This window comes from Meles meles, chromosome 5 (genome assembly GCF_922984935.1).
Source record: "Meles meles chromosome 5, mMelMel3.1 paternal haplotype, whole genome shotgun sequence".
NCBI classification, from domain to species: Eukaryota; Metazoa; Chordata; class Mammalia; order Carnivora; family Mustelidae; genus Meles; species Meles meles.
The window spans coordinates 133,850,862-134,103,144 of NC_060070.1; the positions used below are offsets into that span (position 1 = coordinate 133,850,862).

A 252,283-nucleotide genomic window follows, 5' to 3' on the forward strand; every position below is an offset into this window, starting at 1 on the left:
TATCGACCATGACCAGGTGGGATTCATCCCTGGGTTGCAAGGATGGTTCAACATTCGCAAATCAATCAATGTGATAGAACAAATCAATAACTGAAGAGAGAAGAACCACATGGTCCTCTCAATTGATGCAGAAAAAGCATTGGACAAAATCCAGCATCCGTTCCTGATTAAATCTCTTCAAAGTATCGGGATAGAGGGAACATTCCTGAACGTCATAAAATCTAGCTATGAAAGACCCACAGCAAATATCATCCTCAATGGGAAAAAGCTTGCAGCCTTCCCGTTGAGATCAGGAACACGACAAGGATGCCCACTCTCACCACTCTCGTTCAACATAGTATTAGAAGGCCTAGCAATGGCAATCAGACAACAAAGAGAAATAAAAGGTATCCAAATTGGCAATAGAGAAGTCAAACTCTCTCTCTTCACAGATGACATGATTCTTATATGGAAAACCCCAAAGACTCCACCCCCAAACTACTAGAACTCATACAGCAATTCAGTAATGTGGCAGGATAAAAAGTCAATGTACAGAAATCAGTGGCTTTCTTATACACTAACAATGAAAATACAGAAAGGGAAATTAGAGAATTGATTCCATTTACTATAGCACCAAGAACCATAAGATACCTGGGAATAAACCTAACCAAAGAGGTAAAGGACCTGTACTCGAGGAACTACAGAACACTCATGAAAGAAATTGAAGAAGACACAAAAAGATGGAAGACTGTTCCATGCTCTTGGATTGGAAGAATAAACATTGTTAAAATGTCTATACTGCCTAGAGCAATCTATACTTTTAATGCCATTCCGATCAAAATTCCACCGGTATTTTTCAAAGAGCTGCAGCAAATAATCCTAAAATTTGTATGTAATCAGAAGAGACCCCAAATTGCTAAGGAAATGTTGAAAAACAAAAACAAAACTGGCGGCATCACGTTACCCGATTTCAAGCTTTACTACAAAGCTGTGATCAGCAAGACAGCGTGGTACTGGCATAAAAACAGACACATAGACCAGTGGAACAGAGTGGAGAGCCCAGATATGGACCCTCAAATCTATGGTCAAATAATCTTCGACAAAACAGGAAAAAATATATAATGGAAAAAAGACAGTCTCTTCAATAAATGGTGCTGGGAAAACTGGACAGCAATATGTAGAAGAATGAAACTCGACCATTCTCTTACACCATACACAAAGATAAACTCTAAATGGACAAAAGACCTCAACGTGAGACAGGAATCTATCAGAATCCTAGAGGAGAACATAGGCAGTAACCTCTTCGATATCAGCCACAGCAACTTCTTTCAAGATATGTCTCCAAAGGCCAAGGAAACAAAAGCGAAAATGAACTTTTGGGACTTCATCAAGATCAAAAGCTTCTGCACAGCAAACGAAACAGTCAACAAAACAAAAAGGCAACCCACGGAATGGGAGAAGATATTTGCAAATGACAGTACAGACAAAAGGTTGATGTCCAGGATCTATAAAGAACTTCTCAAACTCAACACACATAAAACAGATAATCATATCAAAAAATGGGCAGAAGATATGAACAGACACTTCTCCAATGAGGACATACAAATGGCTATCAGACACATGAAAAAATGCTCATCATCACTAGCCATCAGGGAGATTCAAATTAAAACCACATTGAGATATCACCTTACACCAGTTAGAATGGCCAAAATTAGCAAGACAGGAAACAACGTGTGTTGGAGAGGATGTGGAGAAAGGGGAACCCTCTTACACTGTTGGTGGGAATGCAACTTGGTGCAGCCACTTTGGAGAACAGTGTGGAGATTCCTGAAGAAATTAAGAATAGAGCTTCCCTATGACCCTGCAATTGCACTGCTGGGTATTTACCCCAAAGATACAGAGGTAGTGAAAAGAAGGGCCATCTGTACCCCAATGTTTATTGCAGCAATGGCCACGGTCGCCAAACTGTGGAAAGAACCAAGATGCCCTTCAATGGACGAATGGATAAGGAAGATATGGTACATATACACCATGGAGTATTATGCCTCCATCAGAAAGGATGAATACCCAACTTTTGTAGCAACATGAACGGGACTAGAAGAGATTATGCTGAGTGAAATAAGTCAAGCAGAGAGAGTCAAGTATCATATGGTTTCACTTATTTGTGGAGCATAACAAAGAACATGGAGGACATGGGGAGATGGAGAGGAGAAGGGAGTTGTGGGAAATTGGAAGGGGAGATGAACCATGAGAGACTATGGACTCTGAAAAACAACCTGAGGGTTTTGAAGGGGCGGGGGGTGGGAGGTTGGGGAACCAGGTGGAGGGTAATAGAGAGGGCATGTATTGCATGGAGCACTGGGTGTGGTGCAAAAATAATGAGTACTGTTACGCTGAAAATAAATTAATTAATTTTTAAAAAAAAGGAAAAAAAAAACTGGGTGACAGAATTTCCTTCTCAATCTCCCAAATGCAAGATCATCAACTGTCTGCGTGGTCTCAACACCTGTGCAGGAGGAAGCAGACTGAAGCAACAGGGTGTCTGCTGGACTTGAGAGTTGGAAAATTCCCCAATACCCAACAGGTATGCAAAGGAGAGCTCAGTGGGAAACTTGAGAACAGCAGCTGAAACCAGAAGGGCTTTGCCCCATCCAATAGTGAGTGAGTACAAGAGGCTTTTGGTAAGGACTAATAGGTCTGGAGAAGTGAAGCTCCTGTGAATTCCTGAAGCCATTAAGGTGGGGCTCCCTTTCAGACAGGCCTCCCCACTGAGGAGAAGCTTCTGGAAAATGAATCAAAATTGAGGTGGGTGGAGAAAAAGGAAAGAGACAGTCCAGTTAAAAGTGAGAGTCAGGAACATTACATGAAAACAATGTTTTCATTGTTAGATAAAATTAGAAGCAACACTGTCAATCATGCCTCCTTCTAAAAGTTCAGGAGCATTGATTTTTCAAATAGACAACATAAAAATATCAAGATTAAATCTGACATGAAGTTATTATAAGAAAAAAGAGATAAAGGGACGCCTGGGTGGCTCAGTGGGTTAAGCTGCTGCCTTCAGCTCAGGTCGTGATCTCAGGGTCCTGGGATTGAGCCCCGCATCGGGCTCCTTGCTCAGTGGGGAGCCTGTTTCTCTCTCTGCCTCTGCCTGCCTGTCTGCCTACTTGTGCTCTCTGTCTCTCTCTCTCTCTGTCAAATAAATAAATAAATAAAATCTTAAAAAAAGAGAGAGAGATAAAGAAGCTGAAAAAAAGCCTCTATAAATAATGAAAACCCACCAGATGGCATGTATAAAACTTCAAACCTTCTATTTAACAAAATAAAATAAAATAAATTTTTAAAGGATACAAGCCATAAAAGAACAACATACATCAAAACTAAGAAAAACTCAGAAATGAAATACCAGAACTCTGGAAATACTATATAGAGAGGAAAACATCATTTCAAAATGTGGAAATAAAGAGAAAATTGAAATGAGTAAATACAATAGCTAATGCCTTAAGAGAAATAGAAAATATTTTAAAATGAAATTTTAAAATAAAAAAGAAAAGAGGAATCCAGATGGCTCAGTCAGTTGCGTGTCTGACTCTTGATTTGGCTCAGGTCATGATTTCAGGGCCCTGAGATCAAGCCCTGCATCAGGCTCTGCATTCAGCAGGGAGTTTGCTTGAGGATTCCCCTCCTGCTCCCTCCACTCTTCCCCCTCTCTCTCTAAAAATTAATTAATTAAAAAGGAATGAAGAAAAACAAAGATTATATAAAAGTACTTAACAAATATGGACAATAGGCAAAGTAGATCCAACACAAGATAAGAAGAAAACCAGAGCGAGGGAACAGGACAAACACTAAGAGCTTTATTTCAAAAACGATTCAAGAAAGAGGAAAAAGTCATTGAAACGGCATACTGAAAGAGCACACAGAGTAGCTAAAAACACCAACCCAGAATGACCAACACCAAAATAAACTCTAGAAAAAGTTACTGAAGATGAACCGGTGTTGATCTTTATGATAAAGAAATTAACTTCTCATCAGACTTTTTGACAGCAAGAAATTATGCCAGAAGAAAATAAAATCATGCATTAATAATGTAATAATTAATGTACTTAAAACTGACTTTAAGGTATAGAGGCCACAAACTGTTAACATGCCAGAAGTCAGGGAATATCATTGCCATCCATAGCCCTTTCCGAAGAATCTGTTAGAGAACAAGTTTCAGACAATCAAAATGGCCAGAGACATTGGCCTAAGGATTGGTGAAGGGCATTTGACATACTGATATTTGTAGAGCTAAAACTAAGGGAAGAGAGTAGACTATTCGATGGGAATTATGATTAAAGGGAAGAGAGTAGACTATTTGATGACTAGATGCTCAGGTCAAGTGGATAGCACAGCACAACTACTTAAATGGGGAATGAGAACATCTGAGAAAGTAATTGCACTTGTTCACAGTAATTCCCTTTGTGGTGGTAGTAGTAGTATTGTCAGTCTGAGGCTTTATGTGAGATAAAAGAAACAGGTAATCATAAGATATTCTGATTATTTAATCCATTATATTTAAGGATTAAGATCATCCGTAGGAAAGAAAGGACCTACAGATTTAAAATACAAAAGGTTAATTTTAAGAAAAGCCTAGTCAGGGGCACCTGGTTGGCTCAATAAGTTGGGCTTCTGCCTTCGGCTCACGTCATGATCCCAGGGTCCTGGGATGGAGCCCCACATCCGGCTCTCTGCTCAGTGGCGAATCTACTTCTTCCTCTCCCTCTGCTCGGCACTCTGCCTACTTGGGATCTCTCTCTGTGTTTCAAATAAATAAATCTTAAAAAAAAAAAAAAAAGAGGGGCACCTGGGTGGCTCACTGGGGTAAGCCTCTGCCTTCGGCTCAGGTCATGATCTCAGAGTCCTGGGATTGAGCCCACATCCAGCCAGCTCTCTGCTCAGTGGGGAGCCTGCCCCCCCCACCTTCCTCTTCCTCTCTGCCTACTTGTGATCTCTCTCTCTGACAAATAAATAAATAAAGTCTTAAAGAAAGAAAGGAAGAAAGCCAACCAGCCTAGTCAGAAATTTGAATTGGAAGTACCAGTTATAAACTCATGAAGTACTTTTTCTCTTTTGTCTTAAAAACACATATAATATTACATAATATTATTATATAATTATATATATGATATTATGTAATATATAATATTACATAAATATTTCTATATATCCTAGTTCTATCCACTGACAAGACCTAGAAACAGTGGCTGACACGGTAGCAACAAACACCATTAGTGGCCAGATTGTTGCCTTGAAATGCCATTTCACACTAAAAGAAACCAAGCCTTCTTGGAGACATGACAGATTCTGGTCTGAGGCACAAAATGTACAAATGAGCCTGACATAACCAGCCATTGAGAAAATTATTAAAGACCACAAGGCTCATGTCAAAGGACTCAGGGACCAAACTGAAAAGACTTCCACTAGCAAAAGACAGAATAATTTGGGCTTTGAAAATGGTATCTGCAATTGACTGAAACATCACTCATGTTTTAATCAAATACGTTTTGATCCAGGAAGTCATGATAATATATACATTTGGTAACTAATGGGTCACCTTTAGAGAATGATAGAGTAACAGGAGTTAGTTTATGGTCTTGAAAACTACTAAGTAAAGGGAAAGGAAAATATCAAACAGTTATCTTGTCTTTCTGTGCCTTTCTGATGTGAACAATAAGGGTAACCCAGAAGTAGATAAGGGGAAGAGTATATCTTGATTAAATTATTTCAACTAAAAATTTTTAGGGAAACAGTAAATGAGAAAAATTACCATTTTGCCATCCCCAGTGAATTGATCTAGGCAATAACTACTGATAGCTGCTATCATCACAGAAATAAAGACACTTAGACAGTATGTGCATCCCAAAAAAAGAATTATCTCATAGATGACATGGTGTATGTCATAAGGTATCCCATGTTCTAGCAAACCTTTTCACTATTGGGATCCAAAATTCGATCACTTGGTGAAGGTGGTATAGGCATGAGATTTTGATTTGGAAAATAAGGTTTAAAAAAATTTAAAATTAAGAGAGAGGAGGAAGTCACCTGGTATTCACTGAGGCAAGGGGGCAGAGCACAGAGAAGGGAGACATCTAGCCTTCATGGGCAACCTGGCGGGGGTTCTAGGAACCGCACCTCAAACGCCATGTTGGCAGCAGTCTATTTCCTACTGGAACCATCCAGCAACATAATCAAGGCAATTCAGCCATCTTTTCTCACTGCAAAACTCTTCTTGGAATCCTCTGAGCTAATTGCCATGACTAGACTCCCCCACCCGCTGAATGGATTCTGTTGTTTACAATTAAAGGGCCCTGACTGCTACAGGAGCCAAAGGGTTGACAATAGTGTGGTGTGTGTGTGTGTGTGTGTGTGTGTGTGTTTCAATTAATGAGGCTCCATGCATAGCCATTAATTTCTCCAAATTCATTTTAAAAGCCTAGAGTGGCTGACAAAAAGGAGCCATTTGCTTTGATCAGTGATCACTCTAAAAGCCTTCAAGAAGATAAGCAGAGCCTCGGCTTTCATAGAACTCTGTGTATTTGACAGCTGTTGGGAGTGTATGTACAGTAATCTTGGGTTTTATATAAACCTAACAAGAGAGTGACAATGACAAGCCTTTCTCAGAAAATTCTGAAAGAATCGTTTATGCTAGAAGCAATTAAGCCTGAAAGCACACCCCGTGTTCATGTTTATTCAACATCTACATGTCTTTTCCGTACCACACTTTCTGGTACTTCCAAAGGTTATTTTGCATATGTATTGTGGTAAACTGTAATAGAGTTCAAAAATTCTCCCTGCCTCTGTCTAGCAGAGAATAAGAGTTTCTCTTCCTAATCATGTCGGACTTGGCCAGGCGACCTGAGACCAGGAGCCCTTTCACCCCAGTGGAAGCTGGCTTGTGTATTCATTGCTTTATTATTGATTCCAGGTATAATTTCTCTGCCCTGTTGGCAGGCCAGGCACCTGCATTCTCACATTATTATGAGGTAGGTACTCATTTCTCCACTTGGCAGAGGAGGAGACGAGATCCATGGAGGTTAGAAAACCTGACACCTGACTAGACCTGGCCTTGAGATCTATGTCTGAGTCGGGTTAATGTCAGAGGCTTCTGCTCTTTTTTTCTTTTTTTCTTCTTTTTTTTTTAAGATGTATTTATTTATTTTGGAGAGGGGAGAGTTGCAGAGGGAGAGAGAGAGAATCTCAAGCAGACTCCCCGCTGAGTGTAGAGCCTGACTCAGGGCTCAATCTCATGACCAATGAGATCATGACCTGAGCGAAAATCAAAGTCAAAGACCGAGTGAGCCAACCTGGCACCCCTGGGGGCTCCCTGCTCTTAAAACTACCCCCAAATTGGGTTAAGGAGTGCACTATTGTGATGAGCACCAGGTGCTCTGTGGAAGTGTTGACTTCCTGTATTGCACACCTGAAACCCATTACACTGTATGTTAACTAATGGGAACGTAAACAAAAACTTAAAGCAAAAAAAAAAAAAAAAAGTGCTCCCATGTTGAAAATCTCCTGTCAGGGGCACCTGGGTGGCTCAATGGGTTAAGCCTCTGCCTTCAGCTCAGGTCATGATCTCAAGGTCCTGGGATTGAGCCCTGCATTGGGCTCTCTGCTCAGTGGGGAGCCTGCTTCCCTCTCTCTCTGCCTGCCTCTCTGCCTTCTTGTGATCTCTGTCTGTCAAATAAATAAATAAATAAATCTTTAAAGAAAATCCCCTGTCAGGCACAGCGATCCATAGCCTCCATAGCATTTTTGGCATCATCCCTGGGCTCATGGAAGCATTTGGCAAATGCTGACAGAGGACCGACTGAGGGCAGCCACCAGTGACAGTTTCTGAATTGTCTGAGCAAAGGAATCAAAATTTATTGAAGGCCAGTTGATGAATTGCTTTGCAAAAAGTTTGTCGGAATCGCTCACAGAACATGAAAAGGCTGCAGACTGTGATTTCAACAAGGACATGATGAAGGAGCCAAGTAGACCCAATATAAGATTTATTTTTTTAAAGATTTTATATATTTATTTGAGAGAGAGAGATAGAGGGAGAGAGAGGGGAGGGTGAGAGGGGGAAGCAGACTCCCCACTGAGTGGGGACCCCCCCCCCCAATATGGAACTCAATGCCAGGACCCTGGGATCAAGACCTGAGCCTAAGGCAGACATTTCACTGACTGAGCCACCCAGGCGTCTCCAAATTTAAAATTTAGAATCAGTGTTGGAAGTCGTCTGTGCAGCAGACAGAGCACCAGACCCAGAGTCCAAGGGTGTATGTCCCAGTTCCCCTGCCACCATCCATGTAGGTGGCCATCACCTCAACCTCTCTGAGCCCAGATCCTCATATAAAGAGACACTAATAAAACTGGTCTTAGGTATCAGATTAAAGAATCCATGTAAATCACTTTGAATTCTAGAACAGGTTGAAATGTCCAAGCATGGGACCTGGCTGGACAGGGATGTGAGTGAGCCCAGAAGTCTGGAAAGATGTCTCATCTGGCTGCAACCCCTGGACTTTTGTGGCGGGCATTTGGAGATCACAGGATTTTTGAGTCATTGAAATGTCTTTTACAGAATATATAAAATGTTCTACAAATTTCTGAATGACTAAGGAGTTACTAAATGGAGACATTCTGTGTACCACCTAAAATTCAGGACCCCTTATAGATAGACATGGTGAGAGGTAACAGTCTCCGCATTGTCATGGAGAGGTATAGAACCATCTGTGAGCATAAAAGCCCTATGTACACCTATGTACATTTGCAATTAGGGCAAAGATGATGCTGAAGTTGGCCTGAAAGTCTTCATGACAGAATTGAACTTTGCTCTCTGGGTTAGTGAATTTCAGTCTTGAAAAGATCCTTAAGGGAAAGACAAACAGACTAACACATATTGAGTGCCCTTTGCATGTCGGAAACTTTACATATGTTATCTCTAATTTTCACAACAACTCTGCAAGGTCTGAAGTTGAAGAGGTTGTATAACCGACCAGTTCACACAGCCAGCCAGTGACAAAAGCAGCTCCAGCTCTTATCTGTCTGACCCCAGAGTTCAGTCTCTTTCCACTAGACCCATGGGACAAAGCCAGCCCGCCATCTTTATTTGTGTACTACCTGTGCATCAAGAGGCTTTTTATATTTTTAAATGGCTAAAAATATAATAATAATAATAAAATCTGTGACATGAAAAAAACAGTAAGGATTTCAAATTTCAGGGTCCATAAAATAAAAGTGTTACTGAACCGTAACCACACCTATGTACATGTTGTCTGTCTATGACCGCTTTTGTGCTCGGTGGAAGAGTTAAGTGGTTGTGACAGAAACTGTAGGGCCCCCAAAGTCTAGAATATTTACTACCCAGCCTTTTACAGAGAAAGTTTGTCCACCCCTGCCTAGACCATAACCTTGTAGATGCTCCAGCCTTCTCCTTTTATAGATGAGAAAGCAGAAGTCCATAAAGACTATATAAATGTGCCCAACGTAACAATATTAGAAGAAACACAGGTCTGGCAAGTAAGAAACACCAAGTGGTTAGTGTGGCAGGTGGAGAGGGATGGCAGATTGATCAGTCCCTATGGCTTGCAGAGAGGGACAGGGAGAGCACAGAGGAGCCAACCAGCTCAAGGGGGTGTGGAGTCATACCAGAAAATTAGATACTGGTGAAGAAAAATGGAATAATTTTGGAAAAATAGAATGACAAGGAAGCAGGATATTCAGGAGAGACAGTCTCATCTACAGCAGGGAGCCTGGACTGAAGGAGGTAGCTAAGGTGGGGAGAATCACCAAACAGGGCAGAGAAACTATCTTTCATTCAATGAGATGATAATAGGGGCACCTGCGTGGCTCAGTGGGTTTGGCGTCTGCCTACAGCTCGGGTCATGATCTCGGGGTCCTGGGATCGAGCCCTGTTTGGTGGGGGACCTGCTCCCCACCCCTCTGCTGGCCTCTCTGCCTACTTGTGATCTCTCTCTCTGTCAAATAAATAAATAAAGGCTTAAAAAAATAAAATATTTTTAAAAATGAGATGATAATAAATGAAAATGTGTTATGGCCACTGAATGATGTTTATAACATATTAATGAGAAAAAAATGGTTTATAAAATGTGATTTTTTAAAGAAGTTACATATTATGGTTGTATATAAATTTAGTATACATATATGGGTACATATTCTTTTTTTCTTTTCTTTTTTAAATACTTTATTTATTTATTGGACAGAGAGAGCACAAGCAGATGGGAGGGGCAGACGCAGAAGGAAAAGCAGACTCCCCACTGGGCAAGGAACCCAATGTGGGGCTTGATCCCAGGGCCCTGGGATCATGACCCAAGCTGAAGGCAGATGTTTAACCAACTGAACCTCTCATATGGCCCTGAATACATATTCAAATACACAAAAAAACGTAAAGAAAGAATCATGTCAAACTTCTAACAGTAAGTACTTCTGTGTGATGAAGCCTTCATACCCTGCACAACTATCCATAATTTTTTTGTCTGAATTTCTATCTTGAGAATGTGATAATTACAAAACCTTAAAAATAAAATGAAAGCCCTATTATCTATAAAGTAAACAGATCCTAAGAGCTTCCTAAATGTGTAACCATAGAAATAATTAGGAATAGCCTCCAAAAGCTATTACATTGGTAAAATTCAAGTATGGCCTTTAAATCAGCCAATGGTATGCTGCCAATATCAATATTCTGGTTTTGACAGTAAACAGTTATATACGATGCCAACCCTGGGAGAAGCTGGATGATAAATACAGGAGACCTCTATTTTTGCAACTTCTTTTTTGTCTATAACTAAATTTAGAAGTTGAAAACCTATTAGACTGAACTACATGAATTTGCCAATACTGGACTATTTTTGACCCCAAAAAATAACAAGTGATAGAACTTAACTGCATTATTAATCTAAAGAAAATCTTTAACCTAATCAAATGTACATGAGCCCATCCAAAAAACACTAGTTACAGACACTGGAGGGTCTGAGCATATGAGGACTCAGGGTCTCTGTGGGGCAGGAGTGGTCAGTGGGCTTTGTCCAGGATGCCAGCTCCCTCTGGTCTGACTCCACCCTCACAAAGCAGCACTAGGAGCATAGGGACCCTGATTACCAGGAAGGTACACCTCTCTTGACATGCAGGCTCTACAAAGCTACGGACAGCCCTTACATGTGTGATGGTCACATGCTGATCCACCCCTGTGAGGACATGGCTGCTGAGGGGACAGCTCAACTCTGTGACACAGCTTCTGAGTGACCAAGGACATAAGTAGGAGAGCAGACTTCAAAGGGACCCACAACAAGAGGGGGACTTTTTAGTAAACACGCCACAGAACAAAGGATTCTGGTGCTCAGGTCACCCTTCTGACATGGTTAGGAAGTGTGGCTAAGATTTAGGCCAAGGAAAAACAGCACATTCTCTGCTAGGTAGCTTTTGACACAAATCTCACAAACAGTATAAACTCTGGGACTGGAGTGAGGGATAAATGCTCCCAGGTTAGTAGCCTAAACAATAGAATGCCAATCAAGTCCTTGAGAAAAACTCAAATTACTTTAGAAAGTGTTTTTTCATTTTGTGTCCAAAAACAAACGAACAAAAAACAGCAAACCAGCAACAACAACAACAAAAGTCCCACCTAACTAAAAATCTTAAAATTAAATGGGGTACTTACTTTCTCCTTAACTTTTTTTCCTGTTACCACACTCTTTTCGGTACAAAAAAAAAAAAAAAAATGCTTTAGAGAATATTAAGTATGTGTTTTGAGAGAACAAACCTGGCAAAGAACAATGGTAGACACCAGCAAGGGGTCACCTGAGAGGACACTAGAGGGGGCTATGTATCAGTCAGCTACAGCTGCCGTAACAAAGTGCTCCAGTGAGCTTCAACCACAGAAATCTATTTCCTCACAGTTCTGAAGGCCAGAGGTCCAAAACTGAGGTGTCAGCCGGGTTATTTCCTTCTGAGGACTAGGAGGGAGAATCTGTTCCAAGCCTCTGGTGGTTTGCCGGCAGTCTCTGCCTTCATCGTCACATGATGTTCTCCTGTGTCTGTGTGTCTATGTCTCTGTTTGTCTTCTCTTCTTAAAGGACACCAATAATGCTGAACTAAGGGGTCCCCCCAGTCCAATATGACCTCATCAGAGCCAATCCCATCTACCATGACCCTCTTTCCAAACAAGGTCACATTCTGAGGGGCTGGGGAGTGAAGACTTCAGGATACGAATGCTGGGGGACACAAGTCAGCCTCTAAGAAAATTCACACTGAAGGGGCGCCTGGGTGGCTCAGTGGGTTAAGCCTCTGCCTTTGGCTCGGGTCGTGATCTCAGTGTCCTGGGATCGAGCCCCGCATCGGGCTCTCTGCTCAGCGGGGAACCTGCTTCCTCTTCTCTCTCTGCCTGCCTCTCTGCCTACTTGTGATCTCTGTCTGTCAAATAAATAAATAAAATCTTTAAAAAAAAAATTCACACTGAAATCCCTCTCTGGTTGTTGCTCTTTTTGCAGTTGCGCCAGTGGTGCTTCTTTCATTCAATATGAAATAATGCCTAACACACCAGGAAAGCAACCAAAAGAGTAGAGAACATTTGAGAGAGAATCCCCAAAATCAAGTGATTTTGAGTAATAGAAGGTGGCCCGGCCTGGACATCGGAACACATGGCTCTGATTCCAATTAGCATGAGAAATGTCAGCAAGCACGTGGTTGCTGGTCTGTGGTTTCCCGCTCTGTGCGACGGAGGGGCTCTGCACCAGCTGCACGGAGTCCCCCACCCCCAGACACTGTCTGTGTCCGAACCAGAACCAGAGCCCAGGGCTCTTTTTGCCTGGATTCTTCTCCATGTTCTCTCTTTCTCTCTCTCTCTTTTCTCTCAGATTCCAGGCTCAGTCTGTCTTCTTAACTCTAACTACATGCTTTAAATCTAACCTTCCCTCAAAACCCCTGACCCACCTAAAGATCAGTAAGTCACCCCATAATCTTTTTAGAGGGCCTGGTAACTGGGCAGCCTATAATTTCCTGGACTCGCATCACCCATCCCCACAGAGCATAGCACTGTTCCCAGCGGGACAATTGCTGGTATTGAGTAGACTCTGGATTGGCTCGTTTCAGCCCATGGTTTGCCACAGCCACAGTCCACACAAGGCTGTCTGGACATCTCACGCTGAAACCAAGGTTAGGCAGTATTACAGGTTTGCATGAAATCAGATCCAGCACACCAACGTTGGGTTGCTCCCACTCCCGGGCCCAGCAAGGACCTCCACGGGGGAGCCACACGTCTAAAAATGGAAAAAGCACTAAAACCTTCACCATTTACCTTTCCTCCAACTGTCTGCCATTTTCCATTCGCAAAGAGCATACATAAGAAGTCCTTTCTCTTCCTGCCTGTGTGAGAAGAGTCTGAAAGTGGCTAACACAGATTGCTAGGTAGCATTAACCACAGCGAGGGAAAGATATGAGAGTAATGTCACTTTTTTACACAGCGGGGTGAGCGTTTCGGGGTAATAATAAAGCCTTGTTTACGGGGTCAAACACCACAATATGTACATATCAGTCACGTGTGTTTGCCAACAGGCCATGACAGCTCTGAATATTCTGTCTCAGAGTGACTAATAAATAATAAGCATCTTGCCTTCAAAATTAACAACAGAAAGGAAACATGTTATTTGGGGCCGCGAAGGCAGGAGGAGCCTCCCCTGGGCAGGATGGAGGCTGCGGCTGGTGTGCCAGACTCAGTTCTTGTCCTCACACTCCTTCCCGTGCAGCGAGGGGGCAGGGTCACCCAAAGCAGTGGCAAGAGCCAGAGCGGCAGGGTCAACATGGCCTGAAGAGGTGACATCAGAAAACTTCAGAATCTAGACCTGCAAAGAAGCTTTGTGTCCCTTGCACTCCAGCCTGCCTGGTCCTCCGTGTTCAATAGCTTGCCCAAGTTCACGCAAGGAAATACCCACAGAATCTTCTCGTCTGCGGCCCTTCCGATCTCGGGGGTTGGTACAGATACACTTCAGCCCTGGTGCTGCTTTGTGTGATCAGGGACAAAGCACTGAAACCTCACGGGATACCATGTTCCTCTGTATTAGAAAGGGCAGTGGCTACTTCATGGGGAGGCTGAAGGGATTAAATGAGATAGCATATGTACCAGAACTGTGTAAATGAAAAGATGTAGAAGAAATGCATCCAGCAACAGTATGAGTAAGAAATGCTATATTTCTTAAAACAATACTGTTATGACAATAATAAACTCTGAGGGAGCCAGTTGCTTTCAAAGTTGACAAACGCTGCCATCTTTGCAACACTACAGTTTATCCCTGGACTAATAATAACACCGGGTATTTATTTATTCAGATCTTTACTGGTTTCCAAATCCCTTTAATAAAGTCATTTGCATTCTCACTGAGGAAACGAATATGGAAACCAAAGTTCAGAGAAGCCAGAAACTTCCCCAAGGTCACTGAGTCAATGAACGGTAGAGCTAGACTTCCAGTGCTACATGACGTCCTCCATCAATAAAACTACGTTGCCTCTGGACAGAAACTGGCTAGTCTGGGCAGACCAGTATTGCCCATTGTTGACAAAGACTCACCAGGACCAGGAGTGTTGTTGGACTTGTTTGTAACATCAGATGGAGAGTTCTGGAGGGTAGGGTCAGGTGCCCAGGCTTCTCCCCATGAAGAGCACACCTCACACCAATAACCCAAGTGGGAGACACTCCATTTCAACTTCACTCTCAAGGCAACAGGAAGTGAGGTTAGACCCAGCCCGTGTGATGTCCCAGATCTCACATCCCCCCTCGGCCTGTCATCACTTCACATAATTCAGTACAAATCCCAGAGTCCTTCCTTGTCCCTGATCCCAGATCTCAACCAGACCTGCACATAAAAACAGTAATTTTATCACTGGATAAAGAGAAATGTTCATGGAACCAAATGTCTCATAGATCATAGGGTAAAGTAATCAATCAAGTCTCTAGATATTTTATTTGTTTGGTACCAATCATAGGCATGTCAGAAATTACTTACTGAATGTGTAAATTTGTTTTTTATCAGAATATTTTTCACTGAAGAGAGAGCCACAGACACAAAGGAAGGCTTTCTGCTCCTCAGTCTCCTCATGTTAGAATCACAGTTACTTCTAGAAAGCGTTTTGTCATTATCCGTCAAGCACTTTAAAAATGTGTCCACCCACTGACCCCGCAATTCCCTTTCTAAGAAACATTATCAGGAATTCAGACAGAGTGCGCCTGGGTGGTTCAGTGGGTTGAGCCTCTGCCCTTGACTCAGGTCATGATCTCAGGGTCCTGGGATTGAGCCCCGCATTGGGCTCTCTGCTCAGCGGGGAGCCTGCTTCCTTCTCTCTCTCTGCCTGCCTCTCTGCCTACTTGTGATCTCTCTGTCAAATAAATAAATAAAATCTTAAAAAAAAAAAAAAAGAAATTCATACAGAGAGACCTGCATGAAGATATCATCCCTAATAACTGGGAAGAGTTAACCATAAATGTCAGTGTTCACCACTAAGAGGAAATGTGCCAAATGTTAATAACGACTGCCTCTTGGCAATGGGATTGTGACGGAATTTTATTTATTTTGTGTATGTCTCTGTACTTTCCCAAATTATCTATAATGAGAAACAACTCAAACATCCATTAACAGAGGAGTGGATGAACGAAATATGGTCAATGCATACAATGGAATAGGACTCAGCCTTAAAAAGGAAGGACATTCTAATATGTGCTACAAATGGATGAACCTGGAGGACATTGATGCATATTTTACCAAAACTGCAATTTTTAAAGAAAAAAAAACGTAGTAAGAATGTGTTTTGCTCTGATACTTCGCAGATTGGGTGGGGGGAGGGGAGTAAAGGGAAAATTAAATTAAATGCTGATTTTGACTAAATGATCTCCCTTCCAGCCTTACCTGTCCATGACTTAATCCACATTCAACATTCAGCCTCAATATCAATGTGGTGAACGCTCAGAAGAGATCTCCAGACTCAAAACCCAGATGCATGGAGAGCGCTTATTTAGGCAGAAGGAATTAAGCCCAATCATTTCCTTTTAATAAGTGGCTTTTTGTTTTATATACAGTATAAACCAGAGAGAGAAAGAGAGAAGAAGGAGGAGGAAGGGTGGGGAGGACAAGGAGAAAAGAGAAGAAATTCCAAATTGAAACTCAGCATTTTGCAGTTATAAGATATACTTGCCTGGGGGGGGGGGGGGTCCATAATCACAAGAAACAGAATTGAGGCTAGTGTCCTATTACCTGTAAATTTCCTGTGATTTGTCACCTTTGTTCCATTTAGATGAGTGATAATCCTTGGCAAACTGTGCTACACCTTCCTGTTCAATGAGCTGCGAAACAGAGATGTGCTAGAGCCCTGACTGTGTTTCTAGCCATGCCTTTCTTAGATCAACCATGGCTAGAGACGCTGTGGTTTACAGACTAACTGGGGAGCTGTGGTTTCGTCATTCACCTCCCATTAGCAGGTACGATCCAATAGAGTAAAAATAAAATGACTACAAATTGAGGTATGATGCAGGTGTTCAAGTATGGACCCATTATCAAGCACTGTGTCCTCTAAGTTCCATGCAAATTTTTTATTGTGGTCCGATACATAACATAAAATGTATCACTTTAATCATTTTTAAGTGTACAGTTCATTCCATTGTGCAATCATCACCACCATCAACTTCCAGAATTTTCCGTCTTCTCAAACTGAAACCCTCTACCCATTACATAACTCCCCGTTGCTCTCCTCCTCCTCAGCCCCTGGCAACTACCCTTCTACTTTCTGTTTCTCTGATTTTGGCTACCCTAGGGACCTCTCATAAGTAGAATCATGCAGTGTCCTTTATGACTGGCTTATTTCACCAAGCATAATGTCCTCAACGGTCGTCCATGTTGCAGCCTGCATTAGAAGCTCCTTCCTTGGGGCGCCCGGGTAGCTCAGTGGGTTGAGCCTCTGCCTTCAGCTCAGGTCATGATCTCAGAGTCCTGGGATCGAGCCCCACATCAGGCTATCTGCTCAGCGGGGAGCCTGCTCCCCCCTCTCTCTCTGCCTGCCTCTCTGCCTCCTTGTGATCTCCCCCTCTGTCAAATAAATAAATAAATAATCTTTAAGGAAAAAAAAAAAAAAGAAGATGCTCCTTCCTTTCTAAGGCTGAATAGCAGTCCATTATATGTATGGACCACGTTTTGTGTATCCATTTCTCTGCCCATGGTGGGTGCTTCCACCTCTTGGCTATTCCGAATAATGCTGCTGTGAACAGGGGTGTACAAATATTCAACTCAAGTTTTAAGAATTGGTGAGGAAAACGTGTCCAGGAAAGTTAAGTAGGTGACCTCTATCTCACTGGCGCCCGGAAATCACTCATTTCGTAGAATCAGAAAATGGCAGAGCAGGAAACACTACAAAATCATCACTGATGTCTATTTATAGATGAGGAAATGGACACGAAATGACTTAACTGGGATGGTTTATAAAAAACTGTTCAGTTCCTACATTTGGGGAGGAACAGTACCCCTCTCCCAGGCAAAAATATCTACCCAACTTGGCATGCCACATACCTCAAATTCCCAACACCAGAGATTTATTTAGTTAGACGAAGGCGTTGGTACTTTTACCAGGAATCTCCTAGTAAAGTTAAAATAGCTCTGAGGGAGAGTCACTATTGACCCCGCCTTGTCTTAAAAACTGGTTTTCCACAGGACAAGAAGCTCACAGTGGGGTTCTTAGGGACGGAAGATGGCTGCAGGGTCCTGAGGAATTTAAGCACAGATACTCCACAGGGTGAGAATCATCTCTGGAGGAGCTCTGGGCACCCAGGGGTAGGCAATACTGGTGTTGAGAGTCCGACGACCCAGAAAACTGAAGTTAGACAGTGTAAGGACCAACTCAAGTAACATGTGATTTTTTCTCTCTGGCTAGCTGGTCACTGCATCTTGTACTTCATGCCAAAGTCGAGGTCTTCTATAAATGACTTGAAGACATGACTCAGTTCTGGATATTAATGAAATATTTTGCTAGATTTTTCTCAGCCATATAAGGAAAGAGTCCTCTTTTTCTTTCAGCAAGAATGAAAAATGCCCAAATGTATCACCCACCGAGGAAGTCAATTTCTATCAACAGGTTTCAATCTCTCCAGCTGTCTGACGTGTTTCGTGATGGAGTTGAGGTAGTTCCGTGAGTAAAGGTGGTGTTTGAAGATGGGGAGTACTCCATTACAACACAGTTCATTAGCACAAGCATCTCAACATTCCACAGGTCAGAAAGTGTCTTCTAGAAACACAGTAACTATACTGGCCCCATAAGAACCAGGTTGATTCTTGAGGGGAGTGTTACTTCTCCCTCTACTTCCAACATGGCTATGGGATTCCACTATATCAGTGGAAGAATGATGAGGTTTGAAAGAGAATTATGGACCCAAGGAAAACATACACTTACCAATGTATTTGACAATAAACACAAATAATGTATAGGGCTTTCTGCAGTCCTAAACATCAAGGCCAATGACACCAGAAAGCCTTCTATTTATTAAAATAACAACAACTAACTAAGCAATAAGGCATGAAATCTACTGATATATCTGCAAAGATGTCAAGAGGATATGGAAATTGAGTACTTAAAACAGAGCCAGGTATCAGTAATTAAGGAAGTTTACACATATTTTATACAGCTTGTGAAACCGGGAATCCATCGTGCTCTGGGAAAATCCAGAAGACCGTATTTCTTGGGTCCTGCCACTGTGATGTGCCCAGCATCTGATAAGTCAAGTCCACAAGAACAAAGTAAGTTCACATCAAATTAACCCAAACAATAAAAATAAAACAGTAACGCTAATCCAATTCCCACTGTGGTGATGTTTGGTTTGCTTCGGTGGCAAGTTAACTGAGTCAACATCTGTTTTAGTCCTTCAGGAGCTTCAGGAGGCCAAGCTCACATTAGGTATTAAATCCTTCCCAGAGGTCTTCTCATCCTCAGCCTCACACAGCCCACTGTGTGAGGGCCTCACTGACAGGGCCCAGAGTGCAACTTGCTACGGATCCCATCATGGTGGTGATGGTCACCAAGAACCGTCAGTCTACTGGTGGGCTGGGTTGTATTTTTCCATTTCAGAAAAAATAATGTACTGGATGTGGTGCATAAACAATAAATTTTGGAACACTGGAAAAAAATAAAATAAAATTTCAAAAAGAAAAAATAATGCATGCAAAACGTGTTCTTTTAGTACATTGTTGTTTTAAAAGACTAGAAAAGGGACACCTGGGTGGCTCAGTGGGTTAAGCGTCTGCCTTTGGCTCAGGTCATGAACCCAGGGTCCTGGGATTGAGTCCCACATCGGGCTCCCTGCTTGGTGGGGAATCTGCTTTTCCCTCTCCCTCTGCCTGCTACTCTGCCTACTTGTGCTCTCTCTCTGTCAAATAAATAAATAAAATCTGGGGCGCCTGGGTGGCTCAGTGGGTTAAGGCCTCTGCCTTCGGCTCGGGTCATGATCCCAGGGTCCTGGGATCGAGCCCCACATCGGGCTCTCTGCTCTGCGGGGAGCCTGCTTCCTCCTCTCTCTCTGCCTGCCCCTCTGACTACTTGTGATCTCTGTCTGTCAAATAAATAAAATCTAAAAAAAAAATAAAATAAAATAAATAAATAAATAAATAAATAAATAAATAAAATCTTTAAAAAAAAAAAAAAAAGAAAGACTAGAAAAAAAGCAGGGGAGCCTGGGTAGCTCAGTCATTAACCGTCTGCCTTCGGCTCTGGTCACGATCCCAGGGTCCTGAGATCGAGCCCCACCTTGGGCTCCCAGCTCAGTGGGAAGCTTGTTTCTCCCTCTCCCACTCCTCCTGCTTGTTTTCCCTCTCTTGCTGGTGCTCTCTATCAAATAAATAAATAAAAATCTTTTAAAAATAAAAAATTAAAAAATAAATAAAAGTCTAGAAAAAAGCATAGATTAAGTCCTTTTATCAGTTTGGGATATATTCTAGCTCCTTCTCTAAACATTTATACATGTCTTACTCACTGCTCACCGTGTAGTGTGTTTTGTTTAACAAATAGGACTCGGATCATAGGTCTCCGGTAGTTTCCCTATAGGCTTTTAGCTGAAATGTGAGTTTGGGGGGGGTGGGGTTGGCCTCTGCGGTGCCCTTGAGCACCTGTTCTTTCAATCTGGCTCCTCTCCCTTGAGGAAGTCACATAAAAGTGAAGGAACCGCCTTTCTCTACAAAAGGCTGTGCCAGGACGAATGCACTCTGGCCAGACCAGAAATCATGCAGGAGCCCAGAAGTCAATATAAAGGTAGCAAGTGGGAACCAGTGCCATATCTAGGGATGCTGGAGGGGGTTGGTGGTGTAGACCAAGCTGCAGGACAATGCCAAGGGCTCAGAACCAAAAGGAGAGACGGAATCCAAACATCGGAGCAGGGGTACAAGGCGTGAGCTGTTCTGCCAGATGGGGTCCAGGATGGGACAGACCGGTGGGCCAGCCCCGGGAAGCTGTAGATGGGGGTCGCTGGGCGATAAAGCGGAGAAGTGAGGAAAGAAGACAGGTGTGAGAAACGATCTCTTGGAGCCGTCCCAGCGGGCTCCGGGGCAGGGAGGGTGGCCGAGTCCCAGCTGACCCATAGCACAGGGGAAGGGATGCAGTTACAGAGATGGGAGAGTGGGGCCCAGAGATGGGTTTGGGGCGATGGGGGAGATGAACACACCAGATGGGGAAGATCATGGGAGATTTTTCCTTCTCGTTCCTTCTCCCTCCCTGATTTTATTTATTATAGTGACTCCATGAAGGCAAGGGGTGTCTAAGTGAGGAAGTAAGTCACTTGTACCTCCTTAAATTGCCTTCCTCCTTTAACCCCTTTCTTTGGGGTATCACCCTTGCTTAACTTTCCATATCCCGACAGGGCTCTGTGTTCCCTAAGGGAAACCCACTGTCTTTGTCATCCCCATAGCACTTTATAGAGTACCCACAGGGATTTCAGTTTTGGGGAAAGAGCCAGCAACATCTTCCCTACCTCACTTTCAGAGTCTCAGCATGGTTGCGGTCAGAAGACCATAGGCTCTGAAGCCAACCTAAGCATTCCTTGGGCCACCTACTTGGGAAAGGCAAGTTACAGGCTGCTGGGAGATGTAGCAATGATCAGAGTGGTGGAATCTGTCCACGATGTCCTGGTAACAGCTGAGCCCCAGGAAGGAAGAGGGAACAAAAGGGAAAAGATGGGAGAAAGCTACATACAGGAGACAGAAATAGGAAATCCCAGACCATCTTCATGGACTTACAAACATCGTGCATTTTGTCTCTTACGAAGAAAAGAAATGAGGAACAAAATCCCAGAGGTTAGCAGTATTAGAAGCCACATGAAAACATTTGGAAACACCATGCCTTCTTTTTGGCACAGGAGCAAATATGAGAAGGTAGGGTAAATTAGGATCTTGAGTGCCATGATGCAGACATAACTCTGGAAGAATCTTCTACAGTGTCAACCAGGTGACGATCTGGGTAGTCTGACTAGTCTGGGTCATTTCCCAGCAGAAGTCAGGGAGGACATCCATTTCAGCCAAGATCTGGGACAGTAATAATCAGAAGCAAAGATGAACTAAAGACACTTGTCCAGGAGGGACACCTGGGTGGCTCAGTTGGTTAAGCATCTGCCTTCAGCTCAGGCCATGATTCCAGAGACCCCAGGTGGAACCCTGGGTCAGGCGCAGGGAATCTGCTTCTCCCTCTGCCCCTCATCTGACTCAGGATCTCTCTCAAATAAATAAATAAGATCTTTCAAAAAAAAAAGATGCTTGTCCAGGAAAAAATAGGCTCTGCCAGGGGTGCGGATTAAGTCCTCTGAGAACCTTGGTCTAACCCAATCTGTCAAAGAAAAAAAAAAGATACTAATACAAGTTTCTCAAAAACAAACAAGTAAACATAAAGGGGGGGAGGGGCAATGTTGGAAGTACTTCATGATGTAAAAATAATAAAATAATCATCATCACAAGGATACTTCTGATGCCTACACTTTGGGAAATGCATTGAGGAGTCATCCCAGGACGACCTTCAAGGGACCAGCAGCCAGTCCTCTGGAGTTCTGGGACACCCTGTCCCTCCCTGCACTTCAGCCAAATGCTATGGCGGAGGGCCTTCTCGGCTGGAGGGTTAGCTGGTCTCCGGCCAGTTGTTTGCTTGTACACAGTACTAGATAAATAAGAAGCCTATCTTATTTCATGGTTGTTCTCTCTCCCCGCCCCTGTGCGCTGCAGACTTTTCTTTCCCCTGGCTTCTGTCACATTGTGACTCACAACCTGAATTCCAGCTTCCCGAGGCAATGCCCCTGGCGCTAATTTTGAACAAGGAAGTGTAACTTGGAATCCAGCTCTTCGGGAGGCTAGGTGAAGCGGTGGTGGAGGAGGGTGAGGATAGGGGATAGAGAAGTTCAGAAATGAGCGTGTAAGGACAGTGCAAGGACAAAGGCAGAGGAACATTCATTTAATTGGATCAACTTTTCCTAATTTCCTAATTCCATATGCTCCCTTTAATTGCATTTCCCCTTAGTAACAAAAATTCAGTATCTCCCACCCCACCATTATTTAATTAATTTCACCCTCCGGATTTTAGCACATTTATAAAAACACAATGGAGTTTATGACAAGAGTGCTTTTATTAAAAAAGCAATCTAGACAGCTAAATTTTAGTGATATTTATTCACTATGTTTGGGGCTTAAATCAAAGTTTGGGTTTTTTTTTTAATTTTCATGATTACTTCACCAAAATCAAATTGAGTGAAAACTGCTTTTCTTTAAGGGACCCCTGGGTGTCTCAGTGGGTTAAGCATCTGCCTTCAGCTCAGGTCATGATCTCACGGTCTTGGAATCAAGTCCTGCATTGGGCTCCCTGCTCATTGAGGAGACTGCCTTTCCCTCTCCCTTTGTCTCTCCCTCCTACACGTGCTTTCACTAGTTCTCACTGTCTCTCTCAAGTAAATAAACAAAAAATCTTTAAAAATAAGTAAAATAAGAAGATGAAGCCAGATAGGGAGACAAGCCCTAAGAGACTCTTAATCTCAGGAAACAATCTAAGAGTTGCTGGGGAGTTGCAGGGGAGGACTGGGTGATGGACAATGGGGAGGGTATGTGTTGTGGGGAGCGCTGTAAATTGTGTAAGACTGATGAATCACAGACCCGTACCCTGGAAACAAAAATACATTATACGTTAATAATAATAAAAAAGGGGGCACCTGGGTGGCTCAGTGTGTTAAGCCTCTGCCTTCAGCTCAGGTCATGGACTCAGGGTCCTGGGATCAAGCCCGGAGTTGGGCTCTCTGCTCAGTGGGGAGCCTGCTTCCCCCTCTCTCTGCCTGCCTCTCTGCCTACTTGTGATCTCTGTCTGTCAAATAAAAATCTTTAAATATAAAATAATAATAATAGTAGTAATAATAATAAAGATAATGCACATTAAAAAATAAATAAAGTAAAATAGTTTCACAGATAGTGATCAATTAAGCAACTGAATGGTTACATTTTGCACTACACATTATCACCACAAAGCAGATGGATAGAAAATCAGCTAGGCCAGTGTCTGCACGTCTATTTCTCCCTTCTAGGGCAAGCTTCCAGAGTAATCTCACTCTTTCAGCTTCTCCCCACAGGGACACTCCAGCTACCCGGTTCCCCCAGGAAGATTTACGGGCATTTGCCCCGAGTAGATACACCGGGACGTACCCACAGGTGCAGGTGGGGCCTTCGCTTTGGAAGTATGGCTGCCTCCTGCTTCGGCGGGACCTGCATGCTTTCCCGGAGTCTCAGGGAGAAGGGACTCCTCTCTGAGCTGCTCTCACTTCCCCCTTCTCCTTCATTCAACATCCAGCAAAATCAGCTGCAGGTCTGTTCTGGGGCAGGAGCTCTCCCAACATGAATACCAACATGAACGGTGAGGTGGTCCAGCAGGAAGCAGTTACAACCCAGTGTAGAAGGTGCTGGACCCAAGAGAAGCCCGATTCCACGGGAGCACATCTGATCAGAGCCTAAACCAGGCTGGGTGAGGCAGGAGTCAGGGAAGTCTGCCTGGAGGAGGTGACCTACGGCTTCCATCCGTTCAACTGATACCGAGTGCTTATCACGTGCTTGCACTGCTCTGAGTGCTGACGTAGAGCAGTGGGCCAACACATGAGGTCCTCCTCACTAGAAACTCACATTCTGGGAGGAAGGAACCGCTAGCGGGCAGAGGCCTGTGAAAGAGTGAGCACGTGACCCGGGAGGCCTGAGGAAGTAATGTTTAAGCTGAGACCTTAATGATAAGATGGAGGGGAGGGTTTTTCAAGCAGAGGAAATGGCCTGCAGTAACAGGCTTAATAGGCCACTGGAGGAGGGGAAAAAGACTGGTGTGGCTAGAATTGAGTGGGCAAGAGACAGCGTGAAGAGACTGAGGTGAGAGAGATAAGCAAAGACCAGATCCCACATGGCCTTCTAGATTACGGTCACGAGTTTGCATTCTGTAGGCATCACGGGAAATCACTAAAGGGTTTCAAGCCGGAAAATGACATGCATGTCCAGGCTGCTTGGTCAGGTGAGGAAAAGGGGAGGAGAGAAAGTGGGAAAGAAGCAGGACATGCAAAAGCCCCTGGAGAGGCGGGCTGCTGTGCAGCCGGGCAAAGAGCACCAAGCAGGATGGAAGGAGGTGAGGCTGGAAATGCAGGCCCTCACCAGACTGCCATGGCTTCCATGTGGCCCTGGAGGCCTCCCAGCAGGGCTGATGTCATCTGGACTCACGAACCTCAACCCACTGCGTCTTGGATTGGTCGGTGGTGTTCAAGCCCTGCGTTCCCCTCCCCAGACAGCAAGGACCCAATTCTCTCTTCAAAGACCCAAAACACACAGTCTGTCCAAGTTCCTAAAATGCGTTGCTATCTTCCCAGTCTTACACACGACACAATGGTTTTCTCATCCTCCAGATTCCGTGGGTGAAGCAGAGGAGCGTCATTCTACGCGTCTCACTCAGATCACTCACGGTCCTCCTCCCGCTCCAGACTCCCCTGATTTTCCCACTTCTCCCCCGGCTGTCCCTTTCCAGATTGTTGTCCTGCTGCTGCTGCTGCTTCCTCCCCCATACTCCTTACAGTGTCTGTCTCTGGCGATCACTTCCCTGTGGAGAAGTCCCAAAGCCTCCTCCATGCTTCTGTCAGTGCGCTGAGCTCCACACCCACGTGTCCGGCCACTGCCCATTAGCTGTCACATCCACATCCCACACTCCACGGGGTCAAACTGCTCATCATCATCCCCAAAGGCTTTCCTGCTTCTGAAGTTCTCCTACAAATGCAGTCCCTGTTCACCCTAACTAGTGTCCTGAGTCCTTCTCAACTCCTTCTTCTCCCTCATTCTCCACACCCTATTGACCAATCAAGGCTCTTCCGTGTTATTTCCTCCATGTCCTTGGAATATACCGCTTCCTTTCCTCTTCTAAGAACACCTTCCTCCTGACAGCCATCATTCGGCTAGACCACTGCAAGGAATGGACGGCTGATTTCTTCCCTCCTGTCTGCAGTGGTTCTTGACTTTCTCTGGGTGCTCCCTCAAGGCCCAGACGCCATCTTTAAAACTGGCCTTATGCTGCCCAGAGTACGGAGAGGCCACTAGATTTCAATTTCCTCAGCTTCCCATCCCAAAATATGATAAGCAGTGATGAAAATGTGGAGTATGAGAAACAGTGGCAAGCAAAACAACAGTGTTTACTCTTGTAAACATTCAGTTTGAGTTTTGTAACTCGTAATTGTATGTAAACATAAAGTCTGAGTATGTACTGTCCAGCATGGTGGACAACAGCCACCTGAAGACATTGAGCACCCGGCCTGTTACAATTCTAGGGGCGCCTGGGTGGCTCAGTGGGTTAAAGCCTCTGCCTTCGGCTCAGGTCATGATCCCAGGGTCCTGGGATCGAGCCCCACATCGGGCTCTCTGCTCAGCAGGGATCTGCTTCCTCCTCTCTCTCTCTGCCTGCCTCTCTGCCTACTTGTGATCTCTGTCTGTCAAATAAATAAATAAAATCTAAAAACAAAAATTTGTTACCATTCTAAACTGAGATGTGCTATAGATGTAAAAATATACCCTTAGAAGACTTTCTACCAAAAAAAAGGAATGTAATTAATTTTGGTATAGAGTACACATAAGAAATGATACTACTCTGGATGTTATGGGTTAAATAACATATCTTGTCAAGCAAAACCTACCATTAAAATAAATTTCACTTGTTTCTTCTTGCTGATTTTAATGTGGCTATGAGAAAACTTTCAATTACATATGGATTCTATAGCATTGTATTTCGATCAGACCGTGCTGGCCTAAATAAGTGGCGGTGAAACTTCATGCAACTGGCAAGACAGTCTTCCTTAAGAAGGCAACGGAATGCAACAATGAAAAGACAAATAACCCCATGGAAAAATGGGCACAGGATCTGGATGTACATTTCTCCGAAGAGACACAAATGGTCAGTGCTCAACAACATAAAATGTAAATCAAAATCACAGTTTTATCCCACTTCATTCCCACCAGGAGTGCCATCATTTTTTAAACTGGGACATTACAAGTGTTGGTGCAGAGGTGAAGAAATTGGCACCCTTGCCATTGGCGGTAGGAATTCACAACGGCACAGCCACTGTGGAAAACAATTGGCAGGTCCTCAAAATGTTAAACGTGGAGCTACCGCAGGACCCAGCCATTCCATTCCCAGGGAAATGAAAACATACGTGCAAAAAGTTGTTCACGGCAGCATTGTTCATAATAGCTGAAAAGTGGAAACAACCAAATATCCATCGATTGACAAAGGGGTAGGGGCTCCTGGGTGGCTCAGTCGGTTAAGTGTCTGCCTTTGGCTCAGGTCACAAACTGGGATTGAGCCCCACATCGGGCTCCCTGCTCAGTGAGAAGTGTGTTTCTCCTTCTGCCTCTGTCCCTGTCCCTGGCTCATTCTCTTTCTCTCTCTCTGTCTCTCAAATAAATAAATATTTTTTTTAATTGACAAATGGGGAAACAAAATGTGGTACATCCACACAATGGGATAGTATTTGACAATTTAAAAAAAAAATGTACTGGGGTACCTGGGTAGCTCAGTTGGTTAAGCCTTTGACTCAGGTCATGATCCCGGAGTCCTAGGCTCAAGTCCCACATCAGGCTTCATTTCTCTGTGGGGAGTCTCTCCTCCCTCTGACCTTCTCCCCTCTCATGCTCTCTCTCACTCTCTCTGTCTCCTGCAAATAAATAAATAAAATCTTTAAAAAAAAAAATACGGATATGGGCTCCAATACAGATGAAACATTGAAAACATTACACTAAGTAAAAAAGGCCAGTCCCCAAAGACCACATAATCATGATACCTTTTATATAAAATGTGTCCAAGGGACAAATCAGGAAACAGAAAGTAGACTGATGGTTGCCTCGGGCTGGAGGGGGCTAGAGGGAAATGGGGAGTGACAGCTAAGGGGCACCAGGGGTTCTTTGTGGGATGATGAAAATGTTCTAAAATCAATTGTGGTAGAGGTTGCACAAGAAACAGATTACAGTTGTTTCTGGGAAGGGAACGTGACAGCTGGGGACAAGGGTGTCCCTGTCTATATGTTTTTTACTACATATCCTATGTGTCTACTGAATTTTGTATCCCGTGTATCATAACCTTTCCACCAACAAATAAATAAAATAGGACTTTATGAAAAATGATATTAAGAATGACAATAGAGTTATAGCTACTGGTTCAATAAAAATTCAAAATGTAGGGCGCCTGGGTGGCGCAGTGGGTTAATTCGGCTCAGGTCATGATCCCAGGCTCCTGGGATCGAGTCCCGAATCGGGCTCTCTGCTTGGCAGGGAGCCTGCTTCCTCCTCTCTCCCTCTGCCTGCCTCTCTGCCTGCTTGTGGTCTCTCTCTCTGTCAAATAAATAAATAAAATCTTAAAAAAAAATTCAAAATGTATTAAGAAACTCATTTAAATGTTTATACCAATACCTATGCAAAACATCTAGATGAAAATCTAGATGTTTAGGAAAATATAAAGGTCAAAACTGATTTCAAAAAAGGTAGAAAAGAAGACCAGGCTAATCACCAGATAAGAAATTTAAAAGACAGCCATAAACACACCTTTCCCCCTTAAAAAAGGGTGTCAAATTCAGATAGACTTATAAGTCAGTTCTTCCAATTCCTCAAAGATAATTCTTTTTTTTTTTTTTTAAGATTTTATTTATTTATTTGACAGACAGAGCTCACAAGTAGGCAGAGAGGCAGGCAGAGAGAGGAGGAAGCAGGTTCCCCGCTGAGCAGAGAGCCCAATGCGGGGCTCGATCCCAGGACCCTGAGATCATGACCTGAACCGAAGGCAGCGGCTTAATCCACTGAGCCACCCAGGCGCCCCAAAGATAATTCTTACCTATAAACTTTTTCCAGACATAGGAAAATGGCCAAGATGTCCCCACTCATTTAAGAGGGATAAATGGCAGTGTACTAAGAAAGGCATAAGGGTAACGAAATGGACAAGACAGGCTTCACACTAGGGATTTTCTGGGGCCCACACTACTGGGTCAACCTACAGATTTTAATTGGTAGAATTTGTTGTCAACATCTAAAAACTGGGGCATTTTGTGAGCCGGATGGTGCTTGGGTTGCTCAGTTGTTTGAGCTTTCAACTCCCGATCTCAGCTCAGGTCTTTATCTCAGGGTGGTGAGTTCAAGCCCTGCACTGGGCTTCACACTGGGCGTGGAGCCTATTTAAAAAAAAAAAAAAATTGGGACTTTTTTCCAGAAAAATCAGATTGACATAAAACATATGCCACAGTTGTAATACAGATGAGTAGAATGGTTATGTGTTTAATTCCTTTAAATCACTTGTGATCACTAACATTTATCAAGGCACTTAACACATACCAGGAAATTTTCAAACTTTTTGTTTTCATAGAAGAAACAGACAAACTTAATAGGGTGTGAAGCAAGAGATATGAGTAGCCAAATATAAAGGTAGATGGGCAGATTGATAGATACCCAAAAGACGCACCTTCTAACAAAAATGGGATACCATTTTTACCTATCAGATAGAAAAAATGTAAAACACTGATAATCAGTGACAGACAGCATAAGAAAACAGATACTTTTATTCTCCATCAGAAGGAATGTGATGTTGGTACAAGCCTTTTGGAAACAATTTGAAAATACTTACTAAAATTTTAAATGATGGGTGCCTGGGTGGCTCAGGCAGTTAAGCATTTAACACTTGATTTCAGCTCAGGTCATGATCTCATGGTGGTGAGATCGACCCCCGTATGGGACTCCACAATTAGCGTGGAATTTAGAGATTCTCTCTCTCTCCCGCTGCACTTCCTCTCACCCATGTGCACATGTGGACACCTCTCTCTAAAATAAATAAAAATAAGGGCGCCTGGGTGGCTCAGTCATTAAGCATCTGCCTTCAGGTCAGGTCATGATCCCAGCGTCCTGGGATCGAGCCCCGCATCAGGCTCCCTGCTCAGCGATGAGCCAGCCTGCTTCTCCATCTCCTACTCCTCCTGCTTGTGTTCTCTCTCTCACTGTGTCTCTCTCTGTAAAATAAATAAATAGATAGATAGATAGATAAATTTTTTTAAATTGAAATAAGCACACCTTCAAACTCCAGGCAATTCATTTTTCTGTGTCTATCCTATAGAAACACTGGAAAATGCATTCAAATAGTCATGATACTGGTTTCCCACTGAGCCTAACAAGTTACCACGAACTAAACATGTTAAACAAGCACGAAATTGTTATCTCAGTTTCTGACAGCCAGGGGTCAGGTGCATTTTTGTTGGGTCCTCAACCCTCAATCTCCCAAGATTAAAGTCAAGATGTCTCCCCATATGTTTTCATCTGGAGGTTCAACTCAGGCAAGATCTGCTTCCAGGCTCCCTCCGGGTATTAACAGAACTCACTTCCTTGGAATTGGAGGAGGGAGGTCCTGTTTTCTCCCTAGCTGTCAGAGATGACCCACTCCCAACAACTAGAGGTCATTCTCAGGTCCTTGGGGGTAGGGGGTCATGTGACTTCGCCACACCCTCCATCAGCACCCTCACATTTCAAATCTCTCCCTTCAGACATGCCCTTTTAAGGGGTCTTCTGCTTAAACAGGCCCACCCGGAATATTCCAAATCCATTAGGTCAGTCACAGGAGTTTTATCCCATCTCTTCATGGGTCTCGCCCACACTCCAGGGGAGGGGATACCAACAGAGCTCACGCAACAGGGGTGGGAATCTTGGGACTATCTCAGCATTCCACCTGCCACACCCAAGTTCAAGGACATTCCTGCCAGTAGTTTGTGAAAATGAAAGTGAAGAAGCAATTTAGAAATAAACTCTGAATCATGACATAGCCTATCCATCTGTACCACGAAATATTGGGCTGGCTGCACTGTTCAGTTGAATGAGAGAGATCAGGATGACATAAGTTTAAAAAAAAAAAAAAAAAAGACAAGTTACAAAACAATACATACAATAGGATCCCATTATGTATAAATAAATAAATACTGATTTCCTGTCTCTACATTTGTTCTCTCTAATCCTCTATTCTACTGCCAGAGTGGCCTTTTCAAAATTCAGATCTGATCCTGTCACCAGCCTTGTGCCCACCCTGCCCCCTGGCTTAAAACCTGACTTCGGACTCAGAGACTCCGATCGTCCTTAGGCTAAAGCCTACATAAATCCTTACCCGTCCTTCCTGCATCTCCCCCTGCAGCTGTGCTCTGAGACCCCACCACTTCCGCACCAGATGTCTCAGTGGCCAATTTCACCTGGCTAACTCGGGTCCATTGTTCAAAACTCAAGTCGAAGGACACTCTCCTTGCCCCAATCCTCCTCCACTCCACCACACCCCCACACCCCCTCCCCCAGAGCAGCCAGGTAGCCCTGTTACAAGCTGTCTTCATGCTCCCTCATTCTTCCCACCGTTTGTAAGTATTCATTCATTGTTGTGCTTATTTGATCGATAACTGTCTCCCCCAACAGACACTAAACCACACAAAGGCAGGACATACTCGGGTGTTGCTTATCACCGTATCGCCCCAGCACCTGGTACACTGCCTGGCAAGAAGTAGCGGCCCAACCAATCTGGGCATCAAGATGCAGCCAATGAACTCCCTTCTCAGTCCTCCAGATTCCTCTTCTAGAAGCTTCGCCTTCTGCGTGTGTCCGTCTGACATCTCCTCCTCTGTGTGCATCTGTCTCCTAGCACTCAGCGTCCTGTAGCAGACGTTTGCTCGCAGACTGTGAGCTCCTCCCCATGGCAACCAGCCCAGAGAGGAGCCCAGTAACCTAGCGATGGGTGAATGGGTCGATGACAGCTCTGACTCTCTCTTCTCTCCATTTCTCCTCCACGGGTGTCCTGTTTGGGGGCGGCTGGGTTGGTGAGGCTCCGTGAAGCCGCCTGGCACCCTTCCAGCAGGGGGCTGGCGCTCTTCAGGCAGGGCTCTGGGAGAGGCAGACTCTGTGGTGGCTGGGGGAAGGGGAAGCGAGTCCCACTCGAGAGGAAGAAGATGGTCAGTGGCAAGTGTGGCAACAGGCAATGGGAAGTGTAGTCGGCATGGAGGAGGCCCAGGGCAAAGGGCAGAGCATCTCACCAGGCAGGAAGGGTCCTGAGAGCAGACCCTGCTCTGAGTAAGAGATCAGAGAGGGACTGCCATGGCGACCATTTCAAGACAGGGCCCTGCCCAGCTGCCCAGCTGGATCACAGGCCAAAACCCAACCCCCCCGGCGCCACCTGGACAAACACGGAAGTGTCCTCCGCTTCTGAAATGGTACTCCACATACCCAAATGGGTGACCTTGAGGAAAGGGTTCTGGGGTCCAGTCCACTGATGAGTTTTTTTTTCCCCAAGATAGTCAGAGGGAGGAGGAGCCTACTCCAGCTGAACAGAAGACCAGCGTCAGTCCCCACACGCTGAGTATCCTGTCCCGAGGGCTAGGCTGCAGTGCTGAGCTGGAAACAAGGAAAGGGTAGAGTGGGGCACCTGGGTAGCTCAGTTGGTTAAGCGTCTGCCTTTGGCTCAGGTCATGATTCCAGATGTCATGTTCCCAGGGTCCTGGGATCAAGCCCAGCACTGGGCTCCCTGCTCAGTGGGGAGACTGCTTCTCCCTCTGCCTCTGCCTGCTGCTCCCCCTGCTTGTGCTCTTTCTCTATCTCAAATAAATAAAATCTAAAAAAAAAAAAAAAAAGGACCTTCTGCCATGGTGAGCAGCCACCCCTCTAATAAGCCTCCCTGATCCCCAACTAGAAACCTCTCCCTCCTGTCTCCTCCAACCAGGTCAAACCATATGAAACTGCCAACAGTCCACTGTGTTTGTCCTATAAGAATGGCAATTTCATAGGACTCGATCTAACAGACCAAGGGCTTTGATATCAGAAACTTTGTTGTTTTCATTCGTTTCCCTGCAAGCTTTACCGTGTGGTAGATAAAATACATATGAACAGAAGAATTGTTATGTATTTGATTTTTCTCTGCCATGTAAGTCACTGGTAATTCCTTAGAGAGGTAACCTAAAGCCCTTAAAAGAAAGTCAGTGTGTATACAGCCCTTCATTGTGTACAGTGGGGCACACCTGCAGTCAGGTATAATCAACACAACGAGAAAGAAAACTGAGATCCGCTAAGAATCTGTTGGCGTCTCTCGCTGTCCTTTTATTCACTCATTGATTCACAATGGCGATCTTGAAAAGGAGATTGTTGGTCCCATTTCAAAATTAGGGAATGAGTCTTATAGAACCATCTTTTTTTTTTTTAATACTTTATTTGAGAGAGAGAGAGAGAGAGAGTGAGTGAGTGAGAAACACAGGGCCAGAGGGAGCATGAGCAGGAGGAGTGGGAAAGAGAGAGAGGCAGACTTCTGCTGAGCAGGAGCCCCATGTGGGGCTCGATCCCAGGACCCTGGGATCATGACCTGAGCCAAGACAGATACTTAACTAACTGAGGCAGCCACCCAGGCATCCCGTGAAAGCAATTTTAAATATAAAAATAAATAAGTAAATAAAATAACACATGCCATTTAAAAAAAACAGGGACCATGGGGTGCCTGGTTGGCTCTGTGGGTTAAGCCTCTGCCTTCGGCTCAGGTCATGATCTCAGGGTTATGGGATCGAGCCCCACATTGGGCTCTCTGCTCAGCAGGGAGCCTGCTTCTCCGTCTCTCTCTGTCTGCCTCTCTGCCTACTTGTGATTTCTCTCTCTGTGTCAAATAAATAAATAAATAATCTTAAAAAAAAAAATAGGGATCAAGTGTCCCAGATGCCAAGGAAATATATCAGACATCACATAGCTAGTATAAATGACGACTCTAACTCTGGTCTACATGGTGTGGTTCTAAGAGAGATGATCTTTCCACCTTGCCACTTAAGGAAATTTTCTTACAAAGCATTTTATTCATAGCCAGGGAATGAACACACCCTGAAAAAGATGAGTTCTTGTGGGGGAAAACAAACACGCAAACACAAAGCTGGTAGTGAAGAAATTACTGAAAATTTACAAGATGCCTCCTCAAAGCTTCTCAAGTATTATAGTTTCTTTACTCTTGTAAAAATAGCCCATTCTGTGCCTGACCCTGTGTACCTCTGCCAAGGTGTCCTTCCTCCACACTTGTCATGTGGGCTCCAATTTCATTTCCCTTGCCTTTCTCTGGTACTTGGGAACCACGGTCTTGTCATCTTTCTCTGGAAAGGAGGCACCTTTCGGGGCACGTCTAATAACGCCATACGGATAAAGGTGCCAGAAACACGACTGATGAGTTTCCACAAGGGCCTTGTGTCTGAGACAGTCCACATTTCTGCACATATTAATGGTAAAAAAATATTCTTTCCTCCCCTCTGCACCCAGCAAACAGCGCTCTTGTGCTTGATATCACCTGTCTGGGAAGGAATTCAGACCCTGACTCTCAACCCCGGGAGGCCAGTGTTTTCTGAGCAGTTTCCCCTGCTCCTGCCTGGTTCTGCATCCTCGTCCTCCTCGGCTGCCTGAGTCTGAAACGGAAGAGCTGCGGTCATGATGTGCGGCAGGAACGAAAAGAAAAATGAGCAGTTGCAGAGCAGAAAAGTCAAGAAACGAAAAGCTCGAGGATAGGCAATGACTCGTGCCACGCAAACTGCTAAGACCCACCCCAGACCCTCTAGTAAGGACAGGCAGGTCAGGGGAGTCGTCATACCCAAGTGACTTCAAACATTCAATGGGCACCATGTGCCAGGCCCCCAGCCCGAATTCTAGGCACCTGATCATGCTGTTCCTCTCTCTCTTTTTTTTTTTAATATTTTATTTTTTTGACAGAGAGAAATCACAACTAGGCAGAGAGGCAGGCAGAGAGAGAGGAGGAAGCAGGCTCCCCGCGGAGCAGAGAGCCCGATGCGGGGCTCGATCCAGGACCCCGGGATCATGACCTGAGCTGAAGGCAGAGGCTTTAACCCACTGAGCCACCCAGGCGCCCCATGCTGTTCCTCTCTTAAAATCCATTCTTCCCCCATTGTACCTTCATTCCGATAGATCAGACTCCTGGACTCTAGACCCAAAATTCGCAAGATGAAGGCAAAAACGCTAAGAAAACACAACTAAGATTATGCAAAGGGACTTTCAAAATAAGAACTCCTCCTTCGGAAGCACATGGGGGTTTTCAAGAACACGAGCCTTGCCCTTACTGCCCTTATTGGACGAAAGAGATGTGCGGCACACGTCGGGGAGTCATTGCAAGTGGCGAGGCTCCCCAGGATTGCAAAAGAAAAGTCACTGCCAAGTGATAAAGGGGAAGGAGAGGGAAAAAGAGCATTTCAGCACTTTGAAAGAAGAAAAACAAAGCTCTGTCCCCACCCTCCTTGCTCCATCTCTCAATTTCCTGGTAAATATGGGTATTACCATTGGTACCAAAAAGCCAGTAAAACAAAGGTGGAATCAGAATTAAATACAGCCACCCAAGTTTGTCCTGGGACTCAGTCTATGCCACAAATAATCCATTTGCTGTCTGGGACCTTATCTGTAGTTTCTGTCTTCAGTTATCTGAGCACGGATAAGAGAATCAAAGAAGTTTTCCTTACCTATTTCAGTCACTGGGCTTAAGTGGAAAGTTGGACTCCACTGCAGCAAAATTTTCTAAGGGAAATTTTCCCTTTGGAATAATTAGAAGTCGGGGGTGGGGGGAGATGGCAGCTGGGGAACCACCAAGACTTTAGAAAATCATGAAGCACAAGAAAGAACCTGGGACCACAGGGTAACAGGTGAGTCCATGAGGTTACCTACCTCCACCCCAAGGGAGACAACACGCAGAGAAAGTTGCCCAGGGATTCCTGCATCTCGTTCAAATAAATCTCAGTATTTCAATCATCATCTTAGGGAATTGTAAGCTAGTTCTATCTTCAAATAAAATTATTCTTCCATTACCTTCTCTTTTTTTCTTAACTAAGCTCCCACCCAATGCAAAGCCCAACATGGGGCCTGAACTCAACGACCCTGAGCTCAAGACCACAGTTTAGATCGAAAGTCAGACACTTAACCAACCAAGGAGCCCCTCAAATAAAATTATTCTTAATCAGTCTCAATTTTAAGAAGATACCAGCAGAGACAAAGTCATTAATTAAACAGAGAGCAATGTGAGAAAGAAACTTCAGGAAATTTGGAAATTGTTGACTGATTTTGTGGCTCTCTCCTCAGATGCTGATACCCACCTAGAAAAATTCCCTTCTCCCTTCTCTCTTTATCCAAATAGTTAAGGAGAACATGCCCCATTCTTTCACCTTTCACTCTCCATGACTCATGCAACAAATATCCAATCTCTGTCCCAGCCTGAGTTCTTTGCCAGTGTCAGACAAAATCTAAAAGAATCCACCTCTCTTTGTCTCTGTCTCCCTGTATCTCAGTTGTCTTAGGTATGGGCCAGGAGTCTCCCTCCCTTCAACCCATCGTCATGGAATAGCTTCCCCAACACAGTCTCACTACTGAAAGCTTCCAGGAAGGAACTTCCTGCAAAATATCAAGTAAACAGTACACACCATACACACACACCATAATCTCAAACTGTCAGAACTGCTCCTAGCAAGCTTTCTACTTCCAGGAAACAAACAATTGAATTTTGTAGGATACTAGAAGCTGCTGGCCTTATCTGGTTGTTGAAGACATTGGATACTGGAGAAACACCTTCTGAGATCCAAGTGTCAAAATAACACCTTATCAGAACCACCACATTCATTGTTCAGCTGTACTGTGACTTAATTTTAAAACTGTTAGAACCTCAAGTGCATTGCTTGGCCTAATGCATATAAATATCACTTTATCTACTTAAAGCAAAAGTTTCCTTTCCTGGGGGTGCCCGGGTGGTTTAGTGGGTTAAGCCTCTGCCTTCGGCTCGGGTCATGGTCTCAGGGTCCTGGGATCAAGCCCCACATTGGGCTCTCTGCTCAGCGGGGAGCCTGCTTCCCCCACCCCCACTCTCTGCCTACTTGTGATATCCTTCTCTCTCTCTGTCAATAAATAAATAAAATTTTTTTTTAAAAAAAGTTTCCTTTCCTGGATGACTTTTTCCTTGAGATGGATTTTTGGTAAGAACTTGGAAAAATTTGTCTTTTAGACTTCTTGCTGATGATCAGGAGTAACGGTTATCCACAAAAAGTTATTGCAAACAAGCAGATGAGGTCTTTAACACTGTAGGGTAGGAGGCCTGTTTTTGTTGAAAATACAAGTTACAGGCTACTGATAAATTGAGAATCTAGTTTTCTTAAGAATTTGCCATACTGTACAAGAAAACAAACAAATATTTAAAGTTGCTGATTTAGGATACAAGAATGAGGAAATGCAGATCCTCACGGACATGGCTAATAAGGAATCTTTTCTATTTGCCTCCCCTACACTCAGTAAAATATAGGCAAGGATGGTGTCCTAATTGCTAATATTTACTGAAGCACTTGTCATAATGCAAACTCTGTGTGGACTGTTTCTTTTAGACCTCACAATGATCCTACGGGCTCAGTACCATTATAATTTCCCTTTTACAGATGATCCACTGAGGCTCACAGTGTCTAGGTGGGGACAGCATGTAGTCTTCCCACAGGACCCATATTTCTTTTTTTTTTTTTTAAGACTTTATGTATTTATTAGGGAGAGAGAGAGCGAGCTTGTGCGCATGTGCACGAGTGGGGAGAAAGGCAGAGGGAGAAGCAAACCCCCTGATGAACTGGCAGACTGATGTAGGGCTCAATCCCAGGACCCTGGGATCATGACCCGAGCTGAAGACAGATGCTTAACTAACTGAGCCAACCAGGTGGCCCCAAGACCCATATTCATTTTTTCAAAATTTTTAATTATTAACATAAAATATATTATTCGTTTCAGGGATATAAGTCTGTGATTCAACAGTCTTACACAATACATAGTGCTCCCCACAACACATGTCCTCCCCCATGTCCATCATCCAGCCACCCCATCCCTCCAACCGCCCTCCACTTCAGCAACCCTCAGTTTGTTTCCTGAGATTAAGAGTCTCTTATGGTTGGTCTCCTTCTCTGGTTTCATCTTGTTCCATTTTTCCTCACTTCACCTATGATCCTCTGCCTTGTTTCTCAAATTCCACATATCAGTGAGATCATATGATAATTCTCTTTCTCTGATTTATTTTGCTTAGCATAATACCCTCCAGGTCCACCCAGTCATTGCAAATGGCAAGATTTCGTGTTTTTTTGATGGCTGCATAATATTCCATTGTGTGTGTGTGTGTGTGTGTGTGTGTGTGTGTGTGTATGCCTCATCTTCCTTTTCCATTCATCTGTCGATGGACATCTGGGCTCCTTCCATAGTTTAGCTATTGTGGACATTGCTGCTATAAACATTGGGGTGCAGATGCCCCTTCAGATCACTACATTTGTATCTTTGGGGTAAATATCTTATTAGTGCAATTGCTGGGTCATAGGGTAGTTCTATTTTGAACTGTTTGAGGAACCTCCATACTTTTTTTTTTTTAAGATTTTATTTATTTATTTGACAGAGAGAAGATCACAAGTAGGCAGAGAGGCAGGCAGAGAGAGAGGAGGAAGCAGGCCCCCCGCGGAGCAGAGAGCCCGATGCGGGGCTCGATCCCAGGATCCCGAGATCATGACCTGAGCCGAAGGCAGCGGCTTAATCCACTGAGCCACCCAGGCGCCCCCCTCCATACTTTTTCCAGAGTGGTTGCACCAGCTTGCCTTCCCACCAACAGTGTAGGAGGGTTCCCCTTTCTCTGCCTCCTCGCCAACATCTGTCATTTCCTGACTTGTTAATTTTAGCCATTCTGACTGGTGTGAGGTGGTATTTCATTGTGGTTTTGATTTGTATTTCTCTGATGCCAAGTGATGTTGAGGACTTATTCATGTCCCAGCCCCATATTCTTAACCTCTAAGTTCTAATGTTCCCTGTTGACTGGGAGGGACAGAGCACAGGCTAGGATTCAGGAGACTGACCTGGCCTCAAGTCTTACTTGTTACTTGCCTTGTTACAACTAGCTTGTTGTATGACATTGAGCAAAATGGAGGCGAATTTGAAAACATTTGGCCACATGACGTTTGTTCTACTGATAGTTTCTAGCCCTTCCATTCGGATTTTCCAGAAACTCTAGTCAGACTTCACTGAGTCTTCAGGATTGCTGGGGAAGGACATGAGGTAATCTTTGCAAAGGAGGGTTAAAAAGTAGAAGTTGAGGGAGAGATGGGCAAAATAGGTGAGGAGGAGTGGATATACAGGCTTCCCGTTATGGCTGACCATGTCATGGGAATAAAAGGTCTAACACAGAGAATGTCGTCATGATGGTATAACAGCTTTGTATCGTGAGGATGGGAGCTACCCTTTGGGTGAACACAGCATGGTGTCAAGATGCCGAATTGCTGTGTTGTGCACCCAAAACTAAGGTAACATTTTGTGTCAGCTATGCTCAAATTGATTTAAAAATTTAAATTAAAAAAAAAAAGACTCAGGGAAAAAGGTACCACAGAGGTGATGAGGACAGATTTCAAGTCAAAATGCCTGTGTTAGAATCTGACATGCATATTTATTAGCTGTACAGGAGTGGGCAAGTTTCTTTACTTGTCCGCACATTATTTTTCTCATGTATCATGTTAGAGTTGCTCTGAGACAAAACACTGACATGTTTAAAATTAGCAACTGGGAAATAATAAGCGTTCAGTAAATGTCAGATATTAGCTACACCAATGTTCCTGTTTTTTTTGTTAATATATCCTTTGAAAGACTTTAATATATCCTTTGAAAGACTTTTCAGAAACTTCCTCTTTGCAAATATTTTAACTGGCAAAAGATGTTTAACGGTATTTAATTTGTCATTACATGCAGAAACAGAAAAATTTAAATTACCTGGATTATTAGAAATAGTAACATTTAAAAAAATTGTACCGGGGGGAAAAGGTAGAAAAAGCTAAGTCAGGGGCGCCTGGTGGCTCAGTCAGTGAAGCATCTGCCTTCAGCTCAGGTCATGATCCCAAGGTCCTGGGATCGAGCCTCACATGGGGCTCCCCGCTCAACAATGGTGTCTCCGGCATCCTCTCCCTCTGCTCTTCCCCCTGCTTGTGCTCTCTTTCTCTCTCAAACAAATAAATAAAATCTTAAAAAATAACAACAACAACAAAAGGGTTATGCAGAAGTTGACAAGCTTTCCAAGCATGAAGTCAAGGTTCTCACACTTCACACAAGGCTTGAGGAACCAGAGTGGGGGTGGGAGAAGGACCGTGGGGGGTTTCCTCAACTCTCCCAGCAACGAGAGCAGCGGCAGCCCCCATGCTGTATGAACTGAAGATACTCCTCGGGGCTCCTGCTCGTGCCGGATGTGCGGGGTACACACACTCATGCATGACAGATTGCACCTACACAGTCTGAGAAGGCTTTATTCCAGGACCGACCTGCACAAGTCCGTGCTAAAGACCATATGCCTCAGCTTTGTCTCCCAAGAGCTGATGATCTTTGGAGACGTGGGATAAATAATCATGAAAATGGCTCCAAAAGACACATCAGAAAAGAAAAACGAGGAAGAGCTGGTATTAAAAGCTCAGGGATAATGGGCGGGAGACGGGGGAGGTGGGTGAAGCCACTAGGGGTTGGGGTACCCTTGAAGCAGCAACGACAGGGCTCCTGGGGCAGAGTGGCCTTTCAGTCTTTGTCCCACGCATGTTTGAGGGATGAAGCGGCCGTGCCACCTCTGTTTTTATGCTTTCCACTCTCGTGGGGGGAATTTTCAGCCGCGTTCTACCCAAGGCAAGTCCCACAGGAACAGGTGTCCAGTAAACAGCTGACTGAATCAATAAATGGGAAAGGCTTAGGTTGGTGCATTTATTCCAAATGCTTCTGTTTATTCAATAAGCCCTGTGGTGGTTTTAAAGTATGTCCATAAATTCTCTGATGCTCTTCGCTTCAGAGAATGGAGCCTAATTCCCCTCCCCATTAAGTGTGACTATATTTAATCACTTCTAATGAATACGATGCAGCCAATATAGCTGAAAGAATGGCCCTCCTGAGATTAGGACATACACGCCATAGCAGTTTCCTTGCTCTTTCTCTTGAATTACTTTCTCTGAGGGAAATCAGCTGCCATGTCGTGAGGGTAGCCAAACAGGCATCTGGGGACGTTCACGTGGGGTGAGCAGCAAAGGCCTCCCACCAACGGCCATGGAAGGGAGCCATCTTGGAAGAAGAGCCTCTACCCAGTCAAGCCTTCAGATAACTGGGTGACATATGGCCTGCAACTCCACAAGAGAAGCAGCCAGCTAAGCTATTCCAGAATTCCTGACTCACAAAAAACTATAACATAAAAATGTTTATTGCCTTGGGGCACCTGGGTGGCTCAGTTGGTTAAGTGTCCAACTCAGGTCATGATCTCAGGGTCCTAGGATTGAGCCCTGCATCGGGAATCTGCTTGTCCCTCTCCTCAGCTCTTCCCCACCCAACCCTGCTCTCTCCCTCTCCCTTGAATAAATAAAAATAAAATCTTTCAAAACAGTGTTTGTTGTCTTAAGCTATTAAGTTGTGGGGCCATTTGTTATGCAGCAATGGATACCTAATACGGGACTCTACCCGACTAGGTGTAAGACATAATGATATGTAAGGTATGTCTGTCCCACCCTCATAGAGCTCAACCTATTAGGCAGCGCAGACAAAAAACAATTAATACAGAGTGACACATGCTCTCATAGAAAGAATGAGGGGCTGATGAGCGGGAGATTCAGGGACGCACACAAGAAGGTCATCCAGTCCAGTCTAGGAGGGCAGGGTTAGGTGATACCTAGGCTTTAGACTAAAAGATAAGCAGGAATTATCCAGCTATATCAGTCTGCTAGGGCTACCATAACCAAGTACCACAGACTGGGTGGCTCAAACAATGGAAATGTATTATCTCTCAGTTCTGGAGCCAGTAAGTGTGAGATCAAGGTGTCAACAGAATTGTGAGACTATGAGGTTGTAAGGCTGTGAGGTCAGGATCTGTTCCAGGCCTTTCTCCTTGGTTTATAGATGGCCACCTCCTCCCTGTGTGTCTTTGTATCATCTTCTCTTTATGGATCACTGTGTCCAAATTTTCCCTTTGTATAAGGACACTGGTCATAATGGATTAGGGCCCATCCCAATGACTTCACTTTAACTTGACTACCTCTGTAAAGACCTGATCTCCAAATAAGCTCACACTCTGAAGTACTAGGAGTTAGGAATTCAGCATATGGGTTGGGGAACACAATTCAGCCCATAGCACCACGTAAAAGCATATGAGGGCATGGGAGAACAGTCTGAGCAGAAGAATTAGCATGTTCTAAAGACTCTAGAGGCAAGACATAGCATGTTAAGTTGGAGAATTATGAGTGTAAAGTGAGGAAATATAGCAAAAGCTGGGGCCAGATCATATAGGGTCTTACAAGCCATATTAAAGCATTTACATTCTATCCTAAGAGCAGTAGCCACCATTGAAGAGTTTTATGTAATCGAGTCACATCACCAGATTTGTGTCCAAGGGAATTCATTCTAGCTGCCTGGCTAAGAACGGATTAGCAGGAGCAAGAATCCCCACCGGGAAGAGCAGTTAGTTACTGCAGGCAGCTGGCAAATGAGGATGGTGGCAGTGACGGCATGGGAAATGGAAAAAAGTAGAAGAGTCAAGCAATTGCCGAGTGAGAGACGACAGCACTTACGGAATGAAGACCTGTGATGGGAGTGGGGCAAGGAAGAATCAGGGATGATGCCAAGTTCCCTAGCTGGGGCAAGTGGATGGATGGCCCATGGTAGTCTTCACAGAGAGAGGATGAAAGAAGAGGGTTTAGGATAAAGAGGACAAGTTCAATGTTAGACCTTTGGGGTTTGAGGTTATTGTGAGCCCCACAAACTAGCTGGGTTCCAAACCGTAGAAGAAAGAGCTGGTCTGGAGCTAGATACTTGGGCGCCATTCACATCAAGCCAATAACTGAAGCTCTAATAATGAGTGATAGCTCTGAAAATGAGAGTACCTGGGACGAGAGACTCTATCTTTGGAGAGCACCAACATGGAAAGGCATAGCCCAAAGGGATAGGAAGGAAACCGGGTAATCAAGAGAATAGATTCATTCAAAAGATGGCAGTCGGCAGCAAATTATGCCAAAAGTCAAATAATAAGAACTGAGATGTGCCCCTTGAATACAGTGACAAGCACATTGTTGATGACCTTGGCAAGCACATCAACCTCAGTGATGCTCATTTGGGGTCTATAATCTTAATAGTCTTAAATATATTAGAAAGATCCTTCCTTCTTTATGAATAGATACAAGGGAAGCTTCTTGGCCACCAATATCACCCCCCAAATCCCTTTCCAAGCAGGTACCCCACACTGTAGTGGCAGAATGGCTCCAATTTTTCCTAAATCCAATGGAGAGCTCACTAAGACAGCCCTGAGGAAGGACTATATTAAGAGGAACCTACTACTAAAGGCAAAGGCGAGCTTAGCTCCTCCCAATGTCCTCCTAGAACACAAGGAACAAATCCTTTTTCAGGGAAATGTGGGGAGAGGACTTAATGTCTAGTGCTGTCCCAGTATAGGCAGGAGGACCCTGCCCAAAAGGGGCCCTGGCAAGCTTCTAAAGAGAAGCTTGGACAGCATAGCCAGCAAGCTTCAAGACAGCTTGAAGTTTCTGACAACCCTGCCCTCGCTGCGTAGCCTCTCCTGTGTCTCATCCTTCATCTGGAAAATAAGGATGATAAGACAAACTCAGCACAAAGGGCAAAGCAAGGATCAAATGAGGTAACTTAGCACAGTGCGTGGTTCATAGTAAGAGCTCAGGGAAATATTTTTGTTGTAACAAATAATGTACTGTGGAGAGTGTAAATATTATTAGTCCGAGATCCCAGGGACCCTCAGAAATCCTCCTTTTTTGCATTGCAACTTATGAGCCTGTGGGTCATTCTCACCCTCCCCATCACCACCTGCACCTCGCCATCCTGCCCTGCCTACACACTGCTCTCCAAGAACAGGAACTCTGTCTCCCGATCCCTATCACACACCCAGCCACCCGTGTGCCTGGCACATGGCGGTAAGTAAATAATGCTTGTGGAATGAGTTAATAAATTCCAAGTGTATCTACTAAAATGTACTTATGGGAGTAGAGAAACACTGCTTCCAGGAATGGAAAAAAGTCATATATGAGGAGTCACGGAAAGGTTGGCAAGTCTGAAGAGGAAAAGCTCTGGGGCTCGCACCATATCCTGGATGAGAGGCATGGAGATCCACTCTTCAGCAAAGTTCAGATAATGAGCAAAGCAAGAGAGCAACCTGACCGCACAGCAGGAAGAAAAGATAACAGCAGTGTGGGGTTTTGTTGGTTTTTTGCCCTGGCGGGGGAACTCCCTTTGTAGGCAACAGAACTAAGAGAGCAGTTACCAACAAACGCGTATCTGTTGGTAAATGCTGGGGGGGGGGGGGAGGGTGCAAATTTCTACCACATCATTAATCAGGAGCTGGAAGTGGCAAGGGTCTGGTGACACAGTGACGATTTGGGAACACCAAAAAACAAACAAACCCCCAACATAAGCTAGCGAAACCCAACAAATGACATGACATTTCAGACCCAGCAGGAGACAAAACACAGACCCCCAAAGAGGAAGTGATGTATTCACCCTGGCCAAACAATGAAGTCAACACTTTGAAAGGAGAAAAGAAAATCAAGCACAAAGGGACAGCCCAAACTCCTTAAAAGAACATGGAGGGCTGTGTCTGAAAGGGCTGCTGGTCACAGCATCCTCTTTCTCTCTCTCTCTCTCTCTCCCTCCCCCTCCCAGCCAGCCCTTGTTGGTAGACATTTAAGGGAAGGAGCAAAAAGAAGTTAAAGTCTCCCTCCCTTTACTAACAGAAGGTCAGGCAAGTGACACAACCCGAGGTCAACGTGGAAAACAATGGAAGGAGAGAGGGAGGGCATGTCGCAGAGCGGGGTGGTGGGAGCGATGGCCCACCGACTCCGAATGCTAGTCATTCAGTGGATGCCTCAAGTTGACGCTAAGATGTAATCTTCCACGTAAGGATGCTTTGCCCCGTGATAGTACCTCTTAATCCCAGTTATCTCAGAGAAACATAAACATTAATTAGGTGTTCCCAACGCCTCAAGGGGAATTCCATTTTCATCTTTCATTTAACTGAGAAACTGAGGTACAGAGAGATGAAGGAGATGGCCCGAAGGATGGCTCTGTGAGTCAGCAGCCGGACCAGGAAGCCGGGGCTGTGACTCTTCATTTCCTGGTTTCCTCTCTAAATATTAGAGCACATTTCCCTTCTAGAGACAGCATTCCAGGAGAGAAGGCAAAGGAGATTCAGGTCATCCTGGGGAGGGGCAAGAAGCCTGACAACAGGCAGGTCAGCAGATCCTGAAAGTTTCCTTCCAAGATGGGGCTTTCTCCTTCCTTTCCCAGTGTTGCTGGATCATCCATTTACTGCCACATCCTGACTTTGGGCTCCTTGCACAGGCCCGGTTGCCGAGCACCATTCTCAAGCCGCGGCCGCACAAATTAGCGGTGCTCTTTGTCCCGAGAGCCCCAGAACCCAACTGTGCCCCAGGGTGTCCCAAAAGCTCCCCGTGTGTGCCGTGCATTGCAAAACACTGGCACATACTTCGGTCAAGGATTTTGTCCTTCTGAACAGCCACCGAAAGTTTGTTTGGCAATCTGTCCCTCTAAAGCAAAAAAGGGAAAGAAACCAAAGAAAAGGCTCTAATTGCTTCTCACAAGCCTCCGAAGCTGAGTGGAAGTTGAACCGTCTTCAAGGGAGGTACACACACACTGCAGCCCTAACGGTTTGAGGACTTTCCACTTTGTAAGGCACCGGGGCTAGATTCTGGAGCAAAGGGACAACAGCGATTATTCTCGAAGCTATATCTTGATGGTGTGACATTACCTTCTGCCCAATGGGCTCTCTCATCAGCCATGTGTGCCTGGTCTATTTTGAGACCCATCTGAGCCAGCTACCTGGGGCAGGGGTGGCAGTAACAAATCAACGTTCAGCTGACCAAGGTTTAACCCACCTCCTCTGGTCAAGAACAACAGCAAGAGCAAACCATCTCGGCAGCTGACTTTGTGGTTTGAAAGGTGGCTTTTCCTGCAACAGAAAACTTAAAAGGCAAGTGTAAACTACAACTGTAACTGAAATCAACCAACTTTGGGGAGGAAAACACAGACACACCTTAATACTTGGATTTCTTTGTGATTCAGAGGAGAGAGTAAACAGTATCAGAAAGCTGAACTCTTTCCCAAAGGCAGGGCTGAGAGCCAGAATCCCAGGCAGGCAGGTATAACAGGTCCCGGGTGTGCAAAGGCCCTGTTCATTGTCTTGGGTTTACATATGGGAGATGTGGGCTTCTCTCTTTGCCACTGGAAGGCGACCAGTTCTTAAGGCCTAACATCACACTCTATCTTCAGCTATTTCCACAAAGTAAACAGCTCCCTGGTCTCCCGGGGTGGGGGGGGGGGGGTGTTAGCTGCTTTAAGAGGCAGTGTTCTAGTCTTCTCGCTGTCCTGTCTCCCACTGCCCACGGCCAGCCGCGGGGCTTGCTACCTGCCCCTTAGTGCGCCACCTCACTGCATTGGACCCAGAAACCACTGTTTCCAGCTTTGCTGACACATGCCCCTTCCTCCCAACTCCCAAATAGAAGTGACTCCCTCTTACTGCTGTACCAAGGGAGTGCTGAGGACTTACGCAGGGCCTGAGGGATATTTTCAGATATCAGCCCATCTGACTGCCTACATTTGGTTTTTGTCTTCCTAATAAGAGAGGGGGAAGTGTTTATCTCTGGTGGATGATCCTCTTACATTTTAAGGAGGGGTGATTGGAAAGGCTTCATCTCCTTCCATCTCAAAATGAGAGGGACACTGAGGAAGATGACCAGGTAAGTCCCCAGCTAATGGTGAAATGCGTGGAGGTCCCAAAAAGGGTTTACTGATGAGAGTGAATCCAGATCCAAGCACTCAAGAGAGGCTAGCGGTGAAGTCAAACCAAGAAGATGCCCCATTTTTTCTTAGCTGCCATATGTATTCAATAGTGAAATCTTTCGGCTTCTATATGTCATTACTGACTTAATATTGATATTGTGTGCAATATCCTCTTAATTAACTTCTACTTAGACAAATAATAAATAACCTCCCTTTCTATAGGAAAGCTAGGACTCATTTGCCTCAAAAATAATTTCCCCTCTTCTTTAAGGTAGTGAGATCTAAATAAGTCTTTCAAAATCTCCCCCATTATTTTTGATGCCTATCTCTAGAAGGGAAAAGTTAGAAAGGCCAGAATAATTAGGTTAAGTTATGACTAGCCCAGTGCCATCTGTGTGTTGAATGTGTGCACGATCTTGGTAACGGCTAAGCCACTTACTAACCTAGTACTCTCTGGGAAGCCATAAAGGAAAAAGTGACTAATGATGGATGGTCTGAGGAAACAGCTGTCATTATTTTGGTTCAGTTTACACAATTCCTGCCTTTCCAAAGATAAGAATAGGCAGGTGCTTAAGTCATTAGACCCTAGAGCTCCTCTGCAAGAAGTCTCTTGGTGGATTTAGAGTCAGCCCGGGGTTCAAATCCCCATTCTGTCGCTTCCTGGCTACATGACCTTAGGTAAACGTAACCTCTTTCAGCATCAAGTTCCTCGAAATTCTTCATCGGTCAAATGGAAGAATAATAAGTATTCACCTCATAGGACTGTTGGAAGATTGGCATAACATGCCAGGTGCAGGGGGCGCCTGGGTGGCTCAGTGGGTTAAAGCCTCTGCCTTAGGTCATGATCTCAGGGTCCTGGGATTGAACCCCACATAGGACTCTCTGCTCAGCAGGGAGCCTGCTTCCTACTCTCTCTCTCTCTGCCTGCCTCTCTGCCTACTTGTGATCTCTGTCTGTCAAGTAAATAAATTTTTTAAATCTTTAAAAAAAAAAACATGCCAGGTGCAGAATAAGGGCTTAATTGCGGCAAATAATTACTGGAGAACAAATGAAGTGAAGAGGATTTGTTAATGAACACGACTCTTCTGACTAATCCCACCTCCAATTATGATTTGGGAGCTCACTGTCATCCCTCACCCGGAACCCCACTCAGCAATGATGCCATATGCTTGCTTATTTGCTGTAAGAATCCAAGACTAGCGTCCCTTAAAACAAAACAAAACAAAACAAAACACCCTGCTGAAGGGAGAGTGTATAGAGAGCAAGTAGAGAAACTTCAAGAAGCAAAATGTATTCTGTATGAAGAGCCTTCTGAGACATTCTGAACCATATTTGCATTTCTGACAAGATTCACCCAATTTTAAGTTTCTGTTATGGTAAAAAAAAAAAATCCTAAAGAGGTCTCTATACTGGATATTACAGGTCTGATAGTGCACATAGTTTGGGGAAAGTCTTCTTGGCTTGGAGCACCAAAGTGAATATACCAAGTATAAAAAAGTGGCAAAGAGGGCACCTGGGTGGCTCAGTGGGTTAAAGCCTCTGCCTTCAGCTCAGGTCATGATCCCAGAATCCTGGGATAGGGTCCACATCAGGCTCTCTGCTCAGCAGGAAGCCTGCTTCCCTTCCTCTCTCTGCCTGCCTCTCTGCCTACTAGTGGTCTCTGTCAAATAAATGAATAAAATCTTTAAAAAAAAAAAAAAAAGGCAGCAAAGAAGGGATGCCTAGAACTTCCAGTCCTGAGAGCCAAATGATAAAAGAAATCCATGAGGGCACTGAATTATTCCTGGCCCCGTGCTATCTCCTGTGGCATATACTATGTAATGAAACCAAGAAATTATTACGTACTTCATAGAATAAGGCTAAAAAGAGAGAGAACGGGCTTTCGGGCTTTACCAAATGTAGAAACAAGAACTTCTCACCTTGGCCCCCAGCCTGTGCAAGAAAGTAGCTATATCCTTAGTCCTCATTGATGTAAAAGATATATGAGAACAGAGTGATTGTTTACATTTAGAAAAGCTTTTCAATGCTTCCCCGTGTATTCGTGAATGACAAACACATATATTTGGACCATACATTTCTATGATTCAATCTACAGAAATTCTGGACGCACCATACAGTGTCTCTAACCCCTTGCAATAACCCGAGGACGTATTCAGCCACCAACCGGGGCCACAGACTCCAACGCAAACATGATGGGAAGCCAGGAAGGGATGCTCAACATACACATTTTCTTCTTCCTTGTTTTTAAACAAGGCGAGAGAATACTGCTTTCCCCTAAACATCTGACCGTAAGCAGTTATTCTCATTTGGGAACTAGTTTCATTTCTGTGTGCTTGGAAATCCCACCCATGTTACAGTTTCCCAGCTCCCTACAAAACAGTAAGTATTGCCAATAAAATATTTATTGAATGATAAAGACCTTGCTTATAACGTCCGTGGTGTCTATTCTTTTAATTAACCACATTCATGGTGTTGTCTTTGTGATATTTTGATAGTTTCCAGATGCAGGTATAGCATATAGGAATAAAAAGGGGGGGGACCCCAAAGTCACTTAAACATAGAACCAGAACTGTAGCTACCACATGTGTTTTAAATATATTGCCCATACAATTAAGAATACAGTATTATAAACCAGCTCTATAAATCTTATAATAAAAACAGTAACACACCAACTCTTCTTAGCCACAAAGAGGCCCTTAATGCTATTATAGATTCCATGATAATGAGGCTTTGGGATTGGCTTAATATTTTGTAGTAAGAATGTTAACTAGCTGAGATAAATCATAACACTTCCTCTTGTGTGGACCTAAAATGGGGGGGGGGGGTAATCTACTTGCAAGGCAGAAGCAAGCTCAGTGTGTGCCTGCCTCCTTCAGTATTCCTGGAAATCCTCCGGATTTTTACTACCATTTAAAAGCGCTAAGAAAATTTAATTTTCAGATAGGGCTTCAGACATCGTTCTGCAGACAACACAATTGAGATCCCTTGCCTTCAACTTCAGACCAAAACTAATCCAGAAGAGTGAGGAAAGGTCTGTGTTGGTGTGAATACAGTTTGTAAATTATAAGGTGCTAGCCTATGCAAATGTCAGCAATTAAAATTATTGATTACACTTCTCCCTGACCTTGACTCAACGGGTAGGAAAAAACTTTCTGAAACTTCCAACAAGAAGGTATTTCCACATCATGAAGTGACCTTTTTCCCTGGGAATATGCAAAAGTAGAGATAAAACCTACCTCCTAGTTTTGGTATATATAGCAACTCATGTCATTTACAATCTTTATCCCCCCCCCCCACCGTCCCTTAAAAAAAAAAAGCTGGATTATTTTAGTACCAGATATCATATAATTTCAATGCAAATATTCCACTAGATACGTCAAAGTCATGAGAATTCCTTTTTAAAAGCAGCATTCATCGCAAATCTACTTAAACTAGTGACAATGATTCTTTAACAGTCTCTAACATGTAGTGTTCAAATTTCCCCCAAATGTCCCATATTTATTTTTCATCAAACCTATCTTCAACTTTTAAGGATAGTGGCCAGTTTTAAGGAACTCAGCTGAAATCCCCTGGCAGTTCCTCTTAGAAATATTTCTTTAAATAAGTGCTTAGTCATGGGTCATTTTATCGCCCATTCAACAATCGCCCTAGGCCTTTACTGAGATGGGCCCACACTGCTCCTCAGTAGAAGGAGAGTCTGCTGAGACCTTCCTGACTGTCTCTTCCCGTAGGGCAGCCCTTTACTGTGCAAAGAGCTGAGAGTCAACAAACCTTGATTCTAATCTTAATTCAGTCATTAGATAGCTGTATAACCTTGAGCAAATCCATTTTTTCTGTCTCAGTTTCCAGGCTTGTAAAATAAGGGGGTCAGCCTGGGTCATCTCTCCATTTCCTTCTGGCCCTTGAGGTTCAGTACGTTTGATTTTGTTTAATTAATTTCAAGTTCTATATCTTCATGATGTTATCTGCGAAGATGGGGAGCAGGTCTATTAGAGAAGAGAGCAGGGTATTTGAAGTCATCAGACCAGTCAAATCCTGACTTGAGTTCCTTTGGGGAAGTAGTTAACCTTGCTAAGCCTCAATGTCACATTGTGTTAAATTTATTACACTTATCCGTCTCACCTACCAGAAGCAAACTTTTAGGGAGCAGAATGTTCTCAGGTTCGTCTTAAGTCTCATCGAAGCCTAGCGTCATGTTTAGAACCTGGTAGGTACTTGATACACACTCTGATACAGCAAATATTGGAAATTTTATTCACTTATTATAAAAATCCAACTTTGCCTGTAACCTTTGGTAAGAGGTGAATGACTTTTTTTTTTTGCTCTGCTAAATTTCATCCCTCTTTGGGCTTGCTTGCAGCTTCTCCTATTTTCTGTTTGCGGGGTGGGGGGGTGGGCGGGAGGGCAGAGGCAGAAAGAGAGAGAGAATCTTAAGCAGGCTCCCCGCCCAGGGCGGAGCCCAACACCAGGCTTGATCTTACAACCCTGAGATCAAGATCTGGGCCTAAATTAAGAGTCAGACATGTAACCCCCTGAGCCACCCAGGTGCCCCTCCCTCTTTCTTAAAGTATACTTCTATATACTTACCACCAATTTTATTTTTCTGTAGTGAGTTTTGGGGTCATTCTTTGGAGTCGTTGGTTAGTAGCTTAGTGCCAGTCTAACTTAATAAAGCATTTTTACAAACGTAAACAAATCAAAATAATACAGGAGGTATGTAACAGCAACAGTGTATATCAGATACATGAATTTTCTGATGAACAGAATGTTCACTGGGACTAGTTCCCTAAATCAGTTTCTGATAGAGTTGAATGTGAACAGCTGTGAATATTTCCTCAAATGGTCTCTTTCTTTTGTGTAAAGACACTCAATTTAGTTTATCATTTCATGACCCCCGATGGCAACCTGTTACTATTTTGAAATGTGAACATTTTCCTTAACTGTGTTCAAATCTGGCGTAACCGCTAGAGCAGCATTTCCTGAAAGGCATACTAATCCTTAACAATCATGCTCGCAAAAACCAGTGACTGGACAGACACATTTGGGAAAGCTGGCACGTGATAACTTCTTGGCGATTTACAAACACCTCAGCACACAGAAGATTCTGGAAAGTCATAATAAAGATATTTGTTGCATTTCTGTGTTGTACAGCAAACTTGTTTATCTCAGCATTTCTCAAACTTCCTTATTCCATGTACCACTGAGAGAAAAGTAGGACTCAAAGCTAAGATACCATCAAGTATGACATCAGTGATGTTAAAATTCAAAAACATGCCTCTTGGGATAGATGAAGTGTGGTAGTATGAACCACAGAACCTTTGGTCAGACATCACCTACTACCTCCTGAGGACCTACTGTTCTCCAGAACACTACTCTGGATCACGATGCTCTAGCCTAGAACTTTCACAATTATTTCAAAGGAAGCAGGTCAAATTCTATTCTTTCCTATTATGAAGTAAAAGAATAAGAATTTGGGAGTTAAAAAAAAAAAAAAAAAAAGGAAATACTGGTCACCCATTTTAAGAGTGACCCAGATCTCGTTCAGTTAAAAACTGCTAGGTCCACATCAACGTGTAACTGTCCAGCTGTCCTCAATGAGCATGGAAATCTCTTTAAATTAAGATGGCATGTAATTAAATCATTCAGCGTGTTGACGGGCTTCTCCACACAGGTAGTTAACTTTCACTTGACATAACCCATTTACCTCTGCAAAGCCCCACACCCCGAAGTGACTCAACTTCATCACACCACCATTAAAATCTCTAGCCCTTTACAGGCCAGGCTAGGGCGTAAAGCACCAGTAACTCTAGAGTGAGAACTATGAAGAATGTGAGTGCGGGAGGAAGGTTGGAGGGACTCCTAAAATCTGCCTCCAGGGAAGGTCTCCTGGGCTCCGCTCTGCATCAGTGCATAGGCCTGGCCCAGGACACCCGCTTACATCCTTCTCCGTCTTGCCAATCCGACCGCTGAGGGGTACGGGAAGACTTCCGGGACAGTGTGTCCCTCCCCAGACGGGCCTAGGTTCCCCATCTTCCCCCGCACCCTCGGGGGTGCTTCTGAATGCCTGAACCGCGCGAATCCATCTTTCTGGCCCCGCATCTGGGGGTTTCCCCGGGCTCCCCCCGCTGGCAGGACCGGCCAGGGCCTCGCGCCATCCTTCGGGCCGGAACAAACAGCCCATGACCCCGGGAGGCCCGGGTCACCTTCACACTCGCCTCCACTCTGCACCTCCCCCGGGGCCGGGGCCTGCCTCCCGCGGCGGCGCCCCCCTGGCCCAGCCCGGAGCCGCGGGGCACGGGGTGGGGGGAATTGTGCGGGCTCGGCCGCGCTTCGTGGGGCGACGCATCCGCCGCCGAGATGCTGGCAGCCTGGGGGATCGGCCTCGCGCGGCCCTCTCCTTATTTATCCACCCGGCAGTTTCCATGGCTCCGCCGCCATCCTCCGCCCCTTCCTTGAGCAGAGCCGGGCAGCGGGCACGGGCCCGGCCCGGAGGGGGCCGCAGGGGGGCGGGGGCGGCGCGGGGCCCCAGGGCCCCGGGGCGGGGGCCACGAGTCGTTTCCAAGCCCCGGGGCGCGCAGAGGGGCACCCCCTGTCTCACCCGCTCCCCCCTCCCCCCGGCAGCTGTGCCACTTCTGCAGCCCCGGCCCGGCCGCCCACCCCCGCCACGCTCGCCCGCACCCCAGGTCTGTCCCCCACCGGGCCCGGCGCCGAGGCCCCAGAGCGCAGCGCAGCCCCCGGCCCCGCCGGGCGGCGCGGGGGAGGGGCGCGGCGCAGGCAAAGTTGCTGAGTTGCTTTGCACGCTCAGAAGTTGCAGCTGAGACGGCAGCTTCCCGCCCCCTTCCTGGACTCGGCGGCTCGCAACACACACCCACCCGTCACCACCCGCTACCTGCCCTCGCCCCTGCGGCCCCGGCCCGGACTCGGCAGCATCCCCTCCCGGCGCCCGCGAAGAGCCCAGGTTTCCAGCTGAGTCGGTCGGGGGGCGGGTGCACCCCACCTCCCCGCTCGGCCAGGGGTGGGGGGACGCGGGGGGAGGCGCCCCTCCACCCCGTCGCCTCGCGGCCGTGGGGCTTTTGCACTCTGCAAAGCTGAGCGGCTGGGAAGGCGTCGCCCACGCAGCCCCCGCGCCCTAGTCGACCCGGGCGGGGCTTGCGGAACGTGCCCCGGGCAGCGTTCGCATCCCCTCCCGAAGTGGGCTTCGCCGGGGGCAGCGGAAGGGGCTCCGCTGGGGGCTGAGGTCTCCAACAGGTGCTCGCGAGCCCATGTGACCAGGGAGGGGCCGCGCGGGGGAAGCCGGAGGTGGGGGCGGGGGCGGGCTCCCTCTGGGTCCCCCGCAGAGCCCGACGCCGGGTGCACCCCGCCCGCGGCGGCTTAGGGAGGGCTCGCAGGCTGCTCTACCGAGCGCCGGTGCCCTCGCGGCCTGCCGGGGAGGAGGAGGAGGAGGAGGAGCCGGAGGGGGAGGGAGGGATGCGAAAGTGGGTCAGGAATGTAACTGGACGCTGCGCACCCCCACGCAGAACCCCCCCCCCCCCCCGCCCCGTTGCCGGCAGAGGCGGCCAGCGCCAGCCTTGGAAAGCGAGTCTTTTGCTGTTGTGGTTCCCCAGCATTATCAGTGGACGGTTACCAGGGGATCCCGGGGGATGTGTTTCCCGGTGACCCTTTGGGAAGAAAAAGTTAGTTGCCTCAGTAACCGAGTTTGGCTTGGATGCAATGATGCAATGAATGTTCTAGGTGAGCCTGACCAGGACGAGGAGGCTGGGGCGGTGCTTGGGGGGTGGATTAACTTTTCTCATTACTGAACCAAGATGTGAAAGGAAAGCTGGGGAGGAGGTGGGCTTTGTCCTGTTTCGTGTTTGTTTTTTAACTGTTCCAGAGAACATAAATTAGACGTTTTTGCCTTAGAGTTGGAGTCTCCCAGATGTAGACGCCCCGGCTGCCATAAATTTCCCAAAATTCTTAACAAACGCTGACTTAGTTGATACAAAGTTTTGAAGCTGATACCCTAGAGTTTGGAAGGACTAGAGGACAGTGACAGTTTTGTATTTGGGGAAGGCTGGAGAAGCAAACATGAAAAGGCCTTTATTAAAAGGAGAAGAAGAAGAAAAACCCCAAAAACCCAGCCGTTCTCAAAGCAGAAGCAGTGAGAGCAGCCCAGTTAGTTCCCTCCTGAGCACCATCAGGGCACCTCACACCCTAAGCATGTGATTTAAAAGTGATGGGCTTTGGGTTTGAATGCTGGTGACAGAAGCAGAGTCAAGGAAAAAGAAAATCCTAGTAACAGAAGAGACTGCAAAAGGAGGGCTTAGAGCTTGAAGCTCTGCTTGAGCACCCTTACTGAGTTTTGTCCTATTTTCCTTCTGGTTTTGTTCGGGGGACCTTAGTCCCAGAGGATGGGACAGGGCTGTACAAGCAAGGCCCAAAGCACCATAAACCATAATGTCACAAACCCAGAAGAAATGTGTATCAGAAGCGAAACAGGGATGTGTTACCCTCTAAAGAGATCTTAAGAGTTATCTGAAAAGCTGACTTAGGAATTAGTGTAAATTTCTGTTTCCAAGGCAACCCTAGATAAACCCTAGTACCCTGCATTAAAGAGTGTGTGTTCATAGAAAGCAAAAACTGGTAATTTTTGTAAATTGAATCATATTCTGAAGGGGTTATAAAGAAGAGGTTATTTTGTAGTGAAAACTCTGCTGGACATCTAACCATCCCCAGGTTACCTTTTTTTTTTTAGACTTCACTGAGATGTCTTGCCAGTTAAATGGAATAATAATCATTAATAATAATAGCTGGTCTGCTTTGGGCTGGGAGACTTGGACATTTCACATGACTTTCTACACAGAGGCTCTTCAGTTCAACTGGTCAAAGTCTTCATTCTCACTTAAAGAGGTGGCCTAAACTGTAGACCAACTACACTGGAATCTGGCAAATCCCTTACATGGAATTCTCTTCCATTCTGAACGTAAAGGGCAGAGTTATCACAAAGTTTTCTGGAAACTTGAAAAAAAAAAAAGAATACTTTCACGATCTTATATTTTGTCACTTTGTTAAGGAGCATGGTTTCCTTCTGTGTGAGATAAGTAGATTTTAAAACCTTGTAGAGATGAATTGAAAATTTAAGTTAAACATGAAGTGGTGGGGTGCCTGGGTGGTTCAGTGGGTTAAGCATCTGACTTCGGCTCAGGTCATGATCCCAGGTCCTGGGATCGGGCCCCACATCGCGCTCCCTGCTCACTGTGAATCTGCTTCTCCCTCTTCTCCCCGCTCATTATGTCTCTCTAATAAATAATTAAAAATTATTTTCTTAAAAAAAAAAGGGACACACTTCCTACTCCCCACACCCCAAATTTCATCTGAGTTCATGAAACATTTCTACGTAGGACGGTCTTCATTTAGTTGTAAGTCTGATTTATAAAACAATTAAATGAAGGAGTGAGTATTTTCTTACGAAAGGCTTAACAATAGGATCCTTAGGGTTGTGAATTGTCCTTGTGTATTGAAAACATTTAGTTACATAAATTTGGGGGCACTTTTCCAGAAACCATCCATGTGTAGTATTTTCTCCCAGAGATTATTTGGGCCATGCATTTGTAAGCATGTACCAACTGCCAACCCCCCCCCCACCGCCGAAATATTTTTTTTGAATGAACACAAATATTTTTTTTTTTGAATGAACCAACTGCTTTGGCACAGAACTGAGTGATGTATTGTGGAGATTACAGAGAAGCATATGCATGTTCCTGAGGAGTCAAATCTGTGGTTGAGTTGGAGACTACAGCTGGATGACAAATACAAGAAATTTAACTGTTCAGGAGTTAAGTAAAAATATATGCCTGTATGCCTAAGAAGAGATGATGGAGTCATAGATGAAAAGTACCAGGAGTTGAGAAATGGAATGAGAAATTAAACTTTTCAGGGGCACCTGGGTGGCTCAGTGGATTAAAGCCTCTGCCTTTGGCTCAGGTCATGATCCCAGGGTCCTGGGATCGAGATCCACATTGAACTCTCTGCTCAGCAGGGAGCATGCTTCCTCCTCTCTCTCTGCCTGCCTCTCTGCCTACTTGTGATCTCTGTCAAGTAAATAAATTTTTAAAATCTTAAAAAAAAAAAAAAGAAATTAAACATTTCGGCAGGGGGTGGGGTGGGTGCCTGGGTGTCTCAGTCGGTTAAGTGCTACCTTCATCTCAGTCAGGATCCCAGGAGTCTGGCATCAGATTCTCTGCTCAGTGGGGAGTCTGCTTCTCCCTCTCCCTCTGCTGCTCCCCTGCTTGTGCTCGCCCTCCCTTTGTCAACTAAATAAATTCTTTAAAAAAAAATAAGCATCTTTTTCTTCTTCTATTTATTCTCTAAGATGTTAGTGGTGAACCTAAGTTGCTTCTCTCTGTGAGAATGAAGGTTTGCTCTTTTTAGGGAGATGTCTCCCAATCCAGACAGCCAGTATGTGATTGACTGTCCATGAGAAGTTAATCTTAAAGGGCCCTGGGAGCTTCCAGGGGGTCAGAGAGCAGAGGGTGTGAGGGACAGTGAAAGGGAGAGGTCACACCCTTACTTGGGAAGGGCTCAGATGTTGCCCGGTGCTGGGTGTGTTCTGGGAAGGGTTGCTGTCAGGGCAGCCATCAGGAAGTTCTCCAGAGGGAGTTGGTAGAACTTGAACTTGGGCCTTCAAGGATGTAGACGATTTTTATAGCTAGGAAGAAAAAGTGGTAGAAATGAGATAAGCCGAGAGGCAGGAAGTCACAGGGCACATTAGGGGAATTTGAATCAATCAGCTTTGTTACAGGAGATGGGTCAAACGTGAAATCTGTCATTTGACTGGTAGGTCAGGGACAAACCGGTTAGGGACCATGAATACCTGTCCAGGGTTGGCAGAAGGACTTTATCTGCAGGTGACAGGGAATTATGACACGATTTTGAGTAAGGGAAATGCATGGTCACCATTGCATTTGGGGAAGGTTAATCTTGTGCGTTAGATTGGAATGGGGGTGTAGGGACTAAGAGGACCTATTGAAGGGATCCAAGGCAGACTGGTCACATACAGTATTGATGGTAATTGGCTAGAAGGCAATGCTTTGTGAGTTGTTCTAAAAGGAAAATTGGTAACATTTTATAGTATGAGGATGTGGAGGGCAGTGGATAAGAATTTAAATCTAGAAGCTGTGAGAAGGTGGCACTATGAGCAGAAATGGGAACAGGAGGCCAGTATTCAAGGTAAATTGAAGAGTTGATCTGAGACATGGAATTTGAAGCTGCGATTGGTAGCTGGGGTGAGAGAAAGTGGATGAGTCTTGGCTGGAGATGGAGATGTGAGTCATCTGTGTAGAAGTAGGTGGTCATTGGTCAGAGGTGTGGAATGAACTTGAACTTGGTGGCAAAAGGACCAGTGTGAGGGAGCATTCCCAAGTAGAATTTCTCTGTGTATAAAAAAACATACCAAGACATATATATATGATTTTTTCAAAATTCTCCTCCTTCCTCATAAAGTACAACAAAGTGGTCATTCCCGGGGCTGTCGTTAGAGCCCATCTACTGACCCAGCCCTGTTCTAGCCCAAGTGGTTTCCCTCCACGGCTCCTGAACCTGGCTCATGAGATTATAGGTCCCACCCCATGGCACCAAATCACCATCTCCTGACCTCCCAACTCCCTATTCTTAATAAGCTTTCCAGGCCACTCCAGTATGGGTTCCCTGGGGGAAACAATGCTTTAGCCAGTTCGTTCTACCGGTTCTGAGACCTTCCCCAGCCTCCTGTCTGCCCTTGGGAGAGAGCAAGAGTTCTTGCTTTGCCTGTGTCCGTTTCAGCCTGTCCTTTTGCTTTTGTTTCTAATGGACAGTCATTGATAGGCAGGGCTGGAAGTTGTTTTTATCCAGATGACCTGCTGCTTTCCAAATTTAGCACTGGTTGGAAGCGGGGATGGATGTGTCAGAAGTCCTCTGCCCTGCTAGGTAGGAAGGGGATTTGGGTTGACGCGCGGTGTATGGTGCTGAGTGACTCACAGTTTGTCCCTCAAGCCTGCGGGAGATGATGCAATAAGCCAGGCCCTGGGCAGACCACTTCCTGTACCTTTGGAGGCACAGACCCAGGGTGTGGTATTTGGCAGTTTTCTCAGGAGGAGACTGTTTGGCCGATCCTTTCCAAGGGAAGAGGCAGAGAGGTAAGGCAGGGGAAGCTGTTGGCTCTACACACCACAAGTCCTCCAGTTCAGAAAGGAGCAGTCAGAAATCCAGGGCTGGTTTTCTAAAAGGCGACCACGATTAACACTGTTTTCAAAGAACACCTGTCTACCCAAGGCTCTGTTTCTTTCTGTCTTGTCAGAAAAACAAACGTCTGTCCTGTTGAACAGTAGCAAACAGTCCTTCACGGCCAACTTTCAGTTAACCTGATGCTACAAATTATTATCTGGCTACAAATTATCATTTGCCCTTCCTTTTCTTTTCTTGTTTATAAACGAGGAAGACAAATCCACCATCTGATGTTATGGCCCTGCGGGACTAGCAGGTAGAAACTAAGGACTAAAGTGGTTGGGGGAGGTTGAGTGGGCAGCATCGTCCCCCCACCCTCCCCAAGCGAGATTCAACTGTTCAACTGTCCATTTTTCTAAGTTTGTAACTGTTGAGGCCAAGGGTGGTTTTTTGTTGTTGAGCTTTTTTTTTTTTTTTTAAATCCTCACTGAAGAACAGTAAAAGATGATAAAATCTAAGTTTGGGTTTTCTTTCTTTCTTCCTTTCTTTCTTTTTGAAACTCTGGTAAAATACGCATCACATAAAATATACCATCTTCACGCTTTTTTAAGTGTACATTTAGTACTGTGAAGTACATTCACATTGCTAGGCACTAGAATCTAGGTTTTTGAACTCATTTACAGTATGAGGGACTATTCCAAAAATGTCAGGAAATGAATCCTAGGTTATACACAAAACTATGAATGAGAGGGAATGGCATTAACATTGGCTTAGAGCTTTCAGATGGGAGCTCTCCCGAGGGAAGGAGCTTGTAGGATGGGCCTGCCTGGGGACAGCTTTTCACAGCAGCTAATGGCAAAGTTAATTAGTATGGAGGGAAAAGGCAATTTTATGCTTGAGGTTTCTTTAAGATGCCAGAAATAGTACGAGCACCTTGATACCAATTTTAAAGTTTTCTGGAAGCTCTAAGAGTAGGAGAGAAGGTGTCAGTCAAACATGAACTTAGAGAATTTGATTTACACACTTGCCCAGAGTTTCCAGAGTTTATTTTTGTATACTCTGTGGAAAATTCTCTCGATGGACGTGGAGGGGTAGGTCATATTTGCCACCGTTATCCTATTTTTTCTAGTGAAATCTGATGGATTTATGAAAATAGAGGTATCAACAACCAAAAAAAATTCAAAATGAGCAAGAACCTGTGAATTTATTATCAGGTAAAGCATCATGGGACAAATAAAACAACTTTTAAGGTTAAATAGTTGAGTAAGATTCGCAAGAAAGATTGGAGGCATTGTTGCTGTTTGTCAGAGTTCTTGGTCAACCGAAATCTATTACAGTTCACTCTTTTTTTTTTTTTTTTAACATTAGAAAATTTATTTTCACAACCCTTTACTGTTTGCACTCAGTCATTCAGAATACCCACAAAACAGGTTTGGAGCCAGTCACTCCAACAGGATGGCAGCTGCAGTCACAGAGAATGGTGTGTTCATGTTCTACCAAAGGAGAAATGCCTTCCCTTATCTCTCGTGGCTTTGGAAATTTATAGCTTCTCGAACAACCTATTTAAGAAGTGCTGCCAACTTTGAGAAAACTTATAGAATCGTTCGGAGTTTATCTTATTCAAGAAGGCTTTAGTCAACTTTTGCTTATCAGTCCTGAGAAGATGTGTTAAAACCAGTCTGGCCACTTTTTTTTTAATATAGCATGTGAGAAGGCCCTTAGAAAAGCGTTTTGAAACAATATCAGTGTTGGAACGAAAATGGAACACCTTTTTAAAAAACATTAAAAAAATCGAAATATAGTTGACATACAGTATTGTATTTGTTTCAGGTGTACAACATAGTGATTAGACAGTTCTGTACCTCATACTATGCTCATCGTGGAAAGTGTAATTATCATCTGTCACCATGCCACATTATTACAATATTATTTTCATTATTACAGTGTTATTGACTATGTTCCTCATTCTGTACTCTTCCTTGCCCTGAATTTTTTTTTTTAATAACTGAAAGTTTGTACCTCTTAATCCCATCTACCTTTTTCAGTCTCCTTCCCCTCCCCCAACCATCAGTTTGTTCTCGGGATTCATTATTCTGTTTCCGTTTGTTTGCTCATTTGTTTTGTTTCACACAGAAGTAAAATCAAATGGTATTTCTCTTTCCCTGTCTGACTTATCTCATAGTATCATTAGCATGGTACCCTCTAGGTCCATCCATGTCGTTGCAAATGGAAAGAGCTCATTCTGTTTTATGCGGAGTAATATTCCATTGTATGTATGTAACGCATCTTCTTTTTTTTTTTTTTAAAGATTGTTTATCTATTTATTTGACAGAGAGAGATCACAAGTAGACAGACAGAGAGGCAGGCAGAGAGAGAGAGGGAAGCAGGCTCACTGCTGAGCAGAGAGCCCAATGCGGGACTCGATCCCAGGACCCCGAGATCATGACCCGAGCCGAAGGCAGTGGCTTAACCCACGGAGCCACCCAGGCGCCCCTGTAACGCATCTTCTTGAGAATTCTACTGCTGAACCACTAATGCGAGCTACCACATCTTCTTTATCTGTTCATCTATCAGTGGACACTTAGGTTGCTTCCAGAACTTGGCTGTTGCAAATAATGCTGAGGTAGACATAGCGGTGAGGGGCCCCTGGGTGGCTCAGTTGGTTAAGCGTCAGACCGTTGATAGAGGTGTAGGTCATGATCTTGGGCTGCTGGGATGGAGCCCCTCCTCAGGCCCCATCCTTCTCGTGGAGTCTGCATGGGATTCTCTTTCTCCGTCTCCCTTTGCCCCTCCCCCCTGCTTGTGCGCGCATGCGCTCTCTCTCGCTCGCTTACTCTCTAAATGAATAAATAAAATATTTAAAAATAAATATAGGAATGTGTATATCTTTTTGAATTAGTGTTTTCATAAAACTGAATGCTTTTAAATTAGAATATTTATGGTCTGTAAAAGTCTTAGTTTGGAGGACTCATAATTTAATAGCCAAGATTTCATGGTAGGAGCTTAATCACTAGTGGAAGGGTTTCCATTGATAGCTCTACCAGGCATAGGCAGTTTAGAATTTCAACAAGAACTTGGAATACCTACGTCTTCACAGTCTTGTGTGCAGGGCACACACACACACGTGCACCCAGTATAATTCACTGAATTCTGTTTAGAAGCAGACTTTATATAGGTATTAGAATCAACTGGGTTTTTTCTTTTCTTTTAAAGATTTAATTTATTTATTTGTCAGAGAGGAAGAGAGCAGCAGGCAGAAAAAGAAGCAGGCTCCAGCTGAGCAAGGAGCCCAACGTGGGACTGGAACCCAGGCCTCTGGGATTTTCACCTGAGCAGAAGGCAGACAACTTAACCAACTCAGCCACTCTGGCATCCCATATCAACTGCTCTGTATTGCAGTGTTAGGAGATGTTTGTCCTTCCCAGAATAGCATAGTCATGGGTTTTAGCTAATTGCAAAAAGAAATTCATATCGCCACATCACAGATCTATAGAAATGCAAGCTCGGGTGGTCCTGGGAGTCTCACGTATTTCAATTTTGTCTTTTATTTATTTTTTATTTTTAAAAAAGATTTCATTTATTTTTTTGAGAGAAAGAGAGAGCACACGGGTGTGGGGAGGAGAGTGAGTGGGAGAGGGAGAGGGAGAAGCAGACTCCCTGCTTAGCAGGGAGCCTGATGCTGGACTCAATTCCAGAACCCTGGGATCATGACCAGAGCCAAAGGCAGATGCTTAACCGACTGAACCACCCAGGTGCCCCAACTTTTCTTTTAAAGCTGAATTTTTACGTTTTACTAGAAAAATAGTCCAGCTTTTAAGACTGAACAATCCCACAATCTACATGAGCCTATTTTACAGTGAAATTCTGTAATGATAAATGCTGGACATTTCTATACTGCGTGTTCGTACGGAAATATTTTGTTCAATAGCTGTGCCCCTGTGCTTTGTCATTTCTGTGTTTAACAGAGTCTTCTGCCTCCTGAAATGTCAGCCTAGCCCTCAGACTCATGTGTATTTTACTTCTGATTATCTTGGTCCTCCGCCAGCCTCCTATTTGACACTTTCCGCACAGGCCTATGGGTGCTTCTGGATGTTGAGCTGTTAATCTTTTTACTGTTTCCTGTCACTTTTCCCTGTGATTGATGCTTGTGAGCCCGAGGGGGGAAAAGTGATGAAAATGACTTTGAAAACAGCTTTGAAAAGGAGTATTTTAAGTTGGACTTGGGTCTTACCTAAGACCATAAAATGACTGAAAAAGCGCGCAGTCTGTTTTGTAAGGCAGTACCTCGGCGCTTGCAGGGAGTAAGCTGGCATTCTAAAGAACACTTTGTAGTTGAAGTGAAGAGGGTTTTCCTCGTGCTTTTGCGGGGATTCAGATATCCGGGTCTGTGGTGTGAGGTAGGGCAGGAATTCGGAGATGATCTGTATTCAGTTCTAGGGAAAGTTTACAGACAGGGGCCCTCATTCCTTTGGGATGAAAAATGAAATTCTTTCTGAGTTGTAGTCATTACCCAAACTCAGAATCTATTATCTCCCCAATATTTCCTCTACCCCAGACCCAATCCAATTCATTAATTCTGGGTTTGACTTTGGAGGCCCCTCCCCCACTTGCCACCAGGCCCCACTGGGTGCAGAGAATGTGAGAAGAAAATATTCAAACCTCTGTTGTAGTTTTCAGCTTGCCTGATGTTTTTCAGTTTGTTAAAATTGTGGTAAAATAGATGTTGCATAAAATGTGCTGTTGTAACTCTTTCCTAAGCGCACTGCTCAGTGGCATGAATTACATTCACCTTGTTATGTGACCATCACCACTGTCCATTTCCAGAATTATTCATCACCCCAAAGAGAAACCCTGTAGCCATCAGGCAGTCACTTTCCAAGTCCCTGTTCACCCTCTACTCTACTTTCTGTCTTTTATGGCCATTCTAGATAGTTTGTGTCCTTATATGGCAGTCCTCCCCTTACCCACGGTTTCACTTTCTGAGCCTCCAGTTATCCGCGGTCAACCATGGTCCAGAAGCAAACAGATCCTCATTCAGAGGTACCCTCAGAAGGTCAGTACCGCCTAACACTGCATGACAGCGCCTACGTCACACTTCCTCCCATCACGCAGGCGTTTTATCATCTCATACCAATCCAAGAGGAAGCAGGGTGTGTAGAGTCCAGAAAGATATTTTGAGAGAGAGACCACATTCACATAACTTTTATTGCAGAATATTGTTTCAGTTCTATTTTTTTAAAGTCTTGTTAATTCTTACTTTGTCTAATTTATAAATTAAACTTGATCATACATATGTATGAATAGGAAAAACATAGTATATATAGGGTTCGATGCTGTCTGTGGTCTTAGGCATCTACTGGGGTTCTTGGAACGCATCCCCCACAGATGGGGGGGGGCTGTGTGTCCTTTTGGGTCTGGTTTATATTTTCAGAGTCTGTGTTGTAGCATGTATCATTCTTCATTCCTTTTGATGGCTGAGTCATATTCTGCTGTCGTACCTAGATAGACCACATTCTGTTTATCCGTCTGTGGATGGACATCTGTGTTGTTTCCACACTTGGGCTATTTTGAATAATGCTGCTCTGAACATAGGCATACAAGTATCAGTTCAGATCTCTGTTTTAGTTCTTTTGGGTAGATACCTCAGAGTAGAATTACTCATGTGGTAACTCCAAGCTTGACATGGTTTGAGGAACCACCGGGCTGTTTTCCACAGTGGCTGTGCCAATTTCGCTTTCCCACCAATAACGTAGGAGGGTCCTAGTCTCCACCTCTTTGCAGCTCTTTTTTTTTTTTTTCGTATTATAGCCATCCTAGTGGATGTGAAGTGGTATCTTGTGGCTTTGATTTTCATTTCCCTGGTGACTAAGGATGTTGAGCATCTTTTCTGCTCATCGGTCAGCTGTACGTCTTCTCTGGAGAAATGTGTGTTAAGTCCTCTGCATGGTCCATTTTTGTGTATGATCTATGATGTCTAATAGCTGTGTGTACAGATGATACATACAACATGCATATACTTGGATATAGGCAAACTGTGTTTTAAAGATGAGAGATGTACTTTTAAACAGTTTGGAGACCATTATTATGGTCTACAACAACGATCTGTTTTATTTCCTATTGCCTGACATTAGCAGGAAACTACTGATAAAAATTCTCAAGCTTTTATCAGTGAGAGTCTTACTTGCCCAAAGGTGATGTGTTTATTGGAGACTTCATAGGAAAGCAACCACAGGGTCCCAGGGCTGTCCTTCAGGATGTTCCCCTGTTACCTAAGAAAGTAAATCTCCTTGGATGGGTTTCAAGTTAGACATGCCTCATGCTCAATTGTATTTTGTGGTTAATAATGGCATTTCTTGGGGCACCTGAGTGGATCAGTGGGTTAAAGCCTCTGCCTTCGGCTTGGGTCATGATCCCAGGGTCCTGGGATTGAGTCCCGCATTGGGCTCTCTGCTCCACGGGGAGCCTGCTTCCTCCTCTCTCTCTGCCTGCCTATCTGCCTAGTTGTGATTTCTCTCTGTCAAATAAATAAAATATTAAAAAAATAATAATGGCATTTCTTTTTTTTTTTAAGTTTCTATTTAAACCCCAGGTAGTTCATGTACAATGGGGTATTAGTTGCAGGTATATCATTTAGTGATTCGACACTAAATTATATTGTGTTTACAGTCACTAAATTTAATGAGACTCCCGGTGTCATCCCAACAAGTGCCTTTCATGATTTTAGTGTATCTTATTAAGAGATAGAAATGGTCTTTCAGGGGCATCTAGGAGTCGTTAAGCGTCTCTGTCTTTGCCTTAGGTCATGATCCCAGGGTTCTGGGATCAAGCCCCGTATGGGATGGGCTCCCTCCTCAGTGGGGAGCCTGCTTCTCCCTCTCCCGCTCCCCCTGCTTATGTTCCTCTCACTAACTTTCTCTCTATCAAATAAATAAATAAAATTTAAAAAAGAAAAGAAATGGTCTTTAATGCTGGGTCACATAGGAGAGCCAGAAGGCATAGAATAAATCTAAAGGAGAGGCTTGGCTCCATCATCATCATCATCATCATCTTCATCATCATCATTATTATTATTTTATTATTTCATTCATAAACCTTGATTATAAAGAGATTAACTTTGAGGCCTATATAATGACCCAAGAGCATTTTAGGACTTAGGGGTTTCTTTTGTTTTGTTTTGTTTTTTTAACAGATTGGCTTTTCCCATTGTGGTTCTCTTCTCTGAGGGTAACTTTTGTGAAGTGACCCTAAAACGCCAGCCTCTGTCCAGGGTGAGACATCACCATCCTAGCAATCCTAGCACATCGTGGTGTATTTTTTGGAAAGTGTCCACACTGGCAGGCGTTTTCCAAATAAAACATTTGTTTCAGTAAACAAGTGTTTTATCCAGCAGCCCAAGTGGAGAATTTTAAAACCATGTTTGTTTTGCCAGCAAACATTTTGTTTCAATCCTTGCAGCTAAACAAGTGGGTAGGATTTAAGTGCCTCCCAGTAAAAACAAATGCAGAGCCATTTTCAGAAAGCGCTGGCAGAGAGAAATCCATTTGCTGTCAGAGTGTGAGTTGAGACATCCGGGGTAATATATTGTACTTTCTTTCTTTTTTCTTTTTTTTTTTAAGATTTTATTTATTTATTTGACAGAGAGGTAGAGCACAAGTAGGCAGAGAGGCAGGCAAAGGGAGAGGGAGAAGCAGGCTCTCGGCTGAGCAGGGAGCTCCCCACAGGGCTCGATCTCAGGACCCCAGGATCACAATTCAAACCCAAGGCAGACGCTTAACCGACTGAGCCACCCAGGAGTCCCTATATTTTACTTTCTGTATAGCTCTGTACTTGGTTGCAGTCAGAGTGGGAAGTGAAGTCTCACCTTTGGGTAAGGGCTGATAACTCTGTTTGAAGGCAAGAGATGAAGAGATATAAAAGAAGTGTTGAAAAGTATTGTTATGTTGCTGTATATCAATCTTAGATCGTGGCTTTGAAATGTGACTCAAGCATCAAGGATTTGCTCTGCTCTGCATTTCTTACCTCTTTTCTAATTATTTTTATGGTAATCCGCCCCCAGTGGATAATGCAACCCAACGTCCATGTGAATCACCAGACTTTCGTCTTCTCACTTGTATAAAAATGGTAGTAAAATCAGATTTGGGGGAGTTCGTTGTTGCTTTCATTTAGGGTACTGTGTAATTGAACACTTGAGCTGTCTCCCGTAGATTATCTTCTGAAATAGATCTGTGAATGTTTTTGTTTGAAAGTACGTGGTGTGCTTTTCTTTTTGAAAAGCAAACCTCTCTCCTATTCAGGAAGATGAATTGTGCTTTCTTAAGAGGATAATCAGAAATTATGAAATACAGCATATAGGCAGAATACTGTAGAGAATAGATAGATGTGGTTTAAAGAATAATGAACGCGTGGCATCCATAACCCCCGTCCAGATGAATACAGCACTGCCTTAGAAATCGACTTCAAGGGGCGCCTGGGTGGCTCAGTGGGTTAAGCCTCTGCCTTCAGCTCAGGTCATGATCCCAGGGTTCTGGGATCGAGCCCCGCATCGGGCTCTCTGCTTGGCAGGGAGCCTGCTTCTCTTCCTCTCTCTCTGCCCGCCTCTCTGCCTTCTTGTGATCTGTCTGTCGAATAAATAAATAAAATCTTAAAAAAAGGAAAAAAGAAATCTACTTCAAAGGGCAGCTGGGTGTCTCAGTCGCTTAAGCATCCAGCTCTTGATTTCTGCTCAGGTCATAATCTCAGGGTCACGATCTTAGGGTCTAAAGATCGAAGATCGCCCCTACTTGGGCTCTGCGCTTAGCAGGGAGTCTGCTTGAGATTCTCTCTCTCTACTCTCCCCCTCCTCACCCCACGCGTAGGTGTGCTCTCTCGCTCTCAAATAAATAAATAAATCTTTAAAAATCCACTTCAAAACCACCTTCCTCTTCCCCCACAGGAAGTTTCCAATTATGTAGGTCTCCTTAAATGCCATCACTTAGTTTTGCAAGTGTTGGGCATATATTACTTTTTACTTGCTCGTTTTATTAACAATACGCTTGCCATATTGTTGATGCCGGGTTGATGTCTAGATCCGAGGTTCATTCATTTTCCTTGTTTGGCCTTCCTATGTACTACGACGACACGTTTCTCTACTTTGCTGTTGACGGACATTTGAACTGCTTGCAGCTTGAGTCTGATGAAAAAGGCTGTTGAGAACATTCTTGTATGTGTGTAAATCCCCTAATCCAGTTGTGCAACAGTTTTTCTAGGGTGCAAAGAGGTGGATTGTTGGGTGGTAGAGCATCTGTATTTTTAACTTTACGCTATAATTCCAAACTGTTTTCCAGAGGGTTTGCTCCAGTTTATACTCCCTATAACAGTGAATGAGAGTTCTCGTTGCTCGACATCTTCGCCAAAACTTGGTATCGCTGGACTTTGAATTTTTGCCAAGCTGGTGAATATGAAATGAGGTCTCATTGCGCTTTTAATCTGCTTTTCCCTGGTTAATAAGGTCTATGGCCATTTGGATATCCTTTTTTCTTGAGTGTTTTAAACTTTTTGCCCATTTTCCTATGGATTGTCTTCTTCTTCCTGATTTGTTGCCGACTGGCAGGCTTCCTTTATATATTTTTTTAATTATTATTTTTTTAAGAGTTTATTTATTTATTTGAGAGAGAGAATGAGAGAGAGAGCACGAAAAGGAGGAGAATCAGAGGGAGAAGCAGGATGCCTGCTGAGCAGGGATCCCAATGTAGGACTCGATCCTGGGACTCCAGGGTCATGACCTGAGCGGAAGGCAGTCACTTAACCAACTGAGCCACCCAGGTGCCCCTAAAAGATCATTTTATTTTTCAAAGACTTTATATTTTATTTATTTATTTGAGAGATAGAGAGAGCACAAACCAGGAGAAGAGTCAGAGGGAGAAGCAGACTCCCCACTGAGCCGAGAGTGGTGCTCGATCCCAGGACCCTGGGATCAGGACCTGAGCCAAAGGCAGATGCTTAACCGACTGAGCCACCCAGGCGTCCCCCCTTTATATATTTTGATAGGAATGTTTCGTCAATTATATGTGTAGCAAATATCTGACCACTCTGACTTTTCTTTTTCCTCTGTTTATGATGACTTTGGAGGCACACAAACTCTTTAATCTCAATATTGTTGGGTTTAACGATTGATTTCTTTGCAGTTGATACTTTCGTATCGTGTTTAAGAAACTCTTCCTTATCTCCAGTTCATGAAGACACTCATGTTTATTCTTTGTAGTTTTGCCTTTCATATGCGATTTTATTGTATTTTATTTATCTGAAACTGGTTTTGCAAATGAGGTAAGGCAGGGGTCTATTTTCATTTTTTGTCTAAATGAGTATTTGTTATCCAACCATGACTTAATACTACCTGTGTCATATGTCAAGTGGCCATTTGTGCAACAGACCTTTTTAATCAGTTTCTGCATTCCCTATTCTATTCCACTGGTCTCGACCAATGCTAGATCCAACCCTGCACTGTCTTCATTACCGTAGCCAAGAGTGAATCAGGATGTTTGGGAGGGCGTGTTCTTCCACCTCCTGGCTTTTTGCCCTTCTACATTAAATTTTAGAAGCAGCACAGAGTCCCTAACAGGACCTGTTGGAATTTTGTTGGGACTGCATGGAATCTGTGGACCGGTTTGGGGGGCAACTGACATGTTTACAGCAGAGAGTCTACCCTATTGAATGGCAGTGTGCATAGTCTTTAAAAGGATGGTGCCCAACTTCCTGGGGCTCAGATCCTGGCTCTGCTCTTCATTGGCTCCATCACCCCGGAGAATGTATTTAACCTTGGTGGACCTCCATTTCCTTATGTATTAATAGGGATCGTGAGAGTACCTCCCTTAGAAGATTAAATGATTAAATGTGTTGCATAGAATATGTGTAAAGCACATAGTAAGCATTATATAAGTGCACAGACACTGAGTGTTCTGTGTTTATTTATATCCTTTGCAATGCCACAAAGTTTTATAATTTTCTTTGTAAAACTATATATAACCTATATAAAACTTACTGCTACATATACATGGAGAAATATAAATGATATATATTCCTAGGAATGCTAAAAATTTGGGTGCTATGATAAATGGTATTTTTAAAACTTTTTGGAGGGTATAAAATATGATATCTTTAGTATCTTTTATGAGCTGATTTTGGTCATCTTTGATTAATACTTATGAAGCGCTTGTACTGCTAATAGATACTGCTTAGAGCAGGCAGGAAATACGGATGCTTCCTTCCAGGTGATTGTCCCTCATAATTACTGCTCTGGTCTCATGGGATTGAATGTTTGATCCATTTTGCATAATTTTAAACTGTTGTATCCCATTGACTTCTGTTGTTGAAACCTGCCTGAGAGTTTGGCAGTCTGGTTCATTACGTTGTATATTAGGCTGCTTTCTGTCCATTGTTTCTTTTAAATTTATGAGATCATTATATTTTAATCCTTTCTTTTCTTTTTAAAAAATATTTATTTATTTGACAGAGAGACACAGTGAGAGAGGGAACACAAGCAGGGGGAGGGGCAGAGGGAGAAGCAGACTCTCCTCTGAGCAGGGAGCCTGATGCAGAGCTCGATCCCAGGACCCTGAGATCGTAACCTGAGCCAAAGGCAGACGCTTAACGACTGAGCCACCCAGGCGCCCTATTTTAATTATAGACCAACCACAGTGTGCTTGAGACCCTGTTATGTTTTATTTCTAATGCTCTGATTGCTCTCTAAATTCAGTACTGTGAAGATGAGATTAGCATCACACCTTCACACGTAGACTTGAATAAGCTTGGTCTGGGCAACAACTAAAATTGCTTTTTTTCCCATTTGTCTGTGTGTCACATATGTCTCAATGGAGTTACAGGTTTGTTTGTTTTTTTAAGATTTTATTTATTTATCAGAGAGAGAGAGAGAGTGCGCGGGCGCACAAGCAGGCAGTGTGGCAGGCAGAGAGGGAAAGAGAAGCAGGCTTCCCACCGAGCAAGGAGCCCGATGCAGGACTCGATCCCAGGACCCTGGAATCATGACCTGAGCTGAAGGCAGCGGCTTAACCCACTGAGCCACCCAGGCGTCCCGAGCTACAAGTTTTTTAAAAAAGCAAAAAGGAAGCCAGTATGGGAACCAATATATATTTATATGTATAAAAATATATATTGGTTCCTCTTGACTTGTGTTTCAGTTCTAAGCTTTCTGGTCATGTGGGACTCCACCTCATGTGGGAGGTGAGGACCCGCGCCGCGAGCCTCCCTATGATTTCATTTTGCATCACAGGAGGCAGAAACTCAAAGTGAAACCAATGAAAAAACCAATGTATTCTTAATGGTTTTTACCCAAACCATAAATCCGTCTCTTGGAGGGAGAGGGGAATCACCCAGCATTTGATCTGGTTTCTTCTGCATGTCCCAACCAGTCTTTGCCAGTTCAGTGACCATCTGCTGGGACTCCCTCAAAGAATTCATTGAAAATTCAGATTCCTGGGCCTGACCTACACCAAGGGAATAAGACAAGGGGGTGGGGGAGGAGGAGGCAGGGACTTGAATATTTTTGAAGATTCCCTGGTGGTACTGACAGTCACACAGGACCTGGTAACAGGTGGGCTTTTGTTTTCATTGCTCACACATCACTGGCCGGAAAAATTCACAGGAGGTTTGATACAACATAGCCAACACCTAGTAAGCACCATGTGTCAGGCACTTCATGTTCAACCCTGCGAATAGACATTAATTATTATTAGCCCCATTTTATGGAAGAGGAAACTGAGGCACTCAAAGGTTAACTAACTTGCCCTGAGTCAAACAGCTGATGCAGAAGGTCCTTGTCTTTGGGGATCCTAAAAACACAGTCCTGACTTTTGTTAATTACAAAACGGACTGGTCTCCAGCAGAAATGGACCCAGAGCGTCCACTTGGATCATAATCGTGTCTTGGTATCATGTTATGTGCCTTGTAAGTTATTAATTCCTTTAGCAAGTCCTTACTGGGCATTTAGTGTCCCCAGAGCTTGGGGTAGAGTTTCTACAAAAGGAAGGCATGTACAGGAAACTCGTGTATCAGACAGAGTAGTGACTTCTTAGCAGATGCCTGTGCAGAGATAAGAGGATTTCAGGGTGGGGTAGAGGAAGTCTAGAGCTCTCCCCTTGCATCAGGCCAAGGGTTTTGGGTGTATTCTCCCATTTATTCCTTACAAGAGTCCTCTTTGAGACCTAAGGAAACTTGCCTGTGCTCAGACAGCCTCTCCGTCCTGGTTGTGATCATGAAAATAATGTCTACCTCTCTCCAGAACCTCGCATTGAGCCACTGGATTTTCTGCTTTTAACTACATAATCAAATAGGATTTTTCTGTTTTCTAGAGATGCTCTACATCTGATAATCATCCAGACAGTCCAGTCACTAAGATCACTCGGGGGTGGGTGATCTTTTCAATGACTTCTAATACCATTCATCATTTGCTTAGCCTCCCCATTTTGTCCCCTGGTTCTGTTGTCCTTGGCTGGCCTTTGAGTCAGGTAAGAATCCTTCACAGCTATTATCATGGCCAGGTTCATGGCCAATACAGGATTAACAGATGTCTAGGGACTGGAGGAAGCCCAGGCTGTGTTTTAAAGGAACATCATAGCTTTTGCTCACTGCCCTGCAGAAGTGGGGTGGCCTCCCGTGCCCTAATTGGGCCCCACAATTTTCATGAGAGGATGGCAAATGTCTGTTAACATGCCATATGCAGGTGGGAATTCAGTATACTTATTTCCCAGCTACTTCAGAATTGTGGAGTGTTTGGTCATGAAGGAACCTTAGAAATCATCTAGCTCAATTACTCCATCTTCCTGAAAAGGGAAGGAGAAACCTACATTTTCAGTGACTTGTTAAATGTGACTAGTTTATTGGCAAGACCAGAACCCGGTTCCTGACACAGCACAGTCCTTTTCTTCTATCCTTTTCATCTGATTTTGTGCTGGCACAGCCATAATCAAGCTGAATCATGACATGATAAGCCATAAGGATTTAATCTCAAAATGATTCATATGGTAAGGCTTTCTTTTTATTTTCTTTTTTTAAAGATTTTATTTATTTATTTGAGAGAGAGAGAGAGAAAACACGTGAACAGGGGGAGGGCCAGAGGGAGAGGGAGAGAGAACCTCAAGCAGACTCCATGCTGAACAGGGAGCAAGATAAAGGGCTTGATCGCATAACCCTAAGATCCCAACTTGAGCTGAAACCAAGGGTCTGACGCTTAGCCCACTGAGCCACTCAGGTGCCCCAGGACTTTCTTTTTAAAGGCAGATTTACCATCCTTATTATGTATTATTTAGGCTAGTGATAAAGTTATTTTACATTTCTAAATATACAAGGGTAGATGACAGGAGAGACTCCTCTAAAATATTATCAGGCCTGCTGGAGAGCTTCCTATTCAGCAAAGTAGAAAACCCACTTATGGATATTGTGTTTGTACATGTTTTCAATGGAGAAGAAGAAAGCCTACCAAAAAGAGAACCAAAGAAGAGATACATATTGTTATCACCATTATGACTTTTTCATCTATTTTAGGCTTCCTGCCTTACTGTCATGGCCTGGGACATACTGGCATGGGCTGTGCCTTAGACCATGCTTCTGAACACATTGTCTTTGGACAATGGCCCATAGTTGGAGAAACCTCATAATTCATACATTCATTAAATTTACTGTTTCATTCATACAAAATAGTGCCATCAGTGTTGACCAGTGAATGCAGTAACATCACAGTCCATGCCTCTTCTCCATATGAATTCTGTCACGTTGACTTACACTGAGAGACAGAAGAGCCCCATGGCCTTTTTCTTTCCTGGTTAACATTCTCCTGAAGCGTAACATCCACACAGGAAGGGATACACGTCATAAATGTATAATTCCCTGAATTTTCACAAAATGAACACACCCCAGAGCTCTTGAACACCAGAGACCTGGTTTCATCATCTGGCTTCATCATTTCTATTCGTGTAACTTTAGGCAAATTAATTCACCTTTTTGAGCCTCAATTTTCTCAACTGTTAATAACATTTCATAGGTATTTGTGGAGAGAAAAGATAATATATATGTAACTGACCTGATATGTTCCCGCTTCTTCTTCCTGTCCTTAATTCCAGGACAGCTTCTGCAAATGAGCCCCCTCAACGTGATTTAGACCAGTGGTAATGGAAAATTTGGAACATTAAGTAACAGGTCCTGTGGTTCTGGAAGTGTACATGATAATATGGGCCACAGCTGCCTTTGACCAGTTCTCTTCAAGGGCTCATCTCAGAATCTGGCTTGAAGTAGATTAAAGTTTCACCCCATTTACTTATTCTTATATGCCCTACTCTGTCCTCAAAAGGGATTATGGAAATACACATAGGACGACAGTATTTAAAATAAGTATGTGAGGGGCGCCTGTCTGGCTCAGATGGTTAGGCGTCTGCCTTTGGCTCAGGTTATGATCTCCAGTCCCTGGGATCGAGCCCCACATTAGGCTCCCAGCTCACCGGAGAGTCTGCTTCTCCCTCTCCCCCTGCCTCTCCCCCTGCTTGAGCTCTTTCTATCTCTGTCTCTGTATCTCTCTCAAATGAATAAATAAAAAATCTATATAAAAAAAAGAAATGCATCTAAACTCCTAAAAAATAAAAATAAAATAAGTAAGTGAATCAAAGCTGAAGTAGAAATGTATACATTATATCCTGAAACCCAGATCACTTGTTAGTTGTGGGGTTCAAAGTTGGTTTTGAGCTGCCTAACGGTCAAAACAAATAAGGGAAATGATTAGTAATAAGATTTAGAGGGTGCTTATAATAAGAAACCAAACCAATTACGCAGGAGAAGCAGTTTTTTCTTGGCACCAAGACCTTCTTTCCATCAGTCTTCACAAAGACAGCTGGATGGAAAGTGGTAGGATTCCCTGTAATAGATAAAATTATCTGATTTAATAATGCTGTGTCTTGGGCTCTGCCTGGCCATATGCAGGTGGCACAAAGCCAATGCCTAATTTAGTAAAAATTGTTTTATAAATAACCATCAACTGATGAAATTCTATCCTTGAGTGTATTTCAGTGATATGATCAAAATTAATATAGGCTGATTACATGTAACCGATAAATCCATTTATGAGGGTTCTAAATCCATCAGGCAGTGGCATGGTGAATGGGAATTCTGTGTTTAGGCTGGATGGGGGAAGAAGAATTTCCAGCTGTTCTAAAGGAGGAAGCATGCTCTTTAAGAAGTAAGGTCAGGGGAAACAGAGTGGACTTTTCCCAGTAAACTGCCATCTGAAGGATAGGATAGGTCATAAAGGGCTTGATTGGGGAGGTACAAAATATCTTCCTTGGAAACATTGGAATACCCTCCCCCTTGAGGAGCAGATTTGGGGTAGGATAAAGAGGTCAGTTTTGGACATGCTGGGTTTGCAGCCTTCCTGCATGGAAAGTTGTATTTTGTGCACACATACATGTGCACGCATGCACACACACACACACACACACACAGGCGCGTGCATCCTTGTCTTATATTGGGTAGTTAGAGTCTCTGGCAGATTCCAGCTAAATTGAATCAATGAATATATATATATATATATGCAAATCAATGTGTGTGTATATACACACACACACACAAATGATTTAAAATGGGGTTGGGTTTTAAAGTTTGAAATTCAGATGTATGTGAAATAAAAACACCCCTAATAGTAGAAGCAAACATGGTGTTTTCTTATTATCATTGGTCAAGCAGTGGGCCTCAAGGTCTGGCTTGGAGAACCCTGGGAATCCCTGATTATCTTTTCAATGGGTCCAGGAGGTCAAAACTTTTTTTTTTTTTTTTTAAAGATTTTATTTTTTTGACAGAGAGAGATCACAAGTAGGCAGAGAGAGAAGGGGAAGCAGGCTCCCCACTAAGCAGAGAACCTGATGTAGGGCTTGATCCCAGGGACCCTGAGATCATGACCTGAGCTGAAGGTAGAGGCTTAACCCACTGAGCCACCCAGGTGCCCCGGTCAAAACTATTTTTATGGCAATAATAGGATTTGCTTTTTTTCCCTTTATCTTTTTTTGTTTGGTTGGTTGGTTTTTTTACTCTTCTTTCTTTCTGGACTTACCCAGACGGTGCTTGACGTGTGCTAGTGCACAGACTGCAGAGAATCTAGTCATCTGTAAAGCCAGGCATTGGAAGAGATTTGCAAAAATGTAAAACAGTGTATGCTTCTCATTAAATTTTGTTTTGAAAATAGAGTTATTTTTCATAAAAGTATGCTATTTGTGTTAACGTGTGATGGCTTTATTGTTGTTCTTTTAGATAATACATTTAATTTATTCTTAGTTTTATCTTCATATATGGAACATCCTGAGGGAGATCATCTACATAAGCAAAAGCTCCTTGGGGTCATCAGTCATTTTAAGTGTTTAAAAGAGTCCTGGGGCGCCTGGGTGGCTCATTGGGTTAAGCCTCTGCCTTCGGCTCGGGTCATGATCTCAGGGTCCTGGGATCGAGCCCCACATCGGGTTCTCCGCTCAGTGGGGAGCCTGCTTCCCTGCCTCTCTCTCTGCTTGCCTCTCTGCCTAGTTGTGATTTCTCTCTGTCAAATAAATAAATAAAATCTAAAAAAAAAAAAAAAAAAAAAGAGCCCTGAAGGGGCACCTGGGTGGCTCAGTCGCTAAGCATCTGCCTTCAGCTCAGGTCATGATCCCAGGGTCTTGGGATTGAGCCCCGCATCAGGCTCCCTGCTCTGTGGGAGGCCTGCTTCTCCCTTTCTCACTCCCCCTGCTTGTGTTCCCTCTCTCGCTGTGTCTCTATCAAATAAATAAATAAAATCTAAAAAAAATAAAAATAAAAAAAGATAAAGGAGTCCTGAAACCAGAGTTTGAGAACCCCCATGTTAGACATTTACTGTAGACTTTGCTCACACCATGCACTAATAATGGTACACAGAGCAGCGTAGGCCCTAGGGTCTAAGAAATGCTCCCCCACCTCACTGCGAGCCGGCCTCCCCTTGCTCCTGCTCTCTCTCTCAAATAAATAAATAAAATCTTTAAAGAAAAGTGTCAAAAAATCAGACTCATTAAGCAGTTTTCAGTGTATAAAAGAGCAAGACATACAGTTGGTGTATCGTTGTGACTCTGGAATTGGCAGAACGTGGCCCTGTGAGCGAATGAAGGTCACTGTTCACTGTGGACAAGGCTCTGGGCGGATCCTTGCAGGCATCCCATTTTACAGCAATCCTGGATAGTATCTAATGTTGTGGGTCTTTATAGGCAAAGAAACTGAACCTCAGGGAGACTAGATAATTTGTCTAAGTTGTTAGCTAGTAAGGGGGAGAACCAGGATCTGTGTGTGTGTAGCCTCTTTGCTGCAGGAAGTCTTTCTCTTTTAAGGAAACTAGGGACTTGCCCTTGAGCAATCCCAGGTCCGCTTGAAGGGCGGGTCTTGCCCTGCTGCTGGCGGTGTATCTTTTGAACCATGTTCTCGCACACACGTGGGGAGGGCGTGTGGTGAAGAAACCTTCACAGCAGGCTGGAAATCTTCCATCACAAAAGCAGTCAGGTAAATCTGACTGATGTTATCTCCGAAGGAGTTTCAACCAGTGGGGAACCTTGGTTAACCAGGAGAGTCCACCCACCGGGTCCTGACCACCAATAAAATAACCATGATGAGGTCTGTGCTCTTAGACCGTCTTTCTGGCACAGCCAGTTAAGGTTTCAAATCACTTCTCTCTTGGCCAAGTTAGATTATTGTGACACGTCTCCTAGAGGGGACCCGAGGGGTGCGGGGGGCCCTTCGAGGAGCCCCTTTAGATTCAAAGCCAGTAATTCCCAGCCACTTGGGGTCTTCCTGGCCACTGCCATGGTAGGACTCTCTGGTTCCAGAGGTGCCTCCTCTAAGCTGACACTCTCTCCCCTCCCCCTTAAGCCCTCTCCCAGAAAGACATGGTGACCTGCGATCAGAGCCCAGGGTAAGGACCACTTCACGTATCAGCCCTTCCAGAAAGCAGTCTAAACCCTGTGCACAGCTCTGGAATCTTTCCAGAGCCTCGGAAACTGGAAACCAGTCCCTTCTAAATGGAGAGCACCCACGCATACCCACAACTAATCTTCCTCTCGGGATGGAATGAGGGCCTCTACTTGCCAGATTTTGGAGCTCTGTACTAGCTCCGCCCCTGTCTTTCTATCCTTTGAAACCCCTGTTGCAAGTACAGCCGCAGAAGCACCAGGAGGGAGCCGGTGATGGTAGGCTCTGCTGAGAGCAGCAACTGTTGTCATACGTCAGAGTTCCAAACGCTCTGCTCCGTCTTACCAGTGTCCTCCGGATGGCTTCTTGGTGGAAAAACTGCTTGCTGTAGTTAGCTGGCCAGCAGAGCTCTCTCCGGGCGTGGATGCCACATCTTCTCCCATCCCTCCTTCCTGGGGCTGCCCTAGCAGCACGGGCTGCTTGCAACAGCTCTCACCCAGCCTCCAGACCCCTCGCTAACCTTTGTCCCGGTAGCTCGGTGAAATGCAGTGCGTGCGTGGGGCAGGCAGAAAAACAGCATGTCTGGGCTCAGAACAGGTTTTTTTTCCCCCCTTTCAACCCAAAGTCTTCCTTACCATCGGTCATTCTTTTGATCGTAGGTTACATAAGGGCCCTTCCCCAGCTTTGCCCACTCCCGTGTCTTGCTTTGCTTTGGGGACAGCAGGAGTTCCCCGGAAGGAGACTTAGGACAAAGTGAGTGTTTGGCGGGCGAGGAGTAAATGACTCCCTCTGTACCATCTCAGGAAATGCATCACACGTGCTTCCTTCCCTCCTGGCCTTGTGGCAGTGCTGTTCCTTTCCATCCTCGAGGCGACACTCCCTGACTCGGAGGGTGGTGGTCCGCAGCCTGGGGCATTCAGAGTTGTCTGGACAAAGCAAGTGAGACTTGTTGGTCTGTTTTAATCACACCTCTTTGAAGGGAGTCAGCATCCTTATTTCAGTAGGGGTCAGGCAGGTCAGAGGGGCCCTCCCGGGTGTGACTTCTGGGACGGGAGTGGGAAAGCCTGTGCTTCGGCGTGACACAGGGTTGCTCTGACCTTGGGCAGCTTAACCCCTCTAAACTTCCCCTCTACAAAAGGGGAGCCTATCTCTGCCTCCAAGGGTCGTGGCAAGGGTCAGAAGAGAGTGTGTAGACAAATCCCCGGGCTCCAGATGGAGTCAGGGCTCTTGGGACGCGTGAGCTTCTGTTTGTATCCAACTTCATGGTCCAGACCTGTTTACAGGGCAGGTTTTGGTGGCTCTGAACCCCCTGCAACTGGCATCAGTAAAACCAAAGGAGACCGTGCCTGCGGGGAAATCTATAGCTGCTTGCGACCTTGGAAGGGAAAGAGAATAGAGTGGCTTCGGGCTCCTTGAGTCACCAGAGCCGGGAGCAAGGCCCAGGGCAGATGAGAGGCCCCGAGGGACACCCAGACTGAGGAAGGGTGGGTTTGCAGCCCGGCCTACCGGCTGTGTGGGTGCTTTTCCCTCTTTCCCTGCTTGCTTTTCCTCTTGGACAGCCTGCTGCCAGACAACTGGGGAGCTTAGCAGGGTTCGGGCAATCTGTACCAGCGCCACGCCCCCTGATGACATCGCAGACCCTGGTGCCACTTGCCCACAGCGGCAACGTGGCCTTGTCAGGCCACTGTCCCACGGAGGCCTTCAGGTTTCCAGTAGCGAGAAGACACTGGACGCTGGGGAATCGGGAGTCCCGAACCCAAGTCCCAGGGTTACGTGGCTCTGGACCTTTGCAAATCCCATCAGCTCTCCGAACCCGCTTCCTCCTACGTAGTTGAGTGTCGTGAGTCTGGAGTCATGGGTCACAGGAGGCCCTGAGATCTTCCCACGCACACACGTGTGTTCTCGCTGCCCTCTCCCGAGAGCGAGCCCAGCTCTTGGCGATCAGCCCCCGAGGCACCATCTGTAACTACCAGGACCTCTCAAATCCGTTTTTGAGAAATCACAGTGTGGGGGCCCTGGGATATGCAACCGTGAGCAGGGGTGCTGGACCAGCACCGGGTTCCCAGCACACCCTCCAGCTACACCACCACTTCCCCTCAGCCCTGCCCTTCTCAGCTCCCACCTTGAACCTGCTTCTCCTCCACCACAGCCTGAGAGCCAGAGATATCAATGAATCTTTCACTTTCCGTGTGCTCTCCCTGAATGAGTCGTCACTTCTATTTTTTTCTAGCTTTGCTCTCTGATCTTAAGGGTCACATCCAACAGAATGCTCACGTTTAAAAAAAAAAAAAGAATATTTAAAAGAAAACCCCATCTCTTTCTCTGTTAATCAAAATGACTCCTGTTGAAGTTAAATGCCTTACAGAGAACTCATTTAGGGGACTGGGGCTATTCGTTAGAAAGTGAAAGTAGCTGGTAATCTTTTTTCTGTATGTGAAAAAACTGACAAGTCATTTAAACCTTTTTTCCTCCTGGTATCTTAGCAAAAATAAGCAAAAGTATTTGAATTTCGACACCTTTGTTTTTTTTTTTTCCTTCCTTGGGCCTGGGATAAAGATGTCAGAAGCTTTTGCGTTTCACACTCCTGCTAAACTCTTTAGGTAGGGGAAAATAATTGGCTTCTTCCTTGAGAGGAGGGTAGTAACAGACTGTGTCTGAGCTATTCTCTTGCAAATCCCTGTGGATTCTGAATAATAAAGTCTGTCTAGCTTCTAGTCTGTAACTTGCTTTCCTTTGAACAAGGGCAGTAAGTTGCTCTTTTTCTGCCCAGCTCTCGAGCTGAAAAAATCCAGTAGGTGGCCAGAGACTCTTTAGAAGACTAAAGACAGCTTCAGAAAGCCATTGGACCAGGTTTTAAAAAGAAAAGTGTGCTTGTATCTTTGTACAGCAAACAATGCCGGTGGAGTTGAATGATGCTTCAGGACCCGAGCTTAGGGACAGGTGACTTATTTAGGCAAGTTACAAATTGACATGTTTGACTCCAGCTAAATTGAGTTCTCGAAATAGTCCCAGAAACTGAAGCTCAGACAGGGGAAGCACGTACTCACTCCCAGCTACCCTCATTTTTAGCCTGAAACTCAGGACGTGATACCGTCCTTTGCAGCTTCACAGAAGACCCCATCAAGTATTGTCTCTGCAACATGCAAGAACTCTGTGGGCCATACACAAGCCCCGGGGGTGCCAGTGGCTGAGAACTTTGCCCTTTGTAAATTACTTTTGTGAAATATTCTACACGGAGAAGATGCCAGTAAGGAAATTGCTCTGCGTCATTTTATGGTTCCAACGCTCGGTTTCCTGTGGGGTGCCATGTTCTTCTTTGATTGAGTCATGCGATGCCTAAGACGCAAGCGTGACCCTGCTCTGGGTCGCCTAAAACTGGTGCACGTGAGCTTCTGTTTGTGTCCAACCTCCTGGTCCAGACCTGTTGACAGGGCAGGTGTTGGTGGCTCTGAACCCCGTTGCAATTGGCATCAGTAAAACCAAAGGAGACGGTGTCCGTGGGGATATCCTAGACCTGGCCACGGCTCAGTGTACATCCTGTTCACCCAGCCACAGGTCCATTTTGTGTCACTGGGACGTTCCTAGGAGCGATCTACATCTTTGAAGAAAATATACAGTAAACGTGGCTGGTGCCTTTAGCATTTATGTGGCAGTAGTCTCTCTCTCTCTCTCTACATGCACACACACACACACATATAATGGTAAAATAGAGGTTACATAAAATTTAACATTTTAACCATGTTTAAATGTACAGGTCGGTGGCATTAAGTACATTCACACTGTCGTGTGACCATCACCACTGTCCGCTTCCAGAGCTTTTCCTCTTCCCGGACTGAAACTCCGCACCCATGACACACTCCCCATTTCCCCCCACCCAGCCCCTGGGCAGCCACCCTTCTACTTTCCGTCCCAGTGAATCCGACAACTCTAGGGATGTCCTCCAAGTAGAATCCTACCGTGTTTGTTCTTTCGGGACTAGCCCGTTTCCCTCAAGGTAATGTCCTCAAGGTTCATCCATGCCGTAGCCTGTGTTGGCGCGTCCTCCGTAAAGACTCAGTAATATGCCATTGTTTGTTTACCCATTCGACGTCTGTGAGCACTGCTCCCACGTTTGGGCTGTTGTGAATAATGGGGGTGCCAATATGTGTGAGACCCCAAGTTCAGTTCTTTTGGGTCTGTATGCAGAAGTGGAATTGCTGGATCAGAGGGCAATTCTAGTTTTAATTTTTTGAGGAACTTCATACTGTTTTCCACGGGGGCTGCCTTAGTTGACATACCCACCAGCTGTGCTCCAGGGCTCCGTTTTCTCCACATCCTCACCAACACGTGTTTTCTGGCCTTGGGTCTCCAACTCACCATGGACAGATTTTTTTTTTTTTTTTTTTTTTTTTTTTAGTTTTACAAAAACATGCTCCTCCTCCTGCTGCTTTTAGGAAGACACTTACCGCAAAGCATTAATTGTCCAGGGTAAATGGAAAAATGCAAGACCCAAATAAACTCCATTCCCATCCCTCTGATGTTATTTCTTTATCATTTTGGTAAATTTCTTTCTAGTCCTTTTTTACTTTATTTATTTTTTTTTAAATATTTTATTTATTAATTTGAGAGAGACAGTGAGAGAGAGCATGAGCGACGAGAAGGTCAGAGAGAGAAGCAGACTCCCTGTGGAGCTGGGAGCCGGATGCGGGACTCGATCCCGGGACTCTGGGATCATGACCTGAGCCGAAGGCAGTCATCCAACCAACTGAGCCACCCAGGCGTCCCTCCTTTTTTACTTTAAAAAAATAATTGCAATAATATGTATATCATTGCATAATTGCAATAATATGTATATAAAGTATATAAATAAGGCTTTCCAAAAGTGTTGTGCCCATTTATAATGCCTTAAGTGATACAGGATATGAGAATATATCCACTCATTATGTCCTGGAACTTTGGGTATATTTTTTTTCTAATTTAATAGAGAAAAATTAACTACTTTGCTAAATTTTTCTTTTGTAATTTTTGCTACAAATATCTTTTTTCCAGTTTGTTTTTTTGCTTTTCTGTTTTTGATGTAGAGACGGTTCCTACCTCTAGGTGGTCAGGTTATTTATGGTCTTTTTTTTTAATGCCCCTTTAATTTTGAATTTTATGTATGTCTGTTCCTTATTTGCATTAAGTTTTAAAATTTCTTTCTCCTCTAGTGGTAGGATACATTTTTTTTCTCTCCAGGAATATGACAAATTTTGTTTTTTAAGATTTATTTATTTGAGAGAGAGGGCACGAGTGGGAGGGATAGAGGGAAAGGGAGACAGAATCTGAAGCAAACTCCACGTGAACGTGGAACCTGATGCAGGATTCGATCTCATGACCCTGAGATCACTACCTGAGATAAAACCAAGAATCAAACACTTAACCAGCTGCACCACCCAGGCACCATGACAAAATTTGTTTTTATCTTATATTTCTGTTTTTAAAATACCTCTCTATTTAATTAGATTTTATTAGTCTATAAGGAGTTTATTTGGGTATATGGTGTATGGTAAGAATTTACCTTGATATTTTTCCCCAAATTGGTAATGAGTATTCCAACAGTAATTCTGAATAATTCTTTCCCTCTCTATTGACTAGTGGTGTTTCCTTTACCATAAACAGACTTCCAGTAAGTGTATAAACATAATTTTTTAATAACTAGTACCCCTTTCCCTATAGATTTTTAGTAAAATTTTCTTTACTATTCTCACCTCTTTCTTTTCTTTTAGATGCATGTGGGAATTCTTTTGTTACATTTCTCCATATAAAATATGTTATCCAGTTGGAATTTTGATTAGAATTGCATTTAATGTAAAAATTCATTTAGAATGTATATTTTGAAAATTAAATTTTAGTTTTCCTATCTAAATCTTGCTTCATCTTTTTTTACTTCATATATATATACATATTTATATGTAGATACATACATACATACATACATACATACATATATATATACACACACACACATATACATGTATAACCATGGAGAGAGAGATACATATCTCCATTCAAATTATGTCTAGGTGAACTTTCTTTCTTTCATTGGTTATACACAAACCTTTTTGAATTTTTTGTGAATGGGGTTTTTTAAACTGTACTGTTGTAATGGTTTTTCTTTCCATATGTGTGGGTGTGAGAGTGAGTGCTTGTACATAGTAACTATATAGTTTATAGAGCAAAGCAGTAACAGAGTAAAAAGAACACTGGGGATGCCTGGCTGGCTCAGTTGATGGAGCATACAACTCTTGATATTGCGGTTGTGAGTTCAAGTCCCATGTTGGGTGCAGATATTACTTAAAAATAAAATCTTAAACACACACACACAGTCTTTGAAGTCTTTGGGAATCAGTCAGGCTTGGGTGTGAATCCCAGTTCTAATTCTTTTTTGTTTTTTAAGATTTATTTATTTATTTGAGACAGAGAGAGAGGTGTGTATGTTGGGGAAGGGGCAGAGGGAAAGAATATTCAAAAGAAGGCACCCACTGAATGTGGAGCCCAGCATGGGGCTCTAGCTCATGACCTTGAGATCATGACCTGAGCTGAATCCAAGAGTCAGATGCTTAACTGACTGGGCCAGCCAGGCACCCTGCTGGTTGTACTTCTTACCTGACACATGACTCTGGGAAAACAGCGCTGCACTGTTAGACAAATAGGAATTCAATAAATGATAGCTGTTACGATTGGATTTCTCTTGAATCTAGTTTTCCATTCATTTCTTTGGGTTTTCTCGTTTCACAATAATATCATCTGTAAGTAATGATAATAATGTTATTTTTTTCTTTCCTGTATTTAAATCTCTTTATATGTTTCATGTTTTATTGCATTGGCCAGAAAAACTTGCAGGAGAACACTACATATTTTTTTTTCTGTCTGGGTTTTTTAAATTCTTATTTTTAAAGGAATTTCTTTAGTTTTTCACAATGAAGTATAATGTTGGCTATTGTTTGAAATAGATACTCTTCATATATTGAAGATGTGTATTTCAATCCTTACTTTTTAAGTGTTCTTAAATAAGAAATCAGTTAACTTGGAAGATTCATACAATTCGATCAACTTTATAAGTTAATATTAGTTTTACCTAAGAGGAAAGAGAAATTAAAGATCAATTCTGTCATTTCCTCTAAAAATATTTGTCTCTGCATGAGATCTTTATGAGTTCTCCTATGGATTTGAACACTGAAAATCAGTTAAGCCCCTTGGGGGTAAGGTGTGGGGGTAAGGGGGTACACTTCATTTTAGTGGCCTAACCACCAGTTTCTTTATATATTCGAAATCTGTATCTTGCTTTTATATATAGTTTGGGTTTCACAGGAACCTTATAGTCTTTGATTCTGATTTTGAATTCCCATATTTGCCAATACTTAGAACATTTAACTTTTAAGTAGAAACCATATTTTAAGTTTTGTAATCTTAAACTACTTATGCTTCTGGTTCAAGTTTATTGGTACTTTATTCCTGATGTAAAATTAACATATATTCATTGTAGAATATTTAAAAATTGTAAATTAGCAGAAAAACAAAACTTAAAAATAGCATATATAGGGTGGCTTGGTCAGTTAAGCATCCAACTCTTGATCTTGGCTCAGGTCATGACCTCGGTCGTGAGATGAGCCCCATGCCAGGGTCTGTGCTGGGCATGGAGTCTGCCTAAGATTCTCTCTCTCCCTCTCTCTCTAAAATAAAACAAAACAAAGAAAAAACACATACAGTTTTGTAAGATTTGTTCCTCACACATTATATTTTGTACATTTCCCAAGTAGCTTAAAGCAACTTTATACTCCATGATTGCTAATGGTTAACGTGTTACTCCATCATGTGAATGTTTTACCATTCATGTACCAAAGTCCTATTAGTAGACTTTTGCTTGTTTCCAGTTTTTTATAACAACGAATAATCTATGACAACCATCCTTATACAAATAACTTTGTGCGTATCTCTTTAGCAAAATTTCTAGAAGTCTTTTTATTTTTTCTTGGAAGTGGAATGGTGGGCTGAAAGAGCCATTTTTAAGAACAAAATACTTAAATTTTCTAATTTTTGTTTAAGATGATTAAAAACAAGGTCATTGCCACAACAACAACATATATCTTTTCTCCTCAGCTTTGCCAAAATTAGATGTTGACCTTTTAAAATATTTTTTGACAAACTGATAGAGAAAAAAAAATCTCACCGCATGTTTTAATTTGCATTTCTTGTAGTACTAATGATGTTGAACATGAAAAATGTGTTCAAGTATTTATATGTTTTCTTTTGTGGATTTCTTCTCCACATCCTTTGCCTTTGGAGGTGTTCTTTCGATATTGACTTAGAAGAGCCTATAGTGTATACAAATTAAGAGGAAAAGCTTGGAACTCAGAGTCTACATCCACATCTCCGTTCTGCTACTTATTAGCTATGAGTCCTTGGGCATGATACTTCTTAGCCATTCGGTGTCTCCATTTCTTTATTTTAAAGGTAGAACTAATTGTATCTCCCTTATAAGATTATGGCAAGATATGGTGTGCAGAGAGCTTAGCATGACTTACACCTAATAAAGGCTCAATAAAGTGTAACTTTTATTATATTAAGGCTCTTAACCAACTCTGCCTGTAAGTAATGCTTTTTTTCCTAGCCTGTAATTTCCCTTTCCATTTGGCCTATAGTGGGCTTTTTTTTTTTTTTTAATGTGTTTAAACTTAAATTGTTATGTGACTGGAAATACATCTCCTTTCCTTTATGGTTTATTCCTTCTCCCTAAAAAAACCTTTCTACACTCTCAAAGATCAGATTAATATTTACCTATTTCTCTTCTGGTTCTTTTAAGATTTTGTAGTTTACATTTAATTCTTCAATCCACTTGGAATAAATTTTTGCTTTTGGTATAAAGTTAGTATGAAGTTGGTATTTGGTGTGACTTTTTTCCCTTTTCATTGTTCAACCAAGATGACTGATCTATCTTCCTCCTCCAGTGATTTGAAGTGCAATCTTTATCATAGACCAAATACTTCTAAGTTTTCTGTTTGATAACACATCCCCGCATTGGCACTAGAGTGTAGTATATAGTATATGCACACTGTGTCCATTCTAGATTTATTGCGTGTTTAGTATCTGCATAAACTCATCCCCTCTCCCTTCTATTTTTTTTCCTAATTGCAAGTTTGTTTCTGTGTGTAACTACAGACTTAAAGCCTACCCAAGATAGAAATTTTCCTTTCATTATCTATAGTGCAATAAAGAGAACTTGAGCCATAGACAGAGGGCTTGGATGCCAAACCTGTCTCTACCACCTACTAGCTCTTTGGGTTGGACGTGTTTTGTAGTCTCTGTGTGCCTCTGGTTCTCTGATGGAGTAATTGTATGAAAATCAGCACTTATCCCGAAGTCATCTGAAGTAACAAGACCAACTTGACCAATCATAGAGTCACATCACTCAAGTCTGTCCATTTCTATAAAATAAGCCATTTTTCTGAGGACTGCAGAGGATTTCCAACTCAGTGTTTCAGTTATAATTGCCTTATCTTGTCCATCACCACCATGATGTAATTTAAGTAACATTAAAAATTATTATGAGCAACTTGATATTATAAGCATCTTCTATGTATACACACACATATATATAAATCCAGCTGTCCATACATACTCATAAATGGATGATTATCACATAGCAGTTAAGAAATAATGACCTTGATGTGGCATTATTCTGTTTGTTTTTGTTTTAAAGATCACATGGGTGGGGTAAGTGGGTTGTGCAGTCAGTTAAGCATCTGACTCTTGGTTTCAGCTCAGGTCGTGATCTCAGGGTCCTGAGAGCGAGTTCTGCATCAGGCTCCATGCTCATGGTGGAGTCTGCTTGGGATTCTGTCTCCCTCTCCCTCTGCCCCTCCTGCTCATGTACGCACTCTCTCTCTTTCTAAAATAAATAAATAAATCTGAAAGAAAAAAAGATTACATAGGGAATTTTATATAACCTTAATGCTTTTATTGGATTGAGATATATGTGTTTGATTGCAAAATGTGCATACTAAGCACCAACGTTTTATATATAATAAGAGCTGTAGTTTTGCGTGTTTTTTTTTTAATAGATTTTATTTATTTATTTGACAGCGATCTGACAAGTAGGCAGAGAGGCAGGCGGGGGTGGGGGGGAAGCAGGCTCCCCGCTGAGCAGAGAGCTCAGTGCGGGGCTCCATCTCAGGATTGCGGGATCATCACCCGAGCTGAAGGCAGAGGCTTTAACCCACTGAGCCATGCAGGCGCCCCATAAGAGCTGTAGTTTACTGCACACCTACCATGGCCAGATGCCTTTTTTGGAATGCTTTTTTTTTTTTTTCTTAAGATTTTTAATTTATGTATTTGATAGAGAAAGATCACAAGTAGGTGGAGGCAGGTAGAGAGAGAGAGAGAAGCAGGCTCCCTGCTTGAGCAAAGAGCCTGATACGGGCTGGATCCCAGGACCCTGAGATCATGACCCGAGCTGAAGGCAGCGGCTCAACCCACTGAGCCACCCAGGCGCCCCCTTTTATGGGATGCTTTATGCAGGTTATCTTTTTTAATCCTCATGACAGTGCCCAGATGGTTATTACATCTGCTTTATCGTTGAAGGAACTGAAGTTTTCCAGAGTTAGACACACCTGAACTACCAACAGCTGGTAAGTAATAGAGCTGGAGAGGATAAGACCCAGGGCCGTCTCTGTCCCAGGACTTGCTCTTTCTTCTGTAATCCGGCACTTCCAAGGATATTTGCCATCCTCCTATTGCTGTATGAAACCCAATTTCTGAGAAACCTGGGGAGAAAGAAACACCCTTCTTTTAGCCGAAGAATGAAATGTGGACTTCAATTTAGGAAGACTCCACGGTCTGATAACACTACATTATGGCTGTAATCCGTAGGAAATATGGAGAAGTGGTGGAATTATAGCATAAAGATAAGGGGTGAGAAGAGGAACGGATTTGATGTGGGAAGAGCTGTGTGTTGTAGGATGTGAACTACTTAGTTGTCTAGGACATTCTGTAGATAATTGCTTCAAATCCTTGAGTTTGATGGAGATATCTATGACATCAAAGATAGTCATTTCATGTAATGGACTTAATGATACTATTTAATTTTTTCCCCTTACGACAAAATCATTCCATGTTTTTTTTTTTTAAATATTTTATTTATTTATTTGACAGAGAGAGATCACAAGTAAATAGAGAGGCAGGCAAAGAGAGAGAGAGAGAGGGAAGCAGGCTCCCTGCCGAGCAGAGAGCCCGATGCGGGGCTCGATCCCAGGACCCTGAGATCATGACCTGAGCCGAAGGCAGCGGCTTAACCCACTGAGCCACCCAGGCGCCCCTCATTCCATGTTTATTGTAGAGAAAAGAAAACAGAGAGAAGCAGAATGACAAAAGATAAAATATTCCCTTTACCTAGAAATAAGCACTGTTTTAACTTTTCGGTGTCCACCCCTCCTTCTGTCTTTTAAAATTTATATGTGAGTAAAAATTTTCATTGTTGTTTACAAAAATGGGGCTCCCTATTTGTAGCCAGGTTTTTTTTTTTTTTTTTTCACTTAAAAAAAATACATCATGGGGGCACCTGGGTGGCTCAGTGGGTTAAAGCCTCTTCCCTTCCTCTCTCTCTGCCTGCCTCTCTGCCTACTTGTGATCTCTGTCAAATAAATAAAATCTTTTAAAAATATACATCATGAACTTTTAAAAAATATATTATTTATTTATTTATTTATTTATTTATTTAATTGTCAGAGACAGAGAGAGCACAAGCAGGGTGAGCGGCACACAGAGGGAGGAAGCAGGCTCCCTGCTGAGCAAGGAGCCAGATGTGGGATCCTGATCCCAGGACCCTGGGATCATGACCCAAGACAAAGGCAGATGCTTAACCAACAGAGCCACCCAGGGATCCCACATCATGAACTTTTAAAATGAAATCAAGTATTGTTCTGCAGGAGCATTTAAAAAGGTGTGAAGTATTTGTTTCATGGATGTGGGATGGTTTTAGTCGTTAATTTTAGATTCTTGAACAGATTGCTTTCCAGTTGGCTTCACTTTTAGGATTATCTCAAATTTGTCTTATTGTAATATCATCTGATCCTGTTTGCTCCTTTAAGGTCTCCTTCCATTGGGTCTACACTTAGACACTGGTACCCCAACCTCCTCGCTTATAGTTCTGGTGAAATTGTCCTAACTTGCAGATACTCCCAACACTTGGGCAGATAAGGTTTAGGCTTTGGAGGCTCTACTAGCTAACTAGAGCTGCATAACAAAATGCTTCAGAATGGATGGCTTAGACAGCAGGCACTTATTTTCTCTTGGTTCTGGAGGCTAAAAGTTCAAGATCAGGGTGTGGACTGGGTTAGCTTCTCCTGAGGCCTCTCTCCTTGGCTTGCAGATGGCCGTCTTCTCCCTGTGTCTTCACACGGTCTTCCATGTGCGTGTCTGTGTCTTAGTCTTCTGTGCTTCCCAGGACACCAGCCATAATCAGGGCCCCCCTAAATGATCTCATCACTTTACCTTAATTACCCCTGTAAGGTAACATGATGACATGTTACACAATTATTCCCCATTCGCCTCCTGAGGTCCTGGGGGCTACGACTTCAGCATACGAATTAGACACAATTCAGCCCAATACAGAGTATGCATACACTGGCGTTATTGCAAAAGTTTCTACAGAAGAAGCAACTTGTAGGATACCTGTTAAAGTCTGCAGGATAGTTCGTTGTTTAAAACATAACACGTCGTTAGCCCGTATGACTTATTAGGACAGAGACAGCTTGCCTGCTTTGTTTACTTTTGTATATAGAGCCTGGGACATTGTCGTTGCCTTCTCGTTGTTGGATGAATGAGTAAATGAATGTCAGGTTTCTTTAGTCCCATGAGAAGTCACACCAGATCAGTCTGCATGCTTCAGAATACCTGATTTTTTGAGCACGTACTCCACTCTTTACCTAAGGTATGCATTTAAAGTGCCTGAAATTGCTAAGTCGGTTGCCTTATAGAAGTCAGAAGCAGCAGGTAGAATCAGCCCAATTGCCCATTCACTGTGAAATGACACAGAGGCATTGGCTTGGACTTTCTTCCTTTCTGAGGGAAAGAGAGTTTTCTGTCCATTGGGATACACACATTGTTGTTTTCAGGTTACAAATAGGCAGAGTTTTTCATGGCTGTCTCGTGTGATTTTCTGCAATTTCTGCATCCCTTATACAGTTGAAAACTCTGGTCTGCTCCTTGGACCTGGGGACCTGAGGACCTATCTCATGAGCAAGCGGACCAGTGGCCGGGCAAGGCAGATGGAACCATCGGGAATACTATAGCACTGTTGGTGGTCTCTACTTACGAGTGCCATTTGGGGCTCTGCTTAAGAGAAACTGCAGAAATTTTACTTTGGTTTGTGTGTTCTCAGTTAAACACACAGGTACACAGACACATGCCTTATTGAAGAAGTATTTATTTTACTTACTTACACTCAGTTCATAATTGAAGAGCTCTCTCCCACAGAGAACAAATATTGAATCATAAGTCCATGTCTTAAAGGCAAAGAAAGACTCTTCATCCGATGAAAGGACAGCAGGTTTTCTAATACCTGCCATCTCTTCTGTAGGCAGAAGGAGGGACAATTGGCCCTTTTGTAGGTTCCATCATTTTAAAATTCTAGTAAGCAATGAACTCTCATCACAGAGGGAAAGTTGGCTTAGAAGAGTTTTTTATCCTTCCCTATGCTGATATCTTTTTTTTTTTTTAATTTATTCATTTGAGAGAGAGGGCATGAGTGGGGAAAGGCAGGGGAGAGGGAGAGAGAATCTCAGGCAAACTCAACATAGAGCCCAACGCTGGGCTCGATCCCAGGACGCTGAAACCATGACCTGAGCAGAAACCAAGAGCGGGACGCTCAGCAAACTGAGCTACCCAGGCACACCTGTGTTGCTATCTTTAAAACAACTTTTATAATTTAGAAATACGCTAGGAACTCATCAATCTAAAACCCATATTATCATCAGGAAATGAACCACTCTTGGCTACTGGGCAGCAGACGGAGGCGCTGGTTCCCAGGCTTACTTTCAACACATTTCTTAACAGTGTTGGTGATGCAGTTTCCTAAGCACTGTGGATTTGAAATGAGATCAATGAGAAAGGGAAGAGGAGGTCGCTATTGGCGGGCACACCGAGTTCAGAAAAAAGGGACAAGGGATAGCCAGATAACGAGGGAGGGAGAAGAACAACGGCAGGCAAAAACTCCAACTGAAATTTAGTGGAGTCTCAGGGTAGGCTAGGAAATAGCTATTTTCTACCTTGAGGATGAATAGTTTCTTGAGGATGTGATCCCTTGGTGGCCTAGCACAAATCTTGCTTATAAAAAGTTACTTTTGTACGACAATCCAATACAATATATGAAGTTTACGATACTACATATCTTAACTTTCTGATATTTTTTCGAGAAGGGAGAAAAGGCAAGCAGGACATAAAATGCATTTTAGAAAAAAATTCTACTCGAAATGGTTCACATTTAAAGGGAAAACCGTCAGCCACCAGAAATAACACATTCCTCGAGTTATCTGAGTAGCGAAAGGAATAATGTGTTTAGAATAGCGGCAGTTGCATAAAGGTTCTCAGTAGCCCATCCCAGTGACTCTGCCCTGCTTATTTGGGAGGGGGATTTGGAAATTGTAAAGGACATCTCTCCACCTGCCTCTCAAGCTTCTTTGCCACTCCTGGGCAAACCCCCTTCCTGGCTTCTCTGCCACCTCGGGGCAAACCCGCTTCCTCTGTGTGCCCAACTCTCTCAAGTTCATCCCTACCCCTTCACCTCCGCACACTTTGCAAAGCAGATTCATTTAGCACCTGCAATATGGCTGCCCTGAGCTAGCGCGGGCGTGGAGAAATAGTTCGCGGGACTAGGCCCCGCTTTCAAGAAGTGTGCAATTCACTGAGGACGCGGATCCCCTTGTTCTAAGACAGATTTCTCCACAGTACTTCCCCTCCCTCTGCAGCACCTCGATGAACGCTTGGTTTGTCTTCAGAAAGACCACTTCTGTTGAAAGCCTTTCCTCAAGACCAGTTCTCCCACTCATGGGAGGCTGTGGAGTCTGCGAACGTGCTGTCTGCTGTCCCTCACGCACCAGACTCATCATTCTGCACATCCCCTCTTCCTGTAGCGGGCAGCTCAGGCTGCCCTACCAGAGTACCATGCACTGGGGGCTTACACAAAAGAAATGTATCTCACACGGGTCTGGAGGCCAGAAGTTGGAGATCAAGGTGCCGTCAAGGTTGGTGTCTCCCGAGGCCTCTCTCCTTGGCACATAGATGACGCCTTCTCCCTGTGTCCCCACACGGTCTTCCCTCTTTGTGTATCAGTGTCCTAATCTCTTCTTACAAGGTCACCAGCCCTATTGGATCAGGGCCCATACCTCTGACCTCATTTAAGCTTCATTATTTCAGTGAAGGCCATACCTATCTCCAAATACAGTCACATTCTGAGGTATCGGGGGGCTAGGAGCTCATCATATGAATTTGGGGGGACACAGTTTAGCCCACAGGACCTCCTCTGACACCAGTACTGTCTGTTCATGCCCACCTCTTCTCATCTGGGCCAGTCACCGACTGACCTCTCAGACATACTTCCCTCAAGATGGCCTGAGGGACCGACTCCACATTTTTCCTCTTGAGCCTGTCCCCTCCTTCCTTTTCAGTGACAGGACGGCCCATGTCAAGGACTCGTGTCCTGCCCCTTCTTCATAGCTTTCTCTGTGTCCTCACCCCACGGTTGTAACTTCTGCTCTGTCTCACGAAAGTCATTTCATTCTCTTCCTCCCATGAGCCTCTCTCTGCTTCCTGGGTCGCAGCCCGGCTTGTCCCTTGCACCATCCTCTCCCTCCCAGCCCCCCAGCCTGGTTTTCCTCCTCATCTCCGTGGCCCCAACCACTCCTGGCTCTCAGGCTCAGCCCCTTCAGTGTCATCCCCCTTATGACGGATTTTACTCACTTCAGTTTCCAACTGTCCATAATCCCTACCATATGTTTTCTCTCTTCTGTGGCTTCATGGCATTGAAGCTAAAACAGCAGCATTTTTCTGCCACCAACTCCTACATTTCTTCTCTCCTTAAGCCTCAGTGCCATGCTGCTCCCCTCAGTGGTTCTGCTGCTTTTCCATATTCAAACCATCAGATGTGAAGTCCCACAACTTGCCTGCTTCCCACCAGCATCTCTCCGTATGTCCCTACTGTTCTTTTCCTTTTTCCTCCTGTCATAGAATAAGAAGTATCCCTCTTTCCCTCCAACGCTGATCTCTCTGCCATAAGCAAGACAGATAGATACACACTTTCTTTCAAAAGCTGTTTTCTGTTTCATTTATCCATATTCTCTCCCTCTCTGGATCCACATTCCTCTCCTGTTGACATCAACAGGGTTTACCCATTCTGAAACCTCTTTCCTGGACGCTGATATTCCTAGAGATCGTTTTCGAGGCACCACCAGGCAGGGTTTCTCAACCTTGACACTACTGCCCTTTGGGGTGACGTATTCTCTGTTGTGGCTGCTGTCATGTGCCTTTTTAAAAAAAAAATTTTTTTTAAAGAATTTTTTAAAAAAGATTTTATTTATTTGAGAGTGAGCAAGAGAGAGCATGAGTGGGGAGGAGGGGCAGAAGGAGAGGAGGAAGCAGACTCCCCGCTGAGCAGGGAGCCTGATGTGGGGCTCGAACCCAGGACCCTGAGATTGTGACCTGAGCCAAAGGCGGGCACATAACCGATTGAGCCACCCAGGCGCCCCTGTCCTGTGCCTCATGGGATGCTAAGCACTATTCCTGGCTTCTACCCGTAGATATTAGCGGTACCCTTCTCCCACCGTGTGACAACTAAAAATGTCTCCGACATTGCTGAACATTCCCTGGGGGTGGGGGGTCAGAATCACCCCAACTGAGAACTAGTGGTATAGATAATAAGAGTGTGGACTCTGCTAGGTCATCTTCAGCCTCCTGTCCTGGGTATACACAGCATCTGGCTACAGCTTTAGAATGTAGTTATAGGGGTGCTTGGGTGGCTCAGTGGGTTAAGCCTCTGCCTTCAGCTCAGGTCATGATCTCAGGGTCCTGGGATCGAGCCCCACATGGGGCTCTCTGCTCAGTGGGGAGCCTGCTTCCTCCTGTCTCTCTATGCACCTCTCTGCCTTCTTGTGATCTCTCTCTCTCTGTCAAAAAAAAAAAAAAAAAAAAGAATGTAGTTGTACATACAGAGCATAATACTTGGAGAACAGAAAGAGTTTGTATTTTAGGTTCCTGGGGTGCGGGCGGGGGGTGCTGATTATAAACCAAATCAGCAAAACTTAAGCTAATTAAATCCTTGTAAAAACAGTGCATGGACAGTGGTTCTTCTGCACAACCCCAGTCAAGAGCATTTTATCAAGATGAAGTCTGACCAGGTAGGTTTTTTGGGTTTTTTTTGTTTTGTTTTGTTTTTTTTATTAGCACACTGCTTAATTCTGAATTGAATGAAAACTGCAGTAAAAAGGCAGGTTCTGGGGTTGGGCTGTGTGGTGTGCACCTCAGTCCCACCAGCCCTGTGACGTTGGGACTTGACTTCAGTTTTGTCAGTTGCAGAACAGGGATGATAACAGCGCCTCCCCAGTGGGAGGACGGAGTGGGGAAGCCCTCACTCCTCTGGAGGCCCTTTGCCTTGATGTCTCTGCATTTGAACACTGTCGACCATCTTTCTCCTTGACAGCCCCCACTTCCTTGGCTGTATTGCTACTTCGGGAGAAAAAGAGAGAGCACTGGTCACTCCCTCGTCACCCGCCTAACTGCAGGCATCCCCCTGGGTTCAACTTCTTGCTTTTCCTGCCCATTCTCTCTGTCCCTAAGATGTCTCTCCAGGCCTTCTCCCTGGCTCCAGCCTCCTCGCATCTCCCACATACCACCTGCCTCTCCCCAACACTCATACCACAGGTGAGAGGACCCACTACCCACCCCAGTACCCAACTGGAGCCCAGGGAAGCAGCCTTCTTTAATTCTCCCTTCTTCTCCTCACGCCCCAGCCAGCTGGGCCCAAGCCCAGTGGCTTCCATCCCTGTGACATCTCCCACCTGGTCTAGTCCCTCCACCTGGCCCACTGCTTTTTCTCTAACCCCTGCGTTGTCTGTCCTTTGTCACTCCAAGATGGCTTCCGTGGTGGTTTCCCTTCTTTTGGTGCCACACCCTTGGGTCAGGACTCCAGAGGGATTGTTTTCCTCTCTCTCCCATCCCATTGGTCAAGTTCTATGGAATCTACATCCTAATTATCTTTCCAGGCAATCCATTCTTTCCTGCCTCTCCAGCCAGGGCTTCCTAGGTCCTCATTATTTCTTGGACGGGCTTTCTGTTAATCCCTAACTAGCCTTCTTGTCTCAAATCTTCCAGACCCTTCTCTACAGTCCCACGAGAGAGGCTCTGTCTACCTTCCTCCTTCAGCCTTTCCGGGCCTCAGCGCTGGATAAAGTCCAAGTCGGCTCTGAGGTGCACGGAGCTCTGAGCGGGCTGGCCCACTGGCTGTTTCTCCAGCTCCATCCCTTGCTGCCTCCCCTCCCCACCCCCTGCTCCGGCCACAGAGCCACAGAGCCAGTTATTTGCCATTCAGGAAACTGACCTTGTTTTCCGCCTCCGTGCCCTTGTGCTTACTACTCACTGCTCCCTGTGTCTGGAGCGCCCTGCCCCCTTGTCTCTGCCCAGGGGACACCTTACACATCTTGGGAGGTCCCAAGAATGTCACCTCAGGCACACAGCCTCCTCCAATTCTTTTTCTTCTTGATTCTCTCCCCTGGCATAGCAGCACGATGTTTTTTCCATTTATTTCCACCTCAAGCTCCCTATCACCTGTTCGGTCATCTTCTACCTCCGACTTTCTCATTTTGTCACTCATTCCTGCAGCCACTTGGCGAAGAGCCAGGCCTCCTCTGGGCCCTCACTCCCTCCCACCCCCATCTCTGGCCCACCAGTTGCTCTTCTGGCCTTTCTCTGAAGTGGTTCCTGATCTTCTGTCCTCCAGTCCCTCTACCCCTCCCCTAGTTCAGGCCCTCATACCGGAGGTTTTGCATGGATGGTATTCAGAATTCTTGGTGGCAGAGCCTCAGCTTGTTTACCTTTTGGTCGCGTCACCTGCATATTCCTGTATATGTCCTAATCTGGCCATGCTAGATTCCATCCTGACTTGTGAATAGGACCCATGACTTGCTACAATCATGCCTTTGCATCTGCTGATTCTAATCCCAGTCTCCATCTACAAACTTCCTAGCAGGTCTCCAGGGCTCAACTCCATTGGCTTTCTCGTCCATGAAGCTTTCCCCAATCGATCTTACCAGAAGTGCTGTCTTTTCTTGGAAGCCCTGAATCGTGCAACCAATTTAATGGTTCTTAAAATGGTGGTCTGCATTTCATGACTACTTCATGTAGATGCAGAGATTAAACTATAAATTCTTTCCAGACATGGACATAAATTATCCATTTTTGTATCACTTCTCTGCTAGAGAACCTAGCAGTTTCTTGATGTACATACGTATCAGCTTGATTGAACTATAACTTACCTACCATACAAATTACTCATTTGAAGTGTACAATTCAGTGGTTTTTAGTATATTCAGAATGTGCAGTCATCACCACGATCACTTTTAGAACATTTTCATCACCCCAGAAAGAAATCCCATGCATATTATGTAGCCAATCCTTGGATCCCTCTAAGTTGTCCAACCCTAGGCAAACTATTAATCTATTTTCTCTTTCTATAGATTGGCCTATTCTGGATATTTCTTCTAAACAGAAGCATATAACGTTTGTCCTTTTGGGTCTGGCTTCTCTAGCGTGTTTTCAATGTTGAGGTTCTATAGCATGTCTCGCTGCTTCATTCCTTTTGAGTAGTAATACTTAATAATCCTTAGACGGGGTATGGATGTACCACATTTTGTGTATTAAGCCATCAACTGATGGTTATTCGGGGTTGTTTCTACTTAGAACATTTGCGTACGAGTTCTTGTGTGGACATGTGTTTTCATTTCTTGTTTGTGTACCTAGAAGTGGAATGGCTGGATCATATGGCGACACTATGGTCAGCATTCTGAGGAACTGCCAAGCTGTTTTTAAAAGCAGCTACACGGGGCGCCTGGGTGGCTCAGTGGGTTAAAGCCTCTGCCTTCGGCTCAGGTCATGATCTCAGTATCCTGGGATCGAGCCCCGCATCCGGCTCTCTGCTCAGCAGGGAGCCTGCTTCTCTCTCTCTCTCTCTCTCTGCCTGCCTCTCTGCCTACTGATGATCTCTCTCTCTGTCAAATAAATAAATAAATAAGATCTTTAAAAAAAAAAAAAAGGCGGCTACACCATTTTACATGCCCACCAGCCATGTATGAGGGTTTCAGTTTCTCCACATTCTTATTGATACTTGTTACCATTTGTCTTTTTGATTCTAGCCATCCTAAGTGGGTGTGAGGAGGCATGTGTCTCTGTCTTTGATAGCATGACTCTTTTAACCTATTAGATGTCCAATAAATATTTGTTGGAGAAATGATATTTATATGAGTATGAACAAACAGAACTTGGAACAACTCCTTGAACTCCCAAGTTTACTAATTAGCTAGAAAAGATGAACACAGAGCCCTGTGTCATTAGAATTCAATTTTTATTTTTATTTTTATTTTTTTAAGTAGAACTCCATGCCTGAAGTGGGGCTTGAACTCCTGACCCTGAGATCAAGAGTCACATGCTCCACCAACGGAGCCAGCCAGCTAGGCATCCCTAGAATTCAGTTTTTAAATGTTATTTTTAAATGATTTTCTCTCTTTTTAGTTGCCAGTATTATCTAGACCACATTATAAAGGTGGTTATTTGTTATGAAAATTCATGTAGCTTTGAGAGTTTCAGTGTATTTTACAGAATAAGCTAAAATGACAAGCAAAATTCCAACTTTGATGTTGGTCCTGTTCCAAACCAGCCACTTGCTAGGGAGAACAGGAATGGCTAATAATTCTTGAATCTTGACACAGGGCAACTAAAGAAACTAGCATTCCCTACCTGGCCCTTCTTTTGCCTTCTCATTGGACCACGTTACAACTCAGAAGCTCCAGACACCAGTTCTAGGGTGAGCATGTGAACTATTACTCCTGCTTAGAGACCTGGCTATTTCCTCCTCTGGCACACCTGTCTTCACAAATGCACTTGATAAAACTCTTGGGGACATGCGGTGGGGGGAGCAATAGGAAAATGTAAGTGCAGAAGTTTCTCTGACTAGTTTTCCTCAGTAAACAGTCGACCCTGGGAAACCTAACAGGTTCTGAAAACTTAATGTTGATGATTCTGGACGTCAGAGAAATAAGCAGCTGAATCACTTCCCTCTTGGGGAACTGGGGTTTAGCTTACTTATCTCCAGTAAGAGGTAATGGCCTAAGTGCTTTTGCTTGGTTCTATAAAGTTCTGTCTTGGCCAGAATCCATTCATTTCATCCATACCTACATAGACACTTCTCCCTATCCGTAGCCCTGAAACCCAGAGTTCCATGAAAGTCTGCAAATTAGAGGGCCATGATTGCACTTACAGCTTTGTAGGGCAAAGTTGGTGTGGTAGGGCCACAAAGGTCAAAGGTCATAGTAAGTAGAGAGAGAGCTCCAGCTTTCTGTACCTATAACATCTTGCCTAACTCCTCACCAAAGCATAATTCTACCCTAGTATTCTCTACAACTGTTTAGGAGGCACATTTAGCCTCAAACTGGGGGAGTGAAGTGGTGTTTATTTTCCCAAACCACAGTCATCCCCTATCTGTCTAAAGATGTTTCCAAAGGCCAAGAGCAGGCCCCTCGCAGAACCCCGGTAGGAGAAGTATTAGCAGTGGGAAACTTGTCAGCTGCTTGTTGGAGGAAGCACAGCCCAGGCCTGGTTTCTCTGGGGCTCGGTGATAACTTGGGCCGCTGAAGCTGGTGGCAGCCGCCTTGGGGATGGAGAACAAACAGGCAGCTCCAAGGAGGGCCCCTGCGTTTCAGAGTTGAAACAGAAGCCCTCTGAAAGAAAGAGATATTGCGTGTGGCTTCCCTGGTGCCTCGGAGGGCGACGTGGATGACACAGCATCAGCAGCGCCGTCGCGGGGTGGGGACACAGGCGGTAGGAGCCTGTGCCATCCTCAGCCCCTTGGGGGCGAGGTAGCCCCCGCTAAAGCATCCGTTGTGGAGTGTGGGGAAGGGAAGGTGACAAAAGCCGAGTCAGTCTGGAATTTGTTGGACGGAGAAGACGCTCCCGGGCCCTGGGAGAGAAACAGCCCTAAGTTGGGGGCGGGGTGAAGCGCTGGTTCCTTAATCTCCTGCCCCATCATCTACTCGCCCCACCTGGATGCAGAGCGAGGACCGCGTGCAGAGGCAACCGTGCGGGTGGGGCTCACCCTCGCGTTTGCCTCCGACACCCAGCGGGGCGGTGCCGGGCCGGGGAACCCGACCCCCATGCCACCCCCTCCCAGTCTCCGGGGCGCCCCTCTCGCACCTCCCGGGCATCGCTGCCTTGCCCTGTCCTCCGTTAAAATAGTGAAACAAACCCTGGAGTAAAGTGATGGAAAGCCGGGGGGCGGGGAGTTGCCCGCAAGTGAGGGGTTGGAGGGGAGGGGGCGCGGTGGTCCTAGAGGGTGGCAGGCCGGCCCACGAGCGCTGGGCTGATCGCGATCGCGCTCAGCTGCGGCGGCCGAGACCCTTCCCCCGGGGCGGCCCGGCCCTCCCGTGGCCCGGGGCGCCAGCGGAGGGCGTGGGGCAAACCTGGGGCTGCGGTGGGGGTGGGGTGGGGGACTCCACCTCCATCCATCCCGGGATGGAAACTGCGGTCGTCCAGCTAAAATCGGGGCGGGGGCGGCGGTGGGGACCCGCGGGTACTGCGGCCCCCCCCACCCCCCAGCCTGAGCCGCCGCCGCAGCCGCCGCTCAGTAACACGTCCCCAGGAGACTGGCAGGAGCAACACGTGATGTGTCTACTTATCAGGGGGAGAGGGGGAGAGCGAGTCTCCGAGCGTGCGGGCGAGGAAGCGGGGCGGGGGGCCGAGGCGGGGGCCGGGACGACGGCTGGGGCGCCGGGGTCGCCAGCTCCTCGCCCACCTCCCTCCCTGTGGGAGAAGAGGAGGAGGGGAAGTGACTGCGGAGTTGATGAACTTTGCACATCCAGAAACGCCATTTTGATTCCTTTTCCGGAACAAGTTTGCATCTCTCCTCTTTCTCTCCCTGAAGCCCACCGGTCCCCACTGCATCATGCCTGGGAACCAAGAGCCCTGCCGGGCCGTAAGTACGCGCCCGGGGTTCCGGCTCCCGGGACTCGGGTGGCAGCGAGATGTCTAGGGCTGAAGGGGAGCGACCTTTTAAAGAACTTTTGGGGATGGGGAGGGTGAAGTGTGCGGAGCGCGTTGTACTTTTTAAACTCGGCGTTTCCCGGAGCCGAGGACCCGAGCGCCCCACGCCGCGCTACGTGCGCTCGGGGCGGTGGGGCCGGCCGGGGATGAGCCGGGCAGCCCTCTCCCCTCGGGCTGCGCGCCGGGCCGCTCCTCCTCCTCCTCCCCTCCTCCCCCTCCTCCTCCTCCTCCTCCCCTTCCTCCGCTCCTTTTCCCCTTCCCGAGCTGCCGGCTCTGCCAACCAGCTCCCAGCGCGAGCCGCCGCGGCCGCCGCAGCGCCCCGCCGCCAGGACCTGATGCGCATCCATATTAGCCGTCCGAGCGCAGGAATCCGGCCCGACCCGCGCCGCCGCGCCCGCCGCGGAATTTATTTTTAACCAGCACCGCCGGGACTCGGATGGTGCGCGCACCGCCGGCCAGAAACATCTTCCCAGCGCTGCTCTCCATCTTCCGCCCTCTCTCCCCCGACATCCTCCCCCCCATGTGGGAGGGGAAACTTTTCTCCTACATACTTTCGAGTCCCTCTCGGGCCGAGAAACGCGGAGATGACGGCGCCCGTCCGCCGCCGCAAGGTATCCGGGGGGTGCCCGCCTGGGGTGCTCGCTCGGGGGTGCCCGCTCGGGGCTGCGCGGTGGGAGCATCCGCCGCGCCCTGCTCGGCGGACTTTGATCCTCCCCGGCAGACGGCGCCGGCCGGGAGGGGGCCGCGGGCAACCCTGCGCCCTCCCCCGTCCCCGGCTCCTGGCTGGGGGGTCACGCCGACCACCGCTCCCGGGTGACCGCGGGAGGAGGGGGCTGGAGCCGTGTCCGCGCGTATTGTTCCCTTGCCCTTCCGTTGGCGGTGTACGTGTTTTCGTGGGAGCCATCGGTGTGGAGCGGAGCCTGCATCGCGGGGGGGGGGGGGGGGGGACCTCGGCACCCGGCGCCGTCACGAGCACAGGAAGGAGGCCGGGAGCATCCGAGGCGGGGCCGGCCGCCGGGCCCGCTTCGCCGCCCAGCTGTGGAGCGCGCTCGGAAACTTTTGTCCGCCGCCCGCTGGACCAATTTTTCCCGAGTTCTGGGGCTTCCCTTCCTCCTCCCATCCCGGCCCGTAGCGCCGAGCCGGGGCGGCGGTTGCGGGGGGCGGGGGGGGGCCTGGCGTCGAGGGGCAGGGGACCCAGTGCGGGGGCGGGGGGCACCCGGCCTCGGGCCCGTCCCTCCGCGCCCCCTCCCCACTCGCGGTCTCTTAGGAAACTGCGACCTTAATGGTTGCTAAGGAGCAGGGGAGGTCCTTCCCGTCGCCGGCCCCCTCCCTGGGAAGCGGCGTGTTTTCTGGAAGGGGCCGAGGGTCGCGTCGAGGATGTGGTGACTTGTTCCCCGGCCGCTCGTGGGGCCGGGCCAGGCGCGTGAGTGCGGGGCGCGGCGACGGAGCCCATTTCTCTGCGGGGCCACTTTCTTTTTCGGGCGGGCGGGGGGGGGGCGGGGGTTGGCCTCGGGCAGAGCAGGGGCGCAGGGGGGCACGAGGACCCGGGGGTCGCGGGGACCGACCAGCGGGCGGGCGGGTTGACAGGCGCCGCGTGCAGCTCGCGTCCAGCGTCCGCGGTGCATCCGTGATGGGTTATAAAAGAGGAGGAAAGTATTTCTCCTTGCTCAGCAGATTTGCCCTCCCTCGCTCCTTACTGGTTAGAAGATAGAACGTGAGCCCAGATCCGGACGAGCAGTTCACATTCCATTACGAAATTCTACACGGCTTCAGAGCCAGCAGCAGCGCACATTCGGGGCACTTTGGAGTTTTTTCTTTTTCGGGGGGATGGTGGGTGGTGGTGCAGAGCGATAGAAAGGTGAATAAAAAATGTAACTTTTTTTGATATGCTGAAAAACCTGTCTGAGGGCTTTCATCAGTAGAAAAATGACGCCTCGTGCTTGTAGAGTTTAGATTCAAGCTCAGCCTTTTAAAAGTCAATGGAAATAAAGTTTGTCTGTTGGATGGGGATGCTGGAAATAGCGAGGTATTTCGGTCTCAAAGACGAGACTTGAGATGATTTCTGCAAAGGCTGAGTTGCTAATGTGTATCCCATAATTTTGAGATCTTTTTCTCTGTTAGACACGGAGTGGTGTGCATGAGTGTATTCTGAAATAAGTTTAGTTGAAGTGGAAGGTGGAGAAAAGGGAACTGCAGAGCGAAGAATGGTTTTTGTTAGTTTTAGGTTGGTTGGTTGGTTTCCCTTCTCCCCATAGCCCTTAAAAGCATCCTCTCGACCTGGTGCTTTTCCGAGTAGGCAGGTACAGTTCTAAGACATAGTGTAACCCGGAAGTCTAAGTTAGAGGCTGGAGTCCTGGCCGAGACTTTTTTTTTTTCCTTTTCTGAAGCATTTAGTTCTGTGCTTCCTTCAAGAGTCACACAGAACTTTTGAAGAAATGGGTTCGAAATGAGCCTTCAAATTATGCAGCGGTGAGCCACTAATGTTCCGGGGTTTTTGTTGTTGTTTGTTTGTTTGTTTGTGTTTTATGCATTTTGGAGGGAGCTTTCTGGGTGGGTACCCGCTGATGGATCTTGCTTTGATGTGTTTTTGAGCTTTGGTTACACTGATGAATTAAACATTTGAATGTCTTTTACCACGTTTTAAATGTGTGAAAAAACACCTTCTCTCCCACCCACCCCCACTTTTACAAAAGAAAGGGAGAGCCCTTTGATTTGGTTATTTGTTTAGCTTGTGCTCCATTTTAGGCTGTTAATGAACTTGCACTGTTTCATCATTCTTAAAAATACTGCTAAGCAGGTTGCGTGGGGGGATGTTTTGTTTTTAGAGGATTTGCTGGTTCTATGGTACCTGCTGCTGATGCTTACTATTACAGGGCACACCATTCTCTGGGTGTTTCCGGATAACTATTGAATTTCTCATTGGAAATTCAGAGCCTCAGCCCTTATGGCAGACAAGAGTTTGTTCTGTGATGGGGAGGATGGGGCTGACTCAGTTGGCACAGGTGATGCTTCCATTCCTAACTATTTACATCTTCCAACAAGTGACCTTTTGATTGCAGGGTCTTTTATTTGAAATAGCTTCAGGCAGACTCCCGAGATCTTCTTGCGTCCAGCACGGGTATAGAACGTTGAAGAAGGAAAACAAACCTACCCTGTTAGTGTGCGTCTGATCAGGTTGTTTATTGGTTATCTGCTGTCTTGTCAGGTAACAGCCAGATGCCATGATGTGGCTTGCATTTCCACTCTTCAGTTTTAAACAGCTCTGTTGATCCACTTCCTCAGGTCAGTTTGGAAATCTTTGCTTGCCGTCCTCGTGCTCAGTTGTTAACACCATTTATTGCCTTCACCAAAGGAAAGTTCCTGGTTAAGGACGTTAAAAAATTCTACCCTTTTAGGGTTCTGTATGATATAATTAATATAAATTTAACTTCTCCAAAAATTGGTTAAGCATGCTCACTAGAAACAGAAGTGAATCCTTTTGATGTTTCTATTCATTATCCTTTTGAAAAGTAGGTGGTGCTTAAAAGGTCATAGGATAAGGGTTGCTAAGCAGCTAAACAGAAGGATGCTAAAATTAACCAAAGCATTTTTGAAAGGGAGTTCTTCCCTGTTTTACATTATTTACTAGATATAATTAATTTTGGAATCCTCCATGTCCTCTGACCAAGGAAGGTAGGCTGTTAGGTTTGTTTTGTTTTTGTTATCATATTTAAATAATCTCTCTTTCCTTTGTAAGTGTCTTTTAATTGAAGTTCAGGCTCTCTGACCAACTCTGGTGTCAGATGGCAGCTCGGCTGGGAGGACTTCTTGTCTGATACCCATGTGTTCAGGTTAAACCTCCCCTTCCTGAGGGTACAGGAGCAACATCACCTTCCTCCATCTCTTTATTGCGGGTTGTTTGGTTTGTTTTGGAAAATCCAGCTCATCCCCAAAGTGATGTCTTCCTTTACTCTTTATTGAGCAGATTTGCATCCAAAAGATAGAAATGTAATATCTATCAGTAGTATGCAGTAGAGTCCTTCCTGATAGCAGGACCATCATCGTCTTCCCCCTTTCCTGAGATTAGATTAGGCTTTCCTACGAGCGCCCCCCCCCCCCCCCAGTTTTTCATACTTTTTAGAAAATATTCGTATTAGGTGTAGAATATCTTTGGAAGGGTGACCACATGTAAAAATAAATAAGTAAGTAAAAAGTGTGACTTACCTAACATTTCTGCTGTGAGTAGATGTAATAAGGGTCTTGAACTTGTGCAGTGAGAGAAATGGTTGAAGTGTTGACTGAAGTCCTGGTTGGTAAGCATCCTCTCTTGGCTGAAAGGCAAGCTTGCTGTTCTAAGTCAGAGGTTTCCCCCTCACAGTTGCTTCTGGACGTCTGACCTACTGAACAGGCAGAGTTGAGTAACATTTTTTATATCCAAGTATAATTAAGAAATTGGATGGGTTTTTGGGAGGGGCAGGGTACATCAGCTCTCTTCCTCGCTCTCTCTTTCAGACTTAGGAAGTGATTTTTGAGTAGAAAGAGGCACAGCCCTCTTCGAAAAGCAGGGGTCAGGTTGTGTTTTCCACGCCCCGGGGGGCCTCCCCATAAATCAGAGTAAAAGGTGTACCATATGAAACAGGGAGGCATACAGTGTGCTTTCTGAAATGCATCACTTATTTTTAATTTCCCCACTCCCATAGAAGGCAGGGTAGAGAAGAAAACCATCTGCTGTGTTTGTATCACGACTGAGGTAACAGAACAAGGAAGGTGGGGAGTCAGGGAGACAGACTTTTTACGTTGGCTGCCCTGGGGCACAGTGTCACCGCCAACTGCTGGTCTCGGGGATCTCTGATCACCTTTGGGGTGCTCTTGGTTCTTGCGAAGGGAAGCCAGTGTGGAGTGCAGCCAGGGATTGTGGTCCCTGTGGGTTGGTGGAGACTGAGCACAGCCTGGGAGGAGGGCTCCGGGAGCTGTTCCTTCCAGTTCCTGGTGCATCTTGTTTCTAAGGGTACTCAGGGTACAGGTGAGCCCTTCGGCCCATCGGTGAAGGTGGTGGCCTGTGAATAAGGTGCTTCAGACAAAAGAAGTGGGAGAGGGTGGAGATGTTTGCTCAGTGTGATTCAAGCAAGTAATGCTAAGAGAATTTGAAAGCCTCTGTAAAGTCCCTAGGACTGGGGAGACTGGGTGCTGCCTGCCCTTGCGGATTCACCTGAGGCCTTTCAGACTCCCTGAGGGCGGGTGGTCCTGATAAGGTAGAGATGGCCCAGGGAGCACCCCCCCCCCCCATTTCTTTGTCAGCTGGCCTGACTGCTGTGAAAAAGTCACAGTGGGGGTAATTAGATAAAGCTTTTAAATGGCTCTATTTGTTTTTCCCCTGGCTTGCTTAGTATCTCTTTTCCCCTCCTTTTTCAGAGGCCAGTGGGGTAGGATGGTCAAAAGAATGTGTGAGGCTTACTGGCGTAAGGACTTTTTAAAAATTTCAGTTTTCAGGAGAGTGTTCCTTGCACAAAGTCTTCACCCTGCTTTTGTGAAGGCCTTGAACAGAGATTCAAATTTTATCCTCGGAGCAACAGACACAGCGAGGATTAGGCGGGTGTATTAACCCATTTTACAGCTGTGCCAGTTTTCACGCTGGCTGGTAGTGAGCCTAATCCCAGTCTAGCTCCATACCACACCTGCTTCTCAATAGCCGCCTCGCCTCACAACACGGAGCATTAAATATGAGCCTGCGTGTGTGTTTTAAATGAGACCAGACCCTTTTCACAATAAGTCTGTGTTGAATTTGAAGACGTAAGGCAATTAAAAAGAAACTTTTTAGCCTTTATCTCTGTGGATGAATGTGATGATACACTTTTAATTTTTCTTCAGGAGGTTTTCTACCTCCTGGAATTGTTGTAAGGATAATAAATGTTCCAGAAACTCAAACTCTATATATGGAAGAAAGTGGTATATTTTGAGCTCAGGAAGCTTTGTGGGTATCCACTCTGGATTTCCTTTCCAGAATTGTGCACAACTCCGGGACTTGAGGCAAAACTCGCCTGGGGTTTCTGTTCCAGTCGAGGAAATGCAGCACTTTCTTTTTGCTTTGGGTGCTGAGGGACGAACAGAACGAGTCAATTTTTCTTAATGAAGTTCACTTGGGGTGGATTTTAAGGACAAGGCATGTTATAAGCTTTGGACTCATCCTTTAAAGCAGTGGTTCTCAGAGTTGGCGGTTTGCCCCCAGGGGCATTTGGCAATGTTTGGAGACATTTTTGATTGCCCTGCTTGGGGGAGGGGTGCCACCAGCCTCCAGCGGGTAGAGGCCCAGGATGCTGTTACCCATCCCACAGTGCAGCGGCTGGCTTCACAACAAAGAATTACCCAGTCCAGAATGTCAGTAGGTGGAGGTTGAGAAAGCCTGCGTTAAAGGTATGGCCAGCGTGGCCCGTGGCCTGTGGCCCGTGCGCCAGTAGCCCGGGTGTACTCCGTGGAGGCCACATGACCTATTTGCAGATCTGAAATTTCATAAAGCAAGTGAGCTCCCATTACATGCCTGTAAGGTACCACGGTTGGCACATTCAGTGTTTCACAGAAAATTCGGGGTTGGGGAAAACATTAAGTGGCGTTAAATGTATTTAAAAGCCCCATAGTAAATACAAGTTCTAGAACTCATCTGCTCCTAAAGCAAACCAGATTTCGTTGGCACTGGGAAGCTGCTCCGAGTCACTTCAGTTATTGGGAAACTCGCTTTGGTGCTGTCATCTGCCAGTTCTCCCTCATGTTTTAAGTTATGCGGAGTGTATCTCCCCCCGCCCCGCACCCCATGTGTTTGAACTAGCCTTTACTCGCTTGACAGTCCGTGTCTTTGCACTCGCAAGTGCAAAAGAAGTCTCCCTTTGTTTTGTTTTGTCAAGTTTTTGCAAAATTCTTACATAACTATCCACCCTTTTCACAGGGCAGCGTTTGGGGAACCGGTCTTCTGTCCCTACATCTCCTCTTGAGGGGGTGGCTGGCAGGCTGCTGCCCTAGCTGGAAGGGATGGGGAGGGAACGTGAGGGAAGACACAGTGATTATTTTGATGTTCTCAGGACTCCGGGATCTCACATACGTGAAAAGGTAGTCGATTTAAAGAAACAGAATGTGGTGTGTGAACTTGAAACTGAATTTCCTCAGGCCCAGAAAGGTCTAGGATAGTGACAGGAGTGATCTCGAAGGCACAGGTGCCACTTGCCTGACCCTTGTTCCCTGTCTCCACCGCCCCCCTCCTCCCCTCCCAACCCCAGGCCTCTGTCACAGGGGCAGGAGATGAGCTGAGAAGGAGTCAGGAAGAGAGGGAGAGTGAATTCCAGAAAGGGAAGGGCTGGCTGCCTGTGCTGGGAAGTAGCAGTTAGCCCTGAGATGGCCTGGGCTCCCTCTGACCTTTAGAGAAACATGTGGCTCTTGAAGGTAGCTTTTTTTTTTTTTTTAAAAAAAAAAAAAATCCTAAACCTGTGGGTAGACAATAAGCATCGGTCCACATCTGTTTGTGCTGCTTTTGCTCAGGGACCCGCTGTGAAGTCCCCTTGGCCATCCTGTTGTCCCGAGTAGCAGGAGTCATGGAGTTTCATGCTTTTCTGCCCTCTCCCCTAGCTTCTCATCGGGCAGCTTCCTGCCCTCTGTCTCCATTTACAGCTCTTCCCAAGCCCAGACCTTTGGTCTCCCAGCTCTCCTACAGGTGCCCCAGAAGTCACTTGTAAAAATAAAAGTCCTCCCCCTCCCATCTAGAAGGTGGTCTGAAACACACCGTCCACCCAGTCTTGGGGCCAGGAAGCGGGCCATCCTGGCTTGCATCTGTCTTAGTCCCGAAGTCCAGTGCAGTGTCCAGACCGTCCCGGAAACGTCTCGTGGGTCAGACTCCGGTCTCGGCTCTGCCAGGCCCCTGACCTGGGTCCTCATCATGTCGCAGACAGCTCCTCAGTTAGCTTCCCGCCACCCGTGTCTCCCTGCTGCCTCTCATCCTTTGCTCCGCTCAGAAACTCAAGCTGTACATGGTGTTTGCCTGCTGAAAAACATCTCTTGGCTCCCTGTTGTCTACAGGAAGAAATCCAAACTCCTCAACTTGGCACCCGAGGACCTTCATCATCAGCTTCCAGGCTGTCTCACTAGTTTCAGCTCCTGCCACTTCTCGGCACCCCTGACGCGCTGAATGATTTCTGACTGTCTCTGTGTTTGCTCGTCCTTCACTCGGGCTTTCCCCATCCGCTTCTAGAACAGTGTCTTCCACCTTCCTTCGAGACCACTCTCAGAAACCGCCTCTTCCAGGGAGACTCTGGTCCTCTGTCCAGAGTAACTCTTACCCCATCCGTCCGGTCTGTCGTAATTTACCTGTTGACGTGTTTTCGCCACCTCAGGAACAGGGAGGGACTTTGACTCTTGTTTTTCCACTAGGAATTGCATAGCATGTCGATTGGACCCATTTTCTAATACAGAAGCAAGAGTTTCTGGAGAAGAGCACGTATCATTTGGTAGCTAAGTCCTAAATATCAGTACAGATCGAGAGAAGGAAACAAAAGTAAACTTGAGTTTTCTGCAAACCGGTGGACACAGACAGGGTGCTAAGTGCACGCCGGTGGAAAAGGAGTTTGACTTACAGAAACTAAAATAAAACTTCGCTTAGCTTAATTTACTCGAAATTAAAGAGAAAAAAAAGTCTTTGTTAATGCCTGATTGCACTAAAAGCTGTCTCAGTAGGGCCCTTACTAATTATAACCACTTTTCATGGCTCTCGGTTTGAAGTTTATATTAAATAGGAGAGATGGGCACACAGATCAAAGACCAAAATCATTTCAGAGCTCCAACGTGTGGGCCCATTTTCTCTGCTTAGTTAGATTTTTGTTTCATTAGTGGTATGAGTTAATAGGAGTGTTGGTCTGTGTATAATTTAACTTTTCTTTTTTCCGTTACTCCTTGGATTTAAAGCAAAATACTGAACCAGAAACCTACAGGGCATAGATCTTGCTTTATTTGTGTGTGTGTGTGTGTACGCAATATCCGTACTTGATAGAAGTTGATTATAGGTCATACTTACAGAAAGAATCATTTCGCTGTTTTAGGGGAGCTTCCTTTATTATTTAAAAAAAAAAAACCCCACTTCTAAATACACAGAATCATCTCAAATTGTTTAAGTTTCTTTTAAGAGAGGTGTATATAGCTTCAGAAATAAGGGGGATACCGGAGAGATTGAGTCAGAGAGAAGCGTTTTGCTTATGGACCCTTTTGTACCTAAAAAGCTTTTTTAGAACTGCGTAGTGGAAGGTGTTGGTATCCTTTATATAAGATGAAATACTAGCTGATTAAAAATATATTCCTGCCTTTAAATAGTTCTTGTGCTTACCTGATAACTAGAGTTTAGGCCCAGATCTAGCAAATACATTCAGATCTAATAGTCTAACTCTGTTGTATTTCTGAGGAGGCTTGTGTATTTTCCTCTCTGCTGTGGAAAACAGATTTCTTAAAAGTAATTTCTCTTCCACTTAAGGGCTTTTAATTGTTGTTTTGAGGAATAATTATATAAAACTGTTTAGTGAACATCTCAAGCAGGTTTCCTGTGATTTGGTTAGTTAATCCTGTATTGGATCAAACTATTCTTCTTTAAATTTTAAACTGAGTATAACTTAAAAGAGGCTTATGTTGTACATCTCTAAACTTAGTTTGTATTTAAATCATGAAAATAAGGTTTCTAAGAACTGTTTGTTCGGGAGCTCAGTAAAGCTTCACAAGCCCCTTTTCCTAATATATTTTAACCATGAGTCACTGTCAGACCCCATCTGCTTTCAGAAAACGGTTTTTCACCCCCACATTTGCTAACCTCATAATGTTAAAATTTTTTTAACATTTACATATCTTTATTTGATTTTTATTTAGTATTTGAATATATGCTATGTGAAGGCTGCAGTAAACACCAGGAGTGCTGGTGGGAGAAGGAGACAGTTGCTAGCTTCATGGAGGTTGGAAAACACCCTTTCAACCACTAAGTCGTGTACTTCTGTGCCAAGTGCTAACAGTGGAGTGTAGAACAGGAACCTACAAAGTTTAGCTTCTGTGTAGGGGAGGATAGAGGATACCGGGAGGCAGGTTAAGGGAGGCGTCCCTTGGAGCTAATATCTGAAGGATGGTGGAAGGAAGGAAATTGTGTTGGAGAACAACTTACACAAAGGCCCTGAGGTTGGAGGGGAAGGTGGTGTTACCCACCAAATTGAGAGAGGCAGTGTCTGTGTGGGGGGGGAGACACAAAAAATGAATGACAGCCCAGTGAGGGAGGTGGGGACTTTGGCACACTGTTTGCAGCCCACAGGTATTTGGAATTTGTCTTAGGAACTTAGAGGGTGTTAGGCCAAGGAATGGCACAATGAGATTTGCATTTTCAAAGATTATTCCTGCTCAGAGTGGAGAATAGACTAAACGACAAGGAAGCTACTGGTTGCTTTCTGTTTGCAAGATCCCTTAGAAGCCTAGTTTTTAAAAATTTTGAAAACCAGTGGTGGCTTGGCTATGGTGGCCGTAGAGGTGGGGAGCCCTGAAAGGCTTTGATAGAGATCTAAGTGGCGGCCAGGACTGGCTCCTGGGTGGGGTAGGATGGCAAGGGAGAGGGAGAGATGGCTTCCAGGACTCTGGCTTTTGTCGTGGGCGAATGGGGGTGCCTTTCCCTGAGATTAGCATGCTGGATGAAGCAAGGTTTGTAAACACAGTATGTCTCCTGTTCCTTAAAGAGGGACTTTTACGGTCTTTAATACTTACAGGATCTTCTCTACTTGTACTGTTTTCATTGGTTAAAACATACATGCCTGGCCTGGCTAAAAGCATGAAAAGTACAACTATATTGGAAAAAAAAAAAAAAAGTGAGAAAAGGAATCAGATGACTCGCTTCCTCCTTCCCTCCTCTTCCTTCTTTCCTTTTAATTTCCTGATACCAAAAGGAGATGGCAGATTTTTTTGTAGATGGCCCGAGTTTCTGAATGCTTTTCAGATGAGGTCTACAATGAAATCTTGAGAGCATTTAAGTTTCTGCTTGCTTTAGTGATGCTTGGTGTGTTTGACTTGTGAGCATAGGGCTCAGAGGAGGCGGCTTTGGGTGCGAACCAAGGTAGGACTCGCAAAACTGCCCGAGCCTTTGACTTAGGAGTGTCAGAACTCCTTCATGACCGGATTTTCCAACGTGTTTCTTCATTTCTCAATGGTCACCTGACGCCCTGCGAGTCTCAGAACTCCATCAGCATTTTGCTTGACCGGTAATCTGTGTGAAAACAGAGTTCATTCAGTCAACAAAACTTGCTATTACATCTCCTATTATATCTCCTGGGCTTTACACTCGATCTGTGGGTGTCGAAGGAGGGTTTAATCCCTGCCACAAGGAGTGGAGCTCATTCCCACTGAGCGATGGTCTAGCCTGTATTTGAACACCTTTGGCGATGGCAGCCTCGCTCCCCCCAGGCAGACCTTGGGTTTTTACTGCGTTATTTAACTTTTTTTTTCCCCAACGCAAACACATCTTTGTGGAACCAGATAGAAAGAGACTTGTTTTCCACTGAGTTAGTAAAAACTAGAAGCTGGAGTACAGGCATGCTGCCTCTTACAGTCTGACCCTCCGAGCTCCATCCCTGAGTGCCGCCCTCAGTCACTTTCTCCTGCACTGGAAGTCCTGCTTCCTGAGGGGGGCGCTATATGCCTCACCTGCCTGCACAGCCGTCCCCTTGTGGGTGAGCAGGGACCCCGTCCCTGAGGGTGATCTCACAAGAAAGCATTAGCCGTGCTCCCAGTTTGGGTTAGTGCTTTCCCTGACATTCTAGAAATGACTCATCAGAGCCTCAGGTGAGCCCTGGCGTGCCCCAGAGGTGCTTCTCTTTTATGGTATCGATCCTCACCAGGGTAGCGTGAATATCCCACGGGGCCCCAGGAAGTGCTGTTTGTTCACCCACCTTGGGATCAACATGATTTTCCATTTCTAGCTCAGGAGCTTGGGTGTCCTGGCATCACTGCAACCATCAGCCCTATTAGAACAGACACCACACGTTATTCCAGCCCTGTGTTTGGTAAGATGAACCATTTAGGGTTTTTGTTTTTTTTTTTTAAAAAAAAAAAAAAAGGAAAGAAAGAAAGAAACTCCAAAGACCTCGTCCTGTCCCACTTCTTTTTAATTGGCATAGCTTGGTCAGGAGATGCTGAAAATTTTAAAACCTGGGTATAAGCATTTTTTTTTTTTTTTTTTTTTTTTGGAAAATTGAAATCGTAAGGTACTATGCAAACAACTCAGTCTTCCAGCCTGAGGTGTGGATTTGGGGGTTCTAACAAGAAGTTGGTTGCAAATACAGCTTACCAGATAGGGGGCCTTGTGAATATCCAAACTAACCCTCAGTAGTATATTCAGTAGCCAATTACCGGGTGACAAACACACATAATCTCACTTTCAGATAGCCCTTCCATAGCTGCAGACCGTGGTGACAACACACACTGTCTCTCGGGTCATTTATTTTTCTCCGGACAGTTGTGTTTTTACACCCAGCTGCCCCTCGTGGAAGGGCTCTGTGATGTTAGGTTCCCTTGGCGTTGGGGTGTTGGAATGTCCCCTGCGTGGCTACCTTCTGGATACATTCGACCATCTGCTGTGTTAAGATGAAGTGGATGAAAGTTTAATATATTTTATGTAAAGCCCCTGAAGAGGTAAGTGAAACAAGTTAATAAAGAAATACATGCTTTGGGATTTTAATGCGCTTTCTTCAGAGAATTTCACAGTGCTATCCAGAAGGCCTGGCTGTGAGGTGTTCTTTGGGCTGATCTGTGACATGCCCCTTCGTTGTGAGCCCAGAGCCACTGTCATCTGGGGAAGGATGTGGCGTTGGGATAGGTGCAGCGAAGACGACTTTTTCCTCGGGGAAGTGGCTGCCCTGCCTTGGGAGTGGGTGAGAGTCCCAGGCACACGTGGTCAGGTCATGGCAGTAAGCTCCGAGAGCCCAGATGGTGGTTACACCTCTTCTCATTTTCATTGTTGTTCTTGTTTCCTTCTCTGAGAGGGGCCTGATGTTGATGTGGGTGATGACAGTAGCGTGTGGGCTGAAGCTCTCTTTATCAGTCCACTGGCGAGTCCGTGGGGTGCAGTCATGTTCCATGCTGTGGTTATCCTCAAGAAAAAGCGTGGGGGAGCATATGTGTCTTGGGGAGGGAGTGTGGTCAAATCATGATATTTGGAGGATGTGATCAAAATGGCCCAGCGCTTTTATTTCACGGCTGTCTTGATAGTCCCTGGAAATCCCTGGAATTTCGGAAGGGCTCCTGTGGGCTGGCCAGTCCTGGGGCCAATCCTGCCAGTAACTAGTGCTGCAGCCCTCGTCTCTCCAGAAAGCTGCAAGCAGAGAAACCCACCCTTAGACAGCAGGAACTGGGATGTGGTCATTCATAGTACAGAGGACTCTACCTAGGGTGCATTTTAAAAAGTTCAGCAGACCGCATTTGGGTTTATAGACCACCTTTGGTGAGAAGCATTACTAGTCAGGGCCCACCCGTGTTTGCTTTAAGTCAGCTAAACCAGAAGGTAAGTCTTTCGGTTTCTCTTCTGCCCTTGCTAGACTTAATCAATGACTCCAGTCTGATAACAGAATTCTCAAGTGCTTCCACTTTAATCTTCACCCTTTCCTGATGGTTAGGCTTTTCACGTGGAAAAACCCTTCAGCGTGGGTACGGGGAGCCGCAGTAACAACATCTAACGTTTATTGAGCATGTACGAGGAACCGTTATCCCAAATTCTTGACACGGATCATCTCCTCCGTTCCTCGCAAAGACTCTTGGACGCGGTGATGTCATCAGGCACCCTCATTATTCAGATGAGGAAACGGAGACCCAGAGTGGCCACCAGCTAGTGGGGATCAAACGGGGCAGCCTGAGTCCAGAACCCAGGCTTGTAGCCGCTGCTCAGTGACCTCCCATAATGACACAGTACATTCATCAAGTAAATATTGCCTGAAACCTGCCATGTACAGAGCTTTGGTGCCCATCAAGGGGAAGCGTGTGTAAGAACAGGCACGCGACAGGGTTGCTGGCTTCCGGGAAGCAGGTTATCTGGCGTGTGACGAGATGAGTTCAATAGACCGTGACTTCAGTGGAAGATCAGGAGGGGAGAAGTGTGATTGCTGGAGTGAGAGGGTTGCAGAGACCGCTCGCTGGTTCACAGATCAGCTGGAGGGAAGGGGCTGTCCCCTGAGCCTCAGGCGGGCCCTGGAGGAAAGACCCAGGGGTGAAGCCCTGAACAGACCTTTCTAGAAGATAAAATTTTCCCCAGGTCTCCATCGGAGAGGTTCCAGTGGATCGGAGGTTGTTTTTCACACGGTGAGGGATGCCCCCCAAAGTGAAACAGCACGGGCATGGACTTGGGGCTCCTGCTGGTGCCCTGTGCAATGGATGGTGGGGTGCGTGCCTGTCTCTCGGGTTCTTCCTTGTGGACACCTGCTTTCAACCTCACTGGAAATGCTTGAGCTCTGCTTCAAAGTAAGAGTCGTACGTGGACCACTTTGGAAGAGTCTGGAAACTGTGGGCTCTGTAATCAATTGGGAGTTGCTTTGGGTTTTTGTCAGGGGCCAGTGCCTTGGAAACAGTTCCCTTATTTTATGTTTTAATGGGTTGTCATTTAATAGATAAATTCATTATTTTGCCTCAAGGTGTTGGGGTTCAGGACCGGTGACCTAAGAGGCCTGTGGTAACTAGCGAAGTGGGTGCAAGCAGTTGGTCTAATTACTGACCTGATCTTAAAAATTTGTCCAGGTTCAAGGGAAGTATCGTTCTTTTGTTGCTTTGCTTCTGAAGCAGTGGGAGCCCTGTGGACTGGAGGGCAGTGATAGAAGGATGTCCTGTCTGCCTTCAGACGTTTTTGGGAGGGAGGTCACCATTGTGCATTGATCCTGCCCTTTTCGGGGGTTGCCTGAGCAAGTTATGGGAACGGGCAGATCTTGAATTGCAGTGAGCACTTGATGGTCTGTTTCCTGTTTCCGGTGGGTCTGTGGAGAAGGACCGTTTTGAAATTGGTAACAAATAGAAAATTTCAGCCTTGTGTGCCACCAGCTCAGTTACAACCGAGCTGTCTTCTGTTTAGTGCTCCCATCCTCCTCCTCATGGTCGTTTCGCCATGGCAGTTTGAGTTTCAGGAGGACTAGTGACAGGTTTGGGATTGGGAGACGGCGATCTGCTCCTTTGCTCATCTGTGGGGTCATCATCTTCTTCCCGGCCTCGGGAGTGGGAATCACTTCTGGGACGCTCTCCCCGATACTGTTCTGGGGGGAGGGGTGCAAGGATGAGTAAAACACATGCTAACACTCACAGGGCATCCCAGCCGGTGGGGACCCTGGGGCAGGCAGGACACCGGGAGTGGGAAGTGGTGGGGGAAAGAGGAAGTAAGGTCTTAAGATGCAAAAGGCTGGCCACGCAGAGCCAGGCGCAGGGAGGGGAGGGGGGGTGGGGAACTGACTTCTAGGCAGAAGAACCCTGTTCAGTCCTGGCCCCAGAGTACAGAAGTACAGGGTTTCTTTGGGGCCAGAGTAGGGCAGGAAGTGGAGTGTGGCTGGAGGAGAACGTTGGGGGTGTTGAGCTGAGTTAGGCATGAGTCGGGTGTTGAGATGGGATTCTGGAAAAATAGGCGGGCTAGGGTGCGTGGGCAGGGGTGAGCCATCACAGGCTTGGAAGCGGGGCCGTGATGTGAGTGGCCTGTCTCGATTGGGGGGTAGGACACAACACAGACGGTGACGTTAATAATTTCTGTCACTGAAAACTGATTGTCTAGGTTACGGTGCCGTGAGCTGGGGGCCACCTCCTGTGTTGAATTTTTGTCTCTGAACAGAGAAAGAGGACTGCTGACCCTAGAAAAAGGAGGCCGTGGAGGAGACGGCATGTCCAGCAAAATGCAGAATGAACTTGGAATTTGGTGCCGCGTTTAATAGAATAATTTATCCCCAGCCCCTCTCTCCCCGAGAGATTTTTCTGCCAGGGTGTTGCATGGACTGCCCTCTGAAGGCTGAAGGGGTTTGAGAGAGGTGGGATCCGTATTTGAGCCGCTAGAACTCAGTCAGCTATGCGGCACCTCCCTCAGTTGTGTTGTACTCATGGGTGCTTACTTAAGGTCATCGGGGAGCCGAATTAGTTAGAGGAGAGAGACTCCTCTCTTTTCCCTCTGAGGGTGGACACTGGGAGTCCGAGGGGACTATTTATGCCAATTATGATCACCAGTTTGCCAGCTGGGAGGAGGGAACGGGTTGGCAGAGGGAGCAGGCGGAGGGCTGGCTCCTGTGCAGTCCCGGCTGACCTGGGGGTGAGGGCGCTGCTGGAGAGGGTCTGTTCCCGAGGAGGAAGCGGGGTGGGTTAGTGGGTCCTCCTGCTCCTGGCAGCATGTGTGTGCCGGCACCCAGGGGACGGCTCTGCCCCTCCTGCTCCCCGCCCTCTGCCCTCTGGTTCCGCCTCCCTCTCTGAGGATGACGTCAGCCGGGAAGGGGGGATGCTCAGGTCTTAACACCCCCAAACCCCTGTGTGTGTGTGTGTGTGTGTGTGTAGGAAGTCAGATCGCAGGCCCCAAAGACCATCAGTGGTTTATTCACTATAGTAAGGACACGATATTGCCTTTATTCTCAGGTTTCAAAGTCCTTCACCCTCCGGGGAGGACATGTCCGATTTTGTACCTGTGGCTTGATGCATTTCAAAGCTGGCACCCCTGGACTGAGGGAGCTGACTGCGAGGGTTGTGAAAAATGTGGGGAGGCCCCCTGGATCCGGGAGGTGGGGCACAACACCGATGGTGACGTTAATAATTTCTGTCACCTAAAACTGATTGTCTAGCTTACGATGCCGTAAGCTGGGGTCTACCTCCTGTGTTGGATTTTTGCCTCTGAACATGGTCTCTCATTTGCACTAGATGTGAGGTGGGGGAAGTGGGGCGCTGGTCCGCTCTAGTGGGGCCTTGGGGGACCAGCCAGGGGATGGGGCAGGAGGCATCTTCCTTGTGCTTGTTTGACTGAGCGCACTGGTTCCGGAAGGAATGCCCCTGGTCTCTGGTCTGCCCCGAGCCTTGTGCTGGGTGGTCGCCTGCCTTACTCCACTGGAGGTAATACTCCCCTCTTTTTAGGGACAGGAAGCTGAGGCTTAGCGGTGCCCCTGTTTCTGAGGTCATGCAGCCAGTGTCAGACTGCTGGGAAGCTTTTGGTCCTGGCCGATCTCCACCATCTTAAGGGACGTTCTTTTGTAACACAAAATCGCATTACGCCTTGGTACCTGGAGAGCTCCTAGCCAGCATTTCTGAACCCTGATTTGCTTCCTTTGTCTTGACTCCTGAACAGTTTGTTCGGATTGGAGCAGAACATGGTATTTGAATGCCTCAAAATTTGCCTGAAATGCCCCTCACTGAGCCACCTCCCTGCGTGTAGGACACTGGGTTGAGGCATGGTGGAGCATGGCCGTTCTTGCCTTCGGTTTTTGCTCTGAAAGGAATTCCCACTGTGTGTGGACCCCTGGCCAAGTATCCATGGGAGGCCGAAGGCCAACAGAAGAAGCCGAAGTGTGGGCTGCGGTCCAGGCACGAAAGGGCAGGTGGGGTTTGGAGTTTTGGGTGATAATTTGGGGTTGAGGACCACGTACTGGAAGATGGTAGGATTGGAGGGCTGGGTGGGGCGGGGCGGGCCGGATTTGACGCTTTCCTTCTGGAAGGGCAGAGGGAGCCCTAAAGTTTTGAGCAGAGACATAACAGGTTGGCCTGCACTTTGGAGAAGTCTTGGGAAGGGGCGGCGTGGCGTGTCTGTGTGTTGGGTGGCTGCTGTGGTTGCTTCGCTGTTCCCTGGTGGCCCCAGGCAGAGTGCCTCCCCGTCAGCTGGTACAGGCTGAACCAAGCGGTGCTCATGATCTCTGGGGCGCCTGAAGCCAGTGGTGGGATGTATACACACAGGGACGCTTTATTTCTTTACAGCCATAGATTTGTTTAAAAGCTGAATCACATACCCTGGCTTCGTACTTGACTTCCGAGTTACCAGCTCCAGAGGAGCTGCCCTCAGGAGGGCGATGGGTGGAAAGGTGGGTGCCCCGGGCAGCAGGAGACCTGGTTGGTAGACGGGCTCGTTTCAGATTCCTCCTGTCTCCTCTCTCCCCCTTGGGAGCTCATTTGCCGAAATTCTGTGTCATCTTTATAATGTTGGCATATGGGTTTGTTCGTTCCTAGTGCTGGTTTACTGAAGGTGGGGCTGGAAGGCTTTCTTGGCACATGTGTGTCCTGAGCCTTGTGTGGACGCCTGGCCTGGAGCACTGTGAATGTCTGTGTGCCTGTGGCCCCGGGGACCTGAGCCAGTCTGCCAGCCCCGCCCCGCCAACCTGGTTTTCAGGTCTGTGGCCATCTTCGGTGGTGACACGGTGACAGAAATTGGTGTTGTCTGCCGCAGCCCATAGGAGAGCAGAGATGCTCTCACCTGCCTGAACTGGGAGGCGCAGAGCCGGCCTGGATGGAGCAGTTTTACTGATGACTCCCCCGGGTCGTCTCTACCCCTTGCCGCCAGGCTGCCTTCCTGGAGAATCCTGCCAGGCCTAATGCCCTTTCCAGCCTCTCCTTTGCTCTTTGGCCCTTGGGTGAGGCTGGAAGTGCCAGAGAGAGAGGCATCTGGGAGCCAGAGCCACATAACCTCCACACGCCAGATGCCACCCCCAAGGATGCAGAGCTGGTAGAGCTGGCCCGTCGCAGCCCCCTGGATTCGATCCTGCTACAGGGACACGCTGCACACCTATGTGCGGAGTGCTCGTTCCTCTGGGCTCCCGCCCGGGTGTGGCCTCCCAGCGCTTTCGCTTCTGAGCTCGGACCCTGGGGATGCCACTCTTCGCCCCCTTCCCATTCCTTTGTATCCCTGGTCATTCTGAAGAAGCAGATGCGTACTGTTCTGGGGTACGCCAGTGGGGGTGCCTGGTTTTCTTGCATTGTCTCCAGAGTCCTCGCAATGGCCGCGCCACACAGGTGTCATTGTTCACAGCTTGCCCGTAGGGAAAATGGGGTCTGAGGAGAAGGTCCTAATCATACGAGGTACCCTCAGTATGTAGGACACTCTGTGCTCCCCAGCCTTTGGTGCTGTGTCTCATACAAGCTGTGTGTTGACTTGTGAGGTCGTTGTCGTCTCCATTTTACAGATGGGGAAGCTGAGGCTGAGAGCATTTAAAGCACTTGCCTGGGGTCACTCCAGCCCTAAGTGACAGGGTCACAATTTGAGCCCCAACCACCGTCCTCTAGGACATGCACTCTTGATCTTGGCTCTTCTGTATTTGTTTAAGTAGAAATTTCTCCTTTGCGGCTGATGTAAAGCTGATCACCTCTGTTGGCTTTGTTTTCCAACACTCTCCATTTCTAAAAGGGGGAGAGAGGGAGCAGATGTGTATCACGAACCCACTAGAGTTTTAGGCACACAGGTTGTGTTTTGCTTACAGTAGAGTGTAAGCTCCTTGAGGATTTTTTGTTCCTTTTTGTCTGTTTTCTCCATCCACGATGCCAGGCACAGACCACAGTGCCTGGCACGTCTGGGTGCTCAGTCAGTACTCCATGAATGAATGAATAAATGAATGAACGAACGAACAAACCAGCGAGGCAGAGAAATGTGTGACTTGCTCACAGGCTCACACCACAATTGAGAACAACTTTTGCCCTTCACACCACAGATCTTTTGTTTTTTTTAGCAGATGTTTTATACACACATAAAATTTCGGGAGTAATCAGATCTATGTCACGGGATTGTAGGGCATGATATAAAACACTATAAATACTTACCCAGTATCTGGCACGGAGTAAACATGGGGTGAGCGGCATTGCGTTTGCTGTGTTTCCAATCCCTCGTCTGCATATGGCTTCTTTTGGGGCAGGGTTGCTGTGCCCATCAGCAAAGCTGACAATTTGCTAGCCCCTGAAACTTTTAATTTTATTAATCGAATGTTCCTATCTCTGCTGTACTCTCTGTCAAACCATAACAAGTAGTGAAATTGGTGAAATCAGTTTAAACCTACCCCAGGCAAGGGGCTATGACTAGCAAGAGCTGATTCGATTATATTGGTGTCTGCTTTGTTTCCAGTCCGAATGTTGCACTGGACGGGCCTGGGGGAGCAGTGTCCGGTTATTCCCCTCACACCCCCTGAATTTACAGGTGAGGATCCTGAGGCCTGGAGAGCTATGGGGGGCAGAGCTGGGGGGGATCCCGGGCTTGCGTGTTAGGTTCTCTTCAACGTCAGTAACCCCGCCAGGTCCAGACTCCTAGAGGTTTGTCCTTGGTGGGATTGTCTGAACGTTTCTGTAGGAGCCGCGGTTATTCCTGCTAAGGATGTTAGTGAGTAGATCTGACCAAGAGCTGGTGAATCAGAATCACAGTCCTCCGTGAATGTTTCTCTTGTATAAAATGTTCATATTTATTGTAAATAATACGAGGGAGGGCGAAGAATGTAAAACCTCCTGTCATCCTGTCACTCCGATGGCAAAAGAAATAAATATTCCTAAGTCTTAAAAAATGTTTTTTTCCCCATGAGATTGCTGTTGTTTTGTGGCCGATTGTACTCCTACACACCTTAGAAACTTCTATATGAACAAAAAGGAAGAAAAGTCTAGTAAAGCGCAAAGGAAAAGAAAGTAAAATTACTTACTTTCACGAGTCAGAAATAACTTTCGTGTATGTCCTTCTAGTGGGCTGATGTGGATACACTTACTGTAAAAATGGGATTCATTATGTTTGTGGACAATAAGCCCATTTTTGTACATGCCTTTATGCCAATCTATTAAAGATTTAATGTGATATGATAAGTATTTGCTGAGGTATTTAATATCCTTTGACATGAAAATCACATCATTTGGATGTGGCATAATTTGGTGGGAGGGCCAAAGGCTAATGTTTTCATTAGTTAGCATTTCCTGGGCATTCACCATGTGAAAGGAGGGAGGGCTCTTTTCCTAGGTTAAATGAAACCAATCTAGGATTAAAATATTTACATAAATTAATCAGAATTTGATACACGCTAAGGAGGAAAACACTGAACAGAATAAAATATATATTTTTTTGTTAGCGTATGATCTGTCCTTTTATTACTCTAAACAAAGTAGTCACTGATGAAAAACCTATTGAGCAGTCCAAAAAATCCTTCTAAAGGGTCAGACTGTCTTAAGGTGGTTTCCATCCTGTATAGGACACTGTATTGTGAATGTCCCATATGATGTGATATGTAATTTACCTGTGGTTGTGTTTTTAATTGGGTATTTTGTTTTCATCAATGTCATGTTACATGGATATTTTAGAGCAGTTATTCCCAATTTTTTCCAATGTAAGGCCCTGTTTTCATGTAAAAGCTTTTTCTAGAGCAAGATAATTTCAATTACAGATTCTGTTGGCAGGCTCTGACAAAAAAGTCCTAGAAACAGGGGTAGGTACATGGGTAGCTCAGCCGGTTAAGTATCTATCTGCCTTCAGCTCGGGTCATGATCTCAGGGTCCTGGGGTTAAGTTCCATATTGGGCTCCCAGCTTAGGCTGGGAGTCTGCTTCTCCCTCTGCCTCTGCCTCTCCCTGGGTTTGTGCTGTCTCTCTCTCTCTCTCTCAAATGAATAAATAAAATCTTTTAAAAAAAAAAAAGACTCTTAAAAAATTCCCAGAAACAACAGGGTTTGTGGAATTTATCTTTATTAATTACAAGAGCATCTTTATACCCTTACCAAATAATAGTACATATATTTATACTGTTTATTTGCTTTGTAGATGCTTGATGAGCATATGAATAAGTTGGACCCCCAAACAGCTCCCTGGAGACACCTACCCTAGAGGAAGATAGAGCCTACATATGAATAACTCAAAGGTCGATTGTGAGGAAAATAACAATTAGATCAGTCCTGAAGGGCAAGTGGGAGTCCCCAACTCCAGGAACAGCTGTGTAGGTGGCAGATCTGGGGGCCGTTCTATGGCAGGTTAGGAGCATGCATTTTGTTCCTCCTGCTCACTCCTGAAGCTTCCCGAGATGCCTGCCCAGCCTAGTTGTCATTATTTCAAAGGAAGGAATGTTGTTGGAGGAGCAAATCGAATCAGAAATACTTTAGCAGACTTTGTGGCTTATCTGCCATAGCCCTTTTGATTCATTTCATATGATCTACTAGAGAGTGGGCTGGATGTGTAGGCTAAGTGACTAGTCAGGTTCTAAACCCAGCCCAGCTTGATTATGGTTGAAGGAAAGATACTATATTGTGCACCTCGGTTTCTCCATCTGTGAAATGGGCAGAATCTCTCTCCTTTATCGTATGCTTAGGAGGTGACTTAATGATGCTCCAGGCCGTGTTTTCTTTCTTTTTAATCAATAGAAGCAAACAGAAAAGCCCTTGTGAGGCTAGACTTTATTGTCCTTTTATATCAAGGGTAAGTACCATAAAACTAGGGAAATTCTGAGTATCCCGAAAGCTTCTTTAAGGTAGAGCCACACCTGAGCACCTGCCAGTGGAGTGGGACCTTCCTCAAGAATCTTCTGTCTCCATGCTCCTGAGGTTCCTTTTTCTTCTCTTTAAAATGAGGAGGTTAGTGGCTTCGTAATTGTTCAGCAGTGATACCTCTTAAAAACACTATCCTTGGGGTCTGACAACAAAGTCCTTGCACTACTTCTCCCCCCAAATGCGGGTAGGAGAAGAAACTTCCTTCTTTCTGATGTCGCTGTATGAGCAGAAGGACAGTCATCCCCATGTTTTTCTGGGAGTCAGGGCTGGGAGCAGGGATTCTATTTCAGGTTTATGTGCTATGTGGGCATTTGCAAAAAAATGTCAAGTGGAATCGTTCTCTGATGCCTGTATAGCCTTTTCAAGTTGTTCCTTGGAATCTTCAGGAATGTCTTAGCAAAAGAGGGTGTCCAACCCGCCCATACTGGCTGAGCCTGGGAAGGAGCAGGATTGGGGCAGTGACTGCCCAGAAAAGACCGTGTGGTGTGGATTTTCTGCAGACAGTAAAACTGGATTTTTACAAAGGAGGCAGGAAGAATTACTTTCTTGAGGCAGACTTGAGGTGGCACGTGGCTAGAGTCCTGTGAACTCAAGTGACAGGGCTGTGGCTGGTTATATGGTGGAACCAGCGCCTCCCCTGATGGGCGCATCCAGCCGTGGTTGGAGGCTTCCCCAGAACGCATCCGAGGCTGTGGTTACTTTTGATGAACAATGACCTCACAAAGGTTTCCAGGGGAAAACCCCTCCAAATGTAATTTCCAGAATTCCAAAGCAGTGTTACCATTCTGATTCTAAGAGAGGTTGGCTTGGAAAGGAGACTGCCATGAGCACCTTCTCTTCTCTTTGTTTTACAGATGTTAGGAGTGATCTTTAAAAAAAAAAAAGAAAAAGAAATGAGTTATAAATGATAACTGAAGGATTTTCATTGAATTTATTTTGAAGTAGTTTGCTTCAGGTATCAATGACTTGGTGATACAGAGAGAACAGTAACTAAGCCTTTCCTAAGAGATGTTATTCGAGGAAGGGTTACAAATGCAAAGTCAACTTAGGAATGCAGAAGTAATGTTTTCTCTGAACTTACCTTGCTTTTTGACCAGGAGGCGAGATGATTTTTTAGGCCTAAGAGTGCACCAAGTAATGACTAACAGTCTCTAAAGACGTTTAACTCTATGAACAGAGCGTATATATCTTTATTCAAAATGGATTGAGTTCTGAACCGATGTTGTCAAGAGTGCTTTATTATCAGGTAGCTTGTAACGACACGTCATTAATCAAACCTGTTGTGTTTCCCACAGAATTTCATTAAAAAGTTTCCCATACCCCTTAGACAAGGGGGCAGTGAAACAGAAACTTGATAGAAATACTAGGGAGGGGGAAAGATAAAGCCACCGTGGCACCTGGGCCTCCTTTCACTTCCTTTCCTGCTTGAGATGCCTTCGAGAAGATGGAGGAGGCCGCTTGCTGCTCGGGGCATCACCCTGGCTGGCGCCCCTCCTCTGGATTTGAGGACGGGAGTGGCTCAGCCCTGGGAGTTCCTGCCCTAAAGCCCCTGGCTCTTCACACTCAGCCCTGTCCCTGGGGCTTTCTGGCCAGGCCTGGGACTTGGCAGGGGCAGGGCGGGACAGAGAAGGTGCCTCCCTCGGGGCCTTGCCTCCTGCTGCCTGCTGGGCCACCGGGGAAGGAGCCTCCTAGCGTTCTAGAATGGGGTGCAGGCCGGGGACAGTTAGTTGAAAACTGGAGCAGAGGGTGGAGGGGCTGCTGGCAGTCCGTGTCCCCGCGTGTAGACCGAGCCGCCCGGGCTGGCTGGCTGTTGGCTTTTCTTCTTCACGTTTTGCCATTCAGTGATCGCATTGGATGCATTTCTGGTTTGCAAATGTGAGTATGATGGGCATGTACATTTTTTTTGGGTGTTGACTAGGCAATAAAACTGAGAGGCCCCAATGCTGAGAGAGTTGCTGTTTGACTGACTGAAAACTAGCCCAAGTTGGCCAGACTGCGGGAGTCATTTGCCCAGACTACTCTCGGTCCTGATTTGTGCTCAGTCCACTAAAAAACATTTCTTGCAAAGGCGCCCCATCAGATAGAGGAGTGGAAGGTTCGGGTTCTGCTTTCACCGATGCTGGCAGAAGAGGATGGGAGATGCAAGGCGCTTCTCTCCGCTGCCTCCCTGACTCCTCCTCTTCCTCTCCGGGGCCCTGGAGCCCCAGCTTTAGTTTTTAGAGCACAGGGCCTGGTGCTACGCCCAGCGGTGGTATTTTCAAGCATTTCTCAGTAGTTTTTCTGGATTATCAGTCATCACTTGCAGGGTTCTTTCTCATTTTCAAGGGCACCCAGTATAACCGTTTAGTTCCCTTTCAATAGCCCTCTTCACTCACTCAGGACCCAGTCAGGAAGATTAATAATGTTCACTGATTTACTGTCGCTGCAAAAAAAGCATTAGTTAATTAGACTTTTACACCTCAGTCAGATGGCATTAGACACCCTTTGTGCACTTTAACTCAAGGATGTTAAAGACCTAAATCTCGGAGAAAAAAGAAAAGAAAGGAAAAAGGACAGGCACTTTTCCAGTTTAAGCTGCATGTTGGTCCATGTTAATTAGGCATTTGTCCCTTAGTCTGGAGGTGATAGAAAATGCCAGTTACTGCGGTATTTAACTGACATCAAACTCCTGTCCAAATAATTCAGCTGGGCCCAGCCTTCTCTCTTAATTGGTGGGAAGGAAAACTCCGGCACACACCCAGAATGAGGAGGAAACTGTTACTTTAACATTTAAAAATTTCATTCTGGAGGATCTGAAGAACACTTGTGTATTTTTTGCCGTTGTCGGTGTTCACTACACAGTGGAGCTTTTTTTTTTTAAAAACGGTAACAACAGAATCTCATCTAACACTTCAGCTTACCTCCCAATGATTAGCTCTTGTCAGTCTTCAGCAAATGAAAGTTTAGTAACCGTTGTTCTCCCAAGGTCAGGAAGTTATCCAGGGCCCTTCAGATTTTTATAGATCTGTTTGGCACCGTTTTTAAAAAAGACCTTTAGTTTTCCAGTACACAGTTAGATCTTTGTCAATACTAGAAATTAATTAGTGGGGGGGCGCCTGGGTGGCTCAGTGGGTTAAAGCCTCTGCCTTCGGCTCAGGTCATGATCCCAGGGTCCTGGGATCGAGCCCCACATCGGGCTCTCTGCTCCTCGGAGATCCTGCTTCCTCCTCTCTCTGCCTCCCTGCCTACCTGTGATCTGTCTCTCTCTCTGTCAAATAAATAAGTAAAATTAAAAAAAAAAAAAAGAAATTAATTAGTGGGTCACAGTGCCAAGCAGTATACGTTTTAAAAACCAGTATATGGTGGCATATTAAGAGGATGGTTTTGTAGGAATAATTAGATGAAACATGCTATTTGGAAAGATTTTTAAGCAACTTCTTCCTGGTTGCTGGAGAAGGTAATTCTCAGTGACAGGAGTTTAGTTTACCTTACTCATAAGCTATGTAAAACAATTCCAAAAATAATGAAAAAGATTTTTTTTTTCCTAACTAGAGGTAGCCTTATTTGACTTTAAATCTTACTTGCTTTGTCTATGGTTTCTAGCCAAAAGTTCACACGTTGGAGGGCACTTCATTTTCAGTACTGAACTACTTTTTCGTGCACTGAATGAATGCAATATGTTAACACTCCTGTCCGGCCCAGAATTGCTCGCTGCCCCTTTGGCCTGCCTGCCTGGTACTGGCTGAAAAGGTACCATTGTTTGTTCTGCAAACACTGGGTGATGTTTGTTTCCAAGGTGACTGGTTCTATTGCTGCCCTTTAAGCAAGGGGGGGATGGGGGAGAGAGAAAGTTGGCTTAAAACACCTGAGAGCATCCTGTTCTGGATACAGTCTGTGTGTGTGTATGTGTGTAAGTTGAAATATTATTTTAACTGAGTTAATGGGAGAAAAAAGGGATAATGTGGAAATGTGAGAAAAAGATTATCAGTAAGTTAAAAAGATCAGTAAGTTCTGATATTGAACTCTGTCCTTAGAGCAAATATAATGGTAAGAAATGTTAGAATTAAAGGTCTGATCAGACAGAAATGAAACGAAAAGTTTTTACATTTGAAAAATAGTCAAGGGAAGAAAAAATATTTTAGATGATACTTTATGTTTGCATGAAATAGTTCTTTAGCTGTAATCTGTAAGCAGCTCTGCAGATGAATTAAGAGTATAAGGAAAACTGGTTATTGACCAGGTTAGATTGGCCTTCAGAAACAAGTAAGAGAATATGAGATACAAAGAGGTTGGTTTCAGTTTTAAGTTCTGGGGGAAAAAAAAAGAAAGAAAGAAGGAAAAGGAAAAAGAAAAACAAGAATGTTGAATAGTTGGTTTATTTGTAACAGAAATTTCCCAAGAAGGTAGTAGATTAAAAGCATCTTCTGTGGCATGTTACTGACTTATTCATCAGTGAGACATTTTTAGTTCAAATTTGAAGGAAAAGAAAATGATTCCTCCTTTACTGGTCCCCCACCCCCTCTTTTTTGTTTTATTGTACATGGATGCTGTTAACAGAACTTTGCCTTTTCCCTCCTATCGGGTTTAGTACAGTTCATGCGCAGGTTTCAGTAAACATTAACTACTTTTATCAGGACTTGCAGTGTGCTGAATGGTTAGCAAAGAGAGTGTACTGCAAGAGACAGATGAAAATGAGAGAGTCCAAGGTCACATGGATGTTGAATTTTTAGCGATTATTGAGAATTTAGGGAGAAGACCTCCAGTTTCACATTTTAAATATCCTCTAGTTATGTGGGCCTAAGATAAGGCTACTTTGCCCAGCATTTCTATGTACTAGGGTTAAAACAGATTTCTTCAGATGCTCCCCCTGACTGGCAGGCAAATGATTTTTAAAACATTGTTTTTTACTTTCATTAAATTAAAAAAAAAAAAAAGAAATAAACTCTTACTGATTCAGGACTGTCTTCTAGGATGAAAGTGTTTCAAGGTCCCAGTACTCTTTAACATTTATTACGGTGATTCTTAAGATCTCTTTAGATTTTACAGGGGTTTCTTTTTTCCTTTCTCAAAGATTCTTTGGGATTGATTGCTCTCAGATAGATAACTAGTTTCGTTCCCGGAGTTAGCACATTAAGTCATAAACCAAGTGCTAGGATGAAATACTGCCAAATAGAGAATAAACGTATCGTTCTCAGCAATCATGTATTGTAGAACTTGTGCCTCCCTGCATCCTTTTCAAAAACAGGAACGTGACTTGTGCTTTTCTAAAGGACATGCATGTTTTTAAAATTACAGTAGAATTGTCTCCCTTGCCCCTCAGTGCAGCGTGCCTGGAAGCAGCCCAGTAAAGTTTGCCCCGGGGGCTTCGTCTCTGGCTGCGTCGCGCGCTGTGGTCTCTGCGTCCGCCCGGACCGCGACGACAAGAGCCGGGTGCAGGGTAGGACTGCAAGCTGAACACCCGGGCCGCCGGGCTCCGGTCCCCCCGCCCCTGGCCTGCCGAAGACTCGAGGCCCTGGGCCGGGTGTAGGCTGAGCTCCCGCGGCGGTCGGCGGCCGGCGTGCGGCGGCCGAGCGGGTGGGCGGCCGGCTGGGGGCCAGGGAGGGGCCTGGGAGGACCCGCGGGCGGAAGGCGGCCTGGGCACGCCGTCCCTTTCCTCGGCGGACGAGCTTTTGTGCGCCAGGGAAGCCGTCTAAGCCGAAGGGTGTTCTCACGGCTGAAAGCGCGTCCGCGGTCGTTCCGGGGGACCCGCCCGTGCCCTTCCCTGCTGAGTGTCGCGAGTGGGAAGAGGACGGGGGCCGGCGAGGGTGACCCGGCGGGGGCGCGGGTCCAGCCCGGGCCTTCTCGGGGCGCCCGCCCCACCTCGGCGCCCGCGCTGGGCGGCCCTGTGAGCGGGCCGCGCGGCCGTCAATCAGGGCGATGGGCGCCGATTGGCCGGCCGGAGGGTGGGGGGCGGGACGGGGGCGGGACTGAGCCCGGCCTTCCCGGTGGGCGGTGCCGGCGTCGCTTCCAAGAAGACCTTGACGCGTTCTCCTCGGCCCGCGACGGCCAGAGCCGCAATTTAATGAACAACCAGAGATCTTCAAAGAGCCGGTCTAGTAATTGAGCTCTTTTTTGAAAAGTGAATTCCTCTCAGGAAGAGATTAGAAAGTGTGTGCGCTCTGTGCGAAGTCCTCTCTTTTTTTTCTTTAATTTGAGGCCATGTAGCCTGTGACCACTTTAAATTTTCAGAAGTTTTGCATAGGTGTGAGCTTGCCGCGTTGCATTTTGTACTTATTTCCCAGAACAAGCCCACGTTAACACATTTGGTACACCTGATGACGCTCTGTAAATGAAAGTGGCAGGTAGCTGGAAAATTATCTGCAGACCGTTTTTTACAAAGACGGGTGCGGACGGTATAGGCAGCAGACCTGGATCTGGGAGAAGGACCCTGTGGAGGAGACGGGAGAGGGTCGAGAACGTTCGCTGAGCTTGGAGGCCCCTGGAAGCACGATCGCTCCTGGTCCTTTCTGTCCTTTCCCGCTGAGTGTTGGGCAACTGTTCCCTCCAGTGTGACCTGTCTTCTGCGAAAGGAGGCGGAGGGGCAAAATGCAAGCAAACGGGACAAGTGGCCTTGGGTTTTAATACTCAGTTACTTCGCACAGTGCACAGTCAGACCTCCTGCACCTCTCCTGGGATTGGGGTGCCCCTCTCTCCTCCTCCTCCCATCATAATCAGCTTGTCAATAATAATGAGGCCATTCAGCTGGGATGCAGTTTCTCGATGTTCTGTACTCCCAAGTGCATGACCGCTGACGACAACAGGTGGTTTGGTGACCCTCAACCTCACTTCTGATGGCTGAGGGCCTCCTGCCGCCAAGGCACCCTGCTGAGTGTGCCCTGAGCTGGCACAGTGGGTGATGCCTTGCCTGCTCCTGTGTGTCATGTGGCTGGGCAGAGCCTGGAGTGGCCAGCTCGCTGTCCCAGTGGCACTGCTGCCCACACCCCAGCATCAGCATGGAGTCCCTAGTGACGCACATTGCTCCATCTCTCCACTTGGTGACTTGGTCTCGTTTTTAGTGCGATCCCTCTGCACTGGGCTGCAGCGTCCAACACAGTGATTCCTAAACTGGAGGGAAAACTTTTCCCTCACACATGCCAGGGCGCCACTGGGCGACCTCTGATAAGGCTGGGGCTTGACCTTTCTAAAGGCTTCCCAGGTGATTCTAATGAATTCCCCCTCATAATTAGCATTCAACACTGTATTTATAAACAGTTTACTTTTAAATTTATGGGCAATGAGACAACTGAATACATTTGAGCCACTGGGAATTTAAAAAAAAAGACAACAACAGGAAATGTGTATATATAAACCTTGAAATTCTCCCATCTGATGCTTGCTTGTTGCATCCCTTAGTTTCCTATTAATAAAGGCAGGTATTGTGGTGCCTGTGCTAGAACCCTGATAGGCCGTCTGCACTGGCAGGTGTAAATGCTACTAATTAATTTTTTAAGGACTTGGCACTCTGACAATTATCAGGGATGCTGAGTAGCTGGTACCAGATGTTTCTTTTGTTAAGGGCAGGGAGAGGTAATGGCACAGGTAATAGGCTATGGACGTTTAATCCCTTGGTCTGAGGCTATGGATTTGGGGGATGCTGACTGTTTTCTTTAAAAACAGTGGGGGAGGATGTATGGTCTGGTTTCTACTCGCCCCCCCCCCATGCACACCCCCCCCCCTACAGTTCTGGTAGATTATCTCATGTAGAGGTGTTTACTCAATTATCATTAGGCCCAGCTCTTTTCCAAAGAGAGTAAATGGTACTTGGGGCCTTTTTATCTAGACCCTCTTGCTCACCATTTTGCCACAGCTGAAGGGACAGCCTGTGCCTCTAACTGAATTCAATCCTTCTTCAGTCTTTTAACTGTGGAACAACAGGAAAGTCGGCTGCTCATCATTTCGTGTGCAGACTTTACAGCCTCTGAACAGCCTCTGCTTACGCAGCTCATGAATGCACCATTTGTTGTTTCGAGCACAACTGTTAGATCGAGCAACTGGCCTTGCAGCCCACACTGCCCGCGATCAGAGTGCAGCATTGCGGCGTTTTTTTCCCTCCCTTTTCTCCCCCACTTTTTTTTTTGTGTTCGTTCTGCATAAGCCAGATTTTTGCTCTAAATACCCCCATTTTGTCCACAGTACCCCTTTCTTTGACCCAGCTTACATTTTGCAAATGTAAGTTTCAGAAATAAGGTTTAATTTGCTCAGACTATTTAAGTATAGGGGTTCTAAATAAGTGCAAGTGTTTTACTTTATTAAAGGAGGGGGTTATTTTTGTGGCTTGGTTTTACATAGATGCTTTTTAAAAAATAATCTCAAAGAAGCATGTCACTTGGAAAAGTTATTTTAAGTTGCATTGAAGTTAGAAAGTTTAGGTTTTTTTCCTAGGTCATTATGGTTCCTTCTCTTCAAGCCTTATACACAGTCTCTTTGTCATCAGCTGTTGTCTTCAGTTGCGAATTTAAGAGAAGCTGTCAAAACCAAACTCTTAAAAACCATGTGGTTTTTAAAGTATTGGAGTATCATCATTACAGATAACTGTGTATCATTCTTTTCTCCTCTTTTTTTTTTTAATTTTTTTTTTCTTTTTTACAGAAAGAGAGAGAGAGAGAGATTACAAGTAGGCAGAGCAGCAGCCAGAGAGGGGAGGAAGCAGGCTCCCTGCCAAGCAGAGAGCCCGATACGGGGCTCGATCCCAGGACCCTGAGATCATGACCCGAGCCGAAGGCAGAGGCTTAACCTTAACACTGAGCCACCCAGGCGCCCCTCTTTTCTCCTCTTGAAACCGGGTCCCATCCAAAAAATACCATTAATGTTAAAATTTTCATTTTTGTTTTATTTTTCTCACATACGGATTCTTTGGCCCTGTAATTATGTATGTGTTATACTGTGTACAAACGTAGGTTGATGTTAATGCCTTCTTTATATTTTATTGAATTGGATTTGAGTTAGGCGTGTGCTTTGACATATTTTTCTGCTGTGCTTTACGTATTTAACAACTGGGTCAGACTGTTACTTCTGACTGCTATTCGGCCCAGCTTTGGCTGAGGAGACAAGTATCTGTTAAAACAGCAAACATCCTATAGCAAGCAGCTCTCCAAGCCTCTGCATCCTGGAGCTCCCCAAAATGAAAGTCATTTGCGAAAAGGAAGAAGCTTTTTGTAGTAGAATTTAAAGTAGATGTGTAGGTTTCAAGGGATATAGCTGGTTGTTGTCTTTCTGAAGAGGTTATGGCAGCCCAGGATTGTGTTTGTGTTTTTGTTAAAATCGAGACCTACAAACATGTTTAAGGGAAACAGTGTAATCTTTTGTGAGATTCATGCTTTCCTTTTCATGGCACTGTTTGGGGGGGGGGAATCTACCCCTTTGTGAAAATTAAGTCCACCACCTGAAGAGCCCTTACAGTCCCTTGATGTAAAAACTAAGCAGTAACAAGTTCTGGGGAAAGTGAGCCCGCCCCCCCCCCCCCCCCCCTTTACAGCTCTTGCTTCCAAGAGCAGTTCCCTCAACCCTGCCTCTCTGCCTTTAACTTCCAGAGCACTTTCCATATGCTGTCTGGCAGTTTCCAAGCTTGGTTGTGATCTGCACCTTTAAGCTGGGTAAACTCTCATTGGGCTTTTCTGCCTGTACCACAGTTTCTTGACTGCTCCTCTTCTATGATTAATATGTGTGTTGCTTAAAATGGCATTTGAAACATCACCAGGTAGTTTCACCAGGTAGAAACTGCTTTTCCTGTGTCAAAACAACCAGTGTGGCTTAGTTGATGCTGCTGTTGCTAAGCAGGTAAATTTCTGGTCTGCAGGCTGTCTGTTAACCCTGTAAATGCTGAATGTCAACCAGAGAAACAAGAAGAGGGAAAACCAAGGAGGTGATGCTTCCTTGTTACGTAGGGCTTTGTTTGGGTGCAGGACATCTGGGCCTGGCTCACCCCAGCCTCCACTTGTGGGTTATCAAGGATCCCGTCTCGACTTTTGTATGTTGGAGGAGAGGAAGAGGGAGGTGGAGAGGGCTGGAAAGTTGGTAGTATCCAGGGAGATGACGGCCCAAGGAGCTGGTAGTGAAGGTTTCAGGGCGTATGATAAAAATTACGGGCTTCAGTCCAGTCGGTAATGGCTTTAGCCTTTTTCTTTGGGACTTTTCTCTGCACGTCTGCCTTAAATTGCAGTGTGGCTGTGGGGAAAGGAGGAAAGAAAGGGGTTGCTGTTTGCATCCATTTGCCAGAAAGGAGTTAACAGAACATACCGCAGAACAGGTTGGGCAAGACTGTTAAAGCCAGTGATGAAGCCTCTCCCCTCTCTCTCTCTCTCTCTCTTCCAACCCCCTCTCCCTCCCTCTCTCCTTCGTTCTCCCTCTCTCTCTTGTTCCAACCCTGTTCTCCCTTTCCTCTCCCAGGGCTTTAAAACATCTTCAGATTATCGCCTCCCCCCCCCCCCCCCCCACTATCCTTCCCCACGTCAGTGGCTGGCTTTCCCTCTCCAGGGCAGAACATTTGATGTGATGAAAATACTTTGTGGTGATGAGGAGCCTGTGGGAGAGGCCTCAGCCATGCCAGCTGTTTCTTGAGAAATCGATGGCTCACTTGTCTGTGCCCTTCGCCATGTAACATAGGCCCCATTCAGCAGAGACATTCTTCTGTGTGCATTTATGCCTCTGTGGGACTGTGGGGTGGGAGGCCTGTGGGGGGTAAGGGGGGCACGGGGGTGGGGAATAGGGATGAGGTTGGAATGGAGATGTGGGAGATGTGGAGGGCCAAGAGGGAGGGTCCCTGTGCTCTCTGAGTGCCAGGAAGTCATGAGACATTGCTTCTGGAAGCATCCTCAAGTTTGCTTGGACGAAGGGGATGGGATTGCCTGTGGTGGAAAATGCAGAGAAGCCGAGCTTTTGCAAGGCCAGTTCTGGTCTGATATAAGTTCTGCGTGGTGTTTGTATCTAATCGCTCCGTAAACATACCATATATAGTCATGCTTGAGCTCACTATAACACACATCGCAGGGGAACCTCTCTGAATGCACAGATCCCCAGGCACTTAGAAGCAGGCTCAGGCTATTTCTGGTGGTGTGGCTTTTGGGGGGGGGGGGAGAAGAGAAAGGGAGCTTTTTTCCCTTCTTCACACTGTCTGAAACATGTTTCTGATCCTAGTTTGTCTCGCACCCTGAACACTGAAGAAACTGTACTGTCACATGAGGAGAGAGGGAATTCGCTTTGTGTATCTGTTTTAGCACAAAAACCTGGCTTTTCCTATATCTTCAACTCCACACACGTTTTGTGTAATGGGCCTCGGTCTTCATTTGTTTTGGGAGTTTCTTGTAGCACCGTGAGGGGCAGGCTCTCCCCTGTAACAGGTTACTTGAAGGCCCTCGGAGAAGGTGCTTGGGAGGCCGTTTACTGTTTCCTGTCCTGATCCTCCTGGTGCTGTCCTCCTGGGTTTCAGCCTCTGATTGCCAGAGCTGTGCATCAGCCTCCGGGGAACTCATGGCAGCTGTTTCCCTCTTGGCAGGGCCGGCTCTGTGAAGCAGAGCAGAGAGGAGCTTGGAAGACGAAAGTGTGTGTGTGTGTGTGTGTGTGTGTGTGTGTGTGTGTGTGCCCCTTGGAATACCTAGGACACAGCCCTCCAACTTGTGGGAAGTGAGCAGTGGGAGGCATCTGTGGTTCAGACAAGAGACCTCTTCCTTTTCCTCTTCTTTTCTTTTACTTCCTTCCCCCCTCCTTCCAAAGGCCTGTTGCTTTTCGTCTCCGGCCACGTGTGTAGATAATCCATGAAGGAAAGGTGTTTTGCCACGCTGGGATATTTGGGTATTTTGCATAAAGAGACAAGATGGGCATTTTCTTTGCCTTGTTTTCTGTCATTGGCCTCATCACAGTGAATTATATCTGACTGTGTGACAGTTAATTGTACCATCCTTCCCGTTTCTTAAGCTGATAAGCCCCTTTCTGTCTGTCTCCATCAAGCCTCTTTGTTTGAGAAGTTCCTAATGCAGGAGAGGAACAAAGTGACGGTTTTCTTATTTACTGAAGTCTCTAACGCGCATTCATTATGCTCTTTATCATATCTTTTTTTAGAACTGTATTCCTTTAGCTTCTACAATTGAATTGTTCCAAGCAGGTCAAGTGACTGATAAATTGAAACTTCCTTAAAAATATCAGTGAGTCCAGAAAAAAAATTAAAAAAAAAATTTTTTTTAAGCTACATGTATTTACAGACTGTTAACGGTGCTTCGTAGATAATGTTCAGAGTAAGACACAGGTTCTGCCAGAGTTCCAGTTGCCCATCGGGAAACAGTCGTTGATTAGCTAGTATTCAGTCAGCTTAAAAGTAACATATCACTTAGATGGAGGTCATGTATTTGGCATCCATAAGTCCAGAATATTCAGCATGTGAGTGAGGGAGAACAAGGGGAGGTATGGGTTATGCAAAATACAACTTTCAAAGCCATGCAGGTGTACGGAGTCTTGGTACTAACACTCCCTATCCTTGAATCATGATCATGCTCTAGGTCTGCGCCTTAGCACCATTTATTTCTAATATAAATATGCCCCTGGGGCGCCTGGGTGGCTCAGATGGTTGGGCATCTGCCTTTGGCTCAGGTCATGATCTCCAGGTCCTGGGATCGAGCCCCATGTCGGGCTCCTAGCTCAGTGGGTAGTCTCCTTCTCCCTCTCACACTTCTTCTCCCCCTGCTTGTGCTCGCTCTGTCTCTCTAATGAATGAATAAAATCTTTTAAAAATGGAAAAGTTTTATTATATATATACACATACACATATGTATGTGTATATATAAAAATACATGTGTGTGTATGTATGTGTGTATATGTATGTATATATATGAACCTGGCCACCTTGTCTCCAATTTTCTCTCATTTTCAAGAGACTGACAAATTAGAGGCCAAAGTTGGTGCTTGGGGGTGGAGAAAAACCTTCAGGAGGAAACACATTGACTGTAGCAAGAAAGGATGTCAGCAATGGAGCAAAAGAATTCAGAGAGCATGGCTGGTTACCCTTGGGGGAAATGGGGATCACGAACAGGAGAGAGTCCTCTGTGTTGTTTCTTACAGCTGCATGCACATCCACAGTGCTCTCAGTAAAAAGGTCAGTTAAGAAAAAAGCATGGCCGACCAAGGCCCTGTGGTACGGGGCAGAACTGAAATAGGGGGGATGTTACGCTAGTTTCCGAAGGCACCTTGTGTAATGGTTGTTCACTGTCATGATCCTGAGTCATTGCCCAAAAAAGTTAGATTAATCATAACATTGATTCACCATGCTCTGTTTAAGGAGATGGGGAAGTTTGAAAGATAGTCTAGAGTGATTTACACCCAGGAGTTTTATATGGAAAATTAATTTCTGAATATATCTCCCCCTACAACTACCCTCAGTGATGTGCAGCTGCTCTATGAATTAACGTAGAGTGTAAGGATGAAGCTTCTAGTATATTCATGGATATGCTAAAACAGTATTTATTTTGCTCAAATTTTGGGGGGAGGGCATGATGCATTGGCAGAATCAGATAATGTCCAAATACCATTACCAGGTTGCTCATCTGTATTCTTACTGTGAATTGTTCTCTTGTATTTTTAGCTGAAATAATACAGAAAACATCATGAATTTTTAAAAGCTGGTGATAGAAAAGAACCCTCTGTCTGGTGGGTACCAGAGCAGTCCTAGGTACCTGGGGAGAGTCGTAGTTTCTATAAAAAAAGGAGTTCCTGTCACTTTTTATTTGTTTTTATGAGTCTGCTTTCTGTGTATTCATTATTCTTTCACAGTTCATGTCTGTGCTCAGAAATGACCATGTCCCCCAGAGTAGTGTCTGCATGGCTCTTTTGGCCAAGAGGAACAATCCTAATTTGAAAAACTAAGTGCTCGCTTGCCAGTGATTATTCTTTTAGGTTATTTATTAATTTCCTTCCTCTCCAGAGTGCCATTTTGCAGATGGAGACTACTGTGGCACTTAGTACTGTTAAGAATTTGGGAGCTATTTTCATGGAAATCCCAGGATTGAAAAGCCCCCAGGGCAGCTAATTCCTAGAAATGGGTCTCAGGAATTTTGATTTTTATCTGCATATGGCAGGTTCCTGAGGTCTACGTCTTTATGATCATACTCCTAAGTGCATTTAAATTAGCTTCTGTTAGTGGTAGATTCCGTTAAGTCTTTTGGGCATTCAGACGTGCTGCAGTGCGGTTAACCTGAGTGAGGTTGGTGTAACCTTTCTGCTTCGGAATCAAATAGGCCTCATGAGTATTGTTTTGCCAAGAGAAATTATTCCCTTTGAAAATGTAATTAGTTTTGTAATTTGGTCTTCTGAGGATCCATGGAAACTGTACCTCCTGATCGCCACGCTGAAGGTGGAAAGTATTATGGGTAGACGTTGGTGACTCTGTCAGGGAAGGGAAATAACATGTACGTGAACTTCATAGAGTAAGAATTAGTTCTCTGGATGTGAGACGCGCACAGCAGATGGAAAAGTAATATAAAGCATTACTTCCCAGGAAGCAAGGAGCAGGTCTTTGTGCTGACTTTTTGGGGTGGAGACAGAGCAGGAGGGGTGTGGCACAGGGTGGAAGGGCTTGTGCCTTGTTCCCTGCGGGTGGAACCTGTGAAATGATCCCTAACTCCCCTAGCTCCCGGCAGGGCTTAGTTGGAGATGATGTGCTCACAGCATCCTCTGAGTGGGCAGGCCTCAAGGACAATGGTGGAGAGGTTGGGGCAGTGGAGCTGTGCTGGGGAGGGAAACATCCAGGCCTGGATTTGAACAGGTGCTGGCTGCCTGCCGATCAGCCTTCCACGAATCACGGGTTCACAGCATTCATCCTTGGGTCTGGGGACTGACGCGAAGAAGGAAGGGGGCCAGCTCTCAGTTAATACTCCGATGCCCCCAGACACTTCAAAGGCCTAACCAAAATGTGGGCAGTTACTAACATCTGAGTCCAGAATGTTTGTTGTTTGTTTAAAAGCGTTGTCCCTGCACGTGATCTTAATCTTTTATTTAAAGGAAGTGCTGGAGGGGGGGCGTGGGCGGAGGTCTGCTTTAAAAGCTGGCTAACATGGCTTTTGTTGGACATCCAGTATTTATACGGGAGGGGTGGTGAGACCCAAAGAGAAGAATTTGATCAATTGATTTAAGGTTGTTGGAGGATTGAAATGTGACTTGATTGCGGGTCTTATCCAGGATTTCAAGATTTCAAGGAAAAGTGGACAATGCCTGCTTTTATCCAAGCGATTTGAGTAGTCATATGATCAGCCAGCCAGCTCTCTGCTGGTTTTGGAGTCTTTTAGCCAAGACTGGCTTGAATCATGGCCTAAGGTGCTCATAAAAGTTGAACCCCACAGGGATGTGCGTTTGTATAGCCCAAGATTTCTTGGGGTGCCAGTTAGAGAGACAGCAGCTGTGAGAGCAGAGGGGAGCAAGCTTTGCTGGTGAGCACCCTGCATTTCCCTGGGTGTAGGGGAAGGAGGCCGCCAGGCTGGGCCAGCAGGATGGGGAGAACCATCTTGTTAGGCCAATAACACTCACACTCAATGTTGTCCTCACTTGTGGATAGCATGTTCTAAGCGACTGGAAAGGGGCTTCTGGCTGTACGAAGCATATTGTTTATAAACACCCTGGGAATAGTCTTGGAGTTGATTCCCTCAGCTCAAACCTGACTGTGGAAGAAAGGTGCTGAGCGGATTAGACTCCAAAAATCACTTGAGGTCGCTTTTATACGGCTTTCATTTGCTAAACATGGATGTTCCCATTATGTTTCTCTTGTCGATGCGCACACAGTAACTCTGATTTGAGGTCATGGAGGGAGTGTCAGAAAATCAACTTGCTTATTAATTAATAGGGGTTTCCAGGGGTCTTCCAGAGGAGTCCTAGCAAGATGTGATGCTGAGTTTCTTTAGTTATGTGATTATTAGTAAATCCACCTGTCATCGAGCTGCACCTTAGTCCTTTTCTCTCTGATGTCCTAACGGAGTGTCCTCTAGTGTGGGCTCCTTAATGAAAAGTACAGAAGTAACCCTGTTTTAAAACAGGGTCTGCGTGAGACTTTTATTGGTTTCTCTAATGCCTTAAAGGTAATGTGTCATACATTTTTTTTTTAAAGATGTTTTAAGTTTTCAGGTTTTGATTTTTTTAAAATGACTTTTTCATACCTCCTGAAAGAAAAACCCAACCGTTTGCTGAACAGCTTTGAGTGTTGGGGCCTTTTTAAATTATTTTCAACTCTTGAGTTTAAAGCTGAGTGATCATATGTGGCCAAATGCATTATATGAGTGTTTACCCCCCCCCATTTTGGCCGCATGGAAGTACCCAAAGAGATGGAATGTGCCACACCCCAAGAATGAGGCACTCTAGGGGCCTCGGAACTTGGAACTCGAGAAGGCCAGAAGCAGCAGACCCGTTCATTTCCAGCTTCGCCTCGCCTGTGCTAAGTGGGGAGCAGAGAGCCACTGAGCTCCTTTGGGATGAGTTTTAAAATATATGTGTGTGTGTGTGTGTGTGTGTGTGTGTGTGCGCGCCCAGAGGGGTGGTTCTCCTGCCCTCTGCAGAAAGAGTGAGGGAGACTTGTAGCCAGAAGTCCCCCCCACCTTTGAGATCAGTGGTAGAGCCCACCCAACTGAACTCCTCCTCACAGAGGACCCTCCACAGAAGGGCTCTTCTGCTCTTTAGACCGGGAGGGCCTTATGTGATTCTATTACCTATTTTTTTTTTAAGATTTTTTATTTATTTATTTGACAGAGATCACAAGTAGACAGGCAGGCAGAGAGAGAAAGAGGGAAGCAGGCTCGCCGCTGAGCAGAGCGCCCGATGCGGGACTGGATCCCAGGACCCGAGATCATGACCTGAGCCAAAGGCAGCGGCTTAACCCACTGAGCCACCCAGGCGCCCTCTATTACCTATTTTTAAATTCTCTCTCCCCCATTTTTTTTTTTTAAGTTTGTGTATTTCAAAATGGTCTAGCTTTCGTTGAGTTCTAGATTTTGCTTTGTTTCAGCTGTGTGTACGTCTGGTGTTTTTTAGGAGATGAGAATTTTCATGATGTTTGATTCCACATCATCCAAAAGGTTGTATGTGATGGGCGGCTCATTATCTGCCTGTTAAGTTGCACATTTTCCTAGGTTGACTAGAAATTCCTTTTTTTTTTTCTTTTAAAGAGTCATTTTGTGGTTCAGTGGTGAAGCTTTTACCTTAAAGACATCACCTTCTTTGATTTGGACAAAATATGTTATCAGTTCACAGATGATTTAATAAATAAAATTGAAACCCTTTCTTCTTGGCCTGCCGTTTCTCCAGGGTTTCCAGGAGTGGAAGAGAGAGAGAGAGAGAGAGTGTGTGTGTGTGTGTGCGTGTGTGTGTGTGTGTTCATGTTCCATTGGGCTCTGGGTCCAAATCCTGCCATGTATTTACTGTCCACATTTTCAGTACTTCTTAGCATAGTTAGCTTTCTGAATTGTTGGCAACTGTTATGTAATCATGTTGCGATGAAGAATTTTTAAATTTGGTGAGAAAGAGATCCCAAATGGGAGGTTAAAAAAAAAAAAGCAAAACAAAACTCCCCTCTTTTGATGAATTGAAGTGAATGACAATAAGGTAGAAATCCTCGCTAACGGACTTTATTATAAAAGACCTCACATCTGTGTTTGATGGGTGGTACTTAATAAGATGGATGTGAAGGTTCTTTTCATAACGACTTGTCTTAGGTTACGCTCAGCTGTGCTGAAGCATGAAACAAACTTTAAAATCTCGGTGGCTCAACCCGGTGGACTGTTGTTTCTCGTTCATGGGAGATCGGTGCAGGTCTAGCCGCTCCCTCGTGTGGCTCCCTTCAGGTTGGTGGCCCCAGGGATCCAGGCCGTGCTCATCTTCCAGCTGCCCTGGCATCACACACACTTCCCAGTGGCTCTGGGAAGGCCAGAGCTCGCCGCTCACATGGCTGGCCGTGTTAAAGAGCTTCAGGCTGGAAGGCATCTTGGCTCCCTGCCCATTGGCCGGAACTCGTCATGGGGTCTGCCCCCTGCCCTACAGAGGTGTAGGGGTGCCGGGCAACGTGGAAGAGCACATGGCCACAGGCGTGCTTGCCACTCTTATTTTATCTTTTTATCTTGCCTTTCTTATTTTATCTCCTTAAACTTTACTATGCACATAAATAGGTCAGGCTTAGGCCCCAAAACACAGAGCGGCGGCTCTCCAAGTGTGATCCCCAGGCCAGCAGCATCAGCCTGACCTGGGAACTCGTTGGACATGCAGATTCTCAGGCCCCGCCCCAGACCTCATGAATCAGAAATTCTGGAGCGGGTCCCCAGACCCCTGTGACAGTAAGCTCTGTGGGTTCGTGCTCAAGTTTGAGGACCGTGGCCCTGCATGAATGGAATGTCTTTGGCACTTGTTGAACCAGTAATTAGTGGGTCAAGCCTGACGTGCTGATATGCCCTTGCTAGTTAGTGTATTTGCGCAGTAAACGTACGCTCAGGGGTGCGCACCTATATGACAATGGCAAGCACTGAGAGGGTTGGCAGGCTGTGCCCCAGACCCTGTTAAAGCCCTTAGCAGATTTAACTCTGGCCTTCCTCCCTACGCCATCAGCTGAGGAGACTGAGGGAGGGAGAACCGGCCCAGTGCAGTGTCACAAGGGCAAGCCACACAGCACGGTGGGCAAGCGGAAGAGGCGGGATTTGAACCCAGGAAATGTGGCTGGCGAGTCCGCTCCTTAAGTGCTGTGCAGTTCTGCCGGCCATCTCCGGCCCTGCGGTGGCTCTTCTCTTTTTCTTGGAGACAGTGTGTCAGAACTAGCAGGAAGTGTGGCGTGTCACCGGCCGTTCCCTTTGCAAGGGTGAAGCCCCCCTCACCGGCAGCTTGGGTCGTTGGTGGTTTAGGCATGTGGCAGGCTGCGGGCAGCGAGGGCCCGTGCTCAAGTCGCATGGCTGGGCAGCAGAACGGGGTTGTTGGGGCTAGAACCCGCTGGCTGCCGGGAGGCGCTGCCGGGAAGCGTCTTCTCAGAGTGAGGTAGCCTGGTCGCACCACGAGAACATTCTCTCCAGCCAACCCTTGCATCAGCTTCGGACGTAGGAGGGCTTCTCCTCGGGTGCCTTTTCCATCATCATCTGCTCTCCGAGACGCTCCTCTGGGGCTTTTGCTCCTCCGCGTGGTCTGGAGAGGTTTCTGTGAAGTTTTCAGGATCAGGGTTTGAGTTTTAATAGAGGAGACCGTGTTTCTCCTTCCCAGGAAAACTGATGAAAGGGTTCCCCTCCTTCCACGGGGGAGATTCAGGAAGCATTAGAGGGATCGGATCTTTCCAATTTTGAACCAATGGAAAGGATTTTCCAAATGTCCTTGGAAGCTGCTTCCCCCAGCCGTGCGGTTTCCTTGCGTCCCTTCAAAGTTGTTAATGATTAACTGCATTTTCTCTCTTCCAGGTGGGTCTGTTGTTTGTCTTGTTTGGGTGAACTTTGCCAGCCCCTGCACTTTTGCCTTCTTTGTCTCCTACGCTCAGCAGGCTAGAACCCAGCCGGCTCCTTGGCAGCCCTGCCCAGGCCGGTACCAGCTTTGACTCTAGGTAGAAGATAAAGATAGCATCACCCCTTTCGGTTTTCGTGTTGGCTGCGAACAGCTGCTACGCTCTGTATAGCTCTGAACATAACATTTCATTCCAGAATTGCTGAAATTTTTAGTTTTCTGCAAGCCAGGGCTTAACCACGGAGTTTTTCACATTCAGACTTAAGAGTCTAGAATCTTCCTTTGAGAAACAGTTGCTGGTCCAGGAGTTTGGTAATGTTAGAGAACAGAGATGGGGGGCGGGGGCTGTTTTGCTTATGTTGTTTTAGTAAAGATCCTGTCCCTTCCTTTCCTCTCCCTCACTTTAGATGGTTGAATTTGCCTAGGTGCCTTACAGACGTGTAGATAATTGAAGTAAATCTTGAGTCAGATCTAAACAAAAGAAGAAAGAACTGACCTAAAAAGAGCAACTCAACTCAGGCTAATTGAATCACAGGCAGAGTTGCCCAGACCGGCTTACCGTGGGAGAAGGATGGCGGACCCCTGTGCTGGTGGTGGAAGGCTGCGTCCTTAATAATCAACTCCTGCGGGTCCCTGGCGATTTCCCAGCCACATTCCACACTGAGGCGCATCAGGGTTAGAAGTTCAGGCTGGGGTGGGGGGTGCTGTGAAAGCCATTTTGAGTTGGACATTCTCTCTCCCCTCGGAGACCTGGTGCCCTTGGTATTTGTAGGGAGAATCCCACATGTTTCCTGTTCAGGAGAGCGGCTGCGTGTGTGAATTGGGCATCTGTTGGGAGAAACCTGACAGGCTTGCCTCGGATAGCCGGAATAAAAGATGCCACCATTTGCAATAACACGGGTTTTCCTTCCTTCTCTTTAGCCAGCTGTCCGGAGTGGGAAACAGGATGCCAGACTCACCCTGAGTGGGAGGCTGGGGTTCCAGGGAGCAAACTCCCTGCTCCCCTGAGCCAGTTCTTAATCCAGGGCACCTCCAGATCAGGATCACATGGTTGTAAATACCTAAGCTAACGGAGAGCCATTCTTCCCCCCACCCTTCAGCGTCATTGTCCCTGGCTGTCCCCAGGGCCTGCGGGTTTAGCCGCTGGGGAGGCCTTTATTGATCTCTGTGCTCCCTCCCACCGGCTCCCTGGGGCCCTCTGCTCCTTAAACCATCAATTCCTCTTTTCTCTTCCTCCTCCACACAGCATATGACCCCTGCCTGTTTTCTTGAGATTACTAATCAGTGGAATACTTGAGCGCCTACTGTGTGTTCAGGATTAAGCTCATCCAGCTGGGAGCTTCCAGAGCAGCCCCTGGCATGGTTCCTTTCTGTGCTTTTGCGTCTTCCCAGGCTCTGAAGGGTCCCGCGCCTTCATTGCTGCTGCTTTCACAGCGATGCAGACGCCACACCCTGCTCCTTCCTGGGGGACCTCATTCCTGCCAGCCCTGTTTCCTACCTCCGTGGCATAGGCCGGACCCTCTTGGCTCTGTCTCGGGGCTCCCCTAGCGCCGGCCCCGCCTCTCCTGGAGGGGTGGATCCCCTGTGCCCTCAGAAGCTCCCATTCTCACCTCTGTGCTAATCCCAGAGTACCCAGACCTGCCCTTCTATTCTTGTCATTTCTTCACTTTCCAGCTGTCGAAAAAAGCACTTAGCCTGACTGCCTTCACCCTCAGAACCTTCTTCCCAGTCACCCTCCCAGGGCGGCAGGAAATCTAGCCCGTGACTCTTGCCACGTCCCTCCCCCACCGGCCCCCTCTGCTCCTCCATTGTATATCCAGCCTGCCTACTTCTGTGTTTCCTTTGTTCCCATTTCTCGTCAGGCCTCCCTCCCCTGCAGTCCCGTTCCGTGTTCCAACAGGTTCTCTGAACACTGACATCATCTTCTCTGCCTACACCGAGCCCACAGCCCCGCTGCCCCAGCTCCCCGCACCTCACCCCCACGCACGCCCGCCCGTCGGCAGGACCCAGCCCCAGGGGCTCCTCGGGGTCCCTTCTGCATCTGGGCTGCTTGCAGCCTTGCTTCACGCCTCACACCCCTCCGCTCACGTGCCCCAGTGCTTCCCCCGGACCTTAACTTAGGGTGGCCTAGACCTTACCTCCTCGTCGCCGCTGCTTTCCCTCACCCAGGTGGTGAGCTTCTAGAACCCACCCCCCCACCACCGACAGACACACCCCAGGTCTAATGCTGGAGCCATAGTTAGCAGCTGAGGTAACCAACAAAGGCATTTTTATCATCACGCCGTGTTTGAGGGCCTCAGGTGAAATATTGTTCCCTCCGAGTCTGTTGAAGGGTGATGGCTGCTCCCGTTGCTTAATTTTTTCAGACCAGTTTGTTTCGTTTCGTTTTAACCTCTCACAGCTGGAAGGCCAGAAAAAAAAATTGGTTCATTTTCGCCTTCAAAGACTACATGAGGGAACAAGGACCAAGCCAGCCCCCTTCGCCCCACACGGCTTCGTCGGTCATTTTCCCACTCCCCTGGTTGTGACTCTAGAATTTTATAGTTGATACAATCCTCCCATTTATAGCCACTTTATTTTATTTATGCATTGCAGTTTAAGTAAGGACTGTTTGGTGCATAGAGAGACCCAGTTTTAATTCTGGACTTCTATTTAAAAGACTCGGGGATGCCATTACCTTTTGTTAATTGCAACATAAACATCCTCCCCCAGACCACCCTCTGTTCTGGGACCCCTCTGAGAGTCCCAGGAATTGCTAGAGTGCCGGCCACATTTACACCTCTCGGTGGATCTTACAGAAATCCTCCTCCATGCCTTTGATGGCCCAGAGAGGGTGGTAACAGGCCCTCAGAAAGTTTTAACATAATAGCACCAGGGAAACTGACTTGGCTCTCGCAGTGCTGTTCCTGGAGTTACTGGGTTGGGTGGGGGGAGGACAAAACCACATCAATGGTGACAGAAATGGGGATCCCCGTGATCTCCCCCACTTCCTGTAGGATGAATTCTGTCCTAAAATTGTAGCTGTTTGTAGTAGGCATTGGGGGATTGATTTCACTCAGTTAATTATTAAGTCACTGCCATGTAGGACATGACTGATCTCATCTTCACAAGAGAAAGGAGCATTTGAAAATCAGATCAAATTTATGGACTCTTCCCCCCAAAATGAATACTGCAAATTTTGGACACAGTTTTGAGGGTATATGAGTCTTTTTAAATTTTTAATTTAAATTCAGTTTGATAATTTGATTAACATATACTGTACTATTAGCTTCAGAGGGAGGCTTCGGTGATTCCTCAGTGGCTTACAACACCCAGTGCTCCTTCCGTCACATCTCCTTCGAGGGTATGAATCTTGTACTTGTCTGTGGAATGAGGCTGCCAACCCGAGCTTAATTTAGAGTGAACTGAACAGACGCCTACTGTGTGCCAGGCACAGGCTAGAGATACTTATTGGGGGAGGAAGGCAGGGGAACCGTTTCATATCTTAAGGAGTGCTATCTGATCGTTTTCTTTTTTTGTGTATTAAATTTTTTTAATTAGAAAAATCAAGTTTATAATGATACTAAATTACACCTTTCTTTTAAACATCACTGTATTCCCATGACCCATATCTCGTTGCTGGTTGCATCGTCCAGACTTTGTCCATAAATACTTGCTCATAACATAGAATACTCAAAGGCACTGACTTGCTTTTTAAACTTGATCTGATTTTGTAACCATTTTCCCTTGTTTGTACACATTGACCTTCATGTCGGAGGTGGGACCAGGTCTGAGCAGGTTTGGGGTAGATGGGGCAGAGTGGTGATGACTCACCGAGAAGAAGTCAGTCTGGCTTAGGAGATGTCCCTCTGTTGTTGGTTTCATGGGTGATTTCCCTTTATGCATTGAAACTCTGGTAAACACCGGGAAGAATGAAAACTCATAGCAAAGTGTATTACTTCTGGGATCAGCTCACTTCTTTCTCATGCCTGCAGGTGAAACCATGCCAGATCATCTTTACTCCTGCTCTAGGGCTTAAAAACCCCAGGAAGCAAACAAATGAAGGACAGCGGTCTAGTAACCCAAGATTACTAGAGAAAAAAAAAAATGCCATAAACCTACGCTATCCAGTACAACAGCTGGTAGCCACATGTGGCTATTTAAATTTAAATTAAACTTAAGTAAAATTTAAAAATGGAGTTCCTTAGTTACATTAGTCTCCGTTCAGGCACTCAGTGGCCACGCGTGGTTAGCGGTTACCGTATTGGGCCGCCCAGACAGAGGCCATTTTCATTGTTGGAGAACTTTCACCTGGACTTCACTGTTCTAGATGCTATCAGTTCCGTAGAATGGGAGTTTTATAGGATAGGCTGTTTGAGAGAGGAGGATGGGTTTTGTTTTACATGTGGTACAGTTCTGGGTAGACTTGTAACCTGGGAGTTAGGCTCTGTGCCCTTCCCCCAACATCAGCAGCTTATGTCAGTGTTCATTAGCAGAGTCAGTTTGACAACGAATACTTCTGTTTACATGGTTACATATGTTATGTATTCCATTCAAGCACGCGTGTTTCATCTTCCCGCACCTGGTAGCCCCCTGCCCTCCTTTTCCACCTCCTCCAGAACCTTCTTTATTCCCATCTGCTCCTTTTCTGGCTCTGGGCATGGGAGGTTTTCTCCGGGCAGAACTTTTCTCTTAATCCTACTGCGGGATAACCAGTCCCTTCCTGCTGTGCTCTTTATGCTCTCCTTGTACTGGGAATTTTTCTTCTGTATCTCCGTTAACTGCCTTGCCACCCACTCTTTTGCCCAAGCAGAAGCCCAGTATCTCCCTCGTCCTCACCCTCATTCCATGGCGAGGTCTGGCCCTTGGTGATGTCTTCCTGGATCCACAGTCCTCCTGTCTGTCTCTCGTATGGCAGCGGCCTCCTAACTGGGTTACGTGCCTTTAATTGTCCATTTCTTTAACTCTGCCAAGAACTTTTAAAAATATGGGTCGGATTACTTCGTCTCGGGATTTTTATTTATTTTTTTTAAGGGAAGGGGTGGACCTTCAGTGGGTTCTCATAGCCGCAGGATGAAGTCCGTCCCCGTGGATGGAACTTTGACACCAGCATAGTTTAGCCACCCCATCTCTGCCCTTTGCCCTGCTCCACTCTCCCTCCGTTCAGACGTCGCATTGGCATAGAGCCTGATGCTCCCAAGGGTTTTGTTTTCAGGGTCCATAAACTCAAGGCAAAACTTCTGCAGGTAGACGCAGTGGGTGGCCTTTTTTTTTTCTTTTTGCCATAAAGAAATCACCATTAATAACCAGTCTCAACCATCTCCTATCCTTACCATCTCATTTTAAAAGGAGGCACCTGAACCTCAGAAAAGAATGCATTCAGCATTGTGAGCATCCCAGCAAATTGTCTGCTTTTCCTTATTTTACTCGAGGAGGCTGAAAACGTAGGCACGCAGCAGCCCGTGCTTTCATGACGCCACGACCTGTCCAGACCTTTTGGGTCTCTGTACATTTCCTTCTAACTGGAACGCCCTGTCTTCTGAAAGCCAGATCTTTTCTGTAAGCTCATCTTTGCTTCTGCCCTACTGCCCTCATGCTTGATGACTTACGCCTTGGGAACCTGTCAGACCTAAAGTGCTTGGCTCATGATTTGCTTTCCCATGGATTGGAATTTACCTCCTTGTGCCCTGTCTCCTCAATCTCTAGGCCAGGGGGCTCTGTCCTACAGCTCCTGGTGGCTCTCATATCTGGGAGGTCCGTACGCTAATGTCTGAGAGTGGCCACCATGCTGTCTCAGGTTTTCCAGACTGATACCAAAAATCACCCTACATCAAGGGCACAAAGAAAGTACAGAACATCTTCAGCAATGCATTTTCACCCTTTGCCGAGAATGTACATTTTCTTTGCACTCTTCCTGGACTTTGGGTTGAGTTCACAGAAAGCAGCAAGGATGGGCCTGGAAGTCAGACCCCAGGAGACTAAGGAGACTCGGTTTTTAAAGTGAAATCTGCCTGGTGGCTAAAGCCATAGTAAATAAAGTAGGGAGAAGCTGTGAAAGTTTTGAGCCTGGCAGCCCTGGTGGATTAACGTGTCCCTCTGTTTTCTGCTTCTCCAAGCTAAAAAAATTTAAAGGAACGCTTGCCTCATGCGAATAATCACATTTGATTATAAATTCGGGTTGCACAGAATACATGACTCGCACCAGTAGCATGGTCCTTTCGAGATCTTTACGTCAGACAGAACTGTCTTCCAAACTCTAGCCCTGTTGAATGAATCTCAGCCGATAGGGTTAAAAAAAAAAAAGAAAAAAAAAAAGTTATCACAATTAGTAGCTTTTTGTGGGTGAAACCCTAAAAGGATTATTCTTGCCTTGGCTAGAGCACAATGTTGGGGGTTAACTACAAGGAATAAAGAGACAGTAGAGACTTTCTCCCTCTGTATCTCTTTCTTGCAAACAGCATTTTTTCCTGTAGTCAGGTGGCAGATCATTGTATAATCTTAGGCCTTTCTCCCTTCCCGGCCTTAGGAAGACTCTGTTTCCAGATTGGGAACATGCCAGGATGCCACTGGCCTCTACAAGAGTTTATGGAAAAGTGTCAGTTATAATTCCAAATCCGTTAAGTAACCGGGGACCACGCTCGGGAAGTTCTGGTTTGACTTCTGCATTGCAGGGGTGGGCCCGGCAGAGCCTGAAATTGGGTTTGTGTGAACATGTGCGTGCCTGGGTGCAAGGGACTGCTTTTTCTTTCCAGAATTGCGGTGAAGCATCTGAAAAGGTCTCGGAGAAAGTTTCCTCGGGCATATTCAGTGAGCAGGGTCGATGCCCTTGTTTCGCAAGTTTTCGCTTCTCTTTGTCGGTACAGGTTGTTCTGACTTCATGGCTGGGAGGAAACGGAGGACGTTGCAGAGCGCCTGCTGTTTGGCCCGTGGGGCCGAGCCAGGGAGCTGGCTCCTGTTCACTGACAGGCCAGCGACAGGGCCGAGCCTCATGGCAGCGGGAGAAGGGCCACAAAGGATACCGCCTCCTGTGTTTTACGTGGGGACCATGTGGCTGAGCTGGTCTCTCTGTGCTCTTGTTTTATTATCTGGGCCTCATAAAGTGGGATCCTAAAAACACTGGCTCCGTGGTGGAGTGATGGCAGAGAAATTTGTGTTGCAAATGTCACGTATAGCCTGGTTTCTGTCACTCGCTGGCCTCGGGTCTAACCCGTGGCCTTGCCTACTGCCATCACTCCACAGCCTGTCCTCCTTCTCCCCCCCATCCCTGAACCCTCTTCCTTGGGAGATTGTGAGGGGCTAAGGGGGACGTAGGCAAGGAAGTTTTTCTTCTTTCTATTTGACTTTGTGAAGATTTTTTTCCTCTACTCCGGGAACTCTGGTGGACTGTTTGAAACATCTGATCGTATCGTTCTCTGAGACCATTAACCTCACATATGCTGGTGTGATGCCAAGAAAATGGAACTCACAGCCTCCAATGGCAGGGAGTTGGGGTCTCTGTGCTCTGATGAGTGAACTCTGGTCGTCCCATCCCATAAGTGGCATGGCTGTCCCATAATAGACTCGGTCCGCCACAAAATAGGAGTTTGCCGCCATGGCCAACCTTGGATGTTCGCCGGAATGCTCGTGGTATTCAGAGCAGGTGAGAGTTTGAGCTGGGACCTATGCCTTCTAGCAGAGCTGAGTCTCATACACAGAGCTAGGCCTGGAAGGACGTCAGGTCAGCCTGTCCTCATGCTGCAGACCATGGGTGCTATGTGTTCCAGGCTTCTGCGAGAAAGCACATGGCATACTGCTCTGTGTTCCAGCGGCTAAAGGATGGGATTCAATGCCACTGAATTATTAGAATAATAACAGTGGAAACTCAGAGCTTAACTCGTGGTATTCAGAGCAGGTGAGAGTTTGAGCTGGGACCTATGCCTTCTAGCAGAGCTGAGTCTCATACACAGAGCTAGGCCTGGAAGGACGTCAGAGGTCAGCCTGTCCTCATGCTGCAGACCATGGGTGCTATGTGTTCCAGGCTTCTGCGAGAAAGCACATGGCATACTGCTCTGTGTTCCAGCGGCTAAAGGATGGGATTCAATGCCACTGAATTATTAGAATAATAACAGTGGAAACTCAGAGCTTAACTTGAGCTACTGTAGGTAGCATCTAGGGTTTCTGGATGTTGACGAAGGTGGCCCTTACATTGGCTGCAGACAAGAAGCAAATATGTGAGCCTGGAAAGTGTGTTCCCTTGCTCGGAAGCAGTAAGCCTCCCACACCAAGGCACTAGGAGTCCTGGTACATTAGACTTGGAGGCTTTCAAGGTTGGAGCTGAAATGGATGCTGGGTAGGTGTTGCTCAGGCGTTGTTCCAAGGTTCTGGAAGCCAGTCATCTTTTAAACAAGTCCAACAGCCAGCCCCTCGGAGGGCGCTGCAGGAAATCCAGCCCTTGACTTGGTGTTGTTGCGTGGTCAGCGGGAGATAAAAGGGCAGACTGTTGGAGGCGAGGCCCCTCCTATCACTGGATGGCAAACTGTTAAGCGAAGATAAAAGGAAAGGGTAGGGATGTTCTTTTCCAACTCCACGAGGGTGCCTTTATCACAGGCATTCAAGTAAAATGAAGGGGGTGAGCAGAGGGAGCATTATGACTGCAGGTGATCTGAAGAACAGCATTCGAGAAACAGGACATGGTTACACACAGAGACAATTTTATGTCTAAATATGGGTAGAGGCCGGTCTTTTTTCAGCTGAGATCCCCACTTGACTGGAGATGTTTGTTATACACTGCTTAAGTTAATTCGGCATGCACCAGGGTCTCTAAACTTTGTGCTCCAGAAATTTCCCTTCTGGGGGCTCTCTCACCGGTGGAGACCCGCGTGACGCGTCAGGCCCTTCCGGGGCTGGGCAGATGTCCGGAATGGCCCCGTTCTGCCATCGAGGCCCCAGGGGCCAGGACCCTATGGGCTCATTCAGCTGGCGTTCATGTCCCCCTTGGAGATCTTCCTTCCTGTTCTTTGTCACTCAGGAGGGAAGTTGAGGGGCTTGCAAAAGGTTCTCAGGGGTCAGGATGGGACTTGTCCTGTGATCCCACACTGAAGGGCCCAGGCAAGCTCGGTGCCCCATGTACGCTCAGTTAGATGCAAACCAACAGTGGGCTTGGGGCGCTCTATGCTCCTTTGGGACCCCGCTGGGCTATGCGGCTTGGCCCTTTGTGCAGGGGCCACAGCAACGCAGTTAGACACCCCAGGGAGTGCAATTGTCAGGAACTGATCACCTTCCTAGAGGCTCAGGGCAGAAATGCCAGGAGGGCCTCTGTGGCTCATACTTCCTCCAGGACCCTGTGCTCATCTCCCTGCCGAGAAGCCAGCCTCCCGAGCTGCCTCTGATGGGTGGCTCCTTAGGGCTGGGGCTGGGGGACCGGTGCCACGTGGCACCTGCCTTCCTGGTGCCCCGTCCTGCCCCTGGAGTAGCTTCTTGGTTTGGGCTCAGTGTACTTAAAGGAAAACCACTTGCTTGCTGATGTTTTTGGCTGGTTGGCTGGCGATAAACACTTGTCAGCAGCTTGTATCTCAGAGTATTTGTTTTTCTTCATAGATACAGGGGTGAATACTTTTCTTAGAGGCAAAAGCGAGGGGAAGAGGTCATCCATTAGAGGGCATAGCATGCAGGCCATGGAGCACCTGGTGGCCTGGGTATGGTTGACCGTTCGTAATGTCTGATCGCCCACTGTGAGATGTTGCCCAGAGCCGACCCTTTTTCCAGTGGGCGAGGGAAGAGGGGGGTCTCCTTCCACTGCCTTCTCTGAAGCATTTCGGAACAACACTTCTATCTCCCAGAAAGTAATTTTGGTTTCAAAGGGGCTGTCTCCCTGAAATGGCCCCAAGTTCTGGGAGCTGAAAGGCCCAGATCCGAGGTTACCCATCTGCCTGGGGTGGTGGTGGGGGAGGTCAGCTTGCATCCAGCTTCTCGAGTGGGGGAGAGAGTGGAGAATCCTGTTTCTGCAGACCCTTTACCCCAAGCGTGTCTGAAAGGCAACCTCAGGGCCTGTGAAAGAGTTGCAGGATATTGCCCAAAACTCTCTGCAAACGGCTACTGAACTTTACCCCAGCAGCCGCCTCCTCCAAGCTGTAAATATGATTAAAGGCACCCAGACCCACTTCGGAGGAGGGTCTGGGGCCAGTGGCTGGGTGTCAGCTGCCCTGCAGTCTGGTTGCACAGCTGCGAGGGAAGGGGTGCTGAAGCACTGGCGAGGAGTGAGCCAGCGCCCGCTTCCTTGATTAAGCAAATGCAGAGCTGCCCAGGATTTGTTTCCCCTGCGAACTGAAGCTGGAGGGGTTTTATTTCCTGCTCTCTCTGCGGCATTGGAGCGGGCCAGCCAGCGGGGCAGCAGCTGCTCTGCCCCTTGTCCTTAATGAGATTGCATTCGTGATAAGCTCAATTATCTTTCAGGGTTGAACTGGGGGGCTGGAATGGAAAATTGTAAAGATCCTCAAACTGACCCCTCCCCTGAAAGCGTTGGCAATAGGGGACGCCCATGGAGGAGTCTAGGAGTTGGGGGGGGAGTTGGCTCAGGGGCAGGGGAAGCTGGGACGCTGGGAACACAGTGGCGTGACGTGGGTAGCTGGTGTTGGCGGGTGCTGTACCTGTGAAGGGTCTTCGGAAGTGTTCCTTGGATTGCTTTCTGCACTGTGAAAGCAACGTGACTAGCTTCGTTTCCTGGACGTGAGCTGAGGTTCACGCACCTGGCGCCACTGGCGGTAAGCAGAGCTTTTATAGTTCAAGACTTCAGACTCCGCACCTCACGCTCTTTTAAATCCTGCTTCTGGAGTTTACTCTCCTCCTCCTGCTGCGGAATCTGATGGGATTAGGAGAGAGGGTCGGCAGTCCTCTTCTCCTGCATAGAAATCTGAAAGTCAAAAGGATGATCGGATATGGTCCCCGGGCACTGCAAAACTGAAGTCGTGGTTTTTCAGCCTCTGTTTGCCTGCTTCCAGGGACAGCAGGCTCATTACTGTGGCCTCATTCTGTCTGTGATCAGTGCTAGTTGTTCAGAGCTCTGCCATAAAGGATTATGGGGTCCCAGGCCTGCTTCTTTGTACAGATGTCATTCATGCTGTGGGGGCACGTGAGACGAGGGTGCGCTACCTACCCCATCCCCACTTGCAAGGCCTTTAAGGTGTCTCCCGTTCTTCCTCTTCGATGGGCTGAACATGTCCGGTTCCTTCAGCCATTTCTTGTTTTCCCCCTGACTGGATTTCCCAGTGCTCATGGCTCTTCTCTGCATGGTCTTTCCGTGATCATCATCGTGGTACAGAGGAAGGTATAAGAATTTTGGAGTCGGCAACCCTGGGCTAGATAAAATCCCAGCCCTGCTCCCTAGGAGCTGCTTAACAGCTAGCAAATAACCTCAGCATTGCCTCAAGGTTTGGGGAAGGAGTAAATACATGTAAAGTACCTAACACATTTTCTAGCCCAGAGTCTGTGTCACAAAGGGTCAGTGCCCCCCTAGTGACTGGGGAAGGAGGTGCTCTGAAAGACAAGTCACTGGAGGTTCGCTAGACCTCTGACAGACCCTTACTTAAATCCTGTTTTCTATTATAGCAATAGTCTTCTCTTTTTAAACTCAGTGGGGGTGTGATGTGGAGGCCTCTCCCCACCCTTTCCTGATAAGGCTGAGGCCCATCTTAGGGTGGGGTAGGGTGGCGGCCTCTCAGTTCAGTCCCCTGCAGGGAGACTTGTTCTGGCTTAGGCCAGAAGAGCCTTTCGTGCCCTGGGGGTAGGTGATGCTTCCAGGCCCAGCGGGAGTGCTCCCTTAGTTAGGCCTCCCCTGGCCTGCCCACCTCCTTCTCACCCGCTTCCTCAGGCGAGTAGGACACCAGGCTCACTTGGGCTAAGTTGGGCAAGGAGGTTATGAAATACCAGGTCCTGGTGGCCAGTTTAGGGAAAGCCCAGCTCACCTGGAGAGAGGGGGATAGGGCCGTGCCCCATGGGCCACGGGGGCGGGGAAGGGGGAGAGTGGAAGGGGCGTCCTGGACTGCCAGGGCACTGGGGAGCAAATGGCTGCTGTGTGGCAGCTGTGACTTGGCTGTGAGACGTGCTCCCGAGAGAAGAGTGCAAGACACGCAGCCTGCTTCTTCCCAGTCTCAGTGAAGACCCAGAAGCTTATTCGCCGGACTTTGCCCCACTTCCTCCGAAGAAGCCAAGAGCCGTATGGAGAAATACAGGAAGAAGAGTAGGATCCCACGGACGGTTTCATAAACCAGCGGGCGCAGAAAATCGGCCCATCTTCCCAGGGGTTGGTATTTCGGATAGTAAATTTCATCTGTGAAGTTTGGTCAGCAAGAACCCTGCCTTCAGTCAGCGCTTGGCTCCCTACTGAAGTGTGTGTGTCCTGTAACCATCAAAATGTCCAAGTGATTTTTATTTTTACGAGAGAAACTGCTTCTAGCATGGAACCTGTCACTCCCCTGAGCTGCTCCTCTCTGTCTCGGTGCCCCCCGCCCGGACTTAACTGAATATTGAAATGCTCCTTTACCCGAGGACAGTGAAGCTTCCTTGTGGAGAGCCAGCAGCCTGTGGTACTCCTGGCACCCAGGGGGGCTCCTGAGACCTGATCAGTGCGGGGCAGCCACTTTAGCTGGAGGAATGGCCTCTACTCCATTTGTCCCTCTCCATCCCATGGTCCCATTAAGAGACACAGCGCCGGAGACCCTGAGCTCCCTCTGAGGCTGATGGGGCTTCTTCAGGTTTGCCTTCCCTCAGCACTCTCCTCCCTGACTATTCTTCTCACCTGCCCTCTTTTGGGGCGCACATACTCCCGTGAGCAGCAGAGAAATTTGTGGGGCCCACGAGGGTCCAGGACCACCAGAAATCTGGCTGCCGGCTTCAACTGTGGAGAACATCCCACAGCACCCTTCCCGGGAATGACAGCTTGGCGGATGCCATTTGCTGGAGAGATGGCTCTGAGGGTCCAGAGTTTCCCTGAGGCGCAGCACTGCAGGCTAGCCCTGCCTTGTCTGAAGTTCACATCTGACATGTCCCTGTTCCTGAGCGGCGAAAATAGGCCCCGCATAAATTAACCCCCCCCCACACACACACACTGCATTCCTTCCTTTCTTTTCACTCATTAATGCATTCATTCATTCATCGTGGTGGATACAGCTAAAATTAGAACTGAGATCCGAGTTTCTAGGGCCTTGGTTTTTGTAACAGTGGCTCCTTCCAAATTCTCGCAGAAGGAAAGTTTCTCAGGGAGATCCTTGGTTTTGTGTCAGCCTTCTTCCAGAATTCTCTGGAAAGATGAATGCTGGTTCGCAAGGCTTCACCAGAATCCCCTGAGCGCTAACATACAGACTCACAGGGCCCATCCCCGGAGGTGTTTCTGATGTAGTCATTCTGGAGTGGGGCCTGAGCATCTGTATTTCTTTTTCTTGCTCTTGGTCTTACTGCAGAACCCTTGATAGGAGCGCTGTGGAAGTTTCAGGTGTGCAGCATACGACCTGACTGGCATACATTGAGAATCTGCATTTCTAGCAAAGGTCCTCTGATGCTGCCTCATGGGGACTAGACTTTGGGGTGGCCTGTGTGGCAGGATCAGTAGTAGTTAACTTCTCACTGACTGGATGAGACTGACATTTCCTTCACGTGGTGTTTACTCCATTTTTGTTCTGTGCAGTTGTGCCTGCGCCCTCCCAAGCTTCTGTGTTCCCTATCTCCTGCCCTCCCCCACCGCTTCCCCCCCACAGACACCTTGTTGGAACCCCAGGACCTGAGAGTGTAGGCTTCCTGTCAGAGCTCCTCTCACTCCAGGCCTGCACTTCGTATGCATGGAAGCAGAAGTGGCCTGGGGGACATAGATGGCCTCTGAGGTCATCTCTGAGGTGATCCACACTGGTGGATCAGTTGGATCCAGCCACTCGGGCAGAACTGGGCTGTTCAGGATTTCAGGCAGAGCCTGGTGGCTTCCTTCCAGTTTCCTTCTCCTTCTAGAATTCAAGGGTGTAGAATGTGGAGTTGCCCCCCTACCCCCATCCCCCATCCCTTTGCACAGCAAGGGCAGTGAGTGCTTGCAAACTCTTGCCCTGTGCAGTGAACTTTACAGTCTGAGGTAGAAGTCCAGCCATGCATCCTGCCAGAGGGAGGAAGGCAGAGGTGAAGGTGTGAGGAGAGAGGTCCTTTCCCTGCCTAGAAACAGGCAGAAATGCAAGGCCAGGTGCCGAGCAGTCCGGAAGGGCAGAAGTGAGTCAAAATATGATTGTGACGAGTCAGAGAACATGATTGAGGGAGTGCATCTGTTCTCTCCAGCCCTGTGCCAGAATTGCAGATTTTGTCCAGAAGAAACTCAGCAATGTTTAGAAGCTGGATTGGCTTTGCTCTGCTGCCAGATCTTAGGGGCAGGTTGCTTTAACCCTCTGCACCTTAGTTTTCTCATCTGTATAGTGGGACCAGGGCTCCTCGGGTGTGGCTGGGAGGATGCAATGAGATGCTGCACTTAGCATGTGGCAAGTAGTGTTCAAGACCCAGCAGCCGCCATCATCATCATCAGTAGTATTGGTATTAATACTGCAGAGTCAGAGTTTTATAACAGAGCTTCAGGAATTCTCTCAGTGGGAATGAAGTGCGAAAGGTGGCCCCGGAGGGATAGGAGTGGAGGGGGCCGGCATGCAGAGGTGCATTCTGGGAGAAGAAACTGAACAGAGAGGTCACCCCCAGCAGGAAGGCCAGAGCATAGGGAGCTTTGAGTGGCAGGCTAGAAGGTCTCACTACTTCCTGTCATCTTGAGGGGATGTTTTGGAGGCAGACCGCAGAAGCCAGCCCCGTGGGGCCCACATACATGGTCTTCACCGTCCCCCCTCACCCAGCGGGGAGAGTGCAGAACCGGCCAGAGCAGCTCGCGTTGCCGAGTTGTGCCCAGCCCGCTGGAGCGTTCCATGGGACACTCCAAGGCCTCGTCTGACCAAAGCCCATGCCAGTGAGGGAGACGGTGACTTGCCTGGGTTGCTGCCCCATGCAAGGCATAGACTGAGCCCATCGCCAAGAAACACATCAACGTCTTGGAACTCGGAGCGTCATCACAGCTGTCAGCCTTCACAGCGCACCCGAGGCTGTCCCAGTTAGAGGAGACAGTCCTGTCCCCACGCTTTGCAGGCCAGGGAGAACGGGCATCACCGTGGTGCGACACCTCGTCCCAGCCTAGAAAAGAGGGAGGGAAGAGGATTTTCCTTTCTGACGGAGCCAGGTCTAAGGGAGTCGTCCTTGTGGCTTATAAAGCTCCGTATTAGAGCATCCACGGGCCTCTCCTGTCATCCTAGGCATCTGACTTACCCCATCTGTCCCGCAGGCCTTTAGGAGAGATTTTAGATTTCACTGAAGAATCCTTTGGGTTTTCAGAAGCTGAGAAGCTTTGTTTCTAGACGGTCTTCCCTTTTATCTTTCATCTCCCCTTTGCTATCTCATTGGACCTGGAGACAGGCTCCTTAATCTTTTCTTTCTGGCTTTACATAGCATTGTCCCTTATCTCCTTGGGGGCCTGTGGGCTGGAGGCCAGCCTTCCCTGCCCCCTCATCCTCACAGATGGACCTCTGCCCTCTCCGAGTCACCCTGCTTCCAGTGGATCTGGGCAGAGCCCGTGTGGGAATGCAAACTCAGCATCCCCCCTGCAGGAGCCCTGAGACCCTCCCCTCCAGATTCCCAGCCTGTGCTCCTCACGTTCTCCTGCTCAGGACACAGCCTAAGACACAGGCCTCTCCTCATCTGGTCTTTTTTCTCCCCTTTTACCTTCTTCTCTCCCCGCCCCGCCCCACCCCACCCCACTCGGGGGATGGTGATAGAGGTGAAGGGTATCTATCTCGAATTTTCTTCCAAGAACTGTCCTGTACTTATCCGCTTGCTGAGTTCTGTGAATCCCTCAGGCCTGGTGGAACCCCAGTAACCCCCTGTCCCTCAGCTTTAATTGCAAGATGTCTTCAGTATTCAGATCCTGTACATCCAGTATCAGAATGGAAGTTTCAGGGTCGGGCGTGTCCGGTCGGCGCGCTACCATTCTGGGTTCCTGTGTGTACTGAGGAGATGACTTGGTGGACTTTTTAAAAGTATCTTTTTTAAATGAGCGGGGAGTGCGAGTTCAAATGTTAATGAGAGTCATAGTTATATTTTGGAAAGTTTAAATTCCAGAGGTTCATCTCTGTGACGTGGGTTTTTAATAATTACATATAGAACTATAATTCCTTTATTTATTTGGAGATGGTGGTAGTTTCTAGAAAACAACCATGGAGCTGTTGCGCTCGATTTTCTTCCTATTAAAATTTACTGTGAGGGGCGCCTGGGTGGCTGATTCAGTTAAGCGTCTGACTTTGGCTCAAGTCATGATTTCGGGCTCCTTAGGTCTGGCCCCTGTCGGGCACCCTGCTCAGTGGGGAGCCTGCTTCTCCTGCTCCTTCCACCCCTCCCCCCACTCGTGTTCTTTCTCTTTCTTGCGTGCTCTCTCAAATAAATAAAGTCTTTAAAAAATTTGCTTGAAATTTGCTGTGAATTAAGAAATGAATAACAAGGGAGGGAAATCTGGCTTGTTTTTTGTGTTGTTTTGTGTTTTTCTTCTTCCGCAGTGTTTCACTTAACCCCAGGCATCTCTGAGTTTGGGTGGGGATGATCTGCAGTGATGTTTTGTGCATTTCTAAAACCTGATGAGAATTTTAATAAGCTTGACCTGATTCATAGTTTAAAGGAAGGTGGGTTATGTCAAGTAAAAGCAGGATTTTTATCCTGCTTACCCCCAGGATGAGTTTCTGGGCTCCCTAAACTCTTGATGCTGAAGGGAAATGTTGAGGCTATAGCCGTATGTGCATTGTTCTGTGAGAAGGTCGTAATTTTTTTGTCAGACCCTCAAAGAGGTTCTTGCCACCACCAAACCATTGAGAATTACTGGGGTAGTAATAAGGATTCCTCGGGGCTTACGGGGTCTCTATCCCACTGGGGGACTGTCCCTATGAGTTACTCTTTGTTTCTTTTTTTTTTTTTTTTAAAGATTTATTTATTTGACAGATAGAGATTACAAGTAGGCAAGCAGGCAGAAAGGCAGGCAGAGAGAGAGAGAGGAGGAAGCAGGCTCCCAGCCAAGCAGAGAGCCCGATGCGGGGCTCGATCCCAGGACCCTGGGATCATGACCTGAGCCGAAGGCAGAGGCTTTAACCCGCTGAGCCACCCAGGCGCCCCTACTCTTTGTTTCTTGATACTTGGCTCAAGATCCAAAGCTTTTCAGAAGGGGAAGGGGCAAAGAGAGAAGCTGGAGAATTGCCGACAGTGAGGTGTAGTTCACGTGTCAGCAATCTCCACGGAGTGGGTTGCAGCCCGGTTGGTGGCGCTTTGTCCCCCAACCGGCCAGTCCAGCAGGGGGCTCGTCTGTCCGAGGTGCTCAGGAACCCGGCGTGGACAGAGTGAGTGACGTTCAAGATGATAACTGGGCGTGTGGCCCGATGGAGCAGCTTTCCTCCAGACGCTCAGAGAGGGGATAAAAATGAGAAAGTGGGCCAAGCAAGTGTCTGTCCACAGGGTTCGTCTGTGTGGCGGTTTGATTTACGTCCTTCCATCTCCCGCTTGGGCACTCCCCAGTTCAGCTTCGGGATGCTGTTCTAGGAAGCGGAATGTGGCTGAACGCTGCAGCTCCAGAGGAGGCTGTGGAAGGCTGCATTCTGGGGCTCCCGGACTTTGCAGAGGGCCAGCTTTCTCCCAGGGCAGGGATTGAAGACCCCTGGCACCCCAGAGCGCATGAGCTCAAACTCTTGGTGGGGGGGCGGCGCGTGTGTCCCTGGAGAAGTTTCCTGTATCCCCCCTATAGCAAGGAGAAGCTTGGTCCCGCCTGAGCTGTTGGGGGCACTTCCCCTGTCACTCAGGAGAAGGTGTACTCATCTGTCCTTACGTTAAAGGATTGTTTGGTTCCGTGTTGTCTACTCTCTCCAGCTGCCTTCTTGCCACTCGGTAGCTGATAGCACATAGTGCGGTCTTGTTCTCTCTGCCTTGAAACTGGAAGTCCGTCCGCATGGGCTGTTAACGCGCTGCTGGGATGCCTGGAGCTCCCCCTGGGGCCAGTGGTCCTAGCTGCTGTCACGCAGTGTTGCCCCCAATGCGCCCGACATGTGGGGCGTGCTTTGTTGGGGGGGGGTTCCTGTCTGTCCCAGGTACACTGGGAACCGGAAGCTTGCCTATCCATGCAGGCAGGGATGGGACCCGTTCTCTTGTCCTTAACTTGTGACTCCCGCTGCTAAGTGGAGAAAATGATGCAGAGACGGGACCATTTCTGGTCTTGACTCCCCCTTCATGTCACCTTTTCTCATTTGTGCAGGCTGCTCCGACTCTGTACTCCAGAGGTGGTGGCTTTGAGGTGTGACCCTGCCCACGTCTGGGCCCCGCCAGTGCCAGCCCCTCAGTAAGGAGGGCCAGCTTGATAAGACGAGGAAAACAGGTCAGTTAAACTGGATCGACTTTCCCGGAGTCACAATAACTTGGAGTGTTGAGTCTTCTCTCCCCTCCCCTCCCTTCCCCACATTCCCTATGAGTTGCTCTTTCTCTGCCCCCTGGTCCTCCTGAGGCCTTACTGCAAAACCACAGTGAAATTGTGACCCTGAGTTGCTAGCTCCCCGTGATCCAGTGGGCCTGAAGTGTGGGAGGAGAAATCTGGGGTGTCAAGTGTTGGTCTCATAGGGTCTCAGGAAGACACCCCTGAAGACATCCCTGCCCCCCCCCCCCCCGCCCCATTCAGACTGTCTGTGCAAATAACAGACGCCTGGCAAGTCCACTTGGCCCTGTTGATGAAGATGAAGACTTGACTTCTTATCTGTGATTTGGGAACTTCATCAGAGCTCCCAGTCCTCTCTGGTTCCAGTTGGAGCACATTGCGTTAGAATGGGGCCAGTGATTTTTATTTTGTTCATTGTCAGTATTTTATTGTTATTTGCTCTCCCCCAGTAGCGGGCCTGATGTGTAGGATGGTGTCAGGGAGCAAAGCGAAGCATGAAGATGCCAAGACTATTAATATCCCTAAAGAAAAACATGCTTTGTAAATGGACCTTAAGCTGTGCGGTTCCTCTTTCATCCCTCAGATCAAATCTCGGAAGGTTTAGGGTTTTCAGTTTGGGTTATTGCCCCAGTATAGTCCAGTGTCGGGCACGGGTCCGGGCCACCTGGCCTCTGGGTAAATCCCTGCACAGATGTGCCTTAACACTAATGTGGATTTTTTCCCATAACCTGGAACAGTGAGCTCCCTTATTTGACACCAGGTCCTTTTCCTCCTTCTCTGTTCAATCCTCCCAAAGACAGAAAGAACTCCAGTATAAGACTCAGGAGCAGACAGGAGTAAAAACCAAAGCTCCTTGGGTTGCTTCTGAAACAACTTTTCAGGGATGAGTCTAATGACTGTGCTCTTCTTTTCAAACAGTGTAGCTGCAGGTTTCTTTTTGCTAACTGCACTTTCCGACCAGAGATGAGAAGTCTCTATTAAAAAAATACATTGCTACTTACTTACGTGTAAACTAGGTAAAGGAAGTAAATGTAGCATATGTTTTCCTGTCCAGACAAAATGGGAAACAACAAGTTTGCTTTTCTTCTTGTCCAACAGGGTTAAACCCTTGCAACATTCAGCCCTGGTGTTATTTAGCTCTCATGGCTATGGGTAGAGATTGTGTATTGAAGACACCGAGGGTGTTTGCAAGAATCTATGTTGGATGTTATAATGACTGTAACAAAATTCTTCCTAGTAATCTGGCTCTGTTACCCGAATATATTTTTTGATTTTATATTTATAATTTTAATTTAATTTTCATGCCGACTGTGTCTTCACTGTGCATCTTTCTTTCCCCATTCAATGATAGAATATACTTTTCACAACTTACTATTTTACATTGAGCCCTAGAGGTGTTTAACCTATTCCTAGATTTCAGTAAATGACCACATTTTTCTTTCCTAATATTGGGCCAAAAGCAAGATTATCTCCTAAGCGACTCCTGTAGACGACTAGAAAGGTTAACTTTCTTTTTACTGACATAACGTAAGTACGATAAAGAGTTATGGTCAGCTATTTCATAATTTGCTGTACATAAAACTAAGGAGGAAATATATTTGAAAGAACAAGATGGTTTTAAGATTGACGGCATCCACTTACTTGAGTCAAACATAATTACATGCTGATGGATTACAACAGTTCTAGGGAACTGACGATACTTTAAGAAATGCGGTAGGAAAGAAATCAGTGTGCCTCTGTGTACGCACACTTAACGTGTGTGTGCTTGTGTCCCACGGTTTTTCCTAGACAGAAATCTCCCAAGTGAATTTTCAAAGGCCGTCCAAAACAGGAAGTTTGAAGTGCAGTTTTAAAAGGCCTAGCAGGGAGAAACTTCACAGGACAGCAGTTTGGTTTTTTCATAATTTGGGATGTAGCTCTTCTCCCTTTGTGGGAAAGATGTGCAGGGGACGGCTCCATGGAGTTATCTTCAGTACTTGCATGTTTCTGCAGCTCGTCCTTTTACTTACATCATTTGGAAACGCGTTACAACCCTATCTTCAAAATGTCTTTCCACAAGGAAGGCACATTTCGTCTCTTGACGAGAAAAGTACTGTTCCTAAGACTCTCTTTGGCTCTTCTGGTAAGATTTTAGCTCGAGACTTCTCAGCTGATGGCAACATCACTTACTAAAGTTGTATCCCCAAGTCCTTCCTGATCTGCTGCTGGACACATTTGTAGCCACTCTGGCTGTTGCCGTTTGTCATATCCTAGGTCACATCCCCTGAAGTTGGAGGAGGAAACCACAAAAAATCATGTTCTTTCTGGTGGTGGTTCTAAGCCTTCACTCGGCTGCTGAGATAAGGAACTTGATCTTTGACTAAAGTCTAGTTGAGGCCCGCTATAGGATAATAGGATATGTGGCTTACTGACAGGGCTCTCGCTCTAGAATATCTTCCCAGAGAAAATGAGGGGAGTAGTTTACCGGCAGGCTTACTTCTGGAGGTACGTACTGCCGTGGTCAGGTATGGAACTAGAAGGGGCTGAATGGCCATGGGCCGTGGTGTTCCCTTTGGTCATTCTGTTCGTATTACCATTTTTCTTTTTAGATCTGACCTTATACCTTCTAGACCGTGAGATTTTCATGAGTTCCTTTCCTGCCAGCCTTATCTTTGGTCTTTTAGGCAGAGACAGGAAGAGAGGGTCAAGCAGGAGTCTGAATGTGGGGGACTGGGGTATAGGGTATGAAGGAAAATTCAGTGTGGGTATAAATGGGAACCCCAGAAAGTAAAATGCCACAAAATTGTCCTGGCTGTTGAGAGCGGGGGTGACGGCGCTGTAGGGAACATCGGTAAAAGGTTGAAAAAACAACCAGAAGGTGGTTTGAGAAGAAAAGGATGACTTAAAAATCACCTCCTCCCTTTTGTGTATTCTCGTGAATGGAGTGGCCTGAGATGAGGACAAATGCGCGGTTTCAGTGTTTTCTTCCCTGGGTGAAAAGGCATTCACTGAATGTTTTTGCCTTTGCTTCCCTTCCAGTGTCAACAAGTGACAGAAGAGAAGAAAAGAAAGGAAGCGAGCGCAGACTCCTTTCCTACTCCACGTGGATGATAGCTATAGCAGGGGAAGGTCTCATAGTATATCAGTTGGGGCAGAAAATGGAGGTAATTGACAGTGGGGGCTGGTTGGTTCTTCTTTCCACTTTCTGGGGTATAGGTACATGACCTACTGGTGTATTTGAAGCAACAGTCTTTTTTTGTGTTGATAGGAAATTTGGTTATAAATCTGATAGGATTGGCTTCTCAGTTGTCCTCCCCAGTTCGGGCTCCCGTGTTAAAAACACTGTATTGTGGAAGTGGAGTTAAGTGAGACCCGATGGCCCTCATCATGAGGTGTTAAGTCTAGAACGTTTGTGTAGTAGCACATGTGTTAGGGTTATGAGGAAGGTGCTGGCCAGACGTTAGCTCCCTGGGCTTTCCTCATTGTTGGCTAAGCCTTTCCCACTCTGCCTAATGAAAGAATAGGGAAAGCCAAGAGACCTGCGTCTGCTGGTGTTGGGGGTTGTGTTGGTGTGTCCACTCAGAAAGGAAGCAAGGTTATCAATCTCTGGCGTGACAGAGCCTCATTCACGTGAAAGCTTAAGTCATTTTGGGGCACGAGTGCCAGCTTGAACCGAAGGAGGGTTTTGGGCATTTTGACCTGACTTATGGTTATGGGAGCCCAGGCTGGCGCCCCCTGGCTCTGACAGACACCAAACCTCACAGTGACCAACAGCAGCCATTTCCGATTTTCAGTTCTATGGCAGAGGCTTCTTAGAAGCTTAATCCCTTGACCCAATGACGTCAAGTTCGCCCATTGGCTTGGAAGGTTCAGACTTGTCTTCTGTCAACACCATGATGGCAGCGGTAATGAGTGTAGGGAAGGTCGCCGAGAATGGCGGGAGCCCCCAGAGCGCCAAGTCCCCCACGAAGCCTCCAGGACCAAATCGGATTGGCAGAAGGAACCAGGTAAGCCTTTGTGCCCTAGCTGGTGACATCTGGTGGCTTTGACCTATGAGAACGTTGGGAGAAGTATGCTCGCTTGAGCCCCAGCTTCCTAAGCCGAAACCTTGGACGTTTCAGAACTTAACCCATACCGAGAGGCTTCGAAAGAGTGTTTTTCAGGGCGCATGTCAGTTTCCTTTCACAGAGAAGCTTTTCTCTGCTTTGGTGTCAATATTGGTGGAAGCATCCTTTATTCTCCATCCTGTAATTTGATTCGATTGCAAGCTTTCTTCACATGCTAGCCAAGGCAAAGAACCTGACATCCTCCTCCACGGTGGCACAGTTCATTTCTTTCTTTATGCAGCTGGTTAATTGGGTTTTTGAAGCCGCCTTCTTGATTTATTTTATTATTATTTTTTTTAACTGTCGTCATATTAGGTAGCAAATAAGTACTGGTTTTGCTGAATCTCCCATTCCACTTTCCATCCTTGACAAAGCACAGAATTTGACTCCAGAGAATTGTACTTTAGTCCTCTTGAATTTTTAGTGGGCATCAGGTCAAGAGGCATGGGAAAGAGTAAGCGGGTGGGCCAGGATCGGAAGGACTAATTAATGTGTTAACAAAAGTCTGTGTCTCCTCCTTTGGGAAGTAAGGTGGATCTTTTAATTAACGTACCCATGGGGCATGTGAAAAGTTGTGTCTCTTCTGTTAGCAACACATTCAGCAAAACTCGAGGAGTGAGGCAGAAGGTGAGTAGTTTTGTTCTTCTCTGAATCCATGTAATCCCACTGATGAACTCCACGCTGAATTTTTGGTTAAACATACCTAATGGGCTTATACCAAATCCTCGGGGGAAAAGGCAGTCTTCCCAGATAGTCTCCATTACCAGGGATGGCCTAGAAAGTAAACCCGTTGGGCTTTTGTGAATTTGTTTTCTATTTTGTTAATAATCGTCCAGTGACTGTCCTTCTACAGAACTGTCTGAGCACCATCTATGATGGCTTTCTATAAATTCTTAGAACATTGGTCCAGTCTTCTGATAGAACCTGTCCTCCAGGAAGGGTCTTACCGGCCTAAAATCCCTCCAGCAACATAGGAGAAGGGTCTGTTTGCTCATGTCTTCCCCGCAGCTGAAGACTTGGCAGGGCTCCGTGATGACGTAGGGTCAGAGCACTGATACCTTTTTCTCTCTTTTTTCCCTTGTCTCTGCCTGCCTCTCTTCCTATGGGTACCTGAGAAAATACTCAGCCTGTATGACTGTGGCCTGAGTCAAGAAGGAGCGCTAGCTCTGGGAAGAAAAGGTTTATTTCCACTCTCGCGTGACTGTCCATCCATCCATCTGTCCGTCCATCTCTGCATCCACCCACCCATTTCACAGTATATACTTCCGGCCAGGTACTGCCCCAGGTGCCAGGCATTTCGGGATGAACGAGATACGAAAAGTCACCGTCTCCTCATCCTGTGTTCGACCAAGACAAAGTGGCATGGGTAGTGACGAGCGCAGCGTTTCCCCAGCATATGTGGGGTTGACCCAAGTCCAGGCTCTGGTCCCTTCCCAGGTGCTTCAGAGACTGTGGGGAAGAACCGTAGAGCGTGACAGCAGCTCCTCCATCCCTGCGGGGTTAGTGCAGGGGACTCTGCGGGCAAATGGTGCAAGTGTCCCCGAGTCTTTCTTCATCTGCTTCCGATGTCCTCCAGCGTTCCTTGGGACACTGGCTTAGTGTTTGGGGGGGGGAGTCTGGGCCCCAGGGACTGTGGAAAGACAGCGCATGCGAAACCCCGGAGCACAGCTGGCGAGAGGGAGTACGTCATCCTTACCTGCGAGCAGACAGGGACGGCCGAGAGCAGGCGCCTGGAGCGCGAAGTCCCATCAGCACTGATGTTCCAGGAACTCCACTGAGTTCCAGGACAGATTAGCCACAGCCGGACGCTGACGAGGGTGCCAGATTATTTCATTAGGGAATGGTTAGTTATCACATTAGCTGCTAATTTTATCTGTCAGCTCAGGAAGTCTGCTCCTTCCAGCAGCACAGCCGCAAGAACTGGATTCACAGGGCTCCGGCCGGGCTGCTCTCTTTTCTCTTGGGTTGCTTTGCAAAAATTAAATCTGAGTCCAGGGATCTATTTCTCCCAGACGTTGTGGATTCTGTAGATCTGCTTTAGGGTCTGCGATGGGCCACAGCTGAGCCTCAGAGAAGGTCTGGGTTCCGGTTGGTGATAAACCCTGGATTCTGTGCGGGACAGTCCAGGGAGCTGCTCAGTATGTCTAGTATCTCCCTCGAGGTGAACACAGAATGGTGGGTTTTTTTGTTTAGTTTTGTTTTTTAAGAATTTATTTATTAATTTGAGATAGCATGATGGTTAGGGGTTGGTGGGGAGCAGCAGGGAGAGGGAGAAGCAGAATCCCCACTGAGTAGGGAGCCCGACACGGGGCTTTATCCCAGGACCCTGAGATCACGACTTGAGCCCAAGGTAGATGCCTAACCCACTGAGCCACTCAGGTGCCCTCCGCAAGATGGTTCTTTAAGAAATGTGCTACTTCAGGAACTTGGCCACATGGATGCCTGCTTTTTAACATTTATTGACATCTTACCAAATGAATTTTTCTTTAAAAATTTTTAAAAACATTTTTATATATTTATAATATATAATTATTAATCATTATATGTGTATAAACATAAATATATTTATAAATTATTTTTTAATCTACTGATTGAACAAAAATACCCCAGAGACTGAGTTTTGGCCCAGTAACAAGACCACCCTCGTTATTATAGTGAGTGCTCTTATTTTGTTGGGAATACTTCTGTTTCTGGTGTTTCTGTTTGCTGGTCAGCTCCGTGCTCATGGGAGTCGGATGGACCGAGGACGAGCGACCTCAGATGACCTCACGCACCTCATGCACCTCACGCACCTCATGCCCCCGGAGGACAGAAGGGCACGGGTGATGGGCTGAGACTGTGGTGGCGCTTTTTCAGCATCTCTGGGTTAATCAACTTCCTTAGACTAAACATCCATTTTTTTTTTTTAATCTGCGAACGAAGAAACGTGTAGCATACCTCATCCTCAGAGCCCGTGCCGCAGGTTAGAAAAGCATTTGTATGGCTTCAGAGGAGGCCTGCTGGACTTCACAGAGGGAGGGAACCGCTGCGCGCAGGGCCATCCTGGACATCCCCATGCGTCCCTTCCACCCCACCCCGTCTGCCCTGTGGTGCCATTTGTGTTCACAGTCTTCAGGGTGACTTGTATTTTCATCCGTCTCATGAGCCAGCCACACCGGTGTTTCGGGTGTTTCCTCTCTGGGCCTTGGAGTTAATCCTTTTTTGTTCGGACTTGGACTTCCAGAGCGCAGTGGCCTACTGCCCCGGCTGTGGAGCAGCTGGCCTGAGTTCGATTCCTGGGTCTGCTACTTCACGGTTCTCTCCTTTGGGACAGCTTACTTGCCTCTCTCTACCTGTTTCCTCATCCAGAAAATGGGATCTATAATGGTGGTTGTGAAAAAAACGACATTTCCATGGGTGTTAAGTGTTCAAGAGTGGCTTTTGCTGGCAGAGAACAAAACCTCATTCAAATGAGTACAAGTAAAAAGAGGTCTGTTGAAGGAAGCCTAAGGGTCCAGCCTTAGAGAGGTGACGTCCCCTCTCTTTGGCTCCCTGGTCTCGGACTGATGTCCTCCCCAGTGGCATTCTCAGCTTGGGCTTGCCACGTTGCTCAGCCCAGGCCTCGGGCTACAGGAACTGTCTTTCTTTTAAAGATTTTTTTATTTGTTCATTTGAGAGCGAGAGGGAGTGAGAGAGCACCAGCAAGGGAGGGGCAGAGGGAGAAGCAGGCTCCCGGATGAGCAGAGAGTCTGACTCTGGGCACTATCCCAGGATCCTGAGATCATGACCTGAGCCGAAGGTAGACACTTAATCGGCTGAGCCACCCAGGCGCCCCTACATGAACTTTCGATTTAGGTGTTCATGGTCACCTAAGGGGGTAGCTTAGTGACCCCCAAACCTGGATATGTATGAGCAACTCCTGGGGAGCTTATGAAATAAGTTGATTTCTGGGGTACAACCCCCAACCCCCAATTTGATTTAGCAAGTCATATGAGTTTGGGTTAGAATTCTAGTTCAGAAAAGCTGCCAGGTGACTCTGTGATCAGTGGGAAACCCTCTGATCTCGGTCTCTAACTAAGCATCTGAATTTCAGATTCCTGGGACAGGTGTCCAAGTCTTGACTCTTGTTGGTTTGGGGATGAGGACAGAAAGACTGCGGTGCTTAGGGGCTGTGTGGGTGAGGAGGCACCTCTGGAAAGAGGGGCCATAGCATATGGCTAGCAAAGGAGCACGTCCTTTTCCTTAAAAAGGTAAAAATCTGTCGCTTGAAGGAAGCCTGTCCCACGTGTTTTGAGGGAACATCAGATGAGCCATCTCGGCAAGTTGTGAGCTGGTTCTTTTGTTCTTTTGTCACCCTCTGTGGAAGTCTTCATTTTGGGTTGTCATTCCCTTTTAAATTTTATTTGGCAGAGAGAGAAAGCAGGGGAAAGGGCAGAGGGAGAAACAGACTCTCCGCTGAGCAGGGAGCCGCATACGGGACTGGATCCCAGGACCCTGAGGTCATGATCTGAGCCAAAGGCAGATACTTAACTGACTGAGCCACCCAGGAGCGCAGTGTTTTTTGTTTTTTGTTTTTTGTTTAAGGGCAACGTTCTAATTCTGAGTTATGAGCATTGTCAGGCAGGTGCAGGCATCAAAAAGAGGGTCACGTTGATGCCTGTTGGGCGCTCAGCTGGGCACTGAAGCCTCGCCCTTTTGGATCAATGGGGTTTTCTTAGGAAAACTGTGCATGGGGCCCTCAAGGTAGAAGATTGTGACTGGAACTGCCTAGATAGGGCTTGGGGAGAAGTGTATTCCGTTTCTAGCTCTGCTGTGACTTGATCCTTGATTTTTAGGTCCTCGCTGATGATTAATGCGATGGCGTTTGGTAAAAACACAACTATTTGTTGAGGTACTTACCCTGTACCGGGCACCGTTCCAGCCTTTTGTGTGTGTTCATTGATGGACTCTCCTCATCACCCCGCAGCGTGGTAGATGCTATTATTTTTCCCATTTGACCCCTGAGGAAACAGGGCAGACAAGAGCGGGACTTCCCCAAGCTCATACCCAACAGCTCTGGAGCCCATGCTCTCAGCTCATTCATTGCTCTGGCTTTTGAGACCCAGGTACTTAACTCACGTCAGCCACAAGAGGCCCAGGCTCAACTCTGCATTGAACTTGATTTTCCCTTGTATTATGTCTTTGCAGGAAACGAAAGAGGAGAAGTCTTCCTATAACTGTCCCCTGTGTGAAAAGATTTGCACTACCCAGCATCAGCTAACCATGCACATCCGTCAGGTTTGCTGCCGATTTTCTATTTGTTTGAAAGCATTCTTTGTTAAGAGAGGGCAGTTTGATCTCTGCAGATGAACTGCGTCTCTGCTCCATTTAGATTTAATATGTGAACAGTCTTGAGGGGTGGTTATGCAGTAAGTCTTGTGTGTCCGGGTTCCTGTAAACAAAATCGAGGTCAATGCAGAATTACCTTTTCAGACTTGGACAAACATTTCAGTTTGAACTAAGTCTCTTCCTAGTACAGTGAGATCATAGTTGGGTCCTTTATACTGCTACAAGCTTCCGTTGTACAGCAGGGAATTGGGGATTTCTTTTGGCTTCTATGTTGGGACATGTATCCTTCTCCCTTGCCTGCTGTGGGAGAAGGCACGTGATGAAGTATGGATGAATCTAGAACAATGGACTGACAACATGTATAATACATATATTTGGAGTGGGACTGGATAATTGTGTTTCCATCATGTTAGTGCCCTCCTTAGTGCCCATCCTCTTTCCCCACCCCCCACCTGCCTCTCCCTGGTAACCATCAGTTCGTTCTCCAGAGTCTGTTTCTTGTTTTGTCTCTCTCTCTCTCTCTCTTTGTTCCCTTTGCTCGTTTGTTTTGTTTCTTAAATCCCACCTATGAGCGAGAAGGATTGATGATACTAAAATCATAGCACAGTACTGAGTAATACCATCATTTAATAACTTGGGTTTGGGCAGAAATGTTCCTTCTTAACATCTCCCAGAGGCCAGAACTCCAAACTGTGCAGGTTTCAGTTCTCTTTCCCTGACAGCGGGACTGAGTCAGCAAACTAGAAGGAGGGATGTGGCCTTGCTGTGAATAGTGCAGGGTCTTTCTGCTCCTGTGAATACATGGGCTCCCTTAACCTCTCTGTGTCTCCAAAAAAGACCCGCGAAGGCTCCACTTCTCTCAGAGCCTCGCAGACACGATTTTCAAAACCGGAACATGAAAGTGGAAGAAGATTGTACACAGTAGTCACTTGCCTGACAGACTTTGTGACATTTGGGAGGATATTCCAAATGACATTAAAAAATATATATATATATATATATCAGAGAAGCTGTCCTGGGTGTTTTCTTGTTTTGGGTTTTCTGTTCTGTATAAAGCTCTGACTTTGCCTTTCATAATAGCCCAGCTTTGACCCATCCTCCTAAGTGACCGCTGTGACGATTGCCTTCTGCAGCACAACACGGACACGGGAGGCGCAGACCATTCGTGCAGCATCTGCGGGAAGTCGCTGAGCTCGGCCAGCTCCCTGGACCGCCACATGCTGGTGCACTCTGGCGAGAGGCCCTACAAATGTACCGTGTGTGGCCAGTCGTTCACCACCAATGGGAACATGCACAGGTGGGTGAGGGCGGCTTTCGCCCGGTGGCTGCCGGCTGCAGGGTGACGGAAAGCACAGTGGCCTCGGGGCCATCAGGGGACTTGCCTAGAGGCCTGAGAGCTCTTGGGATCTGTGCACTGGGTGGAGAAGTCAGAGCTGGTCTTGCTGGCTCCTGCCTGGTCTCTCCTGTGTATCTGGACGCGTCTCTAGCTGTGGGAGGCAGAAGTACCTGGGCAAGGCCTTTGGCCTTTGGGGATCTTCAGGACGAAACACAGAGCCCTTCCCCCTCTGCCAGCGCAGTTTCTTTGTTTGGGTACCAGAGGTGGGCAGCCCCTCAGATGCAGAGGAAGCCTCAGGGAGTAGCAGAGTAACCCTTCCCTCTGGAAAAACCGTTTGCATATGCCTACCAGATTCCCTGCAGCCCTTCTCCTTGCAAGAAGTTTCTGGGGCCTTTGAATAAATAGTTAGGTGGCCTGGTCTTGGAACTTCAGGATAAGATAGGATAAAACGAAGGAAAAGAGATCTGATAAGTGCCAGGAATTTTCTTCCTGAGGGAAGAAGAAGCTCACTCCAGAGTGGGAGAGAGCTCAGTGGTGGGCATATTAAAATTCTGTGGGACAAATAGAAAATATGCTTTATAGAAAAATGACCTAGGTTTTGAGGGATTAGAACAAAAAGACTTTTTTTTTTAGTGCTCATTTTATTCTTTCCACAAACATTTTAGGAACATCAGGACTCTAGGGAAGATTTTTAAAGGGACTGAAAAGATTTCACCTTCTTGGAAAATCAGACTATTTTTATTTTTCTGTAGCCCCTTCCAGGGGTTATGTTGCTTTCTTTTTAAAACCTGACATTTTTTTTTAACATATTTGTTTAAAAAAAAAACTTTATGTAGTTACTGTGAAATTGATACTTTACTATGTAGCAATAGTAAAATGGGGCGGGGGCAGTTCATTCCACCTAAAACCATTTTGTGAACCCTGAGATATTGCTGGGACATGCTGGAGTAGTGGGCAAATCTCAGGCTCTTGGAATTAGGCACCTGATGTCAAATCTCAACTCTACCACTTGTAAGTTTTCCGTTCTTGAGCAAGTTACTTAACCTTTTGTGCCTCATTTTCCTCCTCACTGGAAAGAGATTTTTTTAAGTAGTATCCACTTCATTGGAGAGGGATGAGGGTTAGGGGATAATGAGTTTTGCACATAGTCGAGCCCCGCTGTAAGCCCTCGGTGAATGTTATCTGTCGTTACTGTTTGCATTTCTGAGTGATGTTGCAATCATCCAAAGCCTGTGGATTTCTCACTCATGGAAGTAAGGTGCAAGGTGACTTTATGAAAGGTATCAATATGTTCAAGATTTTTTACAAAGTATTTTACTTGTTTTTTCTTTGCTTATACATTTCAGCCCTCTTCATCCCTCCCATCCTCCTGGGAGTGTTTCGGGGCGTGAAGAAGGAAGTGAATAAATGCCATCACCATGGTTTAATATCCTATTTTACCGTCTAGCTTTTTGCTTTTTTACCAGCATGGTCAGCCCTGTGGTATCATTTTACCTTCTGTTTGCCATTTTGTTTTGTTTTGTCTGGTCCTTCCCTCTGCATATGCCCCTGCCGCCCCTTTCCAAAATGTCCTTCATTGCTTACATATTTGCCCTCTCCCAAATCTGGTCCTGGAGGCATGGCCTAGTCCCTTCTTGGGCGGTTTCCCTGCTTTGTCTTCCCGAGACCCATGCTCCATGGAGCTCCCCATGGGCCAGCTCTAACTTGTGGGAGGGCGGTGGCCATGTTAGTGAGGTGTACCCTCCTTGGGGCTGCTCTGGCCCTGAACACACTCCCTGCTCGTGATGGTCCATGAAACATCTCTGGTCTTGGGCCCAGTTACTCCCTATTGGGAACATTTCCATTTGGGGACCGCGTCTGTGATTGAACAGGACACGTGTCTAGCGCCTCTGTAAAGGGCACAGTTACTCCTTCTCCAGTGATGTAACAGACTGGGCTTCTTACAAAGAACCACAGCTGAACCGTGGTGTACTGTGCATTGGGTACTGAGCTCAACGCTTCGCTTTTTGGTTTTTTTCGTCACCTTTATGAGCTACAGTCCATATGCCGTGGATTTCACCCACTTGAAGTGTCCAGTTCAGCGGGTTTTAGTATATGCACAGAGTTCTGCAGCCATGACAACAGTGTTAGGTCATTTTTGTCACCCCAGAAGGAAACCCCATACCCATCAAGCAGTCCCTTCCCATTACTTTGCCACCTTCCAGCCTTAGGAAAACACTAATCTACTTCTGGTCTCTAGATTTGCCTGTTCTCTGTGGTCTGTCTGTGACTCGTTTCCTCACTGACGATTACGTTTTCAAGAGGCCTCTGTGTGGTAGCATGGCTCAGCACCCCATTCTTTTTTACTGTCAAATAATAGTCCATTGTGGGGATCTGCCATATTTACCCATCTCTTTCATCAGCTGGTGGACATTTAGGTCCTTTCCACTCTGGCTATCATGCATAATGCTCCTGTGAACGTTCTGGTCCATCTTTTGGGTGGACGTGTGGTATCATTTCTCTTGGGCGGATACTTGAGAGTGCGGTGGCTGGGTCACGTGGCACCTCCGTGTTTAACATCGTGAGGACCTGCCAGACTGTTCTCCAGAGCGGCTGCGTCAGCTTACAAACCCCCCAGCAGCGTGGGGGGTGGATCGAGGGTTTCCACATCCTGCCAGCACCTGTTCCCGCCTGTCTTTTTCATGACAGCCGTCCGATGAGGTGCGAAGTGGAATCCCATGACTTTTATAACTGTAGTTCTTACATTTAAGTCTGTGATCCGTTTTGAGTTCTTACTTGGGTATCCTGTGAGGAAAGGGTCCAGCTTCAGTCTTCGGCACTTTGCTGGAAAGACTTTTTTCTTTTCCCCCATTGAATGGTCAGGCCATTCTTGTCAAAATTCAGTTGAGCGTAAATGCGAGGATTTCTCTCTCTGCAAGTTCTCTTCCATTGATCTGGAAGTCCGTCCTCAGGCCTCTCGTGGCATTGACTTACTCCAGCTTTGTGCCTCAAGTTTTGAAACTGGGAGGTGCGAGTCCTCCAACGGAGGTCTTTTTCAAGATTGTCTTGGCTGCTCTGGATTGCTTGCATTTCCATATGAATTTTAGGATCCATTTGTCAAGATCTACAGAAAAGGCAGCTGGCATAATTACAGGGTTTATAAAGTGCATAGATCAGTTGGGGCATTGCTGCCTTACCAGTATATTAAATCTTTGAACATGGGATATTGTCCGTTTATGTCATTACATCTGAATGGATTTCTTTCAACTGTGTTTTAAATCATTTTCAAAGTGTAATTTATTTATTTAGAGGAAATTGGCAGAAGACTTTAAAAACTGATATATTTATTCTAGAGAGAGTAGTGTGGGGGGAGGGGCAGAGGGAGAAGGAGAGAGAATCTCAAGCAGATCCACGATGAGCACGGAGCCCGACCCGGGTGTCCATCTCATGACCCTGAGATCATCATCTGAGCCAAAATCAAGAGTTGGGTGCTCAACCAGCTGAGCCCCCCAGGCACCCCAAGTTTTATATTTATTTTGTTAATTTATTCCTAAGTGTCTTATCCTTTTTTTTTTTTTAAGATTTTATTTATGTATTCGACAGACAGAGATCACAAGTAGACAGAGAGGCAGGCAGAGAGAGAGGAGGAAGCAGGCTCCCTGCTGAGCAGAGAGCCCGATGTGGGGCTCGATCCCAGGACCCTGAGATCATGACCCAAGCCGAAGGCAGAGGCTTAACCCACTGAGCCACCCAGGCGCCCCTAAGTGTCTTATTCTTTTGGGCGGTATTCAAAGTGGAATTATTTTTTTGATTGTTCATTGCTGGTATATAGATATACAAGTCACATTGTGTACAGACCTTGTTTCCGGCAGCCTTGCTGGCCTGTTTATTCTTTCTAACAATTATTTCATGGATTCTGTAGGATTTTCTACATATGCAATCATATCGTCTGCGAATAGAGATAGTTGTGCTTCTCGCTTTGAAACTAATCTGAATGCTTTTTGAAACTAATCTGCCTGCAAGCCCTGGCCAGCCCCTCCAACAAGTGTTAAATAGAAGCAAAGAGAACAGACACCCCGATCTTATTGCTGATGTTAGGTAGAAAGCATTCCCGCTTTCCTAATTAAGTATGATGCTGATTATGGGTTTTCATAAATGTCCTTTATTGGTTTGAGGAAATTCTTTTTAGCCTGCTGAGTGTTTTCATCGGGGAAGGGGGTTAGATGGTGTCAAATGCCATTTTGGCATTTATTGAGATGGTCCAGCTGTTTTGTCCTGTTCTCCATTCAGTTTTGGATGTTAAATCAACCCTCTTCCTGGGGCGCCTGGGTGGCTCAGTAGGTTAAGCATCTGCCTTCAGCTCAGGTCATGATCCCAGGATCCTGGGTTCAAGCTCCACGTCGGGCTCCCTGCTCAGCGAGGAGCCTGCTTCTCCCTCTCCTCCCCATTCGTGCTCTCTCTCTCGCTCTGTTGCTATCTCTGTCTCTCTCTCTCTAAAATAAATAAATAAGATCTTTGAAAAAATAAAAAATAAATCATTCAACCCCGTTCCTGGGATGAATCCCACTTGGTCACACTGTACAGTCATTTTCATATGTTGATGGATGTGGTTTGCTAGTATTTCATTAAAGAGTTTGCCTGTCTTCCTAAGAGATACTGGTCTGTAGTTTTCTACTCAGTCCTCATCCGGTTTTCACGCCAGAGTAATTCTGCCAGCCTCATAGAGTGAGTTGGGAACTGGTCCGTCCGCCTCTGTGTTTTGGAAGTGTTTGTTGATGTTAATTCTTCTTTATGTATTTGGTAGAATTCACCAACAAAACCACCTGGGCTTTTCTTTCTGAGACGTTTTCAAATTACTAATGCAGTCTCTTGGGATAGGTCTCTCCACATTTCTGTTTCTTCTTGAGTTCGTTTTCATCGTTTGTGTCTGTTCTAGGAATTTGGCCATTTTATGCAAGTTATCTAATTGGTCGGCTTAACAGGTTGTTCACAGTTTCCCTTTCTAGTCCTTTCTGTCTCGTGGTAAGTAGTTCTGTCCCCTGTTCCTGATGGTAATCATTTGAATCTTCTTTATTTTTCCCTCAGGCAGTCTAGCTAAACATTTGTCAGTTTTATTGGTATTTTCAAAGAAACAGTGTTTGGTTTTGTAGGTTTACCTCTGTTGGGTTTTCTGCTGTTTCATTAATTTCCCACTCTACATTATTATTTCCCTCCTTCTACTTGCTTTAGGGTTAGCTTGCTGTTCTTTCTCCAGCGTCTTAAGGTAGAACGTGAGGATATTGATTGGAGAACTTTGTTTGCACTACAGGCGTTTACAGCTAGGCGTTTACTCCTTTGAGGCATTTGCTGTAGTTGCAGCCTATAAATTTTTGTATGTTGTGTTTTCTTGTTCATTCGTCTCAGAGTGTTTTCTTATTTCCTGTGTGACTTCTTTGACCCGCTGGTTATTTCAGACTGTATTGTTCAGTTTCTGCGTATTTGTGAATCCCCAAATTTCTTGCTGCTGTTAATTTCCAATATCGTTTCGTCATAGTTAGGGAACATACTTTGTATGATTTCAATCCTTTGAAATTTCTGGAAGCTTGTTTTATGGCCGAGCATATGGCATGTCCTGGAGGACGTCCCATGTTTGTTGGAGAAGAATGTGTGAGCTGCTGCCGTTGGCGTGTTCTCTAGAGGTGCTTTGAGGTCGAGCTGGTTGATATGTTGTTCACATCTCCTATTTCCTTATTGACCTCTGTTTATTTTTATGGGCTCTGCCTCTGAGGTTTGGGGAATTATTATCCCATTTTGCAGATGAGGGAACTTGCTTAGGATCAGAGTAACAGAGAAGGCCAAGATTTGAACGTTGGCTGTTGGGTTTAGAAACCATGCCTTTAACTACTATCTGAGAACTTATTCATACGGTGCTCGGTCACTTTGTGTATTAGAAAAAAACCACTCTTTCACACTGCCCCCGCCCCCCAAAAACAATTGCATGTTGCTGTAGAGCGTCAAAGTGGACCCTTGAACAGTGCAGGTGTTGCGGGCACAGACCACTCAGTAGCCAAAAATCACAGAAAACTTTTAACTCCCCTAAAATTTAACTACTAATATCCCGCTGTTGACTGGAAGCCTTACTGAGCACATAAACATATGTGTTGATTAACATATATTTTACATGTTGTAGGTGTTACATGCTATATTTTTAAAATAAAGTAAGCTCCAGAAAAGATGTCATTAAGAAAATCATAAGGAAAATGTATTTACAGTACTTCACTGTAGCCAAAAAAAAAATTTTTATGTACAAGTGGACCTGCGTAGCTCACACTCATGGTGTTCAGGGTCAGCTGTCTTGTCAACATTAAACTATTGCAGCCAACTTGCGAGCGTGAAACACTGTATTTGGTGAGCATGGACTAGCTCCTTACTAGGTTTATGATAGTGTGTTGTTTGGCTCTCATGGGTAGATTTAGAAATGATCTTCAGTTTTTTATACCACAGCCCTTGATACTATCTTAAGGTATATTTCTTACTTATAAAAGGCGTATATTAGAGTTGTTTGTAAATTATTATTTGTAAATATTTTTTCTTTAAAGCAGGCCTGGGGGATGTTTGTCTTCATTTTGGGTTTTGTACTGATTTTATTTATTCTGAACCACCTTGATTTGGAGAAGAGGACTCATTGTTATGGGCCCAAGTTCTAGTCCTTTCTGCAGAACTTTGCCCGAATCTCTTAATTTGTTTATCTTGTCACAAAATGGCATAGTAAAACCCCATGGAGGACTTGTGCTCAAATGCAGTAATGTTTGTGAAAGCATGCCAGAGGGTAACAGTGTACCATGGAAATGTCCTCTTAACAATTTTTGTGGGCTCTGCCTCTAAGGTTTGGGGAATTATTATCCCGTTTTGCAAATGAGGAAACTCGCATAAGTTTCTTTGGGGGGTGTTTCTGACTTTCTGTTGTTGGCGCTGAAATCACCCTTGTGATACTCTGAGCTGTGTGACCTTAGAGAGAAGTTGTTTGACCTCTCTGTGTCTCAGCTATGTCATCTGCAGGAAGAAGTGCTCTCTGACCAGTGTTGTGGCAGCATGGCCGGGGTTCATGAATTAATACATGTGAAGCGCTCTGGAGAATGTTTGTTAAATCAGCGGTCACCAATATTACTATCCTGTGTGCCACTGAGGGACAGTATACCAAGGAAACATCCCTCTAATACCAGAAAATAAATCAAGAGGTTGCTTTTACTTTTGTTTTCTTTTTGCTATACTCAGTCTGGTCATCTGAAGAGCCATGAAGATGTTTGAGTTTATCACACGACGTTGACTTGGCCTTTTCTGCAAAATTACCAATAATGAGTTGAAAGAGTATTCAGTTTTTGGTCATCATTCACAGTCATTACCACCTTCATTTGTTGGTGAAACTGTACTTTTGGAAAAAAAATAATAAAAATGTGAAAACACCTACAGAAATGTACTAGAGAGAGTGGAGTTAGATTTATTTGTCCCAGTGGGTCTGTTCCAGAACCTGAGACTTGAATGGTGAGCTGCGATCCCTTCTAAGCACATGCCTGTGTTTCATTAATCGGGGGCCAGAGTGGCCCGGGGACGTGCGCGTGCAAGAGTTAGAAAGAACTGTGAAAACCCAAGTTCTGATGAGCTGCGTCCTCTCCGGGTTTTCAGAGCATGGAAGGAAGCTGGTCGACTGTGAGTTTGCTGCTGAAGATGGAAGTTCTTCTCTTTCTCCTTTCTCATTTTCCTTCTGCTGCTGCTTCCCCAGGTCTGTGGCACCAGCTGGGATCAAGGAGAGGCAGGAGCTCCCCGGGGGCAGCGTTTGGGGGGGTGGTAGTGATGATCAGAGACCCCATGCGTCCGGGGAACATGCACCACCCCTCCCTTCATTTCAGGTGCTACTGATCTTCCCTCTCTCCCCCAAGGGGTACAGATCCCTGTGGTGTGGCTCTCTAGAGCCATTTCCCCAAGCTTTGATTCCACAAGGCTGGTGTGGCACCCAGTGTCACTTGGGAACACACAGATGACCTTCCTCGGGCGTCCTGCTCAGCCCTGCTACTCCGAAGGGGCTGCGCACACGCAGAGGTGATGGTTATCTCTGGGTGTGCACCTTCTTCCAGATAAGCCCTGCCTTCCCGAGCAGCATGCTGTGGGGGGGCCTATCTGGGCTCCACCCCCACACTCCTGTTGGCTGCGAATCTCTTGCAACTCAGACCCCAGGAACCAGATCTTTCTCAGTTTCAGGTGGTTCTTAACTGACGCTGAGGTATCTGTCACCACACACTGTATGAAGCAACTCGGTCTCTTTCCTTGCGCGGCGAGCCGTCATTACAAGGATACAGTAGTTATCTCTGTTTATAAGGGGACTGAGTCCTTTTGTCGAGTTTTCTTTATCTTAGTCGTAGGAGAGGACCCTCAGCACCCAGGCAAAAAGGCCTTCTTGATCTCTTAGCAGACCTGGTACAGTTGTTCAAGCTGCCACTCTCCTGTCTGCAGACTCTCGTGTTTTTGAGTTTTGGAAATGTTTCATCCCAAACCGCTCTGACCGCAGCTGAGTTCCCGGGCAGAATAATACGCTTCATCAAGTGCAAAACATGTATCACGGAAACATCACCGCACCTCCAGCTTTTAACTTCCCAGAACTCTTTATCAGCTGCTCCCACGTTGAAAATTTGGATTGAGCGGTGCTTGTCTTCCAAAACAAACTTGGGAAACTGAGCCAGAGCACGCCCGCTGGGAGAGCTCAATGTAGGAAAAAGGGCATTGAGCTTTGCAATTAGCAAAACTTTCCAGAAAGTGCTGGACTTCAGAGCCATGAAGAAGTGATGATATTTGAAAGAGAAGATTGAAATGGATCTCCTTTGGAAGAAATCTTACCTCTGAGATGGGTGTTTTTCTTTTGCCCGTCCATAATTGCCTTGGGAAAATAGGAAATTAATTTCCACTTTGCTCCTCATTTTGCAAACTATGGACGTTTAAGCTTACCAAGAGAGTTGTGGAGTGCGTGTTGCGTTTCAGACACACCAGACACCGTGGCAGGAGCAGGCTTTCCTAAGTGGCTTCGCCATTCATTCTCCAAAGAGCAGGATTGTGGACTCCTTTCGGCCGTGTGGCGGAAAGGCGAACATGAGGCAGGGAAATCCCGGGAACGTCATCTAGTCGTCTGGTACGGGCTTTCTTTCCTACTGCAACGGGCATGACTTTTTCTGTTGCTAAGTACAGGAGACAGACCCTGAGGATGCCACTGGACAGCAGTCTTCAGGAACAGAGGCTTATGTGTTCCTATTATGCTGGAAGAAAACGTTTGCTGCGCAGAAATGTGACCTGCTCCATGACAAATGAGACCACAGAGGCTCTGAATTTAGCTCACTACTCTCAGATGCTTGGGCGGAGCCAGCCCTTGGCATGCACAAGTGAACTTGGGTATCTGAACAGGTGGCCAGCAGTGGAGGACAGAAGGAGCAGGGTTCGGACAGTGTCTTGGAAGGGGACAGTCCCTTCTTTACCCTCAGAGCCGAGCAAGGGGAAGGGCCCTGTGAACTTCGCTCAGGGTAATAATCAGTTTCTGAGGACGACCTAGAACTAGTTTTGGGACTTGTTGTTTCTCCAGAGTCGGGGTGGGCGCTCAGGTTCAGCTAGGCACATCTTAAAACAAGTCTACATCACCAGGTACACACTTGCCTGATGTATTCCTGTGAAGGAAGAAAGGTATCAGGTCCCATGGGAGGAAGTAATTCAGAGGATAAAAATCTGTGGGTCACCCTACTCAGGATTATGTGCATTTTTTTTCTACTAAAAAGGAAGAAATGGGGCAACTGGGTGGCCGTGTCAGTTGAGCAATCAACTCCTGATTTTGGCTCAAATTGTGATCTTTCGGGGTTATGGGATGGAGCCCCATGTTGGGCTCTGCACTGGGCATAGAGCCTGCTTAAGAGTCTCTTTCTGTCCTTCTCCCTTCTCTAAGAAGGAAGCAGGGAGGGAGGGAAAGAAGGAAGAAATGATAGACTTTTTTGTTGTCTGCAACTTAAGTATCTTTCCCTGGAGGGAAAGACAAATGAGAAGAAAATCTCTTTAGGTGATGCGTAGAAACCTTAACACATTGGGTTGCGCTTAGAAGACGGTAAATGTCCTGTGACCATGTGTGCAGCTCTTAAAGGTGGTTGAGGGGTTTGTGGGGAGTTTCATGGTGTGTGTGCAGTCAGCGTGATGGAAACATGTGGTCTTGCTGGACTCAGGACCGCGTACATTTGGTGGTGTTCGGTGACTAGCTGGTGGTTTCGTGATGGTTGTACTTGGGTATCGAGGCAGTTCTCATCTCTTAGTACAATGAGTACTGAAATAGTCATATTTCAAGTACAGTCTTAGAAAGCTTTTCATTTCTTTTTTTATTAAATATTTTTTTAATTTATTTGACACAGAGAGATATCATAAGTAGGCAGAGAGGCAGGCAGAGAGAGGGGGAAGCAGGCTCCCCGCTGAGCAGGGAGCCCGATGTGGGACTCGATCCCAGGACCCTGGGATCATGACCTGAGCCAAAGGCAGACACTTAACCCACTGAGCCACCCAGGCGCCCTTAGAAAGCTTTTTTTTTTAACAGAGTTGCCACTTTTTTCTTTTTAACTAGGAAAAATAAACCCATCATATAAATGTCATACTTCATTCCTCTTAATATGCTTTTCATTCTTTGAGAGTCCACATCATTGAAAGGCCCAGGATTTTCCCCTTGAGCGTCAGCACTGACAAATCTATGTATCACAGCAAGTTGTCTGATTCCCTAGTTTCCCCCAGTAGCATTATTAAGCTTTCACCAAGTGAGTTTATTGTGTGATTATATTTAAACGCTCTTTGCCTTCTCTTTACATCTCATCGGCTGAAAGTGAAACCTGTGTGCCTGTATTTTAAATGCAGTAGTGGTTTGTGTAAAGGCGGCCTCTCTGTGTGTCCTCTGAGAGCTCTTCCTTCCTCTCTGGCCGATGCCGATAAGGGATGCTGGAGCATCCCATTCCTTCATCTGTAATGGGGCGGCGTTCTGCTCCCAAGAGTTTGACAGCGTGAGTGGTTAAGGCTGTAATACATACCCAAGCCCCTGGCTCACATAAGTGTTCGGCAAATTGTGGTTCCCTTCCTTTCTCTTCTCTCTTGGGACACTTAACCCCCCAGTTCCTTCCACGTGTCATAAGCACGTGTGTTTCCAAAACCGAGAAAAGAGACTGTGACCTTCCAACTACAAGGGTGCCCTAAGCTGACACCTAAGAACCTGGCAGTCTGAAAGGGGTATTTTGTAGACAAGCTGTGTGCCATAGGCCTGAATTTTCTTTTCTGAAAATCCTCATTATTAGTCAAACCCTTCTTTTGGGGGAGGAGGGGGATTTCTTGTTTTGAGGTGCTGGTGTGTTTCACGTGTGGATTTGCATTTATACTATTTGATGAGAGCCTGTGGTTCTTTTCTGAATTCTACTTTTATATTTTAGACATCTGCAAATAGCGCAAAGCTACCACTAGGAGAAAAAGAACAAGTCAGAGTGATTGGTCACAGAATTTCATTTTTCAGATAAAGTAAAAAGCATAAGAAAAGAGCAAAGCTGAAAGTTGACCCATTTCAGTTGATAGTCTCTCGCGAAGCCCGTTTTATGTTTGACGTTCTCTAAAACATTTTCCCTTCTACTTTGTATTTGTTTTTTCTTTCCTAGTACCCCTAATGATGGGCATAGCTTACTTTTTTGAAATGATATTTGAAAAATGCCTTGCTGCTGGTGCCCATATTTTATTCAGCATTTTTCTCCTGAGGACCAGGTCAAATTCAGTTACACCAAAGGGGGCAGGCCAGAAGTCTGCAGGTGCGGGGATGTGAAAGCCTTTTCGTTCCATCACCGTTTCTCAAATTTACAATCTGCTTCATCATTAAGGAGTTCATCATCATTCAGCCCCCGGGATGCTAATGTTCATAATTTAGGTTTGCTCCTCTTTTGGCTGAGGTGGTGTTTGTTTTTGGAGATTGGAGGAGACGCAAAAGAAGTTTCTTTCAAAAGCAAGCACCATGGTATTTTTTTTTTTTCTTTTAAGATTTTATTTATTTATTTGACAGAGACACAGCAAGAGAGGAACACAGCAGGGGGAGTGGGACAGGGAGAAGCAGGCTTCCCGCTAAGCAGGGAGCCTGATGCGGGGCTCAATCCCAGGACCCTGGGATCATTACCTGAGCCCAAGGCAGCTGCTTAACAACTGAGCCACTCAGGTGCCCCAGCACCGTGGTATTTTTGACCTATCTTGTTGAAATATTCCGAAAGCTCAGTTACACCAGGTAAGAGTGGTGAATTCACGGCATCAATATCTGGAGCATCCATGCTTGCCCACACTTGAACGGTGTGGCAGTCATGAGAGCTAGAAATTAGGTCACAGAAGGTAAGGTATGTGTTTGCTGGGGTAGGATGAGGACCGAGGGCCCGCCCCTGCTCCAGACCCCGCCGTGTGCCCTCCTCCTTTCCCACCGTGCCCTCTGTCCATGTCCCTGCAACTTCGCACAGTTCCTGAGCCTGTGTCCCCCTCAGTCCTATGCTATCATAGTAGCAAACTGAGGAGGAAGGGGAGGAGGAGAGCGAGCCTGCCTGGCAGCGCTAGATCACAAACTTAAGCCCGCAGCTCTACACCTCGTGCTTTATACCTTGCATTTTTCCACCTTTGTTTAAATATTCAACCTGTCCAACCTGTTTGGGCTGAACAAGCTGGTGCTAGCAAACATCAAAACGTGCCCACTCACTGTCAACGTTTTTCTGATTTGTTAAGGAAGGTGGTTAGCAGCAAATTCTGTCTCCTGCCGTCCCCTGCCCCCACTAATAAGTGAGCAAGCAGCCCAGAAAGCTTAGCAGGTCCTCATCACAGCGAAGCCCTGCTCACCACCCTGGGCATTAGTATGTGCCAAAGGGCCTTGCTCCTCGGCCGCCTGCGGGGCTAGGGTTGGTAGAGAGCTTGTTGGTCTTCAGTCGGGAGAGATTTTGCGTTGCTTTACACCAGATTCGGTTGCATAAAAGGTATCAGTATGTAGTGTCTGCCCTCAGTCCTTACTCTCCGTGCTTATGTAACCCCGCTCGCCGGAGAGGACTGTTGCAGATTTACAGGTGGGAAGACGGGTATGGGTTCAGCTGAGATTGGAAGCAAATCCTGGCCCTCTCTTCCCGGACTCCTGTGGGTAGAGCGGTGTCCCACTCTCCGGTGCAGCCCGTCGTTTGGGGATTCAGGTCCCCTCGGGCAAGCACAGGCCCGTGTGTACCACATCCATCCCGCTGGAGGTGCAAGGGGGGTTGGGAACCGATGCCTTCGCAGAGAAGAGGCCCTGTTGCCTAGCTGGGTTTTAGCAGGCGATCTTTTTTTTTTTTTTTTTTTTTTTACTCATTTGTGTTCATCTTTTTTTCCCCCTCTCACGTCGGACACATGACCTTGGTCCCCCTTTCCTTTCTGGCTCTTTCTCCCTTGCCCCTGAAGAATACAATGTGGCGTCCCCATAGTGGTGGTGACTTTCCTTTTCCCCGTACCCCTTCTCTGCACCCAGCACCCACACCTTCCATTTCCCTCTGTGGCATGTGGCGGGCCATCATGACCAGCTCAGCCTGAGCGTTTCCTGTTCCTCTTTTGGAAGAGGCTGAGGAGTAGCCAGCAGTGAGTTGGCACTGCCTTACTGTGGAGATAGTCATCTCTTCCTCCTCTGCAGAAAGAAAAAGGATGTGAGTAACTAGGTGCTACTGTCTTTAAGAAAGCAAGCTAAAGCCAACTCCCTTCAGGGCTGAAGTGAGGAAAGGGTCTGGGGGACCGCCTTTCCAGTCTGCCCTGCCGGTCGGACTGGGGATTGGCTTGACTGTAGATACTCAGCCGTCTGAGGCAGGAAGGCATCCTCTGCCGGGTGGGGTCGAGGTGGCGCTGATTGCTTCCCTCAGAGCTAATGGCTCTGGGCTGCACTTCCGGAATGTCAACTTCCGGTGGGCTCCATCACCGAAGCCTGCAGCTCTGGGAGTTTCTCCTGGGTTTGGGGCCTTGGGCTGTCTAGGAGGGTTGAAGAAATGGAGGGCGGTTAGCCCAAACAAGGGGAAGAGTCCATTTTAGAAAACGCGACTGCCTGACCAGATCTAAGGGACCATCAGGTGGGAAAGTGGTAATGTTCTACTTACCGTTTCCTGGTTTAGCACAGGGACAGCCCAGGCAGGCCAGTTTTAGCTCTGCGTGAATGAGAGTTATCTCTGGGTCAGAGAGGTCCACACATTGAACCTCTGAGGTCTTTTGTTTGTTTTTTAGGAATCTGTGATTTTATAGGGAAATATGTACTGTGTGTCTTTGTGGGTATTGTACACAGGTATCCAGGGAGCCAAATAACGTACGGAGAGTGTTCTGGCAAATTATTTTTAGCAAAACAAGGGCAGGCAAAGGAAAGGAAAAGTACAAGAGGGTTTAAGGTTTACCGATCCAAAGAACCTGTTTAGGAACAGGGTCTAGAATAAAGCTTTTGCAAAGGTTGATATTTATTGACATGGGCCAACAGCCAGGCCTCCCCTACACTGTATTTGAACACCAGGAGAGGAGGAAGGAGCTTTAGAATGAGTCGTGAAGGGCCCTCTGTTTTCTAAGTAAACCATCAATAACTGGAGAATGTTGTACTTCGGCTATTCTGTTCTGAGGTCAGTGGCTTCCAGGATCAGTTCAGAAGGTAGGGGGAAAGGACTGTAATAGCCAGAAGGTTGCCTTTCTCCTCCCTACAGTACAACAGGGAGAGTAGGGCCTTCAAGGGACACCTGCGCTCAGACTTCATAACCCAGCTCTGTCCATCAGGGAGGAAGTGTGTGTGCTGGGGTTTTGCGTGAGAGCAGGATAGAGAAGGAACTGCAGGGGACCCCAGAGACAGCAGGGCAGAATGGGGGGTCAGTCAGGATTGTACCCCGGAGTCAGCTGTGGGCTGTGGAGATGGAGAAGCTTCGAAGGCAGCTGTCATGAGCAACAGGGTCCAGGACTCCTGATACCCCACGCTTCCAGCTCATTCTTTGACTTTGCATCCTGGTCTGATCTGTGCCTCCGCCGGCACCACCAGCATGCCAGGCTGTGGTCCACAGGAGGGGAGACATTCTGTACCCTTGGGGTGTGTCTCCCCGTCTTGCAGGGGAAGAGGAGCTTATGGAGAAAAGCTGACGGGGGATATGCTCTTTAACGTCAGACGATGTGGAGTGTCGCCGGCCTGTGGGGGCAGGGCTGGGGGCTGGTGCACAGTATCCAGGCACTTGAGCAGAAGCATCCCGAGAGCTCTGGGAGCAATCTGCAATTGGTGTTCCCACAGCCATCCTGAGGACAGTAGGGAGACACCTCTCTGAGGCACACGCCTCACCATAGGCTGACTTCTAGAGCTTTCCGAGAGCGCTGTCTTCAGTCAGCGAGGCTGCTTACATCCACCCTTGTCGTCAGACCTTCCTCCACACCCAGGCACAGCTGGCGTGACCTGCCTTCTGGATCAGCATGACTGAGCCTGAACAACACCCGAATTACTAGAAGGTGGCTCTGAGCGCAGAGGTGGAACCACACTGGGAGTCGGATGCTTGAAGCCTTGCCAGCCTCTCCCAGGCCCCTCGTCTGCTTCTGTCTTCACTGCCCTCCCCGCCCCTCAGGTGCTGGCATAGATAGGCCTGGACTGACCCGCAAGCATCACTCCTGGCTCTCCGCCCCCAAACCCCTTCCCTGTATGTCTGTTACACAGACGGGCGGGAATCTTTCTGGAGGCTGACTTCTCTTTGCCCGGAGATGTAGGCTGTGAAGCGGTGGTGCTTGTTAATCTGATTCATTCCCTCTTTTGGCTATCACAAGACTTTGTTGGAAAAGCAAAGCGAGCACCGGTAGGAATGGGGCTTGATCTATCATCAGGCTGCAGAAACCTGTCGGAGCCTGTCGACTTCAGTTTGGCGCACACCCTGCCCCCACAAGCAGGGCTGAGTGCTGTTTGTGTATGGTTTGTGTCCCGTGTGCTGAAAGAGTGACCTTCCTTATAATGCCGTTCGCTCAGAGGATCAAATAATTCAGCTCCTGGGTTAATAAAACCTATGAAGAAATTAAGCAGGAAAAGTTAGCAAATACCAGAAGGGTCTAGATCTTGCCTGAACTTTGACCTGCTCAGGTAAACGGGATAAAGTAGCCCTGGAAGAACGTGACCGGTGTTAGCTAAGGAAGAACAGAGCACGAGGACGCCTCCAGTGGGTGATCCTTTAAACTCATTGAAAGTTTTCCAAGGGATCTGACCCCCAAAGTAATTTTGAGAATATTCAATTTCATCGCCGTTTTGGTTACATACTTGTGCCCGATAAACTTGTACAGGGTCTGCTGGCATATTGCAGTGTGAGCTTGGGAGGGGTGTCGTGTTCATATCCCCCAAAATGGCCACATTGCAGTCAGGTGGTTAACCGAGCCTGTGACCAGGATGAAGAGTTGAAGAAGTGAACTGTGATGCAGTGGTTCTCCTACCTGAGCAGGCAAGAGTGTCACCCGGAAGGTTTGTGGAAATCTAGCGTGCTGGGCCCTGGCCCCGAGTCTCTGAGTCTGCAGGCCTGAGAACTGGCATTCGTGACAAGCCCCTGGTTGGAGGACCGCAGCTTGAGACTGGCAGTTTGGGGCCCATTTTACAGATTTGGAAACTGAAGGTGAGGTAGTCTAGGTAACTTGTGTCTCCCCGGTGCTGAGTGGTAGAGCTGGGATTATATCTACACTGTCTCAGTTCTCAAGACCGCCCCCAAGAGGTCACCGCCATCACTTGGTCTCTGTTCTACGCTGTTGTCTCACCCAGATTTGCTTTGTCGACTACCTGAATCCCCACTTGCTTCTCTTGAGCCAGTGCTCAGGTGGTAAGAGTTTGCCTTTCTTTCCAAACCTGCAGACTCACGTGCCGAAGAAAGGTAAGCAGAAAGTTCCTGTATGTGGAGAGCTGGAGGTGAGGAAGTTCAGGGAGGAAGAAAGGGATATGCTTCAGGAGTTGGTGGGTCTCTGCTGAATAACCAGACTGGCATTCAGCTCTTGTACAAGATGTATTTGTGTAGCCAGGGTGTGTTCGGCGTCCTTAAGAACAGCCCCCTGTAGCTAAACTGGGTCTTTACATTTTAGAAAATAAAGGATTACATTGACAAGAGGAAAATTTGAGTTGAAAATCAGCATCCATGCCAAAATCCAAAGTAGGCCCCTATCAGTACTAAAAAGTACTTGGATTTAGAATTTTTTTTTCTACTTTATTTGTTTTTGTTCATTACTATGGAGACGACCGCCCCCCGCCCCAAACAGACACCACCAGGCCCCCAGCCCGGGTATTATGAATGGGACAAAACTTCACTTCAATCCTCAAAAAGTTCTGATAACATTCCTTCCTTAGGCCATGGTGTGACAGGATTTCTACGACTGAAGTGACATGCCTCTGAAGGAAAGTTCTAGAATTTTGTGCCAAAAGCAGCTTACTGTGAAGATAGGTGGAGTTTTAAATATAGGAACACAGATTTGTACCAGTAATGGGAGAAATTCACATGGGTCCTCAGTATTCATATTTCGGTGTTTTTTGTTCAGGTCCCTTTACCACAGCAGTGTTTACAGTCTCCTGTCGCGTTTCCCCACATTAAACCCTAGGAAGGGCATTAATCATGAGGTTTCTTGGAGGCTGCGGACATGGCTGTAGAGAAATGGCAGGTGGACAGGTTTCCTGCGCATCCTTCATGCATCCGTCGGTCCAGCCATTCAGCCGTCTGGCAGATGTTTATTGGCCACCCACCAGGTGCCACCGAGGGCCAATGCTATGATGAGACTTATTTTTGATTGAGGCTGAGGAAACAGTCAAACGAGTGAAATACACTGTATTTTCAGCTTCTGGTATGTTCTATGAGGAGGGTGAAACAGGGTCGTGGGCATGAGAGCCTCTGCGTAGGACAGTGGGATGCTTGTCGTGGAGCCTGAATGGCACGCACCAGCCCTAGAGATTTGGGATGAAGCAGCCAAGGGAGGAGCAGTAAATGTACCAGCCCTGGGTTCTCTGTCCCAGAGAGAACTCGGATGTCTTGAGATCAGGATAGGGGTGTCAACAGATGAGGCCTGAGAAATAGGCCAAGGCTAGTTCAGTTCTAGGAAGGGAGCCGTTGGAGGCATTTAACAAGCAGGGGAGTGGTGTGATGTGAACCGTGTTCTAGAAGCTCCGCCTGGCTGTGGTGTAGGGAAGGCATGGCCGCAGGGCAAGAGGGAGATCAGTTTAAAATGTTTGAAATGATTGAAACATTGAAAATGTGGCCGTTGCATGTTGGTGTTTCTGCAGCGTTCCCATCATGAGTTCTCATGGTACCTCAGTCCTTGCACATAAATCCCTGCACATTTGTTCAACTCTTGATCTTCAAGACCAAGTCCTTGGAGTGGAATTGCTGGAATAAAGGGCATACATATTTAAAATCCTGCTCCCTGTTGCTCAGCCACGTTGCAGAAAGGTCCGTTCCATTTTTGCTCCCGACAGCAGTGCATGAGAGCAGCACCAACGCCGCTCATGTCTCATCCCTGCCAGTCTTGCAAATGAAAAGGTGGAAAGGGATCCAGTGTAGAGTGGAGGAGACGGGACTCAATGGCTGTGGGAGCGAAGAATCCACGGGATCTTAGTTGGAGCTGAGGGTGTGACATCACCATTGAACACGCACACGGGAACCCCAGCTCTGTGTACACCACCTGCAGAGGTGGTTGCCCCAGTCCTGTGCCCTCAGACCATAGCCAGGCGGCCACTTGTTCTGATCCAGCATGGCCGAAGAGAGAGCCACGCACTGGGGCATGTCCCAAGGTTAGGAATGACCGGTATGATTCGGCAGAGCCTGAGGGGGCTGGCTGGAGGAGCTGGAGTTGCCTAGCTCAGCAAAGAGAAACTTTGGAGAAACACCGTAGTCCTCTTGAATTAATGGAAGAGCTGCCCTCTAGGAGAGAATGTAGACTTGATTCGACATTGCCCCTGAGGACAGATACGCATTTAAAGGAAGGACGGGATTTGGGGCTCAACACGGAAAAGATGGTTTTATTTTTATTTTTTTTTTTAAGATTTTATTTATTTATTTGACAGAGAGATCACAAGAAGGCAGAGAGAGAGGAAGGGAAGCAGTTCCCTGCTGAGCAGAGAGCCCAATGCGGGGCTCGATCCCAGGACCCTGGGATCATGACCTGAGCTGAAGGCAGAGGCTTAACCCACTGAGCCACCCAGGTGCCCTGGAAAAGATGGTTTTAATAATTAGCATCATTGAAAATGGAAAAGTGTTGGAGCATCATGAAATGCCGATCTGTCTGGTGTGCTGGGGGCTTTCTGTGCTGAGGGGGACGCCGGCTAGCATCTCAGCCTCCTGCCAGATCTGAGGCTCGTTGGAGTGTACGGGTGCTTAGGGTATGTAGAAACAAGAAGCAGTCGTCCTTGAAATAAAACCTGAGAGAAAAACAGATGGCAAGCCTTCTAAAGAAGAGACAGAATTTCCCTCCCTGCCAGCCCTCCTGTCTGCATTGGCCACACTCTGGGGGGAAGAGGCCATTACTGGCTCGTTTTGGTGGCATGTCCCACTTCCTGTGAGCGTTCGGGAGGAAGTGGACAGTTACTGTTGCCACTCCTACTGTCGGAGCCCGGGGAAGAAGGGAAGGGGCCAGGTTAGACAGTGTCTCAACTACAGATCCTGTCCAGCTTCAGAAACAGCTGAGGCTCCCAGACCCTGGCAGACGGACTCTGGACTGAGTTGAGTTCATGAACCTGCAGCTGTTGGTCACCATGTTGCCGAAGGGACAGACTGGAAACTCCCAGTCAGAGATTGAACCCCAAAAGGGAGCAGCAGGCTGGAGCTTTGAACCTGAAGCTCCAAAGGGCTTGGCCAGATAACTAGAGTGCATTGACGTGCTTGCCACCAAGCCCTCTGAGACTGCTTTGATCCAGTCTCCTTTTCCTGCCTTTAGCAACGATGCAGCTCAAGGGCAGCCCCAGATTTTCAAAAGAAGACAGAGGCCAAACTGGGGGTGGAGAGTGACCTCTTTCGTTCTCTTGACATCTGGCTAGAGCTTGGTGCCAGGTGTGAGGCCTTGGACCACAGTCACTTGGAGAGGAAGTTTCCGGGGTCGGACTGGAGCCCTGAGGTTCCCGCCAGTGATCCAGAACAGAGATCGAAGGTTGGCTTGAGGCAGTCTGGGGCAAGAGCCCAGACGCCACAGTGGGCACGCCTGGGTCCATACTGGCTGTGAGGGCCCGGGAGTGTCTGCCTCTCCACTCTTGTGTGTCCTCGTCCGCAGAGTGGGCATGAGGACCCGTAAACCCCCACCAGGTCCTCACTGTGCTCACTGCTGTCCTTCCTCGTCCTCTGCTCTGTGGAAACCACTTCCAACGCACACCTCAGGACTAGGTAATAAAGATTCGCCGTGTAAAAATGCGGATCCTGTGATGGAAAAAGTGTAGCTTGAAGCGAGTGAGTCCCTTCTGGTTGTCAGTCTCGGATTTCCGGTGTTTTCTGAGGTTGTTTGTGGCCTCGTGTTCATGGGCACAAGTCACCTATCGGCCGTAGAGAAGGCATTCGTCTTTCACCTAATGTTTTAGTGATTTGTTGAGAGGGGTTGGTGATAACTTACATTCCATGGTGTTTTTCATACTTCCTCAGTTCTTAGGTGCTTTAAAACATTTTATTTTTACATTTCTAAAATGAACTATGTGATACAATAAATGTCAACCTTGCTAGCCTTTTCCTTTTTCCTTCTAAACGCTGCTAGTCATGTTCTCTAAATCCCAATCAGCTTGGAATAGAGGGGGTGCTTAGAACGAGGCCCTTATTTCCCAAGACCTTTCCTGGGGCTTTAGATGGCCAAGAAGTAGTAATAAAGCATCCTTCCCTGATAATCTCAGCAGAAAATTAGGTGGACATGGGCTTGGTGGTTCTCTGTGGTTCTTTTCCATTTTCTCCCTTTAGGTTTTCGTGCTTTACCACACTGACTCCCCCTACTCCCCACCCCGAGCCCCCCAACCCAGAGAACAGAGGTTTGGCCCGAGACCCATCCCCTCCAGGGCTAGGCCACATCGCACCTACTGGTGGCTTTGCTGGGCTGGCGCTTTGTGAGGCAGGGCAGAGATAGTCAGGGCTGGTGTGGGGGCCCTCTGCCTCCTGGAATAGGAGACTCCCAGGGTCTGAGCCCTGCACACCCATGGGTAGTACAGGGCAGGATTGTCGGGGCGGGGGGGAGGCCTTATCTCAGCTGTCTCTTTGCACCATTGGCCCACGCACCTGAATTGTCCTGCTTGCCACTTACAGGCTGCTTAGCCTTGTCATCCCTGGCCTGTGCCCTCTAAAGAAGAAGCTGAGCTGAATTGTGCTTCTTTCTGGAAGTGTGATGGGACCGTTCCTGAAAGCCTCGCCGTCTCTCCCCTTTCCTATGTGCTTCCCCAGTGAGATAATCCAATGAAAGAGCGCTTTCTAAGAAACTGGGACTTTGTTCCTACATCTGGCACAGTTTAACCCCAAAGATGATGATGGGGATGACGACTGTCATTAGGAAAACCAAACCCTTTATGTCACAAAGGAAGGAAATTGAGACTGAACGTCTTTTTGTAATACCTCTCCCTCCTTATGGGCCTTGGGACCGTGTTCTTAGGGTGTTTGCTTTAGAACTTTCCAGTAAGGCCACTTAAGTCAGGCCACCCGTTAAGCTTTCTTTGCGGAGCAGACAGACTGTATGTAATGCTTTCTCACACGTGTGTTCCTGGCCCTGCAGATGTCAGGGTCGCGATGTGCAACTTACTCATTGCCTTGCCCCCGCTCCTTGCACCATCTGCAAATCCGCGTAACACCATGAAAAACATGGAAAGCCTTTCAGTTTCACTCCAGACATTGGCTGCGTTAGCACTTCTCAGATGCAACCCCCAGCGTGCCTCCTCCGAAAGCAGAGGAGAGCGAACACTTAGTGCCGGCGTGTACGAGGGGGGTTCTGGGGGCGAGTGCAGAGTGATCGCTCGATGTGTGAACTGGCCATGTCTGGGGATCCCTTATCCTGTAGAGTCATGTGTCCTGAAGTAGCACCTCTCATCTGAATATGTACAAGAGGCAATCAGATGGTTTTTTCATCTCATGGGTGTCTTCAGAATGTCTTCCAACAGACAGCAAAGCGTTGAGCAACATTTTTGGATAGCACCTGTGAGAACTTTGTGGAGGGCTTCAGGGAGATCATAGAAGGCTTTATTATTATTATTTTTTAGAATGAGAGGTTAAGCAGTGACTTTTTTAAAAAGATTTTTTTTTATTTATTTGATAGAGATCACAAGTAGGCAGAGAGGCAGGCAGAGAGAGAGGGGAGAAGCAGACTCCCCGCTGAGCAGAGAGCCTGATGAGGGGCTTGATCCCAGGACCCCAGGACCATGACCTGAGCCGAAGGCAGAGGCTTTAACCCACTGAGCCACCAGGCGCCCCCATAGAAGGCTTTAAAAAGAGAGTGGTCACTGTATAAATCGTACTGTCTATCTTAAAGAAAATTCAACCAACACCTGAACATACTGTACAAAAAATATAAAAAATTTAGAAGAACCAACCAGCTCAGTTTTTTGCCAAATCACAGTGTGTGTGTATGTGTGTGTGTTCTTTCCAGACATATGAAGATTCATGAGAAGGACCCTAACAGTGCTACAGCTACGGCGCCCCCATCCCCACTGAAGCGTAGGCGGCTGCCCTCCAAGAGGAAACTGAGTCACGATGCCGAGTCAGAGAAAGAAGACACAGCGCCTGCTAAAAAGGTTCTTGCCACCACCACCACGCCCCTCACCGACCCGCGCCGATGTGCCTAACCACGGGACTCCTGGCAGAAATACCTCTAGTCTTTATTCTCACAGTTTGGGGACTTGGCAGACATCCTGCGCTTTTAACCTGTGTCTTCTGACACTTTTTGCAAGGTGTCTGCAGGAAAGCGTTACCCGTGTGCGCTTCCTCTGTTGGGCCCCGCACGTGGAGCCCCGCGAAGTGAGGAGCTTGTTTCATTGCTCTGTGCTGTTTGGTTTCTCCAGCTGGAGGGGAAGCTCATGCTGTTAGGGACTCCTGCTGTTCCCTGTCCCTGTCAGACACCGGGTGCTCCCTACGTGTGCATGGAGTGAATGAGTGGGTTGAAGGTGGGTGGGTGGAAGTGTTCGGGGAGGATTTGCTGAATGAATGAAGGACTGGTCCGTGGTCTCCCTGTAGGTCTGCACTGAGTATTGGGCTTCTCTTCTGAAGCAGATCCGTATGGGAGACCTCCTTCATGACTTCACTTTTTTCCTTTCCTCTCAAGATGGTGGAAGATGGGCAGCCGGGGGACTTGGAGAAAGTTGATGAAGTGTTTCACTGCCCCATATGCTTTAAGGAGTTCGTTTGCAAGTATGGACTGGAGACCCACATGGAGACCCACTCAGATAACCCACTAAGGTAGGAGAGGGGCTGGAACGCACCTGTCGTCTGGAAATCTCTTTTTCATTCTGGTCCCCTCAAACATAGGGCCAATCTTCACTCCCTTGTCCTCCAAACTGAGTTAAAGGGATTCGACTTGCGTTTGGTGACAGGCCAGGCCCCCAGAAAAGTGGTGAGGGCCTGGTGCACGGGGCATCCCCTGTGACGGGGGGCTTTGGGGGCAGCAAGCATATTTTCTGTGCCACAAGAGGCGTTGCAGCCCAGGTGACCGTTAGCTGTGCAGGGGCGTGTGGTAAGGACGGGAGGGCATACCAGCTGCTCATTAGTGTTTCGCCTGGATCAGACTGGTAGCACAGAAACCTTGCAAAAGCCTTTAGGGGTAAGAAGGCTTCTGCTTCATGCAAGACCCTCGCCCGAACATGGAGCCCGACACAGCCAGACAGCGAGAGGTGCAGGTTCTGCTGGTCTGGGTTGCTGTCTCCAGGTTTGGGGCTCCTTCCCCTGCCCAGGCAGAGACGGTGGCTGGTGCTAGGACTCTCCAGCGGTGCTCAGGGCCGGCCCGCGGACGGGGACCCCTTGGCTTTCCTTCCCCATCTTCTCGCAGAACTTTCTCATCGGGTAGCAAGTCCTGTGTTCTTAGTGACAGACAGGCTTGGAACGGTTTTGGCAGAATTGCCACTTCTAAAAAGGCTACTGCCGTGGTTTTTAAGCACCCAGAAGAACCAGGGGCCCCAGGGGAGCGACCGGATCAGAAGGTGGTGTCCTGCAAGGCGCGGCTGAGGCTTCTCCCGGAGCAGGGCAAGCGTGTGCACGCTCGCGGGGCTGGATGTCTGGAGACGGCTTGGGAGCAGAGTCTGGACGCCTGTTGGACTCACCGATGTCTGGACCCGCTCTCCTCAGGACACGTGTTAGGTTGTGACTTGGGAGTGAAGAATCGGGGGGAAAACCTCACCGTGTGGTAATGAAATCCGCGTCAGATAGCATTGTACTTTTTCACGTTCACTGGACATTTTCCCGTTAGGGGAAAAAGAATGTATGAAGAGTTTAGACTGCTGAGCCATTGAGGTGCTACAGAATGTCTTTTCATCACTCCCCCATCTTGGGAAAGTGCCCACTGGCCGCGGAGGAGAGGCTGGTGGTCAGAACTCCCGGATCCCACCCTGCTCTCAAGGGACCTCCACCAGCTGGCCATGACCCTTGTGCCGCGTAATCCACGTGTTCCTTTTCAGGCCTTATATTCCTGCTGTCCTTCTGTCCACCAAGGAAAGGCACTTGGCCCTTCCTTTTGCAGGCCCTGTCCTGAGAGATGCAGGAATGTTCATGGTCTCGTGAACGTCCATAGCATCCCCAGGATGTGGGCTTGTGGTGAACGGCGAATGTTGAGATGGCTTTCTCAGCTGAGAGCCTGGGCAGACAGAGGTGAGGTCTCACGGGGTGAGTCGTGGGCACAGCCCACAATGGCACGTGGGACCCCAGCCAACACCATGTGCCCCTGCCACTCAGCCACGTGACCGGACGCTACGGAGAGGGAACGCACTGCGCGTCTCGGAGCTCCTCGGGGTGTTTTATTTCACTTGGGATCACATACCATCTTAGAAACAATCCGTTTGCCCCCTTGTAGAGAATCCCATCCTACAGAGAGAATAATCAGACTCGCGAGAGGGATGAAGGCACCGGCGCGTGTATGGCACAGCATACCACACCGAGAGCAGACGCGCAAGCCTGGCTGAGGGGCTGGCTTCCCCTGGAGCGGGGCCTCCCAGACCAGCTCCTGTCCCAGGGCCAGGCCGACCTTGCTGCTCCGAGGCGGGGATGGGAAGTGCATTGGATGCTGCTCATCCTGCTCTGCATGCTTTAGTGGGTATTTCACGTGCCGTGTCCCCAAGGCTGTGACGAGGCAGATGCACCATGAAGTCCTGCCTCTTCTCCTTGCCCACTTGGGAATGATGGCTTCTGTCTGGTGAGGGGTTTGCCTGGAGCAGCGTTGTAGTGGGCTGGGGACTCGGCCCCGTCCAGCCGTCTTCCACCCTGCTGGAGCCCCCGGACGCTGTGCCCGCAGCCCATCCGTTGTGGGGGGCGAGCCAGCCATCCCCCGTCTCGTGGCTGCTGCGATGGGGTGGGGCTTGCATCTGGAAACCAAAGGGACTTGATTATAGAACATAGTTAATTCCCCTCTTCTCCTCTCTGCTCCGCTGTTCCACATAATAGCCTGCTATCAGAGGAGGCCGTGGGGGCAGGCAGGAGCCGGCGGGGCCCAGCCAGCCAGTGAACTGTGACAGGAGCCGGTGGGAGAGACTGCTTGTTAACCCAGAGCTAAAATAGACACCGACTCCATTTGCAAACCCCAGTGGCAGCAGAACCACAGTGGGATGCTACCGGCTTAAACAGAAAGTTTATAACTCAAAACAGCTGTTGGCTTCTCGCTCTCCTGCTCTGACCCCCCCCCTCCCCATCCCCAAAGCTGGCAAGGTGCCTGTTGTCCCTTAATAGAAAGCGTTGGAAGTCCAAACGGGTGTAAACGCCGAGTCTGTTCCCCACTCCTGTTCCAAGTTCCCGAAGCTGAGCGTGAAGCAAAAGGCAGGCAGGAAGCTGCTCGTGGCGGCTCTAGGTCTTCGTGTCGGGTGTTGCTTGGGCCCTGACGTGACCAGCGCTAAATCCGCAGCCCCCTAGACAAGGGAGAGTGGCAGAGAGCCGGCATTTGGAAACAGACGTTGATGGGCAAAGAGTGTTTTAACTGTTCTAGTGGTCACCTTTTAAAAAAGAAAAAGAAATAGGCAGAACTGATCATGCTCGTAGCAGCAATACCAAAAATACAGTGTCAGTGTATAATTGGTGTAAAAACTGTCGGTGATGCGTTTCGCTTTCTTGGCTACAAATAGTCCGGGTGTGGGGTACAGTCATGGCCCCTCTGAGTCTGAGCCAGCCACGGTACAGGTGTGCAGAGCCCACCACACAGACGCAGGCCAGGACAAGCCCGCCTGCAGCGGGGGGTGGGGGTTTCCTGGAGAGGCCCCTGGTCTTGTGTGTGAATAACTTGTCTCAGGCTAGTGGGGAGGGGCTGGGCCAGGAGGGGTGACAGCTGGCTGGTTCCGTGGCTCTGGGGCTGCTGCTGAGGGCAAAATTTAGCAAAAGTTATCGTCTGATGTTACGTGGCTTCTTGATGAAAGAAGGGCAGATAATAAATAATTTTCAAATTATTTCCGTTAAAATGGATCCAAGTGATGGAGTGCTGACTGTGTGTCCAGCATTTCACCAGACTTGAAGGGAAAAAACAGTGATGTTGGATACAGGGCCCCTCGAGGGCTAGTCAGAAAACAAGGAAATGGGCAGTTATAAAACACGGCGAAAGGGACAGATTCGGGACCAGGAAGGACGCGGTTTGCAGAGGGAACCTGAGCAGTCAGTGTAAAGCTTCCCTTGACGTCTTCCACGTGACGAGCTGGGGTGGTACCTCACTGTTTCCTCCAGGTGGAGGCTCTCCTCCGTCTGATCAAGTTCTTGATCTCGGTTGTCTGGAATCTAGGTCAGGAATTAGTCGTCGGGGAACACGAGTGAGCTCTCGTGGGTACAGCCTCCCTGCTGGAGGTGGGCCTGTCCTGCACAGTGAGGGTACGTGCTGTCACAGGCGTGCAGGCCAGGCCAAAGGCCACCCCCTCGTCCTGGTGGTGGAGCAAGGTTCCAGAACCTACCTTCCTTCTGCATTCTCAAGTGTTCCAAGGAATGTTTGGCTCCCTTTGCTGTCCTGCCCTCCCCCTACACACCCCATCACCTGCAGGGAGCCTCTCAGACTAATTGACATGGTATTGGTCCCACACTTAAATGTCATCCTAGAAATAAGGAAAGAATATAAAAAATAGTCATTAATATCTTGTATTGAAGAGTCCCAGCCCGTCTGTGGCTTGGCCAGGTGGAGGCAGGTTTGAAACAGTGTTGGGAAAAAAAAAGGTTGGGGGGGGGCGCACACTTGTGTGTCTGTGTGTGTGTGTGTGTGTGTCTGTCTGTCTGTGTGTGGTGTCATCGTTGTCGCCCCCCACCCCCACCGCCAACCTGGAAGTTGGAGACACTGTTGTCAGGAAGTCTTTCCTCCGTGCCCTTGGGCCTCTCCAGGGCTCAGGCTGTTGAGAGCCAAGGCGACCCCCAGCTTCTGTGCTCACCCCAGCCTGCCCGCCCTGAAGTGCCTCGGACCTGCCCCGACTTCACGCCACACTGGTTGGTTGAACAGTCTGGGCAGGGTGTCGGGACACGGTGTGCAGTCTGGTGGATTCCTGGGCGTGGGGAGGGCAAGCTGCCGCCCGCCTCCGGCCAGGGCCCTGTGACAGGGCCCTCACTGTTGCTCCCAGCAACTGGGAGAGATTAGTGCAGCTGTTGGATGTCAATTCTCGGGCTGGGAGGGGAGGGGAGGGTGGGCACCAGGGCAGGAATGTCTGAGCCGGGTGGGGCTCCCAGGAGAGGTTGTTTGCACTTACCCCTTTCTGCTTCTGGAGACCGAGCAGGAGAAACATGAAGCATAAAATCCCTTTAAAAAAGGAATGTCAGTCTCTGGATTAAAACACTGTAATGAGCAAGAAATTCAGTATCTCAAGGAAGTAGCCCGGTGAGTTCAGCTTTCCCGGGAAGGTATCTCCCGGGTTCTGATGACAGGCGCCCGGCCTGCTGGCTGCTCGGGGAGTAGGAGTGTGAGCCACTGTCCGGTGTCCAGCCATTAAGAGTGTGCCGTGGCTTGGAGAAGGAGCTGGGCATCTGCCAGTCATTGTCCTCTGAACAGACGGAGTCGCGGAGTCGGGGTTCTGCCGGCCAGCCCCATCCCAGCTGGCCGGCCCCATCCCAGCCTGCTGCCTAGTGTGTCCCTGGCCCCCAGGCGAGCCGAGGCTGGTTCCCTGGCTGGAAGATGCATCTGTGGACTGTGGTGAGGAGGAAGGGAGCAGTGCAGTCCTCAGATGGGTATCCTGTTCCAGGGAAACTGAGGCGTCCCATTCAGGGGCTTCTCCCAAGTACTTTGTATTTGACAAGAGAACATGAAAGCAGTCTGCCCTCGAGTCCTCCTTGTCACAAACAGCCCCTTTCATCTAGCTTTGCTTCTGTAAAGGTTGGGAAGCTGAAGGACTGTTTAAATTTGGTTTGAGTCCTGCCCACCGCATTTTGTAATCCAGCTATGAACGCTGGATAGTTAGAAGCTTGTAGGGGCTGGACAGCATTTAAATAGTAGAACCACACATCTTTTCTTAGATGCTTGGGGAAATGGCAGGGTCTAAAGAAATGTTTCCTAATGTTTGAAATTCGCCAAAGCAGGCTTTCAAAAATTAAGTATGTTTAGCATAGGGAAGTATATATAATTTATATAAAAACCATTTTTTGATGGAGGTCCCCTGCCCCTTAATTGCCATCCTGGTAGATATGACATGGCCATAAAGGTGAGGCACCTGACGGGAAGGTGCAGGTTATCTCTTTGGTCTGCTCTTAAGCTTTTCCGTGGACATCCGAGTTTTCTTCTTGTTCTGGAGCGCCGAGGTCACCAGATGAGTACAGTAGGACTGTGGCACACACTGGGAGGAGCTCATAATCCCCAAATCTGTTTAGTCACAAGGTTTTCATTTTAAAGCTTTTGGGTGGCCTTGCTTTCCCACTTCGGTAAAGCCCATTGCTGGTAACTTTGCCTTCAGGTTTCCCTGGGCTTGACTCTCCGTCTTGGATGTGTTTGCAGGCTTCCTTCCCATTGTAGATCCTCTGGGAAGGCTGTCTGGGAAACCCACTCCTGTCGCTGGGGACACTTGCCTCATTGCAGGGCTGGTGTCCTGAAGGGTGACAGCGGTTCCTGATAGGGTTAACTGTTCGCTCTCCTTTGAGCCTTCAGAAGTGCTGGCTTTGTGCCAGGCTTCCTTGGACCCTCACCCCCGTACCCTCTACGTGCCCCAATGGGAAGAGCATGTTCATCCCAGTGCACGTCTCTGCCCCAGCGCAGGGTTCTGTAGTTCTCTTGGAAGAAATCAGTGAGAAGGCAGGATGTGAAGGATGCAGCAGCTTCTCACAAGGGCACCGGTTATAAAAGAACGGATACCCGGTGCCTGGTCCCATTGTCACAGGTGCGCTGTGGGACGCGTGCATCCGCCCTCGATTTGCGACTTGAAAATTTTAACTTTTGTCTTTTGAAGACTAGTGGTGGATCTGGATATGCGTAGGGACATCGTTCATTGTCACTCAAGTCCTTTGAGAACTGAAAGGACAGAGCCCTCAGCTAAGAAAGGAGAGGAGCTCCTTGACGGGCTGGAGCTGGCTTCTTCCCGCCCTGGAGCTGGCTTCTTCCCGCCCTTGCCCTTGTCCTTGTCCGTGGGCCTGTGACAGCCGGTGGCAGAGGCTGAGCCGCGGCCGGCGGGGTCGGATCTCTCTGTGGCTTCAGCACCAGCGTAGGTCCCCGTGCCTGTGAGAATTAGGCTTCTCTTCCAGGCCAGCCCACGTCAAATCTGGGGCCCATCTGCTGTGTGATTTTGTTTAATTTCTGCAGAAGGGACAGCAAGGACCGTGGATAAAGTATATATATTGGTTGTGGTGGTGTGTCCCTCCAGCCCCAGGGGCCGCAGTGGAAACTTGGCTCATCCCCCCTGCATGCTGCTGGGAGGCATTTCCCTCCCCTGACACCCCCACCCCAGGCCTCTCCTATCTGCGCTTCACACCTACCCATACCCTTTCGGTGACACTGCAGGCCGTGCTAAGCCAGGCGCGGGTGGGGGGCAGATAAGCTGCAGGCAGTTGCTTCGCCCCTTGGCTATTAGGACAGCCCTGACTACATGCCCCAAGACCATCCCTCCTGCCTTCCCACCCACCCCTAACCCAACTGCAGGGCCCCGGGACCCGTAACAGGAGCTGCTGTGACCAAGCCAGCTCTGTGGGAGGCTGGGATGTCACGTGGCCGGGGTGGGGGGGAGGGGGACACAGTAAGATCTCCAGGACCCTAAATGAAGTTTCCTTTCTGCTAGAAGCATTTCCGAACATGGGCCGGAATTCTGGTGTTTTCTGGGTGAAACAGGCTCTGGCGGACTGTCTCGGGGTCTGGAAACACTGTTTCTGTGAGCAGAATGATTTGGAGCTCATGCATACACAGGTGTGTGCGTACGTTGAGGACAAGCCAGATGCCCCTGGGAGTAGTCATCCCTGTGTTTGATTTGTAACCTCACCTTGTCTTCGGAGAGTTTTTCCCGCTGATGAATTTTTGTTTTCCTTCGAGTGATTTACACCAGTAGGTGATGTAAAAAGAAAAAAAAAAAAGAAAGTTTTGTTCTTTTAGAAGAGATCTGTTGGCATCTGTAAACCCCATGGCTAGCATCACTAGTTAATGCTTTCCCCCAAATGCACTGATCGTAACTGACCGTGAAGTTAGTTCTCCCTATGGGAAAGTTGCCCTCCTCTTGCATTGCCTCCGCATCGGAAAGCAATCTCTTGCGTTTGTAAGATTTCCCTCTGGCACACTCTTAGGTTCGCAGGCAAGATGCAGTCGCCCTCCAGCGCTCCGCGGAGGTCCTGCTCCTTCGGCATGTCCTGCGGTGGTACCGCCCGTGGGGCCCTGGAGCGGCTGGCATCCGGGGCAGGCTGGAGAGATCCCACAAGCCTTGGGGGGGGGGGGGACAGTGGGGCCCACCTGACCCATAGCTGTGGTCTTCATGAAGACTGAGAAGCCCCAGTGAGGTTAGCAAACACCCCCAGGTCAGGGCCCGCAGGGAGCAGTGTCGCCCACAGATGAACAATGATCTCCATTGTCCTTGAAGAGCTCTTTAGAAACAGTTGCAAAGTGTTCTTCCCGGGGCCTTGGGAAGGCTGGTTGAACCGGAGTGTCTCTGGCTGACAAAGCCTGCCCAGCATTTCTGGGTGACGGTTCTCCACACTGGTTTCATTTAAGGTCTGCCAACAGGTGCCGAGCGGAGATGGGAAGCAGCGTTCTTCTGTGGCGTTTCATTTTCTTCCTTGTAACCATCCCTGTGCTGTGCTTCTGGGTTCAAAGCAAGTTTTTATCCTCCCCCACCCCCCCTTGCCACTTTGGAGCAGCTTATGAGATGACATTCTGCAGCTTTTCAGAAGCGAAATAGGAACACATTGATTGAATCCCAGGAATGGAGAGGCGTGAAGTTGTGGCTCTGGGCCTCATTTAGATTTTATTAGGAGGCTCTGAGGGCATGTGCAGGCCAGGATGGCATGCGCTTCTCTTCTGAGCTGTGGCCCCAGAACCAGGGATGGGGGCAGGGGTGTGGGGCGGTACAGGGAAGCAGGTGGCGTGGGACAGAGGGCGACCAGAAAGAACACACATTCCTACTGTGCGTCTCAAGATGAAACAGAAACAGTGGAGACTGTGGTAAAGTTCTTGAATGAAGAGAGATAACACGTCCTTTTGAGATTAAAATTCATTTTCCCTGCATTTTCACGTGTTTGCTCTCATGGCCAGGAAATGGGCTATTTCTGATGGTTTTTTTCTGAGCAGTACATGCTCATGGTTAAGTTTGGAGTAGCCTCTTGTAGTTTTCCAAGCATTTTATTCTCCGTCGCTGACCATAACTCTAAAGAATCCCCATGTTACAGATAGTCAGGAGCCCATAAGTTTAAGTTTAAGGTTAAGTTTGGAGTAGCCTCTTGTAGTTTTCCAAGCATTTTATTCTCCGTCGCTGACCATAACTCTAAAGAATCCCCATGTTACAGATAGTCAGGAGCCCAGAGAAGGTTGGGGAAGAGCTCGCCCAGGCCTGGGAGATTTGAGGACAGATTTGAGGACCTGTCACTTAATTCTCACTATATAGTAAGAGGTCATGGAGGGAGCGATTCCTATCTCAGGCCTGTTTGGGAAATTGCCCAGCAGGCAATCAAAATACAGATAAAATAAGTTATCCAAGATCGGCACAACCTCCACTTGCCCTCCCGCCGTCTCTGGTCCCTGAGCCCATCCCACACCGCTCCCCAGCTGCCTTCCAGGGGGCACACACAGCTGTGCCTGGTGCTGGTTGATGCAGCCGCGTGTTTACTGAGCACCTACTATGTGTGAAACTCTACTGGGTGCCAGAAACGGGAGGGGTTTGAAGATGAACGAGAGAATGGAGGGGGGTCCCACATGTTAGAGAGAAGTGAAGGAAACTCGGTATCATTGAGAACTCGTGGCTGTGACAGCTGCCGTCAGCTCTCATCGCCCTATCATGAGACGCTCTCCTCCCGCTTAGAACACCGACTTGTGACACCCCTCAGCCCGCGTCGTCCTACAGCCAGCCGGCTGTGCACTAGTGCAGTAGACTCGGGGATGGGGTTCCGAAAGGTCTCTAGGGTCCAAGAGAAAAATAAGAGGAACTTTCCTTTTCAGGACACCGGGGTGGCTCAGTGTGTTAAGCATCTGCCTTTGGCTCAGGTCATGATCTCAGGGTCTGGGGATCGAGCCCCGCGTCGGGCTCTCTGCTCAGCAGGGAGCCTGCTTCTCTCTCTGCCTGCCTTTCCCTCTCCCTGGTTGTGCTCTCTCTGTCTCAAATAAAATCTTAAAAACAAACAAACAGACAAACGCAGTATAAAACTGCAAATGAAAGATGTCCATGCAGTGACCCGGACGTGGATCTGCTCTCAGTGCTGTGAGATTCCAGTGTAAGCCCTCGGGGAGCGAACCTGCGGTCGCTTACTGTTACTCCCAGTCATGCTGTCCCCAGAGATTGCAGCGACACAGAATTAGTGAATAGGAAACCGTCATTCCTAGGGGAAACAGGGTTACTTTCTTGGGAGCCCCTGCTACATTTTCATCACCTAATCAACACAGACTCTGGTTTTACATTTGTTTCTGTTTAAAGAAATCTTAGTTGATAAATGGCACTGACCGGAGAACAGTGAAGTCTCCCCCCCCCCCCCCCCCCCCGCCCATCACTCGCTTAAACAGAGCTCGTGTGACACACGCACTTCCTACCAGCAGCACATCGCAGGTCCTCTCACTCACGTGCGGGAATCCGCACTGTGCTTGGAGCCATCTCAAACCACGAACTCACCAGCAGAAAGCACAGAAGGGCTAGAACCATGGCCCTAAGTAGACTGTAGAAGGGACGCTGGTTTGTAGTAGGGGCTGCGGCGAGACGGCGGGCGGCGTGGCCTCCTTCAGCGGCAGCCTGGAGCGTGCTCGTCGGGCGACGCAGCATTTCCCCGCTTGCTGTGTGTCCTTGGATGCCAGGGAGGGGTACAAGTACATCGTAGCAAGTCTGCAAACGGACAGGTACAGAATCCGCCCGTAATGAGGATAGGCTGTGTATGTTTTAGGGTTAGATAAAATAGTTCACGTCCATGTGGCTTCTTTTTGATGCATGCCCCACCCAGGCCCGTTCCCTGACTTTGATGGTGAGTCCGTCCCCTACGAGGTGCAGTAACCCCTGCTGTCTCACCGGGAAAGCAGAGCAGGGAGCAGGGGCCAGCCCCCTGGTGTGACTGATGGATCACACTCACACTCCTTGACTCGTACTAGCGCTGTCCGTGCTCGGGGTTGTTAGGATGAATGAGCTCACGTATTTGTCGTGATTCCACGGCATTCGGGACAGGACAGCACCTGGCACCAGTAAAGATGAGTTTCGGACACTCTGCAAGGGATGCATCTGGGTGGCTCAGTCAGTTAAGCGGCTGCCTTTGGCTCAGGCCATGATCCCAGGGTCCTGGGATCGAGCCTCGCATACCCTGCTCAGCAGGGAGCCTGCTTCTCCGTCTTCCTCTGCCTGCTGCTCTCCCTGCTTGGGCTCACTCTCTGTCAAATAAATAAATGTCCTACACAAAATGTATGTAGTCAGTGCTCGCTATTAATTTGGAAAGAGCAAGTGCAGACCTCAGGGGCAAGGTGCCCACACGGGGCAGCCCTCAGAGCCTGCCCTCGACTGCATCACTTCCTCTGGTTCTCACCTTTCAGAGAAGGCACAGACCAGCTCCTGTTTCCTGCAGCTTCCCAAACCTCACCTTCCTCTGGCCAAGCCAGGACAGAGGAGAAAAGGCAGGGAGAGAGAAAATCGGAACCATCTCCAGTTCACAACAGGCCTCGCCAAATGAGGCCACAGCCTTGACCACCCAGCACACCGAGTGTGGCTCGCTCTGCCTGCCCATTAATCTAGCTGTAGAGCCTTCCTGAGCCCTGGGCCCGGCGCCTCCCTCCGACCCCCGGCCCCGTCTGCCTTTTCCCAGAGGTCTGATTGTCCCATAGGTTTGCTGGGGAAGCAGGCTCCTTCCTTCACCCATGCCAGAGTGAGACTCAGTGTTGAGAGCTTCTCTTCTGGGCTTGTTGTAAACTGGACCCCCGTCCACATCTGCCGCAAGTAGTGCTTTGGGTGTTGTGGAAGCTCCAAAACACAGCCAAGAAGTCAGCCTGCTCTCATTAGCCATTTGTAATTAGAAGTTTCTCTCCCCCCCCCCACCTTTTTAAAAGGTGTTACTCTCTTTTACGTGTATTAGGGTCGTGTTAAACATGTGTGCAGATAGCATGGTGTGATGAACCTTCATTCCCCAGTTCAGGAATAACAGCCCATCGTGATTTGTCTCTTCCCCATCCCCGACAGCTTCAGCACGAGCCCCAGGCCTCACATTTCACTTACTAGTATCTCATCACGTATCTGTAATGGAAAGGGATTTAAAACACACACACAACCAAAATATTACAACTTTAAAAGTAACAGCGATTTCTTACTATTGCCCATTGTCTGGTCGGCGTCGAATGTCCCCAGTCCAGACGTTTCTCTCCAGGTGGGGGGATGGCTTCCAGCTGACCGCTGGGGTGATGACAACGAGGAGTGTGCAGTTGAACTTGGAGTCTGGGGGGACTGAAGTCCCTGTGGTGGGAGAGAGCAGCGTCGTTTCCACGGCAGCAAGACAGGACAGAGCTGCCGCGGGACCTCGGGGTCACAGCCCCTCCACACGGGCCACGTGGCCCTTGATGAGACTGTCACCTGGGCAGCTGCGACCAGGCTGCCTCCCTCCTTCACTTCCTTCACGGCCCAGCCCTCTGGGAACTTTGGCCAGGGTTCCCTGTGGTTGAGGGGCCACCCTGAACATGAGCCACGTGCCCATGAGGAATTCCCGGGGATCAGGGCCAGGGAGGGAAGAGGAAGCCGCACCGTGTGGGCCTACAGTGGTGAGAAGTGTCGGTACCTAAAGACAGCCCAGGTTCTCTGTGGCCCTGCTTTCCCTGGAGCCTTCATCACACCAGGTTCCCACGAGCCACTCAAAACACAAAAGTCATCCTGAAAGAACCTGGGATTCTAAGTTTAATGGAATGATGACAGGAATCTGATGGTGAGATGCGGCCAGGGTGGCCCCGGAGATGGGAGAGGCGGACACACAATAGGACCTCGCTTGTCGTGGCCGGCCACAGCATGATAAGGACAGCGGACTCGCACATACTTGGCACCTCTTTCTTTCAGCACGAGAGGAAAGGAGCTCAGCTGCTTCCCAGGTGATTTACTGTCTCTTTATTAACAGAGAAGAATTTCAGAGCAAAGGAAGTTCCTGCGAAGGTCTGTGTGGTGTAAACTCGGGCGGGTCGCTGTACCCCTCGATGTCGCATGTCCGTTCCTGTGGAGCACTAACAGCACCTGCTTTAGGGGCTTTGTGAGAGACAAATGCGTGTGTACACGCAAATACTTGGAAAGGTGCTAAGCCCACAGCCCTGTCCACCAGAACTTTCTGCGGTCATAGAAACACACAAGTGTGTTAGGTCAGCGCTACCTGAGGCCACTGTTGAAGTGAGAGTAATGTGACTGAGGAAATTTTAATTAATTTAAATAGTAACGTGTGGTTGGGGTGGCTGCTGTATTCGGTACCAGTCTAGGGGTTGTTGATGAAACCGTAATGATCGGATTGTTGTCAGGATGGTTCTCAGTGAAGACTCAGCTGGTGACATTGGTGTGGAGGGTGGAGGAAGCGCCATAAAATGCATCCGGGGCCACCTGGCTGGCTCAGTCAGTTCAGCATGAGACTCTCAGTTTCCGCTCAGGTCTTGATCTCAGGATTGTGAGATCAAGCCCTGCATCAGGCCCCATGCTGGGCGTGGAACCTGCTTAAGATTTCTCTCATTCGGGGCATCTGAGTGGCTTAGTGGGTTGGGCCTCTGCCTTCAGCTCAGGTCATGATCTCGAGATCCTGGGATCAAGCCCCACATCGGGCTCTCTGCTTAGCAGGGAGCCTGCTTCCCCCTCTGTCTCTGCCTGCCTCTCTGCCTGCTTGTGGTCTCTGTCTGTCAAATAAATAAAATTAAAAAAAAAAAAAAAAAGATGTTCTCTTTTCCTTCTCTCTCTGCCCTCCCCACTTCCCTCTGTCTCTCTCCCTGTCCCCCCCCTTCCCCTCTAAAAAAATAAAAGTCAACAATAGTAATAAAGTACGTTTGTTTCACATCTGTGTGGCCCAGGAACTTAAGGTGCAGGTCATCTCTGAGGTGGACGGTGCTGACCTTTAGATGGACTGCATCCGTGGGAGTCTTTCAAGGAAAGGGCGACAGCGTCATCATCACAGGTGTGGGCGGGAGGAGGAACGAGGTTCACATTTTATCTTTGCTCCATACTTGGCTGTGTGACCTCGGCCACCTTGTGTAAGGTTTTTAAGAACCTCGGTGTTATCACTGAAACAATGAAAGTCAGGATACCCACCCCCGTACCAGGGGCGTGCTCCCTGCCCCTGCAGGATGCCTGGCTCCTAGTCTAGGAGCCACGATTGTCTTTCAGATAACGTTGGTAATAATATCAGAATTGAATACGTAGTCACTGTTGCATGCTGTTAATTCACTTGGAAAATTTGATTACCATTTCATCCCCATCAGAAATAGGGGTGTTCTAGATTCTATGCAAATGTATGCTATTTGACTCTTAAACATTTATGATCATTAGAATCCATTGAGTCGAGGGAGAGAGCAAAGCCTTTCAAATGATCACTTTGTCTGCAGAAATTGGTAAAATACCAGTTTTTTAGAGGAAGCGTTTTCTTGGTCCTAACCACGAACAGAGTAGCTCCTTGACGTCGTATTATTTTTACTCCTGTTGAAATGAAGCAACAAAAAAAATGCCATAATACACTACTGGGCAAGTGGAGAGTCGGACTTGGCTGCTCCCTCATATCCTGTCCCTCTTTTCTGCCAGATGTGACATTTGCTGCGTTACCTTTCGAACACACCGAGGATTGCTGCGCCACAACGCACTTGTCCACAAACAGCTTCCCAGGGACGCGATGGGAAGGCCTTTCATTCAGAACAACCCTTCCATTCCTGCTGGCTTCCATGACTTAGGATTCACTGACTTCTCCTGTCGGAAGTTTCCCCGAATTTCTCAGGTATTTTGCTCGACCTGTGGACCCAGCAGCCACCTCCAGGGGCCTGTCGTTGGACTAGCCACCCCCCCACCCCAGGCTGTCCTTCCTTAAAACGTTGTCAGTTGGGTTTTGTCTCTTTTCCTTTTTTTATCACAACCTTTTTCTTGAAATTCAGCTTCATCCTTTCAGTCTGCAGTGGGTGGGTCATTGAGCTGAGAGGGAGAGGTGGACTTTTATTTTGCGTTGAGTTTCTTATTAATTTGTATGTGTCTGGCTCACCTGTGCTTTTTGCCCATTCCTGGGGCGTTTTGATTTAAAGTTGCAAATTGCTCACCACCCCTACCCCAGCCCTATCTGAATTGAATTTGTATTTTTTTTAATATTTCTTTAATACCCATATTGCAGGTATTTCCACTGTCGTGGTTTCTATGAAAAATGTTTTGGATCATTAGTCACCTGAACCATACTTGTTCTCTGCCTATAAAACACTGCTGAAACTACTTTGAAACTGTTTTTAAAATAATTGAGGTAGAGAATATCAACAGGGCAACTCTTGAGGCACAGAAGTCTCAAGTTCAGTGAATTATTTCCTGTGTGTGCACCCTACATGTATGCACTCCCATAACCCTCCCCCAGGTGGCGCTGCCTCACGCCCCTTCCCCGGCAGTGCCCTTTCTCCCAGTCAGGAAGGTAGCCAGTTCTCCACTGGTGGTAGGAAGTCCCCAGCCCATCCGTTTTCCAGGACACCGTGTTTAAGAAGAGGGTTAATCCCATCTTTGTGATGTTACTACTTAACCATATTTCATTGCTTCTCTGAGATACCCTAGAGACTGATGTCATTCATCAAGCAAAATGATGCTTTAGGTGCTTTGGGGTGTTCCTGACTCAGTCCGGAGCAGGCATTAGCAAGCAGGGGGAGCCCAGGGCTGGGGCCTGGGGCAGCTTATCCAACAGATACCTCCTGCATCTCAGGGTGGTGATTACATTTAAATCCTCTTTATTCCCTTGCTGTTGCCGACCCGGCTTCCACGCAGGCCTGGTGTGAGACAAACCTACGAAGGTGCATCAGCGAGCAGCATCGTTTCGTCTGCGATACCTGTGACAAGGCGTTCCCCATGCGCTCCTCGCTTGCCCTGCACAGGCAGACCCACCTCACCGCGGACCAGGGACGGGAAAGGCTGCAGGCCAGGACCCTGCCCGGTGACGCCCCGGACCAGAAGGTCTTCCTGGCCTTCCTGGGCCTGCAGCACACCAAAGACGTCAGGCCTGCCCCCGCTGAGGAGCCCTTGCCGGATGACAACCAAGCAATACAGCTCCAGACACTCAAATGTCAGCTACCTCAGGACCCTGGCTGCACCAGCATGCTGAGTCTGTCTCCTTTTGAAGCTGCTTCCCTGGGCGGCTCTCTCACGGTCCTCCCGGCTACCAAGGAGAACATGAAGCACCTGTCCCTGCAGCCCTTCCAGAAGGGCTTCATCATCCAGCCTGACAGCAGCATCGTGGTCAAGCCCATCTCTGGCGAGTCCGCCATCGAGCTGGCCGACATCCAGCAGATTCTGAAGATGGCGGCCTCCGCTCCCCCGCAGATCAGTCTTCCGCCCCTGTCCAAGGCTCCCGCCGCCCCTCTGCAGGCCATCTTCAAACACATGCCCCCTCTGAAGCCAAAGCCCCTGGTCACCCCGCGGACGGTGGTGGCCACGTCCACGCCTCCGCCTCTCCTCAATGCCCAGCAGGCCTCCCCGGGCTGCATCAGCCCCAGCCTCCCCCCGCCACCCCTGAAGCTCCTCAAAAGCCCCCTGGAGGCAGCATCCAGTGCGCACCTGCTGCCGGCCCAGGCCGGAGCCCAGCCAGACACCGCCACGCAGCTCTTCCTGCAGCAGCCGCGGGCGGACCTGCCAGGCCAGGCTGAGATGAAGACGCAGCTGGAACAAGACAGCATCATCGAGGCCCTGCTGCCCCTGAGCATGGAGGCCAAGATCAAGCAGGAGATAACGGAGGGGGACCTCAAGGCCATCATGACGGGGCCCGGTGGCAAGAAGACGCCAGCCATGCGCAAGGTGCTCTACCCCTGCCGCTTCTGCAACCAGGTGTTCGCCTTCTCCGGCGTGCTGCGCGCGCACGTGCGCTCCCACCTGGGCATCTCGCCGTACCAGTGCAACATCTGCGACTACATCGCCGCCGACAAGGCCGCACTCATCCGCCACCTGCGCACGCACAGCGGCGAGCGGCCCTACATCTGCAAGATCTGCCACTACCCCTTCACCGTCAAGGCCAACTGCGAGCGGCACCTGCGCAAGAAGCACCTCAAGGCCACGCGCAAGGACATCGAGAAGAACATCGAGTACGTGACCAGCAGCGCCGCGGAGATGGTGGACGCCTTCTGCGCCCCGGACACGGTGTGCCGGCTGTGCGGTGAGGACCTGAAGCACTACCGCGCGCTGCGGATCCACATGCGCACGCACTGCGGCCGCGGCCTGGGCGGCTGCCCCAAAGGCCGCAAGCCCTTCGAGTGCAAGGAGTGCAGCGCCGCCTTCTCGGCCAAGCGCAACTGCGTCCACCACATCCTGAAGCAGCACCTGCACGTGCCTGAGCACGACATCGAGAGCTACGTCCTGGCGGCCGACGGCTTGAGCCATGCTGACGCGGCCGCGGAGGCCGCAGGGAGGATGGAGGATGGTGGCGGGACCTTCGGCGACCGCAAGCCCCTGGCTGCCTTCCTGGAGCCGCAGAACGGCTTTCTTCACGGGACACCGCAGCCGCTGCCACCGCACGTCTCCGTCAAGCTGGAACCCACAGGCAACTTCCCCGTGGACTTCAACGAGCCCCTGGACTTTTCCCAGAAGGGCCTGGCCCTGGTCCAGGTGAAGCAGGAGAACGTCGCTGGCTTCCTGAGCCCCTCCTCCTCGGCGCCCTATGACTGCTCCCTGGAGCCCATCGACCTGTCCATCCCCAAGAACTTCAGGAAGGGAGACAAGGATGCCACTGCTCCCGGGGAAGCCAAGAAGCCGGAGCAGGAACCAGGGAACAGCGAGCAGCCCACTCCCTGTCCTCCACCGTGCCCTACCCTGCCAGTGACCTTGGGGCCCAGCGGAATCCTGGAAAAGCCTGGGGCCTCTGCAGCCAACATTCTGGAAGCCCACGCTCAACCCTTGCAGGGCTCTGTTCAGCTTGCTGTCCCCATCTACTCCTCCGCTCTGGTCAACAGCCCCCCCATCTTGGGCAGTTCCACGCTCATCAGCAGCCCCGCACTGCTGCGGCCGCTGCGCCCCAAGCCCCCACTGCTCTTGCCAAAGCCCCCCGTGACAGAAGAGCTGCCCCCGCTGGCCTCCATCGCCCAGATCATCTCATCGGTGTCCTCAGCCCCCACCTTGCTGAAAGCGAAGGTGGCCGACCTGGGGCCCACGAGCACGGGCAGTAACAGCACAGCCCCAGACGGCTTGGGGAGCACTGTCCCCAGAGCCGCCGCTGCCCCCGCCAACACCACCAGCCCAAAAGAATCCAGCGACCCATCCCCTCCTGCCAACAGCCCGGAGGCAGCCTCACCCACTGAGCAGGGGCCAGTGGGCTTGTCCAAGAAGAGGGGTCGGAAAAAGGGCATGAGGAGCCGGCCCCGCTCCAGCAGCGGCGGGATGGACCTGGACTCCAGCGGGGAATTTGCCAGCATCGAGAAGATGCTGGCCACGACGGACACCAATAAGTTCAGTCCGTTCCTACAGACCGCAGAGGACGATGCTCAGGATGAAGTGGCCGGAGCCCCCGCGGACCCCCACGGGCCCAGTGACGAGGAGCAGGGCAGCCCTCCCGAAGACAAGCTGCTGAGGGCCAAGCGGAACTCCTACGCCAACTGCCTGCAGAAGATCAACTGTCCCCACTGCCCCCGGGTCTTCCCCTGGGCCAGCTCCCTCCAGAGGCACATGCTCACGCACACTGGTAAGAGGGCCCGCCAGGCCAGGAGCACTACTGCCCGGAGGGGAGACTGTGGCCTGGCTGGCCGGGGAGAGAGGGCAAGGGAGGGGGCCAGGCTCGGAAGCGTGGGACCCTTGCCCCACCACCCCATTTCTAGCTTCTCCCTCAGTCTCGGCAGCAGGGGGCTTGCCCGGTGGTACTGAGGGTTCTTCCCTTTGTGCCCTTGTCACCAGAATCACCTGTCCCCACTGTCTCAGCCCCCAAAGGGCTGCTGGTGAAGGCAGGCATTGCACGTCGATGTTTGGGGATGAAAATGGTCCTGGGCCCATTGGATCACTGATGTTCACCTGCCTCTTCCCTTAAAGCAGGGTGTAGCAAGATTACCCAGTGACCCACAGGAGCCAGTGAGGGAAAAGTAGAAGTTGGTATTAAGGGATTGGCCACGGTGGCCTCGCGGCTTGCGCGGCAAAAACTGCCTCCCCAGTTCTGCAGGGCAGCTTTGAACTCTGAACGTTCTGTGAAGTTCGTTTGACTCCATATATTCTTAAAGGGAATACTGTAAGTTTCACAGTTCTCTTTCATTTCACTAAGGCAATCCCGCCTTCCCAATTATGGGAAAAATTGGTGACAAATAGTGGTAGAATTTTTTTTTAATTTTATTTATACTAAAATCATCAGCTGTTCTTGGAGAAACCCCAGTGTTCAGACGTAAATTGTGAAAGGATTGCCGGAAGTATTTTTCAAGTGTTAATTTCTATATGTTGATTTTTTAAGAGAGGTTGAAAAAGAAACATTTTAAGTAATACTTAAAATGTACTATTCCAGATACTTGGAATAGTCACATGACCATACACTCTCCTCTTAATTCTGATTTACTGAATATTTATACAGGGTTTGTATCCTTGAACTGAAGGTAAATTGGGTGAAGTCCTTAGTCTTTTGGAGATTACCACGTGAATACTAATGTGTAGTATTTCTCCAAGAGAAATTGTATGATACAGGTTCGCCAGATAAAATACTGGATGCCAGTTAACTTTAAATTTCAGATAAAAAGCAAATAATTTTTAGGGTAGGTATTTTTCCCTGCAGTATTGGGGATAGACTAAATACTGAATTGTCATTTATCTGAAATTGAGTCTAGAGTGTTTTTAGTTGCTAAATCTGGCAACCATAGTCAGTTACAAGGCAGACCTAGTCAGTTACAAGGGTTACAAGGCAGATACTGGCAATGAGGTGTGAGCCACGCTCAGTACCAAGTGCAAAGGCTTCATTCAGAAGGGGGGGTGATCATCTCAGAAGCTTCCAAGAAGCCCATAGAAGGCTGTTTCTACTAATGAGGGAGGGAGGTCGCGGAGCAGTCCCTGAGAAACAGGGAGGGGAGAGCAAGTGGAGGCGGGGGTCTCTCTGGTCTGGTGGGGCCTCGAGTCCAGGACTCTGGTGGCAGCAAGCCAGAAGTGCCTGTCCACAAAAGACTCCACTCTTGAACGGAATTTCTAGATTTGGGAAGTATATGCTGCACTTTCAGACTGTCCTTTTCATTTGAAACCCTGTAAGCCTGACAAAGTCAAGTCACGGTTCTCCAAAGGAAGCGGTTCAGAAAAGAAAATGCGTGGTAAACAGGCAGTGCCCCAGACCAGGCTCTTGCTACCCTTTCTCGGGGGGCCTTGTTTGTCACCTGTAGAGCCTTTGGAGAAGTGAGTAATCGTGTTACCAATTTTCAGAAAGCAGATGGCTCAGTCTGATGGGGCATTTGGCTCTTGCCATGCCCAACCCCCTGCATGCACGCCCTCCCGGCAGCTGGGAGTCCCATGCTTAGCAGAAAGCATGCACATTGTCCGTGGGTGAGGCGTCTACTCCTGGACTTTGTCCTCCCAGCAAACCACCAGTCTCCCTAGGAGGACCGGAGCACCTGGCATTTCCTTCCCAGAGTTGTGTCCACGTCTTGCATGTGTCTGCTGGAAGTTCCCACTTGTGAATGCAGTCATTTCAGTCGCCTGAATGCGTTTAAAGTCTCGTAGCTTCTGAAAGCAGGCAAGGAACGTGGGAGGTTTGTTGAAGATGGAGTAGGTTGGGGTAGGCGTAAATGTCAGCGCGTTCTGCCACTTCTCCCCTAAGCAGTTCCTGGGCCCTTGGTGGCAGGCCCGTCCGTGACCCCCCGTCCAACCTGTTCTCATTCCCATGTCCTCCTGCTGCGGGTTTCTGGCTTTGACTTGAGGGGAGCACTCAGGGTTGGTAGAGACCTTCCAGAGCTAGTCTTCATGACTGTCCCATGAGGGCGATGTTGTCCACGTCTTGAAGCAAGGAGATGAAGGCTGAGTGACACTGAGTAACAGCCTGTAGTCCTGTGCTGGGTCACGAGTTGGTTGAGCCCGAGTTCAAAGCCAGGGTCATGTTTCCTGCAGCTGCCCCACGGTCGGGGTGCGTGGCTGCTGCTTCTCTGCTAGCGGGTGCAAAGGGCGTGTGTCTCCTGCTCTTGCAACCTGTCCTGACATGGCCTGATGCAGAAGGCTGGCTGGGGGTTGGAGAGGAGATGAACACGGATACAGCCCCAAATCCTAGCAGTCAGCCCTAATCGTGGCCTCGGGATGGTGCTAGCCGCACGCATAGATGCTGTCTCAGCTGGCGCCCCCTGGGCTTCGTGAACTGCCTTTGCTGTCCTCCTGCTTCGGCTTCCAGGGACAGCCTCAGCATCACCTCCATTAAAGAATCTCATAGAGCGCTTGGACGTGCCTGGTGCTGTGTTAGAACTTTTCCATCCTCGAGGGTCACAGCTGGCCGCGCCTGGGAACCATCTGACCCACCCGCGCGTCCCACAGACTGGTGTTTTCCTGGTAGAGGCTCTGCTGTTGAAGAATCCCCTAGCTGTGCTTGGTTCCCTGGTTGGCTGGGACGCGTTCCTTCCAGAAACCTTGGAATAAGCCCGGAGGCCCATGTGTTATGCGCCTGGGAGTTAAACAAGCTTCTGAAACAGCCCTGTAAACAAAAAGCATTTTACAGGGAAAAGGCCTTCTTTTTTTTTTTTTTTTTTCAAAAGTAAGTACTACTGTTATTTCAGGGACGCTTTAAATCCATAGCTTTTTTTTTTTTTTTTGCATTTTTTTTTTGTTTTGTTTATTTACAGCATAACAGTGTTCATTGTTTTGGCATCACACCCAGTGCTCCATGCAGTACGTGCCCTCCCTATTACCCACCACCTGGTTCCTCAACCTCCCACCCCCCCCCACCCCCGCCCCTTCAAAACCCTCTGGTTGTTTTTCAGAGTCCATAGTCTCTCATGGTTCATCTCCCCTTCCAGTTTCCCTCAACTCCCTCTCCTCTCCATCTCCCCATGTCCTCCATGTTCTTTGTTATGCTCCACAAATAAGTGAGACCATATGATACTTGACTCTCTCTGCTTGACTTATTTCGCTCAGCATAATTTCTTCCAGTCCCGTCCATGTTGCTACAAAAGTTGGGTATTCGTCCTTTCTGATGGAGGCATAATACTCCATTGTGTATATGGACCACATCTTCCTTATCCATTCATCCGTTGAAGGGCATCTTGGTTCTTTCCACAGTTTGGCGACCGTAGCCATTGCTGCAATAAACATTGGGGTACAGATGGCCCTTCTTTTCACTACATCTGTATCTTTGGGGTAAATACCCAGCAGTGCAATTGCAGGGTCATAGGGAAGCTCTATTCTTAATTTCTTGAGGAATCTCCACACTGTTCTCCAAAGTGGCTGCACCAACTTGCATTCCCACCAACAGTGTAAGAGGGTTCCCCTTTCTCCACATCCTCTCCAACACACGTTGTTTCCTGTCTTGCTAATTTTGGCCATTCTAACTGGTGTCAGGTGGTATCTCAATGTTGTTTTAATTTGGATCTCCCTGATGGCTAGTGATGATGAACATTTTTTCATGTGTCTGATAGCCATTTGTATGTCTTCGTTGGAGAAGTGTGTGTTCATATCTTCTGCCCATTTTTTGATATGATTATCTGTTTTGTGTGTGTTGAGTTTGAGAAGTTCTTTATAGATCCTGGATATCAACCTTTTGTCTGTACTGTCATTTGCAAATATCGGGAAAAGGCCTTCTTTTTCTTTTTTTTTTTTTTTCTTCCTTTTTTTTTTTTTTTGGCAGGGGTGGGGATAGTGCTAAAGTTTAGCTGTGTTCCAGCCCGAAGCTTTGAGCAGTGTCTGGGTTTAGATCACTGTTAGGCAAACCGCGTCTGTGTCTCGAGAGTCCACTTCCTCCTGACCTCATAGCGGATGCACAGAAGGATCATAACATCCGTCTGTTGTCTCCTAGATGGGCAGCTCTAGGAGACCAATGGGGTTGCTGCGGCCCAGGGGCCCATGGCTCAGGTTCTTGGGATCATGTCTTGGGCAGAAGCCGGCATCTGCCATCCTGTTTCATCGCCCGTGGTGAGCTCCCTCTGCGTGGCTGAGCTCCCTCATTGCGCTCTCCTCCTGGCCTGTGTCCTAGTGAGCAAGGACGCTTCCTGGTTCCTTGGCTCCTCTGCCTGAACAGGGTTGCCCTTGGGGAGAGGACAGTCCCCTGTCCCTCCCTTCCCCCCACCTCGTTTAGGCCCCAGGCCGACAGAATACAGAAAATGCAGTCAACCTGTTTCCGTTCCTCCTCACCTTCTTCCTCCTCTACTCCCTCTTCTAAAGTGAAGGACTCCAGACCCTGGGATGGCTGAGCCTCCCAGCTCTCCCGCCCCCAGCTCTGACATCTTAGGATCCTCCCGCTTGGTTTTAGTGCCTCTTCTCTGCTAGCCTGTGGTCCTCTGCACCTGTCCTGCCCCCCACCCCGTGGCACATAGGCAGCCGGCGTCCAAGTGTGCAGACCTCCATGTGGAAAGTGTTCTGGATGCCAGTGCTCTTTGGCTACTTGCAACTTTCTGGAGGGACAGCCTTCGCCATCTTCGGCCAGCCAGCGAGCAAGAAGCTGTCCCCACGAGGGTAGAAGGCCACGGAAAGATGTTTGCGGGTGGGAAGCCGAGTGGTCACCCTTACTCTCGCTGTTCGTTCTGCTCCCGGTGGCCCCAGTTGCCTGCCAGACAGTATCACATAGTACAGGGTTTGTCTCTCCTCCTGCCTGCTCTCTGGGAGGGGAACTGTCCAGCTGAAGGTTTTCACGGCTCCTGGCGGAGGTGGAGGGGCAGCCGTAGGTCTTTGGTGCAAAGGACACTCCTTATGGCTACGGGTACATTTAGAAATACCCTTGCCAGAGCAGGACCTGTGGCAGTCACCCAAATAAATGAATTGTGTGATACTTTCCATGTAGATTACCAGTCCCCACGTTTTGGGGAAACCTGTCCGATTAAAAAACACTGGAAGGGTCCGTGTTTTCTCTGTGCCCGCACTCCAGAGAGCACACCGCTCTTCAAAATGTGAGACTTATATGTCAGTCATACGTCAGCAAAAAGAAACGAGTGAGTGAATGAGTGCATAAGTCTCAGGCTTTTGCGGTGAGAGGGGAACTCTAAGGAGTTCCTCTTAGTTGTCACTTTGAGAACTCTTCTGACATTATTGGGTCGTGGTCTGAAGTTAGCACAAGAATCTGAATCTTCATTGCGGGGCGTGATCCAGGCTGTCCGAACCCCACTGTACAATCGCAGAGCAAACCATGCAGTGGGAAGGAGCATGGAACCAGTGGTTTTACCTAAAATCAAGAACCCTCCAGTTCCTCAGCATCCCGGCTTCTGACTGGTCTCACTCCCAGCTGGGTCTCCCTCTCAGTCTGGCCTGACTCAGAAGCTATGGTCCTGGATCTTGGACGATAAGGTGTTATTTTTTCATACTTAAAATAAAAACCAAATAATTATGAAAGACTGTGTGTAATTTTTAGTGAAAAGCAAGAATAATTTGAAGTGTACACTGAAGAATTTGAAAAAAAGAAACCCAAAACACAAGCAGTCTTCATCCAAAAGCAGAGACTTTTTTTAAATTTTTTTTTTTAATGTTATTTGTAAGACTTAGCAGAAAACACTCCCTGAGCTTCGTGGAGGGCAACTTGAAAGCAGTCAGTGGGTTCTCCACTTGTTCCTGTAGGTCCCCTGTGGCGTCCTTCAGAGTACAAGTGCCAGGCTTCTGGGTGTCTCCTTCCATGGGCTTTGCTGGTTCCAGGCATCTGTGTTTGTAAAAGGTTCCACTGGTGATTTCGAAGCCTCACCTGAAAGGGTCTTGCCGCTCAGGAGGGGAGGGATGGCCCCACGGCCCCGCCTTTGACGATTCCTGATGCTGGAACTCCGCGGGCCAGTGATGCCGGCGGTGCTGGGCTGCACACCAGCGTGCTCTGTGTGAATGGCGCCCCCTGTAGTTGTGTGATGCACATTGCTCCTTTCTTCCTCCCCCTTGTGCTGATAAGGCCCCAGCCCTGGCCCAGGCAGTCCACTCATGGTGAGTGCCGGGCTGGTCACCTGCACGAGATGGGCACCCGTGAGTCATCCCCCTGCAGCTGAATGGCCCCTGTGATTGGTGTTCCCAGGGGGTTGTGCTGGTTGACTTTGCTGGCAGGTCATGACACGTGTGTTTGCGTGTGGCTGCCTCAAGGTTACGAGGCTCGCAGGCCGGGCTGCAGCTCGCCGCTGTGTTTGTTAGTACACAAAGCCTGTTCCCTGTAAGACCAGAAACTGGGACCTTAGCCCTTGGGGGAAACAGAAGAATCCAGTGATAGGGTAAATGATTTACTGCCGCCTTCTCTCTCCAGAACTTTGACCCACGCGATCCCTTCCCTTGGCCCCGGCCAGCCCTTCACCTCCTCTTTCCCTCCTCGCCCCGGCTTTCCCTGCACCTCGAGCCACACAAACACAGGACCAGCTACAGAGGAGCCGGGTCCGTGTTTTGACGTATTGTCTGTACAGTACGAAAGGAATCCAAATGGAAGGTTAAGACAGGCAGGGCAGAGCTGAGAACCCCTCTCTCAGGAGCTGGCCCATGGTGGAGTGGGGCTGAACCTAGGCCCTGCTCAGCCACGTCTCTGCAGGCAGGTGTGTGGCCCGGAGCACCTCATCTCCTAACACAGACTCGGTCCTGTGTGGGTCACAAGGATCCTTTAATGGAAGGAGCAGGCCTCCTCTGTCTTACCCGCTGGGACTGCAGTGAGCTCGGGGAGAGGTCCCCGTAGAACTGTGTCAGCAGGTCAGACGGGAAAGCACGTTTCCCTGCTTTGGGGCCACTGCAGGCAGGCCACACCCGCCTGGACCAGGGAGAGGGGAACCGCTCCCAGGGACATCCCGGGCTTCCAGACACCAGTTGAATTTCCCAGCGTCAGAAGTGCTTGCCATGCCAGAAATTACCAAGAGGTAGCTTCTCTTGTGACAGATCAGAGGTGTCCTTGCTGTTCTCTCAAATCCCTCTCCTCTCTCTTTTTTGTTTGTTTGTTTTTTTGTTTGTAAGATTTTTAATGGTAATATGGTTGTTTTAAACGTCGGTTTCATTGTTAATGTTTAGCATTTTGAAGATAAAACCTTCCTTCCACTTCATTCAGGATAAGGGAAGATACCACTGAGCTGTTGCTATTACCAGTGGGTTTTTTTTTTCAGTGTGTGTGCGGTGTATGTATGTGTGTGTGTGTTGAAAGGAAGGGGTGGAGTGGGGATGGGGAACAAATGCCAGTTATCCCAGGAGAATGAATGGAAAGCGACTTTTCTTTTTCGTTGCAGTAGAAAGCCAGATAAATATATATTTTTTTTCCTGCTTCAGGTCAGAAACCCTTCCCTTGTCAAAAATGCGATGCCTTCTTTTCTACCAAATCTAACTGTGAACGCCACCAGTTGCGCAAACACGGAGTTACCAACTGTTCCCTGAGAAGAAACGGGCTTATCCCCCAGTCAAAAGAGAGTGATGTTGGACCCCATGATAGCACAGGTAGTGCTTCCGGGTGACGGAGAGGAGACGGACAGAGGAGGGCAGCTCCCGGAGCTCTGGCAGCGTGGGAGCGAGCCCCAGCCGTGCAAGCATGGGGGGCTGCCTTTCCCATTTCTCTGTAGGACTCGGCAGGCGGTCCCCAGCGGTGGGCCCCGCCGAGGACTGGGAGCAGGCAGTAGGCGGGGGTCTGGGGAGACATCGACATGCCCCAGATCGCTTTCCTGAGCTGCTAGGGAAGATCTGTGGCCCTCCCAGCAGACCCCCCCCCACCCCGTTCCTGTGTGGGGCCCCTCCGGAGGTGGGAGCTCAGCTTGGGGGTGCAGTTCTAGCTCTTGGTAGGATCAAATTTAAAAAGGATATGAAACCCTACTGGCTTTGGGTGTTGTTTCCTCAAAGCCCAGCCTCTGCCGCATCCTACAGAGTGGGGGACGGGCTCCTGCTGATGTCAGGGTGTTCCAGGAAGTGGTGATGCCAGCCCTCCGCAGGGGAGGGGCGTGTGGGGAGGGGGTGTTTTTCTCTTCAGTAACTCTCCTCCCAGTAAAAAACTTTGTCTTGTTTGAAAAAGCACTCTGCATGTCCTTTCTTTAATCACATCTCTGCTTGACCTGAATCCGGGTATTATTCTCCTGTGCTGATATGTGCTTCCTTCCTCCAGCCCCTACAGAGCAATTAACGGCTGCTCAATGCATCTCCTGGCACCTTTTTTTTTTTCCTTACAGCTTCTGTATTCACTCCTGTCCTCTATTCAGTACATTCCAGCATCTCCAAGTGCTAGGGTTCTGCGTCTCCCACCCCCGCCAAACAGATCAGAAAATCGGCTGCTGTGGGTTACCTGTATACATGACTAGTTAACTGGCTATGGGTTAGTAGGTATGGATTCAGTTCTGCAGATCTCAAAAGCTTGACATTTCCCCATTTCTCGAAGCCAGAGTGGGTCTCCCCAGAGGCGTTTGTCCAAGGGTATAATTGTATCCTGTGCTTCTCTCCCTCAGATGTGGGTGGGGGTGGGGAACTGTGTCGTCTGGGGGCCCCCTCTTTTCTCCCCAGCCCCCTTGTCCTTATCTGAGTTCCAGGGAGAGAGGGGCACCTCTGAATGGGTAGTATTTCCAGGAAGAGCGATTGATTCCAGACCATCTGCTTTTCCCCCGTGCCTTCCCCCAAGCCCTTGTGAAACAAGCCAGCCCCTGAACTGCCAGGCCCTTTGGTTAAGATCAAACCCTCTAAGGGTGTAAAAATGTAAGCCAGTTTGCCACTCCCATCCCCCAGCTTCCATTTCTACATAATTGGCCGGGATCTTTGGGTGAAGAAAGATACGGAAGCCTTGGAGCCCTGTGAGCCAGAGATCAGCTGTTCCATCCCCAGGAAACCCACGGCAATGCTGGCGGAACTCAAATTTGCTGCAGACGATCACTCTTAATGTTTAACAGCTGGCTGCTGTTGCCACCTGGTAGCTCCAAACACTTTCTCGAAGCCTGGTTGAAGAAGCAGCTATGTGATTCTACCCATAGTGGTACCAAAAGAGAGAAAGCAGTGGATAACTGAGGGCAAGGGGCACCTTAGTTTCCCACGGTGGCCGGCAAGTAAGAACCAAGTGCTGAATGCACATTTTGCCTTCAGCTTCTTGAGCCTACAGAAGAGCCCGTAACCCAGGCCTCCTGCGGACATCTGGGGGTGCGGGCAGCTGTGGGAGCCTGCAGACACAAAAAGCTAATCAGAACATACATCTTAGCTTCAGTTCACCAAATTTTACATTGTGGGTGTATTTGTTTTTTAAATTTGCAGTTACATGAGTTCTGTTTTGCCAAATCCCATCAGAGCTCCGCCTCTGCCTGGTCCTGGACGTTATATAGGGTTTCTTTAAGGGACAAAGCCTCTGGAAAAAGAAAATTCACTGAAAGCTGTAATGTGAAACCAGCGAAGAGAAAATAAATGTTTGGTTTCGTTGTGGTCACAATCCATACATAGTAAGAAAGCAGGGGACAAAGAGATCAGGGAGGTGGGGTTCAGTGATTTCAAGGAGAGTTGCACACCCAAGTGAGCATGGCAGGGGTGTGGGGTGAAGCTTGCTTTCAGGGCTCCCTCCCATGAAGTTAAAAGTGAGGCTTTAGAGGAAGACCATTAAAAAAAAAAAAAGGCAGGGAATGACCAGGGAAGTTCTGGAGGGGTATTTTAGGTTTATATGCCTAGCTTCAAGTTCCTAGACATGTTTTATAATGTAAGTCTGACTTTTTTAATCATGTTAAGTTCTCTAAAGAAAATATACCCTGGATTTCCGCCCCCTCCACCCCGAGGAATGCCAGCAGTGGTACGAAGAGGCAGCTCTGGCTTAAAAGGGCACATTGGTCCTTGAACTAAAGCCCTCTGTTCGCTTTCTCATGGGCAGAGAGGTTCCCTGGCCCATTTTGTCTTTGGAGGTCCTCGTGGTTCTTCAGGTGATGCCTGTGGAGAGCCTTCACACCTGTAGGTGCCTGCACTTGACTTTCTAAGTCAGTAGAAACGTGGATGTTTTTACATTGCTCCTTAAGGGTGGCTGGCCTTACCAGCCAGGAGCCCGCGTGCCTGCGCGCACAGGAAATGCTTCTGGGGAGGCCAGACACAGACAGTAGCTTCCTCAACAGCTGTGCCCCTGGCCAGGCCAGTGGGGTGTTTAGACTGGTGGTTGGTCACGTCAGCTGAGGAACATGGAACTGCTAGGAAGCAACAGGTAGTTCTTTGTCAAGCTGAGCTGAGAGTCTCCACGTGCCCCGGAGGAGCAGCGGTGGGTATACTACCTACTGGTGCACGCAGGATCCCTGCCTCACACAGTTTTTCCTAGGTGTAGCATCACGTATGAGGGGACGGCTAGGGACAGAGAGATTACCAGTTAGGGTAGGTGGCATTGCTCAGAAACGCCATCTGTTCTGCTGCCTGCATTTGAGGGTGTAGGCGGTTGAAGAAGGTGGGGATGGAAATAGGACCTGGCGTCAGAAGCTGGGTATTCATGAAAGGAGAAGAGGCTAAGTCTACAGTTGCCAAGTGTCCCTTAATAAAAATCTGTTGGAGTTGCCAGAACTTCAAGGGTGCCGGCTGCCCTGTTCAAAGTCTCCCCCTAGTGGAAGTTTGGCAGAGCACAGCCAAGCCCTCTTCTGTTCACCAGAGGAAGTGAGCTGGCCTTTTGTGGGATTTAGGGTAAGCTCTCCATTATCCACGGTAAGGGCGGGCCCGAATGGGAGAACAAGCTGATACTAGTGTATTTACTTGGGTTTAGTTTCAGAATTCACCACGGCTTTTTTAAAGATCATCTTAAATAGGTTCTGCAGCGGTGAACTTGAAAACCCATGTTCTTTGGTGAAAAATAATGAAGAAGAGAAGTAGCCTAGAATATACTGGGACAAATAGGAAGTAACCAGAGATCAAGATTTTTCTATTAAGAAACTGAGTATTCTATCCTTTTTTTAAAAAACAGACTTTATACCAAAATTCATTTAATAGATGCTCCCTATTTTTTTTGTAGAATAAGGCATAGACGGTGTGTTTATCTCAGGAGTCGTCTTTATAAACTTTTGGATAATTTATAAAAATCATTTATTGACACATGGAAGTGTAGATGGTTGTGGATAAGCCAAAAGTGCCAGACAGGTGTGGCCACGGGAGGGCCGACTCCTTCACCCCCAGCCTCAGGACCGCCTTGATGGCAAAGAATCGATCAGGTGACTCAGACAGATGGGCACAGGTGGGCATGGTGACATGTCTGATCACATACTCGAGGGACCGCTTAGGTGCCCGGATCTGCTGGCTGGGGTACCGTAATCAGCGATCCGCACGAGGAGGGAGGTACTTCCGACCTAAGTGCCACGAAACCATGGGTTTTGCCAGCCCGACTGGGGGAAGCATTTCTGACTCCTGTAGTAATAAGTTGGCCATTGGCTCGGTAATTAAATAGTAGTTCTCAGCAGACAGCTTCAGGGCCGTTAAGACCTCATTCAACCTGAGTGGAAAGAAGACGGTGCTTCTGATAAATTCCGCTAAGTTCTGTCGTCCGTTCGGTGTCGCTGCGGCTGCCACAGTGCCGTCCCTTACGGTCATCGAAACTGGCAGACTTTCCACATTGGGTTTGCTGTGGAGGGTGGACAGGTAGGAGCAGATGAGCTAGGAGAGGTTTCCCCTCCCTGCGTGGGGTCCTCCCGAGAGTGAGGTGTGCACGCAGCTCCTTTTCTGCCTCGGAACTCTGCCTGGGGATTAGCCGGCAGGCAAGAGCGCCTGTACCATTGCACAGAATCCGTGCTTTGGCCAGATTCTGTGAGACGCTCGTCAGGTACTGTGTTCCGGGAGTGGGCCTGTGTATGTTGCATGTTTGTATGATCTCTCTGCACTGGAAAAATAACTTCGACAGCTCCGCTTCCTCCATCTCCCTAGTGCTGCGAGCCTCTCGAATGCACCAGCTCTCCTCTCTCGCAGGTCCTTCTGTCTGTGCTGCCCTGAGTCGCTCACAGCTTCCTGGGGGCCCGAGCATCCCTGTGTGTGGCAGTGGAGGGCTCTGGGCACCGCTACCGGAGCCGGGGGGGGGGGGGGGGGGGGGGCAGAGCTCTGAGAACAGCTGGTCTCTCGACCCCAACACGTGTGTATGTGGAGGTGCCTTTTGCCTTTTGTAAATGAAACCCAAGCTCACCATGACCTTCCAGGGATGTGAGTGGGAACAAGGACTGGGGGGAAGAGGCATCCTTGCTGGGGTTGGCATACAGGCTTGGGGGCCAGCTCCAGCTGAGAGTCCCGATGGGGCTCTTGGAAGGGTATTGGGTGGCGTCGGACCTCAGCTTCTGCCCCTGTGCTCGCTCCCGCAGATAGCCAGTCGGACGCAGAGACACCAGCGGCGGGCGGCGAAGTGCTGGACCTCACCTCCCGCGAGAAAGAGCAGCCTGCGGCCGAGGGAGCCCCTGCGCCCGACCAGGTCCAGGAGGAGCTCCCCGCAGAGGAGGTGCCACGGGGCCCAGCCACACTGCCCAGGGCGGGGGACGAGCAGGACGCCGGGGAGAGCCAGGAGCACGAGGACAAGCGCGGTGTGGAGGAGAGGGACGAGGACGCGGACGGCCCGGAGGAAGACACCGTGAGCAACAAGAGCCTGGACCTCAACCTCGCCAGCCGGCTGATGGGCTTCAAGCTGGCCGAGGGCGACGCGGGCACCGCGGGCAGCGGGGGCCCCGCCCAGCAGGACCAGAAGCACGCCTGCAACATCTGCGGCAAGAGCTTCAAGTTCCAGGGGACCCTGAGCCGCCACAGGAAGGCCCACGGCCACGAGGAGCCCCGGGAGGATGGCCCAGGCGCCAGCGGAGCGGGGGCCGCCGAGGACCCGCTGCCTGGCCCGGCCTCTGCCCCAGCGCCCGAGCCGGAGGAGAAGCCCGCCCACCCCTCGGAGGAGCCCCCGGCGGAGGGGGTGGCCTCATCGTCGTTGGAAGCCTCGGGGGAGAGGCAGGGCGAGGAGGCAGAGGGCACCTCGGACGGGGAGAGCGTGGCCGAGAAGAAGTCCTCGGAGAAGAGTGACGACGACAAGAAGCCAAAGACGGACTCCCCACGAAGCGCGGCCAGCAAGGCCGACAAGAGGAAGAAAGTGTGCAGCGTCTGCAACAAGAGGTTCTGGTCCCTGCAGGACCTGACGCGGCACATGAGGTCCCACACAGGTGAGGGCGCGGGGGCAGCGGTGGGGGGCGCTTTGCTGGTGGGGCTGGGCCTGCAGGCTCCGTCTCCCCCAAAGCAGCGAGGCCGAGGCCTGGCCGCAGCATGCGCCTGGGCCAGTGAAGCCACGTGAACTGGGAATTTCACGGGCGTTCTCTTCCAGTCGGAATACACTTGCGCCCTGCTAGGTCGCGGCAGGGCGGCCCCTCTGCAGCGGTTGTTTTGAGAGCGTTTTGGTCAGTCCTCCAAGCCTCCATCTTCCTAGCTCTAGACCCGGGATGAAGGTTGCCCTGTCCCATAGAACCATCTAGAAGAACGTGAGCGCTGGGCGTTTGGGGCCCGTGCTGTGCCTGGGAAGGACTGGGGGTGTGGCCTGGGGAGCAGGCAGTAGGGACAGGTGCTCAGCGGTGCCGTGCAGGAGGCCCCGGGGTTTGGTTCTCAGCCGTCAGGTGGGAAGTTCGCTGCACATGCACACAGCGACGGCCTTTGCCTTTCCTGGCTGTGCGGCGGCCGGTCTGATGTCTCCAAACAGGAGCTACACGGGCGGGTCAGGGCGGCGGTGTTCCACACATGTCCTCACCCCTTCTGGAGCTCTCCATCTACGAACCCTGAAGCGGGGCCGTTTTTTTGGTAGAAAGGACAAGACCTGGATGTACTAGCAAAACCAAAAGATTTAAACCTATCCCACCTGCCCCCTCCAAAAAGCAGCCCGTAGGGCCTGCATTGTGGTCTCGGCTTTCCTCCTGCCTCTCCCCAGGCAGCCGCGGTGCACACATTCTTCCAGCTCACTGCTCCAGCCGCCACTGGGGGGATTTGGAGGGCTCTGTGCTTGGCTCCTAGCGGAGAGATATTCTTGGGCCCCTGGCAGGTGGTGCTCTCAGCTGCTCTCAGCGCAGTATTTGTGAGCAAGAGGGAAAGCCCCAGCTGCTCCAGATCAGAACACAGAGTATCTGGTGCCTTTGACTGGGGAGGTGCCACTGTCATGTGCAAGCCACAGAAGTGGTGCCCTCTCCCTGCAAGAGGGACCCCGCCGCTGTCCTCCCCTGAGGTTCTTTTTAGGCTAGTCTGGGTGTCCGTGAGGCTTCCCCCTGGGGACCTTGGTTCCTGCATCAGTGTGTTAACAACCTAGTCAGACGGGGCGCCCTGGTGGCTCAGTTGTTAAGCGTCTGCCTTCGGCTCTGGTCATGGTCCTGGGATCGAGCCCAGCATCAGGCTCCCTGCTCAGTGGGAAGCCTGCTTCTCCCTCTCTCACTTTCCCTGCTTGTGTTTCCTCTCTTGCTGTGTTTCTTTCTGTGAAATAAATAAAATCTTAAAAAAAAAAAAACCCTAGTGGGAGAGATGGAAAGGAGAGAGAAGCTGAGGGTGGCCCCTTGCATTTCTGCTTCCTTATTTTCCAGTTCATACAAAGAGAACGGTTTCCCCTGGGTCGGGGGGTGAGGGGTGGTCGTGGCTCCTGCTGCCCACTGCTCCTGTGCCTGCTTACATGGCTGCCGCTCTCATGTAGGACAGAGAACTGGATTCTGCTGGCCTTACTGTTAACAGACACCACTTCTTTCTCCCACCGCTCCAGGAGAAAGGCCATACAAGTGTCAGACCTGTGAGCGAACCTTCACCCTGAAGCATAGCCTGGTTCGCCATCAGCGGGTGCACCAGAAAGCCAGGCACGCCAAGCAGCATGGGAAGGACAGCGACAAGGAGGAGCGGGGTGAGGAGGACAGTGAGAGCGAGTCCACCCACAGCGGCAACAACCCTGTCTCAGAAAACGAGGCTGACTCGGGTCCACCGGCCAGCAACCACGTGGCTGTCACCCGGAGCCGAAAGGAGAGCCTGGCCAATGCCACCAAGGATTCCAGCCGCAGGGAGGAGCGGGCAGCAGGTCGGACGGCGGGTGCCAGCCAGGCTGAAGCCGGCAGGAGTGCTCCCAAGGCCGCTCCAGGGGGCAGCCCCAAGGAGCAAGCGTCTCTGGGTGACCCTGACCCAGAGAGCCCCGCGACCCTCGTGGAGGCCCTGCCAGAGCTACAAGGCAAGGGGCCCACCCACTCCATCCTGGCCGCGGACAGTGCCTCGCCACTTCTAGGGATAGAATGACAGCCCATCCTGTCCCCCCACCAGCACACAGACGAAAGCCAGCAGAGCAAAGTGTCCTGAATCTATATTTCATGAGGTTTCCTCAGTGCCCTTCAGCTGTCGGGGAGTGAGAGAGAGAGAGAGAGAGAGAGAGACAAGCAGGAGCGGGCTGTCTTGCCCGGTGCCATAGCCTTACATCTCCGTGCAAGAGACTCCGCATGCACACTTCAGGTGCCTTAAGTACTCGCCAGTCCTTCAGTGTCAGCCTGGGCGTCGTTTCCCCAAAATGACTTTTTGAAAACAAAGCATATATTTTAATGAATTCTTTGGAGAGGACCTTTTCATTTAAGCATTAACGTTACCTTCTGTATTGGTGTGTGTGAGCTTGTTCTTGCAAATCTGTGATAGTAACGTACGTTCTGTGAGCTGGAAACAGAAGAAAAAAAAATTTGTCCTTGGATACCCGTATAACCAATAACTGGAAGAAGATGATGTGAATTTCATGTAAATTGCCAGAGGATCTATGGATAAGATGTTCTTTTTTTCTCAAATAGACCTTTTTCTCGTTCTGTTTGCTACATGGTGGAGCTGTAATTTGGTCTCCGTATGGCGGGATGTGGTTGATGAAGGTTTCCAGTTGGGCACCAGCCAAAACTGGGGAAGATTCTAGCTTCAACCTTGTACGTGTTTTCAGCGTTAGACATGGTATTACTGTTCAAGTTTCAAGACCTCCGTTCTTTACTTCCAGAGGAGAGTTACGCTGGCAATGTTAACCTATGGAGAACGCGCACAGACGTCCTGTATCTGATTTCCCCCATGTTTGGTATATGTATTATTAATATTATTATTATTATTATTATTATTTCATCAGTTTGCTGGTCTCTGCAGTCAGCAGAAACAAATGGGCAATATTTGTCCGGGGAGACCTGGGCTCCCCTGGGTCCCCGTGTGGGCATCTGCCCGCAGCTTTCCTTGGCCCCCCACCCCCCGGGGTGGTAGCTCTTCTACTGTACTTAGACAAGCCTTTCTTCCGTGACTGCAGAATCCAGCGGGGGCCGGGGGCAGTCCTCCCGCACGGGCCGGCCGGAGAGCAGCTCAGAGGGGAGCGCGAGGGGACACGCGCCCGGGGCTTCCGAGGAAGCCAGGCAGCAAGGAGACCGGTCCCTTCCCGGTCTCCCTGCCAAACTGGGCCAAAGCCTCGCCCGCCTGTGCTACTGTCGTTTGCAAAGCGAGGAAGTACTTCTACTACTACTGGTAATAAAACTGCTCGTGCAAGATTGGAAGATGAGAAACAGATTTGTATTTACCTTCCTGTGACGTGGGGTTGGTGCTTGAAGCGAAACGTGCTGTTTCTGGTGTTCCTGAAATAGCCTGAACCCCTGGGTGCGAAAAGGCAGGATTTTTTTTTTTTTTTTTCCACGAGCATCCCATGCGGGCCATAGAAGCCCCTCACTGCAGCCGCCAGCCGTGGTGAGGGACGTTTCCCTACTGTAGCTGACCTTGCATTCAGCGTCCTGCCCCTCCGCCAAGACCTCGAGGGCACCCGACCCACTCGCCCTTCCCTGGCCACCCCCTCCCCCCTCACCCCAGCCCTTCTGGCCCCCGAGGAGTCTTCCCCCTCCGCTTCCACTCACCAACGCAGACACACACACACACACACACACACACACACACACACCCACCCCCTTTTCTCGGGGCCAAAATCCCAACTGCCCAGACTTCAAAGGAAGATGTTTTTCTCTTGGGATAATTACTTGTGATCTCCTTGCATGTGAAAGGAAAAAGGTTGAGGTATCTATGACTTGTAACTGTACTGGGGATGCCTGAACCTGAGGTGTGACTGACTCTAGAGGGCAACAAATCAGAACCAAGGATCTCCCGTTATCCCTTCACACCCAATGTGGTTTGCGTAGTACAAACACCGGTTCACGCATCCCTTCATTTTTTTTTTTTTTAATGACCATTGTCATTGTTACTGTTGTTGTCATTATTTGGGGTATCTCGTGTTTTGTTTCTCTTTGCAACTCTCCACACTAAAACTCGCGACTCTGTGGAGAGAAGCCATGACTGAGCGCTACGCTGCGGTGAGATGTAGCAGGAACGGGCCCGGCCGCGCGGCCGGGGGCCACAGCTCGCAATAATCACTATTGATTTAAAGCTTTATTTAGCCTCCATCTGTACCCTCGTAGTCGATAAGGTCTTGCCACATTTTATTAGTGAGATTGAGAAGTGTATTATTTGTTTGTTCTGCTCTCCCCTCCCCTAATATTAAACTGTGAAATTTGTGATTTGTTTAAACTCTGGGTGAATCATAGTTTAGTTTGCATGTCCAGTTAATTTGTTTCTATACATTTTGTTTGATTCTCTTTCTCCTTCTCTCAGGGCTTTTACAAAAAAAAAAATAGTATATATATATATATATTATCCATATATATATATGGATCTTCTGAAAAGTTTTTTGAGGTGCAAGTTTTTCTCTTGTTTTTCTCTTTGATTTATGGACACAATGCTGAGATTCAATCACTACATGAAACTCCCGGCTGTGAAAACAGAATATAAAACCTAGGGCTGTTTCCCACACAGCCCCGGGGGGAAGCTATGCGACAGCCGGGTGCCGGTTTCAGAAAGATGCACCATCCCTTCCACCCTCTCCGTCTCTGTCCTCTCTTTCTTCAAGAAGGAAGTTGATCCCAGTGATTTCAGCCCATGCATTAAACAGGAAACAATAATAAATGTGTAGAATTCATATTTTTCTAAAGGGAACTTAACTGCTGCTCCGTGTTATGTACAAAACCGGTTTATGCCACAGGAACAGAATCACAAGTTTGGTTTTGGTACTTTTTGTTCCTCTTTGTATTCAGTTGTATAGTACTTCCAAATTCAGAATGAGAAGAAAAGCTGTTCTGTATCAAACCACCTAAGCAATAAATGTTATATTTTAAAAATGGTAGATTGCTGGTCACACGGCCGTGCTGTGATTTGCTGTCATCCCACCAGCGTGTCCTCACCCACACCCCCCGCACACGGCAGCCCGCGCGGGACAGACCACTGACATCTGGGGCCATCGGGGGAACCACGTGCCTGCTCCCCGACCCAGGAGGTGATGAGCCTGCTGCTCTAGCGACGGCTAAAGCCAGGAATTGGGTCTTCTGGTCAGCACCTCCCGGGGTGTCCACACCAGCTAGAAGGGGTTGCATTGCCCTGGGGCGCAGGAGAACCCACACAGATGGGAGGTCTGTCCTTGTAAAGTCACAAATGGGCAAAGGCCCGAAGCTTCGGAGCTTCGCAGCCGGGACTCAGCAGCTCCGGATGGAGCTGGGCTCCGGACGAGCTAACTGTAGACAGGGCTTTAGATGCACTGACTGTGCTGTCGGTCTAAGCACTAGGTCACGGCAGGACGAGTTACAGTGCTCTGGTCTGTGAGGACCCCCGTCACCACCACCCCCACCCACCGACACACGGTCTCCTCCACGCTCAGGAGCCTGGCTCCCAGCTCCACGCTGAGCCCAACCCACCGAGCTGCTCAGGTGTCCCTCTGAAACTCGTAAACATCAGTTCCTTTCATTCCCCCTTCCACTAGGGAAAGTAAACGTCCAGAAGCTGGTTGAAAGGGAGGAAGCCACACGGGGTGCTCAGCCTCTGGCTAGGACAGCCCTTGGCATGTACCTGAAGGCTACCTGTGCTGGCCCAGAGTTCTTTGAAGGCACAATGGAAGAAAAAACCCACACCCAGCTTCTTCCCTAATAAACAGACTACTGTTAAAGAAGCTCATTATATAGATTTCTTTGGAAGCCACAAAATACATTCTGCAAAAAAATGTCCAGGGTACAAGTGCTAAGTCCCTTACTTTTCCAGAACAGTGGCCTGGAAACCTGGCCACCACCCAGGACATGGGCTGCGCGGGCCTGCGTGGGGCTCCCCACCCACGGTCGGGAACACCAGTCCTGCTGTCGCTGTCTCTCACATGACTACATCACATCTTTAAAAATAAAGTCAGGGGGCGCCTGGGTGGCTCAGTGGGTTAAGCCGCTGCCTTGGGCTCAGGTCATGATCTCAGGGTCCTGGGATCGAGCCCCGCATCGGGCTCTCTGCTCAGCAGGAAGCCTGCTTCCTCCTCTCTCTCTCTGCCTGCCTCTCTGCCTACTTGTGATCTCTCTCTGTGTGTCAAATAAATAAATAAAATCTTTAAAAATAAAGTCAGTTTCACTTCTGTGGTTGTCCTAATGTGGCAGAAGCCCATGAGCTACCCTGAGCTTGGGGACATGTTTTAGTTGTTCGTCCCTTCCCGGGACCCGGTTAACATTGACAATGCATTTAGTCAACAAAGCTGTTCCTGGGCAGGCAGTGTATGCCCGGCCCTGCCCTGGGCGGGGAGAATACAGCAGGAACAAAACACATTTCTTTCTTGGTGGAACTTGGGTCTCCACAGTGGCAGACAATGCACAGACTGGCCGAGGACAGTGCAGAGTTAATGCAAGTGTCTAGGGAGGGCCCCAGAGAGAAAGGCCTTTGGGGGGTGGGTGCTGCCGGGCCCTACAGAAGCCATGTGACCGGTGTGGGGTGGCAAGGGGTGGGGGCCGCGGGGGACAAGGGTTGCTGGGCTTGCTGGCTACGTGTGGACTGGGGGATGACGGGACAAGGGTGGACACGGGGAGGCCATCAGGAGGCAGCCACAGTGATGTAGGCCAGACATGGTAGCAGCTTGGAGCAGAGCAGTGAGGTAGAGACACTGAAAAGAGGTTGGGGTCAGGGTGTACTTTCAAGGGTTGCTGCCAGCATTGGACAACCCATGAGATCCAGGAGCTACAGGGAAGTCAAAACTTGGAGAGTCCACCCAGAACACACGGGCTCACAGCTTGGCTGTGATGTCCAGGTGTCCAGAATTCATTTTTTTTTTTTACGATTTTATTTATTTATTTGGCAGAAACACAGGAAGAGAGGGAATACAAGCAGGGGGAGTGGGAGAGGGAGAAACAGGCTTCCCGCGGAGCAGGGAGCCCAATATGGGGCTCCATCCCAGACCCCTGGGATCATGACCGGAGCCAAAGTCACATGATTAACAACTGAGCCACACGGGCGCCCCCAGAATTCACTTTTTAAAAATAGAGATGTCATTTATTTATTTGCGAGAGAGCACGAGTTGGGAGGTGTGCAGAGGGAAAGGAAGAAGCAGGCTCCCCACTGAGCAGAGAGCCTGATGCTGGGCTCGATCCCAGGACCCACAGATGCTGACTGGAGCCAAAGGCAGAGGCTTAACCGATTGAACTACAAAGGGTGCCCCAGAATTCACTTTTAAAAGAGGGGGCTTCACAAGGGTCCATCAAGAGATAAATTGATAAGGAAGATGTATGTGTGTGTGTATGTATATTATATATATACAAATAATATACATAATAATATATAACATATATAATAGAATATTATTCAGCCATAAAAAATGAAATCTTAACATTTACAACGTGGATGGAACTAGAGAGTATCACACTAAGTGAAATAAGTCAGTCAGAGAAAGACAATTATCATACAATTTCACTCATATGTGGAATTTAAGAAACAAAACAAGCAAAGGAAAAAGGAGAGGGAAGGGGGGGTGCAAATCAAGCTCTTAACTATAGAGAACAACCAGATGGTTATCCGAGGGAAGCAGGTGGGGGTGGGGATTAAGGCCCCCACTTGTTGTGATGGGCACCAGGTGACGGATGGACGTGCTGAATCACTATACCGTACACCTGGAACTACTATTATGTATAACACTGTTAACTATACTGGAATTGAATAAAAAATTTAATTATAAAAATAAATAAAAAGAAGGGGCTTCAGTCCTGAAAATTAACCTTGGTAGAGGATATGTGGTCAATGGAAAAAAAAAAAAGGAAAAAGAGTCCTCAGTCTTTTCTGTCCTCCCTGCATAAGCACCTCAGTTCTAGGAAGCGGCCGCTCCCGTCCCTGGGACCCGGGGTACACAAGTCTTTTCGCGGTGGGTCGCCGGCATGATTTCCGGGTGTGCCCCCGGCACCTGGACACCCGCCGCTCACCCTTCCCCAGCTCGGCGCCCTCCCTGCCCATTCTCCGCAGGGCCCCCGCGGTCCTGAGCGAGCAAAGAACAGGAGGCTGGGTCACCAGACACGTTGCACTTGATGGGACGCTTCCCCGACAGGGAGCGGGGAAGCCTTGGGATGTCAAGCCCTGACTGTAGTAGCCTTGTTGCCCTGCCAGAGCAGAACCAGCTTTGGTGGGCCGAGCAGACACTAATCCCAATGGCCATGCCCTCGCTCTCTGATCGCTGTTCTCCAGGGAGAGCGTGAGTATGTGGTGACAGACACCCGTGAACACATCGCTCGCCCCTTGATGCTGGTCACTCCCTCGTATGTTCTCTGATTCAGCCCCTCCTGGAGGAGCCACAGCCGGCAAACCGCCCAGTGGGTCTGGGCTTGACCTTGACTCACTTGACGCTGAGGTCGGTGCTCCTGACCCACAAGGCGACCATCAGCCCCTCTGTGCCTTGAGGATTGAGGTCCAAGCAGGGCACATTGTCGCCGTCCCCTCTCTCCTCAGAAATGACAGTAAGGAATCCTGGTGTCTTGGCCCTGATCTCAGGTTAGAACAGCACATGTTATTGTATGTGATCAAATGCACAACAGAAAATGGGCCCTTTTCACCCCTTTCCAAGCGCACAGCTCAGGGGCATTCAGTAACGTCCACATTCTCCCACAACCACCAGCGCCGTCCCCCCCTCCCTCCTGCCCCGAAACTTCGCATCTTCTTGGACTGACACTCTGCCCGGGGCAAATACGAACTCCCCCTCCCCTAGCCCCTGGCAGCCCTGTTCTGCCCTCTGTCTCTGTGAACTTGACTCCTCTAGGAACCTCAGAGAAGTGGAAAGAACATCTCATGTTTGAAAGAGAATTTCATCAACACACATGTCCTGAGAGCCTGCGAAGCGGGAGCTCGGACGAGGGACCAGCCTACCTGCGTGGAATTTATCCAGGTAGCAGACAGAGGGGAGCCAGGCCCTGGGGGAGGGGTCCCAAACATCATGTCCCTCTGCCTGAAGACACAGCTCGCTGTCTGTCCCCGTGTCAGAGAGGCAGGGTAGAGAAACGGCCAAGAGCCAGGTCTCAGGGCAAACTGGCTGGTGTGCAAATCCCAGCTCTGTCTCTTGGGCCTAGTGAATGACCATGTGCCTCAGTTTCCCCCTCCCTAAAAAGGGGATAAGAATCACTACCTGCCTCGTGGGGTTGCCGTGCAGACTAGAAGAGTTGATGCTACATCGGGCGTTTGGGACAGCGCCTGCTACCAAGGAAGCCCGGCAGGAGGCTCTGAGTGCCTCCTTACCGCTGCTCCCCATAAGGAGGCCCCGGTGGTTCCCGGGGAGCCAAGCGGACTGAACAGCTGCAGGACACCTTCATTCCACAGACGTTGCAGGGAGCCGCTCGCCAAGGGTTTTGAGGGGATGACTGAGCCTCGAGGCCCCAGAGGTCTAGGCCTCCTCAGAGCTCTGCGGGCTCCCTGGAGGGAGCAGAGCCAGAGAAGCAGGGAAGGTGCTCCCCCGAGGGAAGGCCCGATCCCTGACCCGCTCTGCACACGCTCAGCCCCCAGGTCTCAAGTCAGCCCAGGGCCTCAGAACACACTTGTCTCTCTCTCTCTCTCAGCCACCTGGTCTAAGGAAGAGGAAGGGCCCCACAGAGAGCCCTCCCCCAAACCTGTCCCTGGGCCACCCTGCTCTGCTGCCCAGGGCTGGGGAAACACGGGGGCCCGACCTCGTCCAACCAGCCAGATGCTCCCTGCAAAGCGGGAGGGGCCCAGAGGGCGGCCGGCCTCCTTGGGCTCCGCAAGGCAGTCACTGGGCGCCTCCACGCCACAGCTCACGGTGGTCAGGGACTCCACGGGGCCTCAGTGAGTAGCAGTCCTGCCCCCACCAGAGCTGCTGGGAGGGAGGCCCCTCGAGCTCCTCCTTCAGCCCCCAGGGAAGCCCTGCCTCACAGCCCCCGCCGGTGCAGGTAAGGCTGGGGTCTGCCTCCAGGGGGGCCTCCTGGGGACTGAGTGCAGACCTCAAACCTAGGATCCGACGGAGGCCTCACTACCTTGCCACAAGGAGCCCCCCAGGCCCACAGACCCCATAGTCAGCCTCCACACAGCAGCAAGAGCCCCGGGGGATTGGGTGCACACTGCAGGGTGAGCGGCCTGGCCAGAGCCCGGAGCTGGGTCCCCAGGAGGCTGGTGCCAGCCGCTGTCGACACAGCTGGAGACTCGCCCTCCAGAGAGAGAAACCGTCTCAGGAGGAGCGATGTGAAGCCCAGACAGGATTAGAGTGTGTGGATTTCTGGGTCCTCTGGAGTGTCTGCATTTTTGCCCGGGCTCATGGGTGCCCAAGGCTCCTTGAAGGGGACAAGAAGCAAGAAGGAGACTCCAAGGTGCCCCGGCCAGCCAGCTCCCTACTCCCCGGCCTGGGCGCCAAGCAGCCGGGGGCCCCCCCTGTTCCAGCAATTCCCTGGGAGGCCGCGAACTGGGAAGGGCGACCAAGTTTATTTTAAACTGAAAATTGAAGGTTGCTCTTTAGCAAAAACAGAACAGTCCCCTCAGATTCCAGGCTGCCAAGGTCAGAGTCCCAAATAAGAAACCAGTGGGTTCTCTCTCCTTTCCCGTTTTACTTTGAAGGAAGCCACAGCCACACGTGGCAGTGACACGTCTGGGCCTCGCTGTCCCCTTCCCCGGGGCTGGCCTGGCTGTCAGGGCAGGAATTGAAGCTGTGGGCCCAGGAGGCCAGGCTGGGTGCTGCTGGCTGCTCTCTGGCCCGGCCTGCCCCCCGCCCCACCGAGCAGCTCTCAGATGGGGCTTTTAAATCAAACCCATAGCTGCTCAGTGGAAAAAATTGCGGAGCCACCAGAAAATAGGAAGAAAAAAACTAAAGCAGTCAGCTCGCTGCTCAGATGCTTTTTTTTTTTTTTAAGATTTTATTTGTTATTTGACAGAGACAGACACAGCGAGAGAGGGAACACAAGCAGGGGGAGTGGGAGAGGGAGAAGCAGGCTCCCCATGGAGCAGGAGCCCAGTGTGGGGCTCGATCCCAGGACCCAGCACCATGACCTGAGCCGAAGACAGACGTTTAATGACTAAGCCACCCAGGCGTCCTTCAGATATTTTTATTCGTTGACTAGTGCTGTTTGGGGGTGGGGAGGCTACTTTTCTCCCTTCCTCATCTGGGACGTGTTTATGCAGCCGTGTGCACACTGCAGAGTCCCTGTGGTTTGCTCTCTCGTCTTCACCCACATCCAGGGAACTGGGAAGGAAAAACAGTCCTTATCGTCTCAGACCCGAGACAGGGGCTGAAATGATGTGCCCGGGGCCGGCCAGCTCATGGGTGGCCTTGTTCGGATGCCATCACCCACCGGAGAACCCTGAGACAGATCGCGGGAGGCGTGGGGTGTCTATGAGGGTGCGCATTGTCTACTGAACACTGGGAATGCAGATGTGACGTGGGTGCCACCCTGGGTCGTCACGGTCACTCCGTGCATTCCCACCTCTCCCAGCTCTTTCGCCACAAGGCAAAAGCCTCCAGGACATAGGGTCGGGGTCAGGCCCTTTGGGCTGGGCTCTGCGGGGACGGCCGTTCTCGGCCCCAAGAGGCGTGTGCTGGGGCAGGCCCTCCCGGAGGAAGGGTGCGTTCTCCCTCCTGCCAGGAACCTCACTGTGGGTCTCCCCACCCGTGTTATCCAACCGCTAAAGAGAAACTTCTGGATTGCTTGTTAAAAACCCAATGCCAGACCTGCTGATTCAGGATCTCAGGGGTGGGACCCGGCCATAGGCATCTTCAGCAAATCCCCAGAGAATTCTAAGCCTAAGGAAGTTGAAAATCAGGGCTCCGGAAACTAGAGGCGGTCCCAGGCTCCTAGGGCTGCCCCTCCGGCTCACAGCAGGGCAAACCGTTTGCACATAACCGCTCTCAGAATCTAGGAACTGGAACCTTCCTTGGAGCAACCCTGCGGGGCCTGTTTTTCTAGCCTGTGTAGTCAGGGGCCAGTATCAGCCCAGGGACCCCACCCCAGCCTGGGGCCATACCCCGGGCCCCAGGGAGGGAACCTCTAAGAAGCTGTGCCAGGGCTCAGCCTTGGCTCCCCATCCTGGGAACAGGTGCTTCTGCCTGACTCACCCGCCTGGAACCTTGGGCCGCCCTGTCTTCTGGTACCTGCTTCTCCCTCAGCTGGTGCTGGCTGCAGCGTCTGTGGGATCCAGTGTAACTGAAAACGCAGAGCCCTTGCTCAAGAAGCAGGAAAGAACCCTTTCCTTCTCTCCCCCAGCTGGCCCTTCCATGGTGTTTCCTATTTGCTGTTTAAGACCACACTGTGTCAGGCCAGGGGGATCCTGTGGGGAGGTGCCCACAGGCGGCTGAGACCACCCCCACACCCCAGCACTCCCCAGTGAGAAGCAAACACACCGACACACGGACCTTCCCTGTGTCTGCCCCCAGGCTTCTACCTGGGAAGTGGCGGAGGCAGGCAACCAAGACTCCATTCCAGGAAGGAAGGAGGCAGAAGAAAGCAGGACCACACATGAGCCAAGCCTCCAAGCCCCCAAGCCCTAGGGCATACTCCATTGTCCCATTGGACTTCACTCCCAAAGCCCAGTTCAAATACACAATCAAAGAATTTCAAGATGGCGCCTCAGAGCCCTGAACACTGAGCTGTGTGACCGGGCTGGATGCACTTCCAGGACGTGCCCCGGCCTCAGTCCCTCAGCCCAGTCCTAAGTTCCTAAGTACAGCCTAGTGGCCCTGCTGGTTAAGGCCATTCTCCTGTCCTGGAGGTCCAGAACCCAGCCTGGGTATTTCCATGGGTCCCACCCAGCACCCCCTTGGTGTCTCAGGCTTGGTCGCTGAGCTCCTGAGGGCTGCCGTCCCCCCCACTGACCTCAAGCCCAGGACTTGGTCGCTCGTCCTGGTCTGTACACAGTTGTATTTGCTGCTCTCCTGAGAGTGGCATCGAGTTTCACGATCAGAACCAGTGAGGTTCCGTCAAGCCAGCACTAATGGTGGGTTGGCCTTCCCATCCTCACCGCACCATGTCCGTGCCAAGCCCTGCCCCGAGCTCTTGGTGAGGGCACAGAACTCTGACTTGTGCAGTGTGTACCGGGCTCTAGGACCCACAAGGGGCCTTATGAACCAGCAGACCTGCCCCACCCCCACCTTGCCCACATCCTTCCAGAATCTTCCAGACCATTCCCACCTGCCTTTCTTTCTCAGCTCACTGGCACGAGAGCGGCAGCCCAGCCCTCCTTCACCCGAGGTAAGTGCTGACTGCCAGAGTTTGGATGCTGCAGGGGAGAGGTAGGGCTGGTCTGTGAGGTGAGGGAAGGGAGAAAGGAGGCTTTGCCTCTGAGTTGGAGAGGGGCCCTGTCAGCGCGAAAGGAACAGTGAAAGCGAAAGCCAGGGAGAATGGGAGCAGAGATGGATGGAAGAGGATATGGGAGTATGGGAGTAAATACAAAAGGAGGAAAACACAGATGAATTTTTTATTGAAACTGAATTACACCACGCTGGTTTTCCCCGTAATATACTATCTTTTATTAAGACTTTATTTTTTTTTAGGAGGACACTTGTTATGATGAACACTGGGTGTTATATGTAAATGATGAATCACTAAATTTAAAAAAAAAAAAAGACTTTTTTTAGAGCAGTTTTAGTTTCACAACAAAACAGAGGAAGGTGCAGAGATTTCCATATGCCCTCCTTCCCCACACTCCCAGCCTCCCCCAGCATCTACACCCAGCCAGAGCTGGAAGTTGGGTTTTTGTTTTGTTTTGTTTTTTTCAAAGATTTTATTTATTTGTCAGAGAGCGAGCACAAGCAGGGGGAGCAGCCGAGAGAGAGGGAGAAGCAGACTCCCGGCTGAGCAGGGAACCCAATGCAGGACTCGATCCCAGGACCCTGGGATCATGACCTGAGCTGAAGGCAGACACTTAACCCAGGCATTCCAGAGCTGGAAGTTGTTACAGAGGATGAACCTGCCAGACAGGTCATTGTCACCCAGAGTCCGTCATTCACCCTAGAACTCACTCCTGGGGTTATACATTCGGTGCATGTGGGCGAATGTATAAGGACATATGTCCACCATGATGGCACCATCCAGGGTAGTTTCAAACTTTATTTCCTGGGGGTTGGGGAAAAAAAGAGCAAAAACTGTCTGCAGATTGTCTTGGTGGAGGTGGAGTTTTTCAATGATCTCCCAAAGAGGTCTGGCGGGGAGCCTGGTCCAGCAGGTGAAAAACCAGGGTTTCCTGGCCCACGACCTGGAAGGAGGCCTGGTCAAGGGCGGGGAGGGGAGCGGGAGCTCAGGACAGATCATGCTCAGCCCTGGCCATTCCCTTCATTCACTCAGCAAGCATCTGTGAGCATCCAGAAGGGGCAGGTACTTGTAGGAGATCCCAAGACGAGGGAGACCCCGACCCTGCTCTCCAGAAGTCTAGGAGAGAAAGACGCAGGCAAGCGACCCCCGGAAAAGAGCGGTGTTGTCAAACGGAGCAGGCGCGCAGGGCACTGTGGGTGCTCAGAGGCAGGGCGCACTTCTGGCTGGGGACCCCGACACCCCGCAGGCTGGCACTTGGAGGGTTTCAGCTGGCAGAGTGTGGTGGTGGGTGAGGCAACTAGGGAGGCCCAGGGACAGTGAAGGGAGCCCTACAGGGGGGTGGGCTACTGGCTGATGGGTAGGTGGGGACGCTCCCTGACCCACGGCAAGGACAGTGAAAACTGCATGGCGGACGAATGAGGGAATGAGCAGAGTTTGGATAAGGGACGTAGATTCCAGGCAAAGGCAGGTTGGTGAAGGCGGCTGGCATCTCAGGGCTGTGCTGCAAAGAGGAGGGTTGGATGGAGACAGGGAAGCCAGCGAGGAAACTACCGGAACAATGCAGAGATGAAACTTGGCATCACGCGTGGAGGGATCCGGGACCCAATAGCGATGCAGGTGTGAAGACAGGGAGTTTGGGGACCGGGGAAGGAGCGACCTAAGACTGTCACCAGAGGGGATGGCAGGGGTCCAGGGAGACTTAAGGATAAAGGAAGAGTCTGTGTTTGGGGTTAGAGGGAGGTTAGTATCACGGATAAGGCAAGAAAGTGGGTAGTGGTTGACCAAGGCTCAGGAGGAGGGACAAAGGGAAGGATTCAAGCATAGCCAGACCAGATGACCGAGCTCTAAAGAACAGACGGGAACATGGGAGACCACCAATCCCACCAGGGAGAGGAGGAAGTTGAGAAATTCCGATTAGAAGGCCTCCGTGTTTCTAGGAAGCCAGAGACTGTCTGCAAAGAGCAAAGTTGGGGGCAGGGGTGATGTGGGGATGGGGTAGGGGGCAGGGAGGGGTGAAGCAGCCCCGGGAGACCAGGTGACAGGGCCCAAGGAGAGGGAGGGCCGATCTGCAGGGACTCCGGTGAGCACGGAGCCCACTGCTTGGCTTTACAACCCAGAATATGGCTCAGTTCGAGGCAAATCCCACGGTCCTCTATCCCTCTTGGAGTGTCCAGGAATGGGGGCGCTCAGTGCAGTGACCCAAGCTGCTGACTGCCTTCACCCAGGGCTGGAAGGGCTGAGTCTGGAGGCCAGGCCAGGCCAGGAGGCAGGTGAGCCCAAAAGGGAGAGATGGGCTGGCGGGGAAGGACCAGTAGTAGTAGCTGAGTCTCTTGAACAGAAACCAGCGGGAAGACTGTGGCTGGCCTTGCCATGGGAGTCCTGGCCCTTCCATGTGCAGGGCGCCCCTGGGGACTCTGGGTCTCTCCCTGCCGTCTCTGGAATTCCCAGGCAAGCAGATCTGATTACTGGCCTGGCAGGGTCAGTGCCTGACCCTGGATCGGTCAGGTCCAGGGACTCAAGCCAGAACCCGGCCAGCCCCTGGGTATTTACTTGGATGTTTTCAGAGAAGGGAGAGTCAGCATGAGAAAGCCAGCGGCCTCAGGAAGGTCTTCCCCGCTGGGAGATGGCAAGGGAGGGGAGGGGAGGGGAGGGCAGCAGAGCTCAAGCTGTCAGGCAGGGGTGGGCAGCCTCGGGAAGAAGGCCCAGGGGCCACTCTCATTGGCACCGAAGACAGGCCTTGGGGAAGCAGAGGCCGGCCAGCCCCTCCCTCAGTCAGGGCCAGACCTGGGGGGGCAGGGGGCGGACTGGTGTGCTCCCGCCCCTGCCCTGCCCGCAGGTGGTAAAGTGGGTAAAGTGGGCTAAGCCAGCTTAGCCCGGGAGCAGAGAAGCCTCGAGTGTCGTCCTGGGCCTGCCCGGGAAACTGCACTCTTAGCGGCTGGATGAGGCCACATCACACTGAAGCCTTGGCAAGTGTGAGTGCCCGGGAGTGGCGTGTTCAGACTGGGCTCAGCATCACCTGTCCCTTGATAGCGACACCTGTCTCTTCCTTCCCAGGCCCCACCCGTCACTTCCGCCCAACGTGGGGCTCTGGAGGCCCTCCAGAGGGGACCCTCCGACCCAGTGAAGCTGGTACACACCAGCAAATCTTCCTCCAGCGGCTTCCCCGCCCCACACCTCCGATAGCCCCAGGAGCTGGGAGAATGACACCCAAAATTCACTTCCCAAACCCACTGGCCCAACCCACCTGGGTGTCTCCTGCACCACCAGGCCCTGAAATGAGCACACCCCCAGACCACTTGCAGTGGGGCTCTGCGCCTCCATCTCGCCTCCTCCTGGAGGCCCTCCCAGATTGCTCAGCCCTTCTGGGAAGATCACTCACTCGGTTCTTACAGAACGGAATATATTTGTCCTTTTTCTTTTTTCTTTTTAACACCTTTTCTTTTCTTTAGCTGCGCTCTGCCTCCTCAGCCAGGCGAAAGAACAGGGCAGGGACAAGTATTTTTGTGTGTGTGTGTCCCTTCCAAAATTTAGCCCAGCACCCTGCACATGTGAGCTAGTCCACGGCTGTACTTTCAGAGATGGAAGCCAAGCCTGGATACGCGGTCTCGAGGGGCTGTGTGGTCTGGGCAGTGGGTGGGGACAGAGGGTCTGGCCTCATCTCCCACGCAGGCCGGTGCCAGGACGGGCATTGCTGCCCAGGCCAGGTAGATAGACACGTTTTCAGTTAACAACTTCCTGCCCAGCTCACCGACTGCACATTTTGTGCGCTTTTCTTGGAAGACATTTGTCCTCTGTCTGGGCTATTCATTCAAATCCCCTCGGTACTGACTCTGGGTGACCCACCCAGGCTGAATCGTCTCTGTAAGTGGGACTAAACACTGGGAATCTGACTTTTTTTTTTTTTAAGATTTTTTTTTTAAATTTATTTGGGAGCGAGAGAGAGAAAGCACAGAGAGAGTGGGAGAGGGAGAAGCAGACTCCCCACTAAGCACAGAGACGCGGGACTCGATCCCAGGATCCTGAGATCATGACCTAAGCCAAAGACAGCCACTCAACCGACTGAGCCACCCAGGCAGCCCAACACTGTGGATCTTAAAAGCTCCCTGGAATGTGATGTGCAGAAAGCGGGTGCCCACCCATCTCCTGGTATCCTGCAGTGAGATACAGCGCAAAGCTTACGGGATTTGGAGCCAAACAGCCCTGGGTTCAAATCCCAGCCCTGCTACCTGCATTTGATTGCGATCCTCTGGACCTTGATGTCTTATCTTGAAAATGGGTATAACGGGCCTCTTGCTCAGAATGTAAGGTGCATACAGAGCTTCAAACAAGTACAAGCCCCCTGGAATGATACTCCCCAGGCCTCTTTGAGTACTTAAGGCCTTCATGGAGATAGACCCATAGTCTCCCATATCCAAGATTATGTGGGGACAAGGAAGCCCCTTCAAGGGGCTCCTGGTGCAGACAATGGGAGCCATAGTTGTTTCACAGAGCTGGGGCCTGGGGGAGGACTTAATTTTACTTCTGATTAGAGAGAAAAGGATTCATGTTTCCTCTAAATTGACCTCAATGCCTCTTTCTACATGTTATGCAAAATCCTCTATTATCTATTCATCTTACGGTTGTCCATGTTCTAGAAGGGAGCAAGGACCCTGTGTTGGGGAGTGGGACTGCCATTGGGGGTGCGGTCCCTCTGCTGGCAGCTCCCAGTGGTGCCCCCCACCCAAACCCCAAGAAAGGTCATGCCCTTGCCAGACATCCCGTTAGCTCTCTGGTTGGTGGTGGGAGCCCTTCTCCTTCCCACGAACTGCCCGTGGGAGGCACGGGTTCCTGAGCCCGCGGGTGTGCGATGAACATTTGCCAATGGGAGTCATGGTCTCGTGTCCCGAGTGTTGTTGGACAAGGCCCTCCACGTTCTATGACATCACAGTGGTGGCAACAGCCAGGAAATTCGGGGCCCAGAATTCAGTTTTTATAATGCTACTAGAGAAAGGCTCAGCAGGAAGCTGCTTCGAATCCTAAAAATGGAAGGGGCTTCACACGTTTTCAGGAGGCTGCAAATATAACATTTATCTGACGATAAACTGCATCGTGAGGTAAAGGACAGCTTAAGCTTGACTGATAGAACTTCTTACGTCATTCTTTCGTTTCATAAGAGCTTCATTCAAAGCTCTTAACCACACACACACACGTATATTCAAGATTATAGTAAAGGAAATCCTGCCTGCTGTGAGCTGAATTGTGTCCCTCAGATTGGCACATTCAGTCATATCCCCCTCGTACCTCAGACCGTGACTGTCTATGGAGACGCGGTCTTCGAAGAGGTCACGGAAGTAAAATGAGGCCCTAAGGCGGGGGGGGTCCTAATCCAATCTGACTGGTGTCCTTATCCGAAGAGGAAATTTGGGCACTCAGACGGGAGGGAGAGGCCTCTCGAGGACCCAGGAAGAAGGCGATCGTCCGCAAGCCAAGGAGAGAAGCCAACCTTGATGGCTGATCTGGGACGTCCAGCCTCCAGAGCTGTGAGCAGATAAACTTCTGTCACCGAAGCCACCCAGGCTGTGGTATTTGTGGTGGGAGCCCGAGGAGGCCAGTACGCTGCCCTCGATCACTTTTATGTGTGTGTCTGACACCACCGACATGCGGGTCGTGATAGGGTCCCGGGAGAGGGAGGAAAATGGCACGGAGGGGCTCCTGCTTGCGAAGCAGGCAGCAGAGGGTCAGGCATGGGGGGAGCTCCCCAGAAGTGTGAGGGACTCCCACCAGCATTCCTAGGAGAAGAGTTCCCTCGATGTTCAGGAGAGCACAAGGCCCACGTTCCCAAGACTGGGCCCCATGAGTTACAGATCGCGTGGACCTGTTTGCTGGGCTCCTGCGGCGCCAAGCTCGGTCTGCCTCCGTCTCACTGTCTTTCCCTCACCTCTCATTAAACGTATCTTTCTAGAATTCGGAGACATAAGAAAAATGTTTTGCTTTTTTGTGTTTCTTTTTGTTTGGAAAAGCAAAGGGTTCCCGCGGCCTAGGACTAGATGCCTGTGGCTTGAGTTCTCTTCAGGGTGGGTGGGACCCTTCGGTTCATTTAAATAAGGTTTTCGGGGTGCCTGGGTGGTGCAGTCTCGTTGAGCTCCTGACTTTTCGTTGCGACCCGGGTCATGATCTCAGGGTCATGAGCTGGAGCCCAGCGTCGGGCTCCACGCTTCGTTGAGGAGTCTGCTTGGGACTCCCTCCCTCTCTCTAATCAATGAATCTTCAAAAAAAAAGACGATGATGACGCAGCTGATCAAATGTGAATGCCTCAAATCTTAGGACTGGAGCCTCAGAAGGGCTGGTGGGCTGAGTTCTCAGAACCCGTGTCAGCAGGGTCTCCCCTCAGACTGGCTGTCCAGCAGCACCCCATCCGCTACCCGGGTACATATGCCCAACAAGGCAAACACCCAGGCCCCAGCCCAGCCCTGCCAATGCAGGATCTCAGGCCGGGGCCAGCTGTCTGTTTCTGACCTGCTCCAAGGGTGACAGTTACCGACTTGACACCAGAACTGGTCCCACCTAGCAGAGGCTCATGCCCAGCCCCTGACCGTGAGTCTCAAACACGGATTTCGCCTGTAGCACTGGTCTTAAAATTCGGATTCCTGGGCCAACTCCCTGGGGTTCTGCTTTAGGTGTGGGGGATGTTCTGGGTGGTTGTGAGGCATTTTCTCTGGGTGACTCGGTCTATGTGCGTGCGTGTCGGTATCATCTCTCAGCTGGACAGCTGTCATGGGCTTCTTTGCCATCTCCCTTCTGTTCCCCAAACACCCTCTGCTTGGCTCCCCCCTGGTCTGTAACGTCCTTCTTGCCTTCATCCTCTTCTCTCCAAAGCTCCCACTCTGTCCTTGGAGGCTCAGCTCAAAGAGCGTCTCCTCTTGGAGCCTCCTGGGCCTTCCCTGCCCTCCCTGCCCCTTCTCATCCCGTGTTCTTGCCAAGAGTCCGGAGTTTTATCTTTATAGAGGCCCCACAGGTGTGGATAGGACTGTACTACGAGCCTGCAATTCCCCAGGACCTGGCACTCAGCAAGAGGCATACTTGGCTGTAGGTCTTTCAGTCCAATTCATTTCATTCAGTCCAATGCAACTCAAAGCCATTCAACTTAATTCGTGTCAGCGTCATGAGAGGGCCCGGGGGAGCCTATGGAGAGCCCCAGCACACGGAAAGCAGGCCTCGGGGTGGGTGGAGGGACGCCGCTCACTAATAAGGCTTGGGGACTTGCCTTCCTGGGAAGCCTTACTCAGCTCCTCCTGCTCCCGAGGCCCGGCGGCAAGCTGCGGTTGCCCAACCCCAACTGAGGCCCCTCTAGGCCCAGCTCATCTTTGACCATGTCCCTAAGATGAAACCGGAAGCTGCTAAGGTCGCAACCATAGTGTCCCAGGGGCAGGTGAGGTCCCTTCACCCAGAGCCGCTGGTCTCCTGACCTTCATCGCTGTCTACGTAATGGGGTAAGAGCAAGCTGAGCTAAAAGAATCTATTGCTTGGGTCCTCCGGTTCGCCAGGTCCTCGCCAGCGGGTCCCCAACCCTCATCCTACCTGCTGGCAGGGGAGGCCCAATTTCCCGGGAACTCTCCACCCAGAAACAACGCACAACAGCTGTCAATCAGAAGCCACAGAGCCCTGGTCCCACAGCCATTCCCAGGGGTGACTTTTCAGCGGGAGCCGGGGGAGGATCCTGCTGAGCGGGTCGGTGCGGTCCTAGGTGTCACAGAGAGCAAAACGGTGCAGAAATGATGGCCAGTCTCCAGGACCCGCACGTCCGGCGGGGGGGTTTCCTGCGGCAGCCTCGGCGGAGTGCACAGCCCGGGCACCTGGACACCGGGAGAGGGCGGAGGCTGCAGGAGAGGTCTGATGACAGCATCAGTGCGTCTCCTTCCTCCTGCGTCTGCAACAACAAAGGGAGAGAGTGACCTCCTGAGAGGCTTCAGGACAGCCTGGAATCACGCCCCTCCCCACGGTGCAGTGAGGGGCCGGACAGAGGGGACCAGGCTGTGCGCCTGCCTTCCCCCACCCAAAGACGCTTCCCGCTGGTTCGGGTACGAATAGTTCACCGGACGAGACCCAGAGAATCTCCCCCACTTGCCCAGCCTTCCAGGAAGAAACAAATGGGAGCATCTCTAAGTGGGGTTCGAAGTTTCTAAAATTGGTCCATCCCGTGTATCCCGCAAAGGAGAGATCAACACGGTGCCTCTTGACGGGAATTTAGTGAGACTCCCATGGTTTCCCTGAGAACCCGGCGGACACAGAAATAAAGCACTTAGCTTAGCCATGCTCCATGAGTAAAGCAGAAAAAGCCACGAAGCCTGAGGCAGAGAGAGCTGGGGTTTTTGCTCTGTAAGTGAGCCGGCTCCCGGATCCTTTCATTCATCCTTCCACTCACTCAGCAGCACGTGGAACACCTGCGCTGGGCCGCGCCCCCGCAGCGGGAGCAGGAGGTGGTCCTCGCTCTCCTGGAGCTCCGAGCGCGCAGGGGAGGGGGGAGGACAGGCACGCCGCCACCAGTGTTCCGTGAAATGGCTCTGAAGGGCCTTATGGGGACAGAGAGCCCAGACCTAACTGGGGGTGCCAGGAAGGGGCGTGGGGGAGGCTAAGGAAGCTTCCTTTGAAGAGGGGACCTGAAAACCAAGGTGGAAAAACCACCAAGACCCCACCTTTCCCAAACCATCAGTATCATCATGGCAGTAACCAGACAAGCCAGCAGCCCCAGGGACCTCCTGCCTCACTGCATTGAGAAGGTTCCACATCGCTGGTGTGCCATTCCTGCCAGGAAGGCATAATCTGAAGCCGTTCACAAGGAAAATAGCACGTGGGCTCGGGCTAGGGGACACTCTGCAAAGCGGCGTGCCTGTGCTCCTTAAGAATGCTTTAAAAGCCCAGAGAGCGGCTGAGGGAAGGTTTCAGGTGAAAAGAAATTAAGGAGACATGACATGACGGGGCTCCTGGGTGGCTCAGTGGGTTAAGCCTCTGCCTTTGGCTCAGGTCATGATCCCGGGGTCCTGGGATCGAGTCCCGCATCGAGCTCCTTGCTCAGTGGGGAGCCTGCTTCCTCCCTCTCCCTCTGCCCCTGCTCATGTGCGTGCTCCCTCTCCTCCTCTGTCAAATAAGTAAATAAAATTTAAAAAAAAATTAAGGAGACATGACAACTGTTACCCGTGATCTATGAGCATCCCCGAGACAGTTCCTGAAACAGACCATTGTTTCTCGCCTCAGGGTTACCTTTGCTGACGTGGAGAACTGTCATTTGGTCGTCTAAGAGCATGTGTTTATAGTTAGGACATAAACACCGGAGTGTTCGGGGGCAAAGGGGCACGTCTGAAATCCATTCTCAGACAGGTCAGCAAAAGTGTACGGTGTGTGCATGTATATATATGTGGCAAAATGTTCACAAGTAATGATAGGGTGAGGGTTAAGGCTATAGGGAATCTATAGTATTTTGCAACTTTTCCGTAAGTTTGAAAACTCAGTTTGAAAGGTTATCCCAGCGAGGCGCTCAGCCAGCAGGTAGGGGCCGGGTGTCGGCATCCTCCATCTGGGGTGAGGGCCGGGAGGTGGCAAGGGTGCTGTGTGCGCAGGGAACAGACAGTTCAACCGGGAGCCAAGTTCAAGGTCAGGACTAGTGAGAGATCAGGTTCGAGGGTCAGGTTAGACAAACAGTAGAGGATATGGTCTTGGTCCTGCGGGCTGTGGGGAACTGTGCAAAGTTTCAAGCAGGGCAGAGTAACGGGACCAGGAGGCCCAGCGCAGCGTGTGGGTGGCGAGCTTGAAGGGGCTAAGCCCGGCAAGACACTGGGTCAGAGCTGTCCCAGCACTGCAGGCAGGGCCAGCACCCCCACCCTCCGTATGGGGCAACTATGCTTGTCAAGTGCAGGAACTGAGCTGAGAGGAGAGTGGTAAGAGGTAGGAAGGAGGGGGGTGGTAACCTGTACAAAGGGAGTTTCCTGTGGCGGTGACCGCACCAACTCAGACAGGAAAGACTGAAGGAGAAAGTGGTTTAGGGAGGAAAATGACCAGTTTCCGTGCTGAGTTTGAGGTGCCTTTGGGACACGGGTCCCAAAGCACTGGTTAAATGTTTATGTGCAAACTGGCCGGAGGGTCTGATGGCCCCAGGAGAGGTCGGGTGCTGGGGCAGGGCTCCTGGAGTCACAGTGCCCAGGTCTGAATCCTGGGTGGCCGATCTCAAAAGCCGGTGACAGGTCCATTTGTCTTCTCGATCTCTGCCTCCCTCTACTGGGCCGCAACACGATGGGCTCAGAACCCTTCTCACAGGGCGGGGGTCCTGGCAATGACACGCGTGAACACCAGGAAAATGCTTAGAAGAGTCCCTGGATCACAGGAAGTGCTCCAAGGGTCAGCCACCACCGCCGCTGCCCCCCACCCCCACGGCATCCAGCAAGAGGGCGGGAGCCATAGGAAGGGGCAAGGGAAGCAGCCCCATCTCTGCACGCGCAGAAGCAGAGTGGTCAGGGCCGGCACACCATCGCCGTCTGTGGTACAAATGCCATCCTGCCACTTAGCGAGTTAGGGGCTCCCAAAGGCAACAGGGCAGATGGGCTTGCGACTCTGCGTGTCTTCAGGTGGGACCCCCGGCTCTCCTGGGGCACGCTGCAGTCCGTGGGAGCCCTGGGTAGGCTTATTATCAAAGATACAGATTCCTGGGCCCCAGCCCAGAGCAAGAGTCAGAGGCTCTGGGGACGGAGCCCAGAACTCTGAGCTGTAAGCCAGTCTCCCTGGGGCGATCTTCTGGGCAACTGCTTTCATGAGTGCTGCCTGAGGGCAAGTAACTGTTGAGGTAATGCATTTTAGAGGGAGAGAACATAGGGAATTTTTTCCATCCTTAATTCCTACAAATCATTATTTTGGACCCTTGCATTGTTCAATAACAACGTAAGATTTTAAGTGGCTATGTTATTTCACACCATCTTAATAAAGACAGTGCTCCCTTGGAAAAAAAAACAAACTATGGGACGATTTTAGAAAAAAAAAAAAAAAATCCAGGTAGGTTGAAGTGATTATTACTTTTTACTTTAACCTGGTTTAACGGTGCTGTTCAATAAAGGAAGGAGTGACAGGTCTTTTCAAATGTATGGGACTGTCCCAAGGGAAAACTTTTTTTTCTAGGATGATCTGGAGAGTGGAACTGCGACATAGCACGAGGAGGCGGATTTGGGTTGAAGAAAGAATTGTCTAAGAGTTGAGCTGTCCAAGGATGGGAGTGGGGGCCTGGCCCAGTGGAGGTGTCCACAGAGGGGGTTACGGAAGAGAGCGCTACACTGGGCAAAAAGCTGGACACGTGACATATGGTGAGGGCTATGTAAATATTCACTGAATATTAGTAACTAATAACTTTGGTACTATTATCCCATTTTACAGAAGCAGGCTGCGGCCAGTTAAGTGGCTCGTCTGAGGTTATCCAGCCACTATATGGGTGAGCCTTGAGTCAAACAAAATTGAATTCCAATAGCTATTAACCATCATACTGCACTGATGTCCAAGTGAAAATATTTGGTTAGTTCTTCTGAAGTAAACGTGTGTGTGTGTCTGTGTGTGTGTGTACATGATAAGGCAGAGCAGAGCGGTGGCTGGCCAGCACCACAGGTGACGCACAGGGCTATAGCATTCATCACTGACACGATCATTCAAATAACTTAAAAATCCGAATCATTCCATTGACATCTTAGCAAAAGCAGTGTTTTTCACTTTCATGTTTGTTTTGGGGTGGAGCACGGGCAGGCAGAGGCAGGTTGGGTTGCATGGGCTGGAGCAGTAGTTTGTTTAGGAGAGAAGAATTCCTAACACAGACTTGTCTTCTTTTCTGTCCTTCCTCACCTTTCTAGCAATGCCAAGGGGCAGCCCTGCGAAGGAAACCTTCACTGCTGTACCAACGGTTAGCAGCAGAGGGCA

The 252,283-nt window shown here is 48.2% G+C and overlaps 1 protein-coding gene and 1 long non-coding RNA gene across 9 annotated transcripts; one reads left to right on the forward strand and one right to left on the reverse strand.

Moving 5' to 3' along the window:
- Positions 1–53,333: 53,333 nt before the first annotated feature.
- RREB1 (ras responsive element binding protein 1) lies at positions 53,334–231,969 on the forward strand. 8 transcript variants are annotated; one of them, XM_046005478.1, is made up of 13 exons: positions 53,334–53,352; positions 160,997–161,116; positions 164,189–164,313; positions 164,944–165,156; positions 170,422–170,511; positions 171,696–171,859; positions 194,486–194,630; positions 195,158–195,291; positions 209,373–209,562; positions 210,576–213,471; positions 221,139–221,303; positions 226,124–226,957; positions 228,523–231,969. In XM_046005478.1, the coding sequence occupies exons 4-13, from the start codon at positions 164,986–164,988 to the stop codon at positions 229,038–229,040; spliced, it is 5,307 nt and encodes a 1,768-aa protein (XP_045861434.1). In that variant the 5' UTR covers positions 53,334–53,352; positions 160,997–161,116; positions 164,189–164,313; positions 164,944–164,985; the 3' UTR covers positions 229,041–231,969. The 8 variants fall into 8 exon arrangements, with proteins under 8 accessions (XP_045861434.1, XP_045861428.1, XP_045861436.1 ...); XM_046005472.1 differs by lacking the exon at positions 53,334–53,352 and adding an exon at positions 100,383–100,749; XM_046005473.1 differs by lacking the exon at positions 53,334–53,352 and adding an exon at positions 101,316–101,428.
- Positions 140,598–150,329, reverse strand: LOC123941770. The gene is made up of 3 exons (XR_006818352.1): positions 147,517–150,329; positions 146,512–146,666; positions 140,598–145,099 (listed from the first exon to the last, which is right to left on the reverse strand). It is a non-coding gene; the product is annotated as an uncharacterized LOC123941770 (long non-coding RNA).
- Positions 231,970–252,283: the final 20,314 nt, after the last annotated feature.

What these genes read in the sequence shown, in the direction of transcription:
- RREB1 (XM_046005478.1), top strand. Translation starts at nt 164,986, where the DNA reads ATGACGTCAAGTTCGCCCATTGGCTTGGAAGGTTCAGACTTGTCTTCT. An exon ending in TAACCATGCACATCCGTCAG is followed by an intron (nt 170,512 to 171,695) that starts GTTTGCTGCCGA and finishes TGCCTTCTGCAG; the next exon opens with CACAACACGGACACGGGAGG. An exon ending in AGTTTCCCCGAATTTCTCAG is followed by an intron (nt 209,563 to 210,575) that starts GTATTTTGCTCG and finishes GCTTCCACGCAG; the next exon opens with GCCTGGTGTGAGACAAACCT.